The 288,358-nt window shown below is 33.6% G+C and overlaps 15 protein-coding genes and 1 long non-coding RNA gene across 35 annotated transcripts; 10 read left to right on the top strand and 6 right to left on the bottom strand.

Moving 5' to 3' along the window:
* The first annotated feature begins 22,080 nt into the window (after positions 1-22,080).
* LOC108911624 (gamma-aminobutyric acid receptor alpha-like) lies at positions 22,081-52,239 on the top strand. Its single transcript, XM_023455402.1, has 9 exons — positions 22,081-22,124; positions 22,877-22,944; positions 27,303-27,526; positions 36,742-36,824; positions 44,902-45,087; positions 50,271-50,423; positions 50,754-50,887; positions 50,934-51,071; positions 51,569-52,239. Exons 2-9 carry the CDS (start codon positions 22,903-22,905, stop codon positions 51,959-51,961), a joined length of 1,353 nt encoding a protein of 450 aa, XP_023311170.1. The 5' UTR covers positions 22,081-22,124; positions 22,877-22,902; the 3' UTR covers positions 51,962-52,239.
* Positions 52,240-53,366: 1,127 nt separating this feature from the next.
* Positions 53,367-54,019, bottom strand: LOC108911594 (39S ribosomal protein L52, mitochondrial). The gene is made up of 2 exons (XM_018716573.1): positions 53,892-54,019; positions 53,367-53,760 (listed from the first exon to the last, which is right to left on the bottom strand). The coding sequence occupies exons 1-2, from the start codon at positions 53,917-53,919 to the stop codon at positions 53,405-53,407; spliced, it is 384 nt and encodes a 127-aa protein (XP_018572089.1). The 5' UTR covers positions 53,920-54,019; the 3' UTR covers positions 53,367-53,404.
* A 2,053-nt stretch (positions 54,020-56,072) lies between these two features.
* LOC108911634 (otopetrin-2-like) lies at positions 56,073-83,821 on the top strand. Its single transcript, XM_018716616.1, has 8 exons — positions 56,073-56,281; positions 64,342-64,530; positions 65,749-65,868; positions 67,171-67,394; positions 79,115-79,291; positions 79,605-79,765; positions 82,591-82,777; positions 82,845-83,821. The coding sequence occupies exons 1-8, from the start codon at positions 56,073-56,075 to the stop codon at positions 83,819-83,821; spliced, it is 2,244 nt and encodes a 747-aa protein (XP_018572132.1).
* LOC111691896 (neprilysin-4-like) lies at positions 71,581-76,581 on the top strand. Its single transcript, XM_023455388.1, has 8 exons — positions 71,581-72,259; positions 72,316-72,782; positions 72,859-73,130; positions 73,187-73,404; positions 73,463-73,721; positions 74,092-74,351; positions 75,943-76,299; positions 76,358-76,581. Exons 1-8 carry the CDS (start codon positions 71,581-71,583, stop codon positions 76,579-76,581), a joined length of 2,736 nt encoding a protein of 911 aa, XP_023311156.1.
* Positions 83,822-90,027: 6,206 nt separating the features above from the next.
* Positions 90,028-161,964, top strand: LOC108912095. Of its 4 annotated transcripts, none has more exons than XM_023455390.1 (13): positions 90,028-90,241; positions 125,422-125,598; positions 127,647-127,777; positions 142,240-142,621; positions 149,900-149,947; positions 152,090-152,399; positions 153,252-153,412; positions 153,525-153,699; positions 155,708-155,914; positions 157,518-157,779; positions 158,035-158,316; positions 158,949-159,129; positions 159,199-161,964. In XM_023455390.1, the coding sequence occupies exons 1-13, from the start codon at positions 90,221-90,223 to the stop codon at positions 159,505-159,507; spliced, it is 2,646 nt and encodes an 881-aa protein (XP_023311158.1). In that variant the 5' UTR covers positions 90,028-90,220; the 3' UTR covers positions 159,508-161,964. The 4 variants fall into 4 exon arrangements, with proteins under 4 accessions (XP_023311158.1, XP_023311157.1, XP_023311160.1 ...); XM_023455389.1 differs by lacking the exon at positions 90,028-90,241 and adding an exon at positions 108,175-108,313; XM_023455392.1 differs by lacking the exon at positions 90,028-90,241 and adding an exon at positions 108,175-108,313 and having other exon boundaries at positions 158,089-158,316.
* A 4,502-nt stretch (positions 161,965-166,466) lies between these two features.
* On the bottom strand, positions 166,467-168,569 carry LOC108911426 (conserved oligomeric Golgi complex subunit 8). The gene is made up of 5 exons (XM_018716367.1): positions 168,379-168,569; positions 167,859-168,331; positions 167,595-167,808; positions 167,376-167,542; positions 166,467-167,314 (listed from the first exon to the last, which is right to left on the bottom strand). Exons 1-5 carry the CDS (start codon positions 168,443-168,445, stop codon positions 166,508-166,510), a joined length of 1,728 nt encoding a protein of 575 aa, XP_018571883.1. The 5' UTR covers positions 168,446-168,569; the 3' UTR covers positions 166,467-166,507.
* A 110-nt stretch (positions 168,570-168,679) lies between these two features.
* LOC108911492 (vesicle-associated membrane protein 7) lies at positions 168,680-170,869 on the top strand. Its single transcript, XM_018716443.1, has 5 exons — positions 168,680-168,819; positions 168,976-169,179; positions 169,301-169,529; positions 169,588-169,655; positions 170,401-170,869. The coding sequence occupies exons 2-5, from the start codon at positions 168,976-168,978 to the stop codon at positions 170,563-170,565; spliced, it is 666 nt and encodes a 221-aa protein (XP_018571959.1). The 5' UTR covers positions 168,680-168,819; the 3' UTR covers positions 170,566-170,869.
* Positions 170,870-172,131: 1,262 nt separating this feature from the next.
* LOC108911604 (cyclin-dependent kinases regulatory subunit-like) lies at positions 172,132-172,817 on the top strand. The gene is made up of 2 exons (XM_018716583.2): positions 172,132-172,275; positions 172,330-172,817. The coding sequence occupies exon 2, from the start codon at positions 172,343-172,345 to the stop codon at positions 172,577-172,579; it is 237 nt and encodes a 78-aa protein (XP_018572099.1). The 5' UTR covers positions 172,132-172,275; positions 172,330-172,342; the 3' UTR covers positions 172,580-172,817.
* Positions 172,818-173,078: 261 nt separating this feature from the next.
* On the bottom strand, positions 173,079-180,000 carry LOC108911685 (histidine--tRNA ligase, cytoplasmic). Of its 3 annotated transcripts, none has more exons than XM_018716679.1 (7): positions 179,692-180,000; positions 179,108-179,392; positions 177,926-178,159; positions 175,186-175,407; positions 174,626-175,130; positions 173,818-174,095; positions 173,079-173,432 (listed from the first exon to the last, which is right to left on the bottom strand). In XM_018716679.1, the coding sequence occupies exons 1-7, from the start codon at positions 179,779-179,781 to the stop codon at positions 173,208-173,210; spliced, it is 1,839 nt and encodes a 612-aa protein (XP_018572195.1). In that variant the 5' UTR covers positions 179,782-180,000; the 3' UTR covers positions 173,079-173,207. The 3 variants fall into 3 exon arrangements, with proteins under 3 accessions (XP_018572195.1, XP_018572203.1, XP_018572211.1); XM_018716687.1 differs by lacking the exon at positions 179,108-179,392 and adding an exon at positions 178,941-179,082 and having other exon boundaries at positions 179,692-179,776; XM_018716695.1 differs by lacking the exon at positions 179,108-179,392.
* A 1,165-nt stretch (positions 180,001-181,165) lies between these two features.
* LOC108912011 (choline/ethanolaminephosphotransferase 1) lies at positions 181,166-194,618 on the top strand. Of its 7 annotated transcripts, XM_018717171.2 has the most exons (9): positions 181,166-181,625; positions 181,960-182,200; positions 182,254-182,412; positions 187,772-187,909; positions 190,895-191,053; positions 191,111-191,236; positions 191,484-191,631; positions 192,379-192,426; positions 194,275-194,330. In XM_018717171.2, exons 1-8 carry the CDS (start codon positions 181,414-181,416, stop codon positions 192,381-192,383), a joined length of 1,188 nt encoding a protein of 395 aa, XP_018572687.1. In that variant the 5' UTR covers positions 181,166-181,413; the 3' UTR covers positions 192,384-192,426; positions 194,275-194,330. The 7 variants fall into 7 exon arrangements, 6 of the variants coding, with proteins under 6 accessions (XP_018572687.1, XP_018572667.1, XP_018572647.1 ...); XR_001964522.2 differs by having other exon boundaries at positions 191,484-192,426; positions 194,275-194,294; XM_018717151.2 differs by lacking the exons at positions 187,772-187,909; positions 192,379-192,426 and adding an exon at positions 186,936-187,067 and having other exon boundaries at positions 194,275-194,618.
* Positions 194,619-202,123: 7,505 nt separating this feature from the next.
* On the bottom strand, positions 202,124-213,414 carry LOC108912185. 2 transcript variants are annotated; one of them, XM_018717367.2, is made up of 10 exons: positions 212,626-213,414; positions 210,730-211,001; positions 209,513-209,714; positions 208,958-208,969; positions 208,016-208,220; positions 204,369-204,529; positions 204,137-204,283; positions 203,920-204,085; positions 203,358-203,496; positions 202,124-203,280 (listed from the first exon to the last, which is right to left on the bottom strand). In XM_018717367.2, the coding sequence occupies exons 1-10, from the start codon at positions 212,857-212,859 to the stop codon at positions 203,040-203,042; spliced, it is 1,779 nt and encodes a 592-aa protein (XP_018572883.1). In that variant the 5' UTR covers positions 212,860-213,414; the 3' UTR covers positions 202,124-203,039. The 2 variants fall into 2 exon arrangements, with proteins under 2 accessions (XP_018572883.1, XP_018572889.1); XM_018717373.2 differs by lacking the exon at positions 208,958-208,969 and having other exon boundaries at positions 212,626-213,413.
* A 784-nt stretch (positions 213,415-214,198) lies between these two features.
* On the bottom strand, positions 214,199-223,897 carry LOC108912003 (low-density lipoprotein receptor-related protein 6). 2 transcript variants are annotated; one of them, XM_018717117.1, is made up of 15 exons: positions 223,531-223,897; positions 223,211-223,446; positions 222,968-223,155; positions 222,561-222,851; positions 221,737-222,350; positions 220,659-221,000; positions 220,258-220,570; positions 219,915-220,199; positions 219,576-219,856; positions 218,982-219,227; positions 218,770-218,921; positions 217,847-218,097; positions 217,588-217,773; positions 216,701-217,533; positions 214,199-216,145 (listed from the first exon to the last, which is right to left on the bottom strand). In XM_018717117.1, the coding sequence occupies exons 1-15, from the start codon at positions 223,607-223,609 to the stop codon at positions 215,676-215,678; spliced, it is 4,767 nt and encodes a 1,588-aa protein (XP_018572633.1). In that variant the 5' UTR covers positions 223,610-223,897; the 3' UTR covers positions 214,199-215,675. The 2 variants fall into 2 exon arrangements, with proteins under 2 accessions (XP_018572633.1, XP_018572625.1); XM_018717109.1 differs by having other exon boundaries at positions 216,677-217,533.
* A 1,760-nt stretch (positions 223,898-225,657) lies between these two features.
* On the top strand, positions 225,658-226,338 carry LOC108911641. Its single transcript, XR_001964509.1, has 2 exons — positions 225,658-225,897; positions 226,156-226,338. It is a non-coding gene; the product is annotated as an uncharacterized LOC108911641 (long non-coding RNA).
* A 1,473-nt stretch (positions 226,339-227,811) lies between these two features.
* On the top strand, positions 227,812-251,131 carry LOC108911742 (CREB-binding protein). Of its 6 annotated transcripts, none has more exons than XM_018716750.2 (22): positions 227,812-228,393; positions 229,174-229,260; positions 230,843-231,054; positions 231,217-231,436; positions 231,510-231,863; positions 232,235-232,486; positions 234,824-235,123; positions 236,875-237,639; positions 238,478-239,152; positions 239,365-239,787; positions 240,180-240,469; positions 240,531-240,688; positions 244,102-244,212; positions 244,387-245,164; positions 245,224-245,382; positions 245,444-245,680; positions 245,733-246,104; positions 246,964-247,378; positions 247,439-247,675; positions 247,992-248,299; positions 249,146-249,672; positions 250,065-251,131. In XM_018716750.2, exons 1-22 carry the CDS (start codon positions 228,312-228,314, stop codon positions 250,312-250,314), a joined length of 7,212 nt encoding a protein of 2,403 aa, XP_018572266.1. In that variant the 5' UTR covers positions 227,812-228,311; the 3' UTR covers positions 250,315-251,131. The 6 variants fall into 6 exon arrangements, with proteins under 6 accessions (XP_018572266.1, XP_018572300.1, XP_018572275.1 ...); XM_018716784.2 differs by having other exon boundaries at positions 244,132-244,212; XM_018716759.2 differs by having other exon boundaries at positions 234,827-235,123.
* Positions 251,132-255,902: 4,771 nt separating this feature from the next.
* LOC108911362 lies at positions 255,903-259,737 on the bottom strand. Its single transcript, XM_018716281.2, has 3 exons — positions 259,514-259,737; positions 258,758-259,458; positions 255,903-256,893 (listed from the first exon to the last, which is right to left on the bottom strand). The coding sequence occupies exons 2-3, from the start codon at positions 259,446-259,448 to the stop codon at positions 256,835-256,837; spliced, it is 750 nt and encodes a 249-aa protein (XP_018571797.1). The 5' UTR covers positions 259,449-259,458; positions 259,514-259,737; the 3' UTR covers positions 255,903-256,834.
* Positions 259,738-260,226: 489 nt separating this feature from the next.
* LOC108911411 (protein FAM177A1) lies at positions 260,227-279,522 on the top strand. Of its 2 annotated transcripts, none has more exons than XM_018716355.1 (4): positions 260,227-260,497; positions 260,815-260,936; positions 261,308-261,483; positions 278,819-279,522. In XM_018716355.1, the coding sequence occupies exons 1-3, from the start codon at positions 260,321-260,323 to the stop codon at positions 261,465-261,467; spliced, it is 459 nt and encodes a 152-aa protein (XP_018571871.1). In that variant the 5' UTR covers positions 260,227-260,320; the 3' UTR covers positions 261,468-261,483; positions 278,819-279,522. The 2 variants fall into 2 exon arrangements, with proteins under 2 accessions (XP_018571871.1, XP_018571864.1); XM_018716348.1 differs by having other exon boundaries at positions 261,308-261,461.
* Positions 279,523-288,358: the final 8,836 nt, after the last annotated feature.

Below are 288,358 nucleotides of genomic sequence, written 5' to 3' on the forward strand. Positions count from 1 at the left end.
CAAATTTCTTGACATTGCAAATTGTTGTCATTTTGCATCCCATTGTAACACTTAATTTCGATACTGCTGTTGGTCTCTCCACATTTCGGTGATGGCTTTCGATACAGAGGATCATTATAGACTTTTCAATTCACAAAATCATAAAAAAGTTGATAGTAGTATAGAATCTAGCGGAGACAATTAGTGAAATATATCCGAGTCCAAAGAACATAAAATATATTCATCTGTTGCACTTGAGTTAACCACCATCGCCAAATTATTTTGTGATACAATGGTAGAAATGTGTGGGTTCGTTCACAGACCCCGTGATATTTCATAATTTGGCCAATCGTGTATTCCAAGTATTAAAGGTACTACAATTAGAGCTTGCCATCACTGTACTATACACTCAAATAATGTCGTTGAAATATTCAGGTACAATGCCAGCAGTATAGAAATGTAAGTCTGAAGACACTTCCTTTTTAGAGTGAAACACTACACTTAATTAACCTTTTATTTAAGAGTACCACATAAAATGGAAAATTGCAAAAAGCTTTCTCCCCGAGTTTAATTAAGTAACTTTCATTGCCGATGAGTAGGTTTTTTCAGATTCATCTCATTAAGAAGGATATTATCAACATCCTGTAAAAAAGCAAGACTCCTACAGAAAAAGAAGCAAAATTTTCTTTGTAACAGTATTCTAAAATTAGAATCCCTTGTTACCGCAGTAAATGATACATTTTTCAACGGATATAAGTACGAGTTTAAAATATTGCAACTATAAGTATGTGTTATTTTATATTTTTGACGCAAACATTTTCAAATAAAATGTGAATCTTCTCAAATATCAAAGTAGATACGAGTTTTTGCTTAACTCTTGCATATATATTTCCTGGAAAATGTTGCGTGATTTTCTTCCATTTAAAGCAATTTTATATTCAAAAGGAATCGGAAATGTAATACCTTCATGCTTTTGATCCTTATAAAAGATTTATAATATTGTTACCGTCAGGACATATCCACGTTAAATGAGCTGCATATTTTAAACACTTATGTAGAAAGTATTTACTTTTTTCAGGAATTGGTAGTCACTGCACACTGCAATGTGTTGCTACTAATATTTGAAACAAAATTGCATTTTTAAAGAATATGTATTTTAGGAACAGTTTTAATTTATTTGAATTAAAATATTTAAAATAAATCAATTCATTTTCTTTATTAATATTTGTTGCGGTTTATCGTTAAATCTAGCCGAAGTCTTCAACACAAGGTATTAGATGGGAGTATACATTAATTTAATTGCCATTAAAACGCAACTGAAAGAAAATTAAGGGTTTTATAAGAGATGTCGCAGTTGCCATCTGAACACATAAATTTTTCTTTAAACTTCCGCAATTTCCAGTCTCAGGGAAACTTTTTATTACTTTTCCACCTCTCAGGATTTATAAACGAAAGATATCGATGCCGATACATCCTGGCAACGAACTATAATCTACCATCGCGATTAAACATCCAAATTCTTTAATCAAGACGAAGGGGATAAAAAGGGTACGTCTCTGGATTGATTCCCTTTTAATATGAGATTCGTGAAAGAAAATAGACGTTTTATGAAAGTATAATCCAGGACGATCCTAAAAATTGGAGGATATATTAATTTGTTTTTTTTTTAATTAACAATAGGGAATAATAATATCAAAATATATTAAAATTAAAAGAAAAAAATTAGAATTTTTTTCAATTAAAATCTAAGAAAATTTTTGCAATAGTTCTTTCATCATAAATGTGTTGATTTAACCAGTATGTATAAGTATTTTTAAAAATTATAGACGCAAAATCTGCTGCTCCAGACCCAAATTTTGGTAAATGAATTAATTAAATTAAAATCTATAATTTTTTTTCTATCCTAATTTGCCACAGCATAACAACCCCTTACGCACACTCTCAGCTACATACTCTCTCTCTCTCTTGTCCACAATTTAATTAAATCTTCTCTTATTCCTTCTTAATTTTTTTCTTTTGAACTATTCAGATAGTAAAAGTCATCTAGTTTGGGGTATGTACGATCTGAATCTCCCGGAGTCAGCTGAAGCTTAGAATTTTAATGCTGTTTCGAAAAAGAGCAAAACTTACGTAGCAGCCTTCTGAAGAATAGCAACGTTTTAGTAATTAGATTACAAAATAAAGATTTTGTTTGCATTTTAGTGTTTCCTTCGAAAAAAACTCAACTTTCTACTACTGCCACGAGCCTAATTATTCTATTATATGATCACAGACATCCCGTATATCCATTTTAAAGCTCATTTAGCTTGAACGACAGCACAATACATAACAAGCATACCTGCATATTTGCACAGGGGTTCATTCAAGCAGACATCTGGCATTTGGAGTGTGGACAACCACATACTGTGCGTTACTAATTAATGACAGGCCCAACCGGTCTGTCCACCAACTTCAAAGCCCTTTATGCCGTCAGACACGCCGGATCCGCATTAAAATTTCATAACTTTTGGTAATTAAGGAACATCTTATTTACAGACTTTCGGTTTCTTACTAGCCGGCTGAATATAAAGGTAATATTAAGCTCTCAACCACTGTAATCGCATTTTATTAACGTTAATCGAGCGAAGGACGATGAGAGGAAGAAAAATTAGCACGGCCGAGGGCCAGAAACCTTCTGCAAAGTAGCCAGATAAAGGCACCCGTGAGCAAAAAATTAATATTTTTTTTTAAATATTGGAACAATTTCAAAATGTTCATAGAGACACAATGAATACTACTAGTTGTACTACAATTTTCTCAAAAAAAAATAGTTTAGTAAGGTTATCAACATTCCGCTGAAAATGCTGAAAAAACTGAAATGGTTATTTAAAAATTAATTATTTAAAATTATTAAACCTTGTAAGTATCTCAAAAACATTGTCAACATTTAAAATTCTCAAAGTAAATTACGCGTTTTAAATATAGAAACTATTAGGCACAACTATTTCCAATTGACTTCAATCTGCGGCCAAAAGCGTAATGATTTTCTGAATAATGGGGGTAGAAATGGGTACATTTGAACGATAGCAGACAATAAGAGATAGCATTCCATTAATGCTAGTTATCTGTCCACTAATCAAAAACTTGTTGCTCCCGATTCGAATTCAATGTACGAATACGGTTCACTGACCACTAGATCAAACAATTGATCCCATCCACTTCGCTCACCTACATCTGAATATTTTAATGTCCGGCCATTTCAGTCCCTCCGGAAAGTGAAATCGATGAGGCGTTGCCTGTTTTTCCTCTTTAAAATTGAATGTATAAAATCACCAAAGGGTAGCAACTCGTACAAACAAAATTTTTTCGGCTGGAAACAAACTTTCGCTTTTTCATTTATATTTTGTTTAATATCTATTCGGAAAAGTATACTTGGTTCTTTGTATTTATTCTACTTGGAGGTGGTATTTAATAAAAAAGATTTCCATATTCCATTAAGGGAAATCTCCTTATAAGAGATCAGTTCTTTCAAACGGTTTTCTCAAAGTTTAACATTTTATATTGGAGAGGTAAAATCAATCCCTAATGAATTTTACATAAAGCTGCTTTTTAGAGAGACAGCGTTTCCCAGTTAAACCTTTCCAATAAGTGATAAGTTATTTCTTCTAAATGGAGCGATTACGGGCTTTTATCTTGTTTTCCGAAGTATTTATAGATGTGTTATATATCTTCGCCTGAACATCGTAAAATATAATGTAAATCGGCATAGCCGAAGTTTACCTTGGGAAACTTTACCGCCAAGAACTTTTCTCTAAAATAGACGGAAATTCATAATACCTGATACCTCAAAACTGGTTATAAATTCCATACAAAGCAGCTCAATTTTGTGAATGTCACGTAAGAGATGACTTAAAGGAACTCGATATGGAACTACACAAACTTTCCGCCACAAAAAATCTTTGAAACTATAAATCAGAAACTTCAGATCTAAGATCAGAGTATGTAATAATAGATAGAAATTCTATAGGCTTTAATGTAATATTCATAATATAAATTAATTCATTAATTGACGACCGAATTATTTTCCTAAAAGCGTATATACATATATCAGAATATGTTTCCATGTATCTACAGAGCGTTCATGGTGAAAGGGACAAATTTGTTTAAAATTTAGGTAATTATTTGTGGAGAAACTCTCGGACACGTCGATTAATATTTTTAGTAGCGGATTTTTTGACAAGAAAATTGTGTACATGGTGTCTCAAGAAGAACATACGCAGTCATCATTGATGTTTTTTAATGGATCACCTTGTATATTATGCCATTTTTGAATTGTACTGTAAATTCTGAACACTTTTTGTATAACATACCATATCTGTAAAATCATCGGTTTTCGTAGTAATGACCTTTGAAATGTGACATTTTGAAATACACACAAGTAATCAAATAAAATGTTTAAATTGAACAACCTTGAACATTTTTTTAAAAGCCAGCAAGAACACCTTGGTATGCCAAATTTGATCTTAAACAAAACAATTTTCTTCGTATTAATCGCTTTTCATTCCTTGACCCCTCGACCATTTTGATGTACTTAGTACTTTGTGACAATAAAAACCAAGCTATCACCGGAGTTCAGTTTGTGGCATGACATCCATGCATCCAACCTGTTCTTGAAAGAGTTGACCGATGGGGCAGTAACAATATATGAAGGTAGCCTATTCCAATGGTAGAACACTCTATTTGGGAAGTAATTTTGACACAAAGATTGAATTTGAAGTTTTTTCTCGACAATTTAAACTGATGACCACGTAAACGTTCATCCAAATTTAACCTTAGAATCTTGTATATTTTGATAAGATCACCACGTAGACATCTCACATTAGTACAAGTAATTTTCAAATTATCCAAACGTTGATGATATGGAAGTGATCTAAATTAGGGGATCCATTTTGTGAATCTCCTCTGCATGCTCTCTATCAGATTGATATATTTTACGAGGTAAGGGGACCATATGTTCACGCAGTATTCCAGATGCGGACGAATATATGACTTATATAATTTTAAGAAGACCTGATCGTTTGACCTCTGGAAACACTTATTTAAAAGATAAGACACGGAGTTGGCTTTTTTCACAACGATGGAAATATGTTCAGACCAAATGAAACTGGAATTGACTACTACACTCAAGTCATTCTGGTTTTCGACAGTTATCATAAGTTGACTTTGGCCGAAAGTATATGTTGACTTGGGATTATTTTTACCAATATGTATAACAGTACACTTTAAATTCAGTGGGATGAGCTAATCATAGCACCAGTGCTCGATGGAAATAATATCATCTTGTAGAGTCTGATGATCTTGCAGTGCATTTGAGCTTTAGCGAAAGATCAGCTGTATACACCAAAAATAGGACTGGTCCCAAAACAGAACCTTGCGGTGCCCCAGAAAGAACTACTTGAGATTCCGAATGTGATTTGCCAACTCGTACTGAAAACGTTCGATTTGTGAGGAAACTATTTTACACCTTTAGATTTGTTATGGGGTTATTTAAAATCTAAAGTTTATGTGAATAGACCAAATAATCTTGATGACCTGAAACAGAGAATACGCCAGGAAATAAGACTTATTCCAGCAGAGGTAATTGAAAACGTTCAACAGGAAATGTATTGAAGTAAACGGACAAAACATTGAACATTTATTATAAAGCAATTGTTATTTACATAATGTTTTAAAAATAAACATTAATTTTTTTCCATTTATCACATTTCAAACGTCATTATTACGAAAACCGCTGATTTTAGAGGTATGGTATATTATACAAAAAGTATTCAGTGTACAATTCAAAAATGGCATAATATACAGGGTGTTCCTTTAAAAAAAATCAATGATGACTGCGTATGTTCTTCTTGAGACACCCTGTATACAATTTTCTTGTCAAAAAATCCACAACTAAAAATATTAATCGACGTGTCCGAGCGTTTTTCCACAAAGTAATTACCTGAATTTTAAACGAATGTGTTCCTTTCATCATGAACGCGCTGTATACGGTGTGTCTACTTAAGTTGGAACCATATGGAAAACTTTTTTATTATTGGTTTTAAGAAAAAAAGTTATTCTTTATAAAAAGTTCTGCAACGTCTAAAATCTAAAATACAACCTTCAGTTATCAAAATTTCCCAGTCTTATACGAGGTATATCAGAAATTATGAATTTTGCTCAAGAGTAAAGTACCTTTATTTTTGACAATACAGAATAATATTATAAAGAAAAGTTATTTTGAATTAAAAGTTATTTTCAAATATGTAATTACAGCCATTTAACATGAAGATTCAGATTTTGTGATTATTTACTAATTATTCCGTATGGCTTGATACAATTTAACGTAATCTACAAGAAATATTAATATTAAATAAATTCAAGACCAGTGGCAGTATTGAAAATAATTTTAAGCATAAAGCCGAAAACGGGTTGCCATTGAAGACACTGAATTTGAAGTGATGCTTTCTGTCGTAGAAGAACCAAAAATGTCATTGCGCAAAAGGGCCTCTCGAATCCAAAATACTGCAGTAAGTAAAGATACAGTTGCAAATATTTTAAAAAGAAATAGGTATTGTCCATATAAACTGCAATTCCTACGTACATTACAACCAAGGGATTACGATAGACGATTTGAATTCTGCGCTCTGATCCAAGGAAAGTTTGAAGAAGACCTGTTTTTTACAAAAAGTATAATTTTTTGCGATGGGGCAACATTTTCTTCCAACAGAACCGTCTCATCGCAAAATTGTCGCTGGTGGTCTGACAGTATCCAAACTTTGTAATAAAAAGTCGTAACCAATATTCGTTTAAAACGAACATATGGTGTGGTATGTACAGGAATAAATTAATTGGACCTATTTTTTTCGACATTCCTTGAATGCCGCACATTACTTACAATTATTAGAAAATCATGTCAGTGAATTTATGCACGAACTTCCGTTACAAGAACGTATTAAAATTTAGTTCCAACAAGACGGTGCCTCCATCCATAGTACAGTAAACGTTAGAGTACTCCTTGAAAATATTTTTAATGGAAAGGTGATTCATAGGTATTCAGAGATTTCTTGGGCTCCCAGGTCCCCTGATTTAACTCCACTTGACTTTTTTTTATGGGGTTACTTAAAACAGCAGGTTTATCAGCAAGGACCATTTGATAATGTAAACCATTTGGACAGGATTATTTCTGAAGAATGCCAAAAAATTACTCCAAATATGATACGGAACGTATTACAGGAGTTTGGCAAAAGAACAATCAAATGTTTGCAAAGAGAAGGTGGATATGTCGAGGCTTTAGTAGAATGAATTAAAATTTAATTATGTTTCTGTATAAATATGATGTTTGTTTACTAAATATTCTTTGTATGGATTTTGCTATTTCTAAAATAAATAATTATTATGCGTTCATTACGTATTTAAATTGCAAGGTTGTTCATAAACATTAACAAATGGAAAGGTTATCATATTTTTAACAAATAAGAGATAAATACAAATAATTTAATTTAATGTAAAACGTAAATAATCACAAAACCTGAATGTTCATGCTAAATGGCTGTAATTACATATTTGAAAATAAATTTTAATTCAAAATAACTTTTCTTTATAACATTCTTCTGTATTGTCAAAAATAAAGGTACTTTACTCTTGAACAAAATTCATAATTTCTGATATACCTTGTATATGACTGGGAAATTTTGATAACTGAAGGTTGCATTCCAGATTTTAGACCATGCAGAACTTTTTATGAAGAATAACTTTTTTTCTTAAAACCAATAATAAAAAAGTTTTCCATATGGTTCCAACTTAAGTAGACACACTGTATATCTCTTGAGCAAATAAAATTCAATAGAATGTTTTTAAATGTTCATGATGTTCTATGAGTATTTGCCTTCTCCATGCTAATCTTTACTATGTACGTAAATTAACTTTCCTTGGGATTCCAGAAACCGCAAAGTAAACTAAAACTTAAAATTTAATACCAATCTAATAAGTTCCTTAGAAGTTGATGCTACCGCCCCCGTGAACATTGTCAACCTCATCATATCTAGTCCATCCCACGACGTTCTGAACGAGCTTTAAGGTACTTGAAATGAGAAAAAAAAACGTGATAACATAACTCATATACGAGTATAAATTTTATCTGGTTTATTGTGGAAAAGAAAGGAAACTCAGAGGAGAGATTAAAAGTATTACGAGCCCCATTACGACCTTATCAAATCGGAAAATAATTTATGGCGGATAATGAAGTTCTTCGCGTCGATTTAAACTCGTAGTCCCCCTGGACCTCCAAGAAGGAGTGCGACACGACAAGATCCGAGATATGGGGTGGTAATTCTCACTCACACTTGTTCGAATTATGTCCCTTGACGCCTCAAGCGATCCTAATGGTCTGCTGCCAGAATCGGAATAAATCGAATTCGAAATGATTCGAATCATTTAAAAACATAATTTAATAACATGAAACTACAACTACAAGATGGAATTTTTTGTTGGAATATAAAACCTTAATGAAAGCGAATTAAATTGATCTATACAACATACAACACACATTGTTTAATTAAATTTTGAACTGTTAAACAATAGATCAATTTTAAACTAATTTAATTAGAAACATTGAACTTTTATGAATAGTAAAAGTCACATTTTTGATTATTAAAATTTCGCATTGTTTGTATTAAAAATATGGTTATTATTTATTCAATAAAGAACGTAAAAGGTTGAGAAATATTCGTTCGTACTTGAAATGGACGTCGACCTCAAATTTAATTTTAAAATTAGCTACAAATTCAAGGTACTGCATATATCTAACTTATTTATTCGTCGTTCTTTCATTTCAAAATTTAAAAATACATTCCTATCCTGAGTAAATTTATCAATACGTAGGTACACTGTAAAAGAAATTGGACTTAATTTCACTCAAAATGCTCAATATTGTCTGAAAATAATTTCTCTCAATGGGTTCACTCCGTACACTGAAAAAATCGGTGTGAGTGAAAGCAATAAAGGTACATAGTGAATCCATTTTGTGAAATTTTTGAGTACTTTTTGATGATTTTACTCAATTGGGATAATATTTGAACTAAAACTGAGTACTTTCATTCAAGTATAGGTAAGTTTATTTAACGAGTTAATTACAAAAATTAAAGACAATACATGTCTCGATTACTATTTAGTTAAATGAACGGATAGTTAAATTGTTATCTATAATTACATATTTGCAACGTACAATATAGGTTATGGCAATCTATTCGTCCGATCAGTTCGCCAATTCCTTTAATCGAGACCTAAAATATTGTCTCTAAAACATTTTTGTGTAGAAACCACTGTGTCAGTTTAGTAGTTTATGACTTTAATACAATGATATTTAAATTAAAATTTAAAGAGTATATAAAAATGACTCAATAATAGTTACATTGAAATCATATTAGAGAAAAGGTCAACTCTAAATTGGTTTTATATACTCAGAATAGAGTCAAAAGTCACTCAATTGATGGTTAGCAGTACCTCGTATTTGAGTAAAACTCACTAATTTCCGATGCAATAGTTTCACTCAGTTGTACTCATGCTAACAGAGCGAAAATTTCACTCAATGGGATGTGGACAGAAATTGATACATTATTGAGTAAAATTAAGTGAAATTTGAGTGAAATTTTTTTACAGTGTACCTTTTTGCTTTCACTAAAACCAATTTATTTACAGTGTAGAGGTTAATTGCCACGTCATCGGTTTTAAAAATGAAAGTTTTGTCATTGTGATCATTTTTAACTTTTGAAGTGCATTATTTTAACAATGTTTTTAAGAGAGATTTTTATAATTGCGACTGGTTCTCTGTTTTAAGAAAATTCTATGTTTAACTTGATAATGTTTTAATCAAATCTCCAATTTTTCTCTCCGAAGAAGGAATAATTAAATCCCGAAGTTAAGTGGTGCTGTACGTATATTTGAATTAAACAATTTGTTTCACTTATTTCATCAACACGATCCTTTTATTCAAATCGCAACAGAAATGCTACAGCAGCATTGTATCATTAAGGTTTATTTGGGAAAACATAGCAGTCAGTTTGTTTAGAAGAATTCACCTAGACATTTATTGCACTTTAGAAAATTTTTATTTTAACTTTCACTTTAGTAAAAAAAGATATTTAACGTGTAACAGACTTTTAATAGAAAAATTATAAACTATTTTTTTTTTGTTGACATACATTTTTGGTGTTCTTAAATCATTAAAATAAATAATAAAATCATAAGATTAAAGGCGTTCCGTTCCACAATGAACCAAAATATTTGGACCGTTTCCATCAAACTGCGTGCCGGTCCGGACCTGCCCGGATATTAAATCGTCGTCTAGTGGACGGTATCAGGTCGAAATCGTCAGCCGCCGTCGACGCAATCCCCTCACGACGCCGTCCTCTGAGTACCTGACCCCACCACCGCCAAATTTTAATTAATACGATGAAGTTTGAGCAAAAAGTTTCTGATTGTTCAGATACGTTTAACAGCTTCGGGTTCATTTAGATAACGGAAGAGATAATTAATTGAAAGTACCCGCCCCTCGGTTTGTGAAAGTGAAATAATCCGAATTTGAAAAGTAAATAAATGTTTGAATAAAAGTAAAACCTCCCTAGAATCAAAATGAAATAGAGATATCTGAGAAAAGATATTATCAGAGGTTATTTACCTGTGGCATAATTTTGTTTTTTTTTTTCTATATTTTTTGGGTATTTTGCAGACAAAATATAAAAAACCCATCACTTTATGTCGCGCACTTTAAAAATTGTCTACGTTCAGAAAATGTATGTTTTCGTATAACTTTTCGTTTAATTTTTTATTTCAAAAGTATCTTTTAAATTAACCAATCAAGTTTGACTAAGAATAACAACATCTTAAAATTACAGGATACAGTAACACCAATATATATTACCTTATACCTTATATTTGGATTTGGATCATCACAGAGGTGATTGAAGCCATGAAAAACATTCTTTGCTGGTATTTTTGACTCCGCCAATTTCAGCCCCAAGCAAGGGTAAGTATCACCCCAAAATATTTAAATGGCATTGGGGGGTTGAGTAATATTTCTTTTGTAAGCTCTTACAATTCTCTTTGCAACAGACTTTAAATTTTATAATTCCGCCCAATACGTATTAAGAATTTTGATTTTAAAGTTGAAACTTATGTACAAACAATTAGTAACGGTAATAATGTCAGTATAAATTTAGTATTTCTTACGTTATATTGGTTTTTGGCGATTTGTTATCACTTTCGTAAAAAAAACACAATTGTAAAAAACAGAAATGAATGCTATACACACACAATGAACGTAAAATTAGTGGATTCCAAATTATTTTCTAGTATTATTTGGAAGCGTTGGTTGGTAGTTTATTTAATTGTGTTTTTGAAAATTAAACACTATGGTTTATTCCATTGCGGAAAGGGTAGATATCATTTCGCTTTACTTTATGAACAATAAATGTGCGAATAGAACAGCTCAGCTATTTAATGAACAACATCAAGATCGACATGTCAGGAGGAAGTATGTTCTAGAGTTAGTAAAAAAATTTCAAGAGACAGGGAACGTAGCCAATAAAAAACGAGAAATTGAAAAACCTATAGTTAATGAAGCTAGTGAAGTTGCAGTTTTGGGACAAGTTCATCTTGATCCTACATTAAGTACGAGGCAGCTGGCATCTGTGTCTGGGATCAATCGAACTAGCATACAAACCATTTTGAAGAAGAATAAATTCCATCCATACAAAATACATTTAGTCCAGGAACTTCATGAGGATGATTATGACCGCCGTTTGCAATTTTGCGAAATAATGAGTGAGCGAGCAGGGAACGATCCACAGTTCCTTTTTAACATCTGTTTTTCTGATGAATGCAGTTTTTTCTTGAACGGGACGGTAAATCGTCACAATTGCCGCTATTGGTCCGATTCAAACCCAAGAGTTTTTCACGAGGTGCATACACAGCAACCGGAAAAATTAAATGTATGGGCTGGAATTTTCGGTGACCGGCTGGTGGGTCCTTTTTTTCTACCTGGTAATTTGACTGGCCAAATGTATTTGCAATTACTGGAAGACGCTATTGACCCTGCCTTGACTGATATTATTGAAAATGTTCCAGAGTATGATGAAGATCATTTGATTTTTCAACAGGACGGTGCTCCTCCGCATTATGCGTTAATTGTCCGTCAGTATTTGGACCAACGTTTTCTACGGAATTAGACTAGGAGAAGAGGCAGCATTGAGTGGCCTCCACGATCACCGGATTTATCGCCCCTTGATTTCTTTTTGTGGAGATACCTAAAACGTAAAATCTATAAAACACAGCCAGCGTCGCTGGAAGATTTGCGTTAAAGAATCGTCGACAAATTCCGTCGAATCACTCCGGAAATGCTTCGGAATGTGCGCGAACGTTTCGATCTTTATTCTTGTATGGAAACATAATTTAAAGTTTAAAATGTTATTTTTTTTCAAAGTATTGTGCGGAATAATAAAATTTAAGGTCTGGTGTAAAGAGAATTGTAAGAGCTTTCAAAAGAAATATTTCTTCTGAGCGTTTTTCTACAATCTTGACCCAGTTCCTGAAAATGGCTCTATTTCATTTTCATTTGGCTACCCTGTGTACCTAATACCAATAAATAGGGATGTGTAATAATTACAATAAGTAATTTTGTATTAACTTATTAAATTTATGTACTTTTTATATTATTAAAAATATGTATTTTTCTACATATAACTCATGGAAAATTAGAATCATATTAGTATTTAGGGGAAAAACAAATTTTAGTTTAAATATTATAAAATTACCAATATTTCCTTACTCTTTGTCGCTCGTAAAATATTCTCCGTCTTGAATACTCACGATACTTCGCAATCTAAAATTTAAAAAAAGCTGTTAATGGCTATCAATTATACTACCACATTTATATCTCTTTTGTATGTGTCAATGTACTGAAAACTAAATTATAATCTCAATTAATATTTGGACATCAACTAGTTTAACTAAATACATATATTTCAAATGGGAAGTTTTAGAATCAACGACCATAAATATAGATTCGACCTAAAAGCAGTAAAACAGGATTAAACATACAGCGCAAGGTGTTGTTTGAATAAAGTTAGTGGAATCGGTTACGCCGTTAACTGATACAAAGCAAATAAAATTAATTCAAGAAGTGAAGCCACACACTGCCAGAGATTTATCCGTAATGTTGTTAATAGAGCTCGTGCGAATGTGTTTTCCCTTCGCTCTATGGGGCTTCCAATTAAAAGAGAGTATAGTTTTTTGCGAAACGGCAAGTAAATCTTCGGATTTCATTACCGTAGAATGTGATAAAAATAGACACAATTAGAATTTGACTGCAATATACGATAGAAAACTGATAGAAATGTCAAAATAGAGTTTTGTTAGGGTTAAATTATTATATCTGCTAATATTAACGACGTTTTTCATATATCACTAATTAGAAAGGTTATCTCATTAAAAGTATGCGCATATCCATATGGTCTTAAAAACAAATTTTAGGCGTTTATTCCTGATCCTTATTCATTTTTATTATGACCTTTCCAAGCATTTAAATTGCAAATGGGACTATTAACGGTCATGACCTTCTCCGACAAATACGAGTACATAATACTTACAATTCCATGGTTGAAGGTAAAATACTGGAAGTAACTGAGGAAACGTATTGTGTGTAACTTTAATTTATTGCTGCAAGTTAAATAAAAATACACATTAATACCATTCATTAATGTTGACAAGTTTTTTTCTTACTTTTGCTTTGATTTTGCGTAATATAATGCAGGTATTTATCCACAATGTACCTGTTACGAGGGTCAGTCAAATATAAACCGGACTTGTCGCCATTTTGGCTTGTCAGTACAGACATGTCTGAGCAGGAGGTGACACCGGCGATTGCGCAACTTATTATTATCAAGTTTTTGACAAACGAGGGAACAACTTTTTGCATAGTATAGTAACATATGATGAGACATGGGTTCATCACTATACTCCCAAATCGAAAATGGCAAATAATCAAGCATGGAGTGGCGAAGAAGAGGAAAACCTCGGCCTGTGCAAGCTAAAACACGTTTGTCCGCTGGAAAAGTTCTTGCAACCATCTTCTTCGATTGGAAAAGAGTTTTGCTAATCGATTACTTACATGATCGTCGGACTGTAAGTGCTGCCTATTACCGCCAGTTTTTGGAGAGCGCAAAAACCGCCTTCACAAACAAAAGACGCAACCGGTCAATCAGAGATTTTGTGATTTTGTTGCACGATAACGCTAGGCCTCACACTGCACTGACTCGAAACAAACTGAACTAAATGCGATGACATCCTCCGTACAGCCCAGATATGTCCCCTTGCGATTTTCATTTGTTTGGACAACTGAATGAAGCACTAGATGGACACCATTTTCTGAGCGATAAGGAAGTAGAGGAGTGTATGCGCAACTAGGCCTTGACAAGACCTCAATTTTTTTACGAAGAAGGTATCTGCAAGCTCCCCACGCGTTGGGAAAAATGTGTAAACATTGAAGGGGGCTATGTAGAAAAGCAATAAACTTATTTTGTAATTATATTTTGACTAAATAAATTATTTTTACAAAAATCCGGTTTATATTTGACTGACCCTCGTAATTGGGCGTCTAGAAGTGGGCGATCCTGGAAACGTTAAACAAACCGTGTGGTAAAAGTATAGAACAAATACTAAGCAAAGAAATTTCGTGAGATTTTTTCACCCAATTTAATGTATTCCAACACCTTTTGCGTGTATTGTTTACATATGTTGATGTTATTGGATTTTTTTCTAAATAGAATTTCCACAATTTTCAGATTCTTCTAGAACTTTCTAAATTCATCAACATTCCAAAGGGGGTTTTTCCAATTTTTTAATTCAAAGCGAAAAACCGCATTATGCCTTTTTTCATTTTGACATCATTTAAGTCCTACAAAAAATTAAAATACATACGTGTTTTGATGTCATTAAGCGAAAATTTCACATCAAGCGCAAAATATGATAAACATCATCACTATTTTTGACTTTTTATGAACAATCTTAAATTAATCCAACACAACATAAACAGCAACAGAATTGAGCCGCGAATGATACGTACGAAATGAAACCTATCATATTATGATGTGAAGACTGATTCTGTATGAAAACATGTCTGGTGAGGTTCGCCGTACAACTGGCTTCGCTCAATAGTTAATCAGAAGCAGGTACTTGATCATTGTTTACATGACTGGAACATCCTAGTTGACTTTGAACTAGATATTATACAGGGTGTTTGTAAATAAGTGCGAAATATTTTCGGGGGTGGTTGCTGAAGTTATTTTGTGAAAAAAATTCATATAAACAGGTCGAAATATGCTTCTATTCCGAGATATCGGCTGTTTAAATTTTAATTTTTTATTTATTTTTTTAAATTATTTCAGTTTTAAAGATATTGACTCGAAATTTGAAAAAAACTTTGGAGGGATAAATGTGCATTTTTTGGGGCGATCCGAATATTTCTACTTCCACCAGTGGCGTTCGTGCGAAAATGCCACAACATTTTTTAATAAAAAAAATGGTACGCCATTGACTTTTCCCGTTTTGATTTTTTTTAGAAATCCGCCATCAATTCTGAATGAAATTGGTCCCTACAATTTTTTTCGTAAGATGCACCGCACCGTTTTTGAGGAAAAAAATAAAACATATTTTATTGCAGGTTGTGTATTTTTAATTTCTATTGATACATTATCTAGTAGGTTGCTGTCAATATTTCTAAATAAAATACAACCATCAAATTTCGAGTCAATACTTTAAAATTATTGAATTAATAAAAATAAATAAAAATGAAAATTTAAACACTGTATTTGGGAAACGAAGCATATTTCGACCTACGTTTATATGAACTTTTTTTCACAAAATAACTGCGACAACCACACCCTAAAATATTTCCCATTTATTTACAAACACCCTGTATGTCTATTCTATTACATTATTTTATCTATTACATTTCCGGAAATAAAAAATACAATGTGATGATTTTAACTTAATTGTTTCGGAAATAATGAATTTAATGTATACTTTTCCTTCATGCTGTATAGTATTTAAGATATTATTGTGTATCAAGTATAATGGAAGGAAAAATAAAAATAAAATATTCTTGTTATTTAAAATGTTAGAATATATTAAATTTGTCCCATATGGACCGTCTTCGGTCGCAATATTCGTCATAAACTATTTTATTCCAGTGACCTCTTCAAATTCCTTACAAATCGTCGCTTCTAAATGCCAATGCCACGCAATTTAATGTATTCCACCACCTTTGGCACCCCTGTCTCGTAAAACAAAAGATTATTAAACAAATGCAAATAAAGTGGGAATTAAATTTTCAGAAAATATGTTTCGCTTTACATAAATTAATACGATTGTCGTGGAAATTGGTATAGTGCGCCACCACTGGAGGGATAGGGAGGATGCTAGACTGAGGACCCATTGTGTGTACAGGATAGGCTGAAGTTAAATGAACGCACTTTGTAGGTGAATGCAATTAAACTTTGGCTTAGAAATTAAAATACCAATGCGTAATTTTAAAAGGAAGAGCTGCGTAAATTCTAGGTAATTATATTCCATTGACTGATTTCTGGGTCACCAAAATAAAGTCAGTTTGGTGACCCGCAGAAATCAAATATATAGTACAGTCATTGAAGCTGAAAATCAGCTGTAACCTCCGAATTCTTTGAAACTGCATGGATTTGCATGAAAATTTAGAATAAGGCTCATCTTAGGCTCAAGTTCAAAAGTAACATAAGCCCGATGACGCTTTTTGTTTTTTAGGGGTAAAAACTCTCCCTAAGTGAAAAAAATTGAAAAAACTAAGTTTTAGGCATTTTATTGAGAAAAGTCTTGTTCAAGCACAAAGATTAAATAATGTTCCATGTTCTCGAACATGTTCTATGATACCTATATTTGATCTTTTCGACCCTTTATTTAACTCTTTAACTTTTTAAAGATTTGGCATGATTAAATCGTGCAATTATTTAAAATAAAAGTTACCTTATAGCTAATAAAAGATTTTTTCCCTTTCAACCCCTAAAAACCACCCCTGTATTGACAAAAATGATAAAAAATTACTTTTTAAAAGCTTGGAATGTTTTAACGGTGCAATTATTTAAAATAAAAATTTCCTAATTGCTTATGAAAGAATTTGTATCTCACAACACTTTTCAACCCTTATAAATCACCCCTGTGCTAAAAAAATGATAAAAAATTACGTTTTAAATCTTGGAATGCTATAATTGTGCAATAATTTAAAATAAAAATTCCCTTATATTGTTTATGAAAGAATGTTTTACTTTTGCCATTTTCAACTCTTAATAAATTACCCTTTTACCAATATTAATGTACAATATTTTTATTACAATCGATTTTTAAATATAATCAATCATAAAAAAATTGCTACGCTGCATTTAAATAAACACACAATTTTTTTTTACTTATTTTATTTGTATAATATAATATACAGGGTGGTCCGAATTTTATGCAGGAAACTTCGAGGGCAGATAGATCTCTTTAAAATAATAGGTGTTTGCCTTATAAACATAGGTCTGGAACGGCCTCTTTTTAGAGATACAGGGTGTTAAAGTTGTTAAAAAAATTTGATTTTTTGTTTATAAAATTTTGTCAATAAAATTTGGTACAGATAATGTATGACAGTAGGCCTTGCATTCCTTAAAATATGAGCTCTAAAGGTTCAACCAGTGGGGTACAACTAGACAGGGGTCGCCCTCTTTTTATAAAAAAAAACTACGCCACTGTATTTTTTACAAGTTATTGTAACCGATTTATATTCTAATGCACTAAATACGTAAAAAAGGTAACTTGAATTTTTTCCCTAAGATTCGCCGTTCTCAAGTTATTCATACCAATACAATCCCCTTGTGGCAGACACTTCGAACCATAATATTACAAGAATATTTATGTTTATGCTTAAAAGTAAGTGCAATTTGTAAGCAGATCAACAAAATTATTTCCACATCACCTGTGAGGTAGTGTTCCTAGTGTGTTTTAGTTTCCCCTGGAGGCTTAATCCACTATCTTTACAAATAAGAACAATTTAAATCAAAATAATACTAAAAATAGATTTACCAAACAACAACAATTAAACAAGAAACGAAATTAACGTTACGTATTTACAGCAATTGTTCAAAATGCGAACCATCCACATCGATACATTTCTGACAACTTCTATTAATGATTAATGGAATTACCTAATATCACGTTGTGCTTTTCTTTTAATTCATTACACCCGTCTTCTATTCGCTGCAATAGTTGTGGTCTTGATCTCTTGGAGTAGAGTAAACTTTACTTTTCAGGTAGGTAACCCCAAACATAGAAATCCAGGGGGTTTAGATCTGGCGATCTGGCTCGCCAAGACACTGGATTCTCTGCATCATTATGGTTGACATTAGCATTTGGTTTTCAACCTATCCATCGTCCCTTATAATTTTTAAGCCATTCTTGTATTATTCTCTTAAAATGCTCAGGAGCACCATCCATTTGTATCCAGCTATTTTGTGGTATATTTAATTTAACATCCTCTAATAATTCAAATAGATGGTTTTCTAGAAAGTTTATAAATTACTGGGAATTTAGATGGGATGACAATTATTATTCCGAACCACACTTTCACAGAAAATTCGCGTTGAAAAGATCTTGTTCGAATTTTATGAGGATTTTCTTGTGACCAAATATTTTGAAAATTCACTACCCCTCGCCTTGTGAACGTAGCCTCATCAGTCCAAAGTATTTCTAGTAAGAATTCTAGATTATGTTGTGACTTTAAAACAACCACTAACAAAAATTTAGGTGTCTCTACATTTCCCGGAAGTAAATTTTGCACAGGTTGTAAATGGCAGGGATTTCTACCATCCTTATGTAATTTTCGATTTACTCGAACAGATTCCGGAGATATAAACAAAAAATCAAATTTTTTTAACAACTTCAACACCCTCTATCTCTAAAACGAGGCCGTTCCAGACCTATATTTATAAGGCAAACACCTATTATTTTAAAGAGATCTATCTGCCATCGAAGTTTCCTGCATAAAATTCGGACCACCCTGTATAATATATAAAAATGAGAAAGCCTCGGTTAACTATAATAACTCGGTTAATTTTGAAGTTATAGTATCCTACAAGAAAGCATTTTAAAGATAATTTCAAGAGCAGTAAGATCGTCTGCATATAAAACCTTTTAAGTTTTTCGTTTTTTAAAGGGAAAGGATCGAAGGGCTCGAGACAGGTCGTTTTTTCACTAAAATGGATACTTCAAGCGGCGATATCTCCTTTATTTTTTATGCTATAAGAATAAAAAAAATTGTTGAAAAATAAGCTACATTTTTGTTGTCTATAATATTTACGTATCTTTCATAGTTTCAGAATTATTATATAAATAAGGCATTTTTTTTGAATAATGAAAAATACATTTTCAACTTTTACTGTTTATTATTCAAAAAATACACATTCTAAACCGGTCTAACTTCAGGATCGTATGAAAAACACTAAAACAAAACTAATTGTAAAGGGTCTACGATTAATTTTAATTCTGACGGAAATGGTACAGCGATTAGGTACTGCTCATTTTTCCTTAAAAAATATGAGCAACCCATCTGTTTTTGACGATAACTCCTTCAATTTTGCTCTAATTAACTTTTATAAGTGCTCATTTTGAAGGTCTTTTTGAGTACTACAAATCCTTTTTCCGTTATTTGACGTTGAATACATCGATTCGAGTACTCCCCCAAAACAAGCCCCCTGCCAATAACCATAGTTGGCTTTTTATAGGACGTACACTTTTTAAAAAACGATTTTCTTTGTTTATTTATAAGTTACATTTTTGTTCATTACACTTTTTTAATAAAATGCGTAGTTTTTGCGAAAAATACCTTGAAAAAGTGTTTTTTTCCACTCAAAATTCCAAGTTTTCAATCGTGAATAACTAAGAAACTATTGATTTCTCGAAAAAATTCTTCGAATATTTTGTACTCAAAATTTGATTCTCTATCGATTTCCAGCGTTATTTAAAAAAAAAATGTCCACCCGCGAGAAGGGGTGTCAACCCCTAACAAGGTGGAAGCGTCAATCGGTGGTATGTCACTAATGTTCATTGGCCTTTTCTCTATGTGCCAAATTTCAAGTCGATCGGTTCAATTTCAAAGAATTCGGAGGTGAAAAGCTTCAATGACTGTACTAATAAACAACTGTTCAACGACATGCTTGGAAAAAATTACAACCGTGAGTCATCATAAACCTTTGGCTAAAAAGTGTACACCGACATCCTTTTTTTGTAATAAATCCCGCAATTCCTCCTTAAATTATTGGAAATCCTCAGTAAANAAGGATCGAAGGGCTCGAGACAGGTCGTTTTTTCACTAAAATGGATACTTCAAGCGGCGATATCTCCTTTATTTTTTATGCTATAAGAATAAAAAGAAAAATTGTTGAAAAATAAGCTACATTTTTGTTGTCTATAATTTTTACGTATCTTTCATAGTTTCAGAATTATTATATAAATAATGCAATTTTTTTTGAATAATGAAAAATACATTTTCAACTTTTACTGTACATTATTCAAAAAATACACATTCTAAACCGGTCTAACTTCAGGATCGTATGAAAAACACTAAAACAAAACTAATTGTAAAGGGTCTGCGATTAATTTTAATTCTGTTGGAAATGGTACAGCGTTTAGGTACTGCTCATTTTTCCTTAAAAAATATGAGCAACCCATCTGTTTTTGACGATAACTCCTTCTAAAATGCGTAGTTTTTGCGAAAAATACAAAAGTGTTTTTTTCCACTCAAAATTCCAAGTTTTCAATCGTGAATAACAACAATAACTATTGATTTCTCGAAAAAATTCTTCGAATATTTTGTACTCAAAATTTGATTCTCTATCGATTTCCAGCGTTATTTAAAAAAAATGTCCACCCGCGAGAAGGGGTGTCAACCCCTAACAAGGTGGAAGCGTCAATCGGTGCTGTCACTAATGTTCATTGGCTTTTTCTCTAACTATGTGCCAAATTTCAAGTCGATCGGTTCAATTTCAAAGAATTCGGAGGTGAAAACCTTCAATGACTGTACTAATAAACAACTGTTCATCGACATGCTTGGAAAAAATTACAACCGTGAGTCATCATAAACCTTTGGCTAAAAAGTGTACACCGACATCCTTTTTTTGTAATAAATCCCGCAATTCCTCCTTAAATTATTGGAAATCCTCAGTAAATCCTACTACATCCCTCTAAATCTAAGTACGTCATAGTAATGCTTTAGTAAATACTCCCATGTCTCAGGAGTTCTATAAGAAAAACCACGTAAATCCTTATACATCTTTTTACATATTTTTACTTACACTTGCCATCTTCTGAGATTTATACAGGGTATCCCATAAGAACGCGCATGATACATCGATGTTTGTGACATTGATTTTCTATTTTTAAATATAAATGTTTATATAGATGTTATTGTCGTTACCATAAAAATTGTGGCTTTATTAATTTTACGCATCCTCATATCATGTAGCTATATCATCCAGCATCCAAAGCATTGAAAAGGACTCTAAATCAACGCAAAATCATTCAACCTCTCGATCAAACCTAACGAAAAAAATTATAAAATTTAGAATTTTAGAATTAAACTGAATTTACTTGATACCCTCGAAGTAACGGAAGAAATCTCTCTCTTCCAGGCAGCACGATGCTAGTGCACGCCTCCTTAGGCATCGTATTCTTCCTCTTCGACCTGGAACGCAGCCTCTCCGTATCCTTGAACAGATCCCAGCAGTCGAAGCCCCAAAGAAACAACCACCAGAACATCTCCACCCTCTTGGACAATCTGCTTAGCGGCTACGACAACAGCATCAGGCCGGATTTCGGTGGTAAGAGGCTGGTTTTGATCGAGTAACGTGTATGAGTAGCCGGCTAATGAATCCGCCGATAGTGCCAGGGCTCGTTTCCAACGAGCAGACAGCTGCCATTGTTCCTGATTACTTAGGCGAGATTAGGATGTGTTCGAAATTCAGCGGGGTCGAGTGTGGAGCTCGTAGCTCGTGACCTGTGTCATGTTCGGGAAAGTACGCAATTCTCTTCTTATTGTGATTCTTTCGCTTACTATTTAAGTTACCCTAAACGTAACATTGAGCTTGAGAAATAGTCCAATTAAATGGGATTTTAATTCTCAATCCGGTGAAACAGAATATTGTGTTTTAATGTAATCTTGATCCTATGTTTTAATAATTTCTGATTTTACCGGAATTTAATTGCCAACTGAGGGTCTGCATTTATTGTTAAAGAGGGTAATTTTTCTTGAAAATAGATACAACAATGACGATTTTAAATATTCAGGAAACAAACGTAAATAAAACGTATTTATTTGTCTATAAAAACGTGTATCAATAATTTCATGAAAATTCTATTTTGTATTTAAATTTTTATGTAATTTTCCTAATTAATAATGCTGTCTAATTTATATTCATTTAAGTGTAGTATAAAGGAATTTTTGTACCATACACTCAATGTACAACATTGTTAATAGAATATGGTTTTTACTTTTTCAATATCCCACACTTGATATTCTCGTAAACATGCATAATATCATACAAGTGATATCTTAATTGCGCCTAATTTAATTGATCGTTTCATTCTAGGCTACGGCAGTTTTTGCATCTATAAATGCAAAATTCATACGACATTGACATAGCTGAATATTTAACTATTGTTTATAGGGGAAACAATGTACCATAACAATGCAGAACAGATTATTAATCAGTGTAAATAAGTACTACTTATTCAATATACATTAAGTCTTATTGTAACTTTGTTTTAGGTCCGCCTGCAGTCATAGAGGTCGACATGAATGTTAGAAGTATGGGACCTATATCGGAAGTAGATATGGTAAGGAAATCTAAAATAGAACATACATTTTTTGTAAATTCTATTTCCCTGATGATATACATAATACAACTTTCAGAAATAACTTATACGCCTATGACTTTTGTATATCCACATATTTATAGGGGGGAAAATAATCTTGATTTTTTGCCTAATTTGCATAATAATATTTTTTACTACAGGAACTACAATTTTTCAAAGGTATTTTAATTAATATGCTAATACAGAGAAAAACCAAATCTGAACGAGGTCAATATACAAAAATAATAACAAATAACTATAAATTATACATAAGAAATATGTAAACATTGTTATTAGCACGAACAAATTATAAAATATAACAGAAAACTTTGGTTGGTGTTGGTTTTCAAAGTTACACTGTCAGATTGTAAACATAACGTTACTTTTGTTTAAAAAGCTACATTTTTTCGTATTCGAAAATTGTTATTAACTTCATTTGCTTCGTTAAACATAACTTTCTAAGGTTTAAACCATATTTATGTATTTTTTTATGTTTATTTGTTATTATTTTATTATGACCTCGTTCAGATTTAATTTTTGCATTTGTTAATCTATTAATAACATTCTCTTGAAAAACTGTAATTTCTGTAAACAAGTATTAAGCAAGTATCATTATGCAATTTATTTCCAAAATTTATTTTCAAAATCCAAGAAAAAAACTATTTACATATTATTTTTTTTGTAAATGTCGCTCGAACGAAATATGCATAAACTCGAAAATTTTCAACCTTTTCTCTTAAAATTTGTGCATTTCCTGGCGAGATACTACGATATATAAAAATAGATTAACAATTTAACTTAAAACCGCAAAATAATGTTGGAATCATCCGTATACTGCATGCAAAATATTAATAAATTATAGGTTAAAAATTAGTTTAAAACTCGGCGGATCGCTGTATGCAATATAATTAGTCAATTGACACACGCCAATTTATCAAATCCGCCACCATCGTTCAACAATGTATAATTAAATGATAAAATTCATATGTTCAGGACAAATTCGATTGTGCCTAAACTGTCGCAGCATTCATTGTATGTTTTGAAAATAAAAATGGATCATTTCATCGTAAAATTTATTTTAAGAGATTTATTTAGGTATTTTGTCACAATATTTATTTTGAATATTTTGCAGGAGTGACTAGGTTTTATTAAAAAAAAAACAATTAATTATCTTATCTTGATTTATTATACAGGGTTAGTTTGAAAACCACCAAAAATTTCGACGGAAAAGCATTTTTGGGATAAATGGTGAGGACAAAATTCTCAGCATTTCTCACGGCGCATACGATTGTAACCTTGACCTTGAGGACAAGGTCAAGGTTTAAGGTCATATCAAAATCAAGTCGGTTTTTTTAATGGCGACCCTCCTTTTCGACCCCGAAAATAGAGAGACCAGAAAATTCTGCATCCGAATATAACATTGACTGTGACCTCAAAGTCAATGGTCAAGATCAGTTCAAGGTCAAATGTTGATTTTTACTGTAATTTGTCATTTTTAACTACGGAATCAGAGGGAGTAATAGTCTTTGAGTGGATACCTAGTACATCTTTGAGTTGGTACCTGTATAAATCATTTGAACTATGTTAAATGTTTAAAATTGACCTTCCTATTTCCATTAGCCGCCACTGCTTATAGTTAGCAAATATCGACTGATGTAATCCTTAATTATTTATTTCTTATTACAATTGTTAACCTACAGGGTGTCCCAGAAACTGCGGCGATCGATATCTAGGGAAACACTGTTCCGAAAAATTTGAAAATTTGACAACACGGCAGTGTTTCTGGGGCGAACACAACTAAAATATGTAGAACTCTCCAGCACTTCCGGTTATACCGGAAGTCGACACCAACTTCGTTATTTTAAATGGGACACCCTATATATTAATGCATTTTCGGATTCTACGTGAAATTTGAGGGTAACTTTATTAAATACTAGCGTCCCGGCTTCGCACGGGTGGACAGTTAATTTAAACATTTTGGGATATAAAAAATATAGCCTATGTTACTCAGGGATAATGTAACATTCTAACGGTGAAATAATTATCGAAATCCGCCCAGTAGTTTTTGAGTTTGTTCGTAACAAACATACATACATACAAAAATACAAATCTTTCCTATAATATTAGTATAGTTTAGTATAGATATAGATATAGATTCCCTATACCTAGGAATTATAGAATTTGGGATATTAATATTTACAGAAAAAATTTGACAGATGCAAGGGTTCGCGGAGATGCTAGTAACTCTTTTCAGGAGCGTGTTATCAAGTGGTACCTGTAAATGGCATAGGTAACAACAAATTAAAATATTTAATACTAGGTGTTTCATTTTTGCTGTTACGTTTTGATAATTTCAAACAGCTATAACTTTGTTAACTTAGATGGAACGCTCTGTATTTTTTACTGTCATGTGCAGATTGAAATTTCCTTTTAAGCCATATAAGCATTGTTAGAGTTACCTTTACTACTTTTAGCAATATATTTGCAATTTTTTATTTTTTGGACAGTTTTTCTCTCATCAGACCTGTTGTCAAATTGGCCATGACCAGAAACACTCCAAAAACAATTGAAATAACTAAACATTTGTCAAGTTAGTTGTCAAATTATTGTTGCGTCTGAATAGTTTTTGCTGAAAATTTAAATAAAAATGCCTGGGGATCGTTTAAATTGTACTAATGAGGATTATTTTAATTTGTTTGTTATTCATGGAAAAAGCAGCAAATTCTCCACATGTATACTAAGTACAGCTTGATACTTCTCATCTAATAACTGTTAACTACGAATTTTTCTAGACCTTTTCCGGCATTCAATTATAAAATCAAATAAGCCTCAAGGAAAGATTTATGCTGCTCAAAAAAGCACTCCAATAATTAAAAAAATGTGGCGATCAGGGACCGGATTAATTTCGTCCTTTTTACGATTGAATTAACTTTTATCAAAAATTCATGAAAAATCCCCTCTCGGAAACACGAATTATTCAACCCTTGATGTAATTTATTTCAATTAACATTAAATTTTGTAATACATTAATGAAAACGAAGTGCATGTAATTAAAGTTATAGACGTCGGCGTCGTATACACAGTTAAGGCCAGGGGCTATGTATATCTCGATATCACAGCTGCGATTTTAAAGTAAAACATTTAATATCAAATATGGCCAAAAAAATTGAAAACACTTTTAAGTTCCTAATATTGGCAATTAAAGTAACTCATCGTAATGTTCAGTTCCAAGTTTAAACTGATATTCAATATGCATGGATTATATAGGAGCAGACCAAATATCTATTTAAATTTATACGTCTTTGGCAGCGTTGCCAAATTTGGCACTTAGAAAAAATCTCAAAAGTTAATTTACTTCTTCAACTATATGTAGAGGTACTTTTTAAAATAATGCCATATTTAGTCAAATTCTTCAAAAAAAATTAAATGTAACCCTATAACCTCATTTGTTTTAACCCAATAATTTCGAAAAATAAATATGAAAACTAGGAGCCCACATCTGTTTCCGTTTTGAAGTTGACAAAACGCCTTTTTTATAAAAAAAATGGGGTGTGTTCTATTGAATTTTAGCATTCATTTAGACAATTTAGAGCAATAATTTTGTCTCAATTTTGAAATTTTGTTACCTGTGAAAAAATTAAACAGACCTTTGTGCCAAAAGCCCCAGTCAAAGGTTGCTTTTATAAAACTATTTTTGCCTAAATCACATGTAGTTAACGTTTAGAAAATCAATCTGTTTTTAATTTGAAAACTATGAGCGACATTTTTTCTTTAAATGCAATATTTTGAAAAATATATAATAAATGAATAAATATCATATGATGTATCTAATTGCGGAAGCAGATAAACTAATAAAATTGCAACTTTCGAACCTATTTGAAAAATAAACGTCATAATCGTAGTTTTGAAAACGAAAATTAAGTGAAGTGTGTGATATGGCAATGCGTATTTTTTTGGCTGTTTTGTTAGAAAAAAATAGCTTCTAAAACACATTTGGGTGTTCCTTTCCAGTAAAATATTTTTTTGAGATGCATGGCAGTGTCCAAATAAGCACAGAAAAAAATTTAAAAAGTTTTCCTAAACAGTGATAGAACTACATTTAATTTTTTGCGAAGTCTGTCCGAGAATGACATTATTTTGAAAACCTCCTGTCGTTGAGCACACAAATTAATTTTCGAGTTATTTATAATAAAAATAAACCAGATATGAATATATATGAAGTTTTATAAACATAGGTACTTGTTAATACATTTTCACCTCAAAATCGTCAGATGAAAGATGTCAAAGATATAGGCTCTTCATGGCCTTACCTGTTCAACTGTAATTGAAAATGTTCTTAGACGTACTCGATGGACTGTTACTTCCGTCAATCGTGGGTAGACAAAAGACTAGCCTTCTCCCTGCACTCCAGCGATACTCTGGCGCTCAGCATCTCCATGTTGGCCAAAATATGGAAGCCGGACACATACTTCTACAACGGCAAGCAGTCCTACCTGCACACCATAACCACGCCCAACAAGTTCGTAAGGCTTTTCCAAGACGGCAGGGTGTTGTACTCTTCCAGGTAAGTAAAAGCTTCTACAGTGAAACAAGAATAACTCGAATTGAGTATAAGAAGTTTATGTAGCATTTTTTTATTGAAATCGTTCAAGCATGTCTACTCTCTCTGTGCAATTTCATATTCTAAAATGCCCTATTCTACTATTTTAGTTAGTTGCTAAGCAACCATCACTGAACAGTACGAGAGAGTTAAGGTAATTCAAATATATTCAAAATATTTTTTTCCTAGAAAAATCGTTTCAAAAATAAAACCATGAGCTTTGATTCCAAAAATCTAGGTATGCAAGAAATATCTTATAGAATAAAACATGAGATAACTAACAATAAACTGTATATTTTAAAAAATAAATAGACAGTGATTGTCAAAGAAAGATTTCATAAGCAATTTAGGCATTAATAAAAACTTCTTAATTCCTCATAGTAAATGCCTCGTCCATCAATTTACATTATCGTCTGGAAATATATCGCTTTTATTACTAGACACAATATGCAGGATACTTTTCGAATTATATAATCCTTAATTGTTTGAACAATGTACCTCCAAATAGAATTTTTTGTATTGATATTTGGTACTGAATCGTATTCTGTCACTGTCCAACAAGAAATTGGTAACAAATCTGCAATACTTGAAGCTTCCGCAGTGAAAAGATTAATTTTACGAACCTCGCAACTTCCTAAATAAAACGAGTAAAAAAGATAACTAATGAAACGAATGAGGAAGGCCACAATCAATTTAACTGAAAAAGTGTCAATCGCTCGGCAGACGAATTATATTATTCATTGACTCGGCGTTTTAGTATAACTCTACACGATCGTAAGGAACTTATTTGACATTGTGTTACATATTTCCCTGCTACTCGATCAATCATCTAAGACTATGTTCAATTTAGACTCTCTTAAGGACCTATCATATACCTTTTCCGCGATTTAAAAGCTTTTTTTATTAAATTACATCCTATATCCGATTCATCTCGTCAATAAGCTTCATATTTTGTGAGTTAGAACTTAATCGTCTTGATATTTACAGGAAAACTACATTTTACTTTGTGAACTATTATATTTGGGTAGATATAGATAACTAGAGGGTATTAATGATAAGTTTTGCCAAGCTTTAATGGCGTATTCTACCGATGAAAATAATGAAGTTCCTCCTCTATCAGTCCAGTGATTAGGATACAATATTCGGCAACTGTCTAACTAAGGCTGTATTGAGGTGGCGCCCCATCATGCATATACCACAATAATTGGCGTAACCTCATTGACATTTCTTCTAGAAGTGGTGGCAATTCTTCTTGTAGGGACCTTTGATAAGTAATTCAGAGAAAACTGTTCTTGGAATGTCTAATATGCGGATTTTCATCTGTCTGTCTATACAGTCGTACAGCTTGCTAGCATTGCCATTCGCTCTACCGTATGTAAAATGTATTTCTGCTAATTCAATATGTGTATAATTGTATACCACATTTCTTTTATTAAAATCTTTAGTTGTATGAAAAATAACAAACTTTTTGCAACACACAAAATAGTAGCGTTTCTATAGTGTTTTGAAATCTCTCAAAAATATTGGGTATTGAATTTATTGTTACACATTTAGCAATCAATAGAAAATGATAAATAGCAACGTAGGTACTTAAGAAGCTTCTTATTTGATTTCCCAATTATCTAAAGACCAGTAAATTTTACGAATACTTTATTGCCAAAATTGATTGTAGATTTTTACCCAAGACGACGTATATACTTTAATCTTTCAGCATCCTTATGTACTCTACTTATAATTAGCGTGCAAAGAATGAACGAAGATAATACTGCAATTTGCAGATATTCTTATTGTCACTGTATCTTTAAAAATTGTACAAGTTTCCTTGACACAAATTAAAATACGAATTAAATCAAAAATAGTAATAATTTTGCGTAGACTGCTTTCCCATCGTGACCAAAATAAAATTTCGACTTCATAACTCGACTTGAACTCCCTGCGGCAGAGCAAAAACTGGTCCGATGGTCGCCCTTTCCGAGAAGAGTAAGTAAATCAAGACCGCATTGCCCTGTTTGACTACGTTGATGGCAAACATCGAAATGGGCGTACCTCCCGGTGCATCCCCGAAGAGGACTAACTTTAATTAAACCGTAGGAGGGCAACTCTCGGCTAGCATTTGCATAGTTCATTGATGGGCCCACTTTATTCGAGTCCGTGCGGACGGAATGGATATTAATTGGGGGCCGATTAGAGCCGCATCAGATAAAGGGCTCCTATAGCGAAGGAGCGCATATTTGAGGTAAAGTACTTCGCATATTTAAGTGCATAGCAAACAGTACTGTCAAGGGGTTTTCACGTTTCGTAATATGTGAACTTGTACAATGGCGTGCACATCTTTTTGCAGTTAAGAATAAATCCAAATGTGAAACTTTCGAAAGAAAATGTAGGGTAGGTACATCTTTTTCTGAAATCTGCATGAGCCTACACTACAATACTGACAGATGGTTTAGATGGTCTTTCGTGTAATACATTTTTTCGTTTTGATCTCTTGGTTGTTTTGAGCTTACAAAAAGGTGACCGATCTTTTTAATTGTGTTTTATTTAACTACTGATATTATACATATGATAAAAATGAAGGGTTGCGACATCAAGTTTGAAAAGAATCAGTGTCAACATATTGACGCACTTTATCACTTATGAATAGAGCCCGGACAGAGGTACTCAAGACTTTTTTTAATGTCCATCACAAAGTAAACGAAGCTACTTCCGTACTTCATAGCTCCATACATCCTACAGATAATAGTTCTCGTTCCCAGTAATCGTTAGAACCAAATAATGCCAATATAATGTGAAGTGATCTCTCGTTACTTGCCGATGCCGTTCCATCACAGCTCGACGACAATAAGGCGGATGCAATAACTGTGCCCCCATCGCTCTATAGAGCCTCAGAGATTTACGTGTTGACGGTACGTGAACGGAGTTAAGCGACTTCCTCGTGATATTTACCAAGCGGTCTCGTCCTCCTAATAATTGGTTTCGTGATTATTAGAGATAAACTGTATTTCTCGTTTGTCCTCGACCGCTGGGGTGGATTCAAATAAGGGCCGGCCGACAGATGGTGGAGTATCGCATTTCAATTAGCGCAATTGTTGCTGAAACACAGGAGTCGGACCTTTGCTGTCTGCGGTAATGAAGCAAATAGACGAAGTTTCGAAAAATTGTGAGAAAGAAACATGAGTTCCTGTCTACAAGAAATTGCCATACCCAAATACAGCTGCTGGCTGGTGCGGGGGGGCTCCGGAGCGCCGGCCTCTCCAGAAATTGTAAAAAAATATATTTATAATTTAGTTTACAATGTACATAATTAAATAGATAAGCCTTATGAAACACATTAAAAAGGAAATGTTAAATTTGTAATGTGCAGTCAATTTAACTCGACTTGCAAAATTCGTTTGCAAAACGTGGGCTCCTCATAGCTCGCTTCTACTTCTGTAAAGTGTTTACAGCGGTGGTCATGGTCACTGTCGCACAGAAGTGAAAGACGGAGTAGGAGTAGCGCATATTTACTATGCAGTTTGGGCTTTCTTTTGTCCGATTGTAAATAATAGCTATTCACAACTTTCATTCTTAATAAAAGTAATTTGTTCAGATGTGGTGTAAAATTTTGTTACTTGCGTATTGTTTCTTGTATGTTTTTTAATAGATTGGAAGAATTTAAATAGAGAAATAAACTTTCACTATAAAAAATAATGTTGAGTACATTTTTCCTATCAATTTATTTTAATAAAACTTAATATAAAACTACCCAATTATAATTAATATTTTTTTTCAATACTTTATACCGAAATTTCTCCGCCCTTCCTGGTGTAGAAATCAATCATTTAATGACGTCACAATGCTTACTTTATATTTTTTTTGGAGACTGAAATAAAATTTTAACCTAAACCTATACATATTTTTTTTTAATCGTATTGCAAATAGTTACATAATACTGATGGTTTCTGACACGTGTGTATTTTTTCCAGTGTCTACTTAAAAAAATACACATTGATCCTTTTTCTGAAGGGAGTTTTGATTTGCACCTTAGCATTACAATTTTTACTAAAACACTGATAAAACCCTCCGAATACGATTCTCATATCGAAAGATACATTCATATACTCAAAGTCTACAGCGGTTTCTTTAATATTTGGACAGAATAACCCTATACTAGAATAAAATGGCAGCTCTTATTCCTCTTTAGTTAGAATGTTTACTGTGTCTCCTATTTTTCTGAAATATTAGTTTTGGCAAACACAAGTTTAAGTGATGGTCGTGGGGCATGTGCGAAGATAGCTTTGGACGCTGTCGTTGATCGATAATGTGTCGGCAGCGTTTTGTAAATATTAGAGAGATTAAAATCTATTAAATTTAACTTCGGATGCCCACACATAACTTGGTGGCGACGTGAGTGAAGTATCGTGGGATCAAGTTAAATATATACTTTTAGATGATTCATGATACAGGATCAAACATTTTCTGTACACAAAACCTAAATTTTCAAGGTAGCTAAAAAGGTATACAAAATTTGCCACTGATACTTTTACCGGTGTAGATACTATTTAAAAAAAAATCATTATTAATAGGTCACCTACTTTTATTTATTTAAAATTCATACACGAAAAAGTGGCATACCGTTTGCGTATGTTCAATAGTAAATTAAATAATAAGTTTAGAAAAGCAAAGTTTTACTAAACAAGTATAACTTAAATTTGACACAACTGCATTTCTTACAAGATTTGTTTATACCATTTTTTCGATTTTGTGTTAGTAGGTAATTATAAGCAAATATAAGCAGTACAGAGCTACAAATTTAACAAATTTTAGGATTTCCGTTATCTAGTAACCTAACACCTAACCTTGTTTATTTATATAATAACAGTTGGGTTTCATTTTTGTGAGTCGAAGTTATATAGGTATTAATTACAAAAATGAGTCTTGCAACTGAAAACAATTTAGAAAATCGTTCTGAAAACATTTTAAATGCCGTTCGAGAAGCATTTTCGAGCTTACTTCTTTAAAATCCAAGGAAAAATACGAGAAGGTATATGAAATATTTTGTAAGTGGAGGATGGCAAAAAACGCAATAAGAACTGATGAAAGTACAATGCTATATTTTAGTGTTTTTCGTACAATGTTTCGTGATTTTAAGGAAAATCTCTTAAACCATCCAGTTTATGGATATCCCAAATTGAAAAGTTCTATACAAATAAACAAAAATATGGATGTATCACAATATAACAAGCTACTTGCATTTTTAAAACCTCAAAATGCAAATAAATCAAATGTTTTGACTATAGAAAACGTTACTATGTTTCTAAAAAGGTTCCAGACGATAAATTCTTATTAGTGAAAGTGGTACTAATACCTATTTGATTTAATTGGGCATGCCGGCGTGCAGAATTGTGCAGTTTAACAGTTAAAGATATAGAAGACACGGGGAACATTTTGGTTATAACATTACATGATACCAAAACCAAAAAGAAACGTGTACTTACTTACCGTAGGATCAGAGTGCAACACATATGAAATTTATTATAAGTATTTACAGTTGAGATCCAAACAAGTAAAACACAATAGATTTTTTATTTACTATAATCACGGTGAGTGCACAATACAGCCAGTTGGCAAATCAACAGTTTTACAAAAATTCCCCAGAGTTGCAAAATACCTACTTAGTTGCATCCACTTACACTGGATTGCTAGGGCGTCTGCCACCTTCCTCGCTGACAGTGGAGCTGATATTTAAACACTTAAAAGACATGGTCATAACATTCCATGTTTATGCCAGATTGACATGTTTTCCTGAAAATCACGGGAAAACTTACCACTGTTGAATTTTCCTCGTAGTCAAATCTTGGGAGACTCGTCAAACTTAGGCTGCATGCAAAGTTACAGCTTGCTGGTAATCATTTTTTTTGTACGTGGGCCCGTGGACTATGAATTGGTGTTGACAATAATAAATTAGTATTAGTATTAGCAGCGTAGATTGGCGAGAGACACGTGTCTCAACGTTTCAAAATTCAGGAATGCAGATAGAGAATCATCATAGTTTTCAGAAAGAACAAGTAGAATTGAGTCAATTTTGTGCTTTCAAATTTGAATATTTTTAATACATGTGTTTTTTAACAGTGACGTTACTATATAATAAAGTGACATTTTCTTTCAGTAAAGTGCCAATTTAGTAAACGATTTATAGTTTAATTTAGTAAAATAACATATTATCAGTCAAAATGTGAAAAATATAGTTTACATTGTAAAAATCTGTAAAATTATGGGATAATATTTCGTGAATTTAGTCACATGGTGGCCGAACCAATATATTCGTCAATGTACCGAACACTTTATAGTTACGATATACTTCTTGACAAATTTCAGATTAAGAATAATATTTTAAGTTTTAAATGAAATTTAAGACTTGTTCTCATGTCAAAGTTGGGATACAAAATGAACAGTCTGCCGTCTCCCAGGGCTATAATTGAACTGTTTATATTGATGCAGAATGCTATCCGGGACGAAGTTTTCGATAATTGCCCTGGGAAATATAAATTGGCAGCAAATTTAAATTGAATTTTAAGTGGGGTGTAGACAATATTATTGACGGGAATGGAATGCTCGGAAAGATAATTGCCCAACTTTACGTCTTGTTTACTAATTAAACTAATTATGGAGGTTGCGAGACAAAGTTCCCTTTGACTTTGGAAAATTAAGAAAAGTTTATACTCTCTTAATAATAATTCCAGTCGTTAGGAAAAGAAAAACGGCATAGCAACGAAATACCTAGGAAATTAATATGCTTGTTAAGAATGTCTTTCTCAGATTATCGAAAACCCGCACACACATACACACAGATAACTAACTGTACAACAACTAACTGCTAGTGAGTAAAGCGAAACTAATTAGAACACTGAACAGTTAGTGTAGATCCCAACTTCATTATAACCAGATAATTACCTGAATACAAGCTGATTAGAAATTGTTATTAATAATAATAAGGGTCGAAAGGCTCACTTGCGGCCTGACAATAGATTTTACCCGCATCCTTAAGGACAGACAGTCGAGAACGAAAATTAAATTATCTGTTAAACACCATGAACAGTCGCTGGCAAATGGATCTTACGAATGAAATAATTCAGACGACCAAATTAATTACAACTGTGAGCGCCTATAATAGAAACTAGAAAACATATAAATAAAGACTTTTTTAAGACGCCTTTTAATGATTATATGACGTTCAGTGGACGTCCTTGGGGCAATAGTTTTCCGCACAATTGGAATATTCACCAACGGTCCATGAACGGACGTTTTGGACCAATAGACCAGACGAGATCTGTTTCAAAACACCCATATATGGATGTTTTATATAGTATCGCTAATTTTTGCTTGTAGGAAATGTAAAGCAAATTAAAAAGTAGTAATTATCAATACGTTAATAGGTCGATAATTAACAATAATTCGCATTTGAAAATGCGATATTTGGACTTTTCAACTCGCGAAACATCGATTCGAGTCGGCCGGAGGAGCCGAACTCTCGACCCCCACCACTACCTCCCATACATTTTTCGTGAATTTCATGCCCAGTCCAACAGTTTTAATCGACCCTTTATATGGGTAACACAAGGGAGCAAGTTTTGCAAATTTACTCCCGGAAAGTACTCGGAATGACAAAAGTATTTGTTTAAAAAACAGCCCTCCAGACCTCGTAGTTACGCCACAAATTCCGGTCAACTTTGGTTGACTATAACTGGACCAATTAACGAATCACCATTTTTTTAAAAAAGCGTCTTTTCGAGTACTTTTAAAGCATAATTTAAAAAAATATAATTATAATGAGTTTATAAAGTTATTCTATTTGTCTATAAGCGCAAAAATTACGCATATCTTTAAACAATTACCACGGCTCTCTTAATTAACGGATTTCAATTTTTTTGAACGCATTTTAAAGTTTGAGTGCCTTTTTTATGTGATAAAATTTTCAAGTATCTAGAAGTCTTAATTTAGGCTAAGTTACATTTGCAAAAATTTCATTTTTTTTTTAAATCTGGATTGCAAAATTATTACTCGAAAACTATCGGACTGATTTTAACAAAAATTGGTGTGATGTTTTATTATATCAAATATATATTTTTGGCCAAGTATGAAGATTCTACCTATAATATAAGTACTTCGCAAAAATATTGTAATTTTTTTCACCTTTTTTTGTTGTTTTTGCTTTAATTATGTCGTATTTTTTTATTTGAAAATAGGTGTATCATGTGTAAAATTTAATTAGGAATCTTTTTTCCTCGTCAATTTTTCTCTAAAATTAATAGTTTTTGAACTGTGTTGAAAAAAAGAGAGAAAAAATGGAATTTTTTCCAATTTTTTCACTATTTGTTTAATAATAAGTTTAGCACACGTTTTAAAGAACGCGCATAGTGAAATTATGATTTGCTGTATCATTTTGGAGTCATTAAAGCAAAAATTAGCGATACTAATAAAACATCTACACCAAAACAGATCCCGCCTGGTCTACAATTAGGGACATCCTAAGGGTGTCCTTACTATGTACTTTTAAAGCTGTTGGACTTATGCTAGATGTCCTTGGTACATCCATTTTCCACACAATTGAACGTCCTCATATTCATTAATAATTGTTCATGAATATAAATTTTTGGACTATTTGGGGACATCCTAAGGATATTTCTAAATGTATACATCATATACATACAGTGAACGCCCATTAATAGATAATACGATGTTCAATGGATGTCCGTTTAGAGACGTACGACAGACTTCTTTGTGATATCCGTTTGACACACAATTGAACATCCCTGGGACATTCATCAATGGTCGGTTTTTTAATTTGTTAACAATTTACAAGATATCCTGTAGAAGAAGACGATAAGATTCGTTCAAAGCGAAATATGTATAGCACAAGCTTAGAAAAAAAGGGTTCGTCGCTTAACCGCCTACTGCTATCTCCCCGCAATATGAGTGCATTGTGAATAAATAATAATGATAGACATAACATCACCTAAATATCTTTTCCGTGCCAATAGATTTTCTACTTCTGTTTAAAATTGCACGGTCATAATTGACTCTTGAGATTAATTATTGCAACTAATTAATTAAAATTAATTATATTTTCCAAATTGTATTTGTAAGTTAATACTTAAAACTTGTTCTTTCCACACATCAAATATGTGATATGACTGTTACAGGTTGACCATTAAGGCGGGGTGCCCAATGAACTTAGAAGATTTCCCCATGGACGTGCAGAGGTGCCCCTTAAAATTCGGATCATGTAAGTCATTCAATTATATACTTTTCCCTGCCATCACACTGCGTTGCATACTTACTTCGTTTTTCTCCGTTATCTTTAACATTAAGAAACTGTTTATTTTGTCTGACAAATTAGTTTGGAAACCATGTCGAAAGGGTACATCCTAATTTAGAGTTGATCAAATGATCACAATTGTTTTTACTGAAGAACGTGTTATTTCAAAAATCGAAACTCTTTTCATGATATTAAACGATCCTAAATATTAGTCATATAAGTGTTATCAGTGTAATAAAACACCTCCACGGGTTAACATGTGGCGAATTCCCTTAATAAATGAGGGGAATTACGGAACGGACGCACACGAATCCGACTTGACGTGGCGGAGGCTATCCAGAGCCTGCTTGATTGATACCAGTACACTAGTCATCGCCAACTAATCACTATCGACCTGTTATCTTTCTACGCGAGAATTGCTTGGTGTTCTGTTTATATCCGTTTCATCCTTCACTAAGGCTTTATCTAGCAGCCCTTGGCCACAATGTCACTATACAGGGTGTCTCATTTAAGCCGGATTCTTTCAGAGCTCCGGAAATATCAATAATACAAAAAGTCGTTTCAAATAAAAATTAATTTCTTGCAATTTTTCACTAAATCAATTTCTTTACATTTTAAAATTATTTTGTAATAAACAGAGTGTCCCATTTCTTCTGGGCTTTACCCAACTTTGGATTAATTATATTTTGGGCTCAAGATTATCATTTGAGCTACGTCATCTAAATTCACCCTGTATTACTCACATGGTGGTTGCATGAAGAGTATATCTATTTTTTAATCGTTATCACCATTTAGTTATTAGATAAAAATATTAATATTATTTTGTAGTAGGTATGTATTTTCGTTTCATATTATTTTAAGTATTATAATAATGAAAATACTTCGTTTTTAAAAAAGTTTTTCAACTCTCCCCGACTTATAACAGCCGAGAATATCCCTAAAGTGTTCCTGCAGAAAACTCGCGTACGAGGACGAGATATTCCATCAAGTTTCCCTAATATGCATGTTCTGCGGGTGACGCGTGTGTGGGGCGCGTTTTATGAACTAGCTCTCGTTCCTCGGTTAAGTGAAGCGCGCTCATAAAATCTTTTGAGAGGCGTTTAAAAGTTAATCTGAAATGCGGGCAAATCTGTCGTCGGTCTCCATTCAAGACCGGATTAGATTTTATTCGGTACGTTTCAATGTAACTAAGCCTGGCGCGAACGAAACAGTTACGATAGAACGGTTTATTAAATCTGTAAGTAATCAAAATGTGTCGTTTTTTTTTCTTTTGGACAGAGCATAATGTAAAAGAGGTAAAGTAAAGGGTGAGATAATGATTTGCAGTATTTTTTTTTTCATTTAATAAAGAACTGCAACATTGAAATAATTGAGTACATTTTCATTCAAATTGAGCATTTTGATAATTTGATTTATTTGTGATAATATTTGAACTAAAACTAGGTACTTTCACTGAAATATAGATACCCGTTAAATACATTCTGCAGATAAACTCGTATTTGGTACTCTTGTAGCTAAATCGGAGTAAATGTCCTCATTCTATGGTTGTCGTGCGTTGTCTTTGTCTATCCCCATCGTCCCCATCAGGTCATCTTGTGGCGTGATGCACCTATATGGCGTGTAGTGCTGGACGAGTGTCCGTTAACCCGTTTTTTTTTTTGTGAAAATTGTGTTTAAATGCAGTGGTTTGATTACAATAACACAGTCACACACAAAAAGAGTTGTCTATACTTTTCATGCGACATATGTTATCCGTAGTATTTTTGCCTCCTGATCACGAATCCGGTGTCAGAATTGAGCTATCACATCACAGGAACTTCCTAACCTCAAAAAACAGGTCAAAAATAGCAAAAATTCACGAAAAGGTGCTAGGAAAAATACAATTTTTTTTTCTATATTCAAATGTTCATTTATATGGTTAAAACCCCGCCAAATTTGGTATACGGGGGTTCTCGGGGTCGCTGATCACGGATCCGAGGTGAATTTTGCAAAATTCAAGACGGCGGATCCAAGATGGCCGATAAAATTTTCAAGAAATAGGTAACACATTTGCGCCAAATTTGGTATACGAGGGTTTTCGGGGTCACTGTTTATAAATGTCATACAGGGTGTTCACAAAATCGTACCAAATGATATTTTTTACAAGGCAAAATTTTTTTTTCAAATGGAACACCCTGTATTTTTAACGGGATGTTAAAGACATTCTCAAAATCTGCACTTTCTTAATAGGTGTTATCTATATCAGTTCCTCATATTTTACAATATTTTTAGCAATTCTTTTATTTTTTGTGAAATTATCCTAGAGAGGCATTGATATGGCAGTGAAACAAAAGAAATGTTTGTAACTATCTATAATTTTTCCTGTCATTAGCTTTGACTGTTGAAGAAGCGTTTTTCTATGATTCAAATAGTTATTCTTAATTAATTAATATTGTTTAAGTATATGGTTTTGTTGTTACTTGTTCGTAATGAATTTCTCAAACGAAGAACTTGTCGATATGATATTAGTGCTGGGAGAAGCTCAACAAAATTGTTTACTTGCAGCGCGTCTCTATCAAAAGAAATATCCATAGCTCCGACAACTTTCCAAAAAAGCCTTTAGTATTTTAATAGACTTTAATTCTACTGGAAATGTATCTTGATGAAATTTATCCTAACAAATGGATTGGTCGAGGTGAGTTACTGTCATGGCCTCCTAGATTGTGACCTTACACCACTTGACTTTTTTTTGTGGGGGTTTGTAAAAGACAGGGTATCTAGAGAGCCATTGTAACAATATCAAAATATATGTTACTGTTTGATTCAGGACTTTTCGATATATTTCAGTTTAAAACTATTTCTGAAAAAACAGGAGGGAAATTTATGTCTGACAGATCGCAGTGGCTATGGATGAGGCAAGCGGAACAAACAAATGACTTTGACACAAGTTTATTTATCATCATTAATTTATTTCCTATAACAAACTATTTTAACAAAGAAATAATGTTTAGTGAGGTCGAAAAATTTGAGGTTTGTTTTATGGTAATAATAAAAATCATTCTTAACTTTAACAAGTCTTAACTTTAACAGAATTTTAATATCTAATTAATAAAAATCAACTAAAACACAGATAGTCACAGATGCTCAATGTGGCCGCCATTATTATTGATGTACTTCGTATAATCCTCATTAATTTTCAGAATTGCATTTAGTATGAAATGGGAATTAAATTCACTTAAATTTTGTATACATTGATCAACTTTTTGTCTTAATTCATTAAAGTTTACACTAATTTCCTTATAAACCGCGTTTTTTAAGTAACCCCACAGAAAACTGTACAAGGGTGTAAGGTCTGAGCTATTTGAAGGCCATTGAATGATAAATAAACTTCCGTCTAAGTTATTTGTTTGTTCCCGCGCCTCGTCCATAGCTACTGCGATCCATCAGACATTTTCCCCCCTGTTTTTTCAAAAATAGTTTTAAACTGAAATATGTCGAAAAGTCCTGAATCAAACAGTAACATACATATTTTTGAGAAGAGAAAAATTTAACGAAAAAATTTTTTCTTTAATTTAGTGACTTCCATTATTCAATTGTTTTTTCTAATACTGTATTATAAAAATTCATAAACTACCTACTGTAGGTATTATGGAAAATTCATAAGCTAAAACTTTTATATTAAAAACTTTTTTGTAATTTCAATAATAAACTCACAATATGTTCAGATGATAGTGAGGTACATTATTTATTTGAATTTTTTTGATAGGACTCTTGAAAAGTTATCGGGGGAGTTTGGGGCACCCTGTGTAATAGTGCTTTAGTAATTCCTACATTTCAATAGGTACATTTTTATTTATTCCTGTTGTGTCGTTTCGACTAAAAATCTTTATATCATTTCGATCCTAATAGCTCGTCCAAGTCCCAAACTGTACTCGTTCTGCTGCCCCCGTCACAAATTTGTCGCCTCTTTGTTCACTCCACGGTTGCCCAAATTATTCCAACTCCAGCCGAAATCACTCTCACGTGCGTATTTGTCTATTAAACCGATCCCTCGGAACCCGACATGCGTTAGATGGGGATTCCTGGGAAATAGTTGGAAAACCCCATTCGATCGGGGCAGATAAAAATCGGTTGTCGCCCAAGCGTGAAACGCCTCGTGCTGCAGACAGACATCTAGTTACGAATTTCCCTTCTACCCTCCTTTCGGGTTTATTAGACGTCCTGGCTATGAGTCCCGATTCTAAACTGCCTTATCAGGACTCTGGTTAGCAAAAGGACTGGATTAAAATCAGTGTTTATGAAAATTTAAGTACGCGCATTCAGGAGAGCTAGTGAATAGCAGCGATTTCGTCGGAAATCCTGGGAACCAAGCGCAGCTTTTTAATTATGAGTACGTCTACTATTTATTTTAAAGTTGTTACTGGAAAATTTAGTAGCATTGCACGCGTGACTGACTAAATTAAATACATGATCCTTTAGGAAGTGGGTTTTTAATTTTGAGGAGCTGTAGCTGTAAAATAATGTGTTTCACAAAAATCGCTAATAAAGGCTTTAGTAATTGACTTATTTACATTTAAAGGTAATGATATTTCCGTGCCTGTTCTGTAATTATTAAATCAAACATTCGTACTACCGCGCGAAAATATGGCTTGCTACCATTTCTAATGGTCGTTAGCCAGTGACCTTTGGCGTCCGGTTATTGACCTTTGGCATAAATCATTAACGTTTGACTTGTGAAGAATGTTTGTTCATCGTGAGGCTACTTCAACATATTTTAAAACCCCTTTGATCCACTTTAATTGAAACCATCTCAATGTGCTTTAACATATTTTACAGCTGTTTTTAAGTGTTTCTATGCATTCTGAAATTATGATTATCTACAACTGCCTGCACTGTAAAACAATTTTACTCAAATTTCACTCAATTTTACCCAATAATGTATCAATATCTGACCACACACGATTGAGTGAAATGTTCACTCTATTAGTATGAGTATAGTCCTTCCGAAGTCAGTTGAATATGCAAAAAAACGTCTGGTAATAAAATTTAATGAATTTCATAGGCGTCCCTAAAAAAATTTTCTGGTAAAGGTTAAATTTTCTGTTAAAGGTAAATTATAATAATTTGTATATATTGTGTAGAAAATTTCTATTATATGTTCATTTGTTCACATATTTTAATTATTTATGTTCTCAAACAATTTTATTATATTGGTGGTAAATTTTGTTTTGTTCCGTTTCAAAAGGTCTCCAAAGTGCCATGTTTGTGATAATATTAGTAAACAAAATATCCCTCTTATTTCTCCCTTTCGCAATTTAATATGAATGATTGATAGGAGGTGCCTATAATAAATTAAAATTGCCTGATTCACACCAAATTCCGCACTGCAGCACTGCACTGCTGGGCAATGGACCACTTGTCGCCTGCTGAGATTTATTGCCAGAAGCCCAATACAGTTGTGTTACAATTCGTTTGCCCGCGCTCGCATTCCTCAACTGGTCATATACATTTCTACCACCTGCACGTTTAGTTCGACCAGATATGGGTATGGGTAAATAAATATGGGAACAAGTTTTTCAAATATTTCAATACCGAGTTGCTGCTTAACGACTGAGCCTGGTACATGCCTAGAAATTATAGGTTCTTCAATAGGCCCATTCAGTGATGTTTAATTTTAAACTTTTTCTTTCATTTTCTGATAGTATTTAACCACCTAATTATATCTTAAAAAAAATTAGGTCAATAGGATTAATAAGTGATATATTTAATTCTGAATTTGTAAGACCTTTAAAAAGGTCAACACTGCGAGAGAACAGGTAATGACGTCACGATACCGGCCACTCGCCAGCAGTCGGAGAGATAAATCTCATTTTATACGGCTTCTAAGAAAGAGACGACAGTCTGTTTTCGGCTGCCTCGTCTAAACTGATGTGTAGATATTTGCTATACTTTTACCTATATNTTGAATATGCAAAAAAACGTCTGGTAATAAAATTTAATGAATTTCATAGGCGTCCCTAAAAAAATTTTCTGCCAAAGGTTAAATTTTCTGTTAAAGGAAAATTATAATAATTTGTATATATTGTGTAGAAAATTTCTATTATATGTTCATTTGACCAACAACATATTTTAATTATTTATGTCCTCAAACAATTTTATTATATTGGTGGTAAATTTTGTTTTGTTCCGTTTCAAAAGGTCTCCAAAATTTAATATGACTTCGAAAAAACTATACAACTGAGTGAAACTATTGCATCAGAAATGAGTGACTTTTTCTCATCTGAGTTACTGCTAACTATCAATTTAGTGACTTTTGACTCTATTCTGAGTATATAAAACCAATATAGAGTTGACTTTTTCTCTAATATAATTTAAATTTAACTATTATTGAGTAATTTTTTACTCACACTTGGTTCATATTCTCTTTAAATTTTAATTTAAATATCATTGTAAATTATAAATAACAATTTTACTATCCGTTTATTTAACCAAATATTAATCGAGACTTAATGTTCTGAAAAACACTAGCATAAATTCAAGGCCTAATAGAATTTCAAAAAATATTTTAATTTGTTCCTATGGACCATGGGCGTATCTTTTTCCGTTTTCAAGATACAGGGCATTCAAAATAATTTTTTAGAATCTAGTGTCGACCCTATCTTCCACAAAATTCGACCGAATGAACTGAAATTTTGTGGGATTTCTGGGGATGCTAAATGTTCTGGAGTTAATAATTCTTGGCTAAATTATACAGAGCGTTCAGTGCAGTACTCCACGGCAACATTTTAGGTCCTAACTTTTTTTAGGTTAATCTTATTGCCCCTTTTGTCACTTGCTGTTATGGCAAATTTTATTTTAAACAAAAAAGGTGCTCTTTTAAGAAGTGCCAAATTTGTCCATTTTCGAGAAAAACCAGGCATAGTGCGCCAAAGTTAAGCTCCTAACAAATTTTTGTCAATTGCTGGAAAAAAAGCAAAATGAAAATCCGAATTTTCTACGTTCTATTCTTTTCACGGACGAAGCAACTTTCACTCGAACAGAAGTGTTTAATACTCATAATGAGCATCAGTGGGCCAAAGAAAATCCTAGGGCCAAACAAGAGTACCATTTTCAACAATCATACCTAAATATTTGGGCTGCCAGGATGGGGAATCTGTTCATAGGATAGGTACCACATTCTGGATGGAAATTTAAATGGCACCAAGTATTTAGATTTTTTAAGAAATAGTCTGTTCTGTTCTGTTCGTAGTGAAGATGATTTTCCACTATTAGCAAGAAATAATTATTATTTCATGCATGATGACGCTTCACCACATTCTACTCGAGTATGCAGAGCATGGCTTCATGGAAATTTTCCTGAGCGATGGATTGGTCGAAGTGCAGATACTCCAATTCATTGGCCTCAAAGGTCACCAGACCTTAATCCCCTTGATTCTGTAGTTTGGAGCTATGCCAAACAAAAAGTATATGAAACAGAAATAAATTCAACAGAACATTTGAGACAAACAATTGTTGATGTTTTCAACCATCCAAAAGATGTGTCAGAACCTTTGAAAAATACACCCTGTATTGTCTTTTATTATTGTAATTAAATCGCTGCATTTAAATACAATTTTCATTAGAATAACCAGATAAACCGATACTTGTCCAACCCTAAAGCACATCATACGCCATACTGACATCCACCACCCCACGGTCACGAGATAACCTAATGGGACGATGGGAACAGACAAAGACAATGCATCTGGATATGAAAAAGGGTGGGATCACTGAGTAATGACGATATTTACTCTGATTTAGGTACAAGTGCACCAAATACGAGAATACGTGAAAAATGTATTTAAGGAGTACCTATATTTGAGTGAAAGTACTCAGTTTTAGTTTAAATATAATCACAAATGAATAAAATGATCAAAATGCCCAATATCGAGTGAAAATGTCCGAATCTTTATTGCTTTCACTCACACCAATTTTTTTATAGTGTACGTTCTCTGGTTAACGGAATACACATACATAATATTCCAAATGTCTAAATTACCCTTACTTAATCAGATTTTTTTTTCAGTCGGTTACACAAACAAAGACGTGATATACAAGTGGAAGGAGGACAGGCAGGTGGCTATCGCTGAGGACATGAAGCTGTCCCAGTTCGACCTGATCGCCACTCCAGCAGCTAACCACACGGACAACATGCCTAATGCCGATGCCAAATCAGGTGTCTGCTCTATTTTCCACAGCCCTCCGCATCTTAGTAAGACACACTTACGCTTACCGCTTTTTCTGTCACTTTTCCACGGCACTATTCTACTTAAAAAAAACAAAATTTCCGTGCAGAACACCCATACACTTTCATCCAAAAATATTCTACACATTAACATACCAGAGTTCCAAAATTATAAGTCATAAATAAATGAAACCACAATCTTTACAAGTTCTTATTCTGATAATATAATTTTATATATTCCTTGCGGGGAAATTGTTATGTTCAGCTTGCCCGCGCGCACTTCATTCTGTTGTTACAGTAGCCTATTTCTATCTTTGCTTATCGTACACAAAGAGAGACGACCAGGACTGTATAGTTTCATCTCTGAATATACATTCAGTTTCCAACTTAGATGTTTCCTTTCGTGTCATATGCGTGCAAGTGGAGAAAATTAATTATTTTCTCAATTTAATTATATCAATGTGTTTTTAAAAACAGAATCGTGGGCAATCTGTTAAACCAGTGTAGTCGTAAAAACCAAGAAAGTGAAAAATTCTCACATTAAAGATTTATTACATTAAAGATTTGTTGTTCTATTTATTAAAATTTCTCTAAAATGATACGTCTATGGAATTACATCTGCACGCCTTACCCATCGCATGGATCTACATATTGAGAGTAAGTCACTACCTATAATTTTGAGACTCATAAACTCATAAAAAATGCCAAGGACGTAAGGTGGCCTACTTTCAGCCTTATAAGAAGCGCATCTTAAAATGTCTCTTTCGCTTAAAAGTTCGTATGGGGGTTGGAGAGGGTGAGTAGACACTTCTTAAGGATCTATAACAAGTTATCGATCATTCACTAAATTTAAAACTGAAAGGTCATCCAATCTAAGTAAAGAGAGATGTATCCATATCCTTTCAGTGTAGTAAATTTTATTTATTACAGCTTTTTTCCATCAAATAGAAGAAAAAATTCATCAACAATTCCTGTATACGTATGTTCATATACAAGAAAATGAATCAACTAGACATTTACCATTTATTTAACCAACTGCAATAACTGCTTTAATACCTATTTTTTAAATAGTTTGGTTAAAAAAAAATTTCAAGAGTTAACATGCATTTTTGCCATATATTGTAATAAATTTGATTATAGTTTTGGTAGGTTTTCTCCTTGTTTACTTGGATAAACACACCAGGTATGTATTTAAAATGGTCAACATTGTGAATATGACATCCTTCCGCATACGAATAAGGCGTAATCAATAAAAGAGATAAAATACCGTGCTTTCATAGAAAAACCGGAATCATTTTTCACGTTTTGTAATCCCACCCCTTCCCGAATCCCTGGGATACGTGCACGTAAATTGATGAATTTAAGGGAAACCTTAATTCTCTCTGACAAGGAAGTCGCTTAAGTAAATAATCTTTGAATAAGCTTTGAATAGGATTACGCGATATAATATCTGCAGTTGCGCAAGATAGAATGCTGCAGCATATGGGAAACATTTGCAACATATAAAATTTTTAAGGATAACCCCATCTTGTTATAATAAACTACGAGTGTAAAAAAGGTATAAACAAATATTGATGTGTGATAAAAAGGTGTGAACATAGAGAATTGCTAAAATTGGGAGGGAATGAGGTATATTCCCTCTCTCATTAAAGAATCACTATACTCCAGTTCCAAAATAATAGGCAGTGACTGATTTTTAATGTGTAGGAACCGTGGGAATGCGCTTCCATAGGCGTATCATTTTAAACAGTTCAAAAAATTGTCGGTTTTGGTGAAAATTAAATTATCTCTAAATTTACTCCTAGGCAGACAATTTTTACTTATACCAAGGTACGTGTTCATTAAAACTGTCCCGTAGGCAAAGATGGCCTATTACTACCAGGGTATCCTTTTTTCTTTTTGTATTATAGATTGCAGCTTACGCAAACTGGAAAGTGGCGAAAAGTTTACTTATGAAATGTTTATAGAAGGCGACACAAAATCAAGAAACTTTGCTGAAAAAATGAAGCGCACACAGAAAAAGACAGTATATTATAACCATATCACTAGTTACTGAAGTCGCTGTTACTGTCACTAACACTAGCACTGCTGTCGGCTAAAGGTATGACTAGTTGTTTTGTTATAAGTACAATACTTTCATGCAAACCGTATTTCAAAGAATGTGCAATATAAGTCCGTTCATCTCTTGAGATTGCAGTTTAAATTTTTAATATTGGAATACTCTGTTTATCAGATTAGCCACTAGCACCTGCATACTATTCTATTTTTAATAACGCTCATTGGAATAATTAAAGTGAGAAAATAATAACATATCGTTCCCACTTATACACTTATGACACGCACTCACATGCCTCAACTGGGAACTGAGACAAATCAAGAAATAGTGAAAATTGTGATTTGATTTAGTTATAACCCTACTGCTTAAGATTTTATCACTGGACTACAATTTTGTCCAATCTAACAGGTGGACAACACAAAAAGTTATTGTTGCCATACCTAAACAACTTTTATTAATATCAATTTTCCGATCAAAACAAATTTGTTATTACAAATAAATTTCCAAGGTTGTAAATATCATTCTTTGCAGCTGGGATTTTGAAAAAATATTGGCGATTGTTTCTGCATCTTTAACAGTTTTAATCCTCCACAGACAATGACAATAACAATTATTTGATTTTTTTTGTCGAGGGTATTCGATACTTTCTAATGTTACAAGACTAAAAACCCAACCGCTGCAAGCTCTGCGATTGCATTGTTGCAGAGTATTACTTTTTTCTTGATGAAAAATCCTGACCAACTTTGCAACTGCTATACATAAGCAATAACAATAAATTTGTTCCCGGAGCAGATCTGAAAACATGCAACGATTATTTTCATGTAAACTTATATGCACCAACTTTCAGTCGTTCGTGATATTTTTTGGACAAATTGGGCGTGCCACGGTGATAATAAATCTCATAAACCGATTTTAAACCGATCGTCGTCTGGACGACCAACTTTTACAAGATTTATTGGCCGACATAAATATTAATTCGACCGAGGACTTATTGGCAAACGTAAATGTATTTTCTGGGACAGAGCACGTGCTCTAGAGAGCGTCAAACCCAGTGACGACGAAGCGTAAGTGAGATCGACTATATGGCATTTTGTCACCACTAAAGCGCGTTGAAGCGTATGTAAGAATCGGCGTTTACACAGTAAACTGTACCGTTATTTAAAATATATACTTATACTCAAAGTTCACCCTGTATAATTGTTTTACACCAAACTGTATTTTTTGACATATGATTTACTTTAGTTACTACTTATTTTGCTTATTTCTGCTCTCCACCACTTTACTTACTACTGCTTTTTACTTACTAGTGTTCTTTACTTAGTTCTGCTCTTTACTTACTACTGCTCTTTATTTAGTACTGCTCCTTACTTCCTACTGCTCTTTACTTACTACCGCTCTTGACTTAGTACTGTTTTTTACTTACTACTGCTCTTCATATTAAAATTAAACTGCTGCGTTTACCGATACGGTTAAAGAATATTGCCAAAAAAACGCAAAAATAGTCAAAAACTAATATAAATGTTTTGTCTATGAGAGTGATTTTTAACTAATGTAATAGATGTCTCTCAGTCACTCCCGCGAATACACACTGGATGACCAAAATAATCTATTTGGGACAAATGTTACAACCGAAACTAGTTCAAACTAACTGTATTAGCTTAGCAAATCCGCAATTTTGAACTATCGACAGTCGAACTAGTTTAGTTATATCGGTGCGCCTTTGATAATCTATATGTATTTGATATATTGATTCGGCAAATTGCCTCTAGTTCGCAATTTCCTCAAACAGACAAATAGCGGGGCCCGCGCGATCTAATTCGCCCATAATTATTAGACGTAGGAAATTTGGGTGACATACCAGGGACGGACTTGAAAACTAAATGTAATTACGACGGCGACAATGACATTTACAGAGCATCGTCCAGTATTTTATATCAGTACTATTTTACCACGTTCAACTAAAAATAAAAAGTGATATAATCAGTTGCTGTAATGAAATAAAAAAAAATGTCAAGCTAAAACCCTGTTTAGTAATTATTTGTTTTATAATCGTAATGAAACATAAGCACCACACGAAGGTTTACTGGGTGGGATTTCCAAGAGCCCCGCGCTGTAACGTGGAGTCAACTTGTTTGAGGAATACTATTTCCAAAAGGGTTTACACCATAAGCCTAAACTAATTTGGACGGATAATGAGGGGAGCCTCTCTTTAAGACCGGCTACTGGCATCACAGCTATACGTTCACTAGAACCCATGAGAACGGCGGGCCTTTGTAGTTTGATATTTGGGTTGGGATGTCACAAAAACCGACATACGATATCTAAGATACATAACGACGTATCCATAAACTAAGATACATTTTAATTAAATATAATGGGCAAAAGGAAAACGAAATGTGGTTTTAAATCAGGTCATTTACTGACGTATTATCGGTTTTGCGTTCTTACAAATCTTTTGTATAGGGTCTATTATTGACTCTTCAAAATAGGGACCCAAACTGAGAGGGTCATCTTTATTTATAGTGTTGGGTGCTACGTAGATAAAATTTGTAATTTTTGCGTCGAATTTAGAATTTTAACAAGCAGCACAAAAAAGTTTTGTTATATTTGAAAAAAATATATTTCTTGCGCTTTTATTGTTAAAAATAATTTCAATTACTTATAATAAGTGTCCGGAAACTATGACTAAAACAATTAGAAAGTGATTCAGTGTGAAATTACTTTTCTGCAAAACCACGAATAAAGAAGTCAAATTTTTTGTCAACAAGGGTCAGATAAAGCTTTTAGAATTTCTATAACTTTTTTGTAAATGCAGATTGTTATTAATAATAATTACATTCAATTTAAAAAATTGTTTGACAAAAAAACTTATGGCAAAATTTTCATTAAGAAAATGAACTTTAAGGAAAATAAGTAAAACTGTACAAAACCATTATTTGTTTAAAGATCTAAATTCGAAGCAAATATTTTTTATGTCATACCTTATACTTTTTATAAATAAACTCGCCTCTCAAGCTTTACTGTTATTTACGATTTAAGCAGCAATTTAGAAGTTCCTGCACCTGTGATCCCTATAACATCAGTATTATCAAATTATATTGGTGGAAATGTAAGAAATCCGTAGCTGCTTTTTATATAATTCTATAATTTCCAGCACAATATTCAATGCTTCTAGTCAGTTTCCATCTACAGAGGCATATGGGAAATTTTTTAATACAAGTATACGGGCCCTGTGTTTTACTGGTGGTTTTGTCCTGGGTTTCCTTTTGGCTGAACAGAGAAGCAACCGCTGACAGGGTTTCTTTAGGTAAGATCCTTAATAATGTAAAAATATAAATTAAATAACCGTAGTGGTGGATCAAAAGTGTGCAGACCCGAACAAATAATACCTTATATGCCATTTTCCTTTACGTATTTCCTACTGTTCTATACTCAATTAAGTAAAGTTAAAAAAAATGTTTCATTGTATCATCACATTTTGCGTACTATATCTCAGTAGGCGTTGACTCTTGTATATAGGTAAGTTGGGCTTGTTTTGATCCATTTTGTGGTCGAGAGGTGTCCCAACATTTCAGGGATCAATGTTTTTGTAAAATTTTTGAGAAACGTATGTTTAAACGAATAACATTCATTTTAGGAATCACAACAGTACTGACGATGACTTTTTTGGGACTAGAAGCTAGAACAGACCTTCCAAAAGTGCCCTATCCCACTGCCTTGGATTTTTTCGTTTTTCTGTCCTTTTCTTTCATCTTCGCTACTATTATTCAGGTAGGATGAAGACAGAACATTGTTAAAAAAACTGAAATAATCGTAGTTTGCAGTAGTTCATTATTTCACCAAGTACGGTTCAGGAGAGTGTTACTTTAGTACTGACATAAGCTCTGAATCGGACAGCAGTGACGATGAAGAATGGACATCTATAGAAAGAAAAGAGTATATACCGACATCAGCGGTAAGTTTTTTTGACACATTCCCACGATTGTGCTTTGAAGAGGGAAAAGTTTCTTATTTGTAAATTGATTTCCTGATATAATTACGAGAATCATTTGTTTCCCGAAGTCAATTTTTTTACAGCTTTTTTGGAATTACTAACAATATCTCTTGATGACACTTTTCCATAGGTAGCTCTGATAATTTGCTTGATGTCATTTTAAAATTTTTCAAAAAATTAAATGGTGACATTTTCTCACAAATTTATAAACAAAAAAGTTTTTTCTCTTCAAAATACAGTCGTAGAGTACATTAGAAATATTTTAAATACATATAATTTCAGTTACAAGCAACTGTGAATACATCAAATTGAAAATATTTGTTGCATAACCTTATAGACAATTTTTATAGCTTACGCAACCAACATTACAGATTTATACATTTATGATTGCCAATACCATTTCAATTCATAAGATTGTAAAATATTTTTTGTCAATTCTTTCAATCTACTTTCTTCAGGTACCTGAATCAAACTCGAGGAAGACCAGTCCGTCGCCGTCCCCATTCCGGATTGCCAAAGACCCCCAGGTGGTGGAAGTGATACCCTTATCAGCGTGTTCCATTCCAGTACCTCAAAGGAGGTCGTCTCAACCGTGGACCAGTTTGTCGTGCATAGGCCGTCCAAATTCGCAAACCTCGTTTATCGCCCCCAGTGCGATTATAACTAATCAGAGGATAAGCTCACACAACCACAGTCAACATCGTAAAAAGAAGAAGAGAGCACCTCGGTTCAATTCCGTCTCCAAGATAGACAGGGCGTCTAGAGTTGTTTTTCCACTACTCTTTGTCACTATTAACTTGTTTTACTGGTACTGCTATCTGTACAGAACTAACAGAATCGCCTACAAATAGATATATTCGTTTGTGTAATAGTGTAAACAATATGGACATCTTGTAAGAAAATCCCAAATTGTTTTAATTTTTCACTACAAGTGTGTCATAAAATGGTTTTGTTAGAATCACAATACTGAAAAAAATGAACTAACTAACTATGACGGTGTAGTGTTTATACAATATCATTTTTATTTTCCGTTTATTTAAAAATAATTTTCTAATAAATAAGTTCTAAAAACCAATAAAAAATTATTACTTAGTGTGTGTCTATTGCAAAAACACCAAACCAAACACAGGCACAGGGTATTAAAATAGCTAAATGTGTAAATTTTTAAGAAGTTACAGGTAAACCAAATTAATTTGAGCCCTGAGGGTAGGATGTGCAGTGGTAAAGTAGTGGAGTGGGGAGGATATGTACCTTTATTATGGATTACTTGCTGCATGCATTTCCATCTGAGTCTACATTAGATGACTTGCGCATATCAGGGCTGAACTGAAATTTGTCCAGTTGTGTATGTATGTACCCAAAATATGATAAAATTAATTAAAAATTTGTATGTCCAGTAAAATATTTTACAATAAAATTAGATCTTTCTACATCCTTTAGTTTAATGTTCCTACATCCAATCAATAATTTATTTCAAAATCAACTTTGTTTTGATTACTATTAAGTTAAAAGACGTATGTATACATAATTCAAATTACTAAATATATGAATTAACATGTACATTTTAAGATAAATATAAAGCTTATGCAACCAGTAATTCGATTTTATTGTATTTATGGTTGTCTGTAGCTCTAAAAGCTGAATGATTTTTTTACTGAAATTTGTTAGGTTTTTTAATAGTGACATTTCTCGAAAATTGTAATGACCATATTTTTACAATAAAGTGTGATAACATATAAATTTTTTTCATAATTAATTAATAATTGATGCTGTAATATAATACTGTATGGTAAAAGTTCAGGCAACCAGTAATTCCATTTCAGTGTATTTATAATTGCCTACAGTTCTAACAGAATAAAAAACATTTAATATTATGTATTTCTTACTTCTTTCATTCCATTTAGTAAATATACAAATTAAATTCAGGCCAATTTTACTTCTTGAAAATACAAGTACTCATCAAGAAAAAACATATTTTTTTAAAATCAATGTTTCACAACATGCTGGACATTGACAATATGTTTAGAAAGGAATTTCAGCAATAAAAGTAAAACAACTGTTAACAGATTTTTATAACATAATTCAATTTGAGAGAAAAGTGACTTAATGCATTTAATGACGTCAATTGAAGTAGTAACTTTTAAAAAAACACAAAACTTACAAAAATGCTTGTTTGACTCCAAATAACAGGAAAATTAAATTATATTGTACTCTTTTAAAGTTGTAGCTCCAGTTCAACAAGAAAAAAAATCCATCATTACTACATACTTATTTTAATTATAGATTTATACATATTACTTGGCTTTCAACAGTGCTAAACCTTTAGGTTTTAATTTTTTACCAAGTATTTCATTCTTTTTGTTTTCTTCTGCAATCCGTAACTGCTTGTGCCTTTCTACAGCGAAATCAATTTCCCCTGTGAATTTTATAATGTCCTGGAGAAGTTCCTTTTGTTTTAAAATTCTCGTTTTCTGGTGCATCCCATATGGTGTTAGTCTACCATCCAGGAAAGTGTAATCGGGACCATCGGTCAACATGCCACAAGTGTTAGGGTTTAAAGGCAATCCTCGTTCCTTCCTCCATTTTTGAATTAGTGACAGAGGCGTTGTCATACTTAGGGATCTAATGCCTAATTTTAAAGCAGGAGAATCTGGAAAAATCACGCAACAATTAGTCTTATTTTGTTTATAGACATTTGCCAAAAATAATTACAAAGCATTATACTATTTTAATAAAAATAGATAACTAAAAAAAATAGAACTATCATAGGTATAATCTTACATAGACTGACAATCCTGTGCTGCATCATACCGGACCAATGTGTTTAAAGTATACAGTAATAAATAATTAATAAAATACAGATTTAAACAATTTCCAATTAATATCTCAAAAGTCCATTTGAAATTTGAGGTTATATTCGTCTTCTTCTTCAACATTCAGTTACTGACTATTTTAGGGATGTATTCGCGAAATACCGTTTTCGCTAAAATCTACCTGTTTTTATTATCGATGTTTGATCTAGACTTAAAAGAAAATAAAATTTGTTTTTTTTTAGAATTGTATTAAGAGTTATTTGTTTCCGGTGTCTTATTATTTTGTTTGCTAATTTATGCATTGTTATCACAAAACCAATAAAATAACCTACCTATATTTTTGTTTTGTTAAAAATCATTAAAAAACCAAACATTAATGTTCTATCATCACAAAAAACTAGAACCTCTATTGAAATGATTGAAATTTTTTAGACAAAAATATTTAAACGTTTCGGAGACATTTCTATATAACTCAAATTTGGTAAACTCAATATCAAGTTTAACCTCGGATTGAATTAAAATTGAATAATTACCTTTTGTGATTTATTACACTGACAAATCAGTGAAAATAAAAAAAAAAAAAGTAAAGAAAAATTTCCAAGCAATAGATTGAACCAAAACTGAAATAAAATCATTTACAAAATTAGGTAAAAATTGTAAAGGAATTTAGCTGCGTTTAGTTGATGAATGAAAATGAAAACAATACACGTGCGGCAGGAAAACCAAGATCAAAAGCATGGGGTAATGTACTAGCAGGATAATCGATAATCTTTCACCTGCAAATGGGGAGATGCCTCAAACGCCACTGGCCACACAAGTCATGTGAATATTCAAAATATATTCCGATTGTATATGCGATTTCATACCATAGAAATGAAGAAAAATAATCTCAGCAGGTGTTTTAGAGAATATGGTTTCCTTCATTTATTGTCCAAGATTTCACCTATCTATGCCTATCAGTAAGGAAAGTAAAATACTGTAAAAAAAATATAATTATTTATTTAGTATAGCGGAAAACGCTCAAAATCTCACAAAATGATCCCTTCCCCACTGGTTCTCTGGCTCGTTTTACTGTTATCTTCTTAAATAAGGCTACTAAGTTTTACACATTTATTTTCGGCTTAGTAATAATTAAAATGTAGTATTGAACTTATTACTTATACATATACCTACAGTGTGAACTATTTCATATGGAAATACCCTCGTAGAAAAAGTATTGACCGATAATTAGGATTAATTTTTGAAAGATGGAACGCCAAATTTGACAAAAATGGGTTAGTGATTTTTTTTATTTAAAATCCTACTACACAAAATCAAAATCTTAAATTCAATTTTTTGGTTTGGAACTGCACATTTAAGAAAAACACATTAGTGAGCATTTTATTCGTTTAATATATTTATGTTATAGTATCTATATATGGGTGTTTCCAGTTGATCACACTTAATAGTATTTCAAACAGGAACTCTTTTTATTTTTCCCTGATCGTTTGAATTATGCATTTTATTCAAATGTGAACCAACAGATGGCATTAAAATCACAAAATCGAGAAAAATCCACTTTTTTGTTATTTCCCTGCAGTCCCTGCACCCTACAACTAATTACCTAAAACAATGTATAGTTAAAACATAAAACATTAAAATCCAAAACTACCAAAATTCAATTTACTATCAGCAACCTTTTAGGTGAGAGTATTTCCTAAAAATAACGCACCGATGTAAATGAGAGACATAAAATCCACCTACACATGCAGGCCACATGGGGACTACCTCTAGAAAAAAAAATACACGACCGTAACTTACCGCAACCTGCGGCGCTAACGACGTCCCTCCCCTCCGAATTTGCGCCGTACGACGCGTAGTAAACCCACCCTTACACGCCAAAACCCTGGAGCCTCTCCCCTACCCTACGATTTCTGCATCGCTATGTCGTTGACTCCGGTGCGGCGCACGACATGAAAGAGATTCGTGCATCAGTGGTGTGTACACAAAGCTCAAAGGAACACCGACACTGGGCCAGAGCAAACTCTCGAGCGTAGTCGTGATGTAGTGGATGTTATTCGGGCCCGCAGGATTACCCGAACTGGCGCTATGTGACTGGAATATGTGACAGTTTCTCGTCGAGCGGTGTTTTTCGCGATCGCAGGGGGCCATGGGAGACGACAGCTCTCCGGACCTGAGCCTGAAGCTCAGGAGGGGCTCCAGCGATTCCAGGGATTCCTTCTACATGGACTTCGACAGGGGCATCGACTCGGACATCGACGAGATGGCCACCACATCGGGGGCGGAGCACGGGGACACCACGGCGGAGACCACGGCTACCCCCACGGCTCTGGGCCAGGGGAAGGTCGAGGGTGCGAGGTAAAGTTTGGGTTTTTTTTCTTAAAAAAGGTAAATCTAGTTTTATACTGAAGTTTAAATATTTAAATTTAAATTTATATTAAAATACTGGAAATGTTTCTAAATAAAGCTTATAGGCCGGGAAATATAGAGTTGGATGCTACTTTTTGTTTCGGCAAGCTGAATTTATCACTATAGATGCTGAATATTATGTACAATAACATATTAGTTTCCACAGTCATAAAAATGGGGGGAAGATTGTTTACAGATTAATTGTATAATTTTTACGTAAATTCACGTTTTTCGCTTATAACTTTTTTTCGTTCATTTCCACGAGAAAACAGTAAAGTAATGTTTTTTTGTCTTCAAAAGACCTACAAAACTAGCTCTCGTGCGTCAAAAAATATTGATTTGACCAAAAGTTATAAACGGAAGAAGTTTATTTATTTCTTTTGAATTAAACATTTATAAACTGCGTTATTATTATCAGAACGTTTTGGCATCGCATCCTCTCATTCTTTATCACTGTCTAATAACTCACACACGAAATCTGGAATCGGTAAGTTGAATAGTTTACAAGTTATGGCCTTATAAACAAATTAACTAATTATTAGTCTGGACGATCACGAGGATTTTCCACAATCGCACTGATGTTTTTCATGGTCAATGTATTATTATGGAAATCTATCTATTTTTTTCATTTCAAATTTGCAACCTGGAATTTTTTTTATATTTTAGCTTTAGTTAGGTGCAAAATGAAATATACGACGTACGAGCATGATATAGTTATATATTATTACACATTCGGAAAGCTTATGAAAAGATCTTTAAGCTAAAAAAAAATCGTCAAGATTCGTTGAAAAACAACGGAGTTACAGACTGCCAATATATTATTTTCAAGCGAATTTCGCTTATTTAACGGCAGGACTATGAATATTATCGTCATTTTCGCTTCGCTTCCCCCACCCTTCCGCCGCGCCACGGCACGCCGAAAATCAAGCGACCTACTGACTTGACAATTTTTCTTATGCACTTTGGTCTTTTGAATACGAAAAAAAACTTTACTGCTTTCTCGTGGAAATAAACGGAAAAAAAGTTATAAGCGAAAAATGTATTTACGTAAAAATTATACATTTAACCACCCTGTAAACAATCTTCCCCCCATTTTTATGACTGTGGAAACTAATGTTATAGTACATAATATTTAGCATCTATAGTGATAAATTCAGCTTGCGGAAACAAAAAGTTCATTTTCCAGCTTATTTTCCTGGCCTATTAGTCTTACATTACTGTTTTTCATCTATAAAACTTATGAAAATCTTAAGAAAAATCATGGAACAAGATATATTAAGATAGAATTAATAATAAACACGGACAAGAATTATCATAATTGTACCTTTTAATAATGATTTATTATAGAAAATAAGGATTACGTATTACATAATTATCAACAGATTGTATTTAAAATGTTTAACTTTACTACATTTTTGTTTTTATTTTGTTACAGGGTACAGAATTCACGATTTTTTTAGGAAAAATTCCGAATATTGCATCTTTTATTAGCACTAATTCTGAAATAAAACACACTCAGTATTTAAATCAGTATACATACATACTGACTGGTTTATTTCAAAATTAAGTTTGCAAATATGGTTACAACTTATCTTTTCACATCACTAACATTTTGTATCAAATACCTACCAATAAACAAGACATGTTGGTGTTCCAGTTTTCCATCAAATCCATTTATCGTAATTTATTTTGTACATTATTTATTCACAACCATGATGGATACCGATAACAATACTCAGTAGTTTGAACTAATATAATAAAGGAATAAAAGCCACAGGTGAAAAAAAAACTCTTTCTGCGTATGTCAGATATATCTCAATATTTCTTTGAAAAATTTCTATAAATAATTTGAAATAAAAACGCAACATTGTGGTAAAATATATTTCAGTAATATCTTCAGAACATATAACTGAGCCTTCATAAATGATTACAAACCACTTGACTCACATTGCACGTTGGTAGTGTCAATCTAAAAATCAATATTAATGATTCATTTACAATGAACAATGACAAACCTATACGCTCGAGAGAATGCGATTGCCGATTGGATAAATAAGATGACGTGGAAAATTACACCAATCACTAGCCGGAGAAATTGAATTTTGTTTACTGTTTCAAACAAAATTACTGTTGTGGCATGTAATCATTTATGAATACAAATACAGAGGTAAATATTATTACTGTCGAATTCTTTTCATCAAATTTTATGAAAATACTTGTTATACAATAGTGAAAGTATTTTTTGGTATAAAATGGAGGACCACAGTAATGTAACCATTTTTCACAAAGCACTTTTTTCCGTGTATATGTACTTACATACAAGGATCTTATTTTTATATAAACATACTCAACAACGTCTTTCATAAAAAGTTAATTGATGGTAATCTCAAGTGTTTACAGCTGGAAATACCACAACTTCGTCTTCGAATGGCTCTGGGACATGTAAAATAGGATTTTATAGTGTAATTGGAACACGAAATAAATTTAAAAAATCCTCGAACAATAAAAAAATATATATACCTAGATAGTGAACTGCCAAGGCAGAAATCAACTTAGGCGGTACCCAATAATAATTATATACAGGGTGTTTTGGAAAAGGTAACATGAATTCAAGGGCTGATTAACAATTAAGACAATAATTTACTATGAACCATGAGTCTGTTGTATTTTCTTTTTGAGATATTGCGTTTTTCTCAACGATTTCAATAAGATTACCATTTTTATGCTGTATGAAACTTTACTTTGTAATATAAGATAGTGTAAAATGCCTAACTTAAAATAAAAAAATGATAATATAAATAAATGTCATTAGGTAAGGCCGAAACTAGCGATCACCAGCAGAGGGTCAAAATCTAATAACAGTAACGCTTTTAGTACTTTCAAAAACAAAAAATGTCAACGAGCTATACAGATTTTTGGAAAAGGTATGGCTAAAATTTGATTTAAAAAAATGGACGCCCATAGATTATCTTAATTTTGATGTTCCAACAGTCTCTGAATCTATGGTACCTTTTTCCAAAACACACTGTATGTGTATATTATATGTCGGCAAAAATCGTGATATATTATCTCCTTTATAAAGGAATGAGTAGATAAGTGTAAAAGGATGATTTAAAATATATTTAAAGAGAAATCTTGAAACCGATCTTTACAAAAAACATCAAAGGGAAGACGGGTGGAATGAAAACCAACAACTCGAAAGGTTTGATATGATATCATATCTCTGTCTTTATCTCTCCCTTATCCTGATTTGACATTAAAGGACACGTGCCATCCTCGAAGTTGTTTGAAAACGGGCACAAAACACAAAAAGTATGTCCCTCAATTTGCTTGCCTACATTTCCTACAATTCTCAAATAAAGGTGAGACATTAAATGTCAAGCAGTAATTAATTTCCGAAAACTTGCAAGTCACATCTTCAATCTATGTTAAGTTTGTCAAAAATCATTTTTAATCTTTTAATATATTATACAGGGTATTTCTTAATCCCAATGCCAAAAAGAATTAACACGAAAAATTCAAACGAACTGTTGGTCAGTTTTGATTCTCTACGAAGCTGCAGCATCTTGACAATGAGCTCTAAAAATGTTTTTCTTTAATACTTTCTAAATCAGTGGAAATAGATAAAATATATGTTTTAGCTATTGATATACAGTGTGTATCAGCCAAATGGAATAAATAAATGGGGGCGTGTTCGAAAAAACGCTCGGACACGTCGATTTGTATTTTTAGTTGCGCATTTTTTGAACAAAAACTTTTTATACAGGTCATATCAAGTCATATAACAGTGGTCAATACCAACTCTCTTATTTTAAATGCAACACCCAGTATATTATTCAATTTTTAGATTCTATAGAAAATTTTAGACATATTTCATGTACAATGTCCAATGTTCAATATTCAACTGTTCCGGAAATATTAAGTGTTTTCAGATTTATTGCAAAAATTAATATTAAAAAACGAAAATTATTTAATTACAGAAATTCGTTACAACACACTCAAAAACTAATAAGTAATGCTGTTTATTTATTAATAATGCAAAAAAGCAAAAAAAAAACATTAATGTCAATGTAGGAGATGTTCAAAATGCTCGTCGTGAACGTCTTGGCAACATCTTAATCTTAAATAGAAATTTCTTCTAACGTTACTCGACATCTCAGGCGTGATCAATCTAATCGCAAGCGTTATTCGTCTTCCTAAGTCAGTGAAGTCGAGGAGTTTAGTTTTGTATACAATACCAACTTTTGACATAACCCCATAAGAAGAAGTCTAATGGTGTCAGATCAGGGGATCGTGCTGGCCATTCCATCAATCTTCGCCTCCCTATCCACCGATTTGGAAATATTCGGTTGAGATACTGCCGGGCATTGATTGGGTTATGGGGCGGTGCTCCATCTTGCTGAAACCATATCATATTCGCTGGAACTTGTGAGTTTGCTGGATCAGGAAATAAGTTTGTCAAAGTTGGCACGACATTATTTTGGAGCAGTACTAAATAATTATCGCCATTCAAATTACCATCAATGAAAAAGGGACCTATGATATTATCTCCAACAAGTCCTGTCCAAACATTAACCTCTTCAGGGTATTGCGTATGTTCTTCTGTAATCCAGTGAGGATTCCCCCTAGACCAATAGCGGCAATTTTGACGATTAGCATGACCGAGAAGTGTAAAGGTGTACTCATCAAAAAAAAAGATTCTAATTGAATCACATTGTTATATAACATTGCCATCATTTGTTCACAAAAATACGTTCTCCTATCAAAATCGTCTTCCATGAGTTCTTGAGTTAGTTTCATTTTATAGGGATGCAGTTAATTTTCTTTTAATATTCGAATAATCGATGAATGGCTAACATCGAACATTGGGGCTGCTTTTCGACTAGAAGTATGTGGGTTTTCGTCAAACTCAAGCATAATATCCAATTTACTATCATAACTTATTGCACTGGCAGCTGCTTTATTTATCTGCCTTACATGTGCAAGCTATCTTTCGTGAAATAAGCGAGCAACTTTCATTTGTGTCCGTGTGTTATCTCCATAACCATAACTAATCATTGTTATTTTGTGCATCTCTGTTAAATGAACCATTTTCCTGATATGCAGTTAACGAAATTCAAACGACAACAACACTAACAACTACTGCCATGCAGGCAGACAACACGTTGCTAAGGGCAGGCGTTTTAAACAAAAGTAAACAAAACTATTTTATAATAATTTCTGTAATCAAATGATTTTCTTTTTTTAATGTTAATTTTTGCAATAAATCTGAAAACTCCTAACATTTCCGAAACAGTTGAAGATAGGTATAAGACATGGAATTCGATTTTCCATAACTCCCTAAATACAGAAATTCTTTTTGACTCTTGGAGTGTAAATTTTGATTTTGTAGAATTTAGTGATGATTTAAAAAATTATAGCATTTGGAAAATTTTAATACAGCACATTTCAAGTAAAGGTGAAAGATATATCAATGAATAATTATTACTACCAAGAAAAAATACACTAAAGAAGCCGATGGTGTTGCTCTTCAGGTTTTAATAAATATTTTGAAAATATTGGAAATGATTTTTTAAAACTTCTAGGATTTCATAATTCAGAACAATATATCCATAATTCAATACCGTGAAAGGAAAATTTTGCGACCTCCCAAAAATCCCGATCTAAATTCAATAGATTTTAAATAATTATCATTTGTCAGTCAATTGACATTTACGACCTTGGATTCCAAAAAAATATCTATTAGTGGTTTTTCGATATTTCAAAAAAACTTGCACTTTGCCTGTGAATATATTCAAATTTTTCAAAAAACCTTATAGGGAAAATCAAGAAAGTAGTAGTATTTTTAAGAGTTTGGGTACAAGTAGAAATTTTTGTAGAAGTTGACATTTTATTATACATTCACAAATAAAAAAGTGTTTCTTCATCTGGACGTAATCGTGCGACACACTGTATATGTACCTATTTTTCAGCCGTTCCAATGGGAATGAATTAAAATACAAATACAGTTTACAGAAATGGGTCTGCCATTTTATAAAATCAGTTTTCCGGATTTTCCTGAACTGACACGAACAAATAAAAGAGAATTGCTACCACAAAAAACCCATTCTATTCATAGTAATAATCATGCAGACGCGGTATTAAAAACCACCCTGTACACTGTCTCACATACCCAGAGTGTACCAGACCAATCGGCATAATAATGGTTCTATTAACTCAATAGCATAATTGGCCCATCTCTATTTGCACCCTTTCCAGTCGTTTCTGTGAGTGGCCTGGGGGGGGGAGGGGGACACGTGACGATCAGTGGTGCAAAAGTTAAGTGCAGTCGTGCATCCGTGGCTTGCATACATGAGGTAGGGAAATTTCATTAGTTCCTGTGTAACAAGAAATGCAAACGCTTTTCGCGCTATTGCTCAATTTGAACACGTGATTAACCCTTGGTAAGCAAATATTGAAATGTTTTATTTCTACGTAAATTATTCCACCATAACTAGGGGACTTTATAAGGAAGTAGTATTTTCTTCGAAAATAACGTCAAAAAAATTGTTTATTAATGATTGTAATTTCACCACAACAGGTTTTACTTTAAAAGCAAGAAAGACATTCATATGGATCCACATTTCAAATGGTTAATTTTGAAGATAATATAAGGTTCTTGAAAAAAAATATTATTTATAATATCTTTGAAATGAAAGTCTGTTGTTTTTTATGCATTTCTCTGACATCACATTTACTTCAAGTTTGGTCGCTCTTTTTACGATTTTTTCCTAGATAGAAATTAAAAAAGAGAAAGGGGTAGAATGCCATGTGAATTTCATTTGTTTGGGGAGTATGGCAACGCCCTGTATTCTGCATTATATGAACACGATTTATAAATATTCCTCACTAACAATCATAACCAAATATATGAATGATTGTACCTAACATTAAGTAGAAGATCTAATTTAAATTGCTGATTTATATTTTCAAATGTCATTATTTAATCGTGTCAACCTTGGCCATGAAAATGGTTGTTGCCTCTAACTACACTGATAAATAATAGGTCTGCAATTGCTGAGATTTATTCGTGATGGAGAAATTTTTAAATTGCAACTGTCGATCAGTACTGGAGACTCGGGTGAGATGACATACACTTTTCTACATCAGTGTCTGTATGCTTAAAATAGGAACGTGAAAAAAATATCCCACTAAAAACGCACCATCTTATTTTAAATCAATATTTTCTCAAGGATATAGGTACCCTCGCAAAATATTGAACATTGTTTTGAATTTGTGAAAATAAAATGGGTTTATTGAGAGTGGGTATAAAACAATGAGCTTATAAGCGTACTGGAGTACTGCCCAGTATTCCGTCTTAATTGATGCCTTTATCCCTAAATGATCGACTGAGTGGGTTATTGTGTCATGTGAGACTCTCGTAGAACATTGAGAGTTATATTTCAATTAAATAAGTAGTCCTAAGGGTCGAAAGACAACGAATACATTTGATACTGGCTCGTATATTCACAATGTCCAGGAACTCCGTCAGGGATAATGAATGACAGGGTGGACGTTCGTACACGGGCTATGATGGCTCCAAAGAGGTTCTCTCCGAATTTTCCGTCTCCAGTGTGAACTCGATTCGAATGTACCCGCTCTTATTTCTGTCTCTTTTATTTCCATGCTTATACATACATGTCTGTTGCATTCAAACCTTTTAATTTAGATACGAATACAAATCTCAACTTTAAGCTTTGAGGACAATTTTGAGGTTGACCATATATTAAATGTTTACTTTTTGCAGCAAAAATACAATAAATCGTTGTCAATTTCTAGTAATACATTGAATTTTTCTTTATTATCGTATATTTATGTGTGAGGTCATTGACCAAATCGCCACTGAAGTAGGTATCATAGTTTTGATATGCCAACTCAGCCGAGTCTCCCCTACTATTAATTTATACAGGGTGGGTCTCAGAAAGGCTTCATCCTCGATTAACGTTATCTAAAAACTATTCCGCTTCCAGTTGGCCGACCATTCCGCCGCAGAATATGAGCGGCGGCAGCAGAAGCACCGCTATGGGGGGCGGCGACCCCCTGCTGCCCTCTCCAGCCTCCCCAGCCCCCATCATCGTGTCTCCGGAAACGTTGAGCCACTCGTCGCCATCCAAGTCCACCAGGCAGTCTGCACACGTACAAATCGCCCCGCCACCCAAGTAAGTAGACACAAAGGACCGGATTGCTCTTTCGGGGACACCAGAGGAAGAAAAAGGTCTTCTTATAAATAGAGAGTTATGAAAATAAATGCGCATTTGTGTGGGGTTATTGCATCAGTAAACTCGGACTCGGACAAAATTAAAAACATTAAAATTTTAGTGGAATAAATAACCATGTTGTTTATTACTCTCTCTTTTAATTAAATTTGTGGTATTAAAAATTAAAAATAACATATTTATAATACAAAAATGTATTTTTTTTGTACTATGGTCTAATCATAATAATAATGCATCGAAAATACAGAGAGATCCAGAATGATTAAAGCGTTTGTTGAATGCAGCCTTGTATCAAGTTCATTTGAAATATTTGATTAAAAAGTGAACTTGGTTCTGGTTACTTATTTGGGGAAAATCAGAGCTGACGTTCGAACTCGCTTCGGGATGGCTCCGCCAAGTTCTTAAGTGGATCGTCGCTGCGGTGTTTGACATCTGTCCTCTTAGGACTGTGGTTTATCTCGAACTGGCTGAAATTTTAGATTTATGTAAGGCAACTTGATCTAGTGTCGCAGTTTAAATTTCGTGGCAGTCCAGGTATTGTTTTAGCATATAAATGTAGTATTGACAGACACAGGCATAGACTGCGATCTCAAACACTTCAATTATTCTGGATCTCTCTGTAAAATAGAATAGAAATAAAAAAACAGTAGTTGCTACTTCATGGTTTACTAACTGTCAGTAATTTATACTTTATCTTTTAAAATGTTTTAAGAAACTTCGTGGGCTTTTGCAGCTGTAAAAAACGGTACTATTTCGGCACCCTAGTATGGAAACTTCCATATCCTTTTGAGTATATTGGGAAAACATTTATTTTTTTGCTTGCATTTTCACGTCTATTACCGATGTTACCACCAGAATTATGCATGGAGGAAAATTTCAGCTAATGAACTGAAAAATTAATGTGGATATTAAAAAGTGTTAGGTTTTATTTGTTTATTTATTCACTACTTCGTAAAAGTGAAATGAAAGTAAAAATAGTTAAAAACTCTTTACTTTTTGAAAATCTACGTAACGTATATAGATAGTGTAAGGTACACCATCTCCAGATTAGTAGTTCTTTTTGATATAAAAACTGGGGGATGGCAATTTATTATAATATACATACGAGAATAAACTTCTCTAGAAGAAAGTGTTAGATAGTTGCATTTTTCCCAATTTCAGATTAATGTCGCCCGGACCATTGGCTATTGCAGGGTACTTTCATCAACAGCAGCCGTCATTGCCCATAGTAAGAAGATTATCCCGAGCTGAAAAACAAGAGGAATGGAGGCAACTGGGGTCGTAAGTATAAAAATATAATAAAACAATATAAATATTCATCTGGTGATGTCAAAATATGCTTTGCGTAAACCTTTTGGATAATATATTTATAATAATAGTGAACAAAGAATAGCATTTGAAACAAAACAGTATTTTCAGTGTAGAGAAATATAGGGGTCATATTCATGGTTCTACTTAAATTTGGAGGTTAAATGCATTGTGAACCGTGTCAGATAATAAGACGTAAAATGTTTGTACTGCACTTATTTTATAATTTGCAGCTAAATAAGAAAATCTTCATACCACTACAATATGTCATATAATTATTGTCTTTTAAAGTCAATTTTTTTTAAGAGTTGTATCAGATATCTAAAATTATTTATAAGAAGAAACTAATTGCAAATTTAACAATAAACTTGTATCTAAATATATCAGTTGCTTTTTTGCCATTCAATAAATAAGTATAAACTCTTGTTTATTAACCATTATCCTGAGATTCATTGAAACAGAACTTTGGACAGCGCTCATAAACGCGTTTCAGTGACAATTTTGCCGGATCAAGGCCGAGCATAGAGCTTCGCATCTCAAGTTTGGATCCCATTCATGTCCGCTAATATCCGGCCAACTTATTTATTTACGCCAAGGGAGCGAGAAAGCAACTTTTCCTTCTGCTCGGCACCGTTATTTTCTTCGACGCATCTCCCTCGTTCTCTCCCCGTGGCCCCGTATCGATTTCTGACCCCGAGCTCCATATCTTCCCCTGCCAGGGACGTCAAAATATTGCAAGTGACACATTTCGGCTTAAGGGGGGTGTATTTACGAGATGCGTAGGGCGTAAATATTTGTTTTCATTGAGTTCGAATCGAAACTGATCCTTATTTTTATTCAACTGGAATTTCTAACCTTAGGCACCTTCAGAGGAATTTTACGGAAGCATTCCCCTGAAACAATTATTTTTGTTTTTACCCCTCTTTTTAGGGAAATATTATATGTGCATGGTGTTCCAAAAGTAATTTTGATAGAAAACACGGGTTTTTAATTAATAATTGTACATTTTTTTCCTCTCCAATTTTGAATATAAAAGCGTTACTGCATATCTAAAGGTGAAGCCGAACAAAATAAAAGCAACATTGGTAATAATCCATTGAAAAAAGGATTTCAGTCAACCGAATTAATCCTTACACATACTAAATAGATTACGTATTAATTGGATTATTATATTTTTCCCTTGCGATCGGCTGAAAACAGAAAATCCGGAAACCGGACCAGCTTTCTGGACGAATTCCCATTTAAAATCGGAAATAACGACATCCTCATTTGCAGGGACGCCCTCGCCACCACCCTGTCAGCCCTTTACGGCAAACTGCTGGTGGTGATGGGCACCGCCTTCCCCATGGCCGAAGTCATCTCCACGTACATCCCTCCGTCCTTCTACGAAGCCTACTATCTGTACCTCTACATCGGCAGCATGTTCTTCTTGCTGTATATGTACGCCGTCCTGCTCAGGGATAAGAGAATGATGAAGAGTCAAGCCAAGGCCAGCTTGAGTAAGTAATATTTTAACTATTTGAAGGTGTACCAGAAAGGCTATCTATTCGGTAACAGCTTGTATATACAGTATTTTTAACAAGATTAACTTTTTTCGATAAAATGAAAAATAAAGATTTTCCTATTCAACACCTTTTCTGTGGACATACCGTATATAACATAGAGAAAAAAAGATGTATTGATACGAAGATAAAACACAACAAATTGCGTGCGCAAAATTATTGTCCCATGAAGCTTAACATACATATGTCTTCTCAGAGCGTCAGTGAATTAATTTTTTGGAGAAAAACATATCGACATTTTTATGTAATGATAGTTTTGAGTTATTCATAAAACTTATCTTTTTAAAAAAAATAAATCTAATGAATTTCCAATATTACTTCTGAGGAATTTAATATCTTCATTTGTCAATGCAACTGATAAGTTGTGCAGTAAATTATCAACAGTTCTGAACTGAAATAAAATACATCTTTACAGTTTTTCATCATATTATTAATGGATTTAACAGATCATTGCGTTTAATTGTTAGAAGTACGATATAGAGCTCCACAAAGTCTAATTTTGTGTCCTCTACATTTCCTTATTTACATTAATAATTTTCATAATAATTTTCACAGTAAAATTTTAAGTATACCTTTTGCTGACAACAATAGAATGTCCAATTGTAATTTACCTAAAAGGCCAAATATTTTGCCTCAGTCACAATATTTGTCAGATAACTGGTTTCTAGGTAATAAACTCACTATAAATCTATTTAAGACAAACACAACGAAATTTGTATAGAATTTGACCCCTTCTCTTGTTTTTGACGTATGTAGACACTTTTGTGTAATTAATATCTTTATTTATTTATTTTATTTAGTTTCAATACCCAACAGATTACTCCAATTACAGGACAATATTACTGCACTAGAGTACTATACCATAAATGGCAAAGATAAACTATACTACACAAAACATAATTATACATACAAAAATATAACATCAGGTTACAATGTAAAGAACAGAAGCAATTAATGTACTACAGATGTAAAACAGTTATGGCTACTGCAAATTTAGCCAATATGACATTTCATTTAGCCCATTGAAGTTGATGTCACATGTACCAGAAATCATATTAAAGTTATGCAACATATTATAAAAAGGTGATTTTATCAATAAATCTGAATTAGTATGTGGCACGTGAAAAGTATAGAGCTGGCGAGTCATAACAGACGTAAAATGATAAAATAATTTCTGCAACAAATCTGGTGAATCAATTCCATTATGTGTCAGCAAATAGAAGAATTTCAGACATTATATGAAATAAATACCTAAATGAATGTATATGTGTTCCACCATTAACCATTTTTACATCACTTTTCACAAAAAATGTCAATTTAAGTTCTTTAAAAAAAAAATGATTACTCCATATGCATACATGTGACTGGATACTGAAATATTTTTTGCGTAAATGTAACTTTTTAACCCAAGTGTTATAATGAAATTCAATTTTCCATCCCCATAGTTGCTGATGGATGTTCCCAACGAGAAATTTTTAATTAGGGGATCATCTATCACCGTCGCTCATTCATTTCAACTTTCTATGATAATTTTTGACAATTTAATGTAATATAACTGGCGCGCAATATATGGGCCTATTAATTTTATAGCGTTTAATGTTGTGGAAACTTATAATGCACGGAAAAAAATACCAAGCCCATAAGTATATCAGCATCAATCACTGTAAAATGAGGATCATTTCTTGACGGATTCGACAAAATTGTGGTATTTGAGGTTCTAAAAATCCGCGAGTGATTGTTGAGAAACAAATGTATCCACAACGTGTCACTGTTTAGTGCAAATTTTGGGCTGAAGGCATCATCAAATCGAATCGAAAATGTGGCATTAGCAAGATATGGATGTAGAAGACATGTGGTTTCAACAAGAAGGTGCCACATGCCATGCATCTCGAGAAACAATTACTACTGCAGAGCTATATACTGGTCGTGTAATTTCCCATTTTGGTGAACAGAGTTGGCCGCCCAGATCACAAGATTTAACGCCGCTGGACTTTTTTCTTTCGGGTACAAGATTTATGCCAACAAGTCCACGACCACCCAAGCCTTGAAGGAGGGAATTGAGCGCTGTATCAATGAAATTCAGTCGTATTTATGCAAAATGATCATGGAAAATTTCGACAAAAGAGTGCATATGTGCCAGCAAAGCCGTGGAGGCCATTTACCCGCTATGCTGTTCAACAATGTACTTTGAGTAAATAAAAAATTACAAATTTAATTAAAAACCTGTATTTTCTATCAAAATTACTTCTTTCGTGAATTTTAAAATTATCCAAGAGGTTACAGGAGGAATATGCAGGAAATATCCTTTAAAAAATATATTATCATTAAATCTATACTGGAGAATAGAATACTGAATAAAGTCTGCATTGGCGTAAAAGATATATTGAGAGCAGGATACCTTTTTCTCCGTGTGCAACTAACTGTCCTCATTTTTGTAAGAAACGAAAATCGAGCTGAAAAAGTCATTTTCGAAAGTTACGAAACTGGTACTGCAACTCCTAACCGACAAGTAATAAAGTTTCATACCTTATCAAACGTTTTATATTGCCATTTCACACACGTACGTAGGTCCCTGTGAGTTTAATGAATATTCATGAGTGCATGCATGTTACTTAGTTTTATGTAGTATGTAAATGGTACGATATCCGATAGTTTGCAATAATAATAAAATAAAAGCTTTAGTAGGTGCCCCGCCCTCGGACGTGAATAACCTTAAGTACCTACCTATATAATTACTGTAATAAATATTGATTTATTATATTATAACAGTATAAGAGTAATAAAAGATATTAGGTGATATTCAATAAAAAAATCCCTTGTTTGCGTTATATATGCCTATTGTTAGGATAATACCGCGAGTTATGTATCTGGTAGCGGCCAATTACAGACTTAATGCCCTTGATTTGTCGTTGTTCTCATACTAGGCTCTGTGGGGGCGGATCCACAGGTCAAAAATTCCTAGTTAAGGGTATAGAGGTACAATATAATTCTGTCGCGGCCAGGTACATAGGCAACAGCGTATCAACCCGAAAAACCATGATACCTACCCTAAATAAATTAAATATTTCCATAATTTATACTATTTAATTCATAAACTATTACATCTTAGTCCAACCAAATTACACTTGGAGAAAAAAAAATGTTACTTGGAAGTGGAAATGGTAAAAGGGCTTACAATAAATCTAAAAAAATAAATGCGTGAGCAGGAGCGGCAGAGGGTTGATTTGAGGGGTTGAAAAGTTATGAAAAATTCTATCATTGGGATTTCTGGCGAAAGTTGACGTCAAACAAAAAAGTATCCAATATAAAAGTTGTAGATCATGCAAAAATCTACAACTTTTGTAGAGGTCACTTTTTAACATAACATAAAAATTTCCGAGAAAAATGCGAAAAACAGTTTTTTTTCTGATTTTTCGTTTTTTATTTCTCATTTCAGCAAAACTAATTTAATTTTAACGAAACTGGGTGAAAGTATACCTTTATGTGTCTTAAATAACCACAATTTTTTTTTAGATAAAAAAATCAATAAGTTTATGAGATATTTATTTTTTTCGTCCTGAAACACTTTTATTCAAAGAAAAATTCTACTTAGAAAAATCATCGTACAGAGTTCTGCCAATAATCATGTTTTTCGTTTTGACATATACTTTTTGGTGAAATAAAAAAAACTGTAATCACAGTTCAAAAACATGCTAAAAAATGCGAAGAAAATAAAAAATGACGTAACAATGAATTTTTCAGTTATTGTTGATAATAATTTATCTAATAAGAATATTCAAAAACTGATTACACCGTTCAATTCTACGCAAAATAAAAATAAACTGTGTCTCACTGTTTGACCTAAAACTTTATTTGTGTACAGTATTGATATAAACATCTAAGTCGAATTACAAATGCACAATGGCGTCAACATTTTTGCAATCCGACGCTTTCAAAATCTATTGGAGGAGAGAGAGAGAGAGGAGAGAAGAAAAGTCAATACAGCAAAAAAATATCCAACAATTTTTTTTTAATCAATAATTTAAAAAGTTGTACTATCGTTTTCAATATTCAAATTCTTTTGCATTTCTATCCTTTCAGTTCCTTTTCCTTCTTTGTCAAAATTGACAAGAACTGACTGACAATGTCACACTGTCGCCAGTTTTTCCTCTTACTCTGTTCGTTATGTGCAACTATCAACCAAACTTCTTCCAACGTCTATTTACCAGGGTCCTTCGTCTTAAAACGTTACGACCAAACTGAAATCCTACCAGAAGAGGACCGAAGAGAAATCCTGCGAGACATCAAAACTATCTACGCTCCAGAGTACAGACCTTATGTGAACGAATCCATGAACAAATATATTAATCAAGAAAAAAGAGAGGCCAGATCTTATAATATATACGGCCATGCTAGGAGAAACTACGTAAAAACAAGCAGAGAACACCATACGAACACTTTCTTGTTGAAAAAGAATCGATTCGAGAGTAGGCAAGACGACGTATGGGAAGAACCCAAAGCTATAATATTAAACGACGAAGATGAAAAGAATAAGACCGTATCAAACACGAATGACTTGAAGATACCCTTTATAAACGACAGCTTCGTGGAGGATCTGAATTTAAAGGAGCTGCTCTACACAGAAAACTTTTTGAATTTACTGTCAAATATATCCAACAAGACGGATATAGACCTGCTAAAGGTAGTAACAGAGATATACAGGACGACAGAAGAAAGTGAAGAGAACAAAAAGGTGAACCTACTACAACAACCGTTTTCATGGACGAATATCGAGACTACTGAAGACATAAGGGCTGTGCAAGGCATGTACCAATAAGAGAGTGTAATTCAAACAGAAATGATCAATCACTAATTTTAGGTAAAACCATGAAAAGTTACATGAACCTTGAGGTCGACCCCTGCATCGACTTCTATGAGTACGCTTGCGGCAGCTGGAAGAAGATCTATACCATCCCTCCCGACAGGGCTACCTACGATACCTTTGAAATGGTGCGCGAGAACCTGGATTATATGCTAAAGAATATTCTGCACGGCATCATAGAACCACCCATGAACTCTACATACCCTTTCTCCACCAACTTCATAGACAAGAGCTTCCACCCTAACGATACGTCGGATGCCACTATCAAGGCGAAAAACTTCTACAATTCCTGTATGCGAGAAGACATCCTCGCCAAAAGAGGCGACGAGCCTTTGAGAGAGATACTGAAGCAGTTGGGAGGGTGGCCCATTGTGGACCAGAATTGGACGGAGGATAATTTTGACATGGTTTGGTTGATGGCTAGGTTGAGGTTGCTAAACAACGATGTTCTAATAGCCCAATGGGTAAGGTTCAGATATTGACCAATTGCTTATTGAAACTAATTATTTACATAATAATCATAATTCCTCTCACTCTAAGGTAGGACCTGACATGAAGAATTCGCACGAGTACATCGTGCACCTAGATCAAGCGGCACTAGGTCTACCAGCTAGAGAATATTACTTGGAAGATGTCAACATTAAATACCTCAGAGCTTACAAAGTATTTATTCTTACAATTGCACGACTGATGGGTGCACAATCACTATCTTCAGAAAAGGACGTTGACGATATCATCCAGTTCGAAGTGCAACTAGCTCAAATCATGGCTTCTTCGGAAGAAAGAAGAAATATTTCGGACGTTTACCTTAGGTACATATCATAAGGAATCATCAAGATGAAATATAACTGAACATGTTTTGATCTAGAACGGATTTGGCCGCGTTGTCGCTGTACTTCCCTCAATTCGATTGGAAACATTATTTTTCCGTAACTCTAGGAGACGACATCGATTTAAGGACGCCCGTAGCTTGCTACTGCGCTAGGTATTTGCACGAATTACTGTACCTGTTAAGCAATACGGACCACAGAACCCTTCAGAATTACTTGATTTGGAGGTTTGTCAGACATAGGACTAATAACTTAGGTAGCAGAACAAATACATGAATTTCCTTATATTACCTTAGATGAATTATTCTATTTAGACCACAGATTCACAGAGGCTAAGCAGAGATTCTACTACATATTATTCGGCAGAGAAAAGCCACCGCCCAGGTGGCAGTTCTGCATATTCGAAGTCAACTCCAACATGGGGATGGCTTTGGGATCTTTGTTCGTGAGGAAATACTTCGACCAGAGCAGCAAAACTGATACAATAAAAATGACCAAGGAACTACAAGACGCTTTCAAGAAGACTCTTTCGGAAAACAGTTGGCTGGATGAACACACGAAAGATTACGCCAGGTAGTTGGTAAATAAAGTAAAAATAGTTAGATCGTTAATTTAACAATTTGTACCGAAATAGAAACAAAATACATGAAACTGTTAATATTGCGGGAAACAACTACTCTTCGGACTAATGCCTCGAGCAGCAATGAATTACACCATCAATATCTAATCAATTCAGGTCATTCGTAAGTCGAATCCCCCAGACATATACCCGTTTCGAATTTATTAGTCCTCATTGCTACATTATAGGCGGGACAACTGACAAATGATCCGACTATTTTTAGTAACACAGACATGGAGTGTTGGTAAGAGATCTATGAACGGTCACTACACTTCAATTTCTAGATGTTTGAAGATTAAATTAATCGATTAAAAAATATCTTAGAATGAAACTGGATTACATGGACTTGAAAATCGGATACCCGGACTTTATCCTTAACGAATCAGAATTGGCGGAGAGGTACTACGATGTCCAGATTCATCCGGGCTACTTCTTCGAAAACATCCTGACGGTACTGCGTCATACCACGAGAGTAGAACAAAGAAGACTGGGGACGGAGGTGAACAAGACAATGTGGAGCACTCCTCCAGCCGTAGTAAACGCGTATTATAGCAGGAATAAGAACCAGATCATGTTTCCTGCGGGTACGAGCATAAATCATAAGAAAATTGTTTCCTAAGAAACATATAGCAGATTTTGGTTCTCAATATTTAAAAAAGTCTGTACAGGGTGTCCGGAAGTTCCATATTTGGAAGGGCCCTTCATTCGAAAAAGGGAAAATATTATCCTAAAATACTTCTTATGAAAAAGATGACCACAACAATTCTAAAAATAAGTATAAAATAAAAAATTCGTTTTCAGTGGTGAACAATCATAGCATTATGACGCATGTCAGGTCCTATGGTTAAATTAACTATTTTTCTTCAAATTTCCATGTGTGAAGTCGTTCTTCCAAGTATATGAACGAAATTTCCCAACACCTTGAATAGAAGGATCCTTATCAAGTTTATAGAGAGGTGTCAAAAAAATTGTATACCAGATTTCGAAAGGTACTGGTACTGATTAAAACAACAAAAGTATCTCGAAAGAAGTTCTTAAAATGCTTGTAAACACAGTTGCGATTCTTTAAAAGGTGGATAAAAAAAACAAGTTTAAACTTATTTTAAGAAGGTCAGTAGATCAGTTTTTTGGAATTTTATATCTACCATAAAATTTTTACGTCAAAGCCAATAGTGACATTGAAATAAGCCGTATCTGTTGAGAAGGGGTAGTTTCGTAATGGTAAGGGGTTGTTTCCCACACAACTTTTTTATTTAAATAAAGACGGCATTTTTAACACCAGATATGAACAATATTGACTTTTTTCTACTGTAACAATGAATCAGAAGCGTCACCATCAAATACGATAAGATTTTATATTTTTTGCAACTGCGTCCTTCTCCTGCTTAAGCATAATTTTAGGACATTTATGTTCATAAGAACTTTTTCTCTTATTTTGATCAGTACTATCATCTGCCGAAGTCCGGTACACTATTTGATTGAGGATACCATAGATTTCGACCACTTCGTCCCCACTGAATCAGCAGCAATATACAAGGTGTTTTGTAATGAATGGACCATGGGAGGTCCCTGGACCTTAGTGCAAAAGTTAATAATGACAAACATACATAGGGTCAAAGATGAAAAAAAAATTCTCAGTATATTTTCGCGCATAGTATTTAGACCAAATATCTACGAGAGTTTATCGTGATGCGGAATTTGATATTTTGCATATTTTATAGGTAACCCTATGTTTGGCATGCAGTGAACATGTAAGAGCAGGTTTCAACTTGTTTTATCCTCACAGTGATTTTTTATATTAATACTTTTCTACGAATAAAAGGTATTTTTAGTTGACATTACTAAGAGCATCCGTTTACTGGGAAAAAACGGATTTAACTTTGCAATGCAAGTAACAAGTAACCGTAAAAAAAATTCCTTAGGTCACCTACAGCCAAGTTTTATTGTCAAATTTTATATTTCCTTTTTAATACCAATTCTAAAGTAAATAAAGCTTATTTAATAAAAATGCCTCACCACAACTTGTTTTGTTTGCCAATAATGAAATGACATGATTTCGCTTTATTGGCAACAAAAAGAAAGGTGTTTCATTCTAAGAACCGCTCTTTACAGTATGGCCCATTCGTAACAAAACACCCTGTACAATTTCATAAATCGTCGTCGACTGCACCGTAGGTATGCTCCAGCCGCCTTTCTACAATCGCCACTTCCCCAAAGCCCTAAACTTCGGCGGTATCGGCGTGGTGATCGGCCACGAGATCACACACGGCTTCGACGACAAAGGCAGGCTCTTCGACCACGAGGGCAACCTGCATATGTGGTGGCGGGAATCCTCCATAGAGAAATTCTACGAGAAATCGCAATGCCTGATAGACCAGTACGACCAGTACGTATTACCCGAGATAAAAGTAGCTTTGGACGGTTATCTGACTCAAGGAGAGAACATCGCTGATAATGGAGGACTGAAACAGGCGTTCAGAGCGTACGAAGCTTGGCTGAAGAAGCATCCCGAGGCGAATGAAACGTTGCCAGGTTGAGGTTTGAATCCATAATGTTAAAACTGTTAATTAACAAATGTTTCTATATTAAGGATTAGATCTGACGGGAAAACAATTGTTTTTCTTGAATTTCGCTCAGGTTTGGTGTGGCCAGCAAAGGATAGAGGCCGCTGAAAGTCGGATAAAGACGTCGGTCCATTCTCCGGGAATATTTAGGGTTATTGGAGCGTTAAGTAATTCTCAGGAGTTTGCGAAAGCCTACGGGTGTCCCAAGAATAGTCCGATGAACCCGGATTATAAGTGCATAATATGGTAGAAAGGAAATAAAGTCTTGTTTAAATATATATAAGTGTACTTTACAATTAGTTATTTTTTATTCTAGATTCTAGGTCGTTTATGTATTCAAAAATGGAGAGTTTTTTTAAACACCAACGAGTAAAAACCATTCTGCAATGCCAAAGGGGCTTAACAACGAAAACTGTTTTGAAATATTGTTAAAATTTGCGAAAAGGGGAGCCAAATTTTGGCATTTACTACAAATTAATTTAACGTATAAGTAACTGTAGAAACCAGACAGACAAAATAGCAACACCTGCGAGTTTCTCATTACACCAGATGCATTTACATCAAGTGACATCTGATGCACCTACAACGGTTCTTTTGTCAACTAGTGACAAAAGCAAATAGTTTCTAATTAAACTAGTCAGTTTGTTGGTGAGGCATCAGTCCACGAAAGATTCATTTTGGTTTTTTGTGTGAACTGAATGAATTCGCAACCGAAAGGGATACATTCACAAAAAAGAATATAACATGGCTAGTAGTAGAAGTAAAACAACGTACTACTGGCCGTTCTAGAGGCTGAAAACTAAATCAAAATGGAAACTGTCAATTTTCCCAACCAAGAGGGATGCGTCAAGAAAAATTAGATATGATATGGCTAATACAATATAAAACAATGTATTGTTGGCAAAAATTTTATCACCGCCGTTACAGAGATTGAAAACTGAGTTGGAATGGAATTTTACTGTCAATTTCTTTGGATTAATACATAAGTACATGACTTCGCAACCAAAATGGATGCATTAACAAAAATTGGAGAAGACATGTGAGAGTTGTTTTCGGTGTACAGCAAAATGAAACTCTCTCTCAACGGTAAAATAAAAGTATTCTTATTGAAAACAATAGTACAGTGAAAGGAACTGTTGTCAGGGCGAGCGTTTGTTGAAAAGTCTTGGTATGGAGTCATTCGCATGTATATGTATCTAGTCCTGGCGCCAATCTGCCGTGGACCTTTCCTGGAACCCTGGTGCGTCCCGCGTCTGTTCTTTGTCCTTGCAACTATTTTTGTCACCGCAGTTGTGTTATTTTAGTGAATACGTACATACCGTAACTTCGCAACCGAGAAGGAAGCATTAACAAAAATTGGAAATTACATTACTAGTAAAGTTGTCATTTATATGACAATGTGAAATTAGCAGCACATAATGACGCATCCCAAATTCAAATTCAAAATTCGCTCAACTTTCCAATTGGAACCACGAATCCGTCTTCAATTATTCTACGCAAGGCCAAAGTGGAAACCCATGTTCTAGGGTACCCAAACTACTGTCCACGAAAAGCAGAAGGCGCGGCGCGGAAATATTATTTTCAACTACGTTTCCAAAATTTCCGCCAAAGTTTTCAAAGAAGCTCCCAACCGACCCAAACACCGATACCGCAGTTGGCGCCACCGCCGGAGGGTGATGCTGTCAGCAGAGAAATAGAAAATTCACCTTGGTTTCGAATTTCTGAAAATAAAAAACTACTCCGAAAATTGCAAAATTTGAACTTAATTTTGATAGTTTTGTGCAGAAAAAATTAATAAAGATACAGTACATGACAATTTGCACATTAGAATGAATAACTGAATAACTTTTATAGCAACTGTAAAAACAAATATACAGGGTGGCATAAAAGTATGGGAACCCCAAAAAATTCCGGAAGATATGCAATTTTCGGAAAAACCAAATATAGGAAAGTTAGGATTTTTCCCTGGCTATTCAATGATGACCATGCCATGACCACTGACCACTGACCACGTGGTCATTATGGGGTCAAGACGATTTTTTTTAACGGGAACCCCCCTTTTTGACCCCGGAAATGAAAAAAGCGGAAAATTTTACGTTCGGATATGACTTTGACCATTTCAAAAATTTCAATTCAAAATGACGGCGAAATCAAGATGGCGGACGAAATTTTTGAAAGTTAACCGATTGTCACCAAATTTTGTATACGGAGGTTTTCGAGGTCGCTGATCACGAATCCGAGGTCAGATTTTCAAAATTCAAGATGGCGGATCCAAGATGGTGGATGGGATTTAATCAATAGGGACCAAATTTGATATACGGGGGTATTGGGGGTCACTGACCCCATATTCGTGATCAGCAACCTCAAAAACGGCCGTATACCATCTTTGATGCAAATCGACTGATTTTCAAAGAATTCGTTCGCCATTTTGAATCCGCCATCTTGAGTTTTGCAAATTCGGATCCGTGATCAGCGACCCCAAAAACCGTGCGTTGATGTTTCGATACCATTAGATCTAATATGCTATAGATGTACACTTCAGTGACTAGTCACTACTATTGGCCGTTACTGACACTGCCAACTTAACAACTTAACGAGACGTGACTAAATTGGCAATGTAAAAGCAAAGTTGTTTATTTTATAACATCCAGTAAAAAACATGATAATAAAAAAAAAGTAGGTAATTATGCTATTTATTAACTTTATTTTACAGGTATTTTATGTTTACATAACAAGAATATATCTCGTATAGAAACTGCTATATCTTATTATATTTTTTTCAGAGGCTGAAGAAGCTAAAGAAGAAAGCTTATCTGACGAAGAATCCGACAACGATTCCAACTCCACTAGCGTGGCGGACACCGTCAGCTCCCACAGCTATAGACCCAGAAAGTCCTCGCTATCCTACTCTGAAAAACAAAACCACTATGGTAGCTTTTACCTGAGAATGGGAGCTGTAGGTTAGTATCAAACAAGATTTTTGTGTACCTAGATTTCTGGCATCGAAACACATTGTCTGTCTTCATTTGATAGTTTTTTTTACGAGTTCAATCACCTACGATGTATGTTTTTAAAACATGATTTGTTTATGATTAAATACTTACTACCTACTATTTAGTTTTTAACTAAATGCAAATATGAAAATGCGGCCTGCTTAATAATAATATACTGCTACATCGCCCTCAGACGTCTCCGATTTTTTTGGGCTAATCGGTGCGATTTGAAAGAGAGGTGGAAACATTATAATTATATACTCGCATTCTCTTGTTTCAGCCTTCGGCATCGGGAGCATGATCTACTCCGGCCTGGAGTTCGGGCAGTACTTCGAGTTGGAGAGGAACACGAAATGCCACAACGTCCTGCTGGCCCTCACCCCGGCCACGAGGATGGCATTTATTTTTATACAGATGTACTTTATATTTTTGAATAACGAAGTGAGTCTATTTTTACTTGCTCTTAATTGTCACGGGATGTCTCCTCGAATTTATTGCTCCCGAACCGAATTGTTTGAGGAAATTAATGCCTGTATCGCGTTACAAGATAACGTCCTATATAAGTGCTACAAAACGCACTTTAGACATCATTAATTTCTAACGCCCTTCGTCACATGACAGCGTGCAGATGTATCAACGCGGAAGTTAGTTAAAATGGACAGATATTGTTTTCAGTTGGTTATTAAAAGTGACTATTATTTCCTCGAAAAAATTTTTTCAATATGTACAGGGATAAGAAGAAAAACTATAGGAATTTTTATAAATTTTCTATAAATAAGCAATGACCCTACAATTTCCTGGCACTAATATTTGGATTTTCAACAGCAGACGCCACAACCTTAAACTAAATATTATCGTTGTTACTTTTATGTCTCCTGGTAGTTTTCTCATAATTCGCATTTGCTGCTCATTCAAACCTTTCCTTCACATTTTCAAAACAGTGGATCTCTGTAAATTTGGATTATTTGCTTTGTAAATACGTGCTGCTAGCAAACATTTCCCATATTTTTTAATTCTTAATCACTTGTAGCGATTTTTTGTTAATTTTATTTTATTTGCAAATAAATGGTAACTTTCCTTAAAGACTTATTTATTAAACTCAAATATCTAAATGTTTCAGTTATTAATTTTTATTTTAAATAGTGTAGCTAGACAACTAATAAATTTAATAAAAATAAATAACCTTACAATATTTTTCCCGACAAAGGAACGGGCGCAAATCTGGTATTTTACATAAAAATGGTTTTTTTGCAAAAACTACGCAACTTATTTATAGGGAAAGCTATTAAAAAATTGTTGGGTCTACAGAAAGGCATCTAATGAAATCATAAAACACAGGGTGTTCTATTTGAAAGAGTCGAGATTTTTGAAATCTTAAATTATCAGGTTTGGCACCATTTTTTTGCCACCTGTATATCGTAGATCAACTTTTGATACGTTTTTTGAGAGAGCCATCTTCACTCTACAGTTCCTGAAAAAAAAAAAAATAAAATTCTAGCTGTCATACAATCATAATAATGTCAACTACTAGAAGTGACGAAACATAAGAAAAAAAAAATAAAAAGTCGATTATCTCGAAAACCATCAATATTTTAATAGATATCATAACACAACGTCCTGTTAATTTTTCACGTAGAATTCGATAATGCCATAAAAAATATAGGTTTTCGTTAAAAAAAATTAAGTTGGTACATGCCCAGGAAAAACTGAACACCCTATATATGCAAATATATTTTCATTTTGTGCAGCTCGGGAAAGTAGGCAACTCTGTAGAAAAAAAATTAAGTTATATCTTTTATTAACCTAGATATTGAACTTACGCGCACTGGGTGGACACGGTGTAGTTAAGTTTTTGACATATTCATTTGGCCATATTCACTTAATATTAGAAATGAAATTTTATATCGTAAGAAAAAATTATATACATACAAATGTGCAAAAATAAACACGGTGTTCCATTAAAACACCCAAGGTAGATCTAACCCGATTTTCTATTTTATCGTAACACTTTTATTCGTGTATGTTTTTTCATATCTTAAATAATAATGAAGATATAAAATTTTGGACCACCCGGTATTTTAATACTTTCAATACAAAAAACAATTTCCTATAATTAATACCAAAACGAATTGTATTTAAAAAAGATCAGTCAGTAATTGTTCCTCTTATATGTTTCTAAATATAAACTTTAACCGTTAAAAGGTATTAAGGAACTTTCAATTTTCTTGTCTTTCAGCAAGGCTATAAAATAAATTCAGTATCTCTGTAATATAACTGAAGTGTGGTACATCTTTTTCCCTTCTCTTTGTTATCTATTTATAATCATGCATTTCTTTTCAAACACATGTGTTTCACTAATTATTTGACAGGGGTTTGTTCTCATGATAAATTATAGATATCTAGAATTCTTTGAAGTATAGGCCAGATATTTTGTTTATTTCCATTTTGTTTTTCTTCTGGAAAATAATAAATTGAATATTCACTCTCACCTGAAACTTGTAGCATAGCACTGATCTGCTAAAATTGTCAAATATGGAGTTATGTATATGTTTGTCCCTACCGGTGAAACGGATTCTTCCATAGTTATGTTATTTTAAATTTAATGAAAAAATGTTTTATATAAAAGTTGTCTGGAATTATATTGAGCATCCCTGTAAAATATTTTCAGTTATACAAGATACTCCGTTTCTTCTGGACGATACATAACTTCGTTATTTTAAATGAAACACCCTGTATATAAGTGATTTATCAGATTCCTCGCTTAATTTTAGGTTCACTTTGTTGACCATACATAGTACCTAGAACCCGTCGTTTCCGATATATTCGACTGTTTCTGGAAAAATTCAACTCTTCCAAGTAGCATCTAAACTAAAAGAATTAGGAACATGCGGTTTACACAGTTCATTTCAGCAGAAATTTCTCTATCTTTTACGTTTTTTGAAAAAAAAAAGTTATTCAGGACCGAAAATTACCGACTAGTTTTTTGGAATTTTAGATAAAAACAAATTTTTCTCGAAATCTGTTAGAGAATAATATGGCAAACCTTCAATCGAAGTTATGTATCGTCCAGAAGAAACGGAGCACCCTGTATAACTGTAAATTTTTATTACAGTTATGGCAACTTTATTATAAAACATTTTTTTATTAGATTTAAAATAAAAGAGCTATGGAAGAGTCAACATTAGGTGAAACATCCGGTATTATTATTTACTGTACTCCTTTAGTAAATAAAAGAAATAGAAATATTGCATTGTCTTATTTTTCAGCAAATGAGGGTATACAAACACAAACTAGCCGCGCGATTCGGTCTTATGCACATGATAGGTACAAATCTCTCCGTCTGGCTGAACGTACTGGTACAAGAAACCAAACACGAAATACTCACATTTTACAACCCCGAAAACAACTCTTTGAAGATATCACATCGCATCCCTTATAAAGGAAACATTCTAGGTAGATATCTATCAAGCAAAGCCAGCAAATCGAATTGAGGATTTATTATACCAAAAATTTCTTTCAGGACTGCCACTGGTGGCCTCCGATCACCCCCCGGAAACCCACGGCCACCACATCGTCGCCAGAGGCTTGAAGGGTCCCCACCACCTCTACGAGTGCCGACGCACTAACATTATAGGCTCCCTTGTCCAAGACGCTTCCCCTTTCCTCTTCCCCTGTACCATCGAATACAGCCTCATCTGCGCCGCCATCCTCTACGTCATGTGGAGGAGCATCTCCAAGATGCCTCCCACAGGTCTAATCTCTAGGACTAAAAGTGGAATCACCCAGTACAAGAAGAGCCCTCACCATTACTCTGTGGACTGCGCCAGAGCCCACAAGGGTCTCTTCGTCGGTATCCTCTTGCTCGTCCTCACCATAATCTCCCTCATACTCTTCTTCGTGTTAATCTCTCGCGTAGAATTCGTCGGACTGGCCGTGGTGGAGGTCAACATATGCGAACTGGTTCTGTACGGTTTGACGACCCTAGCGTCGATCGTGGGGATGTGGCAGGTGAGGCAGCTGAAATACGACGGTAGTAAGAACCTGCAACTGGACAACATCCTCTTGATTGGCGCCCAGACTGGAATGTTCATCTACAGCACCTTCACCATAATCGGAGGACAGTTCACTTTGCAGCGGAGCACCGTGCTGGTGCTTGTCACGGCTCTAGCTTCACTTTTACAGACCACCTGCCAGACAATCTTCATACTAGACGCCTCCAGGAGGACCTGCGTGACTCCAGATCAAATGAAGAAGAAGCCTGGTAGGGAAATAGTCACTTTCCTTCTAGTCACCAACCTAGCCATGTGGGCTATTAATACCTTGGAGAAATCTAGAGCGGAGTCACATCCTATCCAGCTTCATTTCTATGGTCTTTGGGCGTGGACCATCATCACCCACGTGTCTATGCCCCTCGCCATTTTCTACAGGTTCCACTCTACTGTGTGTCTGTGCGAGATTTGGAAGAGGGCGTACAAAATGAAGCCTACTTACATGTGAAGAGCTTGGTGAGACTGAACAGGTAACCTTCAGAGCAAAATATATGTATTTCAAAATCAATAGATATCAGGTTTGACACCTCTTTTAAGTTATCGTAGAAACGTATAAAGAGTTTTTCTCATTTCAACTGAAATTTTATATTACCTTATAAAAAACTAATTAGAATATTAAATGTCATGTGCGCTATTAACACGGAATCCAAGGGTGAAGGGGAGACTAAGTTTGAATATCAGAATACATAATCACTTGCTAGGTCTAGGGTCCGTTTTGTAATATCGATCGACACTTATTATTGACTGAACTAAAGGGAATTAACATGAGTTCAAGAATCAAATTTTGATCCAAATCACCAAAAATTCAGTTTGAATGAACAAAATGATTTTTCTACCTCTATTGAGAAAATGATAGCATATTTAAAATATTTGAAAAGTCTCCCCGCTAAATGGCGCCTTTGTTAATTGTTAACTATGATATTCATAGACAATATACGCTTCGAGCTAATACAATAATTACTTTCGGAGAGGATATTTTTGGAAAATGAACTGTATTTGCGACTGTGTAAAAATAAATAACACCAATAAGTATAAGCAACAGGCATCGCATGTTAAATCCCACTTCTGATTCTATCGCTATGCTTTTAGCATAATTCATTATTATGTAGTAGAAATAATACTACCAAGAGTTCCCAGAAATGAAATAAATCTACTTAGGACAATTAAATAAGTCAAGAATACAGAAAACTTACCTATACTTTATGTATTTAAAAAGTAAGGTTTTAATTCTTCACATAACCAATTATTTTATCTAATAATAAGACCGCAGGATGTTTTCAAACATTGTTTAATTTAAATAAATGAAGTGTTTGAATACAAATGTATTATTAAAACAAAACAATAACAAACTTCATTTCCTAAAAATCAAAAATGAAAGCATCCTAATTTAGGTAATAAGTTAATATTAACGCAATAAACTACATGCTCATATCGTTACAAATATATCACAATTCAAGTACAATAAACACACGATTTTTTGAACTTTGCTCACTATGTATTTTTATACAGGATGTTCTTGATGCGCATGCCGAATTTCGCAATAAATCAAAGTCGAATCTACTCGAGAACACTCTGTATAAAGCCCTCTTAGCTTTAAGAAACTATTAATTAAACTAAACACCTCAGTATATGTGATCGAGTCTTGTGACATAGAGTAGGGATAATTTTTTATACTCGACATCTTTTTTGTATACATGTTTTTTATGTAGGAGAATCATAAAGGAAAAAACACCCATGCAATTTTTGTGTACAAATTTGGGGAACAATATTGTATAGTCGATAGTGACTTAAAGAGTAGGTTTTGATATGATTTTTGGATTTTTATACGATATTATTTAAGTCAGTATGTAGGAAAATCGATTTGTAGGTAGAAGTAACTAATTTTTAGGCTACATGTGAGATCAAAATGGTGCAAAATCAAAAAGCTTTAGTATTTGCGGATATTTGTTTTATAGATATTTATGGCAAAAATTATTAGTGTTTTAGGTAGCAACATACCAAGCCAGATCAAAAAAAACCAACCAATACAAAGTTCTGTTTAGTGCCACTTTCCACTATGAAAGTATTATTTTTGATATAGGTATTTTTGACAAGATTTTCTTCCAAAATTCCACTAAAAAATATATAAGTATAATTTTTATAAAATAATTTAAAGGTTAGTTGTAAATTTAGAATAATTAATTAAGCAGGGCCATATTTGGGAATTTTTAATAACACATTTTTTTGATCTGGCATAGCTTTATTATTCAGAAGCAATTTTTTTGTCTACTACCTTATACAATTTTCTCTCCACTTTTTCATGAAACCTAACGATGCAGTTAAATATTGCATTGCTAATGGCCATGAAATTGATGAATGGCCAGAATAAGAACAGCGGTTTAACACACTTTCGAAAGGTCTAGTTTTGTTTTCAACATTTTTTTGTACTGTTGCGTAAACAAATATTTAGTTCCTTTAAATATAAGTATATAGTTATGTTCTGTGTATACATTTTTTCTAATCAGGTCTACAAAATTACCAGTTTTTAAACCTAGTAATTAAATGCTTACTATCATTATGTTTTTAAAAATAGTTGTTCCATATTAGTGCCATATTACCTATTGTAAGTTGAATAGTTTGTAACGTGACAATTTGTTATCCCATTAGAATATTTTATTGTATATATCGTTTTATTTATTTGTATGTGTTAACTATATATATTTTATTTGCTATTATATAGTAATTTATATGTTCAATGTTTATTACCTTTCCTATATCCCAATAAAATTAAACACAAACGTCATTGTTGTATTATTTAAAGGTATACTTGAAACAATATTTATTGGAAGGGAGGGAATGTCGTAATGTCGCAATATATTATTTTGCACAATGAGTCAAATTGCATCTTACCTGATTACATGTTTTTGCTAATATCAAAAATTCTACATTGAAGAGACAAACACATCGTACTATACATTAAAATAATTTTAGAAAATTATATACCTAGGTACACTACATAAGACCACTAAATACACTTTAAATTTTCTACAAAATTAGACATAATAAAATTCAACATTGCACTATACAAATCTTATTTTCATGTACATGGTTCATCTGAACTAGATCAGTGTCAGACATTATTGACGTTGAGATTCACAAACTAAACATAGTGCTTTAAAAAATAGTAACAAATGGTTTTATTAAAGACTTGAAATTATTTAAAAAATATTTGAAATCTGTCGGATTAGTAGGCATTTTTATTAATTTTTTATGTAGTAACAGCAAATAGAAATTAGTTTTCATAACGTATGCCTATTCACATACCAATATAAGTTAATATTTAATAAATTATATAAAAATTATAATTTTTTTAAAAACACTAACATAAACATATTAACATAAAAAAATATATGATGACTTTAAAATGACATGTCGCAGTCACACAAAAGCAGTCTGTCCTTCAAAGTTATTTTCTATTACGGTTTCGCTTTCTGCCATTCCGTTAGTTCTAACAGTTGATATGAAAAAGTAACAAAGAACTGATAAGCACACAACGGAGTTCGGGAGCCGCCCAATGGCGGCGTAGACAAGAGTTTAAGTCCAGTTTAAAAGTCGAAGGGTAATTCGATCGATTAAAAATAATAATTTCAGATTATTATTCCGAGGGAACTATTACCTCTAAAAACTGACCCCTATTTAAAACTATACCCTGTATTATTCAGAACTGAATTTTCATAAATAAACTCTGACAAAATCCATTTGGATTTACTTTTAATTGATGCTATAACTATTTTTTACAACATTTAGGAATAGAAGTATCAAGTAACACATCAGCTTCCGTCCTGTTATTTTTGTGATGACTGTACAACAATCTGTAATGTAATTCCGGTACGCCGCTTGGTATGGCCTGCTCTATTGAACATTTGTGAGGGTGGACATAGAGAGACCGAATTTAACGTTTAACTAAGCCAGAACGGAACTAGTGGGGACGAAATCCGTACGTTTCCTCTTTGATCTTGGCGTGCCGGCAATAACCATAAATTAGTCCGTAAATAAGAGGAATTAAACCACTAGGAAGTCGCATTGTATGCGGCTGTAGTGGTACGAATATGTAGAAAGCATAAGAAACAGATTCTTAAAAAACATAAAGTATAAGTACTTTCGTGAATAAAAAGGAATTAAATTACAACTAGTAATAAACCAGCATGATCAAACTAAAAATTATGTAAGAAAAAAATGGTTCTTTTAATGGTAATATGGTAATTCCGATCCTCATCTTCGTAATTGGCAATACATTTTTGCAGATTTTGTAACACAGTTTGTCTAAATACAAATTAATGCACAACATTCTATGTTCGGTACACAATGAACAAAATCTAGGTGATCTATATCGGGATTTCGAGCTGTCCATTGCGTCCTATTTATGTGTAAAACAAGTAAAAGGTCACACAGTTTGAAAAACATACAGAGGAGCTTGAAGACCAAGTTGTACGGTTGTTGTCTGTGGTGATAACAATTAGCATACAGACAATAAGTCATATTTAAGACATTTGCATTCCCCGTATAATACCATATCTTGATTGGAATAGAGCAGTTTAAAATAAAACAACTTAAATCAATCTACAGTCGACGAAAGCAAGCAAGACTCCTCGCCGAGCAAATAACCACACTGAACTTGACCGCATTGTAAACATTGATCAATTGATTAAATGGGTCGATGCAGAGTCGACTTAAGTTTCGCGTAGTATTTTTTATTATATTAATGAAAAAAGTTTATTTTCACATCTATTACCCACTGAAGAAATAAATGCATTTCAGATTTTTTAGAAACTAAAGCTTCTTACAAGTTTCAAGCACGATGTTTCCTTCTGTGTACAAAGTGAGCCGAATTGGACACTGTCAGGACTATTTCCCAAAAAGATAGAAAAAAGTAATTGCCATGTTACTGACTAGATACAGGGCGTTTCTCAACTTTGGTCGTTTTCTATAACGACCCATAACTATTTCGTTTCTGAAAATATATTTGATTTTTTGTAGAGGTTTTTGCGTATGCAAAATTTTTCTGTATAAAATGTCCTTTCTAAGGAGGTATATTCATGATCCTTACACAAAAAAGTTTCTTCAAGGTGTAAACGAAAAATAATTTTTTTATATCGTCAATGCATGACATCATTTTTGGTGTTCACTGCTTAAAATAATTTTATTCTGTAAATGATACATCATTTGAAAGGGTTTTTTTGTTAATTTCTAAAATAGAAAAATGTGTTATACTCCGCGGACGAAATTATAGAGAGTGACTCATCGCTAGCTTTTGGACTAGTAAGGGGGATGAAGCGTGCCGGGAACGAAAATCCATTGGCGTGTCTGCGTAAAAGGCAACAAGATATAGAAAATATTGAAAAAAGATAATAAAACATAACATCTAATATTTTTTACGGTTTGCTATAACCGGCACTTTGATCAATGCCAATTATTACAGCATTTTAAAACGTCCCAGTTGTGTTTTTTTAATTTATAAATTTATTATTGCCATGGAATTAGACCCCTCGTCTACGCTTACGCTATGACGTTTCTCAGGACGGGTAAATCAAGTCCGTTTACACCCAACTAAAAAAGCATTTCCCTATTCCCTACCAAGTGCGAAAAACAGAGATAGAATATAGATCGACGTTCATTGTAACTCAGTCTATAGACGATTACAGATTCTATCGATGTGCGTAGCGAGCGGCACAAAGATAAATAATATTGAACCGTATAAAAATCATTTTATATTTTATACGCATTATGGTAATAGTGTTTTTATATTATGTCTGAGTCACTCTCTATAATTTCTACCGCGGAGTATAGTGTATTTCAATTAAAAAAATAAGTTTATATTATTTTATTTTTTATTTTACGTAAAAAACTGTGTAAAAAGAAATCTTTACATTTTCACAAACAAAAATGTTATGAGGTATCACAGAAAACGGACAAAATTGAAAAATGCCGTACATTTTTTAAATTAAATCAAGATTACGAGATGCCATGCAACTTTTCTCGAAAATCGAGGCTGTGATATCAAAACTACTTTTTGGGAAACATAAAAAAACCCCAAAAGTGTTGATTTTGTCAGCTTGTTGACAATGATGTTTGAAATGTTACTAAACATACTACATTACAAAAAAAAATATTAAAACAAGAAAAATTTAAGGTTAAATTTCAATATAAGCAAACAGGATCTTAAATTGAGTTCCCATGAGAAATGGTAAAAGATCCAATATTCCAATTTATCAAAAACACCAATATGGTCGGTATTTCCATAACCTTCACGCAAACAGCACCTTCAGATGAAACAATCCTTCTCCTTTACGTCTTTGTTTGCCTTTTGATGACGAATATTAACCCCTTCGTCATCCCCGAAGTGCCACACGGACAGGTCCTAACGACCCTTAGTCGCAGCTGCAGGACAAAGAAAACAAACTCGAGGCAACACATATGAAGGCATGCGAGGCCGACAAGGGGGTGGCGTAGCGGCAACCTTGCGTTCCATCGGCGAGGGTGAGGGGGATAAAAATTTCGACCCTCCGAGGAACCCCCGGTCACGTGATATAAACAGAGGCCGAGGAGGGGTGGGGAATGTGTACAACGCACACCGCTGGTACCGACAAGCCGTAGTGAATAGAGAAGTTCTGTTATTGGTACGTGGAACCTTCGCGTAGAAGGTAATGAGTTCGTGGTGCTTGTCCGAAGACAACGGTAGTCGACTGCGGAATTTGCCAGTCTTTGTTTTTATTTAGTTTGCGAGTCCGCTGGTTTTAATTACAGCTAACTGGGTTAGTAAACCGAAAATTAGTTAACTACTGTGTAATTATCATCGGTGAATGTTTATATGGTCGACCAAAATGATGAGGTGAGTTGTTTATTTTTTTCCCTGGCGCCAAATTATAGTGCGTTTATTTAGTTTTTATGTAAACGAATTCTCAACGGCTGTTAACAAAATAATTGCTGGAGTTGTAGTATTTAAAGTTAAGTACATGCAAATTAATGTTTCAATAGATTCGTTTTTATCTTTTTGTTAATTGATCGATCATTGAGCTTTCACGGTTTTTTTTTAGTCAGTAAGTAATAAACTTCTTTGTATCGAACAAGAAATGGTGAAAGTAGAGTGTTCGACATTATTGGCGATTTGTGTTTTGAAAGAAAAATAGAAATAGATCAACCATATCAGTTCTTTACTTTAGTTATAAGGCTATAAATGAAAGGTTGTAAGTATAAGTAAAGAAATTTAAAATATCATAATAACAGACAGATGTTGTGTACCTATTTTGGTACATTTGGTACAAACGTATGAAGTAGTCTTTATGAGCTCCAAAAATGAAGATAATGATTCTTTATACCTATTATATTAAGGAAATAAGTTCTTTTTGACTTGTTCTTACTTTTTAAATGCAGAGTATTATGTTCCCTGCTTGTACTCAAACCCTTAGAAATGTTACTACTTTATTGATTTTTCATAGTGTTAAATTTTTTGAAAAATTTAAAAGTAACTGCAAGCAATACTAAGAGGTGCCGTCATTGAGAACCCCAGAATTTAAACGCTACTGATTATTTCGAAAATCAGTCTATTTGATTCGCCCATAACAATAACAAGAAGAAGAAGTAGATACCGAATAGATGAAAGTTAAGACTTTGCCTATAAATAATAAATCAGAATGCATGTATAAACATAAATAGGTATATAAATTGAAGATTTAACTTTAACATACTTAAAAGCAATTATCAATATAGCACAATAACAATATTCCAATATGACAATATTTCTGCCTGTTTTCATTGTACTAAAATGTGTTGGTAACTGTTTGAAATCTAAACAATTAACGAATAAATATACTATACAATTTACTAATAAAATAAAGCTACCCGCAATTATACAACTAGTATATGAATATGTAAATGCATTATTGCTATAACAACACACTTTAACAACATAAAGGCAAGACCGCAAAGTTTCCGCACAAAGTTTAATGGATTCAACCAGAAAATAAAGTTCCTAGATGTCTTGAAAACAATAAAATGAAAAACTTTCTGAAAAAAGACATGTTCGCTAAAAACGATCTGCTTGTGTTTAAATATACAAAAATGTAGATTTATGTGGGTCAACATGTATAGGATGTTTTTAAATATACATATTTTATTGTTAGCTTTCGTATTTTTACTTTATTATAGAGCTATTACGCCAAATCAAATTCAAATATTTGTTTCCTAAAATATCCCATCAAAGGACAATATTCTTTGATACCAAAAATCTACGCAAGCAAAAGATATCGAACCTCACAGACGGTATTAAAACTGTTGGTATTGCAGGAAACAACTAATTTGGGCCCCAACTAACACTGAATTACACCAACAATATCTAGCAAATAGCTACAAAGCCACCAACATTGTAGAGTTGGTATTGGTAACGAAAAATCTAAATCAATGTTAATCGTTCACAATGAACAATGACAAACCGTTATGTTTACACTCGAGATAATGCGATCGTTGATTGGTTAAATAGAATCTCGTGAAAAATTGCACCAATCACATCCAGTGAAACAGGGTATCTCACCACGAACTCCATCGATGGATATCTGGGAAACCGCTCGAAAGATTTTTTTGAAATTGTGGTGGTGAGATACAGGCCGTGCGACCTACCAAGTTAAAATATTTTCAAGGTCATCGTACTTCCGGTTATATCGGAAGTCGATATCAACTTTCTTATTTTACATGGAACCTCCTGTATACTATTGCATTTTTTGAAAGAGCATTTATTTTTTAGTTGAAAACATATGCACACTCCATACTTAGGATTGACCGTTTCCGAGATATTTTGATTTTTAGGCAAACATTGATAGATGCAGACTGTCAGCAAAATTTAGTTTTCCAGGAAACATAGGTTTTTTGGCATGAGAAATCATAATTTGATATATAATTTAATGTATCTTTTAGAGGGCGCCACATAAACCACATGTGTGGCATAAATGTACACTAAACTTTTTTGCCCATCAAGGTAGCCTTCTGTTGGGAAAAAATATTAATGGCACGGCATTGTATATACACTATTTTTTGGTCTTCGAAATAAAATAGCATCTATCACCAGATTCTATTAGAGCAGCGACCCACAAGGAAGCAGTCTCCTAGATATCCATCGATGGAGTTTGTGATGGGACATTCTGTATTGTGCTTTGATGTAATATTAATTTTATTGTTTTAATAATTTCTAATTTACCGAAATGTAAATGCCATCATGAAGAAAATAAACTGTTCCAAACAAAATTACTGCTCACGTAGCTTGTAATCTTATGAAGGCTCTGTAGAAACATTGTTTGACTTTATTTGACAGTTTTTTAGGAAAACATTATTTCCACTATTATATAAATATTGGGCATTTTAATACATTCGAAATTATGCACATTTTGAGATTTTGGTTTCGTCTATCCTTCAAGCAACGACCTCGACAGTCGGGACTTCACGTACAGATGCCCCAGCGGAATTTATTCTTATTACTGTCACACAACATCTACATAAAAATGAACCAGTTGTACAATCTCCCAGACCAGATCAATATACCACCCAAGGTGATAATGGCAGCGATAAAGGAATCCTACTCTTTAAATCGATTATATCATTGGCAATTGTGCAACAACCGATTATCCGCGAAGGTCGGTTCAAACTACAGAACCGACGTCGTTTCGCTATTTCTGACCGCTTACACATCACGCCGGAGTGGATAATGAAGAGCAATAAAATTAATTCCACAGTGGCATGTGCAATAAAATTGAAGGAGAGAAAAAAGTAGCGCTGCCGATAACGATTCTTCGACCCGTGGAATCGGTGACCTGTAAAATATAGCCCCGTTATCTTCGAGTATCGCAATCACTATTTAAAATTGTTAGTAACAAGTAGCGAGGCTAGGAATTGACGAAATTCGAACAGAATTCATATCATAAATATGAAATTCTAGTCGTCTGTACGCACTGTAAGTAAAGCTGGAGTAAAACGTTCCTAAAATAGCAACGACCAAATGCTTCAAATTTTTATATATATTATACAGGGTGATTCACAACTTATTCAAACAAATTTGGGAATAGATGCGGCATGAGAAATGGAGTCAATATCGTAAAAAAAAAATTTGTAAAATCCTTATAGTTTCCGAGAAAAAAATTATTGAAGTTATAGTACATTCAACCACTACATAGCTGGACAACTGTAGTCTCTAGCGTTCTTCGCAATACGCGTGGAGAGCCACGTAGCCTCAGCGACTCCGAATACTGAAATTCGATTTTGCAATCGTCGTTGCGATAGTGTTTACCTGTTAGCTGTGGTGTTTACAATAATTTTTTAGTAGTTAGTGTCCAAAAAGAGTTTATGGATATCGTTTTAATTTATGGTGATTCAAGACAACATTTGTATTATGGTGAAGCATTTGTGTTATAGTGAAACAAGAGAGCATTTGTGTTAGTTCGTGGAAACTGAGTAAGACGGACCCAAATGATTTTATTATTTAAAAACACAAATTAATTTTATTAATTTTTTTTTTTTTGAATAAGTTCTGAATCACCCTGTATATAACGTTTCAAAACACCAAGATAGAATTGTACATTAACGATTTGGCTCTGTAGAACGAACTTTTTATGGACAATAACCCTTGGAATCGTAAAAACAAATCAACATTGTCTTCTTTTTTGACTTCTCTAAACGAGATATTTTGGGTTTTGGCTCGTCTGGGGCCTTCCACTAGTCACTTTGGAGCTTGGTTTCTGGATCATATTGAAAACACCACGTTACATCACCAGTCACAAGGTTGTAATGGAAGTTTTTGTCGGTTTTGGTGTCGTTGATGTCTTTCCAATATTGAATTCTGAGCAAGTTTTGGTCGTCGGTCATTTTGTGAGGAACAAGCCGTATACACATTTCCCGGTAACCCAAATGTTTTTGATATGTAATTCCACTAATTTCAATAAAGATTTTGACTAGGTTGCTTATTATTGACGTCCTCACGACTATTTTTAAACGAGGCATACCACTGCCATGGGATAAACAGTCATCACCATAAATTTGGTTCATCAATTGAAACGTTTCGGTAAAACAAAACATAATATTAGCTTTGTTCAATGCTGATTTTTGTATCGACGACACAAACATACTGTCACTTCAGATGAATTTTGACAGTGCATCAGTGAAGGATCTACCCAGGAAGACTAGGATCTACCTTTCCGACGCATGTACTTGTCAATAGAAATATCTATTTTTGAAGAGTCTTGTTTACTTCGGATTAATTAAATATCATTCAATGAGCCCATTCTACACAACATGTACCTATGTTAAATTAATTTACGTTTTTCGTGTATAAAAAACATACAAGTACGTAAAAAGTATGTACGTAATTTTCCACAGTTAGTGTACCTACATTGAGATAAAGATAAAAATGTTAACGACATTGATACAAAAAAAAATGCTTTCACCCTAATTTCTCCCAGTAAATGAACTGACGCTGTTTATGGAGTGATCAATGTCAGAAGCTAAAATTACATTATGCTGTAACCAGATCCCACCCATATTTCGATGGCAACAACTAAATATAAAAAACAAGCGGGTCACGAATATTGTGAAACATCGCGATTGTTGACCACAACTTCCATAATAATATAGAAAAATATTTGATGTATCATTAATTTATAATGCAGCGTAATTTTGTTAATTTTAGAAGTCGATAATTATTTAGTTAACGTATCATGCTATCCAAACATTATTTTAACCTAATCCTCGACCTAATCCTAACTTATATTCTTATTTATAATTAGGTTAATATAGTGAAATGGTGTATTGCGTTTAACATTTTTGAATTGGATAATTTACCTTTGGATAATTCCTTGGTAACACGTCAAAACTGTTTGAAACTCAGAAATAAATTGTAGGTATATAATAACCCGTAATCCAAGGCAATTTCCGCATTTCTTTACTTACATATATTTTGAGGCATTTATAGCATAATAATAGGCTATTCCATCCCGGACCAGTTTTTTTTTAACTTTATTTGATCCTGCTATTGTTAGAATAAGGTGTTGAAAGATTATTATCGTTATCCTGTTCTTTATCGTTATTAGTTACGACAAATTTTTTAAAACTAATCTTGTTTTAAATGTTAGATCGTTCACCAATTTTCCTAAATTAAGACCAACAACAGAAATTAAGCAATAATCAGTTTTAATTAGGACGGCTTTATTTGGAAGCTTGATATAATGGAGTATGTGCAAATGAGCTTCGTCGATTTAAATGATGGAAAGGCCGACGATGCACTTGGCTCAAAGATTAACTGCGTCGATAGTTTCATCTCGTATAAATTTACTCTCTGTTACGAGATTTACACAAATCGAACTGTACTGCAACATCTGGCGGCACTAAAACCTTTCATTTTTATCCTCTTCAAGATCTGTGGTGTGGAAAATATAAATTCCAATCATCTTTTTCCCTTTTTTCCAATTTAACGATCTAAATACATATTACACTCTATTCTTTACTTAGCATATGCGGGGTGATCCATAATCTTCTCTTTGAATCATCGATATTTTCATAACATATGTATACTGCCTTTTAGGGGTTTCGGTAGAAATACACAATTTGCAATAAAATAATAGTTATTTACACCATAAAGGAGATAAATATTATTTACCAGTCGAGGACGATTTTGCGCCCGAGCGAAGCGAGACCTGGCAATAGAAAGAGTCGGAGACTGGTAAATTATACTTAACTGCTGCGTGCTGTATAACACTTTTTTCCGATCCCACAGTTCTTTATGGTTCATGAAATAAAGATTAGGTTTTATTTTTGACATTTCTTAATCAATTCATTTTGACATTCGAAATCTTGCAAAGTCGCCTTGGTTGTTTGGATTTTGTCGTTTCTAAGGTGTTTATAAACAAAGCTACATAAAAGTTGCAATTTTGCTGGTTTTGCATTATTATTTCTAAATTAGTGATTTTCAAATACCTAGAAAGTGCAGCAAATGCTGCCAGCGAATTTTTATTGCCCGAGATGTCGAAAGTGTGCTACGGACGAGCATATAGAAATTTCAAAGAATGGTTTCAGAACAAAAATACTGGTGTTTTCGAAATGTCACTGCTAGCGAGTTTGTGGAGTGAATACTCAATGATTAAGTCAACTATTTTTACAGAGGAGAACGTGGATATATCAAAACACTCCAAGCTGACAGCATTTTTGAAAAGTAAGAATGACGGCTATACACCTAAAAAGTCAAACGTTTCTTTCTCGTTCAGGCACCCGATAACACATATTTACTAATGAAGGTAGTGACGGTCGTAGGCATTGCAAGAGCATGCCGTTCTGAGTTACGCAAACTTACTTTGGACAACGTCAATTTCAAAAATTTCGATGACATTATTGTAGTTACAATTCCAGATTCTAAAAATGGTATGTCACGTACGTTTACTTCTCGTCTGGGTTCTGTTTCTCACCTAGAAATTCTCAAGAAATATATTAAGATTAGATTGGAAATTAAAACTGAAATTTCATGCTTTTTTATGCACTATTAAGCAGGTAGATGTTACAACCAACCAGTTAGCAAGAATACCCTTTCTATGATTCCTAATAAGATTGCACAGTTTTTGAAACTAGAACATCCTGAAACATATACAGACCATTCATTCCGAAGAACATCAGCAACGTTACTGGCTAATACAGGAGTTGATGTATTAGCAATCAAGAGACATGGGTGGAAATCGCCACAATTGCAGAAAGTTATGTTGCTGACAGTTTAAGTAACAAAAATAAAATAGCCAACAGTATTTTTTACAATAAAACTTCAATTCCAGGTTGTAGTAATACGTCGTATTATGCTGTTTTAATGGATCAGTCAGATAATATTGAGCCTTCGGTGACTGAAATGGAGCGGTCAAATCATTTTGAGAAAAATGTGACAATTAGTAAACGCGAGGGGAATAATTGTTATCTAGAGTTTTTAAATGTTTCTAAAATGTAACTGTACTAACACTATAAATATTCATTCATAATAATTAGAAAATGTAATGTTTATTAAATATTTCTATTTATTTGTTCATAAAATATGCATTTATAACTTGAAATTGTTTTTTTCCCTAGGGAGGTAAGTTACCTCACTTACCTCCCGTTGTCCATACCAACTTTCACTTCTATGGTAAAATCCACTTACCTCCTTAAAAACAATGTATTATTAGTCTATTGACTATAGTGGGAGCAGATAAATACATTTTTTCGTAGAATCATATACGAAATACTTATGATTACCTACAATCTTGATAGCTTTTTGCACAAAATGGTTTCTATTGCCAAAGCAACATGAAATAAAATCAACAGTTTTATGAACAGTCACTTTTGGCATTAAAAATAATTTTTAAATAAATATACGAGGCAAATATAATATAAAATATAGGTGTTACATAAATTTTAATTTTGTATTTCTTTTTATTGAATAGAAATACAAGAAAATCACAAAACTAACTGTAACTTTCATGGCTTGCCTATGCAAATTAGTAAAAATAATGCCTAAAATATAATCCACCCACCTAATTACTAAATAAAATCGTCGGAAGGAAAACTAGAACATGAATCCAATCCGCGACCGCGTTTTGTTTTCGTTATCGTAACGCAGTTGTTTGTGTCTTACGTTTTCGGGTCGGTTAGTAAGGCGACGAGGGGTTCGATCGGCGTCTGTGCCGTCGCGATGCTTCTTTGTTCCCCGTTGGAACAGGTGTTTTGAGGAGACGCGGGGGACACTTCTTCTATATGCACTAACGAGTGTCCCATCAGCCCGTTGTCCCTTATTTGCTGACAATTTGCGAAAAATTATCCGTGAGATGAGTGTGCGTCGCAAAAGTGGGAACTTAAGAACGACTTCAGGCAGGCGAAATGTACGGGGTGGCCCGACTTTTAAGTTTAAAAAGAAATATTTCCATTTACAAGCATATGCAAACCAGCTAATTCATACAATGGTATCAAAGTAAACAAGATTCTTTAAAAATAAGATCAACAAAAAGTTTTTTGGCAAATCCGATTTATTTTATTCAAAATAGTCCCCTTCCAACTCAATACAGAGATTTGCATGGTCTAAAAACATGTCGAATGAGTATTTTAGATCGTTGGTCGGTATGTCCATCAGGATGTCGGTACAAGCGTTTTGGATGGCTACAACGTCCACAAATTACTTTCCTTTCATCGGAAAATGCATTTTTCCGAAAAGGTAAAAGTCGCATGGTGCCAAATCGGGCGAATACGGGGAGTGGTTAACAGTTAAAATGCGATTTTTGTCAAAAACTCGGTCACAAGTGTCCATCGATAAGATGGCAGATGTAGCAAACGCCAACGTCCTAAAAATACAATGAAAATAAACGGAGTTAAAGAATATTTGCTTTATTTCTGTAAATTCTCGTATAAATATTAGGTATGCCAATTTAAACTAACAAACTTTTTTTTCACTAAATTGAATGAAACATTTACAGAATACGGTAATTTTGATTAAAAATCGTTCATTTCTTGCAGTGTATACATTTATACGAACTTTTCGGTCAAATAGTCACCTGTAGAATTTTGCCATCGGAATATTAAAGCACCCTGTATACCGTAAACACATAATAAAAAATATAATGGGAGAAACATGAAGGACGTCTCGATGTAACGAGGATAATGCCTTGACCCGGTTCTATGCAAATGTATGCATTATTAATATGTGACTTGCTCTGTGAAATTATCCACAAGGAACCAACAGAGTACTGAAGAAAAACGTAACAGAATTATTGCATTTGTATTTGCATAATTAATTATTTTTTCAAAGGGTTACTGGCAATATTAGGAAATTTTTTAATTTTATGATAGAAATACGATTTATTTCATAACTTGCTCACAGAAAATGCGCGCCGCAAGAAATATCATCGAAATTTGAAAGTTTAATAAAAAAAAATTTTCACAATTTCATACAAACTTTGAAATATTTAATTCTAAATGAAATTTACCTAGCCATGATAGAAACAGTTGACTGTGCGTTGCCTAGCAGCATTCAACATGGGGATTGTTTCGAAGGGTTTCTGTACCAGAAGTCTAGAATTTCTGGAAAACTGTGTGGAGAAGAATTAGAAAAAAAAAGAAAAAGTTAGGGAAAATTAAACTACTTTTATTACAGCTAGGGTATAAAGAGTTCTGATCATTTTGTAAATATTGTATATTTAATAAAAAATAACCTTTAGGGATTATTTTTAAAAAATCATAAGAGCCTCTCCGCATTTACAGGAGGATAAGTATTTTGATATGTTTCGGAAGACCAATAGCAAGGTGCACTGGAATCAAAAAATTCAGAGGCATCAGATATGTGCTCAGATGACTCAGAATCGGATAAAGATTCTGGAAACTAAACCAAAGACTATAAATATCTTCGTTTAAATGAATATACTTTATTTTTGTTTATCAGAATTTACCTATTTTTATTTTGCCTTTATTTGGTTAAAACCAAACCCTCTGGTAAGTTGGAACCTGAACATAGCTAGTACTACACTGATAGTGACGACCTTTTCTTACTTATATGTCACATTTGACTGCAATTCATCCATTACTTTATAATTTGTAAACAAAATTTTAACAAAGCTTCGTTTAGATTTGGTTCTCTCTGACTTCGTTTTATTAAGACAACAACAACTAAAGTAGCAGCGGCAATAACAACATCGTCAGCAGCAACAACAACAGCAGAAGCAACAGCAACAATAGCAACTGCAACAACAAAAACAACAAAATAACAGCAGCAACAGCAACAGTGACAAAGAAGCAGCAGCAATATCCAAAAAACAACAACGGCATCATCAATAAAAACAGCAACAACAGCTACAGCAACTACGATTTCAGTTTGAAGAAACATCTCAGTGGAGTCATTTTGGAGATGATGAACCAATTGGAAGTCGATGCTGATTGAGATATTGATGTCCATTATGAAGGTCAACAGGAATCGTTTATTTTTTATGGAACAAAGTTGTTGCAGATGTTAAGTGAAATTATGTTGAAAAATAAATGTGTTGTTTCATTGTAAGCCAGTCATGTTAAAAAGTCGTGTCAATGCGTCCACTTCTCTAAAAATAGATGATTTTTAAATGTTTTTAAATTTTTCTTTAGTTTTCATGTGTATTAACATTCATCACATCAAAGAAAAAATGTTAGCGTTAGTAACGAGTGGTTACAAACATTCCTTCAGCTTCTCCTACAAATCGTGAACTTAGATCAATCAGTCCAGTCCATAACCATTTGTTTGCTCGTTGTAGAATATTAGCTTGCCAAGAGTGATTTATTGGTCAAACGTTTTCCTCTCACGATACTATACATAATTCTTGTTACAATATAACTTCCGTCACATTTCTAAAACCATGACATGTTAACAAATTACATTTACATCAGAGAAGAACGTAGCTCTGGGTAAGATAGAAACTATCATGATCCACAATCACGCATCTTTTTCAATTTTCCACTCACACTCCCTTCTACAACGGAGATCCCACCGGATCAAAGAGATACGTGGGTGTACGGTAGAAATAACCTATCGATCCCGAAATGTCACATAAAAACGGAATTCGAGTAGGCTTGCGGATCATCATCATCCTCCGCAAAATCAAACAAAGGACGCTCGGTCCACCGGCAGACACACACCATGGCAACTTTGATGGAGAATTAGAGGCTTATAAATAGGTGTTACGCACCCCTTTTCCACACTCGACCAAGTGGAATCGCAGAGGCTTTGAACTTTCAACCCACGGTGTCATTGTGAAGAACCAGTGGAGGATTGATTTCGTTCTAAATCTCGCCCCCGCAAACCTTATTATTTCTAGCAGGTGACAGAGTTATATACAGAGTGTTTGGGTTTTTAATTGTATAAAGAATGATCGTATATTCCTTGCGGTAATAACGTTAAGGTCCGTACCACATTTTTATAGATTGCATAGTTTAATAAAATATCCAGTTGTACATAATAATAATATTATAATAACGTTATAAATTTTTCGTATTTTCTTAGACTTTGGGGTTAGCTGCATAATAATTGCATATTTTTGTAGTAAACATTATAATTTTTCAAGATAATAGCCTTACACAAAAAAAATTCTGTGCAATCCGAGGTCCGCTTGACCTTGTGAGGTGGGGCCAACCATTTTATATGTTTTTGGGGTCGCCGAGTTCTAATCCGAGGTTTGTTTGGTCTTGTTAGGTCAGGTTCAAGGTCATTATAAGGTCATTGCAAGGTCAAACTGAGAAAAATTCTCCAGCGACCCCAAAAACATATAATAACCATGGTTGCCTCCACCATAGGGGATTTTTCTCGATTCGACCTTGAAATTACTTTTAACCTGACCTGCCAAGGTCAGACGGACCTCGGATTTGGACTCAGCGACCTCGAAAGCATGATATAGTGGTTTAGTCCGATGCACATAATTTTTTTTTTGTGGGGCTTTGTAATTTTAACTAACAGGTACACAGAAAGAAATAACTAAATATGAGCTAAATTGACATACAAAAATAGTAATAAATAGGCACAAATTAAACGTAAAAAAAATGTAAACATCCTTTAACATTTTTGTAACTTGAAGAAATTAAAAAAAATGTCGAAAATTTGAAGGTTAGGATTAACAAAATTGCAAATAAAATAAAAAATAATTTGCATTGTATTTTTAAATAGCTCCCGTATTTTTTAAAAATATTAAGCTAATTCAAACAAATTTAAAACATTTTTCAAAAAAATCTTATCACTTGTCTGGCCTTGGATACCAAAAATCTAGGCATGCAAAAGATATGTAATATCTAACCCCATAAACAAGATTCCTGACTACCGATTTTGAGTCAATGGCAGTTGGGGTATGTTGGCCATAGACTTTTGTTTAATTTATATATTTCTTTATTTATTAGTTTTGTTGTCTACTTTGTTCAAATTAAGTTATTCTTTTGTGCTAACTTGTTAAATAATATATTTACTGTGAAACGAAAATAGAGAACGATCAGTATTATACAATTAACGTCGAAGTCGAAGAAAATACGAAAATTGGCAAGCGATATTATGTTATATCTTATAAAGTGAGCCATAATTACATGCAAAAAGAATTAATCAAAGCTCCCAAAGTATGGAATCAGTAAAAACGAAACAAATTTTTTTTGGGGAAAATCCTCGAACAGGTCGATTTTTAATTTAAAAAATACATATTTTAGCATAAAGGGCGATTTTCAACCGTCATTTGTTTTCGAGTAATAACGTCATCGACATTTTTTTTTAAATAGCAACCCCCTATTTTTTTTCTTGATTCTGAAAGATCGTTTCATTGTCGATCCGACAGTATTAAAATGTTGCCATCTTGCACAGGAAAGTTTTCGAGTAAATGACGATATAATACAATTTTGGAGTTCTTCTAAATTATGTGGTCTATGAACGTACACTTTGGACTTTAAGTAGCCCCATAAGAAATAGTCCAGGGGTGTAAGATCTGGGGATCTCGCGGGCCATTCTATCGGTCCTCGTCTGCCGATCCACCTCCTAGGAAAACAATTGTCCAGAAAATCTCGAACAGGGCGCGCATAGTGCGGAGGTGCACCGTCTTGCTGAAACCATATGGTGTCATCAGGAATATCAGGGTCATTATCGTTAGGAAAAATTACTGCAAGCGCTGGAACAAGGTCATTTTGTAAAAACTCTAAATATCTTTCTCCTGTAAGGGTTCCTTCAAAGAAGAAAGGCCCTACTATTCTGTTGTCAACTATTCCAGCCCACACATTTAATTTCTGTGGGTGTTGGGTATGTGTCTCTGCCATCCAATGAGGATTTTCCCGACTCCAATACCTGCAAGTTTGACGGTTCACTGTACCATTGAGACAAAACGTGGCCTCGTCTGAAAAAAGTATTTGCCGGTGTAAATCTCTATTTACTTGACATAAATCCATCATAATTTCACAAAAGTGTAAGCGGCGGTCGGGATCGTCTTCATTGAGTTCCTGCACAAGTTGAATTTTGTAGGGATGATATTTTTCCTGCCTCAGGATACGTAGCACTGTGGTCTGACTAATTTCATTGTTTAATGCAACCAATCGTGAAGTATTATGAGGATTATCTACCATACTTATCAAAATGTTCTGTTTGTGATCTTCACTAACGCTTGGACGTCCAGGTTTTGGAATATCTACAACATTGCCAGTTTCTCTAAATTTAGATTCTATCTTACTGACTGTTGATTGGCTGATACGGCGATCTGGATGTTTTTCATTAAATAAATCGCAAACTTCCTGCTGCGTTCTAGTCTTATCCCCGCATCCGATAAGAATTAAAATTTCAATTCTTTGTGTGACAGTTAAATGTGCCATAATACTTTAAATTCAACAATAATTTTTATATCGCTTACAATACTTAGAAAGTCGGTATGACAGTGACACTTTGTAAAGATTTACACCTACGTGATCCATAAAAAACTTCAGGCATTTCGAAAAACTAAATTTGATAACGTTTTTGCTTTATTTTAATTGATTTGGGTTTTCTAACATTCAATCGTCATTTACTTGAAAACTTTCCTATGTAAGATGGCAACATTTTAATACTGTCGGATCGACAATGAAACGATCTTTCAGAATCAAGAAAAAAATAGGGGGTTGCTATTTAAAAAAATGTCGATGACGTCATTACTCGAAAACAAATGACGGTTGAAAATCGCCTTTTATGCTAAAATATGTATTTTTTAAATTAAAAATCGACCGAGCATTTTTCCCAAAAAAAAATTGTTTCGTTTTTACTGAATTTATTCCATACTTTAGGCGCGTACGGTATCTATGTATGTACCTCAGTACCAAAGTCTTTCTATAAATTGTAATATGCCTTCAAAAAGAGTTTTAATTTTTTTACGACGCCTGCTTCTTTTTAAGATATTAGTGATATTTGGAATAAGAGAATTCTTTGTGGTAGCTGAACATGCCTATTTCTTAGCTAAAACCAAGAGGTGTTTATGAACACTAAACAGTATTTTATTAAAAAAAAAATGTTATTTTCAAAATCTCTACAAACAAAAGAAAAATAACATAACACAAAACACTGTTTAAAGTGTTTTTATCAACATCTACGTTTTATGTTCAAAATAAATTTTGGTTACATCATTTACACTTAGTTATGAATCACTCTGTAAGAGATATTTCAAAAAGTCATAGAGGTTACCATTTAAAAAAGAACTTAACCGTTATATTTATCAAATATATCAAATTTTGTGTTTTTTGGATACTATTTTTTTTTAAATTTTAAATTCTATTACTAGAAAATTGTGCATTTTGCACTACTTCGAGGGGCCTATATAGTTATATCTTGAAATTACATATTTAATCAAATTTATAATTTTTTGGGCAAACAAAAAAACAAAAATCGTTTGTGCATATTATTTTTTAAATATTTTTCTGAGGTCAAGACGAAATCGATTGTAGCAAGACAAGCGTCTTTCTTTTATAGCACCATTTACTAGAAAGATCCGTTACATATACGGTCATGAGCTCCTTATACAGCTGCAAAGTGATCAACAGGTCAGATTAGATTGCCCAAGCTATCGATGTATTAGTATTACCACGAATAACACATAAGATTCTACAATAAAAGACTTTTTTTCCCTTGACACAGATCCACATTGCGACAAATATGTAACTATTTGTCTAGCAATCTGATCTATCATTTGTGGTTCTGTCATAAAATTTATTGCTGCGAAGTGCATGCTATGTGCTTCCGCAGTTTATTACACTGTTGTTGTTATTTTGTTACGGTTTATTTCAAAGCGATTAATCCGCAGATTCGTTTTGCGACGTATCTTTAGACGGTGCTCAATGAATCGAGACGCAATATAATTCTTTTCTTCCTACTGAGATACTTGAATTCCGTTTTACTTTAATGTCTCTTAATCGTGTCAAAATTTAATAAAAGTATATTAATGAAGACAAATATAATTTTTTACTGCAATAACAATTAATTGCTAGATAAATTAATAAGTATCCATTAGTGGTGTAGTTCCAACAAAATATATCTTGAAAAATATTGTAAGATATTGCAAATATTTTTATTCTAGTTTTTTTAGTTGTTTTACAGCAGTGGCGGTTTTACCATAAGAGCTGCGGAGCTGCAGAACACATACAATTTTATGTATTTAATCATATCAAATATCAACAAAATATTTAAAGAATCCAAATGTACTCGCGCTAAAATAAATCTAGGAGCTTATACAGGGTGATTCAAAAAACCGCTGACAGACTTCTAGGGTAGATAATACATATAAAATTAAGACGAAAAGTTTTAATAAACATAGGGTCGCAAATGCCTCCTTAACGAGATACAGGGCGTCAAAGTTTCTGTAAAATTAAACATTGTCTGCAATAATTCCAAAATGCCTGAACATTTCTATTTCAAATTTGCTATGCGTAGTTAGCACCTTAAGACCAATGTTTGATGTACTGCTCAAAATTTTATGAGCAGCAGTGTCGTAGAGACGGGGTCAACGTGACCCTTTTTTAAAAATATTTTCTGCGCCACTGCTAATTTTGTCTAAAGGGCACTATTTTCGTGTAAAGTGTTCAATTGTCTATCGAATTGGTCTCTTGCAAAATTTGGATTAAAGCAACCATTTTTAAAACAAACACCTTTGTAGAAAATTTGTAAATCCAATTTTATTTTCATTCATTTTAGTTTCGCATAGTAGGCTTGTGCTATTCAAAATAAAATTAAACATCGCCTGTCACTAATGTCAATGTGTACAAGTGAGTTAAGTAAACTAGATTATAAGCTTCTTTTTGTCATTTTTACGCTTTAATTTTACGGAAACTTTGACGCCCTATATCTCGTTAAGGAGGCATTTGCGACCCTATGTTTATTAAGACTTTTCGTCTTAATTTTTCATGTATTACTTATCCTAGAAGTCTGTCAGCGGTTTTTTGAATCACCCTGTATATTTATTTATTACGACGCGAGCTACGCCCTTCAATATATGCAACCTCATATACAAAATGTTTGCACTGCGATCAGTTAGATGCGTCCTTTGTTTTTATTGGCTAATCAGGCACGTGACCCAGTACACTTTTATATGGGCTTTTGTGGCTGCAAGAACGACAGCCACTGCTGCAGTAAATGCAGTAATATTTCGTACGGGGTTTATTTCTGCGAGCGGCACGTGTGAATATTTTCGTTTAGGCCTCTACGGATATTATAGTTATTAAAATGAATGGCGTTTCGTTTTTACAAAAAACTTTATTTGGCTCTCTACCTTATGAGGATAAACTAAAAATAAAAGAATTAGGTGGGCCAACACCACAATTAAATATTGAAGTTAGTGGAACAAGCCGAAGTAAATAAAGTTATAAAAGACAATTTAACAATAATGTATACACAAAAGCAGAGTGGGTGTGCGGGTGTGATATAAAAAATACACTGTTCTATTTTCCGTGCTTACTTTTCGGTGGGGATAAACCATGGACAATATACAGTGTGAAAGATTTAAGTCATTTAATGCATTAGGTAAAATAGACATAAGAAGTCAGTTAGATTCTGCATATTGGGATAATATACGGAAACACAATGAACAGGTAACGAAAAATCGTTATGTATTATCTAAAATCATAGATCGCATAAAATTTTGCGGAGCTTTCGAATTAGCACTTCGCGGACACGACGAGACAGAAAATTCGGACAACCCTGATGTGTTTCGTGGACTCATAAATTTTAGTGCAGATATTGACGACATATTAAAAGAACATCTAGCCATATGAGTATGACCGGGATTTTCTGTGATTGTACCGGGAAGTAGCTGTATGGTCCCGGATTTCGGATTTGCACGTATAACTCCCGGAATATATGTAAATATATATAAAAAAAAGATAAAGAAAAAGTCATAACACGGCGAGGAAAATTAAAATTCGTTGGGGAATCGTTGGTAAACTTCACAAACGATTTTTTTGTTTATAAACAATATTCAATAATTTAATAAAATATATTTAGTTTATTCCAATTTATTTATACCGTCAGTAGGTAATTCGTGAATAGATATTTCAAAAAGGTATCAATTTAAAAAATCGTTCTTGTGAAAATTTGTATTTTTGGAAAAATGGATTGTTCCTTGAAATTCAGAAGTGCCAGGAAAACGCGTGATCTTGAAAATTTTAGAGACTCCGGGCACTTAATATTCCGGAATTCAATTCAACAAATGTAACAACCCCAAGCAGAACACATTCAATCAATGTACACGCGCCGCCATTGTTTTACAGTAAGTTAACTATCAAATGTGTTTGACCTAAAACGATTAAATATAGTGTTCCCCCTAAGTTTCCGGTTTCAATCCACCATTTTAATTTTTTGCAAGCCGTTGCATAACCAACATCTAAATCTCCCAATTCCCTCCCCAGCCGGAAATAGTTCACTGACCGCCCTCCACCACCACCTCCGTAGCGCCGCTCCCATTGATACCCGGAACTAGAGCACGGCCGCTGCCGCGTAGACGGCGTGGCGCTGCTCCGGAGTGGCGCCGCGACGTCCAGCGGCGCCCGCCCGAAGCACAAGCACACTTCACCTCGAGCAACACGTTCCGCATTGAACCGGCCGCTAGCGGATGCGATTCTTGCGGCCCCCGCACTAGGTCGAGCGGTGCACCGCCATCATGCACAACAACAAGGTGGAGGACGGCGCCGTCAGGGACGAACGCCTCCAGCACGTCACCAAGTGCAAGGTTAAGATTGTAAGTTGGCTGTGTGTGTCTCTGTGTGTGCTTTCATTCAGTTTTCAGTTGTCAATCTCGATAATGCGGACGCGGTGTGCCGTGAGAGGTATCGGTGCGGTTTTGTTTTTCCAGAAGCCTATGATCCTTTATTTTTTGTTTTCTGTGTTGGCTTAACGATAATAGCACGGCACGCTATGGAAAGGTGCAAGATTAAGATTGTAAGTTGAATACATTTTATTTAGATTTAACAGCAGCTGTTGTGATTGCGGTAGGGTATGAACAAACCTAGCGACTTTTGGTAATATTGGCACTTCCATTGTCGAAAAGCTCAAACTTGATTTCTAAGATTTTATAAATCAAATAAGTAGAACCAGGGATGTTTATGTAATGTGCTGAGCTTTTATTTATGCCTCAGATGATGTCTTATTTGGACTAATATTTTGTGAATGAAATAAGTAATACTTAACGCCTTTTTATAATATAATCTGCACTTTTTCTTTATGCCTCAGTTAGTGATCAAGTTTTATTGGTTCTATCAACTATATTTAAAGTGATACGGTTGAGTAATATTATTTTCGCTTTTATTTTAACTTTTATTATAAGTTCTGAGGCGTCTGTTTGTTTCGAAAGTGTTTATTTTAAATTTAAACGTTCTGTATTGTCCAATTTAATAATGCACCTTTATATTGTTTTGTTTTAACCAGTTTCTCTATTTTACTACACTGTTCAATGAATTAGTAGTGCATCTAAGAATTTTGTGTTTTGTATTTTCTTTTACACGGCGGCAAATCATGTTTGTATTGCATGCTTTATTATTTTCATTTGGCTGGGCAAGTAGGCTCAATAAATTTATCTCAAATACACTGAGGAAAATATTTAATTGAAAGATATAAAATATATTAGTACCAATTAAATAATTTGTTTGTGTTTAGCGAATTAAATATCTTTTTGGAGTTAACAAGTTATTTGAATGAAAATACTAAATATTTGTTCTAAAAGATAACACTTGCACATAAAAAAAGGTGGTATGTACCCTTGATTTCACCTAAAAGGCTTTATGTAGTTTGACATGCTCAATCCGAATCTGAAGTCCGTTTGGCTCAAACACCCCAAAATTTTGAATAATTTGCTAAAAATTATGAAAAGCCGCTGAAAATCACGTTAGTGAGCGTAAAAAAATTGTTTTAAACTTGATCTAGTGAGTTTCTTTTGTATTTTGGGACGCTGAATTGGGTCTATTAGCTGTATCTCCACACAGATTTTGCAAAAAAAACGCAAAAAATAGCTGAAAATGGCAAAAAATCATATTAATGAGAAGGAGAAAATTTAGAAAGAGGTTTTCTAGATTAGATCAAGTGTCCTTCTTATAAATTTTATCGAGTCGTATTTGAATCTAAAGTTTGTTGAGCCTCATTACCCAAAAATTTTGCAAAAATCGTAAAATATCGCAAAAAAATGGAAATCGTGAATCCCAAACAATCATGAATAAATCTCATGGATATGAATTACTTCCAAATAAAGTCGTCTGGCTCGAACCAGGCTTTCTTTGATTTGCTCTTACACTTTTCTCACTCAACGAAGCTCAAAGAGACTTACGAGAATTTGCAGATAGTGTTGAAGAAAATAAACGTAATTTTTGGCGATTTTTCACTATTTTTTCACAATTACTCAAAATTTTGGGGTGTTTGAGCTAAACGGACTTCAGACTCGGATTCAGTGTGTCAAAATACATAAAATCTATTGGGTCCAATCAAAGGTACAAACCTTTTTTTTGTGTGTCGTTGTAATATAAATAGCTGAAATGAATTCAAATATTTGCTGTGCGCAGTTAAATATTTATTTCTTGAAATTAATATTTAATTGATATACTATATTATTGGAAAGACTAATTTTAAATATTAAATATGTTTTTTATTTATTTCTTTATTAAGAAAATATCCTAAAGAAGGAAAACAGAATTCAATACCCTGTATAGAAATTCAACTTTCTAAGAGTTTGATTTGATTTTTATAAAAAATTACATTTTCTTATTAATTTACGATTTCTCCTCTTCAGGATACAATCGTATAGGTCACACTGTATATAAGTATACATTTTAAAAAAAAGAATATCCGTGATGCTTTTTAAGTATCATTCCAATAAGAACTATCCATTTCACTCACACCTTACACTATGCATGTACAGTAATGGCTGATGCTATTCTACTCTACTTGCTCCGTGGTTACGTATTAAGTAGTGTAGTCACACTTAATTTTAGGGAATAAATTTATTTCATAAAATGTTTATGTTTGAAATTATTCGAATCGTTTCAGTCATTAATATCACGTGTTTTGACTGTCTGCTTGTTCCACCATCATCAACCGCAAGTAATAATTTTTCCGTACTAGGACATTCCCTAAAGTCAATGTTGTACTTAGCAAAGTTCATTAAGGTGACGATTTTTTACATTTGTATCTTTATCCCTTTCAGGCGTAAAATGATCCAAAAAACAAACTAGTAAAGTTAAGACTCTTAAGTGTTACAATGTAATTAAAAACCAAGTATTTATAATCAACTTCTCTGAAGCGTGCACTATGTTTAGTTACATAACAACCCGATATCTGATACAAAAACAAAGTAAGCGCGAACGTTAATCTCGAAACAAAACAAACACGCGATCTATTTCGAAAAACTGATTACAAACATTTGAATATCGGCGTCGAGAACTGACTTCTACAGCGGGTTTTGGTGTGAATGGGGGCTGCTCGTACTCCAAAACCAAAATAAACCATAAGGCCGGCCGTATGTTTTGATTCAGGTCAGTAGATATAATATTAGCGGTCGGTTTCGTAACACCGCCAGATTGGCGAGGCGGCTGCTTCCTCTTCGGAGTTGCCTCGATTTATTTGTTCAAGAGCATGTCGAGTCGATAGTTGGCGTAAACTCGCAATTTCAGGCATGGCTTGCAGAGCTCGGGTGCAACGAACCCGGTTTTTAGATCGAGGATAGCAATATATAGAGAGGAGCTGTTTCTGAATTCATCAAATATTGTGTTAAATTAACAAGCGAGTCTGGATGGAATATAAATGGAGATATCATTTTTCATCATCCGCCATTAGCATCATCATCAACATTACCATAATCATATTGAACTTCAGCTAACTGAAATTTTATTAAAGGCCTAGTAAAATTTAACCCTTCAAGCGAGAATGCAGTGACATTTCCGCCACAGATCATTATGTTTTCAGGGTCACTGATTACGAATCTGAGGTAAAAAATACAATTTGACAGTTGACAACTGCCAAAACAGTGTCATACTGACGAAGCGACTCCAGATCTTGGATAATGTTGCTGGTCAAGGGGTTTTTGATACCGCCTATTCCGAATCTGATATCAGAGATGCCCCTTGACAGTTAACAGCTGTCATATCGATGATGTCAAAATGACGGGATGAATTGGTTTTTCGAGAAAATAATTTCCGAGGGTTTTTTGGGAGTAGGAATTCCAAATTTGACGTTGAAAATCTCTCTTGACAGGCAATAGTTGTCATATCGAAACTCTCAAAAGGACCGATATCATCAAAATAATTTTGAAGAGTTTTTTAAGTTGCTGATCTCGAATTTAACATTGGGAATGTTCATTGGTAGTTATCAGCTGTCATGTCTATGTTGTCAAAATGATGACATGGATTAAAGATCCCGAAAAATCAATATCAACAGTCAAGAGGAATTTCTGAAGTCAAATTCAGATTCGGCAATGTGAAAAAAATATTTACCTGCAATATTTTCTCGACTTACTTCGTCAATTTGACCCTTCTTTGGCAGTTATCAATTGTAAATTTGTATTTTTAACTTAGAATTTGTAATCAGCGATCCCAAAAACCATCAATTATACATTTTCAGAAGAAAACTCACCAAACTCTCGTCAAAAATGATTTTTTCCAAAAAAACTTTTTTTAAATTTGTTTATTTATAACATTATTATAACAATTGATAGAACCTGGGCAATGGAGTGACGTCCTCGCATGGGTAGAGGTAACCAGAAAAATGCAAAAAACCGGGATTCAAGCGTTAAATTGAGAATTGAGGACAAAGATTGAAGTTATGGTGGTAACGTGGGTTACCACTATGCCTGTAAGGATCACCTACTGACATTACATACGTGAAAAGAAAAATTTTAAAAAAGTAGCGCCTTGCGTCAACAAGATCAATCAAGAGGTTGATTTTATAACTTAATTTTGCTACACCAACCGCCAGAAATATCTCACAATGAGACAATATATAATTTTCCACTATACAGTAATCACTGTAACACATTAAGCAGTATACTGTCCCGAGTGTTATTTTAAATTTCATTCAACTTTCGAATCTGACTTACAAAGCTGTTTGTAGAGCTCCTATGGACGAAAAGCCAACCAAAGATAGTTGCCGATGCTCGAGAGCATCTAGCCGACCATTCCTGTGAAGAAAAGCGAAAATCGAAATTTTCACCAATGTTTCGAATCGCCTCACTCACTCCAAGCCGTACCAGACGATATCGGGAGAGCCCAACGTTGTTGACAGAGCGACCGTCGACGATTCTTCCACCAAAACGCCAGGAATGTTGCAAAATTGAAGCTGGAATACGAGACGGTGTTACCTTAGATGTATCAAGTAAAGCAATCAGATTTCATGATGAGGATGTCAACAATTATAAATTGTCCAAATAGTGAGATGTCAGGATACAAACCAGAGAATTCACGGAGCCACCCCAGAATGTGATCGAACGTCGACTCTATATCCTTGCAGTTCAAGTACTAACCAATATTTGCCCTTTTGGTAATTAATATCCCGATTTCCATATTTTTGGCCGCCCCCGGTATACCTCCTTTCGACGAGCCGAGTCATCCAGCCAGCCCTAACCGACGAGACCGCGCAGCGCCGCTCACGGCGCTCCCGAACTTCACCCGCGAGTCCATCGACCTAATCGCAGTAGGCTAGTCGTAAGCACGCACATTTGTTGCTTTATTTCGCCGACGTTGGCTTCGTTTCCGGCATTTTGTGTTGCCGCACGTCCTCGCAGCCGCTTCCGGCCGTCTTCCGAACATCCCAGCGCCGTCACGATGACCGCGGCCGTCCGATCCATCCAAGCGGACCGAGGGGGTCGTTGTTTACATTCGCTTTTCGCACGCTAATTTACTAAGGGTCGCGTAGACGTAGGACATTCTTTTGTTTTCGGAAAGGGTAAGTCTAACCTCACTTTTCTGTTTATGTTTTTGGTGCTGTCAGACGGGATTGTCTTTGTTAATTAACCAGGAAGGGTTGCGTTGAATGAATATTAGAGGGAAAGTAAAAAATCGTGCATTATGCATGTGGATGTTTATAAACAAAAATCTCTTCTTGTCGCAACGTCAATAGGCCTTAATCGATAGTGCAACCGGGGTGTGACCTACATAGTAGGTGTAAAGGTTGATTGCCCTAGTTGGTGAGTTATCCGAGCTTAAGATAACTGAAGGGTGGTTTTTGTTTTATAATATTAGTTGTTAATTTTAATAACTAATTCTGTTTGTGCCTCGATTATATATAAATATTATCAAAAATATTGGTATTGGCAAAACCTAATATTTTTAACATTAAAGCGATGTTTTGCATTGTATTAGCTATGTCCTTTTCAAAATTTGGTTAGTGCAACTCTCTCGGTTTCGAAAATACAATACCTATGTATGTTTTCAGCCGCGAGAATTGAATAATTCCAAATATTTCGAATTTTCACCGCCAAGAACGGCGGTGACAACATTTTTAACATTAAGGCGATGTTTCGTATTGTATTAGCTATGTCCTGTCCAAATTTGGTCAGTGCAACTCACTCGGTTTCCAAAATACAGTACCTATGTATGCTTTCAGTCATGAAAATTGAATAATTCCAAATATTTCGATTTTGACCACCAAGAACGATAGTGACAACATTTTTAACTTTAAGGCGATGTTTCACATTGTATTAGCTATGTCCTATCCAAATTTGGTTAGTGCAACTCTCTCGGTTTCGGAAATACAAAACCTATGTATGTTTTCAGCCAGGAAAATTGAATAATTCCAAATATTTCGAATATTCACCACCGCAAAGGCGGTGACAACATTGAGGCCTAATACACATTATTTCGATTTCCCGAAAATAAACAATTTCCTGTCAACTTATTCGATTATATCTGTGGGTGTAGTTTTTCTGCTAAACGTAAGAATTTAGATATTCAACTATTACAAAATGTAATAAACGAATTTATTTCTTTCACCTTGTTGCCCACACACTTACAAAAAAAGTAGAACATATCTGGCGGACACTTTTAGATGTTTCTTTAGATAGTACAGACATTAATTATTTGGTAATAGTGTTGTTGTTACAGTGAAATATACTCGTGTAGTATAGCTATTCGGTTTGGGATAGTTGGCTATCATTTAATTGGCCCTACTGTACTTCCTGAGAGATTTAACACAAAACATTAAACTTCGTAACGATTTATTCTAGTTATTGGTTGTTGTACCACTAAATATTCTTCATAACATGTAATATTTACATGATGAAGCCTCTCCTTAGCGTCCGATGGAAGTTGGGAATCATCTGCATACTGTTTTTTTTTTCTAACCGACGATATGGACAAGACAGCGTCAGTCCATGGACACCCAGTAGTCTGGATATAAACACAATGGATTTTTACTTTTGGGGATACATCAAACACCTTGGTGCAGATGCAATTCGAAATTAGCATCAGCACTTTTTGAGTCAGGAGAAATTTTTAAGAACGATGTAGATAATGCATTGAAGTATGTGGTGAACTTTGAATTAAAAATCCGTGTTGTAGCTGCTACAGGCGTATCTTTAGCAACTATAGGGAGAATTTTAAGTAAAAGTGACGAATTAAAAGCTCTAAACAATGGTGATGATGAAGTAAAATCCTAAAAAACGCAGAATATGTACAAAAACTGACATACGAGAATGGGAATAAATGGATAATAGAAACATGATTTATAAGTGGCACAAAACACAAGGATGTTGAGTTGCTCCGACACAATTACAAAAAAAAACACCATTATTAAAAAACTTAGGTTCAGGTGGAGGAAGACTAAGAACAACGAAGGGTGCTAATAGAAGACTGATATTCGTGCTGTCAGCCAAGGTAGGCCAATTGTCTTTTTTGATTAAATTTACATTCACGCTGGCCATACTAATTCCAACAGTTGGACAGTAATGGTTTGCTATCAACCATATCTAAAGGAAATCGATTAGTTATTGTTCAAGGCGGTGGTAAAATGGGTTTTATCCTTAAATGTCTGTTGATTTTTAAATCTGGGAGCAAATCCGAAGACTACCATGACGACATAAATTCGAAAAAGTGTGAGAAGTGACTTACAGAGAAGTTGGCTTCAAATATCCCCCCAAATTATGTTGTTGTAACGTATATTGCACCATATCATAATGTACAAGTACAGAAAGCGCCTACCTACCTATAACACAAGAAATAGATTGGTTAATAAGTAAAAATATACATTTTGCTCCGAATTTGCTTAAACCACATGAAACTATTAAACATAATAAAACCAACAAATTATTTTCAAATTCGATCATCCTGATTTAAACCCGATTGAAATGATAAGGGCTCAAGAACATACCAAAGAAAATTGTTTTATTTAAATTAGAAGCTGTGAAAACTCCGACAGAAGAATGGTTGTATTTTATTTAGAAATATTGACAGCAACCTACTAGATAATGTATCAATATAAATTAAAATACACAACTTGCAGTGAAATATGTTTTATTTTTTCCACAAAAAACGGTGCATCCTACGGAAAAAAAATGAAGAGACCAATTTCATTCAGAATTGATGGCGGATTTCTAAAAAAATATAAAAACGGGAAAGAGTCAATGACGTCCCATTTTTTTATTAAAAAAAGGTTGTGGTATTCTCGCACGAACACCACTGGCGCAAGTAAAAATATTCGGATCACCCCAAAATAGCACATTTATCCCTCCCAACCGTTTTTCAAATTTCGAGTCAATATCCTTAAAACTTCAAATAATTAACAAAAATAAATAAAAAATTAAAACACTGTATCCCGGAAACGAAGCATACTTTTTTTACAAAATAAGTTCAGCAACCACCCCCTAAAATAGTTTGTACTTATTTACAAACACTCAGTATATTTTAATATTCCGTAAATATCGCGGAAAATTTCAAAACACGCCCCTGCATCAGTAAATTGTTACAATAATTCCTATAACAGAACTTTATTGGCTTATTCTTGGAAATCAATCTCAACAAATATTTTATGGACCGTACTGTCGGCAATAATCAAATTGCACCGGAGAAAATTTCACCCTGTAGTACAATGGCAGCGATGCGACGTATTCTAAAAGGAAGATAAGGAATAACCCGACCGTTATTTGTTATTACTGAGCCTATTTTCAAATATTGACACGCAGAGTCGTTTCCGTATGCCCTTTTACAGCGCGCGTACCGCATGACACATTAAACGTCGGTATTAATAGATACGGCGTTTACATAAACGATCCCAAAGAGGATTTATTTTACCTTCTCCCGTTTTGAGAAGTGCTTTCCCTTGTTGTTCTAAGGCGTACCGTTTGTTTTCACTTTCCCATAAAAAGCGATTCTTTTGATTTCAACGGTCACAGCCGATCAATCGAACTCTGTAAACATTAAAACAAATTACTGAGATAAATTTTTTGAGGAATTCAGTTTGCTTTCCCGCAACAGCAATAAACCGTTTATAATTTATGTATCCCGCTCCCCGAACGAATGTACGTACAAGTAAAGCAGAACTTATTGAACTATAAAAACAAGAAATTATGTAATCGTACACATAAAATAGCGTGTAGTATCCATTACCGGCCGCAGACGAAATAAATAAATCTTTCGAATGGCCAGATATTTATGAAGCGCGTCCACATAAACACGTCTAACAGCCATGCATTTAAACAAACAAGAGTTATAAAGAGTTATAAACACTTATTCAGTTTTGAGCACCAATAAACAATTTTAGTAACAGTAAAGGAATCATAAATTCGCTGGAATCAAATAAGCTGCTGAATAAGTCATTTGACACCCTCTCATCCGCCATTTTTTCGAATTCAAAGGATTGAGTTGGAATAATGAAATCTACCAATAGACCAGGGCGGATCTGTCGAAATATCCCTCTTCATGGATGTAAGAGAGGGCAAGCAAATTTTTGCTGCAATACCTTCAGTACAATTCACATAATAAAAGTGTAGATCCCTAGATCTGGGCGAGGTCCGGAACATTTTCATAATTGCAAAAATGTTTAAAAAATTTAAAGAAATAACTATTTTATCCTAGTTTTTTACTTATATCTTGGAATCTATGCATTTTGGAAGAATATTGAAGAGGAAAAAAAGTTTTAGAATTGAATTTTGCACAATATACTGTAAGTTAAAAATGTTTAAATTTATAACCGATGTTGCAAAATAGCAATAATTGATGAAAAAAGGCAAAATAATCAAGTTTTTTAGACATATTTTTTTAAATATTTTAATTGCTACGAGGGCATTCTAATTTTGGTAAAAAAAACCTTTAGAGTATAATGAAACAACACACCAAATTTCATTAAAATCAGTTCTATAGTTTTCGCAAAATAATTTTGACAAAAAAGTTAAATGCCGTGTATTGGTTCTCGAGATATAAACGGTCAAAGTTTATCAGCATTTACCGTTAATTTATAAACAATTTAGCAATAATCTTTGATCCAATAGCTTCGTTTTTCCGAGTTCTAAGCTGGAAAAAATGTTCATATCCATAAGTTATCGGCAACATAGATAAATCAGCGGAAAAGCTCAAAACAGGAAAAGTGGAGGAGGGGGCTTTCGCTCCGAGACTGAATTCGGAGGTCCAAAATGCGAAGGTACGAAAAAAATTGCATTATCTCGGCTTCTAATGGACCAATTTCGATCTCTTTTTTTTGATTCGATGTCTCGCGAGCCAAGGAATTCGAATATCGTAATGCCAACTGTCTAATTTGCACATATTTTGATATAAACAAAGTTTATTGTTTATGCATACTGTATATTTTATCCTATGCTATTGCATTTTTTCAATGAAAAAATTTGTTTACGTATATATTTCATTACTCTGAATATGAATACATTAGTTAAAATTATTACAATTATTGAAATAATTTTTGGTTTAAACAAATTATTATTTTTTATTTGGAAATTCACTTTTTTGTTAAATACAGATAAAATTAAGAAAAAATAGTACTTTAAAATTATAATTTTTGAAAAAACTAAGTTGCAAATTGATAAATGTAATCCAATTGTTTAAAAATAAAAAAAGAGTTTTAACTTTAAAATTTTACTGTGGCCTTCCTAATCAACCGATTTCAATTTTTAAAAAACCATTTGAAAGTTTGAGCGATCTCTATGTAAAAAAATTTTAAATTTTTTTTGCGAAAACTATCAAACCGATTTTAATGAAATTTGGTGTGCTGTTTTATTAAACGCTAAAGTTTTTTTACCAAAATTAGAATGCCCTCGGAGCAATTAAAATATTTTTTAAAAATTATCCAAAAAACTTACTTATTTATAAGGGATATAAAAAAATCTAAAATTTTTGGGTGAATTCCAAAGAGCTGTAACTTGGAGGGAAATGGTCGTAGAGAGAATAAAAAAAAGAAAATTGAAGCTTCAAGTTTCTAGTTTTCGGATCTGGAGTTTAAAATTTTTAACGTGAGTGGTTTTTAAGTAATAAGAAAACCAACGAAAGAAAATGTTTCCAAATTTTTGCTCGTCTTTAAAAAGATTTTTTTTTTAGGTTATTTCACTGTAAAGCTCTTTTAGATAATCTAATTCCATTCTATTTAAGCAGTTCCAGAGCCCCGTACGATGATTTGTCGCCGATTTATCGTCAATCAAAGCAAAAAAGTTCTTTTTGTCTTTGGCAATCAATTATTTGGGAAGTAATGATCGTACAAAATCTAGGTATGGTTTTGAAAAAGTATTCTCTATAAATCGTAATTACCTACTGGTTTTTGATAAAACAATTTTTTTCGAAAAATGTTGAAAAAAAGGTAAAAAATTGCATAATAATTAGGGATATATAAATAACTTGGCAAATAATGGATAAACTAAGGATATTGACTGTAACTTTTCAACCTCAAAGTGTTCTAAAGAAACCTGACAGTTTCAAAGCACTGCGATTTTTTCCTAGAATGTTTATTGTCTTTTTTGCTGAAAATCAATCAACACTGTTGATGCCCATTGACTTTTCCACGATTTTTCTGGATTTTCAGCAATTTTTTGTGATTTACTCAAATGCTGTCGGTGCTGGAGTTAAACTAACAACGAATTCAGATTAAACGCGTTAAATAAACTTGTGAGATCTCCAGATCAGCCCATGTTTTTATCTGTAGCCTGCATTATTGTTTACATGGTCTTCAGCTAGTATGTAAAAAACGAAGGTCAAGCATTGTAGTTACACCCTGTATATATTTCTTCCAATATCGTATTAATTGAGGTAACTGGGCAAGTATACAAACGTTACTAACTTTCATTCGATTTGGGAACTCTTGGCGATAAAAAATAGATTGTAAATTTTTTCATTTGCATTGTAAAAAATTGCAAAACCGGCGGGTTGTGACATAATAATTCAGTCATCAGCCAAGGTTGTGGGCTGTCTGCATCAGCACACCTGTAATGCATAAGATAATTAGCCACTTTATGTGGTCGTGCATAATGTCACCGACAGAAATGGCAACGATTAGCCTAATAATTTCATTTGTTTGAATACGACTGTCACGACCGATTGGGAATACTTTTACATTTTTATCATCTACCAAAAAGGAACGTCTAATTTGGGCAGACTGTCGTCAGTAGTTTTTGGCAGACATATAATTATTTCAAGGTAAAATTGTTAATAAAAAAAAAGACTGTTTGTCTGATACGTCTGTTTTGGAATAAATGTCAAATGTGTGCTTCTGTTTGAGTATTTTATCATTAGGAAACAATAAATAAACCTCTCCATAACAGATACTGACAAATGTTATTGACAAAATATTATAGCATCTACTTACTCCTGGAATATATTTGCCCAGATCAACGGCAATAGTAATATCACTTCAAATAGTCAGAACAAACGTTGTTTATACAAAGTGTCGTCTATTAACACATCCTGCAATTTATTAGGTAATTACTTATAAGAAAAGGAATGTTTAACTGTTCATTAGAATATTTCCGGTCGCTTCGTGCTGCATCGAATATTTGAAGTAACATGACTGTCTTACTGAGTTTCCCGAAAATAACAAATATACCTCTTAAAGAGTGAAAATTGTTCCAGTCTATACAGATCTTAAACCTGTAGCAAAACTTTGCTGAAATGCATGAATGAGGATCTCAGAAATGTTGTTGGTCAAATGAACATATATGTATAATAGAAATTTTCTACACATTATATACAAATTATTATAGTTTTTTACCTTTAACAGGAAACTATTTTAGGTACGCCTATGAAATTCATTAAATTTTATTGCTAGGCGTTTTTATACATGTTCAACTGACTTCGGAAAGACATGTGTGTAGATTTTATATAAGGAATCTTTTTTATTTTAGTCAGCGGTCTATCTTTTCTAAACTAAAACTATAGGTACCTGATGATAGTTATCCAGTTTATCCTTCATTGAAAACTAGAACACGATAGTTATTGCTATATTTCCTGCATCTTGGAATTGAAATGTCTATCGACAAGTTTCTAGTTGAGCCCTTATACAGATATAATTTGTGATGGACATATATAAATATCTGAGATATTAAATTTCATAATGAATTTCATGGTCACACGATAAATACGTTGGATATAATGATATTTTATACCAAACCCCCTTATCTGTCTGTCTGTATGTCTATCAGTCTGTCTATCTGTCTGTTTGTCTATCAGTCTGTCTATCTGTCTGACTGTCTATCTGTCTGTTTGTCTATCATTGTGTCTATCTGTCTATCTACCTCTCTATTTCTCTGTTTGTCTGTCTGTCTGTCTGTCTGTCTATCTATCTGTTTTAATCTCTCTCAACGCCTCTGTCTCGACGTATCTCACTTTCTTGGCGTATTTATATCTTTATCTCTTCAAAACATGCATATTTGCTTTATATTTGAATTTTGTGACCCTACCTTTTTTCCAAAAAAGCTATTCATTACTTCGTCTACACAGTAAACTGTTCAGCAGCTTAAAATATATGTACAAATTTAAAGATCATCATGTACATTAAATTTTCTAGATACTACATCTAATGGCGAAAAATGTTCTCTGACAAAATAGGAATCAGATACCTATTTATAAGGAAATCTATGTCCAAACCTTGAACCCTCGTAATTTTTAATCAGTCTATTGTTAGACCGACCTAGAAAGATTTATTACGAATTAAGTATTTCGTCGCGCTCTATTTCTCCTCCGACCATTCCGCTGTAATCCGTAAGTTCCAATATCAGCGGAATAATTATATATAACCGCGGTCTATCCTTAACATTCACGAACTAGAATACAGTGAGGTCGCAACGAAAGTCATAATTAATTTTAAATCCGAAAATCACGAACATTCAGTCCTTGGGTCGTATAATAATAGGTAGATGATCTAATTGGGAGCGATCATTGTACAGAATACAGACCCCGCGGTTCTATTTTGCGGTTTGGCTTTTCTCTGAAGTCGTTTTAATTTTAACGTGCTGTTTGAAATAAGATAATGAAATTTTTATAGTAGTATTTAAGAGAAATAATTTGGACTGTAATTTTATAAATACATACATGTTGTTGCACATGTAACACAGTTAAAAAAGGAAAAATAATAAAATTTAAACTTATGTCGCAGGTAGTATTTATACAAGGTGTTAATGAACTTATGTCAAATATGTTTACCACATGTCCGTTATGTCAAAATGAGGTAGGTAATTACACGGATTTGTGTTGAGTAAAATGTAATTTTAATATCTGACACACCTCAACATTACAAGGAGCCACCTTTTGAGAGCTGCTGATTTTCATAGAAGATGTTCGATGTACCCACCATTTGCTTGCACGCAAGCTTCAACACGACGTATCCAATTCGCTCTAACTAGGCTGCCGCGGCCTATCTAGCGATCGGGAATGGCACGTCTTTCAATAACTCCGGCAAGCGATTTTGCAAGAAATCTAGATATGAGGCACTGTCTAAGCGTCTAGGCAGTTCAAAAGGTCCTATTAAAGTGTCATTAACGATACCGGCCCACATGTTCACTGAAAACTGTTGCTGAAAGGCACCGTGACGTATTTCGTGTGGATTTTCGATAGTCCAGTCTTGTGGACGTTACATACACCATGTCGATTGAAACATGCTTCATCTGTAACAAATATTTGCGATGTAAATTGAAAATTTCTTGCATGTTCCTGAAGCAACTATTCGCAAAAAACTCGACGTAGTGGAAAATCTTCAGAAGTAAGCCCTTGAACACGCGAAATAGGTATGAAGTGGGTACAACTGAGCTTCTCGTAATGTCCGCCGCACAACAGGATGCGAAATATTTATCTACTTACTGTGCGATATTTCTGATGCTACGATGCGGATCTTCTTCGATGGGGAGATCTAAAATCATCTCCTCGACATTTAAGATTTAAGATTTAAGATTCGTGGTCGCCCTGGGTCACCGTTGCGACCTCGACGCGGTTGTCCTCCACCGGTCGGTACCCAAAACTCTTTGCGCCACAGCAACAAATGTTCGCGGTGCAGGGACAAGTCGTTCAGGATATCTTGCACGGTACGCTTGACAAGCTCTGTAGGCATTTTCGTTTGCTTCGCCATAAATTATGAGCATGTCGTAATATTCGCGATTGCTAAATAAATGCACCATTTTCAAAAGAAAGCCTGAAAATGCGGCTATTAAATGCACTCTCGAAAAACAGCACAGCAATCACTACAACAATGCATTATTACAAACTGACTTTCGAATATAGTCCGGCTTCATAAGAAACCTACAAACTCGTAAAAAGTGTTACAGAATTTTTTGTAAGTGCTCGCCGCGATAAAATACATGTATTTCAGCAGTTCCAAAACAGTTTTAAACATATTTTTAATTAGCTTTTTTCTCTATGACCTTAAACTTCCGATACAAGTTTGTGACACCAGTTAACTGAGTTTTTGCTCCTTCACTCCTTTAAATTTTTGACATAAGTTCATTAACGCCCTGTATATGTTATTTGTATCTTAGAAAAACTATTTTGAAGTATTGTATGTGTAAAATGTAGGAGATTGTATTAAATTTCAGACAGTGACATAACATTAAAATAATAAAATTGATAATTATGGAAATTACAAGGAAAAAGTACCTAACAATTTTATTCATTATTTATATTTTCCCCTCGTTTCTAAATTTGCTTTGATAAATGGACAACAGGTACTAAAAAATTTATTCGAATGCTCCGTTAAATAAATAATGATGGTTGTATATTCTATTATGAAGGAAAACATTGTAATCATGAACGAATGTCTTAAAAGCATATATTTACAGACTTTTACTTCTGTAACTGTCTACATGGATCTCATTTAATTGCATCCTTTCTTTCCTTTTCTATAGTAATTTATGTTACACTTCATTGCTCCGCAATTATTTGTATACAACGTGTAACAAAAATGATTCGACAAACTTCGAATACATAAAGAACGAAAATAATAAGAGTAAGACATATATAATTTTTGATGTTGAAGTTCCGACAAAAATAGTGTCTAGGCCTCTGATTTTAAAAAAAAATCCGTTGAAGTTTTTTAATTATATTTGAAAAAAATATATCCTTGTCATTCTCCGGCACTGTTTTCCGTTTTGGAGTTATTCGATTTAAAAAAAAACACAATTTTAGTTCATATATCGCATTATCTTAAATGAAATAACATGACAATAACAAAATCAAGAATATTTTTTTCCAAATAGGGTTATAGACAAAAATCTGTCAATATTTTTTAAGTTAAACGTAGAAATTCTACTGAATAAAGGCAAATTGTTACTTAAAATCTCCGCAACTGAGTTGCATAACTTAAAATAGTTTATACGGCTTACCTCCACTGTTTTTGTGAGTTTTATACGCCCCCGAAGTTTGTTGGTTCATTTTTGTTAAAACCCTGTACACATTGCTTGATTATACAGGATGTCTTGCGTTAACGGCCCATTAGAATATTTCAGAGACTACTTCGATTTCAATTTTGAAAATGTAGGTTTTGGGGTTTTCGAGGGTGCTCTCTTTAAATAAAATAATGCCATTATTGTAGCACTTCCGGTTATACCGGAAGTCGCCATCTGCTTGCTTATTTTAAATGGAACACCCTGTATATTTTTGTATATTTGGATTCTATGCGTAATTTTAAGGGGACTTTTACGAAGTTTCCTATATCTATATCTAATGGTCTAGATATTTCAATTATATTAAAAATATTGCTTTTCGATAGCCTGATTCAAAATTGCCTATTTTTTACATCGTGCAAGCTAAAGTATTGATATTTGGGAGGAAGATAAGGAGGATGCCTATCATTTATTACAGTTACTTTAAAAACTATTTCATTTTACACAGGGTGGTAAAAATTTATTGTCAAATTTGGTTAACTTCGAACCGCCAAAACTAAATGGAACACCCTGTATATTTAATCAAAATCTGTTGTAGAATTTTACTTTCTATCTGTCCATATTCACTTCCCTATACCTACACTCTTTTAATTTTTCTGTTATTGACGATTTTTGTGATTAGTAATTAAAATGATCCAATTTCGTGCGAGAATGGCTGTGAAATTGTTAGTAAACTCAAAAACAAAGTCATCATTTGTTGTTAGTTTGACAGTGGTAGTTAAATATTGATTTTTAAAGAATATTGATTACTTTTCATTTAATAATGATTTTCTATGTTTGATCGTCTTCAAAATATATGTATAGGTATCTATATATTATTTTTTTTTTAATTTGACTCAATTCACTACATGTTAAATTATTTTAATAGATGACAATGGTTTTACCACCAGCCTTAAGAAGATTTTAAATAAAATTGGCTTAGTCAGAAAATAAAGACCCTTTTTTCCTTGCCCTATTCCGACACTACAATCTTATTATCACTACATATTTGAAAAGGACGAAAACTATTTGATAATTTCCACAATTTTTGGAGATTTACGGCAGAAAATTCGACATATTACTATGCACAGTAGTATAAATATCGCAACCTCCCCCTAACCCACACCGTACCGGCGCCGCCGCCGACCCACTCGATCCTCCACGCTCCGTCGGCCGTGCACCCACACACCCATCGTTTATTCATCCGCTCATTTCTTTCTTCCGGCTGTTCCAGTACAAAATCACCAACATGCAGCGCTGCCCGTACATCCACGAGATGAAAGAGCGCCTCCTCGGAGAACAGGTCCCCATGGAAATCATCCCCAAGAAGATCCCCACGCCGCCGCCCTTCGCGATGGACCAGCAACAGCAGCAGCTAGTGCACCAGCAACCCGTCGCCACCGTAGTCAAAGTGAGAAATATCCGTAGTCATTTTCAGGGAGCATTTTTAAGTTCATTACATCTAGTTTTAACTGTGTATGGAACTTGTTGAAATAACCAATTTTTTCTCGAAAATAAGAAAAATGCAAGGTGTAAGTATGTACTAATCTCGCTGACGCGTATATGGGAGGTCAAAATAACGCTAGGATTTCCTATATATATATTTTTTTGTCTATGTTCCACCTAACCGAGATATTGAGCCCAAAAGATAAAATCTAGAGATCTACGTTTTGGGTTCTAACATTAAAATCACATTGTATATTTTGATGAAATTTTGGTATAGTGCAGTACAGACAATGACTATGAAGATATGTTAAAACTGTTTTTTTGTTACCACAAAGAATTCAAAAACACATATTTTTTCAAAATAACTGAAAGTATTAGTTTAAGGTACTCTGAAGATTTTTCTTTATGCAAAGCACTCTTCATTTATTTCGACAAAAGAAACGTTTTTCGAGATAATCCGATTTTGAAACAGGCAGCAAGAAGAGTGTCTATTGTGTTACAAATTATTTTGTATATCATTTAACTCTGCCAAATCAAAAAACCTTTAAAATGCTAAGTCGTAGCTTAAGAGAAACAAATTAAAAATAAACTTATACATTATAATAGAAAATACAAATAAATAAAAAAAAAGTGGTCAAAATCAACTCTCCATTACACCTTTTTACACTTAGTATTTTCGTGTGTTAAATGAATGAGTTCTTTTGACACCACATAAAAAGGCTAATGGATGGAAATTATAAAAAAAATTGCATTCAATTGTTGCTACAGTGACAGTAAAAGACTGTTTTAACATCAAAGCAAATCATCGATCTGTAATACTCTGCTCCAAAATTGTATCAAAATATACAGGGTAATTTTAAAGTAAAAACCCAAAACATAAATATCTAGGTACCCCTATTGGCCCAATATCTCCTTAGAAGGAACGTAAGGATAGAGAGTAGTATTGTTATGTTGAACTCCCCTAAGTATACACTTCCGAGAGATTAGAAGATATTTACCGGAAACCCTGTATAATCCTCAAAATTTAAATTATCTCTTATTGACAAGATCCTGTTTAATTACATTAGGAAAATGACATTTGACTATTGAATTACCGCATAATCACTGGTTTATTATTTTTATAAATTTCAGTCTTGAAATCGTTTTAAATCATAGCAAATCGGTAAAATAGTTATTCCAGAAAATCCAGTTCCATTTAGAGTAGAAAAAATACTGGTTAAAAACCAAACTTGAAAATTTGAATCTATGAAAATTTGCATTTACAATTAATAAATTAGTTCTTTCTGTTTGTTAAAATAAATTAACGAATAGAAACATTATAAAATTGTAGAAATATACACTGTGGTATATTTTAAAAGGATACCATTGAAAAAGAGATGTTTATTATATTCTTTTTTAAAGATTGAGTTTAAAAATCTAAAATTCTTAAAATCATTTTAATTTTTTTTCTGAAATTCCCTTGACGAATTCTAAATATATTTGATGATAATTTCTAAAATACATAATTTGTGATATACCTATAATCTGGAATATGATTAACCTAAATGAAATGCAATTATATTTTCTGAAATAAAAATTACTATTTCTGAAATTTATAAAAGAAAGGTTCTGCTCCAAATTAAATTATACAATATAACTTTCTAGAAAGCTGTGCTTCGAGCTACTCGCATTAATTAACCCGATTTTTATTATTACATGTATTATTAACACCGAATAGATTTTTAACTTCATTTTCGTGTAGTCGTTACACAGTAGCCCCCAAATCGCGCACAGAAATAGAAGCACATCCATTTTATCAGACGTAATCAGATCGAAATTCCATTATCCAGTTCGTGTCTGTATGGATGTAACAAATCTCGTTGGCGTATGGTTTCTGTCTCTCTATCAATCATACGACCGACTAAAATAGATTTTTGGTTTCATATATGTTAGTAATAATTAACTACCTCGACGATCAGCATTTATTTTTAGCACTAGCTAAACAAGTTTTGTTTCATTTTTTTTTGTCTTTAGTTAAATCCAGACGGATATGGATCGCACACATCGCCCACCCATCAACGACCCGATCGAACGCCACTGATGCCGAAGGAACCAGAAGACGACTTCCATTACGTGCATCGGAAGGTTTACCCAAAAAATGCCAAGTAAGTACAAATTAACAGCTTCATCGCTTTCCTGGCAGATTGATCTCTAATATCAAATTGGCTTTTATTGCCACCCAAAAAAAATTCTACTAGGCAAATCGGTTTATTTTCAAACTTCACAGTCGACAGATCACTCACTTACATACTAGGATAACCTTAATATATTCCCTGAAAATGTTTTTTTTTTGCAACATTTTGCTAGTTTCGATATACAAAGTGAGCCTTGTGTAATTAATCACATTGAAAGGCGGATAAAATCTAGTTTCTCAAATGTCTCAAATTCAATACATATCACATTAAATGACGTTTCGAAGACTTCTTCCAGTAAATGAATCATGAAATTGGATTTTATTTATCTACATCCACATACCTGCTCGATAGATAACATGCTACATTTATTTTATTAGTGCTTATCCTACCATTTAAGATTTATTACCTTTGCTGACCGAAATTGAACGAATTATGAGAAAAAATGATTTCTGTAGTGGTCAAATACTAGAAAAATTGCAATTACACGTTTACAGTTGCAAAACTGATAATAAAAAAAATCATTTGATATGTGTATACATAACATAAAAATGATAATAAGGTTTTAGGTATAAAAATACTGATATAGTACATTCCGATGGTGCAAAACAAAAATTCGCATCTTTAGAATGAAAATATCTCATGAAAATACAGTAACTCCACGCGTGCGTGGTGGGATGGAAGGCGTGGTCTTATGTTCGTCTACGGTATCGTCGGTACCGTTGAGTAAGAATTTGGAAAAATATTTGTAACTAATTATTTGTATATGTAGATCGTTATAAGGAAGTATTTATGTAAGAAAAATAAACTTACAAGTGTAGTGTAGTGCGATAAACCCAATCTAAAAATAATTGAAACAAATTCGAATTTAATATAGTAGGTATAAAAATAAAGTGAAAAGCAAAATATAAGTTAAGGTCCATCCATAAATATAATTTACAATGAAATCTGTGAAAAACATAGTAGTATAAAAAAAAATTAGAAAGTGCAAAAGATTAGAAATAATAGTAATAAGAAAAATCAACTCGAGGCTTACAAGTCGAAGAAAATAAACGTCAAATATTCTCAAAAGTCAAATATAAACAAGAACAGAATTAAAGCAATTCAATATGCGGGCAAGAATAAGTGATACAAAAAATTGTACAACAATTCAAACAGGAAAAGGAAAACGAGTTATCGACTGATTGAAAGAATTATCAGAAAATACACCAAGATTGTACCTAATTTGTAAAATAGGTACTAATAGACAACAAAGTGAATTTGCTTTTGAAAATTTCAATAGGCTTTATATAAAGTTAAGTATAAGAAAAAACTATCATTTAAGCAAATAAAAATTGTTTTTAAAAATTGTTTAAAAAAGCCTAAAATGAGAATACTATATTCTGGTAAGAAAAAAGTAACAAAGTGCCTGCTAAAAAAAGTCCCGATATCGGTCGATAGCCGCACGGTTTAAGGCGTCAGTACTTAAATCGATGTGTCGATCTGCCCGGGTTTCGAATCCCGCGGCCGGTAGACCGTAGATTAGCTATGCTTGTACGGAGGATTGGCACCCTCTGTGCAGGTATGGTAGGGTGGAAGAATGTTGGCTTGGGTCAATGTGAGAGATTGACACCGGTTGGCATTTGACCACCCCCCTAATTAATGAGGTTTTCCAGGTTTCCCTCATTCCTGCACTGAATGGTGGTTAGGGCCTACCAACATAAGTCGTTCCTGGGCGCAAATGCGGCCCGCGTAATAATAATATGCCGCCTCCTCTCCCGCACAAGTCTACGACTTCTGGGCTAACTCTCGTAGTTAGAATGAGGAGTAGAGATATTATTATTATTATATTATATATCATCGTAGGAAAAAAATATATTTTAACACCACATTTAAGTGGCAAACACGAGAAAAAAATGTTGAAACAACTTTTATTTCCTTTTTGAAATATAATCTTGAATTAAGAAGCAATTTTTCTTGAAATACGTTTTATTTAAAATAATAAGATTTTAATAAGTTTATTGTAACCTTGAACTAAATAAAACATTTTGTCGATTAAATAAAACATATTTCTCTTAAATAAACAGATTTCGGTGGAAAAAAATGGTTAATTAGAGATTGCGATATTTTAATACAAATAGGTATATGAAAATAAACGTAATTTTTATTCAAGAAAACATTTTTTTACGTGTAGAAAATCATATTTAAACAGCACGTAGTCACATTTGAAATCGAAATACTAGCAACTTCATTACTATAGACCTTGGACCTATTTTTAATTGTAAATAATCAGGCCTGGCCAAGACGCCTGAATACCAAAATATTTTCAGTTTGAAGCGAATTGGGTAATAGTGTATCATTTATTTATACAATGGAGTATAATTATCACGTTTCCTACGAAAGTTTAGACTTGAATATATTCTTCTCAGTTAAACGAAAACAAAGCCTCTACAGATAAACATCTTCATAATAAAAATCGATGATGGATTCAAAACGAACAAGAAGTGAAAGCGACGACTTTAAAAAAACGATATCACGCTTGACGTTTGTCCTTAAACACCCATTTCGCGCACCAACAATGAGGTGCAAAGCGTAAATGTCGGGCGATCATTAAAAGCACCGACCCTATTCACCCGCCAACCATCTACCTCCTCGTGCGTAAAACGAAAGCCAGCCGACAAAAATGCAACAAGATCGCACAGCAAAAGCGGCATCTCCGAACGCCGCCATAATAAGCTCCATCGGCTTCGTGAGTCCTCCCCGACTAAAAAGCCACCCCCGCCGAGCGGGAAGGGATGCCGGAGCAGATCAATAAACTCGGCATCCACTGTTTATGTACACACATACATACTATCCCCAGTTATTACCGATCACAACGGCAATTTTTCATTGAACGTTCGTGGGATTGATAAAGCGGGAAAAAAAACGAGCGTAAGGGGTGGCTCGTGAAGGGGTGGCGACCCGTAGCAGCTAGCACGTAAGGCCGAGCAAGTACTAACAAAACAGGAAAAAAAAACTTGAATCGGAATGAATATTTAATCACGGCCTTCTCAACGCTGTACAATGGGACAACTACCGTCAATTTGGGTGAGGTCGTATATAGGTCCGGATTCAGGAATACTGGCCCCTGGTCAAAATTTCTCTTTGATAATTTGTTCAATGTGTTAAGCTTCTTGACATTTTTCAACACTACGCAGATAAAGAGATTATACTTAGAGGAAACTGGGGAGCCTTGCATCTCTAAAACCTTGATGAGAATAAAATACAGGGTGATTCACAACTTATCCAAAACAGTTTGGGGATAGATGCATGATTTTTTTCTCGGAAACTACATATTATGTAGTTTCCGAGAAAAAAATTATTTAAATTGTATTATTTACAACCTTTACATCGCTGGGCTATTGTAGTCTCTAGCGTCATTCGCGTTGTGCTCTGTGCGCAATGCGTTATCTTTCCATGTGGCCCTAGGCGATTCCGAGTACTGATCTCCGATTTTAGTGTTAACGATAGTGTTTACATTAGTTTTTCGTGTCAAAAATGGCTTACGTGTGAAGCAAGACAACATTTGTGTTATGGGTAAGACCGGTTTAAATGTGTTTACACATCCGTAGTTGGACAAAATTTTGAATAGTTGTAAAATCAATTATGTCAGATTATTTTATTAAATAAAGCCACAAATTAATTTTATTAATTAATAACAACAGCGGCAAAAGCAGTTGAATTTGCTGATATAAAATAGGTGTTACAAAATTTTATTTATGTATTTCTTTCCTCAGTAAAGAAATTCTTTCATTTTTTGTCAGTTCGTTTTTTTTTACACTTTACCACCGTGCCAGTCGCCGACTGTATGCTTTGCATTGCGCAAGATCAGGTTTTACAGTGGACCAGTTTCCAGTGCCGTGCAGAAGTGTATTTTTAAATTTTCGAAGTGGTCTTTTTGATTTTCTTTTACAAAATTGTATTTATAAGAGTCTGTTCTGAATTTTGATGATAAAGTGAGAAAACTTTATTTTCTTGAAAGATCTTGGAACTGATTTTAGTGTTAAGAACTAAAGCTTCTGTGATGTCATTCACTGTGACAGATAGATTGTGTAACAGAACTGATTCTGGTTTTAAGAAATAAAGTTAGTGTACTTCTGTATAGCTTAAAATACTGTTACTATGAATCAGATTTGTAAGCGTCGCCATCAATTAAACTAAAATTTTATTTTTTGCAACTGCGTGAAGATCTCGTGTTGTGGCATGATCCATTTCTTTCGTTATTTAGTGTTTCCATTTTCCTTTTTTTGTATATAAAGTTTTACATTTACTTGTTATTGACTCCATGTGTATATATTTCAACATTATTATTATTGTTTTTAACATTCCCTACAATTGTTTTCGTGTAGATGCGTACATTTTTTATCACCACTTGACAAAGGTTTAAGACATATATAAAACCATTTATGAAGTACCATATACCATAGACCATAGCTTGTTTGTAATAAATCTATGTTATGTTACATGTAGATTTTGTTGGCAGTTTTTAACATGTTTCCTTATCGTATTGTCTTGTGGGTTGTTTTTTAATGCCTAGACTTCCTCTTTTACACCTTTTTGTTTCAGTATGTTATTCTTAGTTCGATGTTGGTAAATTTTATTTGCTGTTGGCGCTGTGATGATCTTATATAATATAGGCCAATCATCAGTCTATGGTGAACTCTGGGTTCTATTTATTTAGCTAGAGGTTTGTACACGGACGTAAATTGTTTGTGCCAGTAGTTATGTATGTGCTTCTGCATCTGGACTTATCAATGTTTTTAGTATCATCGTTGTCAGGTCTTCGTTTGTGATGAGTTATTCTGATTTTGTTGTGGTATGCTGTGGTATCTCATTGTCGTCTTTTATCCATGTATCATGTTCATTATAATGTACTGGAATGTGTTATATGTTACTCCAATACTTTGTTATTTGTCCTTTACTTGGTGGTGCTATATCAGTTGTACTGCAAATGTAATTGTGTCATAGAATTGTTTCTCTCTATTTCTAATCACTGAATGTTGTATTGTTCTTTCATTTGACTTCTTATACTTTCATACAAGCCGAAAAAACTACAAGTGTTTATTTAATTCCTTCTAATGTTTCTTACATTGGTTGTTTTGTGCCCAATTGCATGGGCAATTTTTTTTCGTTGTAATTTGTTTGTTATTTCCTTGAATGTATTGGGTTATTCTACCTATGACTTGTCTCAGATTGTCTATTTTTTTATAATCTTATCTGCCATTATGGTTTCCTTGAATTTTAAATATTGTTTGTTTATCATTTATTGTCTTTTTTGGTTCAATGCAATTATAATACTTGTAGAAGCGTATATGAGTATTTCTTGATGGATTATGTATGTAGTCAGTGTTCTTTAATCTAGATAAGATTGGTATTATCTTTCGTTTGTTATTTTTTGTAGACTTATTCCTTCTCGTTCTCGTTCGAGGTCTTGATTTTCCTAACAACAGTTTTAGTTGTTGTTTGCATTATTATCGCCCGATATCAATTTCTTTCCTTCGGTGAGTACCATCCGGAGCATTTGTGATTCTTCTGCAATCTCATTTTAATCTTTTCTTAATTTCAAGTAATGTTAGTCTTTTACTATCTACTATCTCTCTCTTCTGGTATATTAATCTTTCCTGTAACTGGGTGTTAAACTTTTTAGAAATGATGACATTATTACTAGAGTTTGGTAACCTGGGTTATGACCCCACTGACCCTTTAGGCAATCCGGCCCTGGTTCGTAAGGTTTACTAGGTCAAAATCCCGGGCTAGCTGCGCCCCAGCCAATCGCGCCGCTAACGGCGAGCCCATGTGATCCTCCGCAGCTTCCCTACCCCCATCTCCGGCATTCCGAGAGATTTTAGTCCGTGAGCGGCGGGGCATCCTCTGTCCGAAGAGATTTTTCCGGGAAATACCGTGCCGATGCGACATCCTACCCCTTGCGACCCCCATCTTCCCGCTATGTGGACGGTGTCGTCGCCCTAAAGAAGAACCAGTCGAAACATGTCCTCCTAAAGGTAGCAGCAACTCGATTCCGACCTCGCAATCATCGATTCATTTTGGAATAATGTGATATCGCCAACGAACCAAACGGAATAGAGAAGACTTCGCGTATATTTTTCCGGGTGTTTTGTTTAAACGGTTTCCGACCCCCCCGTTCGACATGGTGGGCGGTGAAGTGAAGGTTGCCACTGTCGAGGTGGAGTCCGTGGACAATATGGCGACGCTTCCGGTATCGCGGGCCCACGGCGGAAGCGATTGCAACGCCGAGAAGAACGGTTCCAGCAAGGAGATGGATCTGAAATACGTGCAGCCCAAACCGGATAAAAGGTACGCCGTGTTTCTGTTGTTTCCCCATTCAGTGATTGTGCCTTTGATGGGCGGCCGAGCGGAACATTTGACGATCGGCGGTTCCCGCGTTGCTCCTTTGTTTTCTTGATGATGCGACTCGTGATGAGATGCTGAGCGATTCATTGCTCCTGTGATGTGGTCAAAGAGCATTCCGTTCTCATCTGATCTACTTTTATCAAATTGAAACATCTTTTCGGAAAAAAATTACTCATATTTTCCTGAAATTTACTCAAAATGTGAATTTATAAATCGATATGTGTATATTTTCAGTACCTAAAGAGTATTTTTGCTAGGAAACAGAGAAACATCAAATTAAAGAGAAAGAAAAATGTATGCATGAACAAAGAATATATATACTTTCTTACGTACTTATATATTCCCAAGCTGACAAGGTACAATGTGTCAAAATGAAGGAATAATAACATTAAATAAATTTTAAAAAATTTTGCTAAAATACTATACACAACAAGTAAGTGTAGATTAACAAAGTCAGTAACACTTAAAAATATATGTAAACTGAGATTTTCGGTAAAATAATACACTATACCGATTTTCAACAAGTATACCTTTTTTATGTAGAATTGTCCACGGAGTCTAAAAATGATTCCCAACTGATTATTAGGTCATTGACGTAGAAGTTGGGGTAAAAAAATCCCGCTTTACTGCCCTTTACTACGCCACTGACCTGCAAAATTTTGTAAATTTTATAGTAAATTATGCACATGAGTAAATGTTAACGCCACACCAAATTTGAATCAATTCGTTATAAGAATAGCAAAGATTTCATAAATAATATGATTTTAAAAACCGACCAATACAGCCCTGTACAGTGGAAACGTGTGACTTAGACCCTTGGTTTATAAGGCAATTCTAAATTATTTATTGAGTTCTACTTGTGGTTAAAGTTTGATTCACTCGAACTGAAACACCCTGTATAGTACTACTACTGCATTATTACACATCACAGACGATATTGTGGAGGCTACTGATGAGGGAAGAGTGACTTGTCTTGTTTTGTTGGATTATAGTAAGGCGTTTGATACCTTGGATCACGATATTCTCATCAGTAAGTTAAAATTTTATGGATTTGGTGATTCATCCGCGTCTCTAATCAATAGTTTCTTGCATGATCGTAATCAAAAAGTAATTTTTGACTCAAAGGTGTCTGACGCCTTACCAATAAATTTTGGCGTACCCCAAGGCTCCATACTTAGCCCCTTATTATTTTCTATATACATCTCGGACTTCAATCAGGTTTTAAATATATGTAATATTCATCATTACACTGATGATTCTCAAGTATACTTCAACTTTTTTATTGGACTTATCAATTCGTTAACGTAGCAATCAACAACGATTTAAATTCCTTATTAAATATTTCAGTTGCTCATAAATTAAAATTAAATCCTAAAAAATCTAATATCTGTTTTGGTTCCAGAATTAAAAGAAATTTAATAAAAGAATCTCTAAACGTTAAAATAGCAAATGAGTTTAAAAATTACTAATTAATGTACAAATTTAAGTCTGTGGTTTGATGAAAGTTTGAGGTTTTCCAAGCATATAAATTATTTATGTCAAGTATCTTATAGTACTTTTAAAACAGCTGTATCCAAATCGAGACCTAATGAACTCGGAAGTAAAATTAAACCTCTGCAATACTTTAGTAATCTCAAAAATCTCATACTGCAATACTGTCTATGGACCCGCACTTTTAAAGACTGATTCAACACGTTTACAGAGAATTCAGAATTGTTGCTTCAGATTCGCTTTTGGAATAAAAAAAAATTGATCGTGGTATTACTAACTTGATTCACAACTCTAATCATTTGAAGCTTGATAAATTTCGTAAATAACTCTTACTGTATAATATTCATAAAGTCTTAATTACTCAGTCCCCATTATATTTATTTAAAAAACTACACAAAACTTCACAAAAATACTTCGAATTTTGATTCCCGTTATGCCCATTTCCTCGAAATTCCTCGCCACGCCACTGCTCTGTACACTAGAAGTTTCTCTTATAATGCACCTAAGGAATACAGCAATTTGCCGGTCGAGTATAAAAATTTTTCCTTAGTTAACTTTAAAAAGAAATTTAAAAAATTATTGCTAGAAACACGTTAATCTTGATGTTATTTGGCTCATTTTTCTGATATTATTTTTGTAATTATTGTCCACCGTTTCGACATAGTTGATGTACTTACTTTTAGTTGGTTTTGCGAAAAAATGTTCAGTCATTAAATTCAGAATGTATTATGCACGTTCCTCTATTCACATTTCATTGTATTTAAATTTACTTTTTTTTATTAGGGCAAATTGATACTTCGCCATACTTATTGACAGCCTTAGCCTTATGCCTAGAAAACTATACTTATCTGAGACAAATGAGTCTCATTTTCTCTAAAATTAGTTCCTAATTTAAAATTCTGAAAATGTCGTGGGTTCTCTTCTATGCATTATGAAAATAAATCACGAATTCTGTATGAGATTACGAGAAGGAATCACGGAATACGAGCTGCAAGCAATTAGGTTTAGATTTACAACTAAGGAAACATTACGGAATCTCCATCACAAACAAAAAGAAAGTAAATTAAGTAAGTAAAAATATTGGTGAATGTCAGTAGATGTTGATGGAGTAGATTATTAAAGCGCTATATTGTTATAATGATAGCTGGTAATTGATTATATTGATACCTATAATATGTAAGCAGATTAATAAAATTAAAACAATCGTTAAACTTCAATTGTCAACTCCCAACTTCTTCTTTAACATATTCCTACTGTTTGTAGTATTTTAAGCCAAAGACTAGTCAGAAACAAACAAACAATCTTCACTTCATTAACATTTGTTATTGCTATATGCCTAAGTTTATTTACCAAAGCGTAGCTCTTAGGCAGTAAAAGTGGCAAGAAAAGTACTTAAACTCAATTTAGCGTAATTACAAATGTTTTTCCTGTTAGTGATTCGGAATGGTAGCAGTGAATTAAAGCAAAGCAATCACTCGACTCAGCCGTCGTAGTACTCGAGTGTAGACGAGGAGGCGAATGTATAAAACGCGGCACTTGTGTTTGGTCGCTATCAAATTACAGTCACAAAGCATACACTTACAAAGTAAAAAAAAGTAAGAACAACGATCGCAGTATAGTGTCAAGTGAGACGGCTGTTAAAAAGTGATTTTAATTTAAGTTTTAAACACCTCTGTCATAATTTTATGGAGATAATCAAAACAGTCCAACAAAACATCCAGCATACGTTGTTTATTCATAAAAGATCTAGACCGTCCTCAGAGTGAAGAAAAAAACAGTATGGTTTCAGGCTTATTCGATATCTAATACAATATAACCCATCAACATCCCTATTTCCAGCCAACCATACGTCAACGCCAGCCATATTCAAACGGCTATAAACAATTTCCAGATCTAATCGAGCCCATCTGCTAACGACACTTCAGTTTAAATTTATTGCCGTCATAAAGCGATCCAAAAATTGCCCTCCTTATCGTTACCTCTGGGAGTGTGGCCACTGTAAACAAATAAATCGTCAATCTACCCCTTACGAGCGCGGCACAAACAACAAGGTGCTAAATTAAATCCTGACAAACTGGTAAAGAGAAAAGTCGATCAGGAAATGAAGAAATGGCAGAAAATTATTCTAGCTCAGTTTTCATTAGTTTCATGTTTGTAAACGGGGAAAAAGATAAATGAAAATTAGAAAAAATTAATTTGATAATGTGCGTTCAAATTTATGGCGGAGGTGCCGGTTTCAAAAGATTAAGATAAAGTCTTCAAATATAAAGTTGCACAAAATGTAAATCTATCTAAATGAATCAAAAGAAACAACGTTTTTAAATGATACTAATGGAAAACAAAATATGTTGAATCCTATACATGAGGCTTACTCCAAAATAAATCCATACGTAGGTACCGAGTGTAACTTAAATGCATACCTAACAATATTTCAGAAGGTGATTCTTTGGATCATTTTAAGAAGAAAATTTTGTGTGAATATATGTCAGAAAGGCCTAAGTTTCGATATAGAGGGTGTCATTTTTTTTTTAATAATACAACGTTTACACAAATATATCTGAAAATGTTTGAGGTAAATTGATGAAATTTGGGTTAGTGATTTAGCTAAGTAAAGGTAAAAATTCGCAGCAGAATGAGAAAAGGATTTAATTGTGAGAAATAACATTTATTAGATCTAATTAAATCATTTATTTGTGAGTATGTTACAATAAGTTGTCATTCTATAATATTTTCGTCCTTAATAATGCACATTCACACCTCACAATGTGCAGGTACAGTAATGGCTGATGCTGTTCTGTTCTACATGCTCCGTTAATTGTTTTCAGTTTTATTCGGAAAAGGAACTGTTTTCGAGTTATTTTTTGAAATCTAAAAAAAAATTACCACAGTTGAAAAAAACGGCAGTAACTATAAAACTACTCTTTCCACTGACAAAATCAATAGAAATATTTTAGAAATACGATCATAAATACGGTGAAAAGTCGGTGGAGTAAAAATGTTTATTTCATTTCGCGAGAAATACGCTTAGGAAATTCAAAATTTCTACGCTAATAATTTATTTTAACCTTCGATGACATTATAATCGAAATCGTATTTTTAACAAAAAAATTTTATGTATGTTATCCTATGAAAACGAGCAGTTTTTGACTTATTGTCGTTTATTCAACTGTAACGTAAGGTAATCTTATTTTAGACTAAAGAAATTAAGAGTTCTAAAATGATTATTTGATGATGAAATTGCATTGATAGTACAATATAAACATATTACACTTCTCAATATGTGAAAATATCATTATTATTCAAAATTTTAGTTTAACTGTAACAATTTCCAAAACCAACAGTTATGTATAAACTATAACAATAAACAATTTGTGTTTTCATAGAATGCAACATTTAGTGTAAGCTACTTTGTCTGTGCAAGAACAATGTTGAAGGCTCAGTTTTCTCTAAAGTAAAAAACCAATATTATAATAATGTTGTATTTTGCTTAAAAGAAGTGCATTATATTTATTAAATTTTGAATAGTTGACACGTGTCTACAACAATTTCTACGTTAACACGAACATGTTTAAATTTTTTATACCAAATTTATAAAAAATGTAATAAATATAAAAGATACAGGCAATATGTAGTACATCGCATGAAAGAGGAAAAAACAAGCAAATTTTTGTAGCACAACCTGCTTCGACGACAATTTTTTTGTTCTCGTAGAGGGCGCAGCAAATTATATACGATATTTTAAAAATCTGTTTGCACTAGGTAAAAGATATCAGTTTTGCCATGAAATTTTATTAAAATAAGTTTTCTCTTTCTCTTAAAATAAAAAAGTTAGACGGCCCTAAACTGTCGGTACTTTCCGTTTTTTTTTGTGATTTCTCATAAAGTTGACCATGGATCACAAATTTGTTTTTACGAGCATAAAGGCCTCAAAAAAACATGTAAAGATTTTTGTCGAGCGTCGTATATATTAAACGAGATTCATAGGTGTCGCCCTCTTATAGTAGACAGCCTGTATATACAGACACAATTCCAAAATATACACATCAGTTAAAACAGTTCTTAAAATGATCCATGAAAACACCTAAAACATTTTTACAAATTTAAAATACACCCTGTACATTATCGGAACGTCGCACTCAAAAAATTCAAAATTTCTCTATTTCAGTGAAAAGTGAAACCCATATTGAGCAACATTTTCCCTTTCCATTCAATCTGGAAACCGGCACTGTTAAAAACGCTTAAATATTCCCCATTGAACTCGGTTGAACTGTTTCGGAAGTAGCGCAAAATGTTTACCTCTCACCTGCAAACCGATTTCAGTGATTTAGCACTCATCAACTGACATCATCTGGATATTTTCACTAGTTCATATCCGAAACCAAATAATCGGTGTAGAGGGGGACGCGTCGTATCGCGAACCTCTGAATTTTTCGGTATTTTTAGAAAATTAGTTCATTAGCGGTGTAGTGTGTAGTTAGTCACTTGTGTTTGTGTCCCGTTCCTTCGCAGGATGTTGAGGCTTTTCTGTGTTGCCGAGGCCCCTCGGTACGTACATTTTTAATTGGATACTGCCATTTTTCCACTTGCATTTCAAGTGTTCCTTACAACTGTTCTATAAAACAAGGAATGGATCTGTTTTCAATACTTAACACATACATATTTTGTTCCATTTAATAAACAGGACACTTAAACACAAATAAATTAAGTTTAAACATAATTTAACCAAATGTGTTGAAATACAATATAACCAAATTCAAAATTGTTGTTGACACTGACTATTATATACACGGAAAAAAATGTTTTTTTAAAAATGTACATAGAAAATACGATTAACTGCACTTTGTGTGACATCCATTAAAGGCTTTTTAAAATTGTTATAAATAATTCTAACTAGAAACACCATAATGTAGTATCATATGTTTCAGTGAATCTTTTCACAATATACATACATATACTAATTTTTGACTATAAACACAAATGTGGTTATAATTTATAGAATTCAGTAGTAATTAAATTTTACTACTTTCTTTTGTGGAACTGCACGAAAATTCTTATTATGCAGTGTGGCCAATTAAGTCGGCAACATATGGGATACTTTTTTATTATTGGTTTTATGAAAAAAGAATGTATTCCTTGTCGTGACGATACGACGCAAAACAGCTGATTCGTTCGTCGGTTGTCTCGCCTATGACACACTGATGAGTACTAATAAGTCCGAAACCGGTCTGTGCCTGGTGGGACCAGCTGATGAGCGATCCTAGCTGTTGTACTGGGTGTCGCGAGTATAATTCAATGCCGGTAGGGGCATATAGCCCTCGGTGTAGTTGTTTCTCGCAACACTGACAATTAAAATGGAAGATATCTTGTTTATGTTTATCCAAATACACGTGTATACGTTTACGATTCCATAAATATATGGTTTTTCGCTTTCTTTTAGCAATATTGACGAAACCTTTCTCTCAGTCTATAATTTAAAATCAAAACATTCGTACTTCACGGACACATATTCCTGGCACATTACGGAAGTTCTATTTTTGTTATTAAATAACAATTTTAATTCATTCCTAAGGCCTGCTGCTAGAATGCATAAACAAAATGACGTTTTAATTTTTCCGAATTTTAACCAAAAAGAAAACCTCTGATCATCTTTTTAACATCTGATTCTAACAAATTTTATTGTGTACTAGGTGTTCCGTAATTTTCTTTTTTTTTGCAATTATCTCATTGCTGTTGATAAAAAGTCCTACAGAATCAGAATATGCTATAACAAAAAGCAATTGAACATCAATTTAAAAAGATGTGGCCCTGTTTATTTAACATTGTAAATTTTCGTTAAATCACAATTTCAACACTACTTTTTAAATATTTTTATTAACATAATAACAACGCAATAAACCAAATGAGGTTTTAAGTAATGATATTATGAGTAACAGCTACTCTGCGGACTAAAGCTCCGTCCATCATCAATATCTATTAAATTATTAAATCATTCGTCAATATAACCACCAGATCGGTTTCTGAGTTATTAATTCAATGATGGTCGAGACTCTAGTCCGCAGAGTAGTTGTGTCCCATATTGTTTGTTCAAATTTTTTAGGCATAGTACGACAGTGGTGTTGCTGGTATAGTACCTACAAGTTAGACACAAAGCACTGCTTCTAAATAGTTAGATCATTTGAGCATAGTTTCATTATGATGAGAACTGATAAGTCCGAAAGCGGTATATGTCTGGTGGTTTGACTTACGTTCAATAGTGGTGGGGGCTTTAGTTCTCAGAATAGCTGATTATAATCTGCCGCTGTCGTGATTTTGATTATAAAGTTGGTAGCTTTTTTGGACAACAGGAATTCAATGATTAACTGAAACACAGAAACCTCCATGTCATAATATAATTTGTTTTGTTTTCAATTCTCAAGTTTGTTCGTGAATTTGGGTAATATCAAAACAAAATTTAGTTTAACGATGTCAACATTTTCTGAAAATTTTATTACTACAGATTTCAGCATTCTACAACTATTTCTTTGATTTGACGAAAAAATTATATTTTTTTGCAGGACCTCCCTGTTCATAATCATGAGCTTCGTGTACGCCAAACTCCTGGTCGTGGTGTGCATAGCCTACGTCATCTCCGACGTGGTGACCCACAGCATCCCCCTCTACTACTACGAGGGCTTCTTCACTTACCTCTACGGCATGAGCATCCTATTCCTGCTGTACGTGTTCTGTTTCCTGCTGCAGGAGAGTTCCTGCTGTTCGGGGGGCGGTGAGAAACAGGCCAAGCAACCGCCGCCCAAGCAGAAGTCCAAGGAGAAAGAAAAGGAGAAGGAAAAGAAGAAAGAGGAGGAGAAGAAGAAGAAGGAGGAGAAGGAGAGGCAGAAGAAAGAGAAGAAGGAGAAAGAGAAGGACAAGGACAAGAAGAACAAGAAGCAGGAGAAGGTATGGATGATGCTGTTTTGTTATTAGATGTTCATCGTGACAATTAATCTCGTTTGCCATGGAAATACGAAGTTTCCTTTAATAAAAGAAAACGACACAGGGGTATGATTGAATATGAAAAACTTAAAATACTTTGCAGTGAAAAAAATATGCTAAAGTAACGAAAACAATACATAGAGGGCGTAACTAAAATGCTTGTCCAATCTTGGCCAATGGCGAATTCTGTCAGTTAAGAAGAAATTCCCACAAACGCTCTTTATTTTCCAAATATGGGTTTAAAATTTAAAAAAATCATTTTTAATTTAGAAGAAAATGGTTGAAGCGACTTAAATTTGAAATACAGCTTTGATTTTGAATTATTCATAAACGTATTGATGTGACACAGATTTTTCTACATGCAGGGACATAGTTTTGGGGGGTAGATTTGGTAATTTTCGTTGACATTTTTTTTCATTCAAGATATTTCCAATCGGAATCACTGTTAAGATCTGTCGTTTTAAAGATTTTTTTGTTCATCGGACTTCAAAACAAAGTTAGCTAAATTTTAAATGGAATTATTTTTACTTTGCTTTTTTTAAATAAAAATCGAAAGAAAAGGAAGTATTTATTTTTTTTTAGTGGCATGTGGTTAAGTATTAAATTCTATAGGTACTATTTTGTCTGTGCAACCTTTTCAGTATCTAATAATTGCTGTACTGATTGATTCGCCCTGTATATAAGTATAATGACTACAATAATAAATATTCCTAAGTTAAATATATTAGTCAATTTTTAATTTAGAAAAAAATAGCGTTATTATGATCAGCCAAAATAATACTCACAAAATATAGGATTTATTGGCAAAATTGTAATAGCTTTCGTTTATTTTGACTAAAATCAAATTGCCATATTGAAAGAAAGTCAATATTTAAAAAAATCTAAATATTTCTATTTTTAATTTTTTTAAATGGTGGTGATTTTATTTTTAATTTAAACTTTAGTACACATCTCGATTCAAATAATTACGTTTCCTATGAAATAAAATATTATTTGATCTTTTTTTAAAAGTTTTTTACAATATAAAATAAACTATATTTTGTCACTCTGTTTCTCTAAAAGGAAACATTTTCGCCTATTTATCTGCGCCATTAATGTTGGACCGGCATTTGAATTAGACCCTGTATAAAATGTTCGTTCATTATCCGAAAACCATATCCAAAATAAGTGCTAACGGAATTTTAAAAAGAAAAATATCCAGAATTGCACCACAGCTACAGCGAAACTCGTATTTTCTATTGCAAGCAACTAATACTGTTCGACTCCCAAAATGACATTAAACATATCATACCGATATAACAAGGGTGGATCATTTATTTTGTTCCAATTACCTTGATTTACCTTTTTTTTCGTTAACACCCACTTTAATTTAACTAACCCCTAATTTGATTTAAGATTGTTTTGTTTTTTTTTTATTAACACTTTCGATTATGTTTTTTTGTGTTGTTGTTGAGCATGTTGTGCGTGTAGAGGGAGAGGTTTCCCCTCAAGATGCGTGACGTGGTCCAGCGACGAGCGGTGGTCCCTCCAATTTCCCAGGTGAGAGAATGAGAGAAGGTTGGTGTCTCGTATCCGACCCCCAACCCTTCACGTTCCTTTTACTTTCCGTTTCCGTGCACGAAAAGCTGTGTTGGGTAACGTTACGGGTGTATAGTGCGTTCGCGGTGGTTTTAGCATTGTTGGCGTCCTTGAAAAATTGAAGAATGAGTAGAATATCCAGTAGATTTTTCTTTAGAATTTTCACATACATAAATGATCCAATTCTCCGAACTGAAATACTTGATAAAAGATTTTTTCAATTATGTAAAAGCCAATATAGAATAGTATATTGCATTAAATAGAGTAAATTGTCCCTCAATGACGTCGCAAGGAATATTTATTTTCTTTGGTACTTAAATGAGGTCAAAATGAAGAAAGAAAAAAATATAGATTTCATACTTTATAACTTATTTTGATTTTATAATGCAGTTTAAACAGTTCCAATATAAAAAATTAAGTAGTTTTTGAGATATCACATCATAAAGTTAAAGTTGCTTGAAATTCATGATAATTTTAAAGTCTTGAATTGGATCACCGTTTCCAGTAATACAGAGGCGTAAGATAACAGTTTTCAAAATACAGCGAGTATTAATATTGCGGAGTTTCGTCACAACGTGACAACAGCGCTTAATCTGCTGATGGGCACTACGTGTAAACGCGGCAACTTGTCCTATGGAAAAAATGTAAACAGCTATTATTGTGAAACATTTAGTAAATTTCAAGACAATTGTTTTCCAGTTTTTAAATAAATAAAATAAAATGTATCGATTTTGTAGTACGAAGATACTGCTGTGCTTAAATTTTAGCTCGAATTTTAGTAATTATGAATCTCTTAAAACAGGAACTTAACTTTTAATCAAATTATGAATTTGAAAAATACGTCATCCAAATAATCATACGTATTAAAGTAATTTAAGTACTTACCAAAAAGCAAAATTCGGAAATTTTTAAACGCACAAATACAAAACAAACTACAATATATGCTCAAAATGTCCACCACCATTTTCGATGCACGCACGACACCTTCGAATCCAATTTTCGCGCACTCGCTGGAAAACACCTCAAGAAAACGAAATAGTGGTACGCAAAAAACCCTCCGACACGGTCGAATCCAGATACCAACTGAATTGCGTATTGGTGGTTGCTGGACACCTTAGTACCTCGTGTTAATAAACCGCCGCGTCGTTGTCACATTGCTCGATATATGAATTTTACCGAATTTTAAATTTATTACAACGCTAATTATTTTATAGAATAAAGAAGTTCAAAAAAGTGATAAACATTGTATTTTATGGTATTCTATGCACGCGTTTATGTCAGTATTCCTTAATTAATCAAACTTTTGTACATCAAGTTGGAGATTTTGATAATTTTTTTTCTCTGAAATGATTGAGTTAGGACCCATGTCATATAAGGTGTTTTTGTTTATTTTAATGTATTCTATCGTTTGTTAAAATTAAGGCAGTCAAACTTCTAACACCCTGTATAGTCCTTAAATATAATAAAATTCGTTGAAAACTATATATTTCTAGTGAAATTACCCTGTATATTCTGAATTGAAATGTGATTAATACTCTAGGCGCCTATTATAATGACGAATGGTATCAATTTCTATAAAGCTCTGTACTAATAGCACAAGAGGAAGTGAAATATCGCATTTCATTTCTTTGGTTGTAACTAGTAAATCTATAAATAGGCAAGAGCAACGTTCTGTTTATTTTTGTTTTTATTTCTGTTAAAACCATATTTACTTTTAATCTTCTTATCCATGTTTTCTTTTAATCAACGCATCTTTTTGTGCACCGCAAATCCTTTGGTATGAAAAGTATAGCTTTATCTTTATTTTTAATCTTCTGTTTTAAAAGAAAGCTGATATAAAATTAATTTCTATAACACGACACAAACAGAAAATCACAAATGAACAACACTGAAAATAATTTAGGGATGGAAAAAAATAATGGATGTGAACTAAACAGAATAAGAGTGATGATACTACACGATGCATGGCTTTGCTTTGTGTGACTCCTTCTCACGGTTTTTAGTGCCAAGGATGCCGCTCGAAAATTCCGGTGCAGCTGCATCCTTATCCGGGATTACGTGTCGATTCGTTCCCAGCTTTAATTTTAAATCAGCTTTCGGAATGCGAGGAAGTGCATAAGACCACATACTCCAAGCAAGACACGCACAATCATGACTTTTAAATTTTTTTTTATTTCGGGCTTACGGTGAGCGCGGTATTTCCACTTTTAAAATCAGTTAAAATTTGTCGTCTCTATATTATAAAAAATAACGATAAATGCTTTGGACCAACATAAAAAGTCTGATGCTGATGACTTTAGATCATGTAGATAGAGATTGTACCGTAAAACGATGACTTATTTGATGATTTATGATTTATGAAAACAAAATGGCAAATGAATTGCGAGGATTAGTATAATTATTTGTCTAACGAAAAATTAGTGCTTAATGAAAACAGTAATAAAACTAAATCATGAATTTACAGTTCTAAAAATAAATACAGCAGGGCCTCGATAATCCGAACACCGAAAATTTATACCCTGTTCGGATTCACGAAGCGTTCGGATTATAGTATGTAGACATTTTGAAAGGGATTTTTCGAAATAAAACAAAAATATTTTACATTATAATGTATTTATTTAAGTATGTACGTTAGATGTATGTTAGATGCAATGCTATTAATCACACTTTTTTAAAGAATTCCACTATAGTGCTTTGACGAGTAGTATTTAGCGACATAGAAAATGCTTTATCCCTTAATTTACGTAACAGCATTTTTTCCAGAATAGAAATGTCGACTTCATCTGCCCATTCCAAACAAAAAACGCACTGCGTATGACACTGGCGAGACAGAAACTGTGAGAAACGGCGGTTGCGCAGGGGTAAGGGGGGTCGTTCGGATTATAGAGGCGTTCGGACTAGCTGGGGTACGGATTATCAAGGCCCTGCTGTAAGTACTGGGAACAGCTTGCCCACCCACTGCGAGCCGCCACTGTAACGAACAGTTTGATAGTTTCGGAAGAAACTTAGGAACTGAAGAATAATCTTTTTTTTATATCTCAGAACCCTGTTGTACGAGAATCACTAAATTTGGTACACAAGGGTTTTATGACATGTGGAATCTGATGGTGCTATGTTTTTTGGCGGGGAACTCCCTTAAGACAATTTTCGTGGGTCCCCTTGTCTTTGGAACCAAAAAAAATTGGTGGCATATTTAAATTTCTTAAAAATTATCTGTCCACTAGGAAGCCATTAAATTTAGAAACTTATTGTCTCTTTATACTTTTTTCGTAAAACACAATGTTTTCGAGAAAAATATCAAAATGTGATCGAATGCATATCGTGATTGGCCATTATCCTCAAAAACATTGCGTTTTACGAAACAAATATCAAGAGACAAAAAAGTTTCTAAATTCAATGGCTAGTTAACTAATAATTAAAAAAAAAATCAAATTTGCGACCAAATTTTTCTGGTTCCAAAGACAAGGAGGCCCACGAAAAAGTGTCTTAAGGGGGTTTCTCGCCAAAAAGTAGCACTGTGAGATTCCACATGTCATAAAACCCCTGTGTACCAAATTTAGTGATTCTCGTACAACATGGTTTTGAGATATAAAAAGACTTCTTAGGGGCAGATTTCAGTGGGCTGTATCTCCGAAAGAGGGGGCCAGTTGGCAAAAAAAAAATACGGGTCCCCTAAATTTGTCTTAAGAATCTATGACTAAATTTTGTTGCATGAATCTCGGGACACCCTGTATTAAGTTCCAACAATCGTACTGCAATTTTAAAACGGTACGGTAGAAATGAATTGTTTACCACAAGATTAAGTTAGAAAGAATTTATGAAACTTCGAAGTAAAGCCGCCGGAGATCGTATTTAATTTGTCGTTGGTATTCACGGCAGTAGTTCGTTCCTAGAACAATCCAAAATAGTCTACAACAGTCAGACGCGTGCGAAATACACAAACAGCCACAGAGTAGGTTACAGCGAAATGCAATTATTGATATACCAGATAATTTAATTTTGTATACTATTAAAAAAACATAAATTTGAAATATACAAACGCTCAGATCTCTGAAAAAACACCATTATTTTTAAAATTACATTTAATTTGAACCAATCGTCATTCTGCTACATATAATTTTAGAAGCAAACTTATTTTTTTAAAATCACAACGTTCAATTTGGGTCCAGCCTGGAAAATGAATCGCCGCTCACCGTCGGCCCCTCTGTTCGTTTCTTTTTTTCCCGAAATAAATAGGGATGTACGGGAGAAGCGGCGCCGGCGTTTTGGGAAGCGCGAAAAGGGTATATTTTTAGAAAAGTCAACCATTCAACGTCGGCCTTGATACGAACACGCAACAACCGAGGCCCAAGGAGAATCGATACGCTAGAGCTGGCGTCCTGCCAGGACCAGTGACATACGTTTATGCAATTTTATTTGATGTTCCATACAAAAAAATTTAGTACCCACAACCTACATGCTTTCGAAATTTGGCATTGTTCTGTTTTTAATATGTATAGTAGCTTTTGAACTATGAATTGCATAATTGAATAACAAATTTTGTTTACGGAATACTACATTTGAAATTTTTTAATAGTTGCTAGATGCCCAACTCTTATCATCATGCCCTTTGTATACAGGATGTAATCTAAAATGCTTGACCAAACTTTAATGGATTCTTTGTCACAAATTAAAGACAAAAAGTTTCTATAAAAATGTACATATCTGTAGTCTGTAGAATAGTTCATATGTCTAATTCCGGTTTCATTGGAAATTAATTTCACTAGAACTTATTTTTCCTTTCACACTATACCTACTATATTCACACCAAGATTATAACATTAATGACAATGTTTTCTTTGAACGAGAGTTTACTATTTAAAATAGGTATCGAAAGTTTTTTAGTATGTGAATATTTATTGTGATATATTTTCTATTTTATCGATAAATTTGCTTATAAAACTACAAAACTACGGCATATTTATATCACTGGGTTCGTTATTAAAAAAATTCTATCTGATGTAACTAACATACGAAGTTACTCAAAAATAAGTAGGAACTGTAGAAGTTAATTTCTTTTCAAATCGGAAGTTGATAAAACGAAGGACAGTACCAAAATGTTTTTAACGTTTTCCTATATCATTTTGTGCAAAAAAAAATACTGGGCGATTTTATTTATTTTTTAATCAATTGTTTTTTTTTACATAAGTCAACATTTTGTCCCATTGCAATATCTTAACATTAGAGAAGTAAATTTCAATAAAAAAGAATTATGGACCTCACTGAAAATATGATCCCTCTGGTAACTTTTTTATTTTTTTTATTTCTTAAATGACACAAAACCCATTCAATTTTTTTAATGGGATACTTAATATTTTTTAATTTTTAAATGTGTAAGTCTATAATCAAGTCACTTTTGAAATAATTATAATATTTAAAATAATCACGATAATAACGATATTATTCACGTGTTCATTAATTTTGAACATCCTTTATACAGAAAATGAAATGTTTTCAGACAGATATTCTTACTGATTTGTGACAGTAGAATCCTCTATTAAAATCTGGTCAAGTATCTTCGTTACGACCCATATAAATTTATATTTTGTTATTTTAAATTTGGTTGAGTATCCATTTATTAAACGACAAATCAGATCTTTTCATCAAAATTGCTATCTTTTGCAGCAGGAAGACGCCGACAACCCGATTTCACTGCAATGGCAATTCGAGGCGGTAAGGGAGAGTTGAAAAGTAGAGAGTGACAGGGAGAGAATGCCAAGAACCCTTTAATGAAATATGCGACCAACTTTCGAACACTTTTAGGAATGTATGCCGAACCGAGCCTAACCGAATAGACCTGAGTATGTAGAACATTAGAAAATAGATTATAACGAGGATCTTTTCTTTTTGTCAATATTTTATAGAACGTAGACTTACAGTTCAGGTCTATTTCTGACGAATTGCTTAAACTTTTGCTTGTTTTCGCTTTTAATAACTCAATAACATTGTTCATTCGAGTGCCTGCGTACATTCCTAAAGCCAGCGCAAGTCCACCCCAAAAAAACTGGACTTGTTCTGAAGGGGTGGACGTCCTAGGTGATATTTCATTAAAGCATAGGATTCTCGCCAATCTATTTTTTAATTTTCTTCTTACTAGCAGAAAGTAAGCCACTAAACAACCAATCTATGGTAGTTCCATTTTAAATTTTTCATTTATTTTCATTTTCTATTTCCTAATTATTTGTTTGTTAGATTTAATTTAGAAATGGTCGTATGTTTCAACAAAAGGTTTACTAGTTTTGTTGTTTTCTTTATTTTTGATTGTCCTGTTTTAGTTAAAGTTATTAACAAAGTTCTGTTGCCGCTTCCTTTTTTTGTATTTGTTATATTTTTTATATTTTGCGTAATATATTGCAGTAGAATATCCCACAGTAATGTTTTTTCAGGTACACTTAGAAGAATAATTTAACCAACAAGCCAAATAACTTCAAAATATGTTTGCTTTTAAGAAAATGTGAAAAAAATAGTTGGAAATGAAAAGTATGTAAAATATCCATGGTTTATTTAAAACCTGTTTTACATTTACCGATCTTTGCCCCAAGAAATTGATTTAAACATTATCCAAGTTATATTGCGACATGTAGTACATAAATTTTAGTAAATCTTTTAGTTTAAGTAAATTTACCAAAAAATTAGAGATAATAGAACTGGTTTTGTATAATATATTAGCCTTTAGCGATTTTTAGTGACTTTAAATATTTATATATATTTCTGTATATTATAAAACCCTGTATCTATTAAGGAAAAAGGCCTTTAAGACATCATAGATTGCATCACTTAATTTTTTCAGTTAGTTCATTTTTTAATTTCCGGCTGAATTTTAGGGTTTCTCAAATATTTGTCTATGATGTTAACACTATATCTCGAAAACAGTATTTGAACTCATCTCATGAAATTTTTTCTTTTTTTGATGAGTGCTACGTGAAGATAAATTTTTTGCCCCTATTTTCAAATAGGAATATAGTAAACTATCATTATAAATAATTTCATCCTGTTGATGACAAAAAAAGTAACTATTTGAATATTGCAAAAAAAAAATAACATGAATGTCATAAAAGTATTGGAAAGAAAATAGCAGAATTAGGGGAAATTTAAACTTTCAACAGCAAAACCACATTTGCACTGAATAGTACCTAAGCATTGGAAACTTTTATTGTCCACAACTTTATCTATAAACTAGTAGGTCTCTTTCTGCAAGTAGATCAAAGTATCGCTTTATGTCAATAGGCATTGAGTGTAATAAGCTACAACACACTTTGTAGGTTATATCTCACATACACTACACATGATTGGTATTTATTATAAAATTTTGCAGCCTTGCCAATTGGTTGTTATAAGTAATGAATTTCTTCGAATGAAAATTGGTAAACATAAAACAAGTTTAAGAAACCAAAGTAGTTATTAAATAAACCGATATACAACTGAAATTGTCACAATGAATAAAGTGAATCTATCAAATATCTAGTAGGTAATTCGAAAAAAATGTCAACTGTATCATATACGGTATATAAAATTGTCAACCTAAGACGGAAAATTCTGAAGAAATATAATTCAGTCGATCCAATCATATAGTGTTAAGTTTTCCACAGTATTGTTTTGTTGCTTGTGCCTAATCTCATTTTTAATGTTAATAAGATAACAAGTCAGTTTTCTGAATTGTGTACCACCAAATCGGCTTCGCACACTGTTTTGCAAATTAACAGCGACAATCGACGACGGTTTCCTCGCTCGATGTGTTTGTTTGGCCGCTGCTTCTTCCCGCTCCCCGTTTATTTCTCCGCACCCGTTCTTACTTTCATTTGGTTTTGGGGGTAGAGCACCTACCGGCGCAACTCTGAGGGTGTAGTCGATGCGGGCCTGGCAGAAGTGCCGGTGCCTGTCGCTGAAATCTCTCAATCTCAAGCAGCTATCGTTGTATCGCAGGAACAGCCGCCTGCGGCCCCCGCGGCGCCCCCGCCTCCGGCGGCGGCCGTCCAGCCCGCCGCGCCGCTCCCGGCGGCTGCGGCTAACAACGCCGGCGGGGCCGACGTGGAGGCCGGCGTCAAGGCCGCCGCCAAGTGCAAGCGAAAGACCACCCAGAACGACCAGAGCCACGGCAGCTTCTTCCTCAGGATCGGGGCCATCGGTAAGTACAAAATGGGGAAGATAAAATCTCTTCGAGGCAATAAACTGAAGCGTGATTTGCTGGATATTAGAAATAAGTGACAATTCGAATCGTGTGGTGAACTAAGGTTTGCGTTTCAAATTTTATCATGTCCTAACTAGCTAAACACGTTAAAAAAGTCAATATTGTTACGATCTACTCCTGATTACACAAGGGTGATAACTTAAAAATAGATTTTTACAAAAATAAAAACAATTTATTATTAAAAAAATAATACAAAATATTGGTTTTATAGCAAGCGTAACAAACAGCATTGTATGTGTTCATAAATCGGCTGTTCTTACTGTATATAATGAAGTAACGATCATAGCTAGTGTAGAGTTCTGTATAGACCTAACATTAAAAATAGACTTCCGATGTTGGCAAATAAAATTATTGAGAAGAAAAAGACCCATCAAATTAATTAATAGTAATCTTTATAGAATTGCTTTTGTTTTTACTGCTTTTATTTTTCATCCAGTTAAGATATTTATAAGTGATCCAAAATAATCTGAATCATTCTTCAACACCATTCCATATTAATATACTGTTTCAAATTATACTGAAATCATTCTTCTCAATAAAGAAATACTTATGGACCTCAAACCTCTCAACAATGTAATGGATTGTAGATTACAATAAATCACTTGTTTTCTGTGGATATGAATTTATTCATTATGTTTTTCTCAACAAAGTCGAAGAGATTTATTCACATCTAAGACATTAAGCTAAAATTGTTATCGATAATCACTAAATAGACCAAGGTTGGGAACTTTATTAGATCAAATCAATCACGGTGTGGGAGAATAAACATTAAAAATCATTATTTTTCAGCATTTGGCTTGGGTACTATGATCTACAATGGGCTAGAATTTGGAACGTTCTTCGAAGTACCATTCACATCATCATGCTATATGATCCTACACGGAGTCAACCCAGTGCTTCAAATGATTTTCACCTTCATGCAAATGTACTTCATTTTCATGAATTCTCGGGTAAGTACTGACTGAAAGTTGTTTACAAAAAAAGGATGTCACTGTTTGGAAAAGTACTAAAAAAAGTTATACAAAAATATGAAACCGTTTTTTGATTTTTTTTATTTTTCAGTTGAACATTCACCGATTTAAAGTTGTCGCACGTTTTGGTTTGATGCATGTGGTCGCCACAAATATATGCGTTTGGATACGAACCTTAGTAATAGAGTACCTGAAGGAGATTAGTAATTACCACATGAAAATGTTTAATTCCACCTTACCGAACGACATCTCCCCATATTATGCAGGTAAATCGTTTAAACGTTTGCCCAATGTATTTGTATTGTAGTTTTTCTATTTATTAACTAAAAACGTATAAAAAAAAATGTATATTCATTTCTAAATTTGAATGAACAATCAGCATTGTATATACACATATCTCTCAATTGTTACTAGCAGCCTGTGTTTCAAATTTTACTTTTAAAGTGTCTGCAGCTTGCCAAAAACGTGCCATCACCCTTCACGCAAAACATAAAATTGTACATACAGGGTGTTGCATCACGACATGGGAGATAGAGGACATCTAGGGTAACTAGGATCGCCTATAGAAATAGCTCCTTGGCCATTCTTTATTCACCCTGTATCTCAATAGATTCAGGGTGATTTATGATTTATGGTCAAAACTGCTTTATGTCATAAATTTGGTAGGGAATGGAATAATGGGTTCAACCGGTGGATGTTATCACCTGGTTCAAGACACTGTACCTGCTGGATGTGGTATGGATAATAACGTTCCCTTTTCAATGTTCTCCATATGTTCCAATGAGGAATATTAATGGCAGAACTAATTCTTGTGCTAGTTTTTGGATTTTGTTGAATTAAATTTAAAATATTGTTCTGTTCTTGAGCATCTTGATGTAAATTACGCTCCAAATTTTTTGAAGTTGGAAACCTCCCGTGTTGTTTTGAGTACTGGAAGACTTTACTAAAAGTTTTATAATTAGGATGCCGACGATCAGGAAAACGTTGCTGATATTCCCTTTGTGCTGCCCTACTATTCCCATTGTAAAACCCATAGATGAATACTATGTCAGCATATTCTTCGTTTGAAAGTAATTGCGGCATGTTTAAATTACAAAATTTAAAGTACTAAATGCAAGTTAATGAATATACAATAACACCAGTAAACAGTTTGTTGTCAAACAATTCACTATTTAATTATCTGTCACTTTGAGTACGCCTACTATAATTTACATCAAGATGTTCAAAAAGAGAATAATATTTTAGATCCAATTCAACAAAATGCAAGGTCTAACATAAGTTCGACTATTAATATTTCTCAATGGAATGTATGGAAAACATTGAAAAGGAAACAGTATTATTCATACCACATTCACTCATTTCTTTTTCGCGTTGATTATGGGTAAATAAATAACTCAAGAAACGACTATAAATGGGCACAGCAATACCCATCTGCAAACGCTTATGTAATTCACAGTACAGATTTACTGTAAATGTTTGGGTAGATCTACATGAATGGCAATCGAAATCTACGGATTATAATTTATTTTTTGTCATGTGTTTTTATCATGCGTATTTAAATAATCATCAAAGTGTAACAAGAAAAAGAGACATGTCGCTGAGATTACTTTTTTATGTTCTTTTCGATAATCGTATGGGAATACCAAAAAATACATACGGGGCGATGTTTTCTAGTTACAAAAAAAAATTAAAAATTTTGCTGTCCGGACCTGGAATACATATTATTTAAAGAAAATGAGGTTTAAAATATGCATGCTTATTCATAACATCTACCCTCAATTAAGCCTTTGCTAATTTTAGTTGCAAAACCATTTTTATCATGTATCCTTTACGTAATTTAGTTTTAGAAGCCGTAGTCTCGTATATTCAATAGCTTATTTAAATAACCACGAAAGTGTAACAAAAAAAAGAAACACGTCTTTAAGATCACTTTTTTATGCTCCTTCCGAATATCGTATCAAAATTTCAAAAAAAGACATGCAGAGTGTTGTTTTCTAGACTTGCACAAAAAATTAACAATTTTTGCAGTCCAGACCTGGATTTTTTTTGCTGTTATACATGCATACATGAAGTATCGTGAGTGCATTAACCCTACCAAATATGAACCCATTATTCCATTCCCTACCAAAGTTATGACATAAAGCAGTTTTGACCAAAAAATAAAGAATGGCCAAGGAGCTATTTCTATAGGCGATCCTAATTACCCTAGATGTCCTCTATCTCCCATTAAGCCATGTCCCTCTCGTGATCCAACACCCTGTATATATATTTCAGAAAGCTTTCGTCTCCCCGATAAAAATACACTGCTGGGCACGCCTAAACAGCTAGCAGATGTGATAAAATCGACAGCTTCCAACTTGGCCACAACGTTGCCAACAACGAGCGCCTCTTTCCGAGATTTTTTTCAAACTACCGTTAGTATGGCGGCCACCACACTCAGCAAGGATGCTACCACGTTGCCCACGACAACAAGCACACCATGTAAGTCCGCTGGACCACTTTTGATTTCCGGTTTAGTGTGGTTTGGTGACTAACATCTCTTAAAAAGTGATTTCCAAAGATTATTTTAAATTTTCTTTAGAAATTTCTTAACTCAATGTATGTGTTATGTACTAATTCAGAGTCTGTCTAACATATTTCAACGGTAAGGCAATATTTTAAGAATTTACCACCTAGTCTCAATGGTTGTATATACTTAATATAAAAAATATGTTCTTTCTATGAATGGCCAAGTACCAAAACTTGCACAAAATTTGGGAACAATATGAATCTTTTTTTCCGTTCACATAAAGGTACAAAACAGGTGGAACAGCATTTTTATCACACAACAGTTATGCAAAATGCATTACACCATTAATTCCAAATTAACCTCAAAATAACAGTCCGATTCAAATTACCGAAAAAAGGTCAAGCGTTACAATAAACATTTATCATACACAATGATGGATAAAACTATTGAAGACCACATTTTACAATATAATTAATCTAATAATTGCCCAAATTATTGGATTTAACAATGCGCGCCAACTATCGTTTACCATTAGAGATTGGCTAAGTGAGGCTTTATATTATGGTTGGTAATGGTTAAACAGACTGTGATCCACTAACCCTCTCATTCTAACTCACTAACCTCCGCCTCGTTCGAAAGATGTGTTCACAATACCCAAAACCATTCCGACCACGCTGTGGGAAATGTACCACACTAACCCCACGACGACGACTACAACTACTACTACAACCACTACAGCTACCCCAACATTACGTACAACTGCCGCAAGAGCCTGGAAAGCATTCACCTCCACTCTCGCTACCAGCACCACCACCAGCACTACTACGAATCCATCGCCGCACAAAAACTTCCTGGACTTCAGGAGTTTCAATAATTTCGTAGCTAACGATGTAGTAAATGGTAGGTAGGACCAATCCTCATCATTTTCATTAATACCTCATTAACTAACCATTGTAGAACTGTAAATAAGTTGGTGGCAGTCATTTGTTTATAGGTCAAATGGAAATGTCACACTAGAATTTGGATTATACAGAATGTATCTTTGGATGTGGGTAATTTTTATATGGGGGTTACCTTTGACCTTTAGAAACACATTTGTTTGTTTTCTCAAATTACCTTATGAATGCTGGTTTTTTGTTAACTTGTAATTTTCGTACTCTGCCAGTGAACATGCCAATATTACCTCAAACAAATGTGTTGAGAGCTGCAGCATGTATTGTCAAATCTCATCTTTCTTGACTCATATACATAATATTTATATCACACAGAAATCAACAATGAAGCCACACAGTCATACAAAAGCAATCTGTTTTTACAAAATTATTTTCCATTGCAGCTTCGCTTACAGCCAGTCACTCTGTTAATTTCATGTTGTTTAAAAAGGTATTCATGCGGATGCCGCTCAATGGCGGTGGCAGACTTTAAAAAATTAATAATACCTTTAAGATTTGTTTAATTCTCTCAGCAACACATACTATCTACTAACCTTAAAAATTTACCCGTACTTAAAGTTACACTGTATTTTCATCCGACTCACAACGTACCATATTTTATGAAATATAATCATAATTATAGCCGTAGAAGAATCTATTTTAACCCAAGACCTTGGCAATGCTATCTCAAGTACGGATACAGAACTGATCGATGAAATTATTCCACAATCGCTGAAAGCTTTCAATGAAACCGTGAATGGTTCGGATGGTTGTGGTAGAGTCAACATTATGGGAACAATAGTACAAGAATCGGGCCCCTACTTGTACCCATTCATTATAGAGTATTCTCTGATCGGGGCTGCTGTGATATATGTGATGTGGAAGCACATTGGAAGAAATCCGAGGTAAGGAAATGGTAAAATAAAAATTCTAAATTTACATTCTACATCAGTACATCAAGCTTTCTTTTGCTCGTAAATTAATCAAACCACAATTCTTATTTTTTAATCTGATAAGATAATTTTGTGTATTCCCTGTATAGAAATTGTAAAGTGCCGTTTACTTCGCATAGTGTTCTGATATGTTCATTAACTCTATGTATTAAACTTATCGTCTGAGATCTGCACGCCTGTATAAATATTCACTTCCGCTTGTTTTAGATATGTTACCCAGGAAGATTTAGAACATCGTCTTGAAATTATGTTGTCCCGCAGGGCCGTAGCTCTGGCTCACGCCCAACAGGGACGCGTCGACTGCGTAGGTGCCTCCAAAGGACTTTTCTTCGGACTGCTCATGCTGGTCGGCTCTCTCATATGCCTCATCTTGTTCTTTGTGCTTGTCCAACACAAAGACTTCGGTCTCCTTGCTATTTACTTGGCTGATGTGTCTCACTGTGTCCTGATGGTGCTCAGCATCATAGCCATAATCATCGGATTTATAAGGTAGGAACTGTATATCACATCACATTTCTCATCAAATTGTTATGCTGTTCACATAAAACTAAATTCAATTTGTATTATTACGTTAACCGCCATTTTACATAAAACTACTTGCAACAGATTTGACTAGACACTGTTTACGGGAAATCCACAACATTTGCTTTGATGTAAACTTTTGAATTATCTGACATTGTTACTTCTTTTTCTTCTTGAGTAGTTCAGCAGTAAGATTTAACCTCTGTGAATTCTGTATTGTACATAAATAACAAGATTCTGAAATACTAGTTTGAAACATAAAATCTTGAATTTCATATTTAATACTGTTCAAAAGCCATTTTCAACCAGATTCGTAAAAATTTACAGTTAACATTAAATCTAAAATAAAAAGTCCTATTTTAAAACAAACATAATCATAAGAACAAAATATATTGACTTTATAGTAATACATTTAGACAATTAATAATAAAAATCATCCATTTTATGTACAAAACAGCTTAATACTTTATCATTTATATAACTATCTATTCTATAAGTTGCCTCACTGCTTCCGTTTCATTTTTTATTTTGCTGCTTCATCGCACCATTCTCATTCACCACAACAGAATTCACCTGACGGCATGGCACGTAAATTGCAGGGTCCAGTCGCTCAAATTCAAGACGGAGGAACAAAGCGACCTAAACGATATTCTTCTTCGCGTGTCTGCATTCGGTCTTTTCCTCTATGCTGCTTTCAGCATAATTGCAGGCCATCAGAACGCATTCACAAAGGAGCCGAACCTCCTAGTGATGATTACTGGGATTCTGTCGGTTGTACAGGTAAGGAATAACAACTCAAATAAAAAATTTTGTTTTATTAAATCTACAACATGCCATAATTACTTTCAGGTGGTCCTTCAGTTGCTATTCATAGCAGATGTGTCACGCCGTCGCGTTCATTTACCAGAGCACGATCGTTCCAAGCCTGGTCGCCAAGTCGTAACATTCCTCTTAATCTGCAACGTTACCATGTGGATTATTTACACCTTCGAGATGCAGAAGGTGGAAGCTAACCCGGTGCAACTGAAATTTTACGGTTTTCTTGCCTGGGCGATAGTTCAGCGTTTAACATTGCCCCTCTGCATCTTCCACAGGTTCCATTCCGCTGTTACACTGGCAGAAATATGGAAGACGAGTTATAAGGCTCGACTGGAATAAAGAGGCCCACGACTCTTACGAATTGTGCTTCGGCTCAGAATATTCACTTATTTTCAGAGAGTTGCAGGAGAAAATTATGTTGAACGTGTATATAATTTCTGATAGCGGTGTAAAAATGCATTACCAAAGAAAGGGGCGAAAATGTTTTTGTTCCCCAAGCAGAGCTTACAAGTTTTTCGACTACTTCTTTCTGACCACTCACTTGTGCACTCTCTCTCGTTCAAAGAAAAAATAATAAATGTATGACAAGTCTGATGTTTTTGCTCATATTACGGTATAAGCAGATATTTATTGTTCGTTTTTTAGTTTTGTTTGTACTTTTATATTTTATATTTATAATTTTTTATTCTTGTTAGCAATTTTTTCACATATCCTCGACTATAAATCGGAAAATTGTTAATTTGTCTTTGCACGTCTCATAGGGAAAAAGAAGTTATATATTTTCTTGAGATGTTGTGTACATAACGAAGACTGAACGAGAAACTAGTCGCAGATCCGAAAATTTACCTAAAACGTAACTTTTATACATTTTTTTTACGTCAAATCATGCAGGCAAATTAACAATTTTTTTGGTAAACAATCTGAAACCTCAGCAGAGACAGTTATTTCTTGTGTGTTTTAGAAACATATCATTATAAAAACTCATCTTCTAGAATATAATGTTAGGTGATTCGTTTATCTCGTCTTCCACATAGGTTAGTGTATGCTAATAGTAACCACGATACTGCATATTCAAATCAAAAAATGACTACAAATAACTGGAAGATGTCCAGTAGATATGTAAAATGTCCTGCCCTAAATTATGAGAAAAATTATTTTCTAAAATACAAGTACATTGTGTCCCAAACCTTCGAAATGCTGTTGCGGTCTCAAATTTTGATAATTACAAGAATTATACAGGGTGTAACCTTGAATGGGGGTAATATTTATACTGAGGTTACCTTTAACTTGTAAAAAAACATATCAGACATTTGTTTTTCCAAATTTCGTTGAAAAATTTTTAATTTAAATTTTTTTTGCAATTTTCATATCCCACCGATAACGATTTATTTTTATTAAAAAAAAACATGTCAGGATGGTATTCTGGAATAAGCCTTTTTCCTCACTTAAAGTTATATCCTATATCACCAGCATCTCTTATTGGGATACCCTGTATTAACCTTCTGTTTCTATGCAATATGAGAGAGTTTTGTGTCTGCTGAGGCAGATCTAGGTACTTATACGCACACATTTCTGTAGAACTCGAAGGAGAACGTAGAAGAAACTAGTTTTTGGAGAACTGTGTACCATCGTCCATAACAAACGTACCAGTACATAGAATCAGTGTTTTAAAACTATATACATATTATTAATATATCTGTGAACTCAATGTTAGGATAGTTTTATATTACCCAACGTTATTATTACTGAAAATAGTAAGTGTGTTAAGGGCTGGGGATGACACCCATAGGTTATTTTTCTGTAGTAATGCGGCCGGTGGAGTCTCAAGGTCCCAATGTGGTTTTTATAAGATACTTTTACAATGATTATTAATTAACAAGCGCTACTTAAGAAAATTGAATTGAAGTACTTATAACTAGGTGTTTGGTAAATGTGTGTATATAAATAATCAAATCAAGTTAATGGACACTTGACGTGAGGTTCGACAAAACTGGTATCAAATGTACAAAAATCCTTTCAGTGTCACTCACACGCAAACACACGGCACGTTCATTTTTTTTTCACGTTTTATATGGATCAACCGCCAGGGACTCGTAAAGTTATCTGTAGATTGTATAGTTACTAAATGTACTGCTTGGAATTTTTGTGGACCACTGAATTAACCAATATATTGTACCAGAACAGACTTCTCTAAGTGAAATTCTACAAGTCATACTGTCATCTCGTTTCCAATATTATTTACGTTTCATCCTCTATTTTTAAATGAATCTGGATACAATTCGCCAATAGCAATTTGCACCCATTAAATTTTTAGTAATATTAAGGAACACAGGGTGTTTTATAGAATTGCAAACTTCCTCTCTTACCAAAAGTGGCACATTTCGTCGAGTTAATTTTTTTTATTTTGTATGTATAATATATATATATATGTAAAATGTCTCAATCACAAATACTTTGAACAAAAATATTTTCTACTAAATGAAAGGGATGCTGTAGCATTGGATGTTCTCATATACAGAGTGTCCCAGGAAAAAAGGCCAATCTGGTAATTCTGAAATCAAATGCTTCATTTAAAGGATGCGGGACATTAAAATAGGGCTTCTAAAATCTTGATAATTCAATGACTTTTGATATATTAACGATTTTCCATTGCAATTCTTGTGAGTTTATGGAGCAAGTCGAAAAACAAATAAAGAATAGGACTGTCCTGACATCCCCACTTTTTTGTATTCACGCCTATTGACATTTTTTCAAATTTCATTGCAATTATTTTCTAGAAATTTTCCGTTTCTTGCACATTTTTAGATAAATAGCAATTTTTGAAAATAATATACAGGGTGTATCTAAATAACACCGAAAAAAATCAAGGGGCGATTCTCCGATGAAAATTAATAGAGGTCTTTGGTATAAAATTTTTTGAAAAAAACCATCCCCTGAAAAGTTACACCCCTCCTAAAATTACAAAAAAAAATTGTTTATCTTTTTTATCTTCCACGTACATCAAGCTAAAGAAACCAAACTTGGTGAACATTATCTGTCAATAAAACTACACTTTTTGAACTTTTTTCAACCCTGAAGTATTTTTGTAAGGGGTTGAACTAATCAACCCCTATGACATTTTCGGCAAAATACACTCGCGTTAAACAACTCATCTTTTTAAAAATACATTACAATACATTTATTTTTTTTGTCATAAATCCTTAACTTTTCGAAGAAACTTGAAGAGATCAAAAAGTTAGTAAATGAATGGGGTTTTTTAGACATATTTTTTAAAAGGAAAAAATTTTATCGAAAAAAAAATTATAAGAAAAAATGTCATAGGGGTTGATTATTTCAACCCCTTACAAAAATAGTTCAGGGTTGAAAAAAATTCAAAAAGTGTAGTTTTATTGACAGATAATGTTCACCAAGTTTGGTTTCTTTAGCTTGATGTACGTGGAAGATAAAAAAGAAAAACAATTTTTTTTTGTAATTTTAGGAGGGGCGTAACTTTTCAGGGGAGGGTTTTTTCAAAAAATTTTATACCAAAGACCCCTATTAATTTTTATCGGAGAATCGCCCCTTGAATTTTTTCGGTGTTATTTAGATACACCCTGTATATGCATTATTTAAGAGAGTAATAATAATAATAATAAATAATTGGACAAACCTGAAATGTTCTTGTTTAATGTCCACCACAATCCCTAGATTTTCATCCAATGGGTTTCTTGTTCTGTGATAATAATGTAAAGGACATCGTTTATGAAGAAGGAATGTACTTTTATTATTAATATAAGATCTTCGTTAATAACATACCTACGAGCATTTACATGATTTTAATTGTAATAATTTCTCGAGGATTAATTCAGTGATGTTTGCATTTGACATTAGTAATATTGTTTAAAATGTAATAAGTTGTTTTAAAAATATTTTTGTCCTTTTTTTATTACTTTTTAAAAATTCTTATTGAAAACATTTTCAATAAGAAGCTTTCTCCTTAAATTTAGTGGACATCTTTTTAAAAGTGGTATTTGTCACAAAATGCAATAAATGAAAAAACTACAAAAAAGTTGAGGATGATAAGGGGTAATGGCAAGCCCATCTATATTTGTTTTTCAGCATAAATAAATATCCATAAGTCGATTACAATATATACATTATAAATATGTGTCAAATTTGAAATTGATATGAAGAAAATCATCGAAAATAATTATTAAATGAAGATTTAGAAAATTCTGTGGGAATCTGTGCTTGCCCTGTTGGCCGTCTTCTCTGGGATACCCTGTACGAAGATGTTGCTATGTAAGGAATTGCAGTGGTTGATGTTCTATTTAAAGATTTGAATTGATATTGGTGAATGAATCCAGATAATTGTTTATCCAAATGACAAACTGACACATCACCCGAGAAATTGTGTTAGAAAAAGATCATCTAAGATATAAGTCTTTTAAAATGCAACTCGTACCTGTTATTAATATTTTTGTCTTTATCGTATAAAGACAGAAATTATCAAGGGTTCAAAAGCATTAAATTTAATCATTACGAAAATGTGATTCCATTACGAAGGTAACTTAACTTTAAGTATGTATTTAATTTGTTCTGGAATATTTTATCTGTATACTGTCTCGTGAGAATATGTGTTAACAGTATTATAAGGGAAAATATTAACATTAATAAGAGTAAAGAATAATGTTAGAGGATAGGGAAAAGAGCATAGTCGTATATAATTGAGCGATTCAAAATATAGATTAGGAATATAAGTTGGTTAAAATGGTCGTAATAATGAGTATTAATAAGGGCTACTTTTTTTTAATTACGTTAAAAATTAATGTAAGCTGACGTGACACAAACTGCAAATAAAAAATACGGAAACAATATTTTTAAAACATTTTTTTAACCAATTTTATTCTTAAACATGTGTTTTGAAAAGTACTACACAGTTGAATTGGCTAAAATATATAACAGAACACAGAACTTATCTAATTATAAACAGTTAAAACTATGTATTTTTTTTATTCACCGATACATATTAACACAATTTTTAATATTCATACTGCAGATTTATACAATATGAAGAATTCTTGTCACTATATTTTAGCTAAGTCATTTTGGCTGCATTTTAATAAACTGTTTTATATAAAGAATATATATACCTAAGATACTAAATCTATAAGATGATAATTAATGTGTAGTGAAGTAGTTAAGGTTACGCTCAAATGTCCAATTCGAAAATATTTGATTATTAATATTTTAGATGGGCTTGAATCGTACTCAACACTGCCGTTTTCTCTAAATGTTCGACGTCTCATCTTACATAAGTACCATCGTCATTTTAATAATAACAGCATTGCAGCTTCTATCATTAGTTACATATTCTCGGATGATTTTTTAATACTCATTACATTACATTTGATATTTTAATAAGTTGTGTGTACTTATACTCGTAACTACTCTATTGGATTTTAGGATAACCAGCCATTTTATTAAAATTTACATTGTTTATTTATTTAGATTAATAAAACTATAAAAATGTTAAATATATACATTTTAATTTTTACCTGGTCCTAACCAAATTACCAAATAGCTATGGCTAAATGACCAGTCACCTAATAATTGACAAGTAACGGAATCGTTTCCAATTTTGAAAAATATTTTTTTGAATTTGTTTTTTTGTTATGCTTATAGCACATTTCTAAACTATTTTTGTACTTTTATTATCTACTTTTCTATTACTATTTCAAGAAAATCCTTTACAAAAATTTTTAAATGAAATTTGTAATACATGTAAATCAAAAGGTAATTCGTTTCAGATTGAAACTTGGTTTAATCGTTAGTTTAGGCAAAAAGAAATAATATTTCCCAAAAAGTATCGGTTTAAAACAACAAGATAATTGTTTAAACAATGATTATAATGTAAAAATTACCAAAAATGGAGTTTTTTAGTATTAAAAAGCACTCTCCAACAGGAGTTTTTGCTTTTGTTTATACTTTTAGGTTTTCAAAAAACGCTTCATTTGAGACCTGCTAAATTAAAATCCATTAACAATTTGTTTAAATAATTGCAAAAAACCAGTAAAATTTGAATTTGCTATAAATAGAAGAAAAGAGCATAGATCGTTTCTAAACTGCAGTAAAAGTTGTATTTTGTTACTCTTGAGAAACCCTGCAAATTTGGAAAAAAATATTTATTTGTTTACGAGTTTTTGCATTTGTTTATTAGAAATAGCATTTTTTCAATTGCAAAAACGCGGTTGTTATAATAAAGGGCCTTATGAGGGCTCATTTGTTTCGTCTTGACTTATATTTTCAAGATATGCAATTGGAAATTGTAATTTCATAGGCTAAACTCAAAATAGTGTATAAACAAATAGTGTAATTTGTTTATTATAACTTTGTGAAGAATTAATATTTTTTAAAGCCACTTTGATATTCGTAATGCTGGTAATTTTTCACAAATTAAAAAAACAATAGTTCTAGGACCTAGCGTTTTTTTTTTTAATTCATAACTTGTTTATTTATAAATATTAAGACTTGAAATTTCGGGAATAAATCAATCAATCCTTAAACTTCATAATAACGGTTAAAGATATGGAAAAAAATGCATTTTATAGTCATTTTTAACCCTTTAAAAAACGTCCTCGAATACATTTTTACACCTGGAATGTGGTGGGGGAAATAAGACAAATGTTCTGAGACTTCAAATCTTAACTGCCCGAAAATTTTGCGATATCCGGTAATTGTGGACCAATTTTAACATTTTTTTTTTAATATGGGTAGCGCATGAAAATAATAACTGCACGGTCCATTTTGCAATAATTAATGATTAATTTGTTATAAACTATTAATTTTGTAAAAATTTTTTTTCGCATTTTTTAGAGAAATAATTTTTCACGATGGTACCAATAAATAATTTTCTTAAAAAACTATTTTTATGTAAAAAAATTCAGGAAATGACATTTTTTATCTATAAAGTTTATTTTAATGAGAAACCAAGTTTCAATCTGAAACAAACAAAATATTAAGTTTTGATGATGTTTAAAAAACTGTGGACATTTTTAATATTTGATAGTCATTTTCAAATGTGCCTGGTCACTTATGATCTTCTTCAGTTACCGCTTCATGGCCCACACTCATAAGAAACTTTTTACTTAAAATAGTTTGTTTTATCACTTCTGTTCCAGATTAAGCACTGAACCATCCTGTATAAGGAACATTAATTAAGACAATATTTACATAATTTAAAATATATTTTTTTAAACAACATTTTTGTATGAGCTACTTATATTCTAATTTCAAAATTTATATGTACAGCTGATTGATTTTTTTTTAAATTCTCGACCTTAAATTTGCAATAACACGTTTAATTATTATCCTCTAAATTCTCATTTTCATTTGAATGCGCCTCGACGTTATTACTTATACTTGCACCCTCGTCATTTTTATTACTACCCTCTACACTCGCCCTGGTCACATCAGGTTCAATTTTTGCAGGTAATAAATGTTTAATAGGTTCCACTATAGTATTTTTATCCAAAAACGAAATATGTTCTTGTTGTAAACTCTGAACATTAACACCTAATTTCATCGCAATCTGACTAGGCGGAAAAATAACGTGCACACACTTTTGCAGATAAGGAACCAAATCGTCGGAAAAACTCATACACAAACGAGTAAAGGCGTCCTTTGAATTAACAGTAAATGCTTGTTGTTCTTGATTGTATAATACAAGCAAAGACTTTGAGATGAAAATCAACGAACTTTGCAAGGAACTCACCACATCGTCAATAATAGCTATGGGTGCACACAACCTCAATTTATTCAACGCAATTAAAATACTGTTCAAATAATCGGCTAAGGGGTAAAACTCCAGCAAACTATCTGGGGGTTGCAGCGGATCTTCATTTTTGGTTTTCCACGGGATGCTAGGATGGTTTTTGTTAATCAAAGTGAACCGTTCGATGTTCGTTTCAAAATTTTTTAAAGCTTCCGATACGGCACCAGAGAAATTTTGAGATATTCTCGTAGTAAAGATTGGTATCATCAATGATCTGAAATCGCAACCCACTTTACTAAACGAAAGACCAAAATACATGCACTGCTCAAGAATTGTTTCTATAGAAGTGACACTCTTTAGATCTTCTTCCAATATTAGCAAAAATTCAGCAATCTGAAAATAAAAAACGTTTATAAATTCATGAAAACGTAAACAAATCCGTATGATGCTGCACCTTATCCTTTATCCAACTAAAAAATATCACGTTTTGGTTGACATTATGGTTTTTCATCAAAGCTAAGGGACTATGCTCATCATCGTTGAATATAGCCCGATATTGAGTGATAATGTTAAATAAGTTTACTCTCGTCACTTCTATGGTTTTTGTTAAGTGATGACCAACTGAAACCAAACACGTTCTATGAAGAAAGATTAAGAATATTATAAAACTTACCATCATCTTTAGGGATTGCTTGAAGGCATTTCTGTAACCAACAATCCCTGGTCTGTAAAAATTTAAGCCTTAGCTCAGATTCTGTAAAAACTTCCATCCTCCGTAAATGACCGACAATTTGAAGACATTTCGGTAAAGACAAATCTTGCCTTAACTGTGCTAGCAATTGGTGCAACATGAGAAGCCAAGCTCTATCCACATCATCAGCAATGCTCTAAAATAATGTGTATTACCTTTGAAATGAATTAAAGCGAAGCAACTTACTTTAAATATGGGTATGTCAGGGTATTTGTTATACAATTTTCGAACGTGAGAAGCTAACTCTAAAGAATCTTCGTATAAACCATCATTTATAAAAGAATTCATTAATTGCGGCAATTCCAAGATTTCTAATAACTGCGCATTTTTAGTCAGGGTTAAAGATGTTAATTTCCTCAAATCATTTATATCACTTGACTTCTCCGCAAATATTTTGCATTCCTCCTCAAACTTTGGTATTTTATCTATAAGGATATCTAACTTATTTTCAATAGTATTGAATTGTTTAAAAAGCTCTCTAGAACATTCTGCTGTTTCTATAAATGTTTTATAATTGGTAACTGCTAGTTCCTGGATCTGCTCTTGAATTGAATTCGTTTCCAGTTTTAAGCGATCTGGTTCCTTCACCAAATCCTCTAGTTTATAAGTTCCCAATTTTGTCAAATAATCTTGAACATTGCCGTCATAGTTCCATTCACCTTAAAAAGGTAATCACCACCAAAATTCAAAAAACTGTCAAACTTACTTGGATATTCATCGGGAAAAAGTAATTGTAATAATTCAATTCGGGCTTGCTCTGTTTCAGTGGACATCGTGATTGTAGAATTAATTTATTTCGTCCAAGGCTAAAATTAAAAAAATTATTTGCTAGTTTGAAATCTTAAAAATTCTCAATATAAGAATTTCACTATTAAATAAATGTCAGGCCATTCCAACCTAAAAATTAGATACTAAACATTAAACACAGGAGTTGCTGTGCTGTGACCACGTAGCAAAATGTACGTAGAAGAAGACGAAATTGTACCAGTTGTCACTTGTCACTTGTCTTGCCACTTGTCAGACAAAAAAAAAGAAACGTCAACGTCAAGTAAACTGTCAAATCATCAGTTTTTATTAATTTTTCACTGTTTTTAAACTTATTCTTCTACATCAATTCATGTTTTAGTCGTTGCATTAAATGTGAAATGTACGTAAACTTTGAAAACAATTTTTTTTCGTTCATAATTATAATTACTATTGTTTTTATTTAATGAAACAAAGGATTTAATATGTTTGACTTGTGTATTAGAAATTTTTTTAAAGCAACAGAAAATACTTCACTTTATTATTTTTTTTTTTTCAGATGCCAATTTTATACAGTGTTGTGTCTAGGGGAGGCACAGTCCTAGCAAAGTATGCGAGCTGTGCTGGCAATTTTGCGGAAGTTACGGAACAGATAATTGAAAAGATTCCTCCTCAAAATGACAAACTTACATACTCCCATGGGAACTATCTATTTCACTACATATCTGAAAACCGAATAATATACATGTGTATAACAGACGATGTATGTAATCATTGACAGTTTTTAAACATGTTTTATTTGAAAATACCTACAAAAGTAGATTATCTAATTATTAAGAAAAAAAATATGTGTGTTACTAAAAAATGTGTTTTTTATATTTTAGGAATTTGAACGTAGTCGAGCTTTCTTATTCCTCAATGAAATCAAAAGACGATTTCAGACAACTTACGGTTCTAACATTGACACAGCCATTGCGTATGCTATGAATTCTGAATTTTCGAGGGTACTGGCCAATGAAATGAAACATTATTCCGAATCACATGATGTGGATACAATTTCAAAGGTCCATAGCGAATTAGATGAGCTAAAGAATATTATGGTTAAGAATATAGGTATTTAATTATATGAAGTTACTTATTAAACAATAATTTGCTTAATAATATTTTTTAGATAATGTTGCAATGAGAGGAGAAAGATTAGAATTGTTGGTCAATAAGGCAGAAAATTTGAACAGTGGGGTAAGTTTCGAAATGATTATTATAGTTCAATACTTTTACTCGCATATAATTAATTATTTATAACGTACCTATAAAATAATAAGCATTTAAAAATTGTATAAAATTTGATTTACATGTAACCAAATACATCTTGTTATTATTGAATTTTATTCCTGTTTTACATATTCTGCTTAATCATAAACATGTATTTAAAAGTAGAATAATCTCAGAAAATATGAATATTTACCCAATGATTAACAATACTTAATTGTTATTTATTTTTTCACATTTCTGATAACTATAATCTGATAAAAATATTTATTTACAGATAAAATAAGTGAGGTCTTAGTAATTGAAAACAAAATCTAATCATTAATCATACAGTTATTTGTATTATATAGTACTGAATTACGAATACCTTCTCATAAAACCGATGAACTAAAAACAAATAAATGTCATAAAATTAATTGGTGACATCCGGTCATTCTCATTTATCTAAATTAATATTGACCGTTGGTTTTTTGCACGTCTAACTCCTTATTGTCATCACATCAGCTGGATATTATGTACTTCACCTAAACTATGCCAATATCCCTGCCCAGTGACGGTGTAGACAAGAGTTTAAGTGTAATTTCTAAAATAGTATTCTGGGGAGCAAGTCCTATTACCCCTAAAAAACTGACCCCAATTTAATGTTATACCTAGTATAATTTACATTGATTAACAAATACGTGTATTTGAAATCTTTTTTTTTTTTTCATTGCAGTCAGTTACCTTCAGAATAACCAGCAGAAATCTGGCAAGGTCTCTATTCTGGAAGAATGTGAAACTCTATGTGATTATAGGTGTAATTATAACTGTGACTGTCTACTTTATAGTGTGTATGGCCTGCGGTGGCTTACTTTGGCAAGGCTGCATTGCAAAGAAGTAAACATTGACCGATCAGTGAATGGTATTACCTTAATGACAGCATTTAAATTTTGGGTTAGATTTGGCTTGAAAATTTTTTACACTGCATTTATATCATATTTCCTAGGTTTCATTGTTTCATTATATATCAACGTGATTACAAAAATATCTCAAAACTATGAATAATTATAATTATTATGTATACTCTAAATCAATGTACAGATAGTAGGATATATACATGGTTATATAAAGATTCCCATAATTAGTTATAAGGATGTATTTAAACTAGTTAAGTAATAGCAATTTTTGGGAAAAATCCAAATGTCGTCAACAATTCATAGTTGATTTGACAAAGCAGTCTAAAAACAAATTCTGGATTTTAAATTTTTATAGAAAATGCTTCTAATTTAAGGTATAAGTATACATAATTTTAAAGTTAACATTTATTTATCACAAATATTATTTCTTCTATTTATGTATATATATTTTATAATTAAAAATAAGTAGTTTAATTTAAATAAAAAAAATCATTTTAGACTATTTTATTTTTCGACATTGAAATGTAAATTATTGTTAATGAAATTTAAAAAATTTGGTTGTGTAAGAAGTAGAAGCAGAGTTTATAAAACCATAAACAACCTAATGGTAGGGACATATTTTCAAGGCACTTTAGGTGCGTTTTGTTGGATTGATTCCGGAAGGTAGCTGCTATGGCATTGGTCCGTTGACATCCGGCATCTGTCAAATGCTAGATTTTATTGAAATCGTTTTAGTACTATAAGATCGATGGTTTTAGTGATAAATGTCATTCTAAAGAATCAAATAAATCTGGGATCGATCCAACAAAACGCACCTCTTAGGTTTTAGTTATTCCTCTCATCCTAGACTAGGTTTTATTTGTACAAATAACAGTTCTTACCATGGTTTTAAGTTATTTTTGACAAAATCTTTATCACATCAAAAGACGAAAACATGTTAATTTTGGAAACAATTCCTATATTATACATTATGGTCCCCGCTATGTCGGTGCCTNTATGGAACACTAGCGCCACCCCAACTTCTGCCATTTCTTGGACAAATTTTGTCAATTTTCCCGTATGAGTTCGTGCTCCTTATCTAGTCTCCATGGTTTTAGTGATAAATGTCATTCTAAAGAATCAAATAAATCTGGGATCTATCCAACAAAACGCACCTCTTAGATTTTAGTTATTCCTCTCATCCTAGACTAGGTTTTATTTGTACAAATAACAGTTCTTACCATGGTTTTAAGTTATTTTTGACAAAATCTTTATCACATCAAAAGACGAAAACATGTTAATTTTGGAAACAATTCCTATATTATACATTATGGTCCCCGCTTTGTCGGTGCCATGGTACAGAATTAATATTGTTGTCTAATTATATTTTTATAAACAATGATAGAAGTTAACGTTCCATTATCCTCGGTAAAAGCCCAATTACTGTTTTCTGTGTACTACCATTGTATAAGTAAATTACTAAATTTACTTATACAATGGTACTACCCAGCGAACAAAGCGCAAGCAGGAGAGAGGACTCTGTAATCTATGGATAGAAGCCAAGCGACGAAAAAGGAAGAAGAAGAAATTAACCTTTTAATTTGATAATTTATAACATTTTGGTTAGAGATTATCTAGTTGTTTACTATTCATTTAAATTCACTATTTTTTTGAATAATATATATTTAACGAAAACAAAACCAAGAGTAAGAACGGTAAGTTACATTTTACTGAAAAATATATTTTATTCTAAAATACATTAAATTTAGAGGTTAAAGCGGTATGCCCGCCGAGACTATCCAATATTCCGAAAAATACTGCGATGAGCACTACGAGTACAGGCACGTTATATTACCTCCAGATCTGGCTAAGCTTGTACCACGTCCTCATTTAATGACGGAGACTGAGTGGAGAAATCTGGGAGTTCAGCAGAGCCCCAACTGGGTACATTACATGTTACACACGCCCGAGCCTCATGTTTTACTTTTTCGAAGGCCGTTGTTGCATGTAGATTATTAATGTTTGGCAGGTACTACATCGATTGATAGTTCCAAAAAACTCAAACCATGTTGGAGGTAAATGAATAATAGCACCGACTTTCTAAACAATATGGTTTGGTGTAATAGATATTATTCTTTTTTTAATTTATTTTCATGAAATTAAGGTGTTTTTATAATTTTATTAATTTTCCATTCCTCTAGAAGAAACTAGTTGTGACAATAATCTTAAATGTATTATCATATTTCATTAGTATATGATATATTTTATTGTAAATAAAGTAACAGAAAGTAAAAGTTTTTTCACTTACCTTCTGAGAAAATTGCTAGTAACGTAATTTTTCATTTTAATTCAAATCAGTGAAAAAAGAAAAACTAGAAACAAATAATTTATTATCAGATTTGCAAATAATTATAAATAAATAACAAAGCATATTTACTAAGAAAAATAAAAGGGAATATATGTCTAACAATATATAACTGTAATGCCTATCTTTAATAAAATTCCATTTCTACTAATCTTTTCGGATATTACTCAATTTTTTCTTTTACAATTTAAGTCCATTATTCTTGCATATGATTTACACTGTACATTCATAAAATATTAATACTTGTCACACAATTTGGTATAGAATCTAACGTAAGTACTATCATGAAGACCCATTAATGCAAAGGCTTTGCAGCCGTCTCCTAATCTCATCGGACAAGGAAGTGCGAGACACCTCGACTTCCTCCCTAGTGGGCACCACTCTAAGTTTTACGACACCTCTCTGCAACTCGGATTCACCCAGAATGACTGCGAGGGGAATCCCGTACTCTTCACAGTGTTGCAACTGAACAAGGAGTTTTGGATTTTTCTTGTACGAGTGCTCCACCTAATATTTTTAGACACAATCGTTTAGAGAAAAGAATTTATGATTAACAATGGGGTGGTCCAATTTTTGGACTGGGGGATTGTTTGTAAGATACAAAATGTTTAAATTAAAGGTTTTTTGTGACCCAAACCACACCTAATTTGGTTAGCTTTATTTAACATGTTCTAATTCCCAAGAAAAAAGTGTCCTGACAGTGTTTAAAAAATCCACCTCTACATTTTTGATTAATAAAATTAAAAAAAATAAAATTTTCAATTTTTCTATGATAACTTCAAAGTGAAAAAAATTGGGTCATATTTCTTTACGGCAAGTTATTCATCATCTAATCCCATAATTTTCTTCTAATTTGTCCAAAAGGAACTTTTTGTTTAAAAACGACTTTTACCTTCCATCCTTCATTCCACAATTCGTTACACAATTTCATCCTCTCCTCCAACAGATTCTTCTGTGCTGTGGCGACGTACACTTCGACCTCCGTGGTGCGGGTCTTCTTGTTGTGCGACGCCAATTTCGCTTCCATGACCGCGAACAACCGTTCCACCCCGATCGATACGCCTACGCAGGGTACTTGTTTGTTTTTAGGGTCGAACATGCCAACCAAATTATCGTAGCGGCCGCCGCCTGCCACGGAACCCACTAGGATTTCATCACCGGCCGCTTCATCTGAAACGGAAATGTTATGTTTTTTGTAATATTCAATAAGATACCACAAAGTGTTGCTGACCATAATATATATTTTTAATTATTATTAAAAAATTATAATGTACATTTCAGATATAAAATTTACGAATATTAAATCTTTTCTATTTAAATAAGGAATTATAATTTTTTTTTATTAAACTATTACACTTCGCACTATTACACATCGGCGTTTAGCTGTTTTTAGTATGACATCCTCAGGACTCTATGTGTTGCTAATGTAATTCTGTGAGATATAACCTACAAAGTATGTCATCTTAAATGTCAAAATTATTCAATGCCTACTGGCATAAGCATTACTTTGTACCTACTGGTGTAGGTCATGCTATGGGATATAACCTACAAAGTATATGTAATATGTCACTGCTACACGATCTCCTAGGATAAACCATTACTTTGTACCTATTAGCAAAGAAGGACCTACTAATTTAGGTACTACATAAGTGAAAAAAATTACTAACTGTAAAGCAACTTAAAATTTTTTAATAATTTACCTCCCAACAACACCGCTTCGTAAATGACACCAGTGTAATAATCAAGCCCTCGAGCCAGACTCAAATCGAACAGGATCTTATCCGTAGTTCCATAAATGTTACAGTAATTCAACAAAAGCTTCATCGCCTCGAGCCCTTCCACAGCCGATTTATTACCAGAAAGTTTACTGTCTTTCATCAGCTTGTCGACCAGCTCCGAATTACCGTTGAGCCTAACATACTCTCCTATTTGGTCAGCGGTTTTCTCCGATAAACCTTTCTCTTCGATCATCTCCTTCCGAACCTCCTCCCAGGGCGACTTATCTAGCTTATCGACCGCAGAACAGATGGCTCGGAAACTGTCTTTGGGTACACCGCAAGCCTCAAACATGCCATCGAGTAACTTGCGGTGGTTCAGTTTGATGACGAAAGGCGTCATTTTGAGAACAGTTAGGATTTCGTAGACGATTCTGACGCACTCGGCATCCGGTATCATAAGGTCATACGCTCCGGCTATATCGAAATCCTAGAAGAACATTTTTACTGAAATTTGTAGTCAATACACAGTAAAAATTACTTACACATTGATAAAACTCCCTGTATCTTCCCTTGGATATGGATGGATTGTCTCTCCTGTACACTTTGGCTATGTGATAACGTTTGATGTTCGTGATTTTATTCATCGCCAGATATCTGGCGAAAGGTACCGTTAAGTCATAACGGAGAGAAAGGATTTCTCCTCCTTGATCTTTCAAATCGTAAATCAATTTCGAATCTTCACCATACTTTCCAGTTAAAACTTCCTAGGGGAGAGAAAGAATCTGTTGAGAACTATTTCTAATTTTACTTTTATATATTTTAATACAGCAAAAAATAAAATGATATGTATACAGGATATATGTGACTTCTGACATTGACCTAGTTGAAGTGAACTACACAATATCAATGCACCTTATGTGATATGACTAGCAGGCTCTAGGCAGACAAAAAACAAATTTCCAACATTAATTCAGCAAAATGAGAATGGCAGAATATGTCACCGCTTCATTTTATAACTTTCATTTCATTTTTCACTTTATTTAAATTAAAGTATTTCTAACTTGGCGATAATTTTGCAATTTTCTGCGTGAAGTATTAGTTTTCACTGAAATCCAAACAGAACTTCTATAGTGCCGTGTTCTGTTTTATTAAATTTAATTTTAGGGTAAAACTGAATGTGATATTTAGTAAAACGTCTTGTGTAGTTAAGTGTATATACTTAGTTATTTATTTCAGTGTTTAGTAATGGTACGCTGTGTTTGTGTGTCTTCATTGTAAAATTTCTGAGATATGAAAAATCCTTTACACGAATTAAGAAATATGAGATATGACAACAATGCATATGGTAACTCCCAATTGGGTATGTGCTCGCAGTTATTTGAGGTTACATTGGTATGTCCAATGTCGGGATACAAAAATTACGCAAAAAAAATTAAATTCCATGCTCACAACAGAATTTGGAAAAACAATCTTATAATATATGTTTCTAATGATCAAGGTAGCATCCATAAAAATGTGCCCCTAATCAAAGTTACCCTGTATAGAATATTTATTAATGCATGTGCATATGTAGTAAATTAATTATGTAACTTGCAGAAATATTACAAAATTTATTTCAGAAAGGTAACATTTTTAAATATATTTTACACTAAATAAACAATGAGTCAACACCATACTATTTTTTTTTTCATTATATGAAGATTGATATATCTATTCGTTGAATATACTAAATATACAATGAGGTGATGTTGCAGCAGTGAAATTGTAAGAAATATGTACAACTTGTCATGAAAGAAACACTTCTAATACCAATAGAAATCTAATGTAAAACACAAAAATGTACACAAGATTATCTAAGGACAGAAATTATTTTTAAAACACCTTCAGATTAATATAGAACATCTTAAGTATAAAATTCTTCAAATATTTCTGCCAATAGATATTAAAGCAAAAAAAGTTAAAAAATATGTATATAAGTTCTCATGACAGAATTTCAAAAAATAAACTTATATGTTTCTAAAGGCCAAAGGAGCCTACATATAAATATGGACCCATTGAAAGTGACATTAACCCAATTTAGTATGAGTGATTGTTGGTTATACTAGCATTTCTAGCAAAAAGAGTGTTAAAATTATGAAAAAGGTTAAAACGAACTAAATTTCGCAATGGAATTTGAGAAAATGTATCTTCTGTGTAAATATGATCCTCACTCAAAGTGACACCCTGTATACTACTAGTTAAAATAACAACATAATAAACTGATAGGAAAGAACTTACATATTCAAAGAATTTAAAACTGATATCACTAATGTAATTTTTTTAATTTATCTACTACTCAATATGGGGAATTCCACAAATATTTTGTTGTACAATTTTTCATTTAAGAAAAATCAATAACAAATCAAGTTACATTAATAAATTGACTGTTTTTATATTTTGTGCGAGATTTATTAAAAAAAATATAAAAGGAAAATAAGAAACTTAAACTTGAAAACTTGGACAGATAAAATGGTTACAAAAATGAAAATTAAATTCACACAATTAGGTAATACTAATAATAAATATTAATCAAATTCAAATTATATTTTAGCTCGAAGTGGTACCTACATTGCACTGCTTAAGGCTAAATGTAAATGTACTTTCACCCGGTTCTCTATGGGTGCACTTCAAGTGTCAACTTAATAACAGTAAATGTAAAAGGCAAACTATTATAAAGCAATAGACCAAAGAATTTATTTCAAGGTTATATGGATCATATCGAGTCACGGGATAAAAATCCTTTAAAAATTATTTCAACACAAATTTACTATTTTCATTCGTTAATATTCTTTTTACACACCTTTAATAGAGATACTATACATTTATACAATGATAAATCTATATAATAACTAAAATAAAACTGTTTTGTCCTCAAAACACAAAAGATAAAAAAAATTAAATAACAAATTATTAATTTATAAATTGTAATTACTGCCACAGAAAAGTTAATCAGTGTATAGGTATTTTAATAATGTCTCGATACACGAATTCAAATAATGTATTTGAAGATCAAGGATATTAGATATAATTAGTGTTTATCAAAAATGTATGTCCCAGTTTTACTGATGCGTATATAATATGTAGATTGATATTAGAAGAGGTCATAGATCATCATATGTGACCCAATTTTATGCTTTTTAAAATGAAAAATACCTGAGTATTACGAGAGAAAGAAAATATCATATGTTCTTAAGTAAATCTTAGAAATCATCACTTTTATTAATTAAAAAAAAAATTGTTTACCTTCAATTCAAAAACGGGAGTATCGATGGTCTCAGCACCGTGTCTTTTAAATACCGACACAATTTTCTGTAACACCCCTTGCCTGAGAGCCATTTGCTCAGGTGAAAAGTCCCTGGTACCCTTTGCGGTTTTGAGAGTAAATTTTTGATTAACTGGTACATTATTTGCAGATGGTTCTGATGAATTATTTAACTGAGATTTCAGCTCCAAGAGCTTTGAAACTTCTTCTGATATCTACAAAAGAAAATAATAACTTTAAAATCAAGTTATTTCAGAAAATTTTAATCATAAATTATTGCCAAATGAAAGGAAGATCTGATCTGTCCTTAATGGTAATTAGAAATAACAGAATTCCTATCAATAAAAAAATTGCAAAATATTTATTTCAACTTACAGTATCAGTGAATACTCTGTATTATTTATTTTTTGCTTGCTTATAATGTGACAAATCATTTCTCAACCTCAAGATTGTAATTTCTTTTTTTCTTGATTTAATTTATGAGTTTATCAATTTTTGTGGCAATTAGAAATATATGCACTTATTAGACAAATTTTAACATAGGCATGCAAGCAAAATATTTATATGAAATTATCTTGTACAGAAAATTCTAATTATTATGAGAGACTTTGGAACACTTGATTAGATTTTATGTATTTAATTGATATCATGACTAATAATGATTTTATTTGAAATCAGGTAGGAACTATAGTGATATTTTACTATAATTATTAGAAAGCTTAAAAATTATTTAACGCTAAACTCTAATTTTTATGCTACATTGAGTTTTTTATAAGGAAATACTAAAACTTATTTTGCACAGTACTGAAATTAAAAACTTTCACTTTTAGTTCCTGACGAATAATATGAAACATCTTTTAACGGACCCAAAAACCTTGACCTTTTTTTAGAATAATGGTTCGCAATAACTTGTTTTGAATTAATGGTGAATATTTTAGATTATGGTCATCACAACAAGATCATTTCTGGTACAATAAGAAATTTTTGCTCACTGACCTGTGGTAGTTCCTTAAAGGACATGGAAGAAGTGCTTAAACAACTAACACGTGCCACAGGCCGTGGCCAAAAATAAACCGTGCGCAAACCCCTACGGATCATTTCTTTTCTTCACAAACAGGCAACCATTCATTCAACACATCTAAACAAAATAACGTGTTATTTACCTGCATATCTAAATAATAAGTTATTAAAGTTCGTAAGTTATCATAGTCATACTGGGGAAAGTTATTTCGCTCGTTAACAGAATAGCTTTCTATGTGTTTGAACCATCTCAGGATGTGAACGAAATCGCTGACATTGTGCTTAGAAAATGTATTGAATAAGATCTTGTCAGCACTCGTAGGAATATATCCACAAACGTAACTGCGTGTTGACAAATAATCATTTATGAATTCACAGGATCGTTCAATAATTGTTTGATATACACTAGACAAATTTCCATTTACAACCTGAAGTTAAAACACATAATTAACTTGTGTTAATTGAAATAAAACTGTAGATCTGCTAATTTAGAACTGATTAAATACTTCAGGAGTTTAAATAAAAATTGTTGAAGAACTAAAAAAGTATTTACACAATTAATTAAAATGTCATGCCATTTGCTTAATCAAGGATTAAAACAAGCCGAAACCATATTTTCGAATTCAATGAACATTCGTTGGTAAAGGATCAAAAAAGAATTGTAACGAATAGACACTGAACAGGACAAGAAATACACTTATGTTGCTCTAATCAGTGGTTATCTTACCTTTTCTTTACTTTCTTTCGCAGCTTTCAACTTCCTGACTAAATCTCCTTGCTGCTTAATTTGATTTTCTAATGCTTGTCTCGCAGCCATTTTAATAAAATAAATATAAATAAATTAATTATCTCGAATCCTTTTTCAACTAATCTCTAAAACACTAGGTACATAACAAAGTAAGACACTAGAAATGCACTTAAATAAATGGTAATGATGCAATACAATACGAAATGCAACGAGGCCACGAGGCAATCAAATGTGGATTTGCCCTAAAATTATTTTTTATTTGAAATGCAATGAAATGCTGAAAGAAGGCTAACGTCTATTATTGTAAGTTAAAAAGAGATAGAATATACCGATGAGATCTTCTTCTTTCCTAGAAATATATGTGGAAATTATTATTTTATCAAATTACCCCATGCTCTAAAACTTTGTGAAAGTTTATTTATAGGTATTATGACACAGTATAGTATAATACAATTCTTTAGAGTCATTAAACTATGGTTGCAGATAACACTTTTTTATTTACATTTGTATGCTAAATTGTGCTTTCTGTTGCTCGTGAATTAGTTTTGAATATCAATCCATTCAGAACATCAATCACTCCTGTAAAGGTGCCAAAAAACAATTTCCCACACATATAGACACAGAATGGAGAATAATATTATTCCCTTTCCCTCCTTTTAATATGGCAACTTTTTCAATGACAATTCATTATGCCTTTAAAAAAGTGCATGTCCTTACTAATTTGTATTTACTGTGATTATACATATTTTACTTTGAATTTCATGTTAAAGTTTTACATTGTTTGCATTAAACAATGATATTTGTTAGATTGTAAATTAATTGAAATCTACTCTAAATTATAATTTAATTTCTAAATAATTTTTACATTTGTAGAATAAAGTTACTGAGACATCGAAACTCTTGTGCTAAAAAATCTGGGTTTGGGTTCACGTTTGTTAACTATAGTACATAATTTTTATTAGTGATGGGAGATTTCGAGTGAAAAATCGAGTGGTACTCGATTATTGAGATCACTCGAGATATCTCGAGATGTTTACTCCCACCACTCGAGTGATTATTACCCTACGGTTGCACCTCAAAATGTCAGTGCATACTGCAAATAGTCACTGATTGCGTAACCGTTTTTTTTAGAATAAAACGAAAAAGTGGTTAGGTTTTGAAGTGCGTGAGCTTTTTTTTTTTTTTTAGCTACGCTTATAAGTAATATATGACTAGATTATTAGAAGTACTCGATTACCGATAACTCGATTATCAAAATTGGTCGATTATGCCCATCACTAATTTTTATGTTAAAAAGTTTTGTTATTGTTACTAAAGCTTAGCTCAACAATATTTTCAAATCCTAAACTATTGCAATTACCACAATTGAAATACGTTGCAAAGAGCTGGAGAACGAAGAATAAGAAGACAAGAAGACGCCAGACGCCACTCGCCAGACAGAGTACGGAAATCTGATTGGCGGAGCGTGGTGGTGTCGCTGTCATTTCTGAAACGTAAAATCATCCGATGTTATGGAAAGTTGCAAATTTAATTCACCTTCCGCAAATTGTGTCTTCTTTAACTGTTTGTGATACTTTATTAAAATAACACATATTATTCTGATTAGTTATTAAATTTGCCTTATCATCACCTTAAAGAGCGTGCTTCACGAATTCATTTCCTGTGTTTATAAATGTGTGGTTAATTTATTAGTCGATCGCAATGAAATTGTACAAGCAAAGACTCCTTTCTGATGCCCAGCTGAAGAGATTGAGCGAACATCAGTATTCTTGCCAAAGTTGTAGTATTTTAGACACGTTTCTGCAGTCGTATTGGAATTGGTTAGTCTCAAAAGTGCCAATTTGGCTAGCTCCTAACCTTATAACCATCCTTGGTCTCGTCATAAACATAATTACAGCTTTGATATTAGTGTGGTAAGTTTAACTGAATTTTCTCTAATTAAATCTGTCTGGATTGCAACATGTATTTAGTTGAGTACATAATTAGTTCATAAAATATTTTTTCTGTGTAATAAACAAAAATCTTTGAATGTAAATGTATGGCAAAACATTTCTTGGAAAGGAATATGTACCTATACATACATATTTATAGAAATACATGTGACATGTTTATATAAAACTCGTGAACATATTTTAATTATATCTAAAAATAGCAATCAAATCAGAGATCATTATAATGACAAAAGTATTTGTAATTCTTTTAAATAATTTAATTTTACTTCTTTTCTATTTATTTCTTATCATTTAGGTATTCACCTGATGCGAAATTAGAGGCCCCTAGATGGGCCTGTGCCTTATGCGGCTTAGGTTTATTCATATATCAAAGTTTAGATGCCATAGATGGCAAGCAAGCCAGAAGAACGGGTACTGCCAACCCACTTGGTGAATTATTTGATCATGGATGTGATTCAATATCGACTGTTTTTGTTGCTCTTTCCGCTTGCATAGCTGTCCAACTGGGTTACTACCCGGGATGGATGTTTTTCCAGGTAACACATCTCGTTCAAAAGCAATCAAAGCCTACAAATAAATATTTTTCCAGTGTTTTTGTGCTGTGACTCTGTTTTACTGCGCCCATTGGCAGACTTACGTCTCGGGTACTCTGAGATTTGGGAGAGTGGATGTTACTGAGGCTCAGTTCACTATAATGGGCATTTTGGCAATATCCGCTATATTCGGGCCAAGTGTGTGGTCGACGAAGGTAAGCAAATATATATAAAAATTGTTGAAAATGGATTTCAGGATAAAAAATAATTTTGTATATTAATAAAACAGGTAAATGCATCAGTAATTGCCACTCTATGTTTATAATATTAGAAATAATATTATTTATTTAAAAATTGCATATGTCACACAATGTGGTGTGTGGAAATTCAAAATTTTTAAGAGCTGTTTATTTAAAAAAAATTTTTTTTCTCCTTGGGAAAGTAAAATGATACAAATTTTGATACATATGTAATTCTTGCACTATGACACTGAATAATATGTTTTTGACTTGCTATCACTCTCCGCATTTAAAATAAACTATCATTTATATTTTTTTCAACAAAAAAATTTGAACAAATATAAAACAAGCAAACTAAGAGTTTTCCTATTAGAGTGATTGTAAATTAAATTAATAGATGTCACCTCATTTGTTGTTCTCGTGAATAGTTAGTTAGTTATCCCATTTTTAATATTTAACTGTAAATTTTATTAAAAGATAAATAATGTGGTTTTTTTTAGTCTACTAATGTTTTCAATTTTCCCATAGCATTTTTAAACCATATTTTACAATGGCAATTACTGGTACAGTTATCCTACCAATAATGATTTATTTTGTATTATTTTTTGGTATTACTATTTTGCCATTTCTTGGAAAAAGAACAGCTCATTTTATCTGTTATTTTAAATTCATATATACTCGCCATGATTTTTTACTATCACCCAGAGTAAATAAGGAAGTGGTAATCCACAGATTATACTAGTCGCATTATAATTAAATTAATTATTATCTTTAAACTGCTAGGTAAATAAAAATATTTTTTTTGTGTGATAATGAAGATAAAGGTAGCATTATTAGTTGTAAGATCATTATAAATATTTTTTGGTGTGATAATGAAGATAAAGGTAGCATTATTTGTAAAATCATACCACAACATATGTAAACCGGCTAAGTCAGTCTGCACAAACCCTCCACAATTCGCCAACTATGTGTAATAATAAACAGACGTATTTAAAATTTTACAGTTTGGAAATCGTATTCGATAAAATATAGAATGAGATACACTGGTGCAATGAGATGATGTACTACTTCTAATTGAACAAATATATCTTACAGTATTTGATTTGCTTTGATTTGATATGGATTTTCTAAAAATAGAAATAATACATAATGTGTATACAGTAGACTGTTCCCTACAGTACCGGGAGCTTGGTCAGAACGCAAAAAAGGTCGGATTGTCAGAGGAACACTTGTATTGACCCGTAACATCACAATACAATACAGCATGTACATATGTACATAAAATTTAAATTTTCAACTGAAAGTACTGTTCTGTCTGAAATATATTAAAACAATAGCAAAACATGAAAGAAACAATGTGAGTGATCAGTCATGTCAAGAGCTGTAAGTAGGTAAACAAACGCTGGAAATAGGTTGGTCGGACTAAGCGGGGAGTCACATTAGCGAGGTTCTACTGTATTTATATTTAAAGAAATATAATTATAGATGATAAAAATATTTTACTAATATTTGTAATACATTTCAAAAATAAAAAGTTTTATAACGATTCAGACAATATATTGCATAATAGTTTTCAGAAAGCAGCAAATAGTTTTCATTTTGAAATTTTATAGATTGCCATATTGCTTTTAGTCTGAAAAAAATATTTAGCCAGAAATAAGTAACCAGCCAGAAGTAACTTTTTCTGTTTTTCTTTATTTTCTGACATATTTTACTTAAGTTTAAAACGTCAACTTACTCAAAATAGGCTACTACAATATTTGCGACTTCTACAGATTAGAAGCACTAGCCACAACACGACATACGGTCTTTACTGAACAAAAACACAAAATAACACGTCATCACAAATTCCTAGACATAGCGTGGATAATCCACACCCCGGACAATCCGCACACGGATAATCGAGGTTCTACTGTACTTACAAAATTACTGTTACCAATTAATACAGAGATTTAGGACCCTTTATTCGAGAATCTAGTTATAGTAAACATAAACATATAATAGAAGTAGCTAATTTCATGGTATTAACACTAACAAATAGTGAATACACTACCTAATGTGATTAGAAAGAGATCATGAAGTAGTAATAAAACTATAATCAATCCTTAAAGTGAATAATTTTCATATTTTTAAATTATGTTTATTAGGATTTATGTATTTTAATATGCTTTCCTGCACAAGTAAAGAGTTCTTTTTATGACCCTGATGAGCACTTCTCTATTCAAGGGCATAGAAAAGCAATTCAAAGAACGGAGTGAACTCCTGGTTTACATATGCTGTGATTATAACTTGTGGAATACATTAATTATTTCTAAAATGACAAACTTTCATGATATTTCCTTTGACAAATCAATTTTGTATTTTATTTATTTTAAATAGATATTTTCATGTAGGTACCCCGTCTTCCTCTATCAATAGTTTGATGTCAATTTTTTTTTAATAGAATTATAATTTACTGTCAGATTCATATAGAACATAACATTCTGAATTCAACATATTACAGTTATAATACATTATTTATTTAAATTCTGGAGATAAAAAAATAGGAAGTGGTGTTATTATTACTTAAATAAATGATTGTTTCCATAATTCGTAAGAAAATTCTTTAAGACAATCGAACATTTAATTAAATACGTTGTCTTGTTAAATCGTGTTAAAAATAAAGGGTTTGTGATAAATCTAACAAATCAGTTGAATCATTGTTAATCTAATTCAACCCATTTTATGGAACTATTCACATATTTCTGCAAATGACTATTTTTTATGTTTTATTTCCAGAAGTTGTCTTACAATTACATGAAATGTTTCACAAGAATCTGGCAGAAAATAATTAAACATTTATTTAAATTTAACGAGCGTTCAAATAAAAACGTGGTCGAAGTTGGCTCTGACACATTGGACGTAGGGAGTAGCTTATAGCGACCAACTTAACCTCATTTCTCAACGAGCTGTATAGCAGCTGTCAGTTTCAATAACGTTAATGACTATATAACTTTATTTTAAAGAATAATCGTGATAACAATAACAAACAATTAAAGAAGCTGCGGAAAGTGTCCCCCTTCTTGTTATAACAATAAATTAAAGCAGCTGCTGAAAGAGTCCCCCTCCTTGTTCCAAGCACTTTTCACACCTGCTCCTCAAAAAATTAAAGACATTTTCTAAGATGCTCAGGGTATTGTTAATTTCACGAATCTTGTCTATAAGTCGAGCCTGCAGATGGTTTAAATCAGGAATAGGCAGTTCAAAAATAGTGTTTTTAAGGTAAGGCCACAAAAAGAAATCACACGGCGTAATATCACATGACCTCGGTGGAAATTCATGTTCAGCATTGAGACTTATTAGTCGATTTTGGAAAACTTCCCTCAACATATTCATCGTCTCGCCTGCCGTATGTGCCCTTGCGCCATCTTGTTGAAAGTAAAAGTTTGTAATTTCGTTTTCTTCCAGCTGGTTAACAAAAGGAGCGATAATTTCTTATCTATACCTTTGCGCAGTAAGAGTACCATTAAAAAAAATAGGTCCATAAATCCTCCTTCGATTGAGAGCACACCAAACTCCAATTTTTTGAGCGTGTAGAGGGCCCTTGACAAAAAAGTTATCTGGTTTTTCAGAAGACCACATTCTCATATTCTGTGAGTTTACGTAACCACTTAAATGAAACCAGGCTTCATCAGAAAAAAAGGTGATATTATGAAGTTCACCGTAGTTGTTTAAAAACCATTCACAAAATACGGCCCCTCGCGGAAAATCAACTTCATGAAGTTCTTGCTGACAAGTTAAACGATAGGAGAACAAACGCAAATCTTTTTTTAACACTGTGTGGCAGGTACCGACTGATACTCCCACCATTTGTGATAAAACACGTACAGTTCTTGGTGCATTTTCCATTATTTGTTGGACATTTTCTTTTAATTCTTCAGTCCGCTTTTTAGGTCGGCCGCTTCCTTCTTTTCTTGTTACACTGCCCGTTTCACGAAAAACATTAACACAACGCTGAACTGCACTTTGAAAAATTTTGTACTCAACAACGCCAACGGGAAATTGATTTTGAAATTCTATGAAACATTCCTCAATAGAATACTTCCATATTCCATCAATCTTGCGTCTATTTCTAAAGTAGGACTCTATGATAAACACTTTTTGTTCTTGAGAAAACACCATTTTAAACGCTTTTTAAAACGAAAATATTCAAATTGATAGCGGCGATATAGCGCTTTGACAGATGACGTTTAAGTTCATTTGCTATACGCTACGCCCTACGTCCAAATTTTCAGAACCAACTTGACCACGTTTTTATTTGAACGCTCGTTATTATTATCGCACATTGTGATATTTTTATGTCACCATTTCACTTATATTTCATACAGCATGGAAAAATAATCAACTTTTTGTATTATATTTCATCATCTGCATTTTTTAAATCCTATATTAACCGTTATACAAAAAGATCATGATTATGAATTATCTTTCCCAAAGCCTGCCTATGAATGTTCCTTCAGTTTTTTAGTGATACCTTTTACTTGTGGTACTTGATACCGCTCAGTACGCTAGTGTGCGGTCTGGTGGCTCTCTATAGCAGTCTGATAGTTATATTTACCGGAGGTGTGGGCAAGAACGGATCCACCGTCGCTGTAAGTTGGAGACAAGCGGGGCAAAGGCAGCATGTTACCTGCTCTCTCGGGAAAGTACTTCAAGTGCCGTTGAGATTTCTGTGAATTTAGCTCCTCTGTACATTGAGTAGGCGTTCGATTTGTTTGTGTCTATTGTTTTAGTCTTTGGGGGTAATTTCTCCAAGGGAGATTATTAATATGTGTTAACCAATCATTAAAGAGTAATTATGATTAATTTGTTTTAACAAAGTTCATCATCTTGAATTCATCTTATTCTTGTCTTCGTACATTGCAAAATTAATATGTGTAATGATTGTTTACTGCATTAAATGTGAGTCTGTGAATTTACTACAAAATGAATTAAAATGGATTAAACGAAATGAGATACTTACTTCTCTAGAAGTATGGCTTGCAAATTTCATTGATGGAGGCATTAAATTCAATCTGTTATTTCAATTTGATTGTGTCAGGCATTAAAATGGTATATTAAAATATTTACTTATATTTCGTATTTTTTTTCAAAATGCGTTTAATGCCTTTGACCTACGCTTTTAAAATATAGATGGAGCTGTTGAATTATCACTGTTATAACATAACCCACTTTAATTTGTATTTATCTCGGAACATACAAGGTGAAGGAATTTTTCTTTTGGTATATACAACTAAGAGTTACTCAGGTTGTATGGAGCAATGATTTTCTTATCAATGGAACCCTTGTTTTATAGGTGTCTGTGTTCGGAGTGGGTTTAGATATAAACCAGGTGGTTTGCACGGTATTTTACCTAGGCTACCTGCAGATTTTAATAGCGTTCTTTGATAGGCTGAAAATCGGAGGCATAGGAAAGAACGGCTCAACAGTTGCAGTAAGAACCCAACAATTTTTGTCTCTCAAATGCTGGCTTCTCATATTCTCTGTAATATTTTAATCTTATTCTTCCTAGAGTTGCTAACTAGGATGTATGCTTATACACGGCTGGCAACGATGCATGATCCATCTGCTTTTACATGAGAGCGACAAAGTAAAGTAAAGAAATCCGTGTGATATACCAGGATGGCTATAGTGAAGACGTTTCATAACCTGAATAGTCATTCCCACTTCTAACCGAGTGCATCCTATTGACTATTCAGATTATGAAACGTCTTCAATATAGCCATCCTTGTCTATCGTATGGATTTCTGTGACTTACTTCTCACATAAAGGCAGATGAACTATGTGGATTTTGCAGCCGTGTATATACATTAGGTAAGAGAACTACAAATAAAAAATAACGTGCTTATTTTAAATGGATTGCTCAATATGTTTATATCAAACTCAGTTAGTAGTAACAAAGGTTATGGATATACCATAAGTTTTTCTGATGCTAATACTGCTGGTAATGGTATAATAGTAACAAAAAAGGGTATAACTTTGAATGGTCATATTTTACAGAGTCTACTGTACCTTTGACCTTTAGAAACATATCAATTGGATGCTATGGCATGCATTGTTGTAAAATCACGTCTTTCTTGATTTGTATGCATATTTTTTCTTCACTAAATATCACTTTAAAGTTCCTATAAAGTTAAACTTAGCATAGCACTGCACTATACAAATTGATTCCATTTCGATTCCAGTAAAAATTAATACTTGTAAATTGATAAATTGAAGGTTAAAATAAAAATATATGTGACATATTTGTTCATTATCATGTCACCAAATTAATGTTTGTTCCAGCTGGAGGATTCATATTACGTACTTAACGTAAACTAATTCAGTGTCGGTGGTCATTGACCATGAGATTCACAAACTAAACACAGTTATTTAAAAAATTAATAACAAATACTTTTAATTAAAAACTTGAAATGATTTTAAAATATGTTTTGAGTACATCTGATTAGTATTTTTATTAATTTTTAATACCCATAAACATCTTACCCCCTTTTAAAGTTATACCCTGTGTATTAAAATTAGTTGAAAATTTCTTGTATGTTTAAGGTGAAGCTAAAAATGCATTTTTGGACCGGAGTAATAACCTCCTTTGCATAACTGTTAATTCTGTTTCTTTAGCATGAAAGTTTATAATGGTATGTTGTCTATTTTTCCTTGTGTTCTTATTTAGCACTTAATTTGGTTTTAAAATGGGATTAATTGATTAAATATAATTAATCGATTGGAATCCTAGTTAGCAAATTCTTAAATGTATTGGCAATGTAGCGGTGTTTGTGAGACACATTCGTATTAAATACAAGACAAAGCTGAGTTGGATTGGCTGTTAGTCCATTGATATTTTAGATTTATTTAACATTTTGTAGTTTATATTGGTCATCAGTTGAAGCATGATTTAGAAAATACTGGAGATACTTGGGCAAATTAAATCATATATTTGTTTAATTTTCTTTACTGAAAAGCTTTGAGGCAGTCATTCTTGCAGTACTGGATATTCTTTTTGACTTCTTAAAAAACTAAACGATGTACTGGTTGTCCCGTAGGTACATGTACAATGGAAGACCAGAGATTATTGGACTCAAACTGGGCCTATATATATGTTAGTTCACCTTTTTTGAAATCGCTTTGTTTGGCCGTTAATAAAACAAAACAATGTCAGATATTTTGGTGAATTAACCTAAATCAAGCTATTTTGAGTTCAAAACGCCATGGTACACGTACTTACAAGACACTCTGTATACGAAGAAGGGTCTTTTTTAAGAATATGATATCAGATAAAAATGGTTACAACTTTTTTCGAAAAACAGCTGGAAGTTATTGAATATGTACATTTATATGCAATAAAATATGAACGATTTCAATGAGTTCCCAGTGATTCGGTAATAGCAGTGTAAAAACATTTTTTTTAAATAAATAATAAATAAAAACGTTTTCTAATGAGTCCAGTTTTTGCTTCATTTATTTTGCCGACAGTAGTTGCTTTGTATGTAAATTTGAATTCGTGGTTGAAGATACCAACCATGGATATGGAGGTGAAGCTGATTCCAATAGCTGTGGCTTGTGCCGTCGCAGTCTTCTTAGCGCAGGCCAATATTTCTGTAATTTTCACGGGAGGAGTGGGCAAAAACGGATCGACTGTCGCTGTAAGATTGCTCCATTGTCAACCTGTTGTAGTACTACTCTTATGTAGAATTGTCTAGTAATTTGCTTATTACACCAATGTCACAATTTTTTAATGTTATTTTAAAGTTACCCTTTAATTTATTAAATATTAAAATTAATAGTACAAATGCAAATACTTCATGTATAAAAAATATGAGAGAAGTAAATTACAAGACGTTCTAGTAGAAAAAGGCTTATTTAGTTATTGTGCTAGTTTAGTTACTACATGCGCTTGTAGGCTTTCTGCTTGCTAGTAATCTAGTAACCACTTACTTAAGAATACTAATAATTAATTTATACAATGAGGGAAACTGTTCTGCTAATAATAATATTGCTTTATTAGAACTTATATTAAGGTGAATGGAAGAAGGATTCATACCTACCTCATAATTTTCTGATAATCATATGCTAATTTATTGTTATATTCATAATTTTTGCGCACAAAATTATGGGGTTGGTATAAACATTTTTTTGATCAGGGGGTTCCACCTTAATAGAAATTGAAATAGAATCAAACCAATGCACTCAGCAGTGTTACCGTTTAGGTGGGAAGGTCTCGGCAAAGAACACATTAAAGTACTAAATTTATCATACTAACACACTATACACTATTACTTACTAACACGTTGACCTTCTTGTTTCAATGATTACATTTCTATCAGAAGTCTGGTGCATATGGGACTTTAAAAGTTCGATAGCAAAGCAGTTTCCTGATTTTATTTTGACAGCAAACAAAATTGATAAGCTTCTGTCTTATTAGGGAACCAGTGTATTATCTCCCGTTATACCATTCTCAATGGTCCTAGTACCCGCGTTTATAATATACCAAAAATCTACCCAGGAAATATACCAGAACCATCCCGCATTATATATTCTGGCCTTCGGATTGGTCGCTGCCAAGGTCACGAATAGACTTGTGGTGAGTATCTTGTTACAATTGTAGTTGCTATGATTTTCTCCATCCGTTATATTGTAGGTGGCCCATATGACCAAAAGCGAAATGGACTATATGGATTGGTCACTGCTAGGACCGACGATGTTATTTTTAAATCAGTATTTCAACACATTCGTCAATGAGTACTATGTTTTATGGTTATGTTTGGTAAGTTCTATATTGCAGTACCAAAATAGGAGTCAGTGTTAAGATAGATAAATTTTCTGATTTGATCTTCCCTAACTTATTTGGCACTTTCGGTGATTTAATAATTATTATTAAATTGCACTTATTTGCACTTTTGTACTTACAATTAGTGTGTATTATGTATGTATTTTGAAGAAATGAACATTTTCATTTCTTTTTGTGGTTGAAGGAAATTGGTGACTGTAAAACAGACCTTTTTGTTATGCAGATATGGGTGTCTGTGGACCTGATGCGCTACTGCTACCAGATCTGCCAAGAGATTTGCGATCACCTCCACATAGAGCTATTCCGAATACCATATCCTGGCGGGCCGCAGAAGGTGATCCCACCCACCTCTTCCGCATTGGAGAAAAACGGTACGAATGCCAAAGTAACAAAATCGATAAAGACGCGCAGTAAAAGCAAGCACTACTAAACCTAACATCGTGCAGGTCTGACGGTTATCCGGTTACTTTATTCGTGGAACTGTCTATAGTAGCTCTTAGAAATGTCGAATATACAGCGCTAGTCAGCGCGTGTCGTGCCAAAGTATTAGCGGTTCCATGTTGAATTGATTTAATCTTGTATTTGGGATTGTAAAGCATTATTTTTTTATTCTCGTCACAGGAGAAAGTAGTTTTGAATGTTATGTGTGTTAGATCAACATTAACTATAAAAATGCCTTATATATATATTTCATATTTATAGTAGTGAGTATTTAAGATAACTGTAGGGTTTTCTCATATTATTTTTAGACAAAAATATCAGTTACTGGAATCTCAAATTATATAATTTCCTTCCATTTTCACCGTTAATTAAAAATTAGTATGTATTTAGAATTTCGTCTTTTAATTGCACAAATTTTTAATATTCTTCATATAATCGGCGAACTTTTATATTTTCATCCACTAATATATGGTGTTATTTATTAAGGGAAAGTAGGATATTAATTTTTTTTGGGGGAATAATTGGATGATTCTCTATTAGTTTATTGATATTACTAAAGGCGTTGTGACAAAGATCAAATCATAAAGCAGTAATCTGTTATCACATTACTTTTTTATTTCAGGGGTATTTATACACATTTTCTTTGTTTTTATTTGTATTTCTTTTTAATTTTTCAGTATAATCGGCAACCTCGGCCTCCATACCAGTTTTTACACAATGATTAGGTGATTTTTCTCGTATAATTTTGATTCCAGTAATTAGGACTGTTACCCGCTAGCATAATGTCGCTTATAAATTAAATTTTTAGCCCCCTTCATATATATTTTTTATATTCACGATTCGAATCTAACATATTAAAGAAATATATTTTGTTTAATGGAGTTGAAATAGTGGCGATCATGGTCCTCTATCAAACTTTGTATTGTGCGATTCCCAACCCGATACCTGCTTGTGTAAATCAGACGCTCCTCTCAGAGGAGAGAAGTCCAATAACTGCCATCGAGTGCATGTGTTTTTCCTTGTGTCTGATATTGAAATCACAAGGAGTTTACACTTAGATAAAGTATTTATTTTGTGACTAGATTTAGAATCTCTGTACCAATACGTAGCGTTGAAAAGGTTGTAAATTTATTTCCTGTGGCGTATATCCAGCTGCATCTGAAATTTTATATCATATGAAAGTCTAGAAAGACTATCTTTTATTTATTAAATTTCAAATTCGAGTTCAAATTTGAAATTTCAAGTTCAAACTTAGTTTCGTTAAGTTCAAACGAAATTCCTAAATTGAACCTAAACTTTTGGGTTTAAACTCAAATTGAAAAGTTTCAAACTGGAATTTTTAAATTCAAACTAGAAATGTCAAGCTGAAACTCGAAATTTGAAATTTAGACACAAAATTATTAATTTGAACTAAAAATTTTCTATTCAAACACGAAATTTTCAGTTTGAACTTAATAATATCTTGAGTTTTATCGAGTTCTAACATGAAATTTCCAATTTGAAGCTCAAAATTTCAAGGTGACCATTCTACATTTATCAAATCAAATAGGGATTGTTTTCTTGCACCGCTATTACATTTTTATTTGAAATAGTTTTTATTGGGTTAAATAATTTTATCCAAATTACACTTTTTTTATTTATATACTTCTTTGCACACATACGTTTCTAATCTTATAAGGTATTGGAAGACAATTTGTGAGCATTGCAGCTGTCTATACGTCTTGAGCTACATGATCCACCCGATATATTTGGCATAGAAGTAGTTTAAAAAACACGCACACCAAATTGTTAACACCATGTACAGTTTGACATAAATTATTACATTATACTTTGCTCTTTATTTTTACTCCTTCTCCTTTCACACTAACGTTTCTGCTAGTTTATTAACTTACTGGTGGTCGAGTGCTTTTTTGTAACACCGCATTGTGTATGTAACAGTTGTAGGGTTTACACCTGTAAATACTACCGAGGAAATGGGTGCATGCCTGAAAAGAAAAAAAAAATTGTATGTTTCGAGTAATGTATAAATAAAGCCATTTATGAAAGTAAAATGCATACTTTGCCTAGCACTTTTGTCGTTGTTAAATTTTAGATCAGAATACCCACATGCTTATTAAAAAAATGTGCTCTGATTTATTTTTCTACAATTTTTTTTCCAAGAAGGAAGCTTTTACAATTTCTGATTAGAATCACTGGCGGCTGGTGAAAATATTTTGAATGAAGCCTAGTATGAAAATTTCAATAGATGGTGGTTTTTTAATCTTTGTAGTACTACCTATGTTTTGAATTTGATACCAAAATGATAGTTTCATGGCCATTTTAATTTTCACCAGCTTCATAGAACGTGTATGAGATTATAGTGGTAAACAGTGTTTGATCAGTCATCCAACTATTTTTATAAATTTAGAGATTCTGGTAAGCATTATGACTTAATATAAATGGAAAATAAAACCTTGCTTCTCTTACCTTGCCTTGACACTGCTTTCTATGGGCTAAATATGTTGTACAGATAACGTAAAAAGTTTCACCTATATCTAAGATCAAAGATTAGTGTCCCACAAATTGTTTTTTAGGTTCCGGTGGCAAGAAGCAGCAATCGGATGAAGAAGATTCCATGCCTTTACTAGATAATGCTAGCCACTAAGTGATGTTACTCGTCTTGCCTTATGCCTTTAACTTTCCAATTTCTATTTATTATTTCATTTTGTCTCACTAACTTTGATAAATTTTGCGATTTGCACCAATTATTTTGTCATTGATAGTTCTAAGGTAGTATAATTTTTTGTTCAAGTATTTATATTTCTGAGATTGATACTCTTATTGCTAACAAACTGCGAATTTAATGTCAAAATTTGTATTTTCATGTATCATGCAGTATTGCGTTTACAATTAGTAATATATATTTTTTTATGTTTTAGACTCGGTGTTTTTTTTTTATTTACCAAATGATGCCTCAGGGGATGCAAGCATCCATAACAGGCATTATAGTTTTTTGGTTCACACAATACAATGTGTTACAATTTAAAAGAAAGTATTCTCAAGATATAAGACATTCAATACGTTTAATTTCACTAAATTTCATACTTTCAGAAACACTGAAAAACTTGTATTTTTTAATTCTTCCTCGTAAAAGTTTTTAAGTGAATTTTGAGTGCCTCCTACAATGTCATTAAAATAATATAAATTCAATAATTTGTTTGAAACTTTATAGTTTAGTTATTTTAATAGTTACCTATTATAATATTAAACAATTTTTAGCGTTCTGTCATTTGAATTAAAAGTTAAATGGAAGAATCCATTGAAATGAAAGATAATGTATTATTTGCATTAAATAGTTGGATAGTTAAAATCTAGGATATTTGACCTCCCAACAGTGGCGGCTCGTGACATTGAGAATAGGTGAAGCATATTTATTGATTCTCTAAAACGAAAAAAAAAGTGCCGCTGGTCAAACGGCTTTAAATGAATGTGGAAATTTTTAGTTGCATTTATTACCGAAAAACTGACGTTCGTGAGAAGGATTTTCATTTAGATCTTATAAGAAATAGAAATATTAGTTCGGTTTGTGGATTTCTGCGAACATTAACGAACACCATACATGTATATTCCAAAGAAGCTTTGTGGTACAAACAACCTCACGTGACATTCCCAAAATTGTTAAATCCCTTCTTATTCCACACTTCCGACTTTACACCCACAATTAAACACGGTATATAGAAAAGTTTTTTTAAATGAACACTTCCACACAACCACTTATACTCCAAATACCATTCATTCCGAAACATTCAAACATACACGTCTTTTGACTTCCCCTTTTTTCCATATCGAAAGAATAAGGCACAGGTCTCTCGCAATTTAAAAAATCCTTTTTGTCCTCAATTTTCCATCTGAAAAATGGCGTTTCCAATAAAATACATACTGTATCATACATAGGAAACATTTCTACAATTATACCTAAATTATAAAAATTAAAAATAATTTTAAATTGCACAGCCAAATGGAAATGGAAAAATTAGGTGAAGCGGTGCGTCACCTGACGATCCCCCACTGCCTCCCAAACTTTTTTTAAAGGACGGAAAGAAAAATGCAGATTTCAAAAACCATTGATTTTATAAACTACACTGTAATATCAAACGGAATCAGTCGATCCAATTTTATAATGGTTGACTCCAATTTTATAACGGTTGACTAGCATGCATCAGTCTTTTTATGGTGAATATAAAGGTTTACGAAAATGAACTTATAGTAATCTAGACATATTTAGCATTATCTCTTCCCTCTTTCCATAAATCTCCAATGGCAAAATATCCAGAGATGAACAATACCCCAGATATAATAGTATTCCAGACATAAAACAAATGCTTTCAAATAGGCGAACCGAATCTAATTACTAAAATGTCGCCTATTAAAACTATGGCAGTCAACACACTATTTCAAACTTCAACTTATAAATGAAAAGTAGTTATAGACAAAATATTGCATATACCACAAACAAAAAAGTTAATCAACATCACAAAAATTGACGTATATCTCCTAAACCAGGGTTTTCCAACCTGGGGTCTGCAGCATAATGACGCGGCTTAGAGTTTTACAGTAACGTGCAGTGAAAAAAGTATTTGCAGACAACCGAAATGCTTGCTGACATTCTTGCAAAGAGCTCGTGCTCCATGAAACATTATAGTTTTTTAGAGAAATTGGGTATCGTAAATGTATGTGAACAGTAGGGCCTGACCATTTTATAGATAAAAAGCAAGTGTTTGCAACCATCCATTTGCCCTTTGCTTGTTCAGTAAAAATTAGTTTTCATTGAGTAATCTACAAGAGTGACTCATTTCATCAATATGTTCAGTCAATTGTTTCTCGGACTATAATACGCTCATGTGTAATTTGAGTCTACGAATGTATAGTCTTTCCGATATCAATTGAAGAACGAAATATTTGAAAAATTTGTTCCCATATTTATTTAGCCGTACCCATATGCAAGTCTGGTCGAACTAAACGTGGAGGTGGTAGAAATGTATACGCCCAGTTGAAGAATGCGAGCGCGGGCAAACAAAATACAAACACAGCTGCATTGGGCCCCTGTGCAATAAATCTCAGCTGTTGACAAGTGGCTGACAAATTGCCAACTGAGCAACATCAACCCAAACATTACGACTTTGGTCGTGAAAAGGCAACATCAACCATCTCATTAAAATTAAATAAACATAAATAAGTTTTTTCTTTTTTGGGTCCGCAAATCATTGTAAAGTAATGCTAGGGGCCCGCCATTGAATAAGGCGGGGAAAGGCTGTCCTAAACCAATAAAGATATCAGGATACAGCTTTCAGTTTATTTTTTCTTGAAAATTGAACCTTTGACGTCTTACCTTTTTTTGTCCATCGTCCTGGGGAATGTAAGAAACTCCTAAGTGTCCAATTTGGCCCACCCTGTACTTATAACTGTGTTGGAAAAATTTTATTTTGCGTTTATCTGCATATCTTACGGTGAACAGAAGGACAGAAGTCTTCAGAGCTGTCAGTGGATTTTTCGGTGGTTTTAATTATCCCCACTAAATTTTTTTTTTCTATGGAAAATTTGGAAAAAATAAGATAGCACATGGAAATATTCAATAGTTGTTTATTATGTAAAAGGAATACATATATAATACAATGAAAATGCACAGATATAATATTTCTGAACTAAAAACAAAAAATATATATATAGAGATCAATATGAATGTATATAAAATTTGGTAAAATTTTTGGCATATGTACTTATGCTACATAGACAAAATTTCCGTGCGCCTTATTTTAAAATTATCAAAAGAGACATTTACAATGATCTTTGGCGAAACCTTTAACAGAGAAACCACTAAGCCTAGAACATTGAATATTACAACTTTCTCTGATAAAGTCATATAAAATTTATATATCAAATCAATAACTATGTATAAAAATATTCAAAAGAATGTTGTACTTCAAAAAGGATACTTCAAAAATTCTAATATATATACTTATATTTAAAGAGCCGGAACTCTGTTTGGTGTTTTCGATTCAGTATTGTAATTTAACAACACTTAATTCTACAATTATTAACATTTAACAGACATTTTTACATGGGTTTTAACAAAATATCCCCGGAAACCTATCTCGTAGGTCACTTTCGATAAAAAAAATTGTACGAATCACCTCACCATAAGGCTGAATGCTTTCTGTACTGTAACCTTGCAGACAAATTACACTAGTAATCCTAATTTGCCCAGATGAAACATTTTTCCCGTGAAAGTTTTCATTAAAAACCTTATGAAAGCGTGGAAGGGCCTTGTATTTTTTATCAAATTTCGAAATCAAACGAGAACTTTCAACTTTGAACGAAATTTCCTATCTAATCTCTTATTTTTACTAAAAAGGATGTTAAACATGATTAAGAAGCATACCAAACATCTGGAAAAAATGTTCATACAAATAACAATGGAAAAACCTTTTTAATAAGGGTACTTATTGACCGATTTAATCGATTGTTTTTTTATTTAGAATCTGACTGCGTCACTGGATTCTGCACCCTCTCAATGCAATTTGTACCAAATTTTGAAAAAAAAAATTGCTCATTCTAAATTTAATATTAAAGATTTTATCATTTCCTAAATGTACAACTCAAAATTAAATAATTTTTTAGATGGATGAACTAATTATAATTACAAAAAAACCGTACAAGTAACCAGAACGCTCATAAACTATAATCTTGCAATTTAATTTTTTGATTTGGAAAAACCCAAATTAAATTGGTCAAAACATATTTTTTTACAAGGGTCATATTGTATCTTGATTATTTTAAATTGAAAAGCCGACATTTAATATGAAATAATTAGCTGCAAAGCGATTATTCTAGTATAACTTAATTTGATTTTAGTTGTAGGCTTTCGATTCTAACATTAGAAAAGCGGACAACTTTTAAAAAAATTATATCCATTTTCTTTGTGCTAAAATGTGAAAACAATTCTATTTCGCACAAGAGACATGGCTCCATGAAAGGTAGAACACAATGTATAATAATTACAATATGCATAAAATCTTATGATACTATTCTTTCTTTAATAAAATAAAAAATATCACAGTTTAAAAAGCGCCAATTCTAGTTAGTAAGTCTTTCTTTACACTTTTCCATTTTTAAACAAAAATATGATTTAAAACTTAAAAAAATATATATTCCAGACTTATGATGCTTAGATATTCCTTCCCAGTAATTGTGTCTTTTATTCAGCCACTTAATTGAGGCAAAATGGATTTTGAAATTGTCGCATGTAGGAATTTTTTTTTATCAAAAGTAACCTTTGTACACCTACTGCTGTCCATATTTGTATCATATTTTTAATGTCCACACATATACATTTAAAATAACTGTGCAATAAAATATAAACGGTAAAAAAAATACTGCTGACTAAATACAGACTGGTTAATCAAAAGTAATACATTGATTGCATCTTAAAATTCGTAAGAGAAATAAATTTATTGCAGCAAATAATAAGTATAAAGAGAATATATACTTATGTTTATATAAAAAAAAGGTCTAAAGGTACTTGTTCTCCATTAGAAACCCTGTATATATATTCTTTATGCGTATAAAAGTGGTAAGTAGGAGATACAGCCGTCGCGAGAACATGCCACTAATATACATCTCTAAAAAAAGAATCGTTTTGCTTATAAATGCTCTCGAATTACTTGGAATGCAAAATCTTATAATAGTTTGGTCACTTCTTATACTCTAAAATACTTATCGAATAAATAATGAAATATGTTCTAACTAGCTAAACAAAATGTGATTAGTTTTGTGATTTTGTACTGGAAAAAAAATGATGAAAAGTGATTAGTTATACCAGGTGAACCAAAAATGTCTTTAGCTACCACAAATTTGTACTGCCTGAAACCTGGGTTACCTGGTACAATTTAAAAATAGATGTCAAAATCAGCCTCTTATTATTAAAAAAAAAATAACCAATTCCGAGATATAAATATACATATAAGTAAAAATAATACCTCAACTTTTTCTCTCAAAATCGCTTACACACAAAATACGGGTAACTATATTTGAATTCAGATATCAATATTTAGGAAAAATACTTTTTCAGGTCCTACACTGAAAATTTTGTTTTTAATGTTTTAAATTTTTCATTTTGAATAGAATATCTTAATTATTAATATTTTAAAATCTAATGGATAAACTATATTCTAAAAAATACATATATTTGCAAAGATATATAATAAATAAAATAGATTTTTGGTAAAATATAAAAATTCGTTTAAACATATAAAAAAATCAGACTGATGTTTTCTTTCAGTTTTGGATATCTGCAAATATCTTTGGCATCGAGTAAAAAAAAGTCAATGTTTACCTTCTTTACAGATTTAGAAAATATTATCCAAACGAGGCTTTCTATAAATAATAAAAAACTAAATCAAGTTAATCTTAGAATAGCGAATAATGAATACCATTTAAAATGACGAGCGAAATATATCAACATTGTACCATTACAGTGAGCATAAATGCCATATTTTCTATTTATACACCCAAAAAGGACCGGAAGCGATAATGTGTAATTAAAATCCCATTAATACATGCAATCACTCCTTGATAATATATTTATATTGTGTTACTTATATACATTATTTATTTTAATAAGCGTAGAATTTTTATTAATTAAATACAATCGTTGCCGAGTCTCTGCGCCCATCCTTAGGGTTACTTCACCCCAAGAATGATGTACAAGTTGATTACGTTGAGTAGCACCACCACTGGTATCCTTTAAATCAATGGTTCTTAACCTTTTGTTTACCGTGGACCTCCTTTCAATATTTTTTTGTTGTTGTGGACCCCCAGTTACTTACTCAATTTAAATGGGTTTGAAATGTAAATTTTAAATTGCACAGCAAATGTAAATTTTGGAAAGATAAATAATAAGTTATATTCTGACATAAGAGAGTGCATTTTCTTAATTAGTTGTTACTAGTGATTAAATGTTCCTAAAAACTTCGCGGGTCCATTGGGAGAAGATGGACCCCGGAGGTCGGCGACCACAGGTTAAAAACCACTTCTCTAAATGATGATACAAAAAATACATACGAGTAGTCCTAAATAGTCTTCTAATATTTTCAGATGGTTAGTATATATAAAAATATAGATGACATTTTATAAAACTTATGCTTTGAAATATCACACTTTTCAAACTATTTCTATAGAACAATTACTTTGGTTATGTTGTCCCTTGAATAAATACAAAATTTGCTCAAGATAACACAGCTACACAAAAAAAAATGTTGTCTGTACCTTTCATGCGACATATGCTATCGGTAGTATTTTTACTGCCTGATCCGGTGTCAGAATTGAGCTATCACAGCTGTTTTCTTTTACTCATGATTTTGGAATCATAACGCGTTATGATTCCGAAATCATGAGTAAAAGAAAAGGGCTCACATCACAGGAATTTTCTAACCTCAAAAAACAGGTCAAAAAGAGCAAAAATTCACGAAAAAGTGCTAGGAAAAATACAAAATCATTTTTTTTTTCTATTTTCAAATGTACATTTGTATGGTTAAGACCCCGCCGAACGTGAATCCGCGGTCAAAATTTATGGTTCTTTTTCTAACCTAAAAAAAAAACATGTCAGATATCACGAATTTTAAAAAATAAGATTCGCGCCAAATTTGGTATCCGGGGGTTTTCTGGGTCGCTGATCACGAATCTGAGGTCAATCTTGCAAAATTCAAGATGGCGGATTCAAGATGGCCGAACAAATTTTCAAAAAATAACATTTGTGCCAAATTTGGTATACGGGGATTGTCAAGGTCGCTGATTACGAATTCGAGGTCAGAATTGCGAAATTCATTTTGTAATATATTTGTTCACTTTATAATCTGAGTACCCAATCATATTTTAACCTTCTTAAAATAGGTACATAGGTAATTGATAAAATTTTTAAAAACGAATCTTGTAAATCTGATCTCGGATCCGTGATCAGTGACCCCGAAAACCCCCATATACCAAATTTGGCGCGAATGTTATTTTTTGAAAATTTTGTCGACCATCATGGATCCGCCATCTTGAATTTTGCAAAATTGACCTCGGATCCGTGATCAGCGACCCCGAAAACCCCCATATACCAAATTTGACGCGAATCTGTTATTTTTTGAAAATTCGTGATATCTGACCTTAATTGACCAGTTTTTTTAGGTCAGAAAAAGAACCATCAATTCTGACCGCGGATTCACGTTCGGCGGGGCCTTAACCATGTAAATGAATATTTGAATATAGAAAAAACAAATTTTTGTACGTTTCCTAGCACTTTTTCGTGAATTTTGCTATTTTTGACCTGTTTTTTGAGGTTAAGAAATTCCTGTGATGTAATAGCTCAATTCCTGACACCAGATTCGTGATCAGGAGGCAAAAATACTACGGATAACATACGTCGCATGAAAAGTACAGACAACTTTTTTTTTGTGTGGCTGTGTAATCTATACATGGTCAATCAATGTTACAAAATTTCATACTTATGTAAAACCTGAATTTCTTTCTCGAGAACAGTTAAATTCATTGAAATTAAATAAATGTAGTTTCTAGAGATCAATTTTTCAAATTTTTTGTTTTAGTTAAAAATAAAAACGTTGGATATAAAATATTCAGTCATCCTGTAAAAGTACACTCGTATCTGAAGAATACATAAATTAGTGTCTAGAAACTTTAAGTTTAATTCGGAAGGATTTTCGAGATGCTCCGCTGCTTAGAGTGAAACGTAATATATTGAAAGCTGTTCATTTTTATCATTGAGCTGAGCTGCAACATTTTTAAAAGGAAGTATTTATCAAGTAATTGTGACACGGATTTAAGTGAAAATTTTGACTTCCGAAAACTCCGATAAAAGTTGTCATGATTTATCTTTCAATTTTTACCCTTTTTAATATAGTTGTTAGTCCACAGGTGCAAATACACAATGGATATGACGGACATATCCACATTTGATGATTTAACATTCGAATGCATTACTGCATCAAGAATAATGCCAATTAAGAAGTTAAAGCGTTAATGCTAGTTCGAACATTAGTCCACAGAGTAGTTGTTTCCAGCAATATCATCAGTTAAGTTAAAAGTTTATACAAAAAGGTACATTATTTTTTTAAGCACTATCCCTCCTGCAAATATCGCGAGACAATTGAAGACCACCTTATACAAAACACTACATGATGTTTATTCATTACTATTTAAGAGACACCAGCAGCAGCACGAATTACGGTAGACACCTTGTACAAACTCGGGCAATGACAGAGTCTTCAGTATTTTATTACAAGTAACGGATCGTGACGCAACCTTAGATACGAGGCTTGTAAGTTAGAGTGACGCAAATAGTTTCCATCGTTTTGGCAGTATTGGGTGTAGCCCCACCAGACCCACCCCCGTTCTCCTTGCTGCTGACAACGCCGGCGCCCGATGGGCAGGTACACAGCTCCCCCTTGTTCTTGAAGCTGCACGACTTTGATATGTTCTCGTATTTCAACTTGAAGCTGCCCGGACGGGAACTGGAGGACTTCCGCTCCCCGCGACTCTTAAAACTACGATTTACATTAGACAATGCACGAGAGACACACTAAATGCTTCTCTCTCTCTCTACGTCACTACTTTGCCTTACCTATTAGACCTTGAACCATTCTCTTTGTTCCTCCTGCTGGCCGATCTATGCAGATAGCGCTTGTCTCTGGAATTGGATCGCTTCACGCTCAGCCGCTTCTGGATCGATTCCGCGCTAAGTGATAGACCGGCTATGCCAACTGTGTGTCAAAGTTAAAAATTAAAAACACATTTTTTATTAACATGAAATTATAAAAATTTTTTTAGAGACTGAAAAAGAGGGGCCATTATTTCTACCCAAAGGATCTGAGATTAACAGCTCGACCAGCTTTTTTTTATACACTCCATATAAGTAAACTACTATTGGCAAGAACATCAGAGCATTGGTTGCGTTCGTCCTATTCCAAGGTTAGTAATAAACTTTAGCCGTTCTAGCACCTCCAAATTGCAAAAACAGATGGCATGCACAACATTTTAAATAACAGGGACCATATCTAACTAAAATAAACAATCTGCCGATCAAACCATTATCATTCCTCGTTTTGCCCTAACCCTATAAGCCACAAGAAAATATGTGAAAATCATTTCAGTATCGCAAATTACACCACCGTCAGAACCCTTACCTATTGTCCCTGAGGAAGACCTCCTCAAAAGAGCGTTAGTAAGAGCCGACACGTCGGCTTCGTTTAGAGGTAGGTCCAACGACCCACCACAACTGGTACACTCTACGGACGGGCCCAAGAACCACTGCGACCTAGTTTTCATCCTCTCCGTCTGTCTCTCGTGCACCTTAAATGGAATCGCTAATGAAAAAGGAAAGCGTGTCGTGAAAATTATTACTTGTGGCAGGTAGCTCAGGCTGCGAGTGCTCTCGGCATATTTGTTGACAGCCTTCAGCTCGTCCAGCGTCATCTTTGGCCCCGAATGGTTCTGGCTCTGCTTCGAGGAGGAGTGGCTGGTACTGGAAGAATGCGACGTGGCATTACCCTAAAAGGGAAAGTTAGTTAACACGTATAGAGTGTTAAGGAACAAGTATTTGACAAAAAAATTACTTCACGCCCAATTTTCTCACCTGAAACAACCCGTTTTGCTCTAAGGAAATAGAAAGGCGCGTACATGATTCAAGGAGCCCGTGTTCCGCAATCATTCCTAAAGAACTCGAGCTGACCTGAGGTTGCAGCCCCGATTCTAAGAGGGCAGGTGTTGACTGACATTCTTCCACTTGCGACATTGCTGAAAATACTATTCTTAATTCTGACGGTTTCGAATACCGAAGGAAACTGTGTTATTTGTTAAAAAAAAGTCAAAAGCTACATACCTTCAAGGGAAAATAAAAAAGGAAATGAAAACGCTTAAGGCTTATTCATTTAGAAAAGATAAATAATTATACAGGGTGTAACTTTAAGTGGGAGTCCGTAAGTGTTCCCGAGTACAAATTTTTAAATCGCATTTAAACTCTTGTCTAGGAGCTTTCCGTCACTGGAATCAGTTGTATGTGCGTACTTATTAGTGTCGTTACCTTTTTAAACCAACTGCAGGAAAATAGAATTTGTATAGGTGTTCTCTTTTATCAATTTTAATTTAATTAAATATTTAATCTTATAAAATTATTTATTTCAATGTTTAGTGATGGTACGCTCTTTGTGTCTCCATTGTTAAATCTTTATGTGATATGAAAAAGCTTGTATACAAATCAAGAAAGATGAGCTTTGACAACAATGCATGTAATGTTTCATATTATAACTAACTTGTCCAGCACCGGGTCCGAAAATTACGAAAAAAGGATTCAAAAAAATTATTATCGCGTGTTTCTGAAGGTCAAAGTTAGCCTCCATATAAACATGACCCTCATTCAAAGTTACGCCCACATATAACGGAACTAACAATATCTTACAGACCCACAAACTATTTACAAAGGTTTGTCTATTAGAAGTATCATTTTGAGTTAATAATAACGTAAGCTGAAAGTAAATAGTCGTTAAAGGAGGGGTTATTAGTGCAGCGCCTCGGCACTCTAAATGCATAAGCCACAACGAGAACACAAAAAACGATCACAAAATAAAACATAACGGAAAAAATAATAAATTTATTAGGACTTGAAACCTGAAAATATCACAGTGTTAAATACAAATAATCTGTAAAAAAAAATTATGCACAATACTGTTACTCTCAAAAAAGACTAATTAATACAAATTGTATGGGGAACAACAGAAAGATAAATTAAAATTCTACAGTGTCTGATTCGCACGAATCTTATCATCGTCATCATCATTACCTTCCAAACAGTAACTACTAGAATTCCAACGGTCATTATTTTCGCATTGTAGCCATGTCTGCTTACCCATCGACAATTGCCCTTTAAGAAACATACCACACTTCACTAATGATATTTAAGAGTTACTGAGGGACTGATTATATCATGAACAGGATGCTTACGGGCCACACTACCTATTATCGTCGATTTTAAAAACTGTTCACAGTTCCGGTTAAACTACCAGAGGTTTCATCTTGAAAAAAAAAAAAAAAGAAATGACAAACGATTTGTATCTACAAATAATATTTGTCAGTTTTAATTCACCCTTTCTGTAAAAACGTTGAATGTAAATAACTAGGCAGCATTAAACACATACAGAAGGAGGCCAACTTCGACACTTTTGTGTGATTAGTTCTCTATAAAATATATCTTCATATCTTAAATATCGTTGTTCGTCCATGCCTTCTGCCACAAAACACTAATTTGTATCTACTGGCAATAAGTAACCTACTAGGTACTATGACAACATGACAAGTGGCGCACGAGGCGAAATAAATTTTTTAACTAATGGTATGTATATTTTCAAAATAGAAAAATATATAGGGTACTTTATTTAAAGCAATTGCAAGATGTAGAAATATATTACATATACTACTTGATTATACACAACGAACTAAACAAAAAATTTTTTTATGCAGAAAAAATAACTTCACAATTCGAAGTTACAAAAATGGCTCAAAAAGGAAAAACGCCCTGTATCTCCTACAAGAGTCAAGATATTGAGATGTGATATTTGTCCTGCAATTTTGCTCAAAAATTGAGTCTGAAACAATAACTAGCTTTTGTCTAACTAATTGAAAAATACAAAAAATTCATAAAGTGTCGAAATTGCCCCACTCTACCTGCTAATTCTTATCGTTTTTTTTTTTACATTTTATATTTCTTCCAGTTAATTGCGAGTTGATTAAACAAAAATTAAATTTTTCTGACATTAAGCAGCCTGTTACCCAATAATAATCAGTTAAACTACATCTAAACCTTTCAACCTCTACGTAATTTCTGACTACTCTAAAGAGGTCTACAGTCTAGGGGTGATAGGAGATTCAAAACCAAGTCGTTCGATTCTGGGAAGTGTGAAATAAAAGAGAAACAATAAAAGGTGCGATAAGAAACTTCTACTGTTTACTCTAATCTTAGATAAAAATTCGAGATAACCAAATCAAACATGTGACACGTGTAAAAAAATACAATTTGAATTAACAGGAGCAAATAGAATCTACACCTCATTAAAATTATTTATATTCCGTCCACATTAATTATGAATAAACCAATCACCGCCTAAATATGTAGCAGGCTGTATGAATATTCAAGTGAGGCCTCTGCATTGTTAGAAAAGAAGAAAGAAAGGCTAATGACGCAGGAGACCGTCATATCAATTGTTTGTTTTTTCATGATTTATATTCGTAGAAGGCACATGAAGGCGCCGAAAATGGAACGAAAAATGTGCCGCCCACCTTAACCGTTACCCTTTTTTTTTAAGAGAGTGACGTTTAGCTTTCTTTATCATAAGTAAATTTAAAATGAGATATTTTTATGAAAGTAATCTTATTAATTTATCAACAAGTATAAGCTTATAATCTAATTTTCAAGTGAATAAAAAATATTGTTTTATCATGTTATCTATTTTTTTATATCTAAAAGGAGAATATCTATTTTAATATCAGTTTTAAAAAGCATTTTTATGTTTTTCCGGTATTTTTATTAAAACTTCAGTTTTCAACTAGTTTTTTTATAACTTCCACTTGATTATGGTAAACTGCGATAATTTCAAAATATGGCCTGTCATTATTTGAGAAAACGTTTATAATTTTTATTTTTAGTTGTCTTTGGTGCATTATTTACAAAATTATAAAAGCATACAGGGTGTCCTGATTTTATTTAATCTGATTAGCATATCTCATTTTTTAATTATTTGTTTTCGATTTAATGTTGAAACGTAATCTTTTACAGTAAAAGGAGTGTAGAAAAATGTCATGTTATTCGATTTTGGATACAAAATTACGAATATAGTTTTTTAAATTGATACCTAAAAAATCATAGAGGGCTTAGGATAAGCAATTTTGAAGAAGAGACACACATTGAGACACTCGTAGAAGAGTTTTATATACATGTTAAAATCCGTTAAGTACTGTAGTTTTTTTCCCACAAAAGAGTATGAAAGTATCACGATATTGATCATTTTTAACGAAAATTTAGCATTATCAGAAACATGCAAGCCAAAGCGAGTACCAAACTCTGTGCCGTCCCACCCCGGTGTTCGATATTTCAAACTCAATAGCAAGCTCCTCTATACAAAGCATTTACAGGCGGCAGATGTTAAGCCCATCAAAGCGATTTGTTAATTTTGAACCTCCTTTTATTAATGAAAGCGTAACGTGGGTGGTAAAAAAAAATCCGTAACTCACCGAGTAAGTACCGCTCCAAGGCAATATACTCATTGGGGAAGACGCCCTTGGCTGGTGGCGGGGGGTATTGGAAGGAGCAGATCCACTCCCCCTGCACCCTGAGCACTCTTCCAGTTACTCTGGCGTAGTACTCATAGTTGTCCTTCCCGAACAGGTTCGAGGAGGCGAACTCTTCTATTAGATGTTTCATCACACGAGATGCGACCTAAGGCAAATGTGGTATTTCAATAGTCAATACCTCTAATAAGATATAATTTGATTTATACAGGGTGGTCATTAATGTTGCGAAAAATTCAAACGAAGATTCTTTGTAAAATACATGAAAAAAAGTTTTTATATACATGTGTAAGATATGTATTTTTGAGAAAATTTGAATGGCAAATGACAATACAAACATTTCTTAAATAGAAAGTTCTACGCAAAAAAACTGTAAAAACCTCTACAAAAATGAAATAATTACACAAACAAAAAAAATCCTCTGTATCTCTTAAGGCGAATAAAGATATTGAGATGAAGTTTTAGCCATTCAACTTTTTTCTTTTCATGAAATAGAAGGAACCTTCCACAAGTAGTGTTGAATTTAGCCCACCTTGTGTACCTACAAATCAGCACACCCTGTAGATAAATATTGTCTGAGAGTAGTATTTATGGCATTTCTTACTCAGATTTTTTTTTGGAATATTTTGCCACATTGGAAATTAAATTTACTTATAAATTTTTTTTTATTTTCAATATTCGTCTTTTTACAGGTTACACTTTATTAATCAAATTGCTTTTTATTATTTATTATGTTTTTTATTCCCACCTGCTGTATACTTGCATTAACTGCGATTTGGGTGACTTATCAATTATTGAAAATAAAACGAAATAGTTCTTGCCTTTAAATGCAAGTACAAACTTAAACCATTAAACATTACAGAATATTAAAAAAATTTAACTTACGTTCACTTCGGCCTGGTTGCAAAAGTAAGCATTGTACAGCGGAAGCAGTAACAGAAGTGTATCAGTATCAAATTTTAGCATTTAATTGTGCATGTATATAATTAAAATTACTAATCATACAGTCAACATAGTTTAATATATTTTAAATTAAATGTGAATTCGATTGCTGCTGTGTAATAAATCAAATATATTTCCTTGAGATAAACGTTTGAGATCTGTTATACCATGCGCAAAATACATGCATTTGTATATAATTGAGACATCCGATTTTAAATCTGTCACTTAAAAGATCCATAAAACATTTTTCTGCAAAGTTCTAGATATGTGCAAAATATATAAATAATTCCAATTTATTTTTTTACATCATGCAACAATTCTGACACATTTTATCGAGTGTTACCTGCCGTACCAAAAAAATTAAAAAACAAACCAATTTTATCAATATTAAAAATAATTTTTTCGGTAGCGTGATGTACCACCAGACAAAATAAACGATAATATCAATAAATAATCATTATTATCATCAGACACAAACTGAAATTAAATTTTGCTCACCTTGAATTTCATAACGTCCTCCATTTTGGCAGTCTTCCCGTCACTGACGCAAGAGTGGAAAAAACTAGGGGCCACGCTGACGCCTAAAGCCTCGCTGGTCATCCCCGTTCCAGCCTTTTCGCTATTAGAGGCGATTACCCTGAACGTACCGAACAACAGTACCAGAAGTCTTTGGGTGTATACGGGTAACGAGGTTATTATCCTAGAAAGTGTATAAATCACAATTTTTGTATAAAATAAAATAGATATCTAAAATTTCATTATTCCTACAAGTGGGAAATATGAAACGACTGTAATTATGACTTGTTTAAAAAAATTATTGAAACTCGAAATAACTGCACAAAATTCAAGGCTAATTTGCATTAATCTACTAGGACATCTGTCTGTATCTCAATAAATTATATTTTTCAGTCAGAATGTCAGTAAAATGGTTTTATTAACCAAATTTTTGGTATCACAAATAAAAATAAAATTAGATTCGATTAATTATAGGACACCCTATATAAAAAAAATTAAAACTCGAAAACAATTGTACAAAATTTAGCCTTATAATAAATTACATTTTTCAATGTCATAATACTAGTTTCATTAAGAAAAATTATGTCACAAATGAAAATCAAATTTGAGATTAGATTAATTATCTGACACTCTGTATAAATAAATTAAAACTCGAAATAGTTGTGCAAAATTCTAGGCCAATTACCTTTAAATTAAATTATAATAATAATTAAATTAAATTAAATTTGCAATGACAGAATAATAGTTTCATTAACCATTGTTGTGATGTCACAAATGAAACTGAAATTTGTGATATTAATTATGAGACACCCTATATAAAAAAATTAACTCAAAATAATTGTGCAAACTTCGAGGCTAATTAACTTTAATATTCTAGGACATCTGTCTGTCTCAAAATAAATTATACATTTCAACGTCAGAATAATAGTTTCATTAACCAAAATTGTGGTGTTACAAATAATAATAAAATCGGAGATAAATTTAATTCAATACCTTTGTTAACCTTTTGTTTATTTAAGGATAAAGCTTATAAATATTTCATGTTTACTCCATACTCAGCTATATTTACATTCATATTTAATGTATAGTGATACAGTATAAAATGTGGAAATGTTTATTGATATTGTCTGAAAATAATCATTTACAAAAACAGAAGGATAATGAATAAAATTTGCTAAACTAAAATGAACAAGCCTTACTTGTGAATTTCATCGTGCTGGGCTTGAACATCTGTAATTTCGATGACCTGGAAGAATCTGTGTTCGATATCCCTGCCGAAAACACCGCCGGGCACCTTCCTGAGGAACTTCTTCAGCACGCTGGCTATGGTATAAACGCTGAAGTTGTCCATGTTGACTAGCCTGCCCGTCTGCAGGAAGTGAATGAGCTTCTTCATGGCCCCCTGGTGGCCCGGAGCTCTGAACACATCTTTGCGGTAGGGTGCTTCCTTGTTCAGTTTTAAAATAAGTACCTGCATGGTTAAAGCAAAGTGCACCTTCACATTCTGGTATTACATATCACATTTAACAGTAAAACTATAGTAATAAGATTCGCTTCACCTTGAACTTCTAAATATTTAACTTGTCTTAGAATTTGGACACTAGAAATCTCACAAGGTTTTCCCTTTTTTGTTAAAATTATATAATAAACAACAATTTTTAATTTTTGACAATGATTAAATATCTTGCTAGTAACACAAAACAACTGTTAAATTGATTGAGTGAATTTTTTGATATTCTTATGTAATTTGTTTGTGCTCCTGTAAATTTGTAAAAATATTTTAATTTATAAATAAATTAATAAATATCCTGAGTCTCTTATTAAATAAAATAAACTTGAGATTTTATTTATTTGACCTATTTACCTAAAACATTTAAAATACACATACAAAAAAATATATTTCCAAATTGTTAAAAATCATTTGAGATATGAACAATCATTTAATGATTATTATATCATTGGAGTTTACCTCAGAATGTACTGAATTATTTGACACTATAATATTCAGTACAAACATAATTGTAATAATTATACTTATCTCTAATTATTAGGGCAGATGTTGGACTTGTATCTCGGCTTATTATAGGTGTGATAATTAGGCAATGGCGTTAGAAATTCATGTTAAAGCCATTGAAAACAATAGATTTACGTAGATTCTAGTGTCAATATCTGGCCTTAATACACATTGCTACAACAACTTAATTATTAATATTTATTTAACATGCTACACAGATAACAAGAACTGTTTTCTCATGAACAAACATTTATTTATTACAAACTTTTTGGCATGACTGTTTGCAATTTGGTGTTCAAAAAAATAAAATGAAAACTTCATACATGAGACTTCACAACAGTACACATTTAAATGCTGAATATGTTAATAAAATTTACTATGACGAGTATAAACACAATGTTTTAACAATTTATATAATATAAAAATTGGACATTTTTAAAAAGAACTCGGTAAGAATATAATCCATTATCCTTTTATTCTGGATGATTACTCCAATTACACAATTCTTTAAAGTTAGTTATATGACAATTATAATTGATAGTAGGTACTGTGGGATCAAAGACATTTTAATCAGTGAATTAGAAAAAAAAAAGTGAGAATACATTCTTCTCAAATAGTTGATATCAATATCAATACATGTATGTACCTACTATTTTCTTGGTAAAATATATTGGGATTAGAAATTCATGCTAAATGTTTATAAATAGGTGCGCTTAAGAAATATCTATTAAAACATTACTCATTCTCAATTCTATTAAATTTTAAACAAATATCCGTCCAATTGCAGAATAATTTTTATATCTCTAATCCCCCAAACATTGTTTGAAGAGGATAATCACAAATAAAAATGTGATACATATCTCATAACAAATATCTAATTCGCCATAAATATTGATAAAAACATTTTTTATGTAAATAATACATGCAATAAACCTTGAAGTAACTCGAGAATTTTTTGTTACAGATACCTACTGCAGGCTGAGCTGAATTAATTATGAATTATTTGTTTACCTACATGAGTTAAAAAGTGAAACTCATACAGTTTAAAAAATAAAAGCGATAAAATAACTCGATTACTCACGAGAAGTGGTCCCGGAATATCATTCTTGCAAACTTCCTCTAAAGGCACCCCAAACTTGACTTTCTCCAGTCTCCGGGGGTAGGGCCCGGAAGGGTGGCCACAGGACGTGACAACGTTACTGAAAGTGGCAGCCCGCCTATGCATCCTAGCTGCCCAGCTGCTCATCTCAAAATTGGAGCCCTGATCAGAACAGCAATCTTCACTGAAGCATAACCTAACTAAACTTTTAGACATCAAAACATTTTTAAAAACAAATGAAACCACGCTCACGACACAGTCCGTACACGGCACACTACAACTAAAAATGAGATATTTTGAGCACGATTCTCGGCATTTTTTCTCGGGCTTCAATGGAACCACACCTCCAACGAAACCTTTATAAATACAGGACTTGTTTGCTCTACAACTACAGAATTCGTGACAGGGCAACGAAAATCAATGGGCGGTCGTCGTGCGTCTGTCCGCCAGCCTAAAAAAAAATTATGATTGTTCCTGGGGGATTCTCAGTTTTGACCTATTAAAATCACGCTATTGGCGGTACTGTTTAAAAGCCCCATGCGCCAAATTTAAAATGGAAGAAATTAGCAACCTTGTGTTCTCACCGCACTGACTGACTGACTTTAATGGGGTACATAGACCTTATCAACTTGTAAGGTCTATGATGGAATATCTAGCAGGGACGTAACCAGGGACGGGCCTGAATAGACCATGATCCACCTAAAAATATGCCCACCCACTTAAAACTATACTGACACTGACCCATACTGCCTACATAAGCAAACTTTTAAATATTTTATTGTTTGTTTATTTAAAGGTATAAAGCAGGATAATTTGAGTTTTTTTAGGTCACTTTATAAAATGGTAAAAGGAAAGAAAGTTAAATTTTGTAAGAATTTTCCCATCCGAGTTAATTTCAAAGGTTTGGTTACTTGCCCAATAATAATAATTTCAGGATGCACCATCATACATCAAAACACAAAATACATGAACATTACTGGAACCAGCTTTGAAATTCTGCCGAAGCATCATAACAGTTATACAATGTGGCACAACATAGCAGCGGCATCAGAAATCATTAAAATAAATCAAAACAGCAAAATTATTGTTTAGTAGTTTTTGTCTGATTTTCTAACCTCAAATATGAAATACGTTAAATATCTTCTATGTAGTAGTTTATGTCCGATTTTCTAACCTCAAATACGAAATACTGTATTCCAAAAGATTTTGACGTAACTTTGATTCTAAATCTGTTTGGATTCATTTTATTCCTGAAGTCTTTCAATATGTAGTTAGATATATTTTATACAAGTTTTGCTACTTTTTGAAGGATTTTAAAGCTAATTCAAGGAAATTTGATGAGTTTCGAAACTGTCAATTCAATGACAACACTGAAGAATTTAATGTTGATGCATACATGTTGTTACTGCAATAAACTAAAATATTCTAAAAATTATGACGTCAAAACACTTCTACTTTGTGATGTAACTGAAAAGTTAGAAAACATCCCATTTTCCAAATTGGAACCATCAGAGAAACCTGAATCTTTTCATAAGAATAAAAATCAGTGTTATAAGAATAATGCCTTATATTTGCTTAATTATGAGTAACAGTTTATATAGAAGTTATAAATGCAATTTAAAATAACGCTATGTACAAGGTTTATAAAATTACAGGCACAATGTGAAACTTTAGGTACAACGGTTCAGAAAATAAGTTTCATCAACAAAATATACTTTTATAATTCCAGTAAGTAAAAGAAATCAAGAGAGATTTGAACCTTAATTTTTACAGAAATTTAAAACGATTTAAAATAAGAGGAATACAGAGAAAGAATCTCCATTTGATTTTTATATTTCCAAAAGAATTTTTTCTCGGCTGCTTCTGTATGTTAAATACATTTTTAGGCATTTAAAAAATTCTGAATAAACACACTTACTGAAACTGAAAAGAAGGAAAAGTGTAGGAAAACAAAAATGGTAACAATTTCTTCCTTTTTTTTATCTTCTATACATGTAATCACTAAATATAGTAATAGGATAATCATTTTACTAATACACAGAGTGTGAAGAGAATGGACCATACTTTCAGGGTTCCTAATACGAAAATAAACCAATTTAATAAAAATATCGTTTGATTTAATTGATGATATCTGTTAAATTTTAATATATTTGAGGTAGCCGAAGATGATTATAAGCATACATTTTACTTAAAATATAGATGTCACAAAAAATATCTGAAAGAACTTTTTGTTTTCATAATTGTTGTTTGTAAGTAAAATCCGACTTAAATTTTTTACCACAGTTGTCAGTTATGGACAACCAAGTATTTAGGGCATTATAGTCTCGTTAAACTTCATCTTTTTGCTAAATTTGTGCTTGTACTAAATATTTTTTAAACTTAGACCAATTCAAAAGACGTTCTAGAAAGATAGGTCTCTAAATGTTGCATTGCAGAATTAACTCCAACGAGCATTTCATTAAACATTTGAATAGAGATAAATTGGGTTATATCATAAAAATATGAAAAAGTGACAAAATTAGCAATTTTTCTAGTAAGTAAAATTCTACTGACACCTGGATGTAAATCGGTTTTATTTTTTAAAGAAACATCTCTTCAAGGATGATTCATTCATTTCCAGATACTCTGTATAATAAAGTCATAAAAAATATGTTCCAATTAAAAAAATACGAAAACGACCTTATTGTTAAAATTAGACCACTAAATCTAATTCGTAATGATGATTGCACAATTTTATAAAAATTGAAGTACGTCCAGAGAGAATACGAATATGAGATTAAAAGAACGAGAGCCCAAACTTTTTTTTGACATATGCATCCGATTACATAGTCAAAATTATTTTTATAGTATAAATACCATACTGTGGACGCACTTCATAATTTCTTCAGTAATCACCTAAATTTAGTAGTAGTTAAAATAAAGTACTCAATAAATAAAAAATTTATAGTAAACGATCAGCACCGAGATACGTCGATGTCGTCCGACAAAGCCAAAGTTTTAAAAAACCTTTAACGAGTATGTACATAGAACCCCTACGAGTCGTACCCGCCCCTGGGCGAAGCCACAGGCGACGGAGGGGGCGGAAGGGGACTGAAATAAGTCGACGACCTAGAGCTAGGAGAGGGAGGGCAGCTTTCCTGATGGCAATGAGATCGGGGAGTGGGGGGAGGGGGGAATGGGCCACCGTCGTAGCGACTTCTCGAAGGATAGTTGTAATCGCTTTCATCGCATATGTCCGTGGAACACGGGGTAGGCGGGGGCGGTTGGTTGATTGACCGGTAGTGACGGTAGGGACGGTAACGGGAGGAAGGGCTGCTGCCTCTTGTGGAGGCAGCCGTGGTCGCGGGACTTGGGGGAGGGTTGAGAGTCTCGCGTGGGTAGCAGCCAATGCTGGAACCGTTGGTGTTGGAGCTGCTTGACGCACCTGTGACGTGCCGCCTGTCGTAGGTAGATGGACAGCCACTGTCGTTCAGCATGGACATGCGGACTACATCGGGTATCCCTGCAATAGACCAGTATTAGTGAAATGCTGAAAAAAATGTATCAATTGTTATGTAGTGTTGTAAAGAACGTTCTGAATGTGTATTTGAGAATATTCGAGTATATTTGTATACGAAAAAACCACAGGAACGTTATCTTTTTTGTACTACATGAGCGGCATGCTATACTTTAATAATTACTTTTTAAAATATTCCTTTTCTAAATATTGAAAAATATGGAGCATTTTTGAGAAAATTGGAGGATTTTCAGTATTTTCACGAGAATGAGAATCAGAAACGGTCTTTAAATTTATTATTTAATAGTCAATAGAGCTCGATTTTTGTAGTAATTGCGTTTCATTATTATTTGTACCACTAACTGCCATACTGCTTTACAAGTAGATGTGCAGATTAAAGAGGTTGTACAATATAAATTTCCAAAATACTTAAAGACAGAAGTTAGAAATTATAAAAATTCAAAACCACTCGATTTGATATGATTTTCCAACGAATTGAACAGACCCAAAACTCAACACCACCCTTATACTAATTACCTTTGCGAAATTTGGGATTCTTACTAGCGTTAGGATGCATCGGACTCAGTGAATCTTCCGACTGATCCGTTATATCTTCCCTGGGCAAGAACCTCTTTCGGAGAAACACTACCGAAAACATGGCAAAGACAAAGACAACCCCCACCACCGACAGTATAACGGTGTGCGTTACGGATTTCTTTGAAGTAAGAGCCGCATTGCAATCTTTCTCGTCCGATCCGTCGGCACAGTTCTCATTTCCGTCGCAAACAAGAGACATTGGGTGGCATACTTCTGTCTGGGGGCATTGGAAACCATTCTCACAGCAATTTTTTTCGTCTGATTTGTCGGTGCAATGTTCGTAACCGTCACAGTAATTTTCCTTGTCGATGCACTGCCCGTCTTGGCACCGAAATTGATTGGGCAAGCATTTAGGACAATCCAGTTCATCAGAGCCGTCCGCACAATCTTTCTGCCCGTCGCACCGCCAAGCAATAGGGATACAATCCTTGACGTCTCCCCCAGCCACACTGCAAGTGAAACGGTCACTCCCGCAATCAGGTAAAATCTGACAATTCCTTTTATCCTCCTGTAGAATTTTGCCATTAGGGCAAGCACAGTGGGGTACAGTCCCGTTCAATATGCAGAAGTGTGAGCATTTCCTTTGATGAGGAAGGTTGCAGCTGTGGTTCTCCGGTTTTTTTACGGATATCAGGTCTAGTATGTGAGATGCTTGGATCGCCAATGTAGAACGTGATTTTCCCGAGATTAGTTCCAACCTCTGTAGTTGGTGCAGCTCTTTGTCTATCCAGTAGAGCCAGCCGGAGTGTACGGTGAGTTGAATTATCTTCGAATTGCTCTCGTTTAGCAAAACATGTCTGAAATAAGAATTTTACCAATTTTTCATAAGAAACGTTTTTTTAACAACTTACTGATTCTCGCCATCGATATTGCTAATGTAAATGCTGTGCTCCTGAGCCCACACAATTAAATCGTTCTCAGTATCCACGGCAATAGCCGCAATGTCCGCAGCTCTGGTAATTACGATCCTATGGGATCCATCTAATCTGGTTCTCACCAGTTGTGGGGTAGCTCCTATGTCGGTATAGAAAATTAGCCTGGAAGGTAAATATTTTGTATCGAAGAGGAACATAAATGTTTTACAACTACACTCAAATAGAATAAATTTACCTTTTTGTGGCATGCATTGCGATTAGTCTTGGTTTTTCCCCTTCCTTCCTTTCCAAACTTCCAAATGGATTCGTATTATCTAATCGAGTGACGTTAATGACATCCGTTAAAGCGCATGTCCAAAAAAGCAGTCTACCGATGGTGTCCACTGCGAGGTCAAAAGGTGATATATTCTGGTTGCTTGGTACGACGATGTTGAAGGACTGCCCGCTAGCCTCAGAACGTTTGATGGACCGCGACTTGCCATCAATCTGAGGAATTTGATTAAAAATCAGTGAGATCTGCATTATTTTATTATGGTGGTGTAATTTTAAGGAGGGGCTTTTTTTAATCAAAAAAATAATAGAGATATAATTCATTTTTTAAATACACATATTTTTCATTATATGAAAATTCAAATTCAAACTGTAAAAAAAATTTAATTTTTTAATTTTTTTTTGTATAAAAGGTGGTCTTTCTTACTATTTTTTTTAAAGAACTGTGTTCAGTTTCTGTCACATTAACATAGTTTAGGTGAACTACATAATCTACTTAATGCGATATAACAGCTAGATGGGCAAAAAAACAACAACCAAAGTTAGTTCAACGAAACCAAATTGATCAAATATGCTGCCGCTTCATTTTATTGCATTTATTTAGTATTTAATTTATAATTTGACCAGTCTCACTAATTTTGTTTTTACAGCAAAATTTAAAGTGGTATTTAGTAAAGTGCATTCTGTAATGTAAATATAGATAAACCTATAAAGATTATTTCACTGGTTAGTGACAATATGGTCTGTTTGTGTCTATGTGATATTATGAAAAAAAAAACATATTTATGAATAAATCACTGTCATTATTATTATAACACCCTGTATAAATAGTCCACACTAAGAAAAATATATTTTTATTAAAAAGTAGGGTATTCAAACCACACTCACCCAGTAAAGAAAATTCGATTTTGGGTCAAAATCAATCGCTTTCACAGCCTTTAGTCCCTGAATCGGTAACACGGCTTCGGGGCAATCCAAGGTATCGAGTACCAACCTAACAACCAGATTCCTTAAACTATATATCATATAATGACTAGGAGCTGAAAAAAAAAATAGGCAATGATTTTCTCTAGAATTTCACCAGAATTCGCGTAACTTACGGTGACACTCGTTGTTGTGCAACGTGAAGTGTGTGGGACAGGCACAAGTGTAGCGCACATGTTCCCCCGGGCCTTCGGCGGGCAACGCTAGGCACAGGTGGGAACAGCCACCATTGCTGGTAGCGCACTGGTTGGTCTGTTTCTGTTTCAGGTAGTGGTAGACCAGCAAATCGGTGACACCCTCGGATCTGTTGTGGATTCTTTGGTAATCGGAACCGTCGAGCTTGTTTGCTCTAGATATTTCACCTAAATAGATGAAAATCAAGTTTAAATACTAGAAACGGGTAGATAATCAAAAAATTATAATTTGTTATAAAATATACTATATAATTTTTTTAAGATACCAGGTGCTAAGATTTATAAAAATAATGCTTTTTTTTAAATACTTTTAGAATAAATGATGGTCCACAATTAGCTTTTAAATAGTCGATAGTGTTCTGCCCCAGGCCCTCAAAATATCAGAAAAGATAAAAACTACAGGGTGAGAATGAATAAAAAAAAATTATACAGCTTCCTAAAGTTTGTTAAAAAATTGTACCACCTTGTACAAACAAATTCAGGATTCAAATTTAACGATTCAACTTAAATCCTTACCCGTTTTGTTATCACTCCAATAAATAAATTCCTTGTACAAGGTCACGCCCATGGGTTCGAAGATTTTGTCCTTAACTATGTTCTTCTGATCGTTTCCGTCCAAATCAGTGGATATGATAGCAGGAGTATCTTTCTCCGCCCAGTACAATCTTTTCCTCTCATAATCCAACGTCAACCCCGTGGCGGGTCGCACTGTCGATATCAGCTTTATCTGATTAGTCCCGTCCATCGCCGCTTTCTTTATGGAGTTGGTCGTTCCCCATTCGGACCAGTACATGTAGCTGAAACAGAAAGAAATTATGTACCCAGGATAAAACTCTAATTTATGTCCTTATTTACCCAGCCGCTGGATCTAAGACAATGCTATGAGGCTCGTATGCTTCGTCCCACAATAACGTTCTTCTACTGGACCCTACCAGTCGGGAAACTTCAATTCGGTGAGCTACTGGATCTGTCCAGTAGATGTTCAAGCCCAGCCAGTCCACTGCTATGCCCTCGGGAGAGGCGAGTCCCAAATCGATGACCCTCTGGGGATCAGATCCGTTTATGTAAGCTCTCATGATGGTCTTCAGTTTGCTGTCGCTCCAGTATATTCGCATTGTATTCGTGTCAAAATCGATAGCACTGAAAAAAAAAATAAATTTTTCTCTTAATGATACTGTCATAATAAAAAAACACCCACCTTGCTTGTTTGATGCCAGGAATCGGAATAGTTATTTCATTGTTTTCGTTCTTGATGCTGATCCTGCCAATAGTATCTCGTTTGGTATATAATAAAAATGCTTCAGGTTTAACGCAGTTCTGTTTATCTTTGGTTAGTTCATAATCTATCTGGCACGCGCAGACTCTGGTCTTGTTATGCCTGTACAAACACAGCTGGGAACAATTCCCGTTGTTTTCCTGGCACGGGTTCGAACCATTTACAGTTCCGAGTCTTATTGCTTTGAGACCCATCACATTCTCCATTTGGTCGACTATCACTTCCCTGCTGCTCCCTGAAACATGAATTTTTAGCATTGCACATCTCGAAAATAATATATAGTGTGTTATAATAAATTTATATATTAGATACTAATCACCAACCTGTTTCTTTATGGGCCCGGTCTATAGCCCTCCGTTGCCAGTCCGTCCAGTAAAGGTAGTCCCCCATCAAGCTAAAACCGAAAACATGAGGCACATTGTCGTTTACGAGTTCCCTGCGATCGCTCCCGTCCATATTGGCATATTCGATCTTGTCCGATTTGGCGTCGCACCAGTATATCTTAAAATTATTCAGATCTAAAGTAATACCGTTGGGCCAACCCAACCGCTCGGTAACTATCTGTGTACGTTCTGAACCATCCAGATTGGACCTTTCCACCTTTGGGTGAACCTCATTCCAGTCTGACCAGAAGAGCCAGCCGAGTTCGGCAGCTACAGCAATACCTATTGCAGAAATAAAATAGTTATCTTTGGTTCTAGGTTGAAAAGTATGTCTTTTATATTCAAGGATGGAGTTTTTCTTGCAAACACCACCAAATATAAAATTCATTTGAGGATGCAAGAGTGACTGCAACTTTGTATCATATTTTTTCAAAAAATGCCTTGAAATTTTGTTAAAATTGGCAGAAAAGGGAGTAAATATTTTAATACTCAGAGAAAATATCTTAAATATTCATCCATTCAACCAGCAACCTCAAATATTAAAACCTCAAGAATAACTGGACACCACAGTGCTGCTGCATTTCCACATATAAAAAAAGCTTTTGATACAGTCTGGTATGGAAATCTTATTTATATATTTAGATGTCAAATCGTCTCAAACATCTAACTGATTTACTCAAAGAATATTCAATTAAAATTAATCAAAACCGATAGCAAGACTAAGAGGATATTTCTTATTTCAGGTGTATTTCATGACACATTATATAAAAAATATTCAGTTTTGTGCTAAATTTTACTAATGTCGATTTTTTAATTGGATATGCTCTAGAAAATATGGTATATTATTGAAATAAGAAACATTCCAAAAGAAGTCACTGCATAATTGAAATTGCCGTATCCTAAAGACTATACCGCCCATATACTGTTTTAGACGCGCTTCTGCAATGATTTTTACTGATTAGAACTTCAGAACAATGTATCTTTTACTTGACAATTTTCGAAAAAAAATATTGCTTACCTCTTGGATCGATCAAACCGTCACCAACAATAACCCGTCTAAAACCACCTTGCAACCTCGCCACTTCTATTCTATCAGTCCCCGTATCAGTCCAATAAATATTCCGCGAAATCCAATCAACGGCGATGCCATCGGGATCCTGTATCTCCGTCGAAATGACGTCCCTTTGGTCGCTACCGTTCAGTCTCGCCCTCTGAATCTTTTTCACCTCATCATCTGACCAGTATATGAAATTCTCCACCGGATCGAAGTCCACTGCTATAGAATACTTAACATCGCTAAGAGGTAGCACCCTGTAACTGTAATCGGGTGAGTCCAGGTAAATAAGGCAGATCTCGGTGCGTCTGGCTAGAAGGAGGAGTTCCTGAGGTCCCTCCGCACAAGTTTTATTATCGTTTGTGAGTTTAATTCCTATGGGGCAGGCACAAGTGAATCCAGGAGGTGAGGGGGCAAGAAGACACAAGTGCGAACAACCCCCGTTGTTGGTTTCACAGGGGTGTGGCAGCTTAGGTTGCCGTCTTTGGTCCCAGATGTGGATGTACATAGGGTGTTGGGAGACCAAAAGCTCTGATGGCATTCGTTGCGATCCTTCTGTATCATAATAGTGTATTGCCCTAAAACAATGGGCCTTTCCAGTGAATTGAAGGTTGAAAATAAAATCACAGAACAGACAACAAAGTAAAAGAGGGTTCTTTGGAAAATATCTTCGAAATACAGGAAAAATTAATTAAAAATAAAATATTTCCCTTATTTTGTTAATCCTATCTGATAAGTAACAAAATACAATAACAAAAAATGTTATAATTTCAACGTTTCCTACTTACATTGTCTTCCAGTCAGTCCAAAACAGCTTGGATTGGAACTTAGTCAAGGCAAAAGGATATTCAAACCCTTTTTCCAAAACCCTCACCCTATTACCCCCATCATAGTCCATCCTATCAATGAATTTCATTTTTCCATCTACCCAATATATGGACTCCGTTTGATAGTCAATAGTTAACCCGTTGGGCCAAAATATGTTTTCGGTTACAATCATTTTTCGTGTGGTTGGGTCTCCATTCATACCAGCTCTCTCAATTTTTGGTGATTCTCCCCAATCTGTCCAAAACATGTAACTACAAAAGACAAGCACTAATTCCAACTATTCCACGTTTCATACGTTTTACTTATAATTAAATAGACGTTATAGAAAATAATAAATTAAAAAAAAATCAATATAAAAATGACTCACCCCCTCATAGGCACTACAACTATGGCACGTGGTTGATCGATATCAGTCCAGAACAAGACTTTCCGGTACTTTCCTTCGATCGTGGCTACTTCTATATGATTCGATTCACTATCTGTCCAATATATTTTATTAGTAAACCAATCGCAAGCTAATCCATCTGGTGTAAAAACACCACTAACTATTTCAACCTATAAATAAAAAGAATAGTAGAAAGTAAAATAAACTTATATTTACATTACATACCTTATTTTTTGCAGCCACTCCATCATAATCGATACTATATATAGTTTCCAGTTCGTGATCTGCCCAAAAGATCTTTTTATTTTCAAAATGGTAATCTATGGCGGCAATATATGAATAATTCTTCACAATTATTATGGGTTTTAACTTATAACTGCTTCCTCGAGCTGAGGAATTTACTAATCGAATATCTTTGGTAGTTGAGTATAAAAGCAGTGGATTGTTTTGTGATACATTTCCTAAAAAATTAAAAAAAATATTATTAATGTCTCTTTTAGGTAATAGAATAGATCCGTACGATATGTAATTTACTAGAGACCTACCTTCATATGATTGGTACAGTAAACAAACGAATGTCAGTAGATGAAAGTAGAAATGCCTCGACATTGGAAAATAGCCCATGAATGTTATAATCTTTGTTTGTCACATTGTTTAATGCAGCAAAACTTTTCCAATATCCTTATCTATCATTAATAAATATTATTATTGTCTATATGTTAAAAAATATATGCTAATTATAATTCAAAGTTAACCTTTCACATTATTCAAAAACGTTTTTGTACGCCAAGTAATCATAAAATATTAAATAACTGTTTAATTATAAACGACATATTTTAATTTATAAAAGCCTAATTCTAATTATAAAATAAACATTTATCTTTCTGAACTATAAACACAACACAACACATCCAACATCCAACCCAGATAAAAACCTCATATTCTGATATTTTTGATTGGATGTTAGCCAGAGTGATTCTCAAGGCCACCCGGTGTATATAGCGGCAAATTCAAATACTAATAGATACAGAGAAGAACCTACTTCTATTTATACCCCTTTATTGACAAAATTAAAAATCATTTCAATTGAATACACAATAGGATTATAATAGTTCACTTGTGTATGAGTGTATGTATTTAGGATTAACAGAAATTAAAAAGACATTTACTTTAATTCAAAATTATAAGAGTATGTTATACCAGTGTTTTACTTATATAGGGTGTCCCAGAATAACGTGTATAACGGGGGACCACAGATTCGTGAAATAGGCAGATTAGGCTAATTCACCTACATCCGAAATCGCTTCGTTTAGCCGCTAGATGACCTCAAAGTTCGTGAAAATTTTTTGATTTTGTAAATAACTGGAATACGTATATTATTTTGATCATTTTCGGGGTGTGGACTTTTACTTTCAATCAAAACACATTTTGGTGTTATACAGAGTCCCTTGTAAAATCTACAACTCCTACAAAATGGATGCATGTATAGTGGTAATAAACGTTCATAACTTTTTCCTGTTTCGGGCAATACTGACCAGCTATTTTTTGTTTGGTAGGTGATACTATTTGGAAATTTTTAGGCCTCTTGTAGAATTTTGATTAAATGAGCGGTTAGGGTAAAAAAAAATATTTTTTTTTTTGAATGTATACATTATATCTTGCCACCCATATTACAATACTTAACAAAGTGCTAGTAGGCTCTGCTTTTGCAGGTTGACTGTAATTTCACTTTGCTATAATTTAAAAAATATTTTTTTGTACCCAAACCGCTCATTTAATCAAAATTTTACAAGAGGCCCAAAAACTTCCAAATGGTAAGTATAATATATCAAATATATTATCACCATATCATCAATTTTGTAGTTGTAAGTTTTAAAAAGCACTATGTATAACACCAAAATTTGTAGATTGAAAGCAAAAGTCCACACTCCAAAAATGATCAAAATCAATTAATACGTATTCGAGTTATTTACAAAATTGAAATAAATTTCACGAACTTTGTGGTCATCTAGCAGCCAAACGAAACGATTTTGGGTATAGATGAATTATTAGTCTAAATCTGACTATTTTGAGTCCACAAATCTGTGGTCTTTTCGTTGAACCCGTTATTCTGGGACACCCTATATAAATAATAATGTTGCTCTCGTACCAATTTGTGATCACCTGATAGAGATCAGGTAAGCTAAATGGAAATACTCTATTAGTATTAATCTCAACCTAATATTATACGCATAGATCTAATAGTATAATATATATACTACATTAGATCTATGATTATACGTTTTGCGCCTGGTACTAGGTATTTGATGTCAATTGCTGAATTCTGTTGTTCTAAATACTCATAATATTAGATATATTCATAAGAGTATTTAGTTACTCTTATGGATATATTTTATAAACAGAATAATTCAGTAGCCTTGTTGAATTTATTCTATAGAAAACACGTTTCACGGTGAACATGGAACTTTTATTAATTTATTTAAAAAAAATAATAAAAGGAAATGCTACATCAAATTACAAAGCTTTGTCCAACAAAGTCTTAGACAAACTAATCTTATTATCTTAACAATTCATAAAAGGTTTTTTTTTTAATTCTTCTTTTTTTCTGCTCGGACTTGCTCTATTCCTACTCTATGAAATCAGGTCATTGCCCTCGAACGTTGAATGATTGACGTAATAGTTCAGTAATTTGTGGATTGACGAATGTAACCTAAAAACTCAAATTTAGCACGAGATCACGAGAAAAATATATATAATAACAAAAGTATTTAAAGAATAATCAACTATGAGGCGTATACAACAAGGGGGCTTTTCCGGGACCAGGGACCCCGAGGAAGAAAAAAAGAGGAGCCGGGAATCGGTTATTGCAAATTTGGTTATATTTGGAGCATTCATCGCTGTTATCCGCGTTTGTAAGTAAAAACAGTTTCTATAATTTTGTACTATAAGTTAATTTTATATTGTTAAATTAGACTACACTTTATTATAATGCTAGTGTCAAGAGACATTACTGATTTACTGATTTTTTTTTAAAATCATTTCATTGACAACTGTAGAGAAAATTTATACATTTATCTATATAAGAATAGTCCTTCTTTCTTAATTGTCTGTTCTTATTTTAAAATCATGACAGAACTAATGAGTCCCTTTTAATACTAATTGTTTTTTAGTGCCCTTCATCGTCCAAAATATATCGAACTAGGAAATGGAACTTTCCGAGACTGCATACTAAGTATGATGGCGTCATTTGAAGAATGTGATAACATTTTTGTACAATTTACATTATTTGTAAAATTACTTGTGTAGTTAAAAATTTCTTATGCAATAGATGGGATTCGTGTTGCCATAAGTGATTTTTTTTGGTTTTCTTTTAAAATTTCTTAAAATTGCGTTTCTATTACTTCGTTGAGTGAGAAATATTATTTCTCACACGATTACGTTTTTCTTAAAAATTTTTAGGTGGTAGAAAAAATAATATTTATTTAATATCTTAATTACCTGTGTCCTATGTCTATTATTATTTTCATTAATTTAGAAGAAAAACCTTCCCACTTATATATATTTCGAGTTCTTGATTTGAAAACTGTATTTAATATACCTACCTCAGTGTCCCACTTTGTAACATACTTATAACTCTTTATAAACTTTCTGTAATTCTGAAATGTTTCTATTTCATAGGAAATCATTTCTACAAAAAAATACAGACTTCATAAAAAATTGTTTTTTCAGATGGTTTTAAAATTGAATTTAAATGTTTCTCTGACTGCATATTCTGAGTAGCGACTCTCCCAGGACTTTTTACTTATATAGGTATATGCCTACATTTTGTCTCATTTAAATACCTTAACAACAAAATAGTAAAATTCATTAAAAAGAGAATTGTGGATCAATATATTTTTAAATTGTAAAATATATGAGTTCTTTTCTTATACTGCAGGAAAAAAATATTAGAGTTCAAGCTTGTAGGAGTTTATTAATAAAATTTGAAAATGTTTATTTTTGCCGCCCCATCTCACGCACAAACTTCTGATACTTCTGGGTTGATTATGATAGAATATTTATTATGACATCCTGTATAAGCATAGAGAATTTGTTCCAAAAACCTACATTTTTTAATTTACTATCTAGTGTTTGGCTTCTATTTTGATACCTAGGCGAGAGTAATTTCTACTTTCACTCTAACCGATGGGCGATGTCCCTCACCAAAAAAAAGTAAAATAGGTTCAAACAAAAGAATCAATGGATAACGCAATGCTAATAAAAGAGTGTACACAAGTAATGATTCATTATTTAATTTAATATTAAATGAAAATATTGTCAAGCTCATAATTTATATAAACTAAACTATATTTCGATATATCTTATTTTAATTATATATAAATGTAGGTATATCAATAGATTATTGTACAACAAATCTTCAAATGGCCGTGAAAACAGTTCTTTAGTTATCCGCTAGGTGAAGAAATTGTAAACAAAAATAGTCTATTCTTTTTCCCTTTATTTTGGCGTATAATGATTGCGATGAAATTGATTACTCTATAAAACTTGTAAAAATTGCTTACATTAATAAAATAATCTTATCTATCTGATCCTTATTTTGTTATTTCTGCGTCAAGGTTCTTTCATTCGGCATTCTCCGCCTCGTCGTTCGTGACGTTACAAGTGACGACGGACGCTGCGTCACAGCGTTTCTTCCGGAGATCAGAAGCCAATGGTCGCCATGGTCTACGTCACGTGGCGTATGTTAACCAATGGAAATTTGAATAGGTTTTATTAGACAGAATATTTCTGACAAGCGTAGAAAAAGTTTCATCAACAGCCGCCATTTTGCCTGTTTGAGATCGCGTAGAATTTCGGATGAATTCCTTTGATTGTAACGTTGCATGTAAATTAAAGAAGTCTTTTTTCGCCAAAGACAGTGTTAGATATTCATACTGTGGTTAAATTTCGCCTGTGATTGTTAAAAAAGAGTGTAAAAGTGCGAAACTTGAAGTGATTCAGTTTGAGATCATTGTGCGGTTCCGACGGAAGATGGTGAGAGGCAGTCGCGAAATATAGTCGACCAGTCGGACTAGTCGAAGTTCATAATGGCCGATGGTTGACTCTTGTTAGATAAATATGTGCCTTGTGAGATGCATCGACTCTCGAACACTCGGTACATCGACTGTTTGGCGCCGTTTCTTTTATATTTTTGCATATAAATCATGTGTTTTGTGCTCAAGTCGCGATAAATAGTGGATTACAGTGCTGTTAGTTTGGTCAGCCGCAGCATTGGGCCAGTGCTTCGGCTTTGGCTTGGTAAACAGCAGACTGCACCGATTTTGCTATGGCTGATCATCTCGTAGATGGGCCGCCAAATGCCAAAAGGCAAAAATTGGACCCTTTTCAAGGGCCATCGGACTCCACTGGTAAGTCTGGAGCAATATTTGTCGTCCAGAAATGTTTATTTTCTATTCAGCATGTCCTAAATGAAAGCGGGAGAGGCGTTCCTTTAGTTTGACAACTTCACAAACATATCGCGAAAAGTACAAATATAAACAGCTGTTTTTATTTTTTTTAACACAAAAACGCTTCTTTTTACGTAAAAAAAAATCTTGAAAAATTTGATAGGTTACCTCATGGCATCATAATAAGAGCCAGTGTCATTTGTTGCCTGTAATAGTAAACATCAATGCTCTTGAACTTTGCATGACTTGTGAACTGTAGTGTTCAATTTGCATGAGCCTTTTAAAAAATATACATTAGGACACATTTATTAAATCTCAAAAATTTTCATTAACTTTGTATTCTTTTGATTGCCTTATTGTCTCCATGGTTCTAATTGTATAGTTACAATTTAGATCTGTTTAGTTTATTTGTTAATACCTCAGTTGATACAATATGCATTTTACAAAATATGAACATTACCTTAAATTTAAATCGACCAAATTCCATAGTTTACATTTGTCAAATTTGAACAGCATCTGCAGAGTTGTATATTATATAAAAATTTAACCAACCCCTGACTGCAGTTTGTAGCATAGATAAGGGTGTTGCTTTAAACAGGTTATAGGTATCATTATTCTTAGCTTGAAAATGAAATTTTCGTTTTCTCTTTTACAAATTTTTACCTGTAAAGCTATTAATTGAATTATAATGTGTAAGAGATTTGGTTATTTGGAGTAATATTTTTTTAAACCTAATAATAGCTTTCAACTATGGCTTGGGGTCCACACAGACGTCAATGGGTGGTGGTGTTTCGAATCCAAGGCACCAATGGAACTATAGCCAGCAAAGTAAATACACCCTTAATACCAAAAACAGTACTTACCAACTAACAACTAACTTTTCCATTTGTCGTAGCAACTTTATTTTTTAAATTGAAAAATATGATACAGACCTAACATATATCTACTTCGCTTGCTTTGTCATAGATAAAACACAAAATAATGTGCATGGCCAAACTTGTACTCATGGTTAAGGAATTGCTCTAATACCGTTACGATATTACATCGTGTGTATTTTAAAGAATCAAATTTACTTTAGTATACCTTTAATTTGAGTAAGCAGGTTATAAAACAATATGTCGAACTTACTAGATGTTGATATTTCTGTACTTGCAGTAATTTAACAAATTCTTTTAGTTTTGGTTATGGTAGTAAATTTTTTATTAGCCTTGATTGTGGGTAAATACTATCGTTTATTTTTGCACTGTAAAAAATACTGCAATTTTTTATTAATTTAGAAAGAACTGTTTGTGACACAGTAGGTGCATCCATTTTTTCTTAAATGATTCAGCATTGCAATTTAACAAAAATGGAATTCAAAGTAGATATTTGTCAATTTTTTTTTTTTTTTTTTCATAATAAATTCTGTTATACGATATCACAAGTTGTTATGATAAAATATGGATGTATGTTTGATTTTTCATAACCTCATTTTCGTTTTTTGAATATTTTGTAAAGAAATATGCATGAAAGCACATTTGAAAACTAATTTTGATGAATTTTTCACTTTTAATATAATAAACTTGAATTAAATTTTTGTAGTACATATATTATAGGAGGGAGACAAAGGTTTTCTTAATTATGTAATAGTAATGTTTGATGAATGATTTTAAAATAGATCTTTTGCAAGATTCATGATTACCTACTTAATGCCAAAGGAATAAATAAATAACATAAACAACAATAATTAGAGGTAAATTAGGATTTTTCTTTGTTTGAATCATTTCAGTTGACCATAACAAAGCTTCACTAAGTAACATTTTGCAGTGTGCAAGAATTTGTTATTTTAATGCTTCTAATAATTATAGCACTTGAATGTAAACATTCTTTTAATTTATTATTTATTAGAATGTATATATAGTAATTACATGTAGTAGATCTAACTCACCAATTCCCTTTCTAGTCTATGTAATATACTTTTTGAAATTAATTTTAAGTTTAAGTTTTTTGGCTGTCAGTACAATTTTTCTTAAATCTATTAAAATTTTTACACAATGTGAAGATTTATGTTTAATGACTTACTTTATTGAAAATAAGGCTGTAAGATTTTGCCTTAAAATCAAATTCTGTTTTCTGTAAAGTCTATATGTGCCGCCATGTTTGCCTTAATTTTCTGTATGCTTGTTTCGTAACATTTATCATGCATTACATCATAGACATTAAACAGTATGCTTTAAAAAGGAAATATTAGATAAATAATAAATTTTTAAAGTTTTTGTTAAGCGTCTTTTTTTATTTTCGTTTCCATTTTTAAAGCATACTTTTATAAATAACCTGGATTTTTGTAGACAAAAATAAAAATTTTAAGGTTATACACATCGTTTTATAGCAAAATAACGGAATATTTGTAATATGTGCTTTTTCTTGATAGATGTGCTTTCAAATATGGACATGTTTGATTTGGAAAATGACCTGCCCAACGAGCTTTTGGGGCCGAGCTCATCTTGGGGTCTATCTGACAACATGGGCAATACCAAACCACCTGCTCAGGGTCCGGGACCGGGTGGATTGCCCAATGGCATCGAAATTACGGACAGTAATAACTTGAGGCAGATGCAGCTCAACCACCTCCTTCAGCAACAGGTAGGCAGATGAGGATAAATTTTTCTCTAAACACCATTTTAAGGGTCTAAAGTTAAACAAAGAGAAGATTTGATAAAGGAGTGATGCAGTTTCTTTGTCCAATTTTTGAAATAAATAAATAAAAAAATTTGTGAGTGATGTTAAGCGCTTTAATTTTTACAGGGTAACAAGGGATTAGTTGGAAATGCACTTGCTTTGGCAGACGGTCAGTTGGGCAACAAGAGCCCTAACCTTCAGTCTCCTCCAAACGTATCGGTGGCGAAAGGCGGTGTGGTAGATCAAATGAACCTGGGCAGTCTGCCGTCAAGCGTATCGAACAATTCAGGTCTTCAATCCATGGCCAACAACGGCGGTTCTCCCCAAGTTATGAGTTCTATTCAGGGTTTGTATTCACTTCTGTTATTGTTTTTTTTTCCCACAATTTATCTTGCTCCTTATTTATACTATCCTTTCAGGTATCAGTAATAGCGCGGGCAACATGATAATGACTAGCAGCAACATAAGCACAATGGGGGGCATGGCGGGCGGCGGTCTGGTGGTCAGCAGCAGCGTGAACAAACCCCTGAACAACGCGAACATGTTCACGCCTGGCCATCCCCAGCATCCTGGCAACCACAACGTGCCACAGGGCCTCCCCAACGGTCCGATGATAAACCGTGTGAACATGCCCATGAACCAGAGGGGTGCCGGTTCAATACATATGGGACCACGACTGCAGGGGCCCCAGCTCTGTGGACCTCAAGGAATGCCTGGGAATACTCCCTACTCGTACCCTAATCCGAACGCCAGACCGCAGGGGGTTCAAGTTGGTGAGTGGTTTAAAACTAATATTATTTTTCTCACGTACATCTTGTGACTACTGTAAATAAATGTGTTTAGAATATGTTTTAAAGATATTAGTAAATATTTGAAAATGCAGGAACATTCATTTGCATCAAAATCTTCAATTATGAATTATATTGGAAAAATTACCCATTTACTTGAGTAATAGTTGTCAAACATGTCTATGAAGTAATATTAATAAAAACGCTTAAGTTGTAGTACTCAATCGTAAAATGGTTCAGCATTGCAGATATTTTCATATTTTCCCAAATTTTTCGGTATTCTGTAAATTTGGCAAATTAAAAAACAATATTCAGTGCGTATTCGAAACATTAATACCTTCCCTTTTATTTTATTGCTCCCCCAGGGGTAGTAACTCCCCAACCGAAGTTAAACATGCCAAATCAGTGCCCGAGGTTCGGAGCGCCGCAATCCGGGCCTGGAGGTCCGACGGGCTGTGGCGGCGAGGGGGGTATCGTTCAGACGCAGCCACCAGCGCCTTCTCCTGCACAGCCTCAGTCTGGCGTGCCCAGCGGATCTCAATCCGGGCCACAGCAGGCAACGCAAAACCAAGGGGCGCCTTCAGGCGCTCCCCCGGCACCCTCGACAGGTGAGTTTTATTCGATTTGTGCATGTGTCTCGATCTCTCTATCTCGTAATTGTGCTCCACCAGATGTCTGGAAGTCGCTCCACTTGCTGCCGTTTGTTTTGCTTTTTTCCCCTAGGAGTTAAAGGATTTTTCTTTATATTTCTTTTTTGTGAACTGTAGACTGTGTAATTTGGTGTTTTTGTGGGTGAAGGGTATATAGGCATTGATTTAAAAAATTGTAAGTTTGTCCCATTAATAATTATGAAATTCATTTAAAAATGTAGAAGAAATTGCTCTTATCTAGTTTTATAATTAATTATTTCTATTTGTGAGTTTACTTGAAAAAAAAAAAAGAATATGCAGTAGTACCTTAGTCATATATTAGAAGGAAAAAGGAACACTTCACGTGATTATAAACAAACCACTAAAAATTTTAAACCCTATCATATCGTCTTTTCTGAACAATTTATTTGTTAAAAGTAAAATATGTTGACTGATTGATCCTAGCTGGGGTCTTATAGCACATAGAGCAGTTTTTCCTGTAATATCATTGCTTTTAATTTGTTTTTGAACAATTTTTGGCCACAGATTAAAAAATCTGGAAATATAAACGTTAAATTTATAATTTTCATAATTTAAATTCTAAATTAATTAAATTATTTACCATATTTTGTTTATTTCCATACAAAGCGTAAAAAACTTTTTGTAGAAAATTACTGTATCTTTTTTTAGTTTTTGAGTAATAATTTTTTTCTTTATTTCTTCATACAAATGAAAACATTTTTGTTATTCATTTTGATAGTTCCTTCATTTTATACCAAAAAACTTATAACTTGCACGTTATAAAAATGTTACCATTGAATTGTTTTCCATCAACTAGAAATATACAGCGTGGTAAAAAAGTTCTGCATAAAATTCATATTTTCGTTAAACAATTTTTTTTTCGAAAAACGGTGAGACCCGTCGATTTTTATTTGATCCAGGGCACCTTGTTATGTGGAAAAATTTTTTTTTCGATAATCCACTTACGGCAGCGATGACATATTTTTTTTTTAAATGACAACGCATATTTTTTTCGTTCGAAATTGATGACAGTGATAATTATCTAAACAACGGTGTGAAAATTTCGATGTCTTACATAACAATTTTTTTTAGAAAAATGCACCTTAAGTTCTTATAAGTGATAATTGTCTACTTACACTATTAATGGCTCCGAAAAGGACAAAGTTGACAAAATTACATTTCAAACGAGTAAAATTACACTAATGTTTGTGTAAGTCTAGCGAAATTGTTCGAATTGCCCACCCTGTACCATTTGGCATTGTCCTAAGCGTGTGTAAACGCCGTCTACACTTCGTTCAAGCATTCCCGGGTCGATTTGATTTATTTCAAAACGAATACGGTTTTTAAGTTATTCCAAATCACCTGGTCTGTTAGTGTACACACGCAATTTCAAATAGCCCCACAAAAAAAAGTCTAGAGGTGTTAAATCAGGCGAACGCGGAGGCCACTCCACCGGCCAGTAAACGTAAATGGACATTGAAAAAAAAATTTTTCCACATAACAAGGTGCCCTGGATCAAATAAAAATCGACGGGTCTCACCGTTTTTCGAAAAAAAATTGTTTAATGAAAATATGAATTTTATGCAGAACTTTTTTATCACGCTGTATATGTAGTGTGGATTTGTTAAAAATATTTTTTCTACTCATTTATGTGACTACAAATTTCCATTGATTGTAGACTTTATAAATTATTTTTAACATACATTAATATATCAAAGATGAACAGACAGGGTAGAGTTAGCAATTTTAGTTTTTTAAAGTATTTTCTCATATGCTTTATTTGTTATACCAATCCAAAAGGCTAAATCCTTTTGTCGGGCGTCTTACCAATGGCATACTGATGAGAACTAGTAAGCTGGAAACCAATCTATGTCTGGCAATATTACTAGATATTGGGGGTGTAATTCAATGCTGAATGGGACATGTAGCCCTCAGAGTAGTTGTTTACCACAATATCATTAGATGAAAAGTTATTTTTAATATATGAGTAGAAAAAATTGCATTTCCTACCAGAGATGAAATACTTTTTTAATTCCTGAACTTGTTGCTACCATTAATGTAACTGGTGAACGATAATTGTCTTGTGAACGATAATTGTCACATAAAAAAAGCATTTTCATTTGTTGTTGCAAAATTTACAATTTTCATTCAAATTTAAAAGAAATCAATGTCTAATACCAAGAAGAAATGTTTTTTCAACCTTCCGCTTAATCGTTTTATTTCCATCTTTAAGTCTCTCCCAGTAGTTGCATGCCGTTCTGTTTTTAACTTGGTCCTTCAAATTACTTTACCCAGCAGACCCAGAGAAGCGCAAGCTAATCCAGCAGCAACTTGTTCTCCTGCTGCATGCGCATAAGTGCCAACGGAGGGAGTCTCAAGCCAATGGGGAGGTGTGGTCATGCACGCTACCCCACTGCAAGACCATGAAGAATGTCCTCAATCACATGACGACCTGCAATGCCGGCAAGAGCTGTTCCGTGGCGCATTGCAGTTCGTCGAGGCAGATCATTAGCCACTGGAAGAACTGCATCCGGACGGACTGTCCCGTCTGCCTACCGTTGAAGCAGGCGGACAAGAATAGAAATAATCCAAATGGTAAGTGAGGGAATGACGGTTTTTTATACAGGGTGCTCCAATTACAGCTTCCCAAGCTTGTTCCTCCAATAATTAATTTAAGATGTGGCAATCGGGATAGCATTGTGTAAATCTTTTCAAATCTTAAATTAACTGATTACAACAAAGTGCGGGTGTTGAACATTTATTTTTTATATATCAAGTGTAGGTTAGTGCAATCTGGAAAATTTTTAAAATATGTGGAAAATTTGGAGTAAAACTCGTAATATCTCTCAAATAGAAATCGACAATATATTTATTATTTTTTAGAATTAAAAGAAAAATGGAAACTTTTCAATTTCATATTCATGGTTTCCTGGATTAATTTTTAAATCTATACGATAATAATACTTTCTTAATACGATGTTTAGTCTACTATTCGAATTTAGAATCAGATTTTTGTTCAAATAAATCCAGAAAAGGATAAAATCAAAATCTGAATATCTTCTCTGAGAAATTATTAATTCGACAGTTTTGTCCCCCCGCGTACAATGTATTTCCTTGTCATGATGATACGACGCAAAACAGCTGGATCGTTCATCGGTTGTCTCACCTAAGGCACACTGATGAGGACTAATAAGTCCGAAATCGGTCTGTGTCTGGTGGGTTAAACTGGCGAACGATCCTAGGTGTTGCGAGTATAATTCAATACCGGTAGGGGCATATAGCCCTCAGAATAGTTGTTTCTCGCAACACTGACAATTAAAAAAAAAAGTTTTGTTCCAATTTAATCATGTTTTCTATCTGATAGTTTTTGAGTTAATATCATATAATTCGTATCCAATTTTGAACACCTCACGTCTTTCCCTGGTCTGTTCGATGACATTATAAATTTTTATACAGTGCATTAAAGAGAAAATGCAACCGGGACAATAAATTTTCTACAACCGCTATTTTGTTACAATCAGTTTTTTTCTTAATTAAACAATTCAGAATGCCTTGAAAAAATCTACAATATGATGTTTTGTTTTAATATCTTAAAATCGGCATATGCAAGATTGAGAAGTTTTAAGTGGTGCACACTGTACAGGGTGTTCTTATATGAAACGGAAAAAATTATCCTACTGAATCTAGGTGTTGAAATAAAAAATAAGACAATTTAACTAAACTCTATCCAAAATTGTTTTGTCTAGCTGCTGGGAATCAAAGTTGCTAAAAAATTTTGTTTTCTTGGAAATGGGAAACCGACCTTTCTTTTTTCACTATTTTTTTTTGTGGATGACTACCACTTCAGCCTTTTATTTTATCATAAAGCTATGCATCTTTTACAAGTTTTTTTCTTATAAAATACCAACACATTTTCTAGACACATTTGATCTTACTGTCGTGAAATATTTGATAAAAATGAAATGAATGTTCTTTCACTAAAATTATTGGAAATTATTATTTTCAGTAGTACATAGTTCATATTATACAGGCTAAAAAGGTTTTTTCCATTTAAAAAATATATAACGTTTAGCTTTATTAACAACTTTGTATTTTCAAAATTAACTACAAAACTATGTAAATTTATTTATGAAAAGTTATGTTTCTTTCACTTCCTGCAGGAATTTGGTTGTAATCTTTGATTTGAGGTTATATGAGAAAAAACACAAATTTTCTGGCAATTTTGACATCCTTTAGTAAGATGGAAAGATGTAAGTTTATTAAAATTCTCTTTTAGACCTTAGATTCAGTGGTATCTTTTTTGTTGTTTCATTAAAAAAATGTTTCTTTAATAACGTTCCTTTTAGCAACCTCAAATCCACCACCGAATAATCAATCGCCCAACCCTTCAGCAACCGATATGCGGAGGGCATATGACGCCCTGGGCATCCAGTGCCCCACCACGGCGACAGGTCCCACTCCCGCCGGCCTTATTCCCAATCCTGCTGCCCAACCGAGGCCCGGTATCAGGCTACCAATCAACGCGGCGCCCAACATACCTAATCTAGGTAACAGCATGCAGGGCGTTCGTGTACTTGCGCCTCCTATCTCGGCCGCCCCAAACGTCAGCCTGCCTCTAAGTAGCGACCCCACCTCCAACGCCATACAAGCCCAGGGAGTCAACCAGACGGCGGCCAACCTGCAGCAAAGCGTCAACAGCGTCATGTTTGGTTTGGCGAGTGGCGCCGAGGCCGCCAACCAGGGCTTGGTTAGTCAATTACCGGGCGGCTTACAGCCAGGCCAGGTGACTGCTTCTCCAGTGACCGGCACCAAGGAGTGGCACCAGTCCGTCACACCCGACCTCAGGAATCACCTTGTTCACAAATTAGTGCAGGCAATTTTCCCCACACCAGATCCCCAGGCATTGCTCGATAAGAGAATGCACAACCTAGTGGCGTACGCCAGGAAGGTGGAAGGGGATATGTACGAGATGGCCAATTCGAGGTCGGAGTACTATCACCTGTTAGCGGAGAAGATATACAAGATTCAGAAGGAATTGGAAGAGAAGAGGCAGAAAAGGAAGGAGCAGCAGCTGCAGCAGCAACACACTCAGCAGCAGCCCATCAGACAAGGTAAGATCTGCTAACTTAGGAGTATGGTGAAATACGGAAAGAATTCCTAGCGGCTAAAAAAAAAAATAATACAAAAAACCGAATTTTTTAGAATTTAGAGATATTAGGGCATTTCTTGAATTTTTATGGAATTATTGAAAATTCCAATTGTTTATTCTGGAAAATAGTTCCATATTTTATTTTTTCTTGTCAATTATAAATTTTTAAGGTGAATTTATTTTAATTGCTGAAAATAAAAATAATTTTTCGGTTTTTCATAAAACAGGAGAATAATTAGCCACACATCAGTTTATTTTGGTAGTATTTAAAATTCTAAATAAAATCAATATGAAAAAATTCAGAAACTGCCAGAATTTTATTCTTATGAATTCTGGTGCATTTATCTTGGGGTTTTTAGTTTTTACACATTTTTCTAGATTACGCATATTATATTTATATTTCATATATTGCCTAATTTTTATATTCTGTCATCTTTTAAATTGTTTGCACTCATTTGTGCAACATCCTGTATAAGCAGTTCCTAACTTGTTTCTATTTTGTCAAAAATAAATTGTTTTCAGTTTTGAAGTTAAATAGTTTGAATTATTCAATAAAGTATTTTATCCAATAGTTGCAATTTTGTAGGTGTTTTACAGGTTGATTTTTAGTTTGATTTAAAAAATTATATTGTCAATTTTTCACTTTTTCGGAACAAAAAAAAATATTTTATCAGTCTTGATTTGTTAAAATTGGAGCTCTTATAAATTTATAATAAAAAATTTGAATTTTTTTTTATTTCGATATATTTTGGCATTAAAAAGTAACAGCTCCAGTTTTATATATATCATTTTTTTTAAAGGTTTAGTGGCGAGGCCGCCTGGTTCCATTCTACCCTGCCCGCCACAGCAACAGCCGGGTCAACCCCAAGCGGGACTAAGAAGTAACTCCCCCAGCATACCAGGGCTCGGAGTACTCAATCCCACCACCAACCGACTCATCTTCCCTGTCCAACCACAACAACAACAACAACCTACCATGCAACAAAACGTCCCGCAATCCCAACCTCAACCAAACGTGGTCGGGCTACCAGGACCCAGCCCAACGACCTCCAACACGGGCCTGTCGCCATTCGGCAACCCGCTGTCTCAAGGTAGCACCACCACCACCCCCACCAACCAATTCCCTACCGCAAGCAACGGGCCCGTCAGTCTACCACAAGTATCCCCCGCCGGTCAGAATTCCCAACCCAATCAGTTCAGTGACATGCTGAAGACGAACAGGATATCGCCTTCTCCTTCCAGTTTCGTCCAGCAACAGTCCCAACAGCAGCCTCAGCCCGGTATGCCGCAGGCCAACCAACAAGGCACCGCCCAGAATGGCGCACCTCGAATACCCAATTCGACGGCGGAATCCGTGACGACTCCGTTGCCGACCACGTCGGGGCCCAAGTCTGTTAGTTCTTCCAGGGGAGCGTCACCGGCTCCTGCCACACCTGTGCAGTCTTCTCCGGCAGCAGTCGCGGCAGCCAGTATGGGTGAGCGTTTTTTTTTTTAATGTCAATTTTTCTAGTGCAGCAATAGTAATATCTAATCTATCATGGCTATTTTGAAATATGTCTTTTTGAATTAATACTATTTAAATATACTATCTATTAATTACTGTTTACTAGATATTGTGGGTGTAGTTCAGTGATTGTTGGAGCATGTATTTTTGTAATTATGAAAATTAATCTGATATCATTTCCAGGTAAGGGCATGAGCAGTGCAGAACGAGCAGCTCTTAACGCACCCAGGCAGTCATCATTATCGTCCCAGATGGCGGCTATTGTAGCGGCTGACAGGGAGGAGGATTCTCCCTCGCCGCCCTCGGGCGGCAACAAAGGCAAACTGGAGCAGATGAAGATGGAGACGGACATTAAACAAGAAGACGGAGAAATGAATGACTTCCAGAGCGACGGCCATGGCGGCAAGGGCATCAAGAACGAGATTAAGACAGAGATAAAGACGGAGATTACATCGGAACCCATGGAAGAGGGAGGTGCCTCCATTAAGGAGGAACCGGGCTTGATTAAGGAGGAACCGAACGCTTCTGATGGCTCCGGGGACATTAAACCTCAAATAACGGACGGTGCCAGTGCTGCCGGACCCGGGGGAGAGAGGAAACACAAGAGTAAGTCGAAGACTTGATTAATATTTTGTTTGTTTTATTCTTTTTTTGTGATTTGGAAACGGATACATTTTAAAACAAATGATCCCACTTCTGATAAATTTTAGCTGTATTCAAGTGTCAGAAAAAAAAAGAGTAATTTGTTTGATTTTTTCGTCAGTAACTTGATTATTTGAGGAATTTTATTCCTATTTAAAAAAATATTTCGACTAAAATTGCCAAAAAAATAAAAAATCATAAATCAATAATTTCATGATATAAAATAATATGTTGCCATTAAAAAATAGGACCATTTTAAAACAAAAGATCCCATTTCTAATAATCCTTAGAAAACCGTATTTCGAAAAAATTATATAAATTTATATGTATAAAACAAAATTTTCTTTTCCTTGCAGTATTCAAGCCTGATGAGCTGCGTCAGAAGCTCATGCCCACCTTAGAGAAACTATTCAGGCAAGACCCGGAAAGCATACCCTTTAGGCAGCCCGTCGATCCCCAAAGCCTGGGCATCCCCGATTACTTTGATATCGTGAAGAGGCCGATGGACCTGTCAACGATAAAGCGGAAACTGGACATCGGCCAGTACGCAGACCCCTGGGAGTACGTGGATGACGTGTGGTTGATGTTTGACAATGCTTGGTTATACAACAGGAAGACCAGCAGGGTGTACAGGTATTGCACTAAGGTAAGGGAGAATGAAGTTTAATCGGCAGGATTTCGGTTTACCGATTGTTGGTTTTTTGCAGTTGTCGGAGGTTTTCGAGCAGGAGATCGATCCTGTGATGCAATCGATGGGTTACTGCTGTGGCAGGAAGTATACCTTCAATCCTCAGGTGCTGTGCTGCTACGGGAAGCAGCTATGTACCATTCCCAGGGATGCCAAGTACTACAGCTACCAGAACAGGTATGTTTTTTGTGTTGTATATGTAGATCTTTGTGTATATGTATATTTTGGAGTTTTTTTAACTTGTGAAAGACAATTGGATGATCAACTCTAAAGTATTTGGTAAAAAAAACATGATTTTTTAAATTATTTCTTTAAGAATTAATTGAAAAAGCACATTGATGTATTTATTATTGAAAGCAATTGGATTTTCACAAAATGGAGAAATTCTTCAAAGAAAAAGTGAACACATTCATTCCTTATGCATGTTTTCCGAAAAATTATTTAATGTCATTTGCTTCAAAACGTTATTGAATTAAGCTAATCGATATTCTTGTAAAATAATGTACGATCAAGAAATGAATGGTATGCTTGTTTCTGTAAATGAATTCTTATATAAAGTTTTTAGTTATTTTTAATAATAAGAAACCAAAAAATATAGATAATATGCAGTTGCAATGCGTTTTTACATTAGAATGTTAATTTTAATATTTTCTAAAATGTTTACAACTAGATGTACCTTTTGTACAACTTAATATTTTAGTAGTTCAAACGTACCTACTTGAATAAACTAACTGGTAGAGCCCTCAGCCGTTCTTAAGATTGTAACTGGAACTAAATCATTAATTTATTAGTGTTAATGAAATCAAATTTGTAATAATTTAGTTTTTATTAAAAAAGATTAAAAAGAATAATGGACACAAATAGATTAATTTCAAACAAATGATGAATTACATTATTTATAATCTAAAACATTTTGTAAAACACAGTGTTTGAATTATTTTGTAAAAAAAATAAATAAAAAGGCACATTGGATTTATTATTAAAAGAAGCTGGGTTTCCATAAAATGGAGAAATTTCTTAAAACAAAATGAAAACACATTAATTCCTTATGCAGGTTTTCCGTAAAGTTATTTAATATCATTTATTTTAAAACTAAAATAATTTCTGTATAGAAAAAATTCTTAGATATTGATGTTTTCAGTTATTTTCAAAACAAATAAATCAAAACATGTTAACAGGGTATAAATAAATAAATGCGAAAAAGTTCATGGGGTGATATTCCGTCATAAAATGAGGTGGGTCTTTAATATAAAAGATTGTGAACCACTTAAATAGGGTGCCAAAAGAGTGGTTTTTAATTTTTTTCTGAAATACCAAAAAAATTACAGAAATGAAATTAAATAGACATTTTCTTTTACAGTTCGATAAAATTTCTAACCTATGCCAATCATTCCATGTAATTGATTTTAAATAATTTTTTTGTTCAGAACCATTAATTTTACAAAAAAAATTGCAGGGGACCTTTCTTGTTTAGAATGAATGAAGCTTCTGAAATGAATTTTTAAATGGTAGACATTAATAAGAAAAAGTGTTACGTATGAAACAAGTCTTAGGGGTGGCTTTTTCTACCCTTTACAACCGTAGGGGAAAATCGACAAATAGTTTACTGAGGAGGCTTTCTCGATAGCAGGAAACTACTTAATTTAATTTCTGTCATTTTTCTTGGCATTTCAATAAAAAATTAAAAACTACTTTTTTGGCAGCCTCTTTAAGCGGTTCCATCTCCACAGATGTTCAAATCAGATTTTTTTTATATGAAAGACCCACTTTATTTTTCGACAGAATCGCCCCTTAATTTTTTCACTTATTTATTTACACCCTGTATATTGTGCAATATTCTTAGCTTTACAAAAGATATCTAATTTAATCCATTTACTTGTTAACTGGTAGAATAAAATTTTCATTTTTAATTGAATAAGCAGTTGCACTACATTTAAAAATACGTAATAGATTTTTATTTTAAAATTTTCTAAAATGTTTTTATAATTTTTTTGTTTAATTTAATGTTTTAGTAGTTCAAATGCACCTACTTGAATAAACGGATTAATTTTGTTTGGTGGAACTCAACCATTTCTATCAAGGTTGTAACTGGAATTGGGTCATTAATTTGTTAATATTAATAAAATATAAATGTTAATAATTCTCTTTTTATTAAAAAAGTATAATGTAAAACAAATATAATTTTGCACAAATGTGGTAATAAAATTCTTTCACTTCATTAATAAAATATGTGAATTGATGTAAATTTTGATCTAAGTAATTGTTGAATATATAATTTTTATCAGTTAAGCTTGGTAGTGGGAGTACTAACTAACATTCTACAGGATGTTTCTAAAATATGGTGCCAAACTAAAACAGAAGATAGGAAAAACTGTTTTATCAAGCAAATATTTTTCACAGATCCAAAAACACTAAAATTTTGTGTTTCTAAATATGCCTTTTCAGAAAAATGATGTCATAAATCACGTCATAATATATCTCATTTGAAAAAAGTGTTTTTGTTAATCTCAACTTTTTACTAAGTTATTTTAGACCTATTGGTCATAAATACTTTTTTTGTTTAAAATGACATTTAGCAACTGTTTCATTTTAGTTTATATATCGATCTAAGTTATTTTCAGAATGAATAAACCAAAAAAAAAATGTATAATATTGAGTCATTCTCTGTACAGAAAATAACTAACTAGTTTGTTAACTCAATACTGATTGAATCTAAAATTGTGTTAGCACTGCATCTTAATGCATGTTTTTATTTTAAAATTTTCCAAAATGCTTTGAATTGGTCGTTAACTTATTATTTAGTAGTTCAAATGTACCATCTTCAATAAACTAATTTTGTTGGGTGGGGCTCTTATCAAGATTGTAAATGGAGTTAATTCATTAATTTGTCAGTATTAATGAAATTACATTCTTAATAATTTACGTTGTATTAGAAAGTATAATAGAATTAAAAAAAAATCTAGAAATGTAATAAAATTATCAAGATTGTAAATGGAATTTGTTAAGTAATTTGTCACTATTAATGAAATTAAATTCTTAATAATTTACTTTTTATTAAAAAGTATAATAGAAACAAAAAAAATTGCAAAAATTCTTTGACTTCACTAATTAAATAAAAATAAAACTTTTTATTTGTATAATCGTTGAATATATAATTTTTATCAGTTAAGCTTGGTGTGGGAGTACTAACTTACAGTATACAAAATGTTCCTAAAATATGGTGAGAAACTGAAGTAGGGGATGAAAAATGCTATTTTATTAATCAAATATTTCCTATTTCCTGTTTCAATTTGGCACACAGCGGTAACCAATAATTTTTTCTTTTACCTAAAAAAAATCATGAAATATCTTGCACGATATTTCACTGTTCAACTTATGCAACTGCTAATTAGAATAATTAGACTATTCTGCCCAGTAGTAATCACTTTAGCGATTCACTAGCCCGGCAGGCTTCTAACACATTTGTTCATGTATGTTTTTTTCCTGTTCTTTCTCTGTCCCACCCTTCACCTTCCACATCATATTTAACACAATCGCCTCGGTGTGTTGTGCTTGATGCGTATGATGTGTGGTGCATTATGAACACACAGTCTAAAGGCGTATGGGCTCGGCTCCGACAGATACACCTTCTGCCAGAAGTGCTTTAACGATATACAAGGGGACACCGTCACGCTGGGTGATGATCCGACCCAGGCACAAACGTAAGTTCTTCCAGTATATAATTGTTTCAATAATGCATTTTTAAGTAAAGTAAAACTTTCAAAATAAAGTTAAAAAATATCTAATTTTTACTTTGTTTCACAAAATTTTGTATAAAAAATAGCACTTTTTTTACTTTTAAAATGTTCTTTGCCATGAAGTGTTTCAATTTATAGTGCAATAAAGAAAGACCAGTTCAAAGAAATGAAGAACGATCACTTAGAGATGGAGGCCTTCGTCCATTGCACAGACTGCGGTAGGAAGCTCCACCAGATCTGCGTGCTGCATATCGAGGCGATATGGCCCCAAGGTTTCACCTGCGACGAGTGCCTCAAGCTCAAGGGACAAAAACGGAAAGACAACAAGTTCAATGCGAAACGCTTGCCCGTCACCAACCTCGGCATCTACATCGAGAACCGCGTCAACATCTTCCTTAAAAAGAAAGAGGCTGGGGCAGGCGAAGTGTCGATCAGGGTAGTGTCTAGCTCGGAGAAGGTCGTTGAGGTAAAACCGGGCATGCGCGGCAAATTCGTAGAGACCGGCGAGCTGGCAGGCGAGTTTCCTTACCGTGCAAAGGCTCTATTTGCTTTCGAGGAGATTGACGGTGTGGACGTTTGTTTTTTCGGTATGCATGTCCAAGAATACGGATCGGAGTGTCCTCCTCCCAACACGAGGCGCGTCTATATAGCATACTTAGACTCAGTGCATTTTTTCAAGCCGAGACAGTTCAGGACTGCCGTTTATCATGAGATATTGTTGGGTTACATGGACTATGTGAAACAGTTGGGGTACACGATGGCCCACATATGGGCGTGCCCCCCCTCGGAGGGCGACGACTATATATTCCATTGCCATCCAGTGGACCAAAAGATACCGAAACCTAAGAGATTGCAAGACTGGTATAAGAAGATGTTAGATAAGGGCATCATCGAGAGGATAGTACTAGATTATAAGGTACAATTCAAAAGAATATATTCAAACAAAGCAACTGAGAACTGATTTTTTTTTTACAGGATATTCTTAAACAAGCAATGGAGGACAACTTAAGGTCAGCCGCGGATCTTCCTTATTTTGAGGGAGACTTTTGGCCAAACGTTTTAGAAGAAAGTATCAAGGAATTAGATCAGGAAGAAGAAGAGAAGCGGAAGCAAGCAGAAGCCGCAGAGGCTGCTGTAAGTCTCTCTCTACAGTCTTAACAATTTCCAAATCTTATTAAAGATGTACAATTTTCAGATATTTTCTTCAATGGAGGAGAGTGAAGTGGGTCCCGATGGGAAGAAGAAGGGCCAGAAAAAAGCCAAGAAGAGCACCAAGTCAAAGGCGAATCAGAGAAAAAACAGCAGCAAGAAGTCAAACACTCCTCAGACAGGTAATGATCTATCGGCGAAGATCTTCGCCACAATGGAAAAGCATAAGGAGGTGTTTTTCGTTATCAGGTTGCATTCTGTGCAGTCTGCCGCAAGCTTGAAGGTAAACGTAAGCTTCTTTCCAAATTGTATTTATTAATTTGTTCCTATTGCAGCCCATTCACGATCCAGACCCATTCATTAACTGTGATCTCATGGATGGACGAGATGCGTTCCTCACATTGGCTCGTGAGAAACATTACGAGTTTTCTTCGTTACGTCGTGCCAAGTACAGCACCATGTCCCTGTTATATGAGCTGCATAACCAAGGCCAGGACAAGTTCGTCTACACCTGCAATAGCTGCAAAAAGCATGTTGAGACTCGCTACCACTGCACCTTCTGTGAGGACTTTGACCTGTGCGTGCAGTGCTACGAGAAGGAAGGCCACCCGCACAAGATGGAGAAGCTCGGTCTGGACTTGGACGATGGCAGCTCGCCTAGCGAGAGCAAAGCCAATCCAGGAGAAGCGAGGAAATTATCGATACAGGTCAGTGAGGTTCTTATATATGTTCGTTTTGATAAATTTAATTATATACCTGGTATGTTATTTAGTATATTTATTTACAGGTAGTTTAAAATAAAATTATAACTTTAAAATAGTCATTTGTTCGTTTGAACTACTGGCCTGATACAAGATTCTATTCATTATTCTTTCAACAGTACAAACAGTCAAATTATTATCGGTGTTAAGGCTGATTCATGATAGAACAAAATACAGAGTTCTTCTGCAAAAAAAGTAGACAAATTCTGAAAAAAATTCAATTGTTTTAAGTTTTAACTTATTTTTTACAAGTTTCGTTGATTTGTGATAACTCGGAACTGACAGATAATTAGTGGAGTCATACTATTCATTGACATGAAAGTAAAGAATTATTCCAAAATTTGTCAACGATATTCATATTACTTCCAACAGTTAACAACAAATAAATAAAATTTGATAATTAGTTAAAACGAAAAGTAAAAATGGAATTTGTATAATATAAAACATTTGATGTAATTTATGAAACAGAAGCGACAACAAAGAATAAAATTTGGTACAATTAGAAGAGCCTATAATTTTTCTGAAATACTCTTCTTATATGACCAAAAAGATTTTATGCAACTACTATTTTTATGACTTCGCAAAAATATATTATTATTTATATATATAAAATTCTGAACTCGGACTAATCATCGGTTCATTTGAACTACTGGTCTGATACACAATTCTATTCCACGATTCGTATTCTTTAATGATGACATTCAACAGATTATCCGTTTATATTTGGGTAGCAGATAAATTGGCTGTTAACAGATTAATGTGACATGGTTACAATTTATGCGACTATTTTGTTTTTTCATTTTAGAGGTGCATCCAGTCCTTGGTGCACGCGTGTCAGTGCCGAGATGCCAACTGCCGCCTGCCCAGCTGCCAGAAGATGAAGCGTGTGGTGCAGCACACGAAGGTGTGCAAGCGCAAAACCAACGGCGGCTGCCCCATCTGCAAGCAGCTCATAGCGTTATGCTGCTACCATGCCAAACACTGCCAGGAGACCAAGTGCCCCGTGCCCTTCTGCTCCAATATCAAACACAAGCTGAAGCAGCAACAGTTGCAGCAGAGGTTGCAGCAGGCGCAGTTGTTGAGAAGGAGGATGGCTGTCATGACGAGGACGGCGCCCACGGCCAACGCCCTACCGGGCACCAACAACGTGCCGATGAGCGGAACGGGAGTGCAACCTGTGGTGCCGGGCGCTGTCAGTCCCGCCAATCCCATGACCACAGGTAAGCATATTTTTTTTTTATAATTTTATCGAATCCATTTGTTCATTGTTTTGTTTCAAGGCCTACCCAATCCAGCTATGGGAATACAGTCGCCGCACCAGCCGGGTATCGGGTTGAAACCCGGCACCCAGACACCACCAGCCAATGTCCTCCAAGTAGTGAAGCAGGTACAGGAAGAGGCGGCGAGACAGCAAGCGCCCCACGTTGGTTATGGAAAAGTCAATCCCAACCAAGTGCCTGGTCAGAACATGCCACCACCCCAGATAAGAACCATCGGTCATTTGGGGGCTGGGCAAGGTATGTGCTATTTTTTATTTTTTTTTCAATAAATAAGATTTTACATTGAAATATCAAAAATGTTTCATTAATTTCATAGTTTCACAAATTTGATAAATTTTGTTCAAAATTGAAAATTTTTTGGAATATTTTATAATGATTTCTACAAGGTATAATTTATACAGAGGCTACCTGAAACTTTTAGCTACACATATTATTTTGTTTTCTCAAAACTCTGAAAAACTAATTATAACTCGACAATCTGTTAAAAAATATTTCAGATTAGTATTTTTGCCTGTTTAGTCGGCCGTCTTTATTTAAACACTGAAATTTCCAGGCGGCAATCTTCTGCCGATGGAACAGTGGCAGCAGAGGTACCCCGGTGGCGTGGCGCCAGGCATCCGCCAGCAAGTGCCGCAGGTGCTGCCATCGGGTCAGATGGGCCAGCCCATGCAGCCTAACCAGGCGGGTGTAAGGCCTGGCACCGCCCCCATCAATACTCCTGGCAACATGATGCAGAAGCAGGCATTGCAGCAGTTACTGCAGACGCTGCGGTCGCCCCAGTCCTCCGAACAACAGCAGCAGATCCTGTCGATACTCAAGACTAACCCGCAACTCATGGCCGCCTTCATCAAGCAGAGACAGGTATTATTTTCTATTGTTCATAAATGTATTTATTATTTTTCAATTAATTTTTTTTAAGTTTTATTTTGAGTTGACCTCTTTTTCTACATTAATAATTCCTGTACACTGAACTTTATTCCTTTTTTTATTTTTGTAATTAAAAAGTTATAAGGGAAATTCTGTATCTTGTCGCTGAATTTTAAAAAAGCATTTTCAGATTCTTGTCCAACAGATATTTTAAATATTAATTATGAATTTATATTCTTTATGGTCAAAATTTAAGGTGACAGGTTAGTGAATAAATAATTTTAGCAGGGTGTCAAAGATCTTATGATGGAGTAGTTCAAATGTCTTGGTTCTATTGCAGTCTATTGATAATACATATTTAATCAGTGAATATATAATGGAAACATTTTTGTTAACAGCATATTACTTCGTATATGGCAAGGATTTTGTGTATTCAGTGTACTGTACCTAAATTAAAAGAAAAATAATTAAATTAGAGTTTAAAATTTAATGCCTAAATAAGAAAAATAACTATTTATCGGTTTTTATAGCACAATACAGAATTGTCCCTTTTGTTGCCAATAAATAAATACTTTTTTAAAGCTGTAGGTAATGCATTTATGGTTCAAACTAAATAGTTTCAAGAAATTGCCTTGGATTATTTCTTTTATAGGCTTGACATACTAATTTTTTATTGAAAAGTCCCTAAGTTTTCAGTCTTGTTCGGAAAAATTTTGAAAAAGCCCGTTATTTGACGCCAAAAGGTATGTCAGTAATATGATTTCTACAAATCCCTTCAATGCTAAGAAAGAACGATTGCGGGATACACAAAACGTATGCTTAAGATGCTTCTATTTCCAGCAAGCACAGCAGATGCAACAGGCAGGAGGGGGTACTCCGCCGCAACAGCAGCTGCAGCATATCCTCAACACACAGCAGCAGAACCCGGCAGCTCAACAGCACCCCGCCGCCCGTATGCAGATCCCCGGCAGTATGATGAACCAGCCCAACCAAGGTCCGGGGCCTGGTCAACCCATGACGCAACAGCAGCAGTGGTATAAGCACCAGCAGCTGATCGCCATGCAGCGTCAACAGCAGGCGCAGCAACAACAGCAAGCCGCCCAGCAGCAGCAGCAGCAGCAGGGGGGCTTTCAGCAGCCGGGTGCCTGTCCTTCGTACCAGCAGAGGCTGCCTGCCATCCGGCAGCCGCACATGGGTTATAACAACTCGTTCGCTGATCAGCAGTACCCGCCCATGCAGGGTTTGAAACCGACGCCGCCACCCGTACCCTCGCCTCAGGGAGTAATGGGACCACCCCAGGGCCAGGGCATATCGGTACAACAGCAGCAGCAGCTGATGCAGAGCGTGAGGAGTCCACCGCCTATCAGGTAGGTCAGATATTTGGTGTTGTTAGATTTTTTAATATTTTAATTTTTTATTTAATAATTTAATTTTTTTCGCATAGAATTGTAGGAATATTTGAAGTGTAAAAAAATTATGAAATTGTTTGAAATTTCAGAAATAAGCGAAATTTTCAATTAATTTTTTAAAAAGCATAAAGCAGAAATATTAATAATGGCAGATGTATTCGAGAATAACTATGAAATATTTAAAATAAACAATTTTTTTTATATTTTGCATTCCATTGAAATCAAAATTACACAGGTCTTCACATCGCAAAGATTTGAAGGCTTTTTTGAGTTTCATAAGTGTTTTCCAACATAATTTCTCACTGAATCTAAATCTGGCTTCATTTGTTAAATTACTGATTGATTTTCAGAAGCCCACAGCCCAGCCCATCCTCCAGGACAGCACCGAGCCCGCGCAACCAGGCCGTGCCGAGTCCTCGCGGGCCCCAACCCTCACCCCACGATCTCGCCACCTCGGAGATGCTCCTGAGTCAGAATCACTCGAATGCGCTGCACCCGCACGCCTCCCCCGCCGGGGCGCCCAATCAAGACGCCTCGGGTAACGACGTCACCCCCATGACACCCCAAGACCAGCTCAGCAAGTTCGTAGAGCAGCTCTAGTGGTGCCGTGCGCTGCTCGCCAGCCGCCTCGGCTCGGACTGATCGCGCGACGTCGTCAATAGACACTCGGACTCGTGACACATGTAAATATTAGTGTAGCATATTTTGAATATTATTATTATAGAAGCGGACTCTGTAAAATGTATTGATTGATTAATTTTAAAAAAATGTACATATGTTTGATAGCGCCTCTGTACCATATTATATATATACATATTATATATAAATATTATATATAATTTTTAGTGAATTATACTTGAGAGTGAAGTAAGTAATCAAGATGCCCAAAAGTATTTATGGCTTCGCGAGGCTGTGTTTAGATTAACAACGGATCGTCGTTACCCGCGGGTCGACTCGCTCCCCTCTGGCACGGCTGCGCTACTGTTGCTCGTTTGTTTTTTTTACGCCCGCGCGCATACACGCACTGTATCATTATATCAGAGTAATCGTGCGACGACTCTTTCTACGAATCGTGGTGATGCTGTGTACAAAGTTAGCAGTAAATTAAAAAAATTTTTACCGAGAGACTGTTTTTAGTGTCGCGTCGTCGGTAGCTATTGTGATGGCGGCCGTAGGGGCCCCTCTTTGTTTTTATATTATAATATATTTATAATTTATATATCGTCTTCTTGTTTTTTCATGTGTTTTTTACATTCCACGAAGTGTGGGGTGCGGTGCTGGCGCAAACGACAATCTTGACCCACGCCAGTGCAATAACTTATACAACATCCCTCCTAATTTATTACTGAACATACATCAAGTAGATTAATTAGTGTTAAGGATTATATAAAAGAGAAATAAACAATATTTGAAAAAATCCCTCATCTGTCTGTCCCTGTTCTGTCCTCTCTTCCAGTGGTTCTTACCCTTTGTGATGTGGCGACCAGAAGCATGAAATTTAAGGGGAAGTGGATAACGACAGGAAAAATTTGTTTTTTTTCAGAAAAATTCAGAAATTTATAATAAAATCTGGGATATAAATGTTTGCCAGTGTTACACAGGGTGTGACTTTGAATGTGTGTCATGTTTTTTATACCGAGACTAAGTTTAACCTTTAGAAACATATATCACAAGTTTGTTTCCTTAAATTCTGTCTGAAAAGTGATTTTTTTTAACTTTTCGTAATTTTCACACCCTGCCACTGGATAGGTTAATATAGTCTCAAATAAACTCCACATGTTAGCTAGAGCGGAATTTGCAGTTTATAACTGAACTACCAGTGGTATAGTCTTTTTGATATCAATTGAAGAACCAAGAGGTTGTCAGTATGTACTAGGTTCGGTTGCTGATGTAGCAACTCGGCATTTAAATATTTGAAAAACTTGTTCCCATATTTATTTAGCCATACCCATATACAGTCTGGTCGAACTAAACGTGGAGGTGGTAGAAATGTATATGCCCAGTTGAAGAATGCGCTCGCAGGCAAACGAAATACAAACACAACTGCAAGTGGTTGACAAATTGCCCAGCAGTGCAGTGCAGCAATGCGGAATTTGGTGTGATTCAGGTAATTTTAATTTATTATAGGCACCTTCTATTAATCATTGATATTACAATTGCGAAATGGAGAAATAATATTACAACATGGCATTCTGGAGAACTTTTGAAACTGAATAAAACGAAATTTACCGTCGATATAATAAAATTGAGGACATAAATAATTAAAATACGTTATTGGCGAAATGATCAATATAATAGAAATTTTCTACACATACAAATTATAATTTTTTACCTTTAGCAGAAAAGTTTTTTTGGGATGCCTACGAGTCATTAAATTTAATTGCCAGGCGTTTTTTACATGTTCAACTGACTTCAGGAAGACTAACAAATTATGTAAAAATTTAAATTTGGTCACATTGTGATGTCATATAGTGTAAGAGAACATAACCTGCTCTCGTCCTAATTACACAGTGAATTGGCTGTTTCTTCTATATAATCTATACAAATTCTATTTCCATTGTAGTAAAAACTAATGTTGCGCAGCAAGTTGTTAAATTAACTACCGTATTACAAACACGATCATTGTGAAACTGAAAACTAAAATGTTTTGCCAAATTAATATTATCTGCTTGTTGTTTGTCTGTCTAGTGCCATGTCTTATCACATCAGGTGGATTGATATTATGAAGTTCACCTAAATAAGGTTAATGTTAGAGGTTGTTGACACACAGATTCACAAAATAATTATATTAAAAACTTCTAAAAATCTATAAGATTAATAACAGTGACAAGAATTTACGTACAAATTTAAAACAAATTATAGCTTATTATTTAATTAAAAAAATTAATCTCGGATTAGTATTCAGTGGAACAAGTACTATTTTTGTTTTAACCCTAGACAACACTGTTGCTACTTTGTGCCACATAATACTGTTGACACGTAAAATTTACGTAGCAAAATGCAAGTTAAAATATAGAAATATTTTAGTATTGTTTGAATAAAAGGCAGAATAAAGCCACAGAAATGATTTATTAATGAAAAGAAAAAAATTATCATTAGGTATAGTCTTTCCGAAATCAGTTGAACATATAAGAAAACGGCAGGCAATAAAAATTAATGATATAGACGTCCCTAAAAAAGTTTTCTGCTAAAGGTAAAAAATTATAATTTGTATATAATGTGTAGAAAATTTCTATTATATGTTCATTTGGCCAACAACATATTTTAATTATTTATGTCTTCAAACAATTTTATTATATTGATGGTAAATTAAATTTCGTTTTGTTCCGTTTCAAAAGGTCTCCAAAATGCCATGTTGTAATAATAATATTTCTCCCTTTGCAATGAATGACTAATAGAAGGTGCCTATAATAAATTAAAATTACCTGAATCACCCAAATTCCACATTGTGCACTGCACTGCTGGGCAATTTGTCAACAGCTGATATTTATTGCCCAGTGGCCTAATGCAGCTGTCTTTGTATTTCGTTTGCCCACGCTTGCATTCTTCAACTGGGTGTATACATTTCTACCACCTCCACATTTAGTTCGACCAGACCTGTATATAGGTATGACTAAATAAATATGGGAACAGCTTTTTCAAATATTTCAATGCCGAGTTGTTGCGTCAACGACCAAACCTGGTACATATGTCAACCCTCTTGGTTCTTCAATTGAAATCGGAAAGACTTAACATAATTTACTATGATTTTTGAAGTACTCAATACCTGCACAATACTGTTGACACGTGTTCATCTTGATACCGTATGACCATGCGCACACGAAATCAAATTGAGTCGCCCTAGAAATGATAAGTTCACTTCAGAGAAAGCACTGCTGGCGGCTAAAGTGGGGGATTGATATGGTTTCGTTTTCACCGGGTAATATTTGAAATTATACATAATTTTTACGTATTTTAGGGTTATATAAAATATGTTTATCTTTTGCAAATTACTTCTACGTAATTTGAGATTAAACAGCATTTGATAAAATATGTTCTTACTCATCGGGGTTTTTCCAATAAAATTTATTTCGGAAAATATTAAAAAATACATTTTCGAGTGTTCAAATTTCTCCAATTTTTTGCCAAGAAAAAGACAGTTTTACATTTTTTTAATTGTTAAATATCTAGGGCGACTCCTTCAATGTGGCTGTAGATTATCCTCAAGTTCTTATATTAACCAAGTACCGGAACCATTCTTATTTTCCCCAAAATGGTGGTTTGACAAATTACACTCATGTTCCTAAATATTCTGCTTGACTATTGCATCATTTTTTTTAACTGCAATTAGTGCCATCTATCAAAATTCAGTTGTCTGTACTATTTTAGGCTAATTGTATAATAAATTATTCAATATAGCGACTGTGTTTAGCGACGCTAGTTGCATACAGTACCGCTTTTAGATGAGCACTTTAATTTTTTGACAATTTTCATGGACTATCGGTTTTCTCAGGGCTCAAAATTCTTAAAAAATTACAGTAGACAATAACGGCTCTGGCCAATCCAAAACTGCGTTCAGTTCCTCTAGCTCCATTAGTTTTTGAAATTTTTAATTTTTTTTATTGATGGAAGCACAAAAACCGACCATCGCAGCGTGTTTAGCGACCCAAGATGCATTCGGAACTGCTTTTAGAAATGCACTTTAATTTTTTGAAAAGTTTCATGCTTTTAGAAAATGTTTTTACTGATATAAAAATGAGCACCAGGCAATTAAAATTGTTGATTCTGTATTCAAAATTTTCAACTAGTATTTCAGAATATTGTATTTACTCCTGCCTAAAAATTAAATAAGTCTTCTGTAGGGTAAGCAATTAAAAAATTCAGCTCACTGTTATGTTGGTTGCAATACGTAAATAATTTATACTACTAGTATTTCAATACATTGAATTCAGTGTTGCCTATCTTACAAAATAATATGCAACTAAAAATACACTACATCTGTTATGTTGGTTACAAACTTTTATTTTTACGTAAATGACAGTTTCACATTTCGTATTTACTATTGCCTAAAACGATATTTTTTCAACACGCAAGCAGCAAATAATTCAAGGGTATAACCGTGAAATACAGTCATTAAAATTATAAAATACAAGCGACCGATAAGTATATACTAATCTCTTTACATTGGAGGTCAAGATAACATAGGACTTCTAATTATTTTTCCTATCATTCCTTCTCAAGGAGATATCTGGCCCAAAGAGGGTACTCACAAGACATATAATAGAGGGGTACTTGGAGATTTACGTTTTGGGTTCTAACTTTGAAACCGCTTTACATATTTTTATAAAATAAACTGAAAATATTCTTAGATACTATGAGTATTTGTGCTTAAACGAAGTACGTACCTAGTCTTCATTTATTTCAATGAAAGCTTTTCGAGATAAACTAGTTTTTAAAGCAGGTAGCAACTACTAGAGTATTTTTTTTGCAAATTTGCCACTTGTGAAAAAGTTATTGAAATAAACCCTTGCGTCACAAGGATCAGTCGAGGGTAATTTTTATGAAAAGTTTTCCTAACTAAAAATCTCAAAGAAATAAAATGGGCAAATACAAAATACACACCACTTTACCTTTTCCAAACAAAAATGTTATATATCTAAAAATATTTTCAATTCGATAGTACATCTCTCAAAATATTGAAAAAATGTGTTGGGGACAGTCCATTTCTGGATACCTAATAATAGTAAAAGAGCGGTTTTGACATGAAATCATGGACATGTATTTGTAAATACACTACGCTAAAAATTTTTCGAAATATACAAGACGTTTTAAAGTTCCCTAAATCTCTATCGAGGCCGTTTCTGGATCTGAATATCTCCATTGGAATAAATATTTGGAAAAAATATAATAGAATGTAGTAAATATTTACCGGACACCCTGTATATAAATTAATCAAAGTAGGTCAAATAAGTTTTTTTTAATAAAATCAATTTTATTTCTGCATTAACTAATCCCACATAATTAATGTAACCACTAAAGATAGGACTAGTGCAAAATAAATTAAAAAACAAAAAATTGCATAATTTAATTTCACAAGATGTATTTCAAAACAAAATGTCATGTTACACAAATTGAATAATTCTAAAATGTAGTAAAATGAAAATTATGCAATTTTCTGTATTGCCTAAAAATAAATAAAAGCTACAATAAGTTTGCAAGCCTTTTAAAAACAAAAGTGAAAAATATATCTGCTGGATTTTCATAAATGTACAGAAAAATATATGTATCACTCCAGAGAAAGAACAAATCTAATTAAACACTATATAAAATTATTATAAAATAGTCGTGATTGGTGCTCTTCCATTAACATGTAACAGTTTCTATTTGTGCTTCATCTAAAATCTGTGCATGTAATATAAAATAACTTTAACAAAGTACATTTTCTTTTTAATGTATACGAATCAAATTATTGATAAGATTACAAAAAATATATACCTATTCAGATAACAACCATTGAAAAAAAAAATAATTTTCAATTCTTATTTATCTTTCTTAAATTTGCACCATTATAAACAAAAGTTTTGCTAGGGCAAGAACGATATATTTCAATATAAAAATGATATGTAGATAAATTATTTTTTAAAGGGTAGATAGTTTTATATTTTTATAACCTACATACAACTAGTGTAAATGCAACAAACAGGAATGACAAATTCAAATACTGATTAAAAAAATATAATTTGTATATTGGCACAACCTGAAATCCAAGCATAAGGCAAGAGTTTTGTACTACTAATGTAATGTATATAAAATTAGCATTGTCTCAATCAGGCACAATTATAACCACTATTCAATCAAAATCCTTCACAATGCAATCCAATAAGGATCAACAAATGCAACGTCTATAATCTCCACTGTATCATGATGGATTAAAAATCAGTTATACATGATTTTAATCATGTTCAAATACTTTAAGTAAATGTTGAAACAATAAATTAACCACTTAACTATTTAGAAATGGATTGTACAGATTCCATTTGGATATAAATATATAAGACAGGAAAAGGCTGTTGGCAAACAATGCCTTAATAAATTAAATACTTTAAAACTGGGACGGATTTATCACATATTATCAAGCTGCCTAGGAACGTGCCTCCTTACTCTTCATGCTCTCAAATTGCTTTATAAGAGAGTAAGTACCTAAAATAGAAATACATAATAAAATATAGGGTGGACAGTAAACTATTTTTTTCTCAAAATCTTTCTTTTCTTTTCAAATAAGAAAATCCTGAAAGATTTCTTACAGCAAAAAAAACATGCCTTTTAAAGTAGAATATCAAACAATAAGTATATAATATATATATATATATATATATATTGAAATGAAATCAGATATGAGAGAACAAATCAAAATGTAAAGCAAAGGTCTATTTAAAAGACAAAGCAGTAAATATAATGGGTTGAAGTGGTTATTNTATATATATATATAAAGATACTCTTAATTTTTGATACACTATTGGCCCTGAAAATATTGGGAGACATTTTAGGACCACCCTGTATATTATTGATTGGGCAGAACAATTAAATTCTGGAAAAAAGATAAAATTTAATTATCTATGAATAAAGTGAATTTAAAAAAACTGCCAATTTTAAATACTTTAAATATTTAAGTAATTTTGAAATAACTGTGGAGATGCAATATGCTGATTCACCGATAACATTGAACCAGTTGTGTAATTGTTTCACATCAGCTCAACGTTTGTTAGACCCATTAACATTTTTAAAATACCTTGAGACTTTATCTGAAAGTAGACGTAGTTAAATTGACCAATATGGAGAAACAGGTTCGAGATATGAATACCTAAAGGTTACAAAGCACCATATTTTAAATAAATCATAATTAATTCACAGTATGTACCAACAGCTGGCATATAGGAATAACTTTTAAGAAAAATTAGAAATTTGTAATTCTTGATAGTTTAAAAAATGTGTCAGATGTACTCTTTAAACTGCCCTAGTTTCAGATCGGAAATTTCTATTTATAACTGTACCAACAATTAGGATTATTTGTTAAAATGGCTTATGTTTTAGTAAAATAATTAGTATCATTAAAGCTACTAATTATGTACGATTTCTAAAAAAAAAAATATTCTTTACTGTGCAAATATCTAAAAAGCAGCTAGTACATGAAGTATTGTATTTTACAAATACGTCAATACTTAACTATTTACATTATCTGCTATCATATATTTCCGTCAAGTGCTTGATGAAAATAAATAATGATCCACATGGCTTATAACTTTGAGGTCTACAATCTCTATTATAATTGTTACAGAGTTTAAATCTGACAATTCTAATAATTGGGACCATACTGTATACGTGCTGCTTGTCACATTAAAAAAAATAAGGAATTAAATTGTTTGTGGCTTACACATTTTTTGTGTCATACATTTTTTTAACAAAAATCATTTTAAATCAGTAAGTCTGCTTAAATACGACTGATTACGGGTTTATTGTAAATAAAAATGGCTGTAAATGGATTAGCCTGCAGATAGTTGTTAATAATTGTAGGTTTAATACTTATATCAATAACAACAAATTAATAAAAAATACACATTATTTTTTTTTTAATTTACGACCTGTTAGCATGGCATTACCTACTAAAATTGCAAGAAAGACTGACTACCTCAGTATGAAAATATAATTTACTGCCGTCATTATCTGAAATATTCGCATCGCTATTGATTTGGAGAAATTGTATGACTATACTTCAACGTGTCAATCTAAATAAATTATTTTCGTTGCAGATAAAAGTGGAAACAATGAATTACTCATTCCAACTCTTATCAATCCACTTGAAAATAAAGCATAGAGCATAAAAATAATGTCGGTTTTGTGACTTTAAACCTTACTAACTTCAACAATTTTTGATTAGGGGTCAATTTGCTATGAGTCTGCTACTTAAATAGCTAAATTTAAAAATAATTTTCTTTTTCTGACCCGAAAGATTTTTTGAACAAAAAAATAGAAACATTATTTTTTATCTAAAAAATAAAAATAATACCTGGCATTTCAACTTCATCATCAGTGAGATCACAGAGGGCTGCCAATGAACGAGCAGGTTTCAGACTACAGGGTGCGGAATGGTTTTGCTGCTCATCTTCCTCCTCAGGCTTATACAAGCTGGCCATCGATTTTGCCGGCTTTAAAATGGAATTTTCTTTAAAACCATTCTCCAACTCCAGCTCAGACTCCTCGAGTTCTAAAGCTGCCATTAAATTGGGCTGACTTTTCCTTCTCTCCTTCCGCAATTCCGCTTCTCGGATTTGAAATTCTTGTAGTTCTTTAACTATTTTTTCCTCTGCAGGAATGTAACCGTTCCTAACAGGTTTACCTTTCTCGATGGTTACTTTGGCAGGCTGGAAATCTGCATCACTCACCCAGCCATTACTGTTGCTCTGGGTCGATTTAATGGAAGACATGCCCACTTTACCACGACTTTTAAAAAATTTCTGCATTACACCTTTAGTGGTGGTATTAGGAGTAAATTTTCTGAATCCATTAGATTTTTGAGACTCATTCGATCCAATCGATGTAGGGCTATCATTTCGGGCAGGAAGTCCATTATTATTTATATTTTCTCCATTTCCATTATGCAGTTTGGAATATTCAGTTTTCAGTTCATCCTCCCTCTCAAGTGTTTCTTGTATTTCCCTCTGGATCTTGTCCAGAGTGCTATTTCCCATTGAATCCATGATGTGTCTTCTGTAACAAATAGGCCACCTGTTAGAACTGTAGAGAAATATTTTTTTTTACTTACATTTTTTTTAACCATTACTTTTTGTACAACTTTTATATCTAGCTGCGCTTTTTAATTACCATGTTATCTATCTGTAGATTAGGGGTTTATCGCGAGATTAATATGTTTCAGCGCACTATTTACGAGCGGTACTATCAAACAAGAACGAATAAAAACCGTTATCTCAGGTGTTTATCGCTGTTCTCTAAAATAATTGGGAAGACGTTTACCTAACTCTTTTATCTATGCGTTTACCTTTCTGAATAAAGTGAACATTGTTGCCTACTTTCCCAATTCTATAACTCTATAAGTCGACGTAGGTCTTAGCTATGTTCCTATAGTGTTAGGAACATTCTTTTAATAAACTCGACAATAGTGAACCGAACACTATAACAGAATAAATAGTTAAAAATCTACTTTATAAAAGACTGTGGCTAAAGAATAGCGATCTTGATTACCACAACATTCACATTTATATTGTTGTTTGAAATATTCAATATTTCAGTCAACGTTGAAATATTGTAAATTATTCAATAAACACCATTGCCAGTTGTTCTTTTAAGCCAATTTTTTTTATCATAGACCATATAATTATCGCCATCTATAAGAAAATGTTCTAATCGTATTATTATATGTATAGAAAACTGTAATTGGTTATAGGAGTCATTGAGTAATTCGATTGACACTACATAGAGGTGTCTGTAAATCATTTCACAATCAGATCATTTCATTTTCAAGTCGTTCTCCCTGACCAATGTCAAAATTGTCAGAAGTAAATAGACCTGTGTACTAATTTTCTACGTTTGGTTTAACTTGCTCGATAACAAAATGGTCCTCGTCCGACCTGAAACTCATGAAGGTGCTACCGAAGAAAATGAACAAGAGGCTGCTGTGAAAGTGAAGACCCCAAAAAGAATTTTACATTTCTGTGATGGTACCTTAGAGGAATATAGCAGTGACGAAGATGAAGTAGACACTCCTAAAGATCAAACTGTCGTAGATCCGGTATGTAGAAATGTGTAGTTTACACTTTTTGTATAGAGATAGTGTTGTAAGACTTGAGGGGTGTAAAAGGCTTTTTTAGTTTAGTTCTACATTCAGTTCACAGATGCCACAAGCGAACAGAGAAAGTAAATTTTTCAATTTTCAAAATGTCTTGTTCATAGTAGTTTTTACAATAGAATCAGGAGATACTATATATAGCTGAAATTAGAGTTTTTTTAAATATTACATTTTAGAGTGTATTTTGGTACATCATATAGATATTTCAGACAATATGTATGAAACAATATTTAGTGACTTTTTTAAAAATTCTCTTTCAGTCTACATTAACGTGGGGTCCTTGGTTTTGGTACAAAGCTTGGGCTGCTGGTACCAGTACTTTGTCCGTTGTCGATACAGTCGGTGAATTTTTAGCATCTCTTTTTGGTATTACAACGCCCAGGTAAGCACATGGATTGTATAATTCTTAGTATCATGATTTAATTAGGTCTGTAAAATACTAATTAGTAGGAACATTTATTGTTGGAAAAAAAGTTTCCTAAAATATTTTTTTATCGTAAAGTTCGATCAGTTACCATCTAAAAAAATGATTGCAAACAATGCTTTATACCATCTGCCGTTGTGTCAAAGTTAATAATGCAGTAAACTGCAAACATTTTATTGTGCGATTCAGCCAAACATTAATAGATGGCGCTCCCATCTATGTCATCAATGCGTGTAGTGTTCGATAGATGGCGCTAGTATTAGTGTCGCTATGTTGTAGATAATTAGTTTATGATCGTTAGATGTATATGAAAAAGTATTTCTTTATAGATATTACTTCGAACTCGAAGAGTACAAGCGTCGCCAAGAGGAAGAGAAGAAGCAGAAAGACGCTGCTCAGGGCTGGTCGGACCCTTCCGCAGCGGCCACCACGGTTTCCGTGCCCCTGAAGGAGATCTTGTCTAATCAGCCCAGACCAGTAGAGGTGTAAATTTGTTTCGTGATTGGTAATAAATGTTTTTTGAATGCTGTATATAGTTGGTGGTTTTACACATACGGGGCGTCTTGTGTATACAACTGCTATGATTTAAAATTTTTTTTACACAATTGTAAGGGAAATTCAATAGAAAAGTCTAAATGTACTGAAAGGTTTTCTTTTCAGGAAATTTCCGAAAATTAATTCATATTTCTTCTCAAAGTAATTATAGTAAAGTTTGTTTGTCATCTTGATTGCAATAGACGCCCTGTATAGCAAAAATTTTAGAATTTTAGTTAATACGCGTTACATGCAATCAGCTATTTCTGAGGCAACTCGGCGAACTGTTTTAGTTCCATCTAAGAGGAAAAGAATATGCGGATGCATCTGTAAGTTGACTGTAATTATATTTATAAAATTATATTTTCCTCGATGGTTTTTTTACACTTTTTATTTCCTGCCGCGAAAAACGCTTGATCACATTCGCGGCTGATTTACTAAGACAGGATCTCCAAAATGAAATTAATTAGCTGTAAAGAAATTATTTACGACTGTTGTGGAAGAAGTTCCTCGTACATTTTCGATTTTCTGCCAAATTATGAAATACTTGGCGATGTCACCAGTGTTTTCAACGGTTTCGAATGTCCAAGTTGTATTTTATCAGGTATGTGCGCGTATGTTGGTCACTTTAGGTAAAAATCTTGATAAAACAAATCGTACCCTCCGAAATCCTAATAAAAATACCGAAAGATATACGCGTTGTTTTTTTTTTTTTTAAATCGACGCCGTCTCGTAGGCGTGTTCTCTTTTGAGGACAAGGAAATATGTGTGATTTTCTGATTTTCTTTTAGAAAATTTTTGTAATGGCACATAAATCGTTTCATTCTAGTGGCCATCCGAGACAAAATTCGCTTTTCTCGCGCTCAATTTACAAATGCGTGTACCGCCAAAATATAATTAATTATGACATATTATTAGAAATTAACGTAATCATCATGGATAAATTAAAGCACCTCATATCACTTGTGTATAAATGATTTTATTTATATATTTACACAAACGATGTCGTACATGTTTCAAGAAAGTGACTAGAATATTTAAACCATTTTACGATATCTACTGAGTGTAAAGGATTATATAGGGCTATGACAATTTTATTGTAAATTGAGAATCGTCTTGTATCATGGAAATTATAAAAGATATCATTTTCGACAGAAGCACAAAACAATTTTGAAAACCGCCGAAACGCTACAGCCACTCCGACTGCACACCCTTATTGACATAACAATACTCCATCTAGTTTGATTTTCCGCCCTACACACAAATTTATTCGTTACTCCTTGTCTTTGAAAACTTTTTTACGGCAGTCACTTATAGCGCACTTAAACATTGACAGAGTCTAACACAATGACACCAAAATCACTCCGATCGGACCACCTCTGCGCCCAGCGGTCGCTACCGAACATTTGTTATATACGATATTGGTGATAGAAAAAAAGTATTCAAGAAATTGTAGGTATGGACCCTTGTAACTGAATAGGAAAATTAAGAAATTGTGCAGAATTTTTTTTTCGATATTAGGAAAAATGTATATAATTTTATTTTTGTAACTTTCTCCACATTTGAGGAAAAAATTTAAATTAATATTTTCTTTTCTAATTTGAAAGGCCGTAAATCCGCAGGGATGAGGCGAATTAATTTTTTTATATTACATAAAAAACACGCTCTAATATTCTTACATGTAAATGGTATTCCGCCTACACGGAATTGATTATTTACAAAAATACAAACCGAGTTGTTTCTTAAAATACTAAGTTTCAACTCAAAAATGTTTTGACATTGGCACCAGTAGTTAACACCCTGTGTATATTAAATATTGGCAGAGTGTTTGTGTTCTAAAAATAAAATCATATACTATTTTGGACTTGTTCATCAACTTAAAATTACGTTTTTAAATTCCCAATTTTACATCTGTCAATGACGTACTGCCATCGCTCCATCGCTCCCCCTTCTTTAATATTATTTTGAGAAATTCCAACGAAATACGATCAACAAAAATCTAAGTACGCTGTTTATTGACTATTTTATATTTATATATTTTATATAGAATTTAACCTAAGGAAGCGACCTTAGTGCATGATAGACCATCAGGAAATATAGGGGTATGCATGCATAATTCTTCGGTCAGGCTGATTTTTTGTGAGCAGATAGTAAAAATAGTGTAGAATAAGATGTACCGTATCCGCACGCTAAAAAAAGGCGGGCGACATTGTTTAAAAGTTGATCAAACATGCCGTTTTAGTAGAAATTCCCGTTTTTCGACTGTAACTTTTTTTCTGACGGTTCTACAGAGAAATGGCAAATTACTTTTATGTTTGTCATTAAGAGCTCTATAAAACGACGTTTCGAGCGTCAAAAAATATCAATCCGGTCAAAAGTTACTTGCAAAAAACCGTCAATTATGCCATTTTAAATAAACAATAATAAATCGAGATGTTATCACAGAGGCTTCTTCGGATAACACTCAAACTGCAGATAAATAATTTATGCGAAAGCCGGAATCCGTAAGTGGATTATTTCGCGAGTTATGGCCTTATAAACAAATAAACTAATTAACGATCTGTATAAATCTGAGCCGTACCCGAAGTCGCGCCAATTTTTTTATTGGTAGATTTAACAAATAGTTATCGAGTTAAATTGTTCATTTAAACAATGTCGCCCGCTTTTTTCAGCGTGCGGATACGGTACATATTATTCTACACTATTTTTACTATCTGCTCACAAAAAATCAGCCTGACCGAACAATTATGCATGAAATAGTAATTTCCGGGTCTATGAATTGCAAAGTAGCTTTTGTTAGTTCCGCCAGTCTGCCTCACACCGAAATCTTGAAATTTTCCAAATTTCTGCTCATGCGATTTCTATTAAAATATGTTTCCTCTTCGGTATCTCAAAAAGGCCCTTCACCGAAGTCAGCGAGGGACCCTATAGATATAGCTAGTCCGACACTAGTTTTCATGTTACATTTGACAATTTTGTTGAACCATTCAGTAATATTAAGGAGTATTGTTGTTTAATTGTTCAAAATTTTTGTCATTTTACCAGAGTAAGTATGGGTTACATGTCGCCTCACACCAACACTATATTTTTATGAACTTTATAATTATTTAGAAAATTTATCGTTTAAAAAAGAGAAAAACAGTTGTAATTTATCACATAATTTCGAATTATCGAAAAAAGTGAAAGATGACACAGCGGACATATTTAATTAATTAAGTTGTGCAGGTCACACCGTGTAGCAACTCGTAGTTTATCGGACCTTGAACAACTCTTCAACTTAAGGGAGCTCACGGAGCGAGATGCAATTTCTTCCGAGAGCGAAAGTGTTCGCGTAAAAATTACCATTGTAAATAAGCGCCAGCAGCAGCAGCGGGGCCGCGGAATCAGCTGAGAGCGCTAAGTGGATGAATTTTTAAAAAGCGCCGCCCCGCCCCGCCCCCGCGAACTCCTAAAACAAAGTTGGAATTTTAAAGAGCAATTTAGAGGCGAGGCGCGCCGCCGACTTTTTTGAAAAAGGAAAGAAAAAGCTCCCGCGGCGGCCCTGACCTAGCCCTACTATCTCGGGTACTCCTGCGGCGCTCTGGTGCTCTCTCATTCATAATTAGCGCACTTTTTAAACGCCCGGCACTCGCTTTCATTCTCTCTTTCCGGGAGGGGAGTGGGGTGACGTCACGCGGGGTGCTTGCACTTCTTCGACCCCGCGTATCTCGCGCGCGATAATTGTTTTCGAGTAATCGGGAAGTAGGTCGGATGCTAATTAGGCTTTTTTCGCTGTTTTTATTTGTCTGTCAGCTGTGCTCCTGTTTGTTCGTCTTGGCCTCAACTATCGGCATCGGAAAAATATATATTAATGCCAATGAAAAACAAGCATCTTATTATCAAAATTTATAATGAAATTAAGATTTACAATTCGGCTCTTAAATTATTGTTTTGGCTGTATTCAGTCGAATTCAAAATTTGATATGCTGCTTTGATTTGGAATTCATTCTTCGTCATTGTAGTTTTCGGCCTCTGCTATGGACAGTGGCGTTGTAGTGAAGTTTTGTAGCCATCAGTATCAACCGATATTGTGGCACAATGGCACAACTGTCGGCGAAAGCCGTATTCGATACATAATAAATTGTGATTGGGAAGATTTCAGTAAACAGAAGTTAATTTTCCCAATTTTCCAAATTTATTTTTTCCCAAATTTTGAATGTGCGTTTTCTGTTTATGTAATTGATAAAAAATATGGGCTTATACAATATATTTTGGACGAAAATTCATATACTTGTTACATATTCCATAATATCATTTGACTGTGAATTTTCGCGTTGTTTTTGAACCTTTAATTGCACCTGAAAGGGTTGATTTAAAATCATCTCTAAATCTCTTTGTACAAGTTGCCATAATACGAAAAATATAGGGCTACTCATGGTCCAAACAGTTTTCCAAGTAAATTATATTGTAAACTAAAATCTACTCACCTTTCTTTAATCCATATCCATAAACTGATACTAAAATTTTTCATACGTTTTTGCTGATTTTATATGTGTAATAAATCGTTTGCTGCTCTTGTGCTCAATTTCTGGTGAAGTTAAATTCTCAATTTTACTTTCGCTATGGTACATTTTTACCGATTTTATTTGCATTTTTGGAATTTACAGGGTAAAGTGTCAGTATTGATAAATTTTTAAACCACGGTCATGATAATATTTGATATTGACTGAATATTGCTGTTATGTTGCACTTCTATTGGTCATAAACTTGTATTCTAATGAAAAATCTGTATCTTATTAATGAATTTAAAATACAGGTAGTAACTGTGCAATAAATCAAATAAGGTATGGGATTTAAAAAAAATATTTTTAATTCAATACTGAATATGTTAGCCTCATACTTTGAATTGAACGCTTGTTAAAAAAAATTGGCAAAAATCAGAAACAATGAATAGCAATAGAGTAATAGAAAAGTTGGGTGGATACTAATTAGGTTTTATGCTTTTTCTATCTGTCTCGGAGCTGTGCTCCTGTTTGATTTTCTTAAACCTGGTATAGGTGTCGCAAAAATTTTATTTTAAGTTTTTAGAGTCATATTTATTTATTATAAATGAATATGTTCATCAAACGATAATTAAGCGTAAAATGTAACGCTAAGGTCAGTAAATTACATTCCTTTAAAATAAATTTACCAAAATCTAGAGAAGTTTTGCGTCAATTGTAGGACATAATTTGACATTTGCTTAGATATATTATTTGAATAAATTTAAATATACTCGCATCACTATAGCTTACAGTGTAATTTTCTGTAAATAAATAAAAATCTTTGTATTTAACTCTTCTCCTAAATCGCCTCTTCTTTGTGAAATACTGACAACAGAGGCTTTCAATTATTGTCTTTGTTCTTTCTTTGTTGAATTAATTAAAAAATATTTCTCTTTATCATAGTGAAGAATTTGTTGTGCAGATTTTATCTTGTGTAAGGTCTACTTTATGCTTCATTCAATTAGGAGCTAGTAGATGTCTTTTTTGTTTGTGGAACTGAGCCTTTCAATCTTCCGCAACCGATCGGGACCGTGTCCTGGTTAAGGTGCATTAATCTCAGTCAAGCAAGTCACTGACTGCACCATCACCGAAATGCCTGAAATAGTTTCAGGCAGCCCCTAAAAGACATAAAGACGAAGAAGTTCCATCGGCACGCCTGAAATTTATTACGCCCCCGACGGGCGATTAAGAAAATAAGAAGCAGTGACAGCGTCCGACCCGGGCAACAAAAACATTCTCCTTCATAGGCCACACACATCTACCCCGTATCCTAAAACCGCGACGTCGAGAGGAGAACAATGCCGGATTACCTATATAATATATAAATAAGGCTCGGTCGGAACACAACAGGAGAAGAGAGAGCTGCATCCACCGCCGCTGCCTGCCGGGGCCCTAATTAATCATTCCGCGGCATTGAGAGCGTTTTCCTGTCGTTGGGGGTTATTTATCACGTGGGTGGGGGCCGCGTGCCCGGGTGAGGTGCGGGGGAGGGGGCTGCGGACCCCGGTCCGCCGTAATTACCCGGCGGATGCCGAGGCCACGCCCTGACCAATCGCGGCCCGCCGGTCTCCCACCGCCCGGCCGCGTATCGATTGCCATTGGCGCGCGTGCGCGCAGCGGTCAGCCGGACACTGGCCGGCCGGCCGTAGGGGGAGAAACGGGGCGACTCGTGCGGGGCACGGGGTCGAAGGCGGTGGGGTCAGAGGTCGGCGGAGGTCACGTCTACCTGAGTGGACGGGGGCTGCCCTCCGTTAATTATGTAGGGAGTGTAAGGGGCAGGTAGGTAGGGCTCGAGTGTGTCCGATTTTGGTAGGGATTAGTAGAATTACAGTTATTTTTGGCGCACCTGGTTTTACACTTTCAATTATTGTGGGCAAACGCTAATATCCTCTGTAATAGCCTATTTTCATGACAGTAAATTGACTGAATACAGTTAGATTTCTTTTAAAGACTAAACATCGTCAGCTTGTTTCTAAAGCGGGTCTTAGACGATCAGTATTAATGTAAATATTAGATTCTGTCAGTATTTCTGGTTTTTAAAATTACACACTATCAATATTATCTGTAAGTGGGTATCTAATTTCAACGAAAGGACCCCGCACAAATCTTATGGAAATTGGGTCCCGGTTAAATTCGCTGAATTTTTGATATGTGATAGAGTTCATCATACTGATCAATTGTCCCAATGGCCACAAAGCTCAAAAATTGATAGTTTGGCCGGTACAGAGCTTTAAAGCTCCAAATATCAGCAACCGATTTATGTATATGCGCAGTGTGTATAGACTTTTGAAATAGCCTATTTCATTTTTTTATTATCTAGGTTTATATTTTTGAGGTTGCTGAATTCAGATCTGTTGTTAGATTTTCAAAATTGACAGTTGGCAGCTGTCAAATAGCTGTCAATGTGCTATAATAAAGCCAAAAACTTGTTTTTTTATGTTTTATCTTTCTTTTTTTTTAGTTCGATAAGTTCAAAGACGATATCAAATCAATAACAATGACTATCGGCAGCTGTCATTTAGCTGTCAACAATTCTTCAAAGTCCGGTAATAAAGTCAAAAAATTATTTTTTGTTTATAACTTCAAGTTTTTTAGATAAGTGAATATAAATATGATATAAAATTATGTAGTCATCAGCTTACAGCTGTCAACAAGCTGTCAACTAACTGTCAAAATGCAATAATAGAGCAAGTAACTTATTTTTTGTGCTTAACTTTGTGGATAAGAAATCAAACATGATATAAGTTTATGACATCACTTTTGAACTCAGTGATCTAAGCAACTTAAAGCTTTTTAAAAAAAGTAACTTTTTGACTTTATTATTGCATTTTGACAGTTAGTTGACAGCTTGTTGACAGCTGTAAGCTGATGACTACATAATTTTATATCATATTTATATTCACTTATCTAAAAAACTTGAAGTTATAAACAAAAAATAATTTTTTGACTTTATTACCGGACTTTGAAGAATTGTTGACAGCTAAATGACAGCTGCCGATAGTCATTGTTATTGATTTGATATCGTCTTTGAACTTATCGAACTAAAAAAAAAGAAAGATAAAACATAAAAAAACAAGTTTTTGGCTTTATTATAGCACATTGACAGCTATTTGACAGCTGCCAACTGTCAATTTTGAAAATCTAACAACAGATCTGAATTCAGCAACCTCAAAAATATAAACCTAGATAATAAAAAAAATGAAATAGGCTATTTCAAAAGTCTATACACACTGCGCATATACATAAATCCGTGGAGGATATTCGGAGCTTTAAAGCTCTGTACCGGCCAAACTATCCATTTTTGAGCTTTGTGGCCATTGAGACAATTGACCAGTATGATGAACTCTATCATATATCAAAAATTCAGCGAATTTGACCGGGACCCAATTTCCATAAGATTTGTGCGGGGTCCTTTGTGTAGTGTTTTTTCATGGTTGCTTTTCCAGGACCGACAATGAAAGAAAAAGCCCGTGCTACCATTATATTTTCAAATTTAGCTAGCAAGGAAAAGATGAAAAAAACGTTGGGTTTTCTTTGTGGTTACTGTCACATCAGAGCACATTCAGTATTGATGAAATATTGACTGTATGGACCTCGGATGGTCAATTTTGACTTCGCCACAACACTGACAAAATAATTTGCATTAGTATTTACCCTTACACTGTCAATAATACTGTCAATATTTTAAAATACTAACAGTAATCGTCTGAGGCCTGCTTAAGTAACTTAAAACTTTTAAAGGGAGATCTTCCGATTCCATGTCTGATGCTTTTAATTCCAGAGTAACATGTTTTTACATTATTTGAAGAAAAACAACACTCTTTTTTCCAACGCCTAATTGGTCTGGACTTCTAATTTCAATCCTGTATCTGCATCGTGACTAAATCGGGTAGTTTCCAGTTCTGACGCAAAGGGTTGCGATCACAATGCCTCTCGGATTGCCATATGTGCGGCAGTTCTCCGGTAAATTAAAATTTCGTGTTCAGGTAGTTGCCGTTCCGCTCGCCGAGCAATCAGTAACAGTCGAATTCGGCTCCGAATTTGCATACAATCCAACGCACGCGGTGCGCCCAAGCTCCCATCCAGCTGTGTACCTGGTCAGGGAAAAGGGAACAACGACCGTCGTCACCCAGTGGGCAAAATAAAGCGCATTACAGATGTTCGCAGAGATAAGGCGCTTAGAATGTGTCCCCAGGTGCCCGCTGTTCTCTTGGGGACGCATCGTCTAAACCGGAGGAATTATATATGCGCGATGCGAGTACATAATTTGGTTACAACATTTGCATATGGCGGCTGCAGTGTGCCTTCTCCGGATCCACTCCGCCGGGGATGCGGTTTTAGGCCGGGAGAGTGCCACCGCTTCAGGGACGGACTGGGGGGGCGAGGTGGCGACTTCGTGAGTCAATAGGCGTAAGGGGCACTTGTAGGTAGTATGAGATTGGGAGGGATACGGGGATTGGGCTGTGTATGAAATTCAACATGTTTATTTAGAAAATCAGTGAATAAGTTGAGAATACCTACAGGAAAAAATATATTAAAAGTTTACCCAATTGTGGCGCTGTGGACTATAATTTAAGTATGTCGGAGTCGTAATAAAGTACTCGAGGTTTTTATGACAACAATCAGAGGCCCGATAACGAATCCACAGTCAGCAGAATAGCACTCACACCTTCGATGCTCAAGTAGAACTGCTTTCAGTACATCTCTCTGTACTTCTATTCACTCGTCAGGTCAAAATTATTCTTAAATGAACCAATCAAATTCGTTATATCCTAGGGATTCCCTCACAAAGTAATTATAAGGTAAATGCTATCTATCCTTTGACCTCGGCTACGTTGAGTGACCCGTAAGTCCCTCCAAACCCCAGCTTGCCATCATAAAACTCGGGAATAACAAACCGGCTTAATTCATAAATAACTATTTCTAAGTTTTATCAAAGTTTACAGAATAAGTATTCTGTAAACTGTGGTTTTATGTTCTAAATACAATTTATAAAAGGGTATTTCCTGAGTAAAGAATTCTGGAATTTCCAAAGTCTGAAGGACTCGGCCTGTGAGAAAGACATCTCCGACAAGTACCTATATAAAACGTACTACTAAACTACAGTTTGTGCTACTTGTTGCCATAAATTCTGTCTGTTTGTATTCAACTTTACTACAATTTTGTTAAATATGCGTATTCAGTTTTTATTCATAGATTTCTTACGAAAATTTTTATATTTTAGAGCTTTTGCTTCCACATGTGGAAGAAACCGCATTACTGTTAAAATATTTTTGAAAATGTTTGCAAAATCTATAGAAATTGTCATGGAGCCCTAAAATGTATACGTCACAAATTATTACACATACAAGATGTCCCAGAATATGTGGGCAATCTCTCGGATTTATACAGGGTACGTTAAAATAACATGACAAGTCCCTATAAAAATTTTCCCTAGAGGGCCGCCTTACGGAGACACAGACCCCTAAAGGACGCCCCTGGAAATCGATATTTTTTAATAACATATAAAATACTTTGTGTAATTTAATTATTTTCTAATACGATGGACATATAAGACTCCTTAAAAATTGACCCATGAAAACAATTTGGCTTATTTGGTTTGCCAGGGACGGACTAGCTGTAGCACAATATCGTCATTTTTTTTAAACCCTTTCCGATAAAAGCACAAAAATAATATTTTTAGATAGTTTAAACCTTAAACTAAAAAAATGCACTCGTGGTTGATATCGATTAAACGAACTGTTTTCGAGAAAAAAACTATTTCTGTTTAATATAATTTTTATTATATCCGTAAACAGAAATAAACCAATGAGAATTGCATTCTTTCTGCGCCTATCTAAAAAATGCCACTTTTATTTACTTTTGTTTTTTCCTAAAAATAATTAATTACACAAGTATTTTAAGTTATTAAAAAAAATCCATTTTCTTGGGGAAATTTTTATAGGAACTTGTCATGTTATTTTAACGCCCCCTGTAATAAATCCGAGAGATTGCCCACAAATTCTGAGTCACCTCGTATAAAGTTTGTTTATGCATTGATTATATTAATAAGAGTTATAAAAGCTACACTCGTAAGTATAGGAAGAAAATTGTAAATTTTAAATTAAAAACAAACAATATTTAAGTCCAGTCAATATGGTCAACCCTGCTATACCTTGTGTCTTTTCATATTACATATCACTAAGAATTTGCAGTTAACAACTGCAAAAATCGTAATTTTGATATCTTTCAATTTTTCAAACAAATCCATTTATTGTAATTTGTTTTGTACATTCACAATCAGTGCTACCAAAAACAACACTTAACACGTCTACAAATGTGATAGATCTAAAGCCAATTAATGTAATATAATATAGGGTGTCCCATTTTAAATAACGCATTCCAATATTTTTCAGGGAAGCACTATAACCCGGTCGGTCAAGGCAAGGTCACTATGACCCGGTCAGCAGCGATCTTGCCTTGACAAACATTGTTCTCCTATTTCGTAACTCGATTTGACCTTCAAAGGACCTTCAAGCTTGACTTCTAGCAAATGGTCAACGTATTTTCCGCTTTATTCATTTCCGGTGTCAGAAATACATCTATCATATCTAAAAACCTAGTTGACCTTTAAATGACCTCTACGATTGACCTTTGTGTCAAGGTCAAGGTCACCATCGAAGGTCCCCCTCAGAACCGTACAACACTTGTCTAAAAAGTTTCTCTTGAAAGTGCTTGCCTAAGAAGGTATTGCAATGCATTATTTAAAATGAGACACCGTGTATATCTTTTTATAATAATACATGATTACAGTTTGTGACAGTTTTTTTACAATGGGCCACACAAATATAGTAATTTTTTTCTTTATTTTCTTTGTGTAGGATGTAGTGCTACGTGTAGTACGTATGAAGAATTGTTTCGTTTTTGAGATACAGTGTGTTTGAAATTAATGAAAATATACTGGTATATGGTTTAAGTTGCAAAATACAGTTGAAACTATGAAAATAATATTTTATTTCGGTTGATGTATTGATAATTTGTTTTTTTGTGAAGCTGTTGAAGAGTTTTATGATAAAGAATTAAAAAAATATAAGTATCTGTAAATGACGTTTGTCTGCCTTGTTTTATCCCAATCTGATCTGTATCTGAATAACTTCACCGATGAAAACATTTCGCTGCTTTCGAAAAATGTCATCAAATCGGCCCCCAGCGCACCCACAATCCTTGTTCGAAGTTCGTTGGGCGTAATCAGCCGTTCCGCTGATATACCATCCGGTAATGGCCTCACCCATCAGCCATCTAGGGGTCTCCTCCGTATCAGCGGAACGGCCCTCGGGCCCAGGATATGCCCGGGGCCATGACGGGCTGTCGCTGTCAAGAAAGTTTACGCCGAAAACGTCGGCTTCGAATCCGCCTAATGGCCCGTCTTTGTTGCCGGCAATCGGCCAAGCGAACTGGGTCGATCTCTCGGCCTCCCGTTTGCTGCGTCTGCACGACTGGGCCACACCAGTTTCTCGGAGAGGTCTCCGTCCCGAGATACACTGATGGATGACTCCTCCGGCATCCACATGTACCGTATAGTACAGATCAATACATTTGGATGCCACGCGTGAACGCCGAGGCCCACCGCGAGCTAATAAGTCACTAGCGTAGATTGGGGCTTCTCTGAGGTTCTTTTGGATTGGCTACGAGATTATAGCTACAATGAACAAGCTATTATAAAAACTGTGGTGCCTAATTAGAATGTTAAAGAGAAGATTGTATGAGGAAGTTTAGTACTACAGAGCGCTATGTTCGCTATATGCATTGAAAATGCCTACCATTGCTTTATGTAAGACAGTACAGCGCTATGCTAGTTATTCTCGCCATGTACATTGAATAAAGCTAATATTGCCTTACGCTAAAGCAACACAAAGCCTTATACTAGCTATATTCGCTAAGAGCCGGTGTCAAAATTGACAAGCAAATTTTGTGCTGCAGTGCGTTATGTTCGCTTTGGTCATTGAAAATAGCTATCATTATTTTATGCTAGAATCTTAATGTTAGAATAGAAAGTACACATACAAAGCGCTATGCTCGCTATTGATATTGAAATTGTATTGTTTTATCCTAAGGCAACAGAAAGTGCTTTGCTAGTTACTCCAGTGTGCATTGAATTATTAATTTTAATCATCACAGAGCGTTATGCTACTTATGTTCGCTAGAAGCTATTGTTGAAACAGTGCCATTGTTTATGCTATGGCAACTCATAACGCTATAAGTACTAACTATGTTCGCTAAGAGCTATTGTCAAAATCGACAAGCAAATGTTGTGCTGCAGTGCGCTATGTTCGCTTTGGTCATTAAAAATAGCTATCATTGTTTTATGCTAATGCAACACAAAGCTGTGTTTCGTAGGATTAGGATATTAATATTAGATTAGAAACTACAGCTACAAAGCGCTATGCTCGTTATTGAGAATGAAAATTGCATTGTTTTGTCATAAGGTAACATAAAGTGATTTGCTAGTTATTCTAGTGTGCATAAGTACAATTATTAATTTTAAGCATCACAGAGCGTTATGCTACCTATGTTCACTAGAAGCTATTGTTGAAACAGTGAAGCCTAAGCTAGATGAGAAATTTTAGTGCTACATAATGTTATGTGCATTGAAAATAGCTACGACTGTTTATGCTACGGCAACTTATAACGCTATACTAACTATGTTCGCCAAGAGCCATTGTTAAAATGGACAATGGACAAGCAAATCTTGTGCTGCAGCGCGCTATACTCGCTTTAGTAATTGAAAATAGCTATCATTGTTTTATGCTAATGCAACATAAAGCTATGTTTCCTAGGACTAGGATGTTAATGTTAGATTAGAAACTACAGCTACAAAGCGCTATGCTCGTTATTGAGAATGAAAATTGTATTGTTTTATCCTAAGGTAACAGAAAGTGATTTGTTAGTTATTCTAGTATGCATTGAAAATAAGTACAATTATTAATTTTAATCATCACAGAGCGTTATGCTACCTATGTTCGCTGGAAGCTATTGTTGAAACAGTGAAGCCTAAGTTAGATGAGAAATTCTATTGCTACAAAATGTTATGTGCATTGAAAATAGCTACCATTGTTTATGCTACTGCAACTTATGACGCTATGCTAACTATGTTCGCTAAGAGACATTGGGAAAATGGACAAGCAAATTTTGTGCTGCAGTGCGTATGCTCGCTTTAGTAATTGAAAATAGCTATCATTGTTTTATGCTAATGCAACACAAAGCTATGTTTCCTACTTAGGATTAGGATGTTAATGTTAGATTAGAAACTACAGCTACAAAGCGCTATGCTCGTTATTTAGAATGAAAATTGTATTGTTTTATTAATGTAACAGAAAGTGATTTGCTAGTTATTCTAGTGTGCATTGAAAATAAGTACAATTATTAATTTTAAGCATCACAGAGCGTTATGCTATCTATGTTCGCAAGAAGCTATTGTTGAAACAGTGAAGCCTGAGTTAGATAAGAAACTCTAGTGCTATAGAAGCTATGTGCATTGAAAATAGCTACCACTGTTTTATGCTACGGCAAACTATGTTCGCTATGTGTATTGAAAATATGTAGCTATCATTATTCTTTTCTAAAACTGAGGCTCATATAGATTTCAACTAAGAATACTTTTTATTCGTAGAAAAATATGAAGAACCGATGTTTAATATCAGAAATCACTTACTGTGAGAACCAAAAAAAATTGAGACCTTTCACATGCTGCATGCCGAACGTATTGAATGTCAATAAAATATGGCAATCAATTTTGAATTCCACATCAAATTTGAATTCCACATCACGAAAAGCTCCCGTAGACCGAATTTGGTTCAAATATCTGTTGTGTTTAAAAAATGTTTAAGAAAATGATTTTTTTTTCATCTTTGACAGCTTATTTTGACTCCTATTACATTATGGCCCATTCGTTACAAAACACTGTGTATTTAACTTTAATTATTTTAGGTTTTGGTAACAATTCTCACCTAAATGTCGTTTACAGCGAATAGAACACGCCTTAAGGTCAGTTTCCGCTCGGACGGACATAATTGACCGCCGTTTCCAAAATTGCCCTCCGCTGACCCATTATGACACCTCGACCGCATTATAAAGCCATAAATCTGCGTTGTCAGCAGCCCGCCAGATCAGCTCGGTGGTCGAACGGGATGTTTCATTCGTTTTTACAAGCGACTACACATGTAAAGTCCCGTATCGCGTGCACGAACCAGTTCTGCGAGCGGCGAATCTAGTGACCGCTGTCCGGCCCAGCACGAGTCCATAGCCGTCTAATTACGTGCAGTTTAGAGCGGCCGGCCGGCCGTCGGTCAGTCATAAATCATGGGGCACGCCCCGGCCTACCCTGTTTACCCATAATATTTGCCCAAGGCTCATTTACTTCGACGGGTCGCAGGTAACTGGATTCGGCGGCCGTGTCGTCGGGTCGGTTTGCTAACGTCATTAAATGTCTGTTAATAAAATCCTATCCGTCCCAGACCAGGTTTTTAGTGTACAGAAATGTTTACAGTTGGTGTATTGCATGTTTTTTGTATTTGTCGCATTTATTTATTTTTTTAACAATTTTTTATCTGAGACTCAAATAAAAATTACTCTGCACTGTGGATATGTAGATATCTTTTGTATACCTAGATCTCTGTTATCGAAAAACATTGACTTCATTTCATAAGAATGTGTCGCGGATTTTAATTGGTTGGATTATCTCTTATCGCAGTCGTTCACCTCTATACGTCTGGTCAGGTTGGAAGGTTAGTCGCCTATTCTCCTACGATGTGGTTATGAGGATAGTGTGTCAGGCCAACCTCAACGGGTTAGAGTACGTCGACGTTTTCGCTTTTCCTCCATTGATGACGGAATTGCTTGGCATTGGAGGTCCACACTGTATTTTGTATCTAAAGACGCATTTACACTAAGAAATGCTTTAGTTTGTTTTCTATGTTTATGTTTATGGGCAATTTTCGACTTAGCTTTATTTTATATTACTGTCTATGCTTGACTCGAGCACTAACATTTATGTGTGTATGGCCTCCTTAGTGTGCCTGTATGGAAACTTTATAAGCTTGTATCTCTTACGATCTTCACCTCAGGTTAGGACAATGCCTCGGTGGAAGATGCCACATGAGCTATGGGAGTTTTGAAATCATTTATTTTTGTAAGAGAAAAACTCGATATTTGATTTTTGAAACAGATTTATTGAAATTTTATTTCATTTACAATACAATACAAGCAATGTAATATCTGTATTATACAGGGTGACCAGAAATGAAACCTCGTATTTGTTTTTTAAATACAAAAAATATTTTTATTTTTTTTCAAATAATTTAAAAATTTGTAGAAAATTGAAAGGCGATTCCTAAAATAACATGATTATTACCTTAAAGCAGTGGCGTACTATTTTATTTAGAAAAATATACCACCGATAGTTTTTATATTATTTAAAAAGAAATAAAAATATTTTTTTTAAGTTGGTCACCGTTTGAGAATCACTGTATAACATATATAAAAAATTGTAGGATACAACGTGTACTGACCAGGATCCAACACTGGTTATTGAACTGCATGTTGCCTGGGTAGACGTCCGAACACTCTGTACGCTAGTTCCGCAGGGGTTTTGTAGTTGAAGTTCACGTCATTTTCGGAAAATTGCCAGTTTGGGAAAACGTCCCTTTTTGAACTGTGGCCGTCTCCAGTGAGTTGTGGATCTGTAAATTATTTGGGTTAATGCCTAGCTTTATTTCGAGTTTCGAAATATTAAAATTAGGTATATTATAAGAATTTGCCAAAATTCTGTGATGTATTGTAGGTCGTCTGCGATTTTCTGTCTATGGTTCTGTTAGTTTTGGCGGGAATTATGCCTCGTGGATAGCTTTTTAAAATATTATCGCATTCTTTCCGAAACATAGGTGAATTTCGAACATCCAAATCCATATGCAGTAATTTTACAATACATATTTTATTCCAATGCTGTGTTTCCATATTTTTAAAATCTATGGAAAATGTGTATTAGAGGAAGACATTTTATTATTGGAATTTAGGTATATGGAACAATTTTAGTCTTTTCATTTTTTGTCAAATTAGCGAGGTTAGAAAAAAATCGGAAGAAAATGTTTATTCATTGTAATTTTATAGAATACTAAATACCTAAAAAATTGACTAGGAAATTTCCAACAGTTGTGCCACCTTCATCACTGTACCAATAGTTTTTTAATAATTTTCCTCACATCACCAAAGGCACTTGAAGTGCTTTTTTGCATGAAAAAACTAGTTAGTAAAATGTGAAGACAAAAGCGAGATAGTAAACACTTCAGTGTAATTTTCCATATTTCTAATCTTTTTCAATATGGTAAACCTACCTTTATTAAATAATGGGAGACTTTTTGAAGTCAATTTTTTTAAAATATTTGTTTTCTTGGCAATGACAGCAGCATAGTAGTAAAAACGTGAAAAATGTATAGTATGTTTATAAGTCACTGCAGAGCATGAAAATATATTTCAGTTGCAATTTTCATGTATTTATAGTATTTTAGTGCACCTTTTTGTATATCAAGAATTTCATGTATATTTTTCAAAACGCAACATTTTTTTCTATGACTTTTATTAATAGAATTATAAATAACTGTAGTTTATTGGCACTACAGATAACAACAACATGGGTCATAGAAAAAATAGTTAAAACGTGTTAAAAGCGTGATTTTCTTTTGTTTGTAGAATTCCTACTTACAAAATAAAATTACGCCTTTAACAGTTTAATTTTTTTTTCTGTTTTAGGAATCAACAGTTCCTCGTTACTAACCGCACGCTTGCTGGGATGTTAAGACTATGTATTTTATAATAAGTATACCATATTTACCATTTCATATTGCTATATTTTTATAATATCTTGCTAGATGTCCTGGGTTGACACTGCAGTTTATCGTTTGATTTAAGACAAATGTTTAAGCTACAGAATGTTCAAAGTTCATGAACCATTAGGCCTTATTTTGTTAAAAAGAAAACAAGACGAAATCACTTTTCTGTCATTATACAAAATGGTCATAAGTCGAAAAAGTATCAACAAAATTGTAGATTATTAATTTTATTTCTACAGAAAATCTCTTGAAAAGGTTATTTGAACATTGATTTTTAATACCTCTCGTATAGTGTATTTTGTATTAGAACAACACATTTTTTAATGTTTAATGTAGTTATTTTTATATACCTATCCATCGATTGGATTTTCTATATTCGTTTTATAGTTACTAATATTTTACAAAACTCTCGTGTACCTAGAAAAAATATTTAATTAAAATGCACATAAATGTTTCTTCGTAAGTATTGTTATAAAATTGGCCTATTTTTTTTCTATTTCAATACACGATATTGATACTAGAAAGGTATTAGTAATTGTTCAAGTATATTTACGCTATGCTATAAATTATATCGCAAGTGTCAATTGTCGAATACTTTAGGTGTTAATAAAACAAAATAAAGAACTTTGCTGTTTTTAATTTTTTCTAACCCTTAACTATATAAGAAAGTGTATTGCAGTTCCATTATTTTTCAAGAAGAGCGTATTAATGAGAACTTCATAATTTGCTTCTAAATTCATTTGAAAAGTTTAATTTAAGGACAAATTTTAAGGAAAGGAATTAGGATTTTTTTATAATTTTTCGTCATCAATATGAGTAAAAATTTGAATTCCTTACGCTCGGATTTAGTACGATGGGTAAGAGAGTGACTTTTGTCTATTGTTGTTGATTTTTTTAAATTTTTCATTGTATCCTTTTCAAATATCAATACACATTGCATTCAAATTTGATACAGGTAAGTTTGTGAGGTTACAAAATACGTCAGTGATGTTAGTTTTGAACTATATTGTAGAGGTCGCGAACTACGATGTTTCCCGGCGACATTTTAGATTATAACTTTTTTAGGTTAGGTTTTTGCATTGTATGTCTTAAGTTGTAAAATTTCATTTTAATTAAAATTAAAATATCAAATAAAATATTAAACCGTTTTGGAGAAAAATGCCAGTCATCTATTCGTAGATACACCCCGTATATTTTTTAATAGGTAGGTAATCTAAAATATTGAAGAAGAAAACTTCATATACCTAATTATCCGAATAAAAGTGCATTATAATTCTCTATAATTTTGGCAGAAAATTAAATTAATACATTTTGATTCTGGTGTACAGATAGGTGGGTACTTGTTCTAAAATACGCCGATTCCTTTCTTCAATACCTACATATACTTATTTTTCTTGGTGATAAAATCTCTCATAAGATTTATGTCTATTTTAACACAACTTTGGCACAGTTAATTGCTTTTTTTCGGCCTAGAATGAAAACATAACCTCAAAAAGAAAAAACCTAACCTCAAAACATACCTATATATTCTAAAATGTCTGGGAAAACCGTTTTATTTTTTAAGAAAAAAATAATAATAATATAAGTGGAATCGGAAGAGATGATTTATTGAAATGAGTGTTTATTGAATTTTTAGTGCAAAGTTTTAGAGTTTCAATTTTCACGTACCTATAGTCTTTCCGAAGTCAGTAAAACATGTATGAAAACGCTTAGCAATAAAATTTAATGTGTTTCATAGGCGTCCCTAAAAAAGTTTTCTGCTAAAGGTAAAAAATTATAATAATTTGTACTTAATGTGAAGAAAAAAATTTCTATGTATGTTAATTTGGCCAACAACATATTTTAATTCTCGTATATGTCCTCAAACAATTTTATTATATTGACGGTAAATTTCGTTTTGCTCCGTTTCAAAAGGTCTCTAAAATGCCATGTTGCAATAATATTAGCAAACAAAATATCCCTCTAATTTCTCCCTTTCGCAATTGTAATATGAATTATTAATAGAAGGTGCCTACTGTCTATAATAAATTAAAATTACCTGAATCACACCAAATTCCGCATTGCTGCACTGCACTGCTAGGAAATTTGTCAGCCACCTGTCAACAGCTGAGATTTATTGCCCAGTCGCCCAGTTCGGCTGTCTGTGTACGCCATTAGTCAGCGCGCGTATTTTTCAACTTTGCGTATACATTTCTACCACCTCCACGTTTAGTTCGACCAGACCTGTATATAGGTACGGCTAAATAAATATGGGAACAAGTTTTTCAAATATTTCAGTGCTGAGTTGCTGCGTTAGCGACCGAACCTGGTACCTACATACTGCCAACCTCTTGGTTCTTCAATTGAGATCGGAAAGACTATACCACTAGTTATTTTTTTTCTCTCGGTGCACAAATAAGATATAGGATTAAAACTCTTATACTTAATAAAGAAAAAGGCTCCGAATGTTAAGAATAGCATTTATTTTAACAGTTTAAGCCAAATATAAACGAGTTAAAATAGTTGAAAATAGAAATAATAATTTGTAGATATAATCGAAAATATTTTTTTTCTAAAATTTAAAACTTCATAACACGGAAACTAGGACCTAGACTTGTAAGAATTTTCTTTTCTCAGAACTGAGAGGGAAATCACCTCCTTTATTATCGCAACATACTTAAGGAGCATCTTGTGTATGTTCTCGTGGAATAATACGCGTCTTTATATAAAAAAGCCGAACTTTAACGTTGCGTAGGCCCCAAACCCGGCTCTCGGATCTCGTCCACCACGCATGCAAATCCCCCTGCACAATCGATACCTCGAAGGGCTCGTAAAGGGCACCCCCATCGATAACATCCATTTTTTATGCCCCGACGTCGTAAAACTCGTAACGCCGATAGCCGCGGAAGTGAATCATATCTCGAAGGGCGAGGGCGAGCGAAGAAAGCGATTTCCACAGATTTCCCCATCTGCCGTGGCGCGAGGAAGCGGCTCCACGTACGGTCACTGGGGAGCGACGGAGACGGCCGTAAACTTCTGCCCCATTTGAGCCCTCGCCGGGCCCCAGATAAGCCCCTCTGGGGTCCAGGATAATGGACGTGGCTCCTCCCAGTCTGGCGAGGGTGCGCTGGACCAGCGAGGGTGCGGAGCGGGGGGACGCTTAAGGGCTCAGCGTGGTCATTCTCGGGGGTGGGCCTGAAACAAAATGGTCGTGGGTGAAGTCGAGGATTTTCATTGTTCACGAAAAAATTTTATTTTATATTTTCGATGTCGTGGAAAAAATATGTTAAAAATTTGTTCAATTGTAGTCCTTGACTATAATATACAGGCTGACCCAGAATAACGTGTACAACGGAAGACCACAGATTCGTGGTCTCAAAACAGACAGATTTAGGCTAATTCATCTATATCCGAAATAGCTTCGTTTGGCCGCTAGATGGCCTTAAAGGTAGTGAAAATTTTTGAATTTTGTAAATAACTTGAATACGTAGATATTATTCGATTTTGATTATTTTTGGGTGGACTTTTGCTTTCAATTGAAAAATTTTTGTGTTAACAAAGTGTTTTTTAAAACTTACAGCTCCTATACAAGGTGTTTCATAATATATGCGCAGGACTTCAGGATGTGATAGCTCGTCCAAAAATTTGAAAAAAAGCTTGTATTAACTTACCCTCTAAAATGCACAATTTTCGAGATACAGGGTGTTGAAATTGTAAAAAAAATTTCGTTTTTTGCGAATATCTCCGGAACCGTTTATCGTACAGAAAACAGCTTTTGTAAGCATTTACTACTCATAATAAGCTATGTTCTGTGCGAGAAAAAATTTTTTTCAAAGTCATAATTGGTGAAGATTTTGAAGGGGAAGTGGGTGTTTTTCTCCCCAACTTCTACGCCACTGGAAAAAGTACGGTTTTGAGACGCCCATTTGAACCGCCAATGTTTTCTACACAAAAAAAGTACTCTTGGTCATAAGCTCTAAAGTTGACCGTTTTCGAGAAAAATCTACTTTTATGTTGAAAAACATGGTCAATTTTTTGAAATAAAATTTTTTTACTAATTAAACAAAATTTATTTAATCGTTAGAACAAGTAACAAAACCAAACGTTAACTTCATAGTTGCAAAATTTAAAAAAAAAAAAATCGTACACAGTTAAATTAAATGTTGGAAATGTCCTCCGTTAGCTTCAATGCACGCAGCAATTCTTCGACGCATTGACTGTCTAACACGCAAGAAAATTTCCGGAGTGTTCCGAATTATGTCGCAAGATGCAACAATGCGTTCTCTTAATTGATCAACATTTTCAACTGGAGTAGCGTAGACTAGGGTTTTGAGATGGCCCCAAAAGAAAAAATCTAAACAATTAAGTTCGGGAGATCGCGGGGGCCAAGGGTGGGGACCTCCTCGACCGATCCAACGGTCTTGGTATTCGTCGTCCAAGTATTGGCGAGCAACCAAACTAAAGTGGGCCGGAGCTCCATCATGCATAAAGTACATGTTTTGTCTTACTTGAAGCGGTACATCTTCCAGCAGTTCCGGCAGTACTTCTTCTAGAAATTGTCGATAATCTGCACCGTTTAATCTGTTCGGTAAAAAATGTGGGCCTATCAAATGATCACCGACGATGCCAGCCCAAACATTCACGGAAAATTGTTGCTGATGATTGCCTTCTGCAATTTCATGTGGATTTTCTTCAGCCCATATGTGGTTATTGTGAAAATTGAAAATACCATCTCTCGAGAAAGATGCTTCATCGGTAAACATAACTTCGGCTCCAAACTGAGGATTTTGAGCTATTTTGTCTTGCATCCATCTACAAAAAGCCAATCTTGGCGGAAAATCTCTTGGCAATAAGGCTTGTACTCTTTGGATATGGTAGGGATACAAAAGTTGTCTTTTCAAAATTCTCCAAACCGTCGAGTGAGGTATGTTTAAGTTGTGAGCAATTTTTCTGGTACTTGTGATCGGATTTTCTTCAATTTCGTTGAGGACAGCCTCTTCTACTTGGGCATTTGCAGCTTCCATAGGCCGCCCATTATCAGCAGTATTCTTTTTAAAACTTCCATTTTCCCATAGTCGTTGGTGAATGCGTTGAAACAAGTTATGATGTGGTACTTGGCGATCACGATGTCTTTCTTGATACAACCGCCTTGCTTCTGCCGAATTACCGCTCGCCATTCCGTAAAGGTAATGCATTTCGCACATTTCAGCGTTTGTGTAATTCATTTTTACTTTTGTAATACAAATTGACTTTTCGCAGGTACAAACTAATTGTTATTTTGACAGGAGGTAGCTTTCGTTTTAAAATTTAAAGCCTACTTGATAAAAAAAATTATAATACATTTAGTAAAATAAAAATTTTATTTCAAAAAATTGACCATGTTTTTCAACATAAAAGTAGATTTTTCTCGAAAACGGTCAACTTTAGAGCTTATGACCAAGAGTACTTTTTTTGTGTAGAAAACATTGGCGGTTCAAATGGGCGTCTCAAAACCGTACTTTTTCCAGTGGCGTAGAAGTTGGGGAGAAAAACACCCACTTCCCCTTCAAAATCTTCACCAATTATGACTTTGAAAAAAATTTTTTCTCGCACAGAACATAGCTTATTATGAGTAGTAAATGCTTACAAAAGCTGTTTTCTGTACGATAAACGGTTCCGGAGATATTCGCAAAAAACGAATTTTTTTTTACAATTTCAACACCCTGTATCTCGAAAATTGTGCATTTTAGAGGGTAAGTTATTACAAGCTATTTTTCAAATTTTTGGACGAGCTATCGCATCCTGAAGTCCTGCGCATATATTATGAAACACCCTGTATAATTGATGTATGGTAATAATATTCGTTCACAACTTTTTCCTGTTTTGGACAATAATCACAACTATTTTTTATTTGATAGATGATCATTTGGAAGTTTTTGGGCCTCTTGTAGAATTTTGATTAAATGAGCGGTTTGGTATACATTATCTTGCCACCCATATTACAATACTTAACAAAGTGCTAGTAGACTCTGATTTTGTAGGTTGACTGTAATTTCAATTTGATCTTTAAATCATTGTACCTGTCAATTCTCTTGTACTAGAAGCGGAATAATAAATATTCACAATTAAATGAACATGTGTCTGCTCAAGAAAATCCACATGCTGTCAAAGTGAAACATTATCAGCATGAATTTCGCATCAATGTTTGGTTTGGGATCATTGATAGCATTATTATTGGCCCTATTATTCTACCCAATAGACTGAATGGGGAATTTTATTTAGACTTTTTTGCAAAACCTGAGTTATTGGAAGATGTGCCGTTATTACTCAGAGCTAACATGTGGTTTATGCACGATGGCGCTTCATTACATTTCACTGTAAATATTTGGCAGTGTCTGAATCAAATATTCCCTCGTCGATGGACCGGTAGAGGGGATAATGTTCCTGTTTACTGGCCTGTATGTTCACCAGACTTAACACCTTGCGACTATTATCTTTGGGGAACTTTGAAAACAACAGTGCATGCTTCCAAATCTAACACTGAAGAAGAGTTGGGGAAGCATATCCAAAATGCCATAAATGTTTTAAAAAATAGCCCTTAAGAACTGCAAAGGGTTTCCTTTAACTTTTTTCGCCAAATTAACCTTTGTTGTAGAAAGAACGGTGGTTTTATAATAAGTTGTACTAAATTTAATAATATCAACTTTGTTACTTTTATCTCCAGCATTTTTTATTTTATTTNATATTACAATACTTAACAAAGTGCTAGTAGACTCTGATTTTGTAGGTTGACTGTAATTTCAATTTGATCTTTAAATCATTGTACCTGTCAATTCTCTTGTACTAGAAGCGGAATAATAAATATTCACAATTAAATGAACATGTGTCTGCTCAAGAAAATCCACATGCTGTCAAAGTGAAACATTATCAGCATGAATTTCGCATCAATGTTTGGTTTGGGATCATTGATAGCATTATTATTGGCCCTATTATTCTACCCAATAGACTGAATGGGGAATTTTATTTAGACTTTTTTGCAAAACCTGAGTTATTGGAAGATGTGCCGTTATTACTCAGAGCTAACATGTGGTTTATGCACGATGGCGCTTCATTACATTTCACTGTAAATATTTGGCAGTGTCTGAATCAAATATTCCCTCGTCGATGGACCGGTAGAGGGGATAATGTTCCTGTTTACTGGCCTGTATGTTCACCAGACTTAACACCTTGCGACTATTATCTTTGGGGAACTTTGAAAACAACAGTGCATGCTTCCAAATCTAACACTGAAGAAGAGTTGGGGAAGCATATCCAAAATGCCATAAATGTTTTAAAAAATAGCCCTTAAGAACTGCAAAGGGTTTCCTTTAACTTTTTTCGCCAAATTAACCTTTGTTGTAGAAAGAACGGTGGTTTTATAATAAGTTGTACTAAATTTAATAATATCAACTTTGTTACTTTTATCTCCAGCATTTTGTTTTTTATTTGATTGTTTTTACGAATTATTTCAATAAAATTAGGCACGTTATAAATAACTAATTCGTCTAATGTGTGGTAATTGTGGTATATCTTTCTTATTGTAGTTAACACTCATTAAAAGTTGGAAGGTACAATGATGTAAAGATCAAAATAAAATTACAGTCAACCTACAAAAGTATTGTAATATGGGTGTCAAGATAATGTGTACATTTAAAAAATATTTTTTTGTGCCCAAACCGCTCATTTAATCAAAATTCTATAACAGGTCCAAAAACTTCAAAATAGTATCACCTATCAAATAAAAACTAGTTGTCATTATTGCCCGAAAGCAAAAAGCAGACAAATACAAAATACACCACTAAATATCACGCTCAAGTTTTTGAATGTTTCGAAAATATATCTGTTTTTGTTTGTTAAAGTTATGGTGCAATTCTGTCAATTTTTAGAAACTTTTTCTTTTGGTATTGTCTGCCGAATTGACAGAAAGACAAGTAGTAGTACCAGCGTTTCCGGCAAGTCAGTAGGTTTGTGTGTTTTATTATAGATTTCTCTTAATTTCATATTTCAAGAATTTTCCTTGGAAATTTTTATAACAATTATAGGCAAAAAAGTGTTTTGTTTACGGAAAATCTGAAAAAATATTCTTATACTAATTCGACTCCGTAAATAAATTCATAAAACGTTTTCAGCTGAAGTTTCAAGAGAAGAGGATGAAAATTTTTCTAAAAATTTTGTCTCGTGACAAATCGTTTGTCCGAGAGAGAGGTACAATATATTATACAGGATATACAGTAAAGAATGTGATATACTTCAACAGTAGCTTCCACGGGTGAAAATAAACCAGTTTAGATCCTTGGGTCAGTTTTGCTTCCTTAAACTTCAAAGTTTTTTAAGAAACTGAATGATTAGAAATAGCTGGATATGAATAATTTTTACCCACAGCGTATAGAGGTCGCTGAAAACACTCAGAACAGTCATTTGTTTTTTGACACATTTTTTTGCTACTAGGAATTGTAAGAGAGAATAAGGTATACTTGCTGAATGCTAAAATGCTTTGTTCAAGGCAAAATTGGATTACATTTTCTTTCAGCGGTTGTCAGTTAATGTTTATGATTTGAACTTTTACGAGCTTATCCATATTCTATATTCATCATATTTTTAATTATCTACTTTAAATCTTTATTGACGATTTTTTTTATATGACAACTTCTCTGTGCTGTAGTGTTGTTAAAAATTACACCCTCGACTCCGCCAAAAACCAAAACGCGTCCAGGGCTCACCAGACCCGCATCTGCCTCACCAATTATTTAAATCACCGTGCAAACCTGGCGGTATCGAAGGATATAATCGTATGCAACAATAACAGACGGTTATACTAATTTGAAGGTAGAGATCGACCCCTTTTCCGTCCCCGATATTCAAAATACTATGGGAAATAACGGTGTATCTATTGATCAGGTACGCCGAAATCTCCGTGCGAAAAAATCGAATCGCGCTGATCGAATATGCATCAGGGCCTACCTGTGCCTATTGAATAGTAATAAGAAAGGGTTAGTGGGCTTTGTCGCTAATAGGGCGGTGTACGCTGAGAAAACGATATGTTCTTGCGAAATAAAACGGTGGATATGCGCACGGAAAAAAATGTTTTGTAAAAAAATTAATTTATCATAATGTTGAATTTCTGTTTAAAATATGTTGATATACAGGGTGTTTCAGGATTATATGCAAATTTTTAAATACGAATTGGGAATCGGAAAATAAGAAAAAAGTTCCTATGGACGTATGTCCGGAAACGATGGAGGTCAAAATTGAGTTTTAAATTTTTTTCTCAAATTTGAAAACAGATAAAATCCTGAATTTTGGTACATATGTTATATTGATCCAGGCCGATCTAACCAGAATTTTTTCGTTAAAATAATCTTATTTGGAACGGGTGAAATCAACAACACCCTGTATATTTTTCATGAAAACATTTGACTCGTTAAGATTTCAATTGTTGCAATACATCTTTTGGAGAGACAGA

Source organism: Anoplophora glabripennis, unplaced genomic scaffold, assembly GCF_000390285.2.
Source record: "Anoplophora glabripennis isolate ALB-LARVAE unplaced genomic scaffold, Agla_2.0 scaffold6, whole genome shotgun sequence".
Classification (NCBI taxonomy): Eukaryota; Metazoa; Arthropoda; class Insecta; order Coleoptera; family Cerambycidae; genus Anoplophora; species Anoplophora glabripennis.

Bases quoted from the DNA above. Each gene is read 5' to 3' on its own strand.
- LOC108911604 (XM_018716583.2), top strand. From the start codon at position 172,343: ATGCCCGCCGAGACTATCCAATATTCCGAAAAATACTGCGATGAGCAC.
- LOC108911492 (XM_018716443.1), top strand. From the start codon at position 168,976: ATGCCAATTTTATACAGTGTTGTGTCTAGGGGAGGCACAGTCCTAGCA. The intron at 169,530-169,587 runs GTATTTAATTAT...AATATTTTTTAG, and splicing joins TATTATGGTTAAGAATATAG to ATAATGTTGCAATGAGAGGA. The intron at 169,656-170,400 runs GTAAGTTTCGAA...TTTTCATTGCAG, and splicing joins CAGAAAATTTGAACAGTGGG to TCAGTTACCTTCAGAATAAC.
- LOC108912003 (XM_018717109.1), bottom strand. From the start codon at position 223,609: ATGGGCTATTTTCCAATGTCGAGGCATTTCTACTTTCATCTACTGACA. The intron at 223,447-223,530 runs GTAGGTCTCTAG...TTAATTTTTTAG, and splicing joins ACTGTACCAATCATATGAAG to GAAATGTATCACAAAACAAT. The intron at 222,852-222,967 runs GTGAGTCATTTT...TGTCTTTTGTAG, and splicing joins GTTGTAGTGCCTATGAGGGG to TTACATGTTTTGGACAGATT.
- LOC108911362 (XM_018716281.2), bottom strand. From the start codon at position 259,448: ATGGATTCAATGGGAAATAGCACTCTGGACAAGATCCAGAGGGAAATA. The intron at 256,894-258,757 runs GTATTATTTTTA...TTTCTATTTTAG, and splicing joins TGATGAAGTTGAAATGCCAG to GTACTTACTCTCTTATAAAG.
- LOC108912185 (XM_018717367.2), bottom strand. From the start codon at position 212,859: ATGTCTAAAAGTTTAGTTAGGTTATGCTTCAGTGAAGATTGCTGTTCT. The intron at 211,002-212,625 runs GTGAGTAATCGA...TTAACCATGCAG, and splicing joins ATATTCCGGGACCACTTCTC to GTACTTATTTTAAAACTGAA. The intron at 204,284-204,368 runs GTGAGAAAATTG...TTTCCCTTTTAG, and splicing joins AGCAAAACGGGTTGTTTCAG to GGTAATGCCACGTCGCATTC.
- LOC108911685 (XM_018716679.1), bottom strand. From the start codon at position 179,781: ATGGCTGCGAGACAAGCATTAGAAAATCAAATTAAGCAGCAAGGAGAT. The intron at 175,408-177,925 runs GTAAACAATTTT...TCTCTCCCCTAG, and splicing joins CTCCCGTTTTTGAATTGAAG to GAAGTTTTAACTGGAAAGTA. The intron at 175,131-175,185 runs GTAAGTAATTTT...ATGTTCTTCTAG, and splicing joins ACAGGGAGTTTTATCAATGT to GATTTCGATATAGCCGGAGC.
- LOC108911742 (XM_018716750.2), top strand. From the start codon at position 228,312: ATGGCTGATCATCTCGTAGATGGGCCGCCAAATGCCAAAAGGCAAAAA. The intron at 240,470-240,530 runs GTAAGGGAGAAT...GGTTTTTTGCAG, and splicing joins TGTACAGGTATTGCACTAAG to TTGTCGGAGGTTTTCGAGCA. The intron at 247,379-247,438 runs GTAAGCATATTT...TTTTGTTTCAAG, and splicing joins CGCCAATCCCATGACCACAG to GCCTACCCAATCCAGCTATG.
- LOC108911411 (XM_018716348.1), top strand. From the start codon at position 260,321: ATGGTCCTCGTCCGACCTGAAACTCATGAAGGTGCTACCGAAGAAAAT. The intron at 260,498-260,814 runs GTATGTAGAAAT...ATTCTCTTTCAG, and splicing joins ATCAAACTGTCGTAGATCCG to TCTACATTAACGTGGGGTCC. The intron at 260,937-261,307 runs GTAAGCACATGG...ATTTCTTTATAG, and splicing joins TTTGGTATTACAACGCCCAG to ATATTACTTCGAACTCGAAG.
- LOC108911634 (XM_018716616.1), top strand. From the start codon at position 56,073: ATGGGAGACGACAGCTCTCCGGACCTGAGCCTGAAGCTCAGGAGGGGC. The intron at 64,531-65,748 runs GTAAGTAGACAC...TCCCAATTTCAG, and splicing joins CAAATCGCCCCGCCACCCAA to ATTAATGTCGCCCGGACCAT. The intron at 67,395-79,114 runs GTAAGTAATATT...TATTTTTTTCAG, and splicing joins TCAAGCCAAGGCCAGCTTGA to AGGCTGAAGAAGCTAAAGAA.
- LOC108912095 (XM_023455389.1), top strand. From the start codon at position 108,290: ATGGAAAGGTGCAAGATTAAGATT. The intron at 158,317-158,948 runs GTAGGAACTGTA...CGTAAATTGCAG, and splicing joins ATAATCATCGGATTTATAAG to GGTCCAGTCGCTCAAATTCA. The intron at 159,130-159,198 runs GTAAGGAATAAC...AATTACTTTCAG, and splicing joins GGATTCTGTCGGTTGTACAG to GTGGTCCTTCAGTTGCTATT.
- LOC111691896 (XM_023455388.1), top strand. From the start codon at position 71,581: ATGTCACACTGTCGCCAGTTTTTCCTCTTACTCTGTTCGTTATGTGCA. The intron at 72,260-72,315 runs GCATGTACCAAT...CACTAATTTTAG, and splicing joins AGACATAAGGGCTGTGCAAG to GTAAAACCATGAAAAGTTAC. The intron at 73,131-73,186 runs GTACATATCATA...GTTTTGATCTAG, and splicing joins ATTTCGGACGTTTACCTTAG to AACGGATTTGGCCGCGTTGT.
- LOC108911594 (XM_018716573.1), bottom strand. From the start codon at position 53,919: ATGATGCAGCACAGGATTGTCAGTCTAT. The intron at 53,761-53,891 runs GTAAGATTATAC...TGATTTTTCCAG, and splicing joins GCACAGGATTGTCAGTCTAT to ATTCTCCTGCTTTAAAATTA.
- LOC108912011 (XM_018717131.2), top strand. From the start codon at position 181,414: ATGAAATTGTACAAGCAAAGACTCCTTTCTGATGCCCAGCTGAAGAGA. The intron at 182,201-182,253 runs GTAACACATCTC...ATATTTTTCCAG, and splicing joins CGGGATGGATGTTTTTCCAG to TGTTTTTGTGCTGTGACTCT. The intron at 191,054-191,110 runs GTGAGTATCTTG...GTTATATTGTAG, and splicing joins AGGTCACGAATAGACTTGTG to GTGGCCCATATGACCAAAAG.
- LOC108911624 (XM_023455402.1), top strand. From the start codon at position 22,903: ATGAATGTTAGAAGTATGGGACCTATATCGGAAGTAGATATG. The intron at 22,945-27,302 runs GTAAGGAAATCT...AAATGTTCTTAG, and splicing joins CTATATCGGAAGTAGATATG to ACGTACTCGATGGACTGTTA. The intron at 51,072-51,568 runs GTAAGTTTTTTT...TACTTTCTTCAG, and splicing joins AGTATATACCGACATCAGCG to GTACCTGAATCAAACTCGAG.
- LOC108911426 (XM_018716367.1), bottom strand. From the start codon at position 168,445: ATGTCCACTGAAACAGAGCAAGCCCGAATTGAATTATTACAATTACTT. The intron at 167,543-167,594 runs GTAAGTTTTATA...GTTTGGTTTCAG, and splicing joins AGCAATCCCTAAAGATGATG to TTGGTCATCACTTAACAAAA. The intron at 167,315-167,375 runs GTGCAGCATCAT...TTTTATTTTCAG, and splicing joins TTAGTTGGATAAAGGATAAG to ATTGCTGAATTTTTGCTAAT.